Consider the following 243,570-nt stretch of genomic DNA (forward strand, 5'->3'; position numbering starts at 1 on the left):
TTAGATACAGATCTATTCAATTAATGATGAAGGTGGTTATTATTATTATTATTATTATTGTGTGAAGGTGGAACCTTCACACATATGTTATTGTGTTCGGCCATTTTCTTTATTATTATTATTGTGTGAAGGTGGAACCTTCACACATATGTTATTGTGCTCGGCCATTTTCTTTATTATTATTATTATTATTCTTATTCTGCCTGTTTTTCGACGGATTTCAGCTCATTCCCAGTTTATCCGATTCACACCGTTCCAATTTCACATTATTCCAGTTAAGCGCCCGAAGGGCGTTTCCATTTTTGGAATTCCAAGTATTCACAGTTTTCCCAGAATTCCAGGTTTTCCACCCCAAAAAGGCCCATTGACTTACATTGGGTCATTTTTTGTTTCATTATTACAGCTTTCCCTTTTCATATTTTCAATATTTAACTCATTCATCTCGTTTTAGGGATCCTTCCCATCATTCCAGTAATTAATACATTCCAATATTTTCCCATAATTCCATATTTTTCATCCTTCAAATATTCATAATTCATTTCCAATGGGAGGGCTTCCCATTCATTCCCAATGGGAGATTAAACATTTCACATTTTGAGCTTTCCTATTTCATATTCATAACATTTATCTCATACATTTCGCCTTATGGCTCATTCCCACCATTGTAACAGTTAATAATTATTAATATTTTCCCATAATTACATATTTTTCATGTATAACAATTCATATTTCATTCCCAGTGGTGGATTTAACATGTTTTACTTGAAGCTTCTCCACTTCACACTCACATTAATCAGTCAATACATTCCCCAATATCAATACTACTCATATTCACACCTTCCAGTAATTCATAACTATTTTCATATTTTTACCCATAATTCCTCATTCCCATTTTCCTCACCAAACTTTGTAACCTTCTATCTTGGCCATTCCTGCTCCGATTCCCACCGTTCCAACTTTAATGGATTCCCCCAATTCCCACCATTTCATTTGTGTATCCCCTTTCCTCTTCCCATGATTCAAAAATTACCCACAATTCCACTTTATCAGTTTTTCCCCTCTATCTTTTCCATTCTTTATCCGATTCTGACCATTCCAACTTTAATCAATTCCCCCAATGCCCGCCACTCCATTTTTACCCACAATTCAAAAATTACCCATAATTCCACTTTTTCAGTTTTTCCCTTCTATCTTTGCCATTCTTCATCCGATTCTGACCGTTCCAACTTTCATCAATTCCCCCGATGCCCGCCACTCCATTTTTACCCACAATTCAAAAATTACCCATAATTCCACTTTTTCAGTTTTTCCCTTCTATCTTTGCCATTCTTCATCCAATTGCGACCGTTCCAACTTGAATCAATTCCCCCAATTCCCGCCATTACATGGTGGTATCTATTTTCTTCTTACCTGAATTAAAAAATTACCCACAATTCCACTTTTTCAGTTTTTCCCTTCTATCTTTTCCATTCTTCATCCGATTGTGACCGTTCCAACATTAATCAATTCCCCTGATGCCCGCCACTCCATTTTTACCCACAATTCAAAAATTACCCATAATTCCACTTTTTCAGTTTTTCCCTTCTATCTTTGCCATTCTTCATCCGATTCTGACCGTTCCAACTTTCATCAATTCCCCCGATGCCCGCCACTCCATTTTTACCCACAATTCAAAAATTACCCATAATTCCACTTTTTCAGTTTTTCCCTTCTATCTTTGCCATTCTTCATCCGATTCTGACCGTTCCAACTTGAATCAATTCCCCCAATGCCCGCCACTCCATTTTTACCCACAATTCAAAAATTACCCATGATTCCACTTTTTCAGTTTTTCCCTTCTATCTTCACCATTCTTCATCCGATTTTTACCGTTCTAACTTTAATCCATTCTCCCAATGCCCGCCACTCCATTTTTACTCACAATTCAAAAATTTCCCACAATTCCACTTTTTCAGTTTTTCCCTTCTACCTTTGCCATTCTTCATCCGATTGCGACCGTTCCAAGTTTAATCGATTCATCCAATTCCCCCCATTCAATGGTAGTTTGAATTTTCTTCTTTCCAGAGTTCAAAAATTACCCACAATTCCACTTTTTCAGTTTATCACTTCTATCTTTGTCATTCTTCATCCGATTCGGACCGTTCCAACTTTAATCAATTCCCCCAATTCCCACCATTCCACATCATTCAACACCTTTGCCTTCAGAGGTTACACCTTCACACGCAATTTCTTCAGAAATTGCAAATATTCTAGTTGTGTGAAGGTGGAACCTTCACACATATGTTATTGTGCTCGGCCATTTTCTTTATTATTATTATTATTATTATTCTTATTCTGCCTGTTTTTCGACGGATTTCAGCTCATTCCCAGTTTATCCGATTCACACCGTTCCAATTTCACATTATTCCAGTAAAGCGCCCGAAGGGCGTTTCCATTTTTGGAATTCCAAGTATTCACAGTTTTCCCAGAATTCCCGGTTTTCCACCCCAAAAAGTCCCATTGACTAACATTGGGTCATATTTTGTTTCATTATTACAGCTCTCCCTTTTCATATTTTCAATATTTAACTTATTCATCTCGTTATAGGGATCCTTCCTATCATTCCAGTAATTAATACATTCCAATATTTTCCCATAATTCCATATTTTTCATCCTTCAAATATTCATAATTCATTTCCAATGGGAGGGCTTCCCATTCATTCCCAATGGGAGATTAAACATTTCACATTTTGAGCTTTCCTATTTCATATTCATAACATTTAACTCATACATTTCGCCTGTTGGCTCATTCCCACTATTGTAACAATTAATAATTTTCAATATTTTCCCATAATTACATATTATTCATGTATAACAACTCATAATTCATTCCCAGTGGCGGACTTAACATTTTTTATTTAAAGCTTCTCCACTTCACACTCACATTAATCAGTTAATACATTCCCCAATTTGAATACTACTCATATTCACACCTTCCAGTAATTCATAACTATTTTCATATTTTTACCCATAATTCCTCATTCCCATTTTCCTCATCCAAAACTTTGTAACCTTCTATCTTGGCCATTCCTGCTCCGATTCCCACCGTTCCAACTTTAATGGATTCCCCCAATTCCCACCATTTCATTTGTGTATCCCCTTTCCTCTTCCCATGATTCAAAAATTACCCACAATTCCACTTTATCAGTTTTTCCCCTCTATCTTTTCCATTCTTTATCCGATTCTGACCATTCCAACTTTAATCAATTCCCCCAATGCCCGCCACTCCATTTTTACCCACAATTCAAAAATTACCCATAATTCCACTTTTTCAGTTTTTCCCTTCTATCTTTGCCATTCTTCATCCGATTCTGACCGTTCCAACTTTCATCAATTCCCCCGATGCCCGCCACTCCATTTTTACCCACAATTCAAAAATTACCCATAATTCCACTTTTTCAGTTTTTCCCTTCTATCTTTGCCATTCTTCATCCAATTGCGACCGTTCCAACTTGAATCAATTCCCCCAATTCCCGCCATTACATGGTGGTATCTATTTTCTTCTTACCTGAATTAAAAAATTACCCACAATTCCACTTTTTCAGTTTTTCCCTTCTATCTTTTCCATTCTTCATCCGATTGTGACCGTTCCAACATTAATCAATTCCCCTGATGCCCGCCACTCCATTTTTACCCACAATTCAAAAATTACCCATAATTCCACTTTTTCAGTTTTTCCCTTCTATCTTTGCCATTCTTCATCCGATTCTGACCGTTCCAACTTTCATCAATTCCCCCGATGCCCGCCACTCCATTTTTACCCACAATTCAAAAATTACCCATAATTCCACTTTTTCAGTTTTTCCCTTCTATCTTTGCCATTCTTCATCCGATTCTGACCGTTCCAACTTTAATCAATTCCCCCAATGCCCGCCACTCCATTTTTACCCACAATTCAAAAATTACCCATAATTCCACTTTTTCAGTTTTTCCCTTCTATCTTCACCATTCTTCATCCGATTTTTACCGTTCTAACTTTAATCCATTCTCCCAATGCCCGCCACTCCATTTTTACTCACAATTCAAAAATTTCCCACAATTCCACTTTTTCAGTTTTTCCCTTCTACCTTTGCCATTCTTCATCCGATTGCGACCGTTCCAAGTTTAATCGATTCATCCAATTCCCCCCATTCAATGGTAGTTTGAATTTTCTTCTTTCCAGAGTTCAAAAATTACCCACAATTCCACTTTTTCAGTTTATCACTTCTATCTTTGTCATTCTTCATCCGATTCGGACCGTTCCAACTTTAATCAATTCCCCCAATTCCCACCATTCCACATCATTCAACACCTTTGCCTTCAGAGGTTACACCTTCACACGCAATTTCTTCAGAAATTGCAAATATTCTAGTTGTGTGAAGGTGGAACCTTCACACATATGTTATTGTGCTCGGCCATTTTCTTTATTGTGTGAAGGTGGAACCTTCACACATATGTTATTGTGTTCGGCCATTTTCTTTATTATTATTATTATTATTATTATTATTCTACTTCTGCCTGTTTTTCGACGGGTTTCAGCTCATTCCCAGTTTATCCGATTCACACCGTTCCAATTTCACATTATTCCAGTAAAGCGCCCGAAGGGCGTTTCCATTTTTGGAATTCCAAGTATTCACAGTTTTCCCAGAATTCCCGGTTTTCCACCCCAAAAAGTCCCATTGACTAACATTGGGTCATATTTTGTTTCATTATTACAGCTCTCCCTTTTCATATTTTCAATATTTAACTTATTCATCTCGTTATAGGGATCCTTCCTATCATTCCAGTAATTAATACATTCCAATATTTTCCCATAATTCCATATTTTTCATCCTTCAAATATTCATAATTCATTTCCAATGGGAGGGCTTCCCATTCATTCCCAATGGGAGATTAAACATTTCACATTTTGAGCTTTCCTATTTCATATTCATAACATTTAACTCATACATTTCGCCTGTTGGCTCATTCCCACTATTGTAACAATTAATAATTTTCAATATTTTCCCATAATTACATATTTTTCATGTATAACAACTCATAATTCATTCCCAGTGGCGGACTTAACATTTTTTATTTAAAGCTTCTCCACTTCACACTCACATTAATCAGTTAATACATTCCCCAATTTGAATACTACTCATATTCACACCTTCCAGTAATTCATAACTATTTTCATATTTTTACCCATAATTCCTCATTCCCATTTTCCTCATCCAAAACTTTGTAACCTTCTATCTTGGCCATTCCTGCTCCGATTCCCACCGTTCCAACTTTAATGGATTCCCCCAATTCCCACCATTTCATTTGTGTATCCCCTTTCCTCTTCCCATGATTCAAAAATTACCCACAATTCCACTTTATCAGTTTTTCCCCTCTATCTTTTCCATTCTTTATCCGATTCTGACCATTCCAACTTTAATCAATTCCCCCAATGCCCGCCACTCCATTTTTACCCACAATTCAAAAATTACCCATAATTCCACTTTTTCAGTTTTTCCCTTCTATCTTTGCCATTCTTCATCCGATTCTGACCGTTCCAACTTTCATCAATTCCCCCGATGCCCGCCACTCCATTTTTACCCACAATTCAAAAATTACCCATAATTCCACTTTTTCAGTTTTTCCCTTCTATCTTTGCCATTCTTCATCCAATTGCGACCGTTCCAACTTGAATCAATTCCCCCAATTCCCGCCATTACATGGTGGTATCTATTTTCTTCTTACCTGAATTAAAAAATTACCCACAATTCCACTTTTTCAGTTTTTCCCTTCTATCTTTTCCATTCTTCATCTGATTGTGACCGTTCCAACATTAATCAATTCCCCTGATGCCCGCCACTCCATTTTTACCCACAATTCAAAAATTACCCATAATTCCACTTTTTCAGTTTTTCCCTTCTATCTTTGCCATTCTTCATCCGATTCTGACCGTTCCAACTTTCATCAATTCCCCCGATGCCCGCCACTCCATTTTTACCCACAATTCAAAAATTACCCATAATTCCACTTTTTCAGTTTTTCCCTTCTATCTTTGCCATTCTTCATCCGATTCTGACCGTTCCAACTTTCATCAATTCCCCCGATGCCCGCCACTCCATTTTTACCCACAATTCAAAAATTACCCATAATTCCACTTTTTCAGTTTTTCCCTTCTATCTTTGCCATTCTTCATCCGATTCTGACCGTTCCAACTTTAATCAATTCCCCCAATGCCCGCCACTCCATTTTTACCCACAATTCAAAAATTACCCATAATTCCACTTTTTCAGTTTTTCCCTTCTATCTTCACCATTCTTCATCCGATTTTTACCGTTCTAACTTTAATCCATTCTCCCAATGCCCGCCACTCCATTTTTACTCACAATTCAAAAATTTCCCACAATTCCACTTTTTCAGTTTTTCCCTTCTACCTTTGCCATTCTTCATCCGATTGCGACCGTTCCAAGTTTAATCGATTCATCCAATTCCCCCCATTCAATGGTAGTTTGAATTTTCTTCTTTCCAGAGTTCAAAAATTACCCACAATTCCACTTTTTTAGTTTATCACTTCTATCTTTGTCATTCTTCATCCGATTCGGACCGTTCCAACTTTAATCAATTCCCCCAATTCCCACCATTCCACATCATTCAACACCTTTGCCTTCAGAGGTTACACCTTCACACGCAATTTCTTCAGAAATTGCAAATATTCTAGTTATTATTATTATTATTATTCTTATTCTGCCTGTTTTTCGACGGATTTCAGCTCATTCCCAGTTTATCCGATTCACACCGTTCCAATTTCACATTATTCCAGTAAAGCGCCCGAAGGGCGTTTCCATTTTTGGAATTCCAAGTATTCACAGTTTTCCCAGAATTCCCGGTTTTCCACCCCAAAAAGTCCCATTGACTAACATTGGGTCATATTTTGTTTCATTATTACAGCTCTCCCTTTTCATATTTTCAATATTTAACTTATTCATCTCGTTATAGGGATCCTTCCTATCATTCCAGTAATTAATACATTCCAATATTTTCCCATAATTCCATATTTTTCATCCTTCAAATATTCATAATTCATTTCCAATGGGAGGGCTTCCCATTCATTCCCAATGGGAGATTAAACATTTCACATTTTGAGCTTTCCTATTTCATATTCATAACATTTAACTCATACATTTCGCCTGTTGGCTCATTCCCACTATTGTAACAATTAATAATTTTCAATATTTTCCCATAATTACATATTTTTCATGTATAACAATTCATAATTCATTCCCAGTGGCGGACTTAACATTTTTTATTTAAAGCTTCTCCACTTCACACTCACATTAATCAGTTAATACATTCCCCAATTTGAATACTACTCATATTCACACCTTCCAGTAATTCATAACTATTTTCATATTTTTACCCATAATTCCTCATTCCCATTTTCCTCATCCAAAACTTTGTAACCTTCTATCTTGGCCATTCCTGCTCCGATTCCCACCGTTCCAACTTTAATGGATTCCGCCAATTCCCACCATTTCATTTGTGTATCCCCTTTCCTCTTCCCATGATTCAAAAATTACCCACAATTCCACTTTATCAGTTTTTCCCCTCTATCTTTTCCATTCTTTATCCGATTCTGACCATTCCAACTTTAATCAATTCCCCCAATGCCCGCCACTCCATTTTTACCCACAATTCAAAAATTACCCATAATTCCACTTTTTCAGTTTTTCCCTTCTATCTTTGCCATTCTTCATCCGATTCTGACCGTTCCAACTTGAATCAATTCCCCCAATGCCCGCCACTCCATTTTTACCCACAATTCAAAAATTACCCATAATTCCACTTTTTCAGTTTTTCCCTTCTATCTTTGCCATTCTTCATCCAATTGCGACCGTTCCAACTTGAATCAATTCCCCCAATTCCCGCCATTACATGGTGGTATCTATTTTCTTCTTACCTGAATTAAAAAATTACCCACAATTCCACTTTTTCAGTTTTTCCCTTCTATCTTTTCCATTCTTCATCCGATTGTGACCGTTCCAACATTAATCAATTCCCCTGATGCCCGCCACTCCATTTTTACCCACAATTCAAAAATTACCCATAATTCCACTTTTTCAGTTTTTCCCTTCTATCTTTGCCATTCTTCATCCGATTCTGACCGTTCCAACTTTCATCAATTCCCCCGATGCCCGCCACTCCATTTTTACCCACAATTCAAAAATTACCCATAATTCCACTTTTTCAGTTTTTCCCTTCTATCTTTGCCATTCTTCATCCGATTCTGACCGTTCCAACTTTCATCAATTCCCCCGATGCCCGCCACTCCATTTTTACCCACAATTCAAAAATTACCCATAATTCCACTTTTTCAGTTTTTCCCTTCTATCTTTGCCATTCTTCATCCAATTGCGACCGTTCCAACTTGAATCAATTCCCCCAATTCCCGCCATTACATGGTGGTATCTATTTTCTTCTTACCTGAATTAAAAAATTACCCACAATTCCACTTTTTCAGTTTTTCCCTTCTATCTTTTCCATTCTTCATCCGATTGTGACCGTTCCAACATTAATCAATTCCCCTGATGCCCGCCACTCCATTTTTACCCACAATTCAAAAATTACCCATAATTCCACTTTTTCAGTTTTTCCCTTCTATCTTTGCCATTCTTCATCCGATTCTGACCGTTCCAACTTTCATCAATTCCCCCGATGCCCGCCACTCCATTTTTACCCACAATTCAAAAATTACCCATAATTCCACTTTTTCAGTTTTTCCCTTCTATCTTTGCCATTCTTCATCCGATTCTGACCGTTCCAACTTTCATCAATTCCCCCAATGCCCGCCACTCCATTTTTACCCACAATTCAAAAATTACCCATAATTCCACTTTTTCAGTTTTTCCCTTCTATCTTCACCATTCTTCATCCGATTTTTACCGTTCTAACTTTAATCCATTCTCCCAATGCCCGCCACTCCATTTTTACTCACAATTCAAAAATTTCCCACAATTCCACTTTTTCAGTTTTTCCCTTCTACCTTTGCCATTCTTCATCCGATTGCGACCGTTCCAAGTTTAATCGATTCATCCAATTCCCCCCATTCAATGGTAGTTTGAATTTTCTTCTTTCCAGAGTTCAAAAATTACCCACAATTCCACTTTTTTAGTTTATCACTTCTATCTTTGTCATTCTTCATCCGATTCGGACCGTTCCAACTTTAATCAATTCCCCCAATTCCCACCATTCCACATCATTCAACACCTTTGCCTTCAGAGGTTACACCTTCACACGCAATTTCTTCAGAAATTGCAAATATTCTAGTTATTATTATTATTCTACTTCTGCCTGTTTTTCGACGGGTTTCAGCTCATTCCCAGTTTATCCGATTCACACCGTTCCAATTTCACATTATTCCAGTAAAGCGCCCGAAGGGCGTTTCCATTTTTGGAATTCCAAGTATTCACAGTTTTCCCAGAATTCCCGGTTTTCCACCCCAAAAAGTCCCATTGACTAACATTGGGTCATATTTTGTTTCATTATTACAGCTCTCCCTTTTCATATTTTCAATATTTAACTTATTCATCTCGTTATAGGGATCCTTCCTATCATTCCAGTAATTAATACATTCCAATATTTTCCCATAATTCCATATTTTTCATCCTTCAAATATTCATAATTCATTTCCAATGGGAGGGCTTCCCATTCATTCCCAATGGGAGATTAAACATTTCACATTTTGAGCTTTCCTATTTCATATTCATAACATTTAACTCATACATTTCGCCTGTTGGCTCATTCCCACTATTGTAACAATTAATAATTTTCAATATTTTCCCATAATTACATATTTTTCATGTATAACAACTCATAATTCATTCCCAGTGGCGGACTTAACATTTTTTATTTAAAGCTTCTCCACTTCACACTCACATTAATCAGTTAATACATTCCCCAATTTGAATACTACTCATATTCACACCTTCCAGTAATTCATAACTATTTTCATATTTTTACCCATAATTCCTCATTCCCATTTTCCTCATCCAAAACTTTGTAACCTTCTATCTTGGCCATTCCTGCTCCGATTCCCACCGTTCCAACTTTAATGGATTCCCCCAATTCCCACCATTTCATTTGTGTATCCCCTTTCCTCTTCCCATGATTCAAAAATTACCCACAATTCCACTTTATCAGTTTTTCCCCTCTATCTTTTCCATTCTTTATCCGATTCTGACCATTCCAACTTTAATCAATTCCCCCAATGCCCGCCACTCCATTTTTACCCACAATTCAAAAATTACCCATAATTCCACTTTTTCAGTTTTTCCCTTCTATCTTTGCCATTCTTCATCCGATTCTGACCGTTCCAACTTTCATCAATTCCCCCGATGCCCGCCACTCCATTTTTACCCACAATTCAAAAATTACCCATAATTCCACTTTTTCAGTTTTTCCCTTCTATCTTCACCATTCTTCATCCGATTTTTACCGTTCTAACTTTAATCCATTCTCCCAATGCCCGCCACTCCATTTTTACTCACAATTCAAAAATTTCCCACAATTCCACTTTTTCAGTTTTTCCCTTCTACCTTTGCCATTCTTCATCCGATTGCGACCGTTCCAAGTTTAATCGATTCATCCAATTCCCCCCATTCAATGGTAGTTTGAATTTTCTTCTTTCCAGAGTTCAAAAATTACCCACAATTCCACTTTTTCAGTTTATCACTTCTATCTTTGTCATTCTTCATCCGATTCGGACCGTTCTAACTTTAATCAATTCCCCCAATTCCCACCATTCCACATCATTCAACACCTTTGCCTTCAGAGGTTACACCTTCACACGCAATTTCTTCAGAAATTGCAAATATTCTAGTTATTATTAGTTTGCACAACCTGAATGCAGAAAGCAATGTTTGGGCACATTTTTTTTTAAAATACATGTGGAATATATTGCTATCTGAAACAGGGGAGGTGAGCAATTGCCAAAGAAACAAACTACAGTGGGGTTTTAATCAATGTTTTCACCCCACTATTCAATTACTGTAACCATTTGTGTGGTCTAAAAAAATATTACACCTGGATGAATAAAAACATGTCATCTGCAACCTATACAACTCCATTGATTTGAATTGTGCAGTTCACTTGTTTGATTCGAGAGAGGGGGAAGGATGACCAACAGAGCAAAAATGGTTGCACAAGTCTGCAAACCCTCTTGTAACTGGGGCTAGCCGTGACCCGAATTAACCAATCACATTCAAACTCGTAATAAATCGGACTCAATCAAGTATGCCAAAACTTCGACCTTGATATTCCTATCCATATGACAATAAAACTAGTGCATCTTGAGATGATATGCCCGTTTAACATAATAGTTTGTTGTTTGATTGCAATACATTGCAATGCAAAAGCATAATGGAATGTAAAGCATAATGGATCTGATCATTCATATTGGAAAATAACAGTGATAAGGAAACAAAACCTAGCCAGTTAATCATTATTGATCGCAGCATAGCCGTGTTAGCGGAAGGCCGTCAGAGAGATAAGATGCCAAAACAAGTGTAAATCCCTCCTGAAGCGGCCATGATGGACAGACAAGCTACCATTAACAATGTGCTGGCCTGTGTGTGTGACCGCTGATGGAAAGATACCCTGGCATTTGCTGTGTTAAGAAGTGGCCCTTAAAGATTTCACACTTCCAATTTCTTTTGAGTTATCGGCCATCTCGGACCTGTCGCTCGCTCTGACAATCTCCGATCCTTGTTCAGTGAAGCACCAGGGTTGATATTGACAAAGCAAGCCATACTGATACAGAAACGCATGAGGAGACAAATCACAGCACAGCTCGAGATGTGTACAGACCCTGTTAACAACAGCTTTTAAATGTTTATTATATATATATATATATATATATATATATATATATATATATATATATATATATATATTTACAAACCTCTCCTGCAACATAAAATTCAGGTTACGAAACAGCTCTTTGGAATAATATTGTCTCTTGAGACGAAAGATAATTCAGGATACGAAAGGCCAAAATTGTTGGCGTATAATATTGAGACACAAGACACCAGCACTGGGTCGAACAAGACTGTAATATAAAAATACATCACAACCCACGATGTCTCCTCTCTGCTGCTGGTAATTCTAATACATGTATATATATATATATATATATATATATATATATATATATATATATATATATATATATATATATATAGTTTATTTTTACAGTTTTGATGCACTTGTATAATTTATTAATATGCCTGCCATTTCCAAGCGGTTTGGTATCCCTGCGATAACCGTCCAGAGCATCATGAACAACCATATGAGGTTCAATACTGTTAAACACCTCGTGGTAAGAATCGTAAGGTGTCACTCAAACTTGCCAGGAAGGTATGCTGAGAAGTGAGCACCAACCCTCAGACCCCAACTCAGACCCTAATAGAAAAACTTGAGCAGGCAGGAACAATTGTCTCAAGGTCGAGCTTAGTGTGGGCGAGGAAGGCAACCCTGCTCAAGAAAAAACATGGTGAGGCTTGCCTGACTTTTGCCAGAGATCAACTCCAGCATGACTCGAGGTTTGGGTCAACCATCTTGTGGTCTTGTGAGGCAAGTTAGTTAGTATTTGGGCCTACGCTTAGTAAGTCTGGAGGAAAAACAAGAGATGCTTTTGAGCCAAAAAACACCATCCCTACTTTCAGGCATGGTAGTGAAAACATACTTTTATTGGCTTTTTCTCCAGCGGCACAGGGAACCTTGGCAAGGTTGAGGAAATTATAAAGGAATATGTCAGAATCCTTCACAAAAACCTTAAGGAGTCTGCTGAGAAACTCCAGCTCAGCCACAAACTGGATGGTCCAGAAGGACAATTGTTCGAAACAAACGGCCAGGGTAGTGAAGAAATGGTCAAGGTCAATCATGTGAATGTCTTAAAATGGTCAAATCAGAGTCCTGCCCTGAACCTGATCAAAAATTTGTAGTGAAACTTCAAGATGAGAAAGGTGGCTCAGAAAGCCACCAACTTGACCCAGGTTGCGGCATTTGCCAGTGAACAACAGGAGGAATGCACAATGCTTGTTGAACCATACAGGAATGGTCTGGGGGTAGTTTTAAAAAACTAAAGCTATGGTATTGATTATTAATTAAGACATTGGCTTAGGGTATGAATAATTTTGGACATAACATTTTTTTTAGGTTTTCCATCAATACAATACTTGTTAGATTTTGCTTTTCTTCAACTGTCTGTTGTTTTATTGTGCTTGTTTGTCACATAAATCATGAAGAAACCTGCATAAATGAAAAGGTTTTGTCACAAAAATGAAAAAACAAAAACAATATTTCTCGGGTATTTATAATTTTGAGGACAAGTGCACATATTTGAGTATCATATAAATCAGAGTTACTGTTACACATTTCATTTTTTGGTTGCCATTAAAACAACACAGTTTACACAAACTACGATTACCTTCATAGCCTGAATTTGACTTTTTAACGCTTTCAGTGGCATGGATGAGAATTTTCATGTAAAATGCTTAGATTGTGTGGATCAAACATATTTCATGTTTCCAACGAAGGGAAGGAGTTGAGATGTTTCAGATGCCACTAAACTAAAAGATATTAGTGTCAAAGTCACTGTTGTTCAGAAAAAAACATGTTTTCATAAAAGCTAATTTTCTCCTTTTGTCCAAAATAGCAAATGTCACTCAAACATATTACTAAAGAACAGAATAAGGTAAAATCTTACTTTCTTTTTCCAGGTAAAGAATGGAATCCAACCTTTCATGTGGTACCACCCATGTCTAGATACACATAGCACACAATATTTTCAGAACCTTGAAAGATCGTTCAAAATGCTCAAAATCGGCTGGCACTCTAGGGGTTGCCTTTTCGCACAACACTTGTCACTGAAAACTCTTTCAGTGTTTCTAATATTGATTAACTCTAATCAATATTCCGTAAAGGGAAGAAACTGCATACGCTCGCCACAAAAACAATTAAATAAATGAAATACAAACAGTGATCATATTCATGTTGGGATTTGCACAACAGCGCACGGTTCGATGCAACCTAATGGCAACAACAGAGAAGAGAATCCCCCGCATATATCACCGCTTCGTAGCCGGCATACAAAGTCAAATTGATTTGTCAAGTTCCACTCAGAGCAACGATGACAGTCAGTGTGCTGCTATGACACTGAAATGACTGCTTATCAGATCTTTGATTGGCTCACTGCTCCAGACAAGCCCGAATAGATATATCACAACACTTCCATTGCCCTCGCCATACAGCACATGGTGCACAAGGCTTTGCTTGCTTTGAATTATTAAAAGCGACAGATTACAGTGCAAAGCTGGATGACTGGAGGCACGATAGAGACTATGCTGAGCAAAACCTTACATCAAAAGTGTTTTGTACTTTTTCCTTTAAGGTGAGTTGATATACAATGCTGTGTAAAAGCCCCCAAAAGCTTTGAGGTTAATAACGCTAAATAGTAAGATAAAAGTAGCACACGCTGGAATTGACTTTAATATTCCGCGAATGTATTCATTTATAATATATTTATTACATATTATATATGTAGTATTTATTTACAATGGAGTATTTTACATACGTTACAATACAAAACCGTGACTACTAACTTATACTTTTTTTTTAACAAAAGTGTACTTTGATTGCAGATGGCAAAGGTTTTTGGTTCATTTCAAATATGCAACAATATCTCAGGTCAGTTCAGTCTTACGTATGTGACGTTAATGTGCGCGTGTGATTCAATCAATTCATTTTAAAAAAACCTCTGTGGTATGACGAAACAATACCAAATAAACAAAAATAATTGTTCAATAAACACAAATCAAGAGCATTTTTATAAACACTCTTTCATGCAAAATACAAATGTACTGTATATGGTCATTCGAATAATTGTTGGGATAATAGATCGAATAATTGACAATAAAAATATTTCATAATCAAGGCCTTATATGGAACCGTTCATAATTGACTGTTTCATGCATTTTTTTCTGGAAATAAAAAGAAGCCCCAAAGTAAAATACCACCACTACCATGCTTCACTGTAGGTAAGGTGTTCTTTTTGTATTTGTCTGAAACTATGACCTTTGGTTTTATTGATCTCTAAAACATAACCATGTTTAATCCTTTACATTGTTTTGTTTTTTTTAAATACCCGCTTGTGAACGGGCATATTTTTTCTTGTGGTCCAAACGCATCCCCTGGGTTCCACCATCTGAATAGCCTAATATGGACGTAGCGTATCATTGCTAAAACGAGTATTTGAATGATGTCTCAGCACAGTATATCAGAGCTGGTTCGAGGAGTGTGAATGGATGCATGGGTAAGAGCAAGCAGGCGGGGTGTGAGACTGTGAATGTTTTGCAGGGAGGGTGAAGGGCATAGTGTCAGGGCTTGTCTGACATGTGGACTAGTGGGCTGGCTGGCTGGCTGGTTGGCTGAATGCTTGCTTGCAGTCTCGATGACTGGCTGGGCCCATCCCAGCTTCAGCCTGGCAAGTGTCTCCATCCCTCCTCCACTCCCCCTCGCCCTCCCCGGAGTGACGGGCTGAGGCATTAAGACAGGCGTTTTAATTAACTGTGCCACTCTTCCACCTGCTGCCCTCAATATGCTCCGGCCCAGGCAAGCTGTCTCTCACAGCGCTCACGCGCATGTTCTCTTCTTTGCTCCATCTCCTATTCATTTCTCTTCACTCCTTTTTTTTTTCAAACCAATTTTTAAATCTGTCCCTTTATCACTAACCTATTTTTTTCTGTCCCATGTGCTCAGTTTGACCTCTATAAATGAAATTCATACCAGAACGATAAGAGCGACGATTCCACGAGGTCCTGTGACAGAATTTGATAATTCCTTTTTTGTCTTTTAAACTCACACAGAATGAATTTTCAACATGTACTGGAATTACCCTCTAACCAGCTCTCGCACACATACCTGTATATGGGCACACACCCGTGCTTTTCAAATCTTACCGGTAATTCGGCTCTGCCCGACACCCATCAGGCTATTCATTAGGTCCTTATGGATATTTCCCTTCCCTTCGACCGGATGGAGCTGGCCGTCTCGCAGGATTTCTGGAGCGAATGTAATGGAACCAGTACACTTAAATCAGTGTTTCCGTACACTTGAACATACGAGTACTCATAAATGTTTGTATTCAAAAGCTCATTCGTTGCTGTTACTTTGATTTATCCCACAAAATGATTGACTATGAGCTCTACCCTTAAATCGTATGAAGTTTATAGAAGGGTTGAGAACAGATGACTTAACTGCAACACTAAAAGGATTCCACAAAGAGTTGTAACACGGGATCCATGTCTTCCCCTTCAAGTCAGGTAGAAGTGAAACTAACAAATGAGCTAGCTCAAGCTCTGTGATGGGTCCTCATTCACACCGCTACAGTTAGGCGGCAGCGGCAGGGGCCCCATATATCAGCCATGCAGATGGCGAGCGTTCATCTGCTATGGAAGAAGAGGTGACTTTGAAGTCCTCTGCAGTGAGGTGAAAGAGCAGAGGTGCCCTCAGCCTCTGTGTTTATATAGCCTCTTTCGCCCCTGGGAGCGCTCTTAATGAATGATGTGAATAGATGGACGCTACAGATAAAAGCACACATCTGTATAAGGGCCAAGGCGCACTGAAAATTTATGCATACTTTATGCAATATGTCAGCATTTATGTTTAAGTCTGCATATGAAGCAAAGGTACTGCCGGTTTTAGTTTGCACAGGGGAAAAGTTAAGGTCTTAAATTGAACTAAGCTTAGCCCTGCACTGACGCAAACTAGGCAAGAATCCCGCAGCCATTTTCATCACTGGTGGACTTTGTAGTCCAACTTTTTGAGCACAGTAAAGGTTTTCTGCTGGTCTCCACAAGCTTGCACTCATCTCCACGGAAACAACCAACCATCACCTGTAAATGTCATACTGAAAGAAAAACAGGATCAAGGAAAATGCTTTCAGTTCAGTAAATTCAAAGGAAATGTAACCACATTTAAAAATATTTTTAAATTATTTTCTTATTACATATTTCCCAGAAAATAAGAATGATGCCTAGACATAAAATACCAACTATCGATTAACCAGCTGATTAATGAAAAAAAAAAAGAATAAAATACCTTACCAATGTCAATATGTGTGTGTGTGTGTATATATATATATATATATATATATATATATATATATATATATATATATAGTATATATATAAATGCATGTGTGTGCGTGTGTGTGTGTGTGTGTAACCAATAATGACGACAGCATTACTTGTATAAAATTATTGTCAATAATTGCATAAAGGTAAAAAGTATAATCAGCAAGTAGCTATCATTTCAACAATAATTTTGGGCCCAAGTTTTAAAGGACATAATCAGCCGATTTAATCGGCATGCAGATTAGGCGCGGGCTAATTAGCATGTGCTTCTCATTGTAATTTGTTGACTAAAAAACGTACTTTACGAGGGTGAAGCAGATTTTGTTTTTCATTTTATTGCATTTACAAGTGAAAAATTTAATCGTTTTATAATAGTGCAAAGTTGCACAAAGATTAAAGACTCAAATGTCAGTGCAGTAAAACTGCAGTGCATTGTGGACACGCACAATTCCAACATCGAATGCCTTATGCAGCCACAACAAGTACATTATTACCTTTGAATGGGTATTATTTTTGCTGCAGTGCATATAAGAGATCTTTTTACACTGCAAGAGTACCTAATGAAGTGCCTGGTGAGTGTATATTAAATTGAATCCACTGAAAGGAAAGGAAAAGCTTTCTTCGTTAGCATAGCAGGCAGGCTGTGAGCCTCTGTAGCTCATCTCGAACGCTCCCTCCAGCACACCTCGAGGAGCATGTTGTCCTTGTTATGTTGCTACTGCACGAGGCCTCCAGTGATAAATTATGGATGCAACTCAAAAGCTGTAAAATTTGTTGTATCTTCTATTATCTTCATGTTAAAGGCCACAAAAGCTCTTCAGTGAAGTCAGCCATTAAGAAATGACAGGTATCGCTATCAGGCTTCTTTATAGCCTATTACCTGCAATGACAGCAGCTGCTGCTGCACCACTGTACAGCCTATCACATTATTTGCAGCTAAAGTCAGCTACTGTGTCATTTCGCCTCATTTTCTTGACAGTGCTACCATAAATCCATTGGGCTGCAGGGGAAACTGTCGACTACCTCGATTATCTTCATAGCCTGAATGAATTCTGAAATGTATGTAACAGGCAATGACTGTTATGGATCAGGAGCCAGGGCCATTCTCTCACTTTTCTCCCCCTTCTTCCTTGACTCTCAAATGTGATGTGTCGATTGAGGGCTAGGGGCCTCTGACACTCACAATAAATGGAGTGAAATGGGTGAACTTTGGTGCAGAGTGAAACATTAAAGATGCAACGATTGCAAGAAAATAATAGTGGGCTTGGACCTGATATTTTGAAGTGGTTTTGCATTTTTTTTTCCCTTCAAACCATGCAAACAATACAACTTTTCTTGTACACAAATTTTGTGGAACGGATTACATGATCCATCAACTGTGCGTGGATTTCACTGCTACAGCGTATCTCACATTCATCTATCCATCTATTTTTCTCTGTTTATCCCGTTCGAGATGTAATCAATACGAGTACAACTAGCTGATTGTCAATTGTAGCATGGCTCCATTATGCCTTCCTAAAATCAAAGACCAAACCAGTGCTTCATACAACTAGTTGAAAAGAAAGGTTTTATTGCAGAAACCTGCTCGTGACATTTCGATTTTATTGCATTTATCGTCATGACATTTATTGATAGCATTACAAACTTCACTCATCATGTATTCAAACATGGCTATTGTTATTTCTTGTTAAAATGTTACTAATATCGCTTTCAACGCTCAAGAAAGATTTATTTTGTGTATTTCATGCGTGATAATTATTTTCATTATGATCACTAGCAATACTATTTTATTTATTTGTAATTTTTATTATATTGTGTTGTATTTTTGATCTGACGCACTGCACTTTGTTATAGCTCATTGTTTAATGTGTTCTATGAATGAAATTGTGTCAAGTTGTATATTAGTTTACTTTTGAGGCAGTGTATGAAAATGATTAAAGCAAAACTCGAAAAGCAAATTTGATCAACCGTAATTTTAAAGAGCAATTTATTTGAAGTAATTAATTATTTGAAGCAACAAAAAAATAGAGGGCCCACATGAGAAGCAAAAAAGCGGGGCACCTTGTGGGAGAGCCAAGTCTCAAAAAGTGGATCTCAAAAATCGAAACACCAATTCGGTGCAATTTGTTTTAGTGATTAGGTCTGCAGATTCTACGATGACGCCTTAGCCCAAGTTAAATGCTTGAGTAGATGCAGGAACAGGATAGCAGGAACTTGCGGATAGCAGCAACGACAATCGCTGTGACTTTACTCTCACTTTGAAATAAAATTATGGTTAAATACACTTAAGTTGAGGCTTGAGGTTAGTTTAAAAAAGAAAGTGCACTCCTCTGTTGTTGATTTCTATTCGCACAACAAAATACTTTCCATTTCTGTGTACTGTAATTTCACATTTATATGAAATTTTGGGCTTGAGTGGTTTTGAACCAAACTATTGTCTAGTAGTTGTGTGGTTTTACAGTTAAAACTTTTGTGGATAGGTGTGTGTGTTTTTTTTTTTATAGCCAACTTATTCTTGTACTGTAATTGCTCTATGTATTAGCTTACACTACCCTAAAAAAACTTTAACCTAGAACTAATGATTATATATATATATATATATATATATTTTTTTTTTTACATGATTAACAAATTCACAAATTCTCTAATCCTTTCATTTGTTAGTAAGAAGCACAAGATACATAAGCACTTCATTAAATCAGGGGCAGGTACTGTCAATGCTTTTTCTTTTAATCGATACATTGCACTTCATAACTACACCTATCAATGCCAGAGTGCGGTTGGCCCCACAGGTGACCTCAGCCAAGCGTTGCAAAACCTCCACAAAGCCAGGAATAATCCCATTCTCATCAGAACCACTTTCAATGTGTCCATAATTGTCGTTCCTGTGGGGAGAAGACAATATTAAAAACATAATTAATTACCTGAGGGTATCATCTTCTTACAGTTTCATCATATTTTAAATTATATGTATACAACACCATTTGTGAGCGTTCAAATATTGAGCATACCTTCATTTTCTATAGGGTAATGAAAATAGTCAAATTAATTAAAGTGTCGCAGTGATCGGGGTCCACTGAGGAATGCGGACACATGTGTGTTGCAACGCATCCTCTTTGTGACAATAACCACAATAACGAGGCCCTATCAGAGGAGAAACACCTCGCTAACTAATTAGACTCTCAGGGTGCATTCTGACAAAATAAAGAGAGAAAAGTGCTTGAAGGAAGACTCGCTCTCCAACAATTTGCATCTGCCACTTTTTACTGCATCTGTTCCAAGTGCCATTCAGAGCTCTCGTCCTCCTTTTGTTGGAAAGTGTTGAGGCCCAACTATTTAAGCTCACCTCCTACCTACCCAGAGCTTTGTTCCGGCTCCTCTGCAGGCCAGTAATGAGCCAACTGCCACAAAACGGCTTAGAAATTAATGACTCATTACGTGCGGGCCCTGGACCGCTCAGCAGCCTCTCCTCCTCCCCCGCTCTACCACATCTCCCTCTCTCACTCTCTCGCTCCCTCTCTCTCTACCCCCCCTTCAGCCCATACAGAAAGACCACAACACCTCCCTATGAATTAGAGCCTATTACAAGGCTCCCATGTTAGCAGGGCAAAGAAAGAGGGTCTTCACAGCTCAAGAGTGTGTGTAGGAGAGATTGGGGGAGTTGAATGTGGAGCCTTAAGGTGCTCTTTTCACACCCTCACCCTTATCCATTATGCCAGCGTGTAGAGCCCCCTCAGAGAAATGTGCAGGTCCAAAAAGACTCGGGGTTGGAAATAAGTCACGGGAGGGATTCTCGGTCACACCTTTTCCCTCCTCCTCCTACTTCAGTGTCAGATTATATCATGGCTAGTCCTCCAGACGGCAACATGGTCACAGCACTCCTCGTTTTCCGTGCAGTGCTGAGTGACATAAACCGCAGGTTTTCAAGAGATACTCAAATTTTTGACTGGTTTGCAGATGATTAAATATATGTGTTTTTCCACGATATCAGGCATATGTTGCATAGATTAGTTTTCAGGTATCGACAAAAATACATCGGTTGGAGAAAAAGTCCATTTTGAAATTTCTCCCCCAAAAACTCTTCCTTTAGTGCCTTATTTTTACTTAGCAGCAGTACAAAGGTTCAAATTGTAGTCAATATTTATGAAAATAAGTCATTTTCAGACTTTGTAGACAGTCCGAGTGCATATTTGCCATCAGCCACTTGCTTGCGCAACTCGGCAGCCTGCTACAAAATAACCCAACGGGAGTTCCTCCACTCTCAATCACAAATGTGTACTATAAATGGACACAATGACCAATAAAAGACAAAAACACCATGATGTGACCCTCAGCACAACATCAAACAGATTCCAGATGCGTATTTAGCTGTTTTGACATGGCTAAACTCGGTACCCCCTGACATTGCTCTTCGTTACCTAATAGCAGATCGTCCTGTCATCTGAACATCGGCGAATAACCCATCTACAGTATATTTCATTGCCAATTCCGGGATCTCTAAGAAGTCTATTTCTACTTTTAATTTGGTACTTTCATTCACGTTCATTCAAGTTATGTCATGAGGGCATTCAACACTCCTTTACATATAAGCCAGCAGAGTTGGGATTTAGTGTAAACGTTATGAAATACCTATTATAAAATCACGTACTCCATTAATGTAATGTAAACAAAGTTTCAATCAGCCCTCAATTTCATTCCAAATTAAGCCAGTTTCCCAGCCCCATAAAGCAATCAGCACATGTACAGTATGGAGCTTCAAGCACACTCTCAAGCACACGATTTAGATTGTGTTTTAAACATCATATTTAAACCTCAAATGAAGACTCTGATTTACGCTTGCGCTTAGTTTAGCCTGTTGCACTGCCATTTCTCCTATGTTCCCTCTCCGTCCTGGAGAGGGAACTGGGTAGTAATGATGAAATCTGAAGGTGTCGTTGCATGGCTTCTGCAATGACCAGCACTTGTATTTGACATGCATTGGAGCAATCCTTCGTTCATTGGCTTTTGAAGATACAGAGCATTTTAAGACAATCTTTCTGAGAATGAATGGGTGAGATCACCTGAGCTTCAGGTGGTTTAGAATGGCAAATCCTGCTGAAAAGTGTCATTTCCAGTCGGCGACATCAATTTGGTCTGTGAAACGAGGCCCCGGGAGAATCCAATAGCCTTAGAGATTCCTGAAAAGAGCAAAGGGCCCGGGGATCAACTCCTACTCACCTGGATCAGACGAGAATTTTACAAAGCCCTCCAAACACACATAGCAAAGTGAGAAAAGAGGGAAAAGAAACATGATAGACAACTTATAAAATAGTGGAAAGAAGTAATTTATTTATTTATTTTTGTTTTCTCCAGTTACTTTGCAAGAAAAAATATTTAAGGGTAATATTACTTACAGTTTTCTTTTTGTTTTAATTATTATTTCATGGAGTTAGAAGAATGTACCTAAACAATATTTATTCATGCCATAAATGCTCAGCTTTTCCCATGTAATCGGTGGTCCCCATCTGTCCAGGCATGATGAAGCTCATAAGTAAGGTTGATAGGTAGATATTAAAACACTGGCACGTACGAATGACGAATGTGAAATTATGAAAACAATCTGTGCTGGCCAAACATTTTTGCAGCAGTAAAAAAAGTGAACGTTACAGTACTAAAGAGCCTCAATTAACTTAAGTGAGAGCAAAATGGCTGATAATTGTTGCGCTAGCTCATTAGACTTGTTTTGACACTTGAAGCACTTAAATCACTATGCAGCCATATGCACAAAACTCTACACGCATGCAGATGTTATCGTTTATTCACAACATAATGAGGCATACACTATGCAGGTTGGGTGTCACTTGAGGAGAAAAAGAAAAGGAACCATTTCTAAATTACTGAAGAATTTAAGAATTTCTCAAGTTAAACAGATGAATGCAGAGCATATGATCAAAAAGCATTCCTATTAAAAAGAAAAAAAAGTGCATCAAATGTGTCATTGTTTGCAGTGTCTTTCAAAGGTCTCATGAAGCAAATAAATCACAGACTGAATTGTTATTTTTGTCAAAATGTTATCTACGAAATGCGTGTGTGTCAAAGCAAGCCATTCATTTTGTCTCATAACTTGCGAGCAATAAAATTCTGAGGACGAACATGAACGTTTAAGCCTCGATGTGGTAAAATACAACATGCTGTTAAATAATAAAGTATGTGGTAGAATAATGCCAGCAGTAATACTTCACATTGTGTTTGTCTGGGAAAGAGGCATATCTGTATTTATTTATAAGCAGGCATAGTATATGAGGGTCTTTGTTTGAAGCCATGTTTATGAATATCGACTAAGGCTCCAAGGTAAGTGGCCGTAAATCCAGAAGAGGATCTTTGTAAAGTTTCCCAAGAGGACAAACTTCATGTGGAACTGCCACCTTCCTTCATTTGACTTTTAAACATTTAGATGCGGCCTGGCCAACGGCTTCTAAATTCCGAAGAGTTTCCTTTGAGTGTCACAGTGTTAACCAATCAAAATTGATGAACTGTAACATTTTGGTAGATTTAAAAGGTGTGTTTCGTCCTTGATCTGAACTGTTTATGAGTTTGGGAAATAGAACTAAAACGAATCCCCGCTCCGCCTTCTATGTTCCAATCATTTGACAGGTGTATGGCTTAGTAAATAATGAACCTCTAGCCTATTACGTTTTTATGCAGTTATTATTTTAGAAGGAAATGGAACCATTGGCTTCAATCCGTCCTTGTGCTGTTCATATGAAGCTGCAAAATGTAAAATTAAATGATGCCATGGCCATGACCTGTTCTAATGCAGATGAATGACTTGATGTGCATATTAGATCTCAACCAATTTGTAGCATGCAGCTTCATCATAAGCCATCATGGCCAGCTGGAATAGTTTCATGGTTTGACCCTTTTGAGGATGACTTATTCACACTCTTTTTCAGCAATACCTTTGACATATCTATTTATTTGTGTTCAAGGCTGTGACCATCAGATCACAGGGGTGATTGCATTTGTAATGGTGCTACAGTTGGTTGACTGGATATGATAGATACACAGGTCGGTATACTCTGACACGGATGATCCCATAAGAGCAAAGTATCCAAGATTACAAGAACACATTTCTGGAGTTCAATCAGAGTTTCACTGCTAACCTTTTGCTTTTCACTCTGAATGTGAAAGCACAATCAAAGGTGTTCTGCCTAAGAACCAATGCAGCAAGGCCCGGTAAAATCACTAGAAATAAAACGTTGTGACGTCTCACCAATGCACTATGTGAATAACTTCAAAATAATTACACCAAACAATTCGTGGACATCAATGGAATAGCCTTCTACTTTCACCTGCTCGGTCCCTTGAAAGCGTTAGCGAGAGGCACCAAATTTGAAAGTGACAAAATCAAAAGTGTTCAGTCCAAAGATTTTTATGCTGAGGCAATACAGAAGCTTGTGCACAGATGGGAAAAGGGTGTGACAGTGCTGGGAGACTATGTTGAAAATTTGAAAAAAAAAGTAAGGTTCTATCTGTATTAGAAGTCCTTATACTAAAAAATGCACCTTATTTATTGATTGACCGTCATGATAAGCGTGTTTATTTTCCTAGTCTGGTGGACATTTATATGTTAAATCCACATCTAGCATTGAAAACATGATTTCGGACAGTCTCATACTGAGCTCTCGTCAGGTGAAGTGTAAATTCCGGCCATCATTGAAAACAATGGCATATACAGAAAGCAACCAAGCATATGTGGGAAAAAAAAAAACAAAAAAAAAAAACACAAAGTCCCGTCTTTACCTGTTCCTGCTCCTACCCCAAATTGCTTGGCCATTCTACTACTTTTTCTCCAGTGAGTCGCTTAACATCGTGTAGACTAATCCTTAACGCTTCATTGCTTATGTGTACCTCTGCTATCTGTCTTGTGCCATTCTGTTCCTGACACTGACTGACACCGAGTATCAATTCACACCCACAGCACACATAGAAAAAGTGCTAAACGAGGGCATCGGTAATGTCACAGTACACTTAAAGAGCTTCTCAGTGACACTGGAATCATTTCATGGAGGCTATGCATTTATTGGATATGTGGTGTGCGAAGTGCCTAATCAGGCTTAATACCTGATGAATTCTGTAGATAAACAGGTCTTGAGTTATAACCAAACAGATTAGATTGAGGACCACTAACTAAGAATGCATTTGAAATGGAAGATTTATGATACACAAAATGTGCTATTGTAAAATTGAATTTAAAAGAGCTTAATCCAATCATCTCTAATGGTTTTTACTAATGATGTTTGTGGATTTTAGTGGCATGGAGTGTAGTGGTTCATATAGTTGGTTTTACTGCAGCTGGTGGGGGCTGGAATATTAGCAGTACGCCAGATTCAAACTTAATACATTTCAATCCAATCGTAAAAAGGCCACCCGGTTAGCCTGAATAGAATAAACATTAGAGGTGCGACGACTGATGGATTAATCACAACTAATCAATTATCAAACTACAGTAATTGATAATTATTTCTGACAAGTGATTACTCATTTAGAATTAGGTTTAGGCTTCTTTGATTTAAAATTGCCCTCAGGATTTCAGCTTCTCAATGGTATCATCTTTCTTTTAAATCAAAATATAAGATTTGCTTTTTGCTTTGAAATACAATTGTTGAAATGTTTGCCTTTCTTCTGATGTTGATGGACCAAACCAGTCCATGATTCCACTGTATCATAAATAATGTCGGTGTCCTTTTTCCATCCTATGAATTAGAAATAAGGACTGGAAGTGTAAACATAATAGATCAATCAACAAAACAATCAACAGATTCATTGATTGTTAAAATAGTTTTAGTTGCAGCCCTAAAATAGAGTACCTTCGTTGTGGTCGTGGATGAACATAAGTGTCACTGGTAGTGTAGTGGTTTACATAGTTGACTTTTGTAGCCAGCATCGGTTGTCGGTCAATACCACAATGACAGTTTGACATGTATGACAATTACACTGTGCACCTTGACAGAATTAAAATCCTCAAAATAAAATTGGAAATGAGTTTATGTCTACCATAACCCAGTACATATATACAGCGGTCTAAAAAAAAATCCACTTGGTTGAAAGTTCAATCGCGATGCCATCGTCACGTGTCACTTTGGGTTTTTTTTTCTGACCAAAAATCAAGCGTAGCCAATATTTACAGCTATGATGTGGCTGTTGTGCTTCCATCAGGCTAGCCGTGCTATGCTTTCTTTCTTCATTTAGCTGCAAGGCAGAGTGTGATAAGACAGAACGACGACTTCCCTCATTCCAAGACACATGCCAAGTCTGACATAATCCAATCGGGTCCATTTTCATCAGCTTTTGTCTTGTGTTTTTTGCTTCTCTTTTGGACTTTGCATCGGTTCCAACGGTAGCTCAAAAACCTGAAATGACACAATTCGGTCGCACTTGTATGGCGACGAGGCTGCGATCCAAACGGCTTTTCTGTGGAAAAATCCTTGAAGACCCACACACATTTAAATCTGGCCCTGGGGGCAACAGAGTCTAAACCAGTGAGATAAAAAGACATCCAGGCCAAAAGCAAAAAAATATATTTTAAGGGAGGGCTTACCGTGGCAACAAAAAGCATGTCAAACTTGTGGAAAGGAGGCATTCTGACTGAGGAATAAACATAGACCAGCGTGCCCGTAGGAAAGCCGAGGAAAAGCTCTCCGCGTAATAAAGGGCCCAGCCTCACACATGTATACAACTAAGGGGGAGACAATGGCAGTAATAACAGGCGAAGCGTCAGGGTTCCGAAAAGACGGTTAAACGGTCATTTACACCAAAAGAAACAAAACGGAGCCTAATAGAGGCTGCGCCGTGACTGTAAGCCTTGCAGAGAGATGTAAATAGCGTTCAATTTGCAGATTCGATTGAGACTACCAAATTGCCGCAGTAATGATCAATTACAGACAGAACAGAGATGTTTCCTGAAGTCGCTCTTTGTCAAACATTCCTGAAATCATGTCAAAAATGTTTTTCCAAGTCAACTTTTCAATAGCAGTAAAACAACTGCACCCCTCAGCGGCCTTATACAAAGACCTTCCGAAATCCTTTGTGACGACTTACTAACAAGCATGGCACGTCTGCTGCCTGAACACTTCTGTGCCACATTGTGCGTTCTCCTCAGCGTTTGCTTGTATGTTATTGAACAAAGCAAAAGAAAAGGTGGGAGTCTCATAGAAAACATTGCTACAGGTCTTTTTGCCGTGTAAACACACGCCAAGAATGCTTACATATACACTTGAAGAGTAATCAGCTTGGTGCCGAAACAAAGAAAAGGCATTTTTCTTTTGATAGAGAACATAACAAGCTCTCATGAAGCCATTGATTGTTCTCAAATCGTACATCTTTGTAAGAGGCCTTGTAAAGTGGAGCTCAGTCTCATTATAGTACACTACAGCTGCATCGCTTTTGATTTTCTGTCAACATCCCTCTTAACCAGGTACTGTATTTACAAATGCACGTGGGCAGAGAGAAGGCTTGCTTATAATGTTTGTCTTCAGTATGTGGATCATTTGGGATACGACGCAAATGTGTAGAGATACTGTAGGACTGTTTTGAATAGTTTCCTACTATCTGTTTTTTGTTGATGCAACAACACTCAAAGGCAATTTAAGCGCGAACCATTCAAGGCAGTAGATCACTGTTGCAAAGCTTTTAGGATTACTGCAAGCAAAGAAAGCTAGAGTCCCCAATTTACTTCCTATGCATAGCGATGCAAATATGTCGATTTTAAGTCGTGTGTTGATTCCCTATTTAAAAAAAAAAAAGTATCTCTGCTGTATGTAGAAAATGTGATTGAAAAGCTGGCATTGAAGCTGAAGCACATTACCTCATGCTGTGATACAGTTTTGTCTATCTATAAGAGTGTAATAATCAAGCATTACAACTGCACAGCGAGCGCTGAGAATGAAAGGAGAAATTGGAACAGGCTTAATCAACCTTCCCTTCAAATTTCACTTTACCAAACACAATTGTGCCTCGAGTATACACATCACCTTGTAAACCATTTGTAAACATTCATCCTTTTGGTTTCAGTCAATGTCTTTGCTAAGGTCTATTATAAGTCAGTCATGTGCTAAACTCTGCCGCCTGGTCGTGGCCTCAATGTCTCCTCTAAGTATCCCCAATAAATTCCAGTGTAATGCGGCTAAATGAGATCGTTTACGTTCAACCGTATGTGTCATCTAACACGTTGGCCTTCATTAAGAAATTGCGCTCAAGAAAGTGGCTGGCGGGGTCATCCCTCATGAAGAAGGGAGGGTGGTAAGGGGCTCGGCTGTCATACAAGTGAATGTGGAAGGTTTAACACCGCCATTAAAATCAGTGGGCATAAGAGCATAAAAAAAGACACAAGAGGAGGGTAATGTAACAGTCTAGTACTAGTTAAGGCCATTTCCAGCAGCTATTAATCGTCTATCGTCTTCATAAATAAGAACAAAGAATGAAGCAGTACTTCTATTTGAAAATGTCTGCAATATTATGTTGTCCTCCCACCTTAAGGTTAAGCATATCTATTGTTAAAATGTAAAATTTTACTTTTATTTATCACAGATGTGCAAAGGAAGGATACACCCTCTTTAATTTCCTTTAAAAACAGCTTCATTATAATAATGTATTTTGATTAACGATGTTTACTGCAGTGCTGGTGGGGGAAATTGCCTTCCCATAAATTAAACCAATAAAAGTTGTGTGATGCATTATTTTCTAAATAAAATCTGTGAGTCTGATCACTCTCTTCTCACTATGCAAAATCTACATATGGAGGCAAAACATTAACACAGGTAATTAACCAGTTGAGGTAACTATAAGTACAATAATTTGATCATTTCTTTGAAATTATGATATATTGTATTTAATGTTCACTTGACTATTTATGGTAAATCAAACGTGTTGTGCTGTGAGAGTTGAGAACCTATCAAAAATTTAAAGGCCAATTTAATTATGACATAAATCATACGTGGATAGTCATCCAATCCCATTTAACGCGTTGCAAAATGTGATTGCAGAAGTTTCACATTGAGTAATTTACAAGATCTTTATTGTTATGATATTATATTATTTGTCAAGTGTGGATGGCGTAAGTACAACATTTTTGTTATTACAATTTAATTCATGAAGTCATTCCGCATATTTAATGCATTGCATTCAATAGGAATCAAAAGCTGAACTGTACACTCACTATTTACATGAGGAGTTTAAAGTATAATGAAAGTGATTAACATGCATTGGTAGTTTTTAAACATTTTGGGTCCTCATTTGGAACAATTCTGTACAGTAGGAAATGCCCTCTATTAAAATCATAATTAGTATGATTACAGCATGTGTGTTGCACTTGTACAGCAAGTGTGTTGTTTTTTTTGTTGTTGTTGTTGTTTTTTTTTAACATACATATAGTAGTATGCAAAAAGGTGAAACAAAACAATGGTATGCCATTTTTTTCCTATTAATTTGAGATAAACACATGCATTTTTCTAGTCCCCCGTAATATTGCTAATTTCATTTGGGCTCTGTGTGGCTCTTTTATTCCGAGCAAAAGGCTGCGTTCCCTCAAGGTAAATTGACTATCTCACGAAATAAAGAGAGGCAGGAATACGGAGAAGCTTTGTGGGGCAAGTCTAACATTCTAACATCTCTGTGTTTCATCTAAATCACTGACAACAAAATAGCCTCTAGCATGATTCTCTCACTCGCTCTTTCTCTCTTCCTCCCTCAAAGTTAACTATGACATCTGGCATGGGCTCTGAAAACCATGACAACAGACACCACGACTGCAAATCCCAGGGCAGCATACAACTGTAGTGCAACAAGAGAGGTAAAGGCAGACGGCTCGCTAATAGGGGAGAATGCAATACAGAGATCAGTGATTACAAGCATTTAAACAACTCCTGATGAATAGTGAACGATGCAGGCCTTCTCCTTTTTTGGGGGGGAGGGGGGGCTTCCAGTTAAATTTTCGGAATCGTTTCCAATACAAATTAGATCACGATGGAGTGTCAGGGAATACGTGTGCCACAGTTTGAAAATGTACAGTTAACATATAATTACAGTCATTAAACGGCGGCATGTTATTGATCAGTACAACTCATTTGAGTTTGGGCTAATGCCACACCCGACATCATCACATTACATAGGAGAAAGTCGAGCATCACAGTCGGAGGTCTAAAACGGTATACAGTCGAGAGACAGGAATGACATACCAAATTTTGTCTGGGAAACATTAGTGGACCGAATAACCGGCCCAGACTCTGCCGCCCACTTCATCCAATTGGACAGAAATTATAATCTTAATAGACGTTCATGAAGATTAATTATTTCACATGTTCCTCCTATCGGTCAAGACCCTCTCCATTCACTTTTTATCTCTAAGGCACATTTTTGTTCAGGGAGGAAAAAGATGGATTGACAATGTAAGGAAGTCATTTTTGCTTGATGTCCCTGACAGCTTAGCATGTAATTACTGTCACACCAGCACAATAGCCGCACTTGAAATAAGTGCAAGGACAATCAATTTAACTTTTCACGATGGCAACTTAAGCATAAGTACATAACTACATAACTTTTTTTTTCTTGGGTGGGGGGGCGAAGAGTGAAGGTTGGTGAACCGTGCATATCTAATAGCATGTGACTTTTGGGAGTTTTCTTCCCATTATCTGACTGACGCTTTAGAATGGACTGTACAGCAGCACTCTCTTGTGGATGCTCTGTGAAATGCAACCTACATTCGGGACTGCAGCGTTTATTATTGTTTCTGCATACGACTGCTGCATCACTTTCTCCGTCTTCCACTTTGCTTTTGCCTGAGATGCCCACTAGATTTGTTTTCATGTATTTTGTCATCCAGCTAGCACATTGTGAGCTTAATCAAATATTTAGATGTTTGATTCCGGCCTCTTTAAAGAACTGCCTCGCCATCTCTACTTATGAAGAGGGGGAGATCGATGCAATGAGTTCAAATGCGAGTGAAAATGTTCAAACAAACAGATTCATCGGAGGCTGAGTGGAGCAGAGGTGGAAGGCAGAGGAGGGGGTAAAATGGGGGTCTGATGAAAATGTATGCACAGCCATAGAGTAGCTATACATATGCATATGGGTAGAGAGGGATTACACACAGGGATGAGCAGAGACACTGAGAGGGTTTAAAAAGAGGGTGAGGGCTTGAAACACAATGAGGCATTTATGTTTACCAATGGAGGGGGTGAGAGCAGTAAGTATAAGGGGGAGAAGACAGAAGAGGGGGGCATGTATTTAGTACATCATTTGGTACATGGTGGCAAAAATGTCTCCCATACTAAAGAGAGTGACCTCTAGTCAGGGCCTCGGGGTGAGAGGCTGCATTGAGGAATGCGTAGTAGTTAGTGTGGCCTCATCTTTCCTTCTGGGAGCGACACTGCACCAAATAGGCTGGACAAACCAGGGCATTAATATCCTCGCACAAACCCCCTGACAATACCCCATTAAGTATGGACGGCTCTGTATATTACACACCTTGAACCAGAAACAATTGCAGCTTTCTTCTGCCCCCTTCAGCATTTGAGCCGCTGCCAAAAAAAAAAAAAAATGCAAAGAGCACATTCCACTATACAGTACATTTTTTCGTTTTATGGGCAAAAAAGACACGCACACACAACAATTTCACTGCTGTGTTTTTTACATAATCAGTTACATTGTGACTCCTACTGTACCTTTAGAGCAAATGACTGTTTGCCTTTTATTCTCTTGTGTTGTTCCCTCTATCGCTCCCTTCCAGCCATGTGTATCATCTATAATTACAATTCACATTGATTCAAGCCCGCTGCACTAAACCCAACCCAGAGTTGAAAAAAAAAAGAAAGGCGCTTGTAAGGTGCGAGAGGAGAACTTGACACAAAGGAGGGAGTTGGGGGGGACTAAACACAAGCTGTGGCTGTGGGGTAACAGCATCAGTACAGCATTATTATGTTTCTAAATGGGAAGCGTGTCTCATGACGCGGGTCCCTGTCCAGATATTGATTGCTCCTGTGGCTGCAACACTAACAGCCGTGGAGAAGCATTGAACTTTAAAGCAAATAGTCCTTCTCCCCCACTCAGTCTCTGCTCACAAGCGATCAATACAGGTCGGCCCAGCATGGATAACACCTCTATCTTGAATAATGGCCGTCTCTGACCAGGTAGGAGACATGGACAAGCTGTGAGGCCGCTGAAGAGAGATCAAAAATGAGGTGAAACACAAAGAACGAGGCTCAGTATACCATATGACAGTAATCACATTTTCATCTTGCGTATGTCTGCTGACTGATATCACAAAATTTCAAGTTTTTCGTGTTTGAAAGATCTAATCCATCAGGTTTCACTGTTGCAGTAATAGAAATATTAGCAGTGAGCAGAGAATTACTGCGACCTATTATGAGCAGCTCAGACAGCAGTAAAAACCACTGAAGCTTGGACAGTCCCGCCTTTGGTCTTAAAAATGTCTTTCATATACATGCAGGCATAATACTTGGAGGTGGGCTGGTCATCTGTTTGATTCCCATTAGCCCGTTATTAGCCACTGCGACCCTAATGTTATCCACTCCATTACTCTGCCGCGAGAATAGTGGAGGGGTTGATGCTTTTAGAAAAGAGGAAGGCCAAAGAGGTTCAGCATGGTTGGGCAGAGCTGGAGTGTGAACGAAGAAACGCCCATCGCCTATTCTGGATCACGCAGGGACCTCATGGGACACCCGGAGGGATACGGCTTGTATTCACATTGGGCCGGGCCGGTCCAACACACCCCAAAAACACGAGAGGATGCGCCCTCATCATGTCGAACGCAGTGATTCAGAACGGAGTGTCTCCTGTCACCGAGCTTTCGCTTAAATTGTCATTTACAGTAAACAGCACCTACAAATCAGTGGATTACATCGCAAAACAAAGATTTCTTCAAACATGTTTTAGCTTTGCAGAAACGCAAATTGTACCATTGGGATGAATAATCCTTACTAAAATGGCTCTCACACAGATTAGCAACAAAATTCACATGTGTATATACAGTATAGGCATGGACAATGAAGTGTATGAATTTCGATTTATAAATTGAGACCTAGATTACATCATGTACGTCATGTGTATTCGTTGATGAAGGCATGCTTCATTTCTGGTAAACATTTCAAACGAAACGCGCAGACACAAAACTGGTTGAAACGGCGAGTTGTCACAAAGAGATTTTTATAACAAAGGCGAGCTTGCTGTCAAGCTACACTCAATTAACTCAGTATTAACCGTAGTCCTGACGTCCCCACCCTATTCCTCCGTTGCTATGGCCCTGAGAAGAGATGAAGTCCAGAAGGTTCAGCATGGATGGGCAGAGCTCAAGTGTGAACGGACGAAACGCCCCTTTGCCCAATCTACTTGTCGCAAATCCCTCCGAGACCCCAAAACGGGCACCGGCGCTATTCATCGCACCGTTGTCATCAGACCGAGTGAGGAGTTATGAAGGAGTGATAATTTCCCTGGCCACTTCCTAGTCATGTGACATCAGGAACAAATTATCTGACAACAGTAACATCGGCACGAAAATGGCGATATTATGCGAGCCCTTCCTTTTTACGTATTCACGTCCTTCAACCGTAAATTGACTTAGAAGGAAAATGTTTACCTAACACCAACATGTGCTTGGTATGGTACATTTTTTGTTACCGCCCACTCCCTTCCTGTTTTTCCAAGTGATTCCCAATATTATTAAGTCTAATTGTGCTAATTGCTGCGAAGAGTGGCCAGAGGACATCGAGGCAGTTTTTGACAGCAATGAACTGTGCGTACGTGGTGAAGTCTGTAACAAGCGGTACTGTCCTACAGTTGAACCCAGGAACCACTCTTTCACGTCTCACCTTTCATCCCATGACCCCATTATTTCTCCTTTCACAGTAACCTCAGTAAGCAGAAGACGGTTGGCTGGCCGGGCCCTCAGATTGCTCTCTCTCTCTCTCATAATGTTATCTTAACAAATGTGGAAACAATTGAACCCACATTTGACTTTGGCAGCTAAAATGACTACCACATTGGCATCATCCTAGAACGAGCGCGCACTCGTGTATGTGTGTGCGGTGTTAGTGTGGTGAGTTGCCTCCCAAGAGATTCCACGGAGGGATTTTAGGGGTTGTGTGATCCAGCGCCTCTCATCATGGCAAATTGACCATGTGCACTTGATGGCCAGATGAGTAATCTCCTGACACGTCGGCTTTAACACACCAGTCCGCAATCACAGAAAGAAAAATAACTTTGGGGAAGAAAAGTCATAAATAACTGGGCAGAGAAGGAGACTCACTCTCTCCTTGCCCTTTGAACCCAGTTGAGAAAACAGTCAATAAGAGAGGAACCACATGATTTTCACCGGAGTTGTGAGGTTGTAATCATTAGCAGAGCTATTATATGGCCTAAAGTGCTGTGCTAACTGTGAATGTTCAATATTGGAAGAAAAACAAATCATTTGTGGCTCAAGGCAACATTCAAGGTAAAACAATACCGCTGTTATTCGGACGGGATGGGAAGTGACACAACATTAGGAACAACAATAAATTCTTGAAAAACGAAAACAAAATAAAAACAAAAGACAAAACGTAAAGATAGGGAACTGTATGGCAGCCTAAGTAAAAGAGGCAGGATGATAAAGACCACAAGTATTTTTTGAACAGATAATTTTACACGTTACTGATGTTACATTTGCCTGACTTTGGTGCAGGCAGTTTGTGTTTAGCCCACTTAGTGACAGCGTAAATGAAAGAGAACAGTTGTGCTCTGCGACTGACTGGCGACCAGTCCAGGGTGGAGCCCGGTTTTAGACCGGCCCAAGATAGGCTCATGGTTTGAATGACCCTGAGCAGGATAAATGATGTAGAAGACGGGTGCTTAGAATTTTAAATTGATTATAAAAAGATAGGATATTTTAAAATCTTGCATCCTGATAGATTTTTTTTTTTTACTTCCCTTTGTTCTTCCTTTTATTGTGTTATTTTCTGAACAAATCAGTTATATCTTTATGTAAAACAGAGCTTATTATTATTGTTGCTTTGCTTCTTTTTTAGTAGGTGCACTTAATTGAAAAATACATTCTTCTTTAGATCTTTGGCTCTAATGGCCTTATCATACAAGGTCACATAGTGTCAGCAGTAATTCGAAGATTTTTTTTTTTTTTTTAATCCATGGAATCCGTGTAACTGTAAAGTAATTTGAACTAAAAGGTAGTGTCATATGAACATAATGATAAAATCATATCCAAATGCTGAATTGTGAAAATGTCAGTGTGGAACTGCCAAAAAACTGATATCCACATTACCTTTGATTTCAGACACATTTAATTGTACAGAAGACAACATTCAATACTAGCAGTTTTTTTTTTTTTTTTTTTTTTTTTTTTACAGAGTGTTCACCCATGGTACTTTATTTTTACTGTGGTTAAGTTGCACAATTGTGCTGTTACATTTTGGGAATTTTTTTGAACAATTTTTCTTCTAGTTAGTAATACATTCAAATAACTTTATCAATGCATTCAAATTACTTTGCAGTACATTGAAATGACATAACAGGCAGTGCTTTGAGTAGGCTGCCCGGTAAGCAGTAGTACGTTGCACCAGCACATTTCAACCTCTAGTGTACAAGTGTAGGAATAGTGTAGGACTTTTTACAATGTTCCAGGTTTTCAAAAGCGTCCAAATAATTGCTTCTCTTGTTATATTTTTCTCTTGCACGTTGTGATATAGAACTCATGAGCAATTCGGATACCCCATTTTTTAAAGGTTAGATTACAAGAACCTGCAAGTTTATTTCGCCATCATTGTCAGATGCATTCAAATGCATTCGTACCATACAAAATATGTAAGGATTTATTTATGATTACTTATGACCTATTTATAATAGAAAGCCTTCACACGTTGTTATTCCTCTTTTTTTATTCCGCCTGTTTTTGATACATTTTGACTCATTCCCAGTTCATCCGATTCGCACCATTCCAATTTCATATTATTCCAATTCATTGTGCGACGACTTCCATTTTTCACGTTCCAAATATTTATAGATTTCCCACAATTCCCTGTTTTCCACACCAAACAAACCATTGCCATAACATTGGGTGATTTTACATTTCATATTTACAGCTATCACATTTCATATTGTCACTATTTAGCTCATTCATCTTGCCTTGGGAATCATTTTCATCATTCCAGTAATTCAGACATTCCAATATTTTCCCATAAATCCATATTTTTCACACTTTAATATTTCAGAATTCATTTTCAATGGGACGATTCCCATTTCAGTTAACATTTCACATTTTGAGCTTTCCTATTGCACATTCACAACATTTAACTCATTCACTTTGCTTTAGGGACCATTTCCACTGTTCCAATAATTCATAAATATTAATATTTTCCCATAATTCCATATTTTTCCCCTATAATAATTCATAATTCATTCCCATTCATTCATTGTCATATTTAACATTTCACATTTGAAGCTTCCCCATTTCACATATACATCATTCAATTCATTGCTTTCTCATTTTCATCATTACTAATATTCTCACATTCCAATAATTCATGACTATTTTGATAATATTACCCATCCTTCCTAATTCATTCCCACTGTTCTCACCAAAACTTTGTAACGTTCCTTCTTCGCCATTACTCATCAGATTTACACCGCTCCAATTTTAATCGATTCCCCCATTCCCACCATTTCATGGGTGTATCCATTTTCCTTTTCCCACAATTCAACATTTTCCCACAATTCCACTTATTTCAGTTTTTCCCATGTATCTTCTCCATTATTAACCTATTCAAATCGTTCCAACCTTGTAATACTCAGAATACTTCACTGATTCAAGTCATTCAAACATTCCACATCATTCCACCATTCAACGCCTCTCCCTGCAGCATTTTCGCTTTCTCATGCTATTTCTTCAGGAATTGCACATTTTCAGGTTAGTTAATGATAGGCTGTTTGGGTGTTATTCACAGTCTAATTTACCTGTAAACAGTCAAATGAGGGGAGTGCACAGCCAATATTTCCAAGAGAATTTGCTGTACGTTTGCACACCATCACCCAGTGAAAATTCGTTGTTCCCGTTTCAATTTGACTCTTTAGTACAGAAGGGACTAAAACCAAAACTTTAAGGAGTGTAATTGTTAAATGCATTAATCGTTGCTGCCTTGTCAGGCCCTACAGTGGCACCCAGGACAAAAAATCCCGTCACCACGTCGATGAGATATGTCCCGTAAAAGTGGAAAATTCTTCTGGCATCACTGGAGTAGGGTGTAATGTACTGGTGTGCTACAACATATGTATGGATCTGAGTCATGACCCAGCCAGGGGCCTGTCTAGGAACGTAATTGTGCGCATGAAGCAGGATGTACTCACAAGAGAGGTTGGAAGGAGCAGAGAGAAGAAGGGTAAGCGAGCAGGGAAGGGGTGGGGTGGCGGGTGAAGGGTTTAGGGGGAAAATGTGGTCATCAATTGCTGGCACCAGATTCAGGGAAAAGATTATTGGACGGTAACCCAGTGGCAGATGTCTGATGAGTATCTATTAACCTGCTTCTTACATCTCGGCGGCCATGTTACTGATGAATTCAGACCAGGAGGCCTTGTACCGCCCAATAGGAGGGGTTGCTAATCCCTCTCCACGAAAGAGCTGCCAGCGACCTCAGGACCTGATTGGCTGTATTTGTACTGCACTGGCACAGCAAGCTCAGGCAAGATGGAAGCGAGGCAATACAAGTCAGCTCCTGCTGGGTCCGGTCCATTGCTCCTCTATCATCATATCACTCCTCTTTTATCCCCTTCTCACCTTTTCCACCTATTTCATTCAGGTGTACGGTCTATCAGACCACCCAATGCTATTTACTTGTCAGTCCACTTAACCTTTCATATGTCCTTGCCTCTTTTGCTCAGTCAATACACTACATTCAGTTCTGTCGACGAAAATGCCCGGGGTCTTCGAGGATGGAGTATGTTGATAGTTTGTAAATGTAAACAATATTGATCCTAATAGCACAATTATTCCTGTAAATCATAATCAACAAAATATCTGTTCACGAAGTGGACAGCTCTTTAGGTGTCAAGCGCAAAGTGCACTTAACTAATATATTCTTTGCGTCTTTATCTCTGAAGAACTAAAAGAAATGGGCATCTTGTGTATGTATTCAAAATATACAACCTGTCGTCTGCTGCCTCCGCATCCATCTCTGCTATAGTCGAAACTAACAGCAAGTAAAGATTTTGCTTCTCTGCTTTGAGCTCGCGGTGTTGTGGGAGAATTTGGGAAAAAAAATAAAAAAACACTAACTTAAGGCTAAAAATGCAATGTAATGCATTGAGTTACTCAGATTTGTATTGAGTTCAATATTGTACTTGTGTGTAATATATTACACTACCGCGTTGCATTACAATAACTGCATTGCTTTTGCAATGCATTACTCCCAACGCTGTATATGCTTTTTTTGCTTTTATTGTCCATAAAATGGACATCCGTTTTTTTTGTTTGTTTGTTTTTTTTGTTTTAATATGTAAGGACAGACAATGTTCTGATTGGTTAAAAGGGGGAAAAAGGTGCTTTTGTTATGACATCTGAAAAGCAGAGCCACTTTTTGGAGGAAAAAAAAAAAAAGTTTCATTCATAGCTTGTGCAAAACTGAATGCCACAATTAGTCGTTAATAAATAAATATACACACACACGCATCATGGTCAGCAAGATAGGACAGGACAGGATTATTTTTTTTTTCTTTTCCTATAGTTTGGGACAGGTCAAGTCTGGATTTTTTCTGTCGGGGAGGGGACGGGACAGGGATGAAAATCGACGTGGTGGTCTCTTTCGCAGGTGGTTGAGAAAAAATTGGCATCTACCCACACATGGCCTTGAATCTGACAGGCTTCAGGGCAGATTGAAGTTGGATGGAGTGAATAAGTGAAGAGATCAGGGTCTTTGCTCCACATCTGTTCCTCCATTAAAGGCATATGGGTCGAGATTGGCCAATGACTCATGAGTATAGATGGAAGCTCCATCCTGAACCCAATCAGACTTGGTGAGGGGGTGACGTAACGGGCCTGCCTTGGCCTCTCTTGTCCTTCCAAGCACAGCTGAACAGCTAGATCATGCAAAGTAGACCCAGAGCGCCAGGTGGCTGTCAACACCTGCTAAAACGATACAATGGGCCCCATGACGAGAATTGAGGTGGTATGCAAACATTGTACAAAAACAACCTGTAGGAAGTTCCAAGGGATCACATATACCAAGGCATAAAAGGTAGTTGCAGAGAGGAAACGAGTGCTGTTGTTTTAATAAACAGAGCCCCCATCTTGGTTCCACTGCCAAACAACAGTGTTGGGGGAGATGAGTCTCATTTAATCCAAGGAGTTCATTCAATAGAAAATAGTGATGCTGATCCATAGGCAAGATTGAACATTTCAGGGGAAGTGCCAATCATCAATGAATATTCATGATTTGAGGCAATGCTACATCCTGATCCAACACCAATACAGTGTGCTTATGGTTTACAAGATCATAACGCAAATTTGGCGTATGGCGGGCAATCCAAACCTATGTTAATTAGCTATTGCGTGTAAAACTCCAGGTAAAAACATAATAATTGGACATACTTATTAAAAATTGGTCTCAAAATAATATAGTAAATGCTACTTATATATAATATACATGCATACAATTAAATAACATAAAAAAAAAACATTATAAAGGATTTATATACCTTTGAGTGACGCTTGTTATGGCCATATTCCCTAGTAAGGGTAGCCTAGGCTAGGCAAGCTTAGCTTTCTTCATATTTCTTGAATAGCTCCAGCTTCATTTGCGTATAAATCCTCTTCTTCTCTCTTTAACATCACTAGCAATGTTGGGACTCATGAAATACCCATTCAAGTTTGAATTAAGCGCTAAAATGTGTAATAAATACAATACTGAAAGCACTCTCACACGAGATCAAGTCCTTAGGCAGCCATCTTTGTGCACCCGTGCGCCGACCAATCGCAGACCAGCATATACGTGACCTCATCAAGCTGACCAATTGTAGATCAGTATCTTAGAGAGTCGAGACACTGAACAATAGCAGACCAGCACTGTAGTGACGCGTTGCAGCCAAGGCAGTTTGACGCCAACAGAAAATAAAAGCAACTACCAAAAAACACCTCGATATGGAGGCAAAACAAACACAACCGACCCCAAATGTCATGACAGTTGTTGATGTTAATCGTAAAGCGTTATAAATGCCTTAAAGAGAGGGCGAAAACACTCAAGTATTCCACATCGTAACGTGAAAAAAATATAAGCCAGGAACGCAACAACCCGAGGGTCCATTGTACTGTAGCATGTAGAATGCTGCTTAACCTTAAGGAGTAAGGGCTTAAAATGGTCTTTTTTGATCTCACTATTCCAGAAGGTTGTAGCTTAAAAATAGTCAAAGATGAGGGCATACAATACATGTTGTGTTCCGCAGTATTGTAGGTTAAAATGTTACCTAGAGTGGAACCTTAAAGGTGTTATTTCATTAGTGTCAGCTTATCATCATTTTAGATGTATTTTACGTTACATCAACAGAAGTATGCATTCATCACTTTCTTCGCAAGGCTATCAAAACCTGGTAAAAGTCACATTTTCTCAGTGGCAGAATTGCATTTTAATGTAATGGGTACATTTTGCCATTACAAGGCATTTTTATGAAATCGTGATCTTTTCGGTACACTGAAAATGAATCCAGCAAAATAAAAATAAAAAAAACCAAAAACAAACCAACACACTTGTGAGGGCAATCTTATAATTTTAGAACTACACAAAACTAGTTGTTGTGCCTCACATCGTAAGATGTCGACTGGGAGAGGTGTTTTATTATTATTATTATTACTATTATTATTATTATGAATATTTCTGAGGTTTCCTAATCATGTCCGACATTTTTTGAGGTTCCACAGAATGTCTTAGCTAGATACGTACTGAATAAAATGTGAAAAATGTGTGTGAAACTACAGTACATATGCATGCATTGATGATAGCATTATTTTTTCATCAATATTACAAATAGCCATTTTTCTTGCCTGCGGTAACGGTCAAAATGTTGGAGAGGGAATGAAAACAAAGACATCCTATCCTTTGGTAGTTAGTAACAGGTATGGCAGCTGGGTTCAGCCTCGATACCTGACTTGGTTGAGTGACTCTCAAGTTCGAGGATAAAGTATAGTGACTGTATGTTCACCCACGAGCTTGTCTCAGTGAATGTAATGAGGTCAGATTACAGGCTAGTCCTCGGACTGGCTGTAAAAGGTTTGCCCGTAATCCCGCAATCATTAAAGGAATGCTTTGTTAGAAGAGGATGGAGGAGAGGGGAAAAAGACAGAGCCAGAAAAGAAGTAGGGGGAGAATGTAAGAGGTGTGTGGGGGGAACTCAATAACACTTGATTCGATATGAAAAGCCTCTTGTTGCCACCCAGGAGAAGCCAGGCTAGGAAGGATGTGAGGGAAGCCAGCCGAGAGACTCCAACAAACAGGAACAAGACGTGCCTTGTTCCGGGTTTAAAGAGCAAACAGATTAAGATGAATTGATGCAAGCTTAGTGACTTTGGAGAATGGGGCTGGAAAAAAAAACGCCCACGGATCAATAAGGCTTAGGAGGCAAGCAAGCAAAGCCAGAATCTCCACTCACATTCAGTGGGGATAAGGCTCTATAGAGGAAAGGTTCACTTCTCTTTTTTGTGTGTGTATGTGTGTTTTACCTATACAAAAATATTATATATTTTTTAAATGTATATAGTACTTGCACATTAAGTATTTCGTCGATTGTTAACGGTATATAGTTAAATAGTTGTATCTTGAACCAGGTGAGGCAAAATGAAGTGCACTAATGAAATTTAACCAGCAAATGTGCTGTAGACTAATTAAGTTTGTCAAGTGGTTGGATAGAATAAAATCACTTGGAATCAGACATATTTGAAAGGACTTGTAAATTCTACTTCCATCTGGATCATTTTTAAAAAATAGTCTGCTTTAAATATATGCTTTAAATATATATGTGTGTATATATATATATATATATATATATATATATATATATATATATATATATATATATATATATATATATATATATATATATATTATTACTATTATTATTATTAGTATTAGTATTATTATATTTCATGCAAATAAAATATAATACTAAAAAGACCTCTGGTACTGCAAATCATCTGGGCATCAACATTTCATTTTTTTTATTATTGTTTTATTGGCAGTTGATCAAAAATTCTATGAAGCTAGTCAAAAAAAAAGAAATTGCATAGAGTACTAATAACTAAGAGCATTTATTTGTCATTGGGATTATAAATCTAAACCAAAATCAAGATTCTAAACTGCAGAAAAACCACTGGAAATATTAAATTGTTGGTCCATTCAACAGAGAGACATGTTCATGATAAACATGGCAATAGAGAAACAAACCTGTACTTGCAACTTTTTGTTTTCTTTCTATAACTTTTTAGAAGGGTGGCACAGTGGCAGACAGGTTGGCACAGCTGCTTCACAGTTTCGAGCCCAGAGTCTGCTCTGGCCTCCTTGTGTGGAGTTTGCATGTGCCCCCCGTGTCTGTGTGGGTTCTCGCTAAGCACTTTGACTTCCTAAAATACTCCATAAATTGGACTCCATGAAATGTAGTCTAGGTGTGATTAGGTGGATGAATGGTTTTCTGTCCCTGTGTGCCCTGCATTTGGCTAGCAACCAGATCAAGTGTACCACATCTACTGCCCATAGGCAGCTGAGATAGGGACGAGCAAACCGGAAACCCTAATGAGGATAAGCGGGTATAGAAAACGGATGAAAGGATGGATGAACTCTTTAGAAAGTTAGAACATGTTCACTTACTTTGTGCAAGAAACATCTGGTGTTTAACGAAAGCACATGAAAATAAGATCAACTCATATTGCTTGTAAACCACATGCATCCAGCATCCCACCGTGTGCACTGTGACAGATCCATGCTTAAGCCAGCCTGGCGCGGCCTATGCCCTGATGTTTGCGCAGATCAGAGAGAATCATTTAGGTTAACATGGTATTTATATAGCAAAGCCCTGCTATCTGAGGTTGGATCTGATACTGTTATTCTCGTCTACACCCGAAGATCTCAGGCCTTCTGACAGGAGCCGTCGCAGAAGCTATTTTCTGTCGCTAATTCCTCAAGTGGTCTTCTGGCAATAAAATTGAGCACATGGCGAGCTCATGCATTGGATTACACAAACATATGAGACATGGGTCTTACCTCTATGCAACAGCTACTTACTGTGTCAATAGTAGCACATTTGTACAGAATGTCAAAAATCAATCATTCTCTGTGTTCTGAATTATTAATTCAAAATAGTTTTTCAGTTGCTACCTTTAGACAAGGAAGAAATCTATTGCCAGTTGATTCATGCTTAAAAACAATTTAATGGTCTCCATCGGAAAGCACCAAATAGGTCATCTAACAATACTTGATAATATCATTCACTTCACACATTGAGCACAAATAATGGAGTTGCTGGGTAAGATTCGTGGCAGTCAGTCTTAGGCAAGTTACTTCAAAACTTTAATGCATTATTTATTACCTATTACTGTCGTTTAAAAGTAATTAGTTACATTACAATACCACTGCCAGTTTTGCAAAATCATCATTTCATGATTTAGCCAATTGTTATATTTTAACTTGTGTATTAAGCTATTTAATTTGACAAACTACCCAACCCTAGACGGTAAAAAAAATAAATGTAAAAGTATGTCAAACACTGTCATATGCTCTGTGTGAATAAAAAAAAAAAAAATGTCTGACTGTACTTATTTAGAACTGAATGCTGAGTTCCATAGCACTGTATACATATACAGTACGTAAACTAACCCCATGCATACGGTGAAATAGATCAGCTGACTAGGTTTAAAAGACATGACTAAAGATCAAAACACAATAGAAAATGCTTCACTACATGTTGACCTCCTAATACCATGTTTTACGAAACTCTAGAACTCGCTAACAAACACTTGCTGGGCCTTGGTAGTACGTCATTATTGCTGCTGCAATCCTGGCAGAAATTCCATTCATTTTGAATTTGAAAATAATTTGTACCTTGTCCAAAAATACACTTTGAAATTTAATATTAACTTCAGCTCAATAAAATGTAATCTTGGGGGAAGACGAACATTGGCTGAGGTTTCTCAGTGTTCTGTATTTATTGGATTGTGTATCATTTCTGTGACCGCAGGTGTGCCCTTCAACCCCAAAGTCATTAGCCTTTCCAGACATGGTCTGTAAACTGCAGCACGCCTGGTGGAGAATGTGCAGAGAAATAGAAAGAGATGGAGAGAGAGATGGACGGCGAGAAAACGACAGAGCTCGAAGAGAAAGAAGGCTCCAGGGCCAATTACGGAGCAGCGAAAACAAAGGGCTATATTTCAATGATTCCTCCAGCTGTGCTGTTTATGAGCTGTGTGCTTAGTCGCTCTGTGACCTTCACCTCCACACTTGGCCTCTCCGAGGGAAAACAAGCTAAAATGGCCCCATGTTCAATCTTTCATTTCCCCATGTTTCGCCACTATGCCTGTTGTTTTATTATCAGTTCATGAAAATGTCTGAGTTGGCTACCCCACTAGTTATACTGTTAATTTTTGTGATTTCAAATCAGGAATACTGTGACATTGTTTCATACTCCCAAGTGTTAAATGACCTCGCATGTAAATGTTGAAGAAAAAAGTGGACTGTTCTCAGGCTTAATAGCAAGGTGTATATGTAGCCCTTATAACATGGATGTCAGTCAGCACCTCCTGTTGACACATACGCGCACATGCGCACCTTTTATGGACCACATAAGCAGAGTCTGAATATCAGTCACCGTGGCCCGGTGACAGGTCTAACCTTCCCAAGCGGCAGGAGACGGCGTCTTCATGGCAGTCCTATTGACCAGAGCAATAAGCCATTCTGTATGGTGTATTAAAGTCATTCTCCACATGCTATCCTAGCAAAATGCTTTGTTCATGCAAGCTCCTGCTGACCATGAAGAGAGGTGGGAGACAAAAATGACCCTCATGTAGCCAAAAGCCAAATTAGCCATTTACATCGCTTAAAGAGCCTTCCTCCTCAGAGAGAAGAACGTTTTTGTTCCCCACTTGTGACATAAAAGGTGTAGTCATTATCACAGTCACTTGTGCAACAATTTTGGCCTCTGAAAAGGACACCTTGGTTGCAGAAACAGAGGCAGGTGCCCTCCTTGTACTGTATGTTAACAGATAGTTGCTCCATTTCTGCCTTCTCAAATTTGCAAGAACAAAAGGAAAGAAAAAAAAAAAAAAGGGAGCGAGGGGGGCTCTTTTTGGCAAATGCCGCAATGTAATATGTTTGAGCCATCTGCGAGTCCAGTGGCTGCTCTCCCTTGTTCCCCGTGTCAGAGGTTGTGTTGGAACCACCATGTACCTCATTCCGGTCTCTGCTGAAATCAGCGCCGATCCGGGACCGGGTGACAAATGATTCCAATCTAGCCTGAGTGCCCTTGACTTGACCCTGACCACTGTCGACAATAAGGGCAAGCTCAGTCACTGGAAAAGATGTTCTGTGCTAATAAAGCAGAGTGCGGAGCAGGGAAAGCGGCGAACAGAGGCACAGCTGGGGAGGCTTTGGAGGGGGAGGAGAGTTCAGGTTCTGACCTCTCAGGTGCAGGTTGATAATGAGTGTCCCTGTTTGCTCTGTGAAAATGACCACGGAAAGATGAAAGGAGCAGGGGCACAACAAAGAGTCCCATTCTGCGCTGTCCTGAAATCTGATCATTCCTGAGGATCGACTTATGAAAGCGCCCTGTATGCCGTGTCTAAAAGAACAATTAAGCCAAAATGCAAACGTAGCGGACTATAGTTGCCGACACACATACCAGGGACACCTTGTTACAGACCCCACGCATGCAAACGGAGCAAACTAGTAAAAGCAGATGTTTATTTGCACACGCGCATGCAAGCATAAAAATACAAAGAGCTGCAAAGACAATATCCCAAATCCTGCATTCTGCTTATTCCTCCCCTTGTCTTCTTAATAAACCCTATAAAATGAGTGTGCTCTTGCCAAGCACGGTGCCATAAACATGCCACTCCAGAAAGGTTCTGGGCATCCTGCTAGTTATGCTAATGAAGCCCCCACCCTCTGTTTTCCACTTTCTCTTATCCTGCTGGCACAGCCTTCAGTCTTTCGCAGTACACCACTCCATTGTCATCCCCTGCCCCTGTTCAGCTGGCATCAGACTAGATAATACACAGCAAAACGAAGATCCAAGAATCCTTGTTAAAAAAAAGAACATGGCACAGGAATGTGGTTATTATTTCTTTGAACTCAAAACCAGGCCATTGTTTTTCATGCGTGTGTCCCAATTTGTAGCAAAATGTGGAACAAAGTATAATTATCTTAAAATGTGTGTTGTTATAATCACGGCGATACAAACACCTCAGGAGTAAATAATAGAAAAGAAACACGGTAACATCATAACTTATTGAACGAGCTAACCTTCACTTGTGTCTTCTGAGGCTTTGAGCTGCGAAAGTAGTTTGAGGCATGACTTCTTGTACTGCTGATTCTGGCAGAGCGGAGAGCATGAGCAAGCTCTTTGTTACGGAGACTTAGAGGAACTTAGTGTTGAGAGCAGAAAGTGCTGGGAAAAACAGGAAGCTGTGAAGTCTGCTGAACTCTGCTGAGTGTCATTGCAGTAGCCAGGATTATACCCTCCATCCTTTGGCCGCTTAACACATAAACCAGTTGTCCACCCAAAGCTCAAACTTTGTATGAGTAAGGTGTGTGAGGATGCACCCTTGTTTGGTGTTTGTATGTGTATCATTCCAAGACTCTGCTACATGGATCCATGGAGTGTCCCAGATCCTTATGAAGAATGTGTTGGATAAGGAACAAACCATGAACGGGATCAACGGGATGAAGTAGGGCCTCGGCTTACGCAGAAAGCCTTTCCTAGGCCTCTCTGTGTTAAAAGGGTAGTGTAGAAAATAGCTCATGACGCGGGACAAAAATATCATAATAGATGAGAACATTGGTTTACGAAGATCTTCACACACAATACCCCTCTGCCCCTCATCTCTACGGCTCGGTGTCCAAGTTTTGCTAGTTACAGTATTTAGTGTAACTAAGCTTGATGTAACATCAATTGCTATTTAGTGGCTATGGCCATGTATTTGTCATCTTTATCATTTTTATGTATTCATCACCTTCATCAGAGAGGTCCTGTATTTAATCTTGACTGGTTTAATCCTTGATACAGTGACTTTCTCTGCTCCATCATTTTGTCACATAGATTTAGGTGTGGCATGCTATGTTTGAGTATGCAAGTTTCAGTTGCTCAGTGACACATTGTTAGAACATCAATCAAGCGCTCAAAGGTCATGTCAAGTTAGCTTCCTAATTAGTTTCTAAGTCTAGTTTTCAAGCCTAGTTTCCAATGCTTGCTATGGTAACGTTAGATGTTTTTGCATGTAATATATTGAGCCTTTTCTCTGGTTGCTGTTTTCCTTTGAAATGACCTTCCAATATTAGGCATATTCTCTCCTTTACAACCGTAAAACTTCAAAACTGTCACGGGGGTGCACGGCGGGTGTGAACGCCGGCGTGGTTGCGGAGGACCCAAAAGCAGGGGAGCGTCGGGACAGGGGGTTGATGAAATCCATGTTTATTAATACAACGAACGGGAACAAAAAGCGGGAAAAACAGGACGGCAAAAACTAAGGGCGCAGGCAAGCTGGAAAAACGGAAAACAAACACTACGGGCAGGCTGGCAGGAATACACGAAACTGATGGGCGAGACGAGACGGGACTACAAGACGACAATGACCTGACACGACAGAGACAATGATCCGACAAGGGCTGTAACAGACACTAGGCTTAAATACATTCACAAACTGATCAAACTAACACATGGCAGCTGGGCAGGGACAACAGGCAAAGGGAGCAGATTGGAGGACACGAGGCGCAGGTAACAGACAGGTGGACTAAATCAAAACTAACGCAGGGAGACGCGACAGGGGCAGAAACCGGAACTATAAACGTAAACAGAAACAGAACCCCTCAAAATAAACCCACAACCCAACAAACCATTACAAAAACATAGATTACTTTTTTTTTGCTTTTGATTCAATATGTGCTGTTGTTTTTGTTTTTTGTTTTTTTGGTTGGTTTTCTATTTCACTTCACTTTCATTTGTTAATGATTACTTTAATTTGTGTTAAATTACTGTTTTCACTGTTGGTTATTGGATGACTAATTTCAGCCCATGCACAGCACTTCGAAGACAGCGTTGGCTCTTTTAAAGCACTACATCAATAAAGTTGAGTTTAGCTTAATATATAAAGACCTACCGATTTTTCACTCCATGTCCCATCTGCTTTTGGGTCCAAGTTGAACTCCTTATGTGACAGGGATTTTAGTAACACCCTATGCTAGTATGCAGGGTAGAGACTTTAAGGCGCTCTAACTATTGTTTAAAAAAGGGGTTAGGTCAATAACTTTGTAGCAAGATTACACCATAAACATATACTGTTGGTTCTAATTAGGATCATGGGTAACTGGAGCCTAACCAGAAGTTGTGTTGTTCCATCGCTGAACACTGTAGAGAAACAAAATCATTTTTACATAGTCAAATGTGGGAAATTCTGGGTCTTGCTGTATATTTTTAGACAGTGAAAAGAAGCCAGAGAAAACCGATGCAAGGACAGGGAGAATATAACAGCATCACACAGAGGTTTCAAAGGACATTCAAATGTGGAGCCTTTGATCGGAAGAAAGATTTACTATGGAACATTTATGTCAAAAAATGCATTGGAAAAAAAGCATGCAATATTATTAAAAGAAGTATTTTAATCCTCAAGCAAAACGTAAGTAACTTGACGAGAGTGAAACCCTTGTGGGCAAGCACAGCCATGAGACGTGTCTTGCTGAATAATAAGAATAATAAAACAGTTCTCCAGTCACCATAAAATGATACAATACCAAAAAGAAAGTGGTGCAGTGCTACCATAAACACAATTGAACGCTCTACCACCGAGATGAAAGACATGATAAACTTTGTGTGTTTATAGACGCAGTCAGTCATACTACCATCACAAAATTCACTTTCAGGGATCAAGCCACCGGAGAAGCAGGTGAGGGTTTAATGGTTTATTCCACATTATGAAGGGAATGGGGACCACCGAGCTGCTTGGTTCCTTCCATTCTATTCCACCATTAGATGGAAATGATTTCTGATCAGTAGCGAGCAGGCCCTGAATCGAATGAGTGACCTCAAGGTGAACATAGCACTATATAGCCCCATTGCAGGCTCACTCAGCCATCCATCCACCGCAGACATCATTACTTCCATATTTTACAGGTGTCAAAAAAGATATGGCTGTAAATGTGTGTGAGCTGGAGAGACTGTGAGGCAGACGGGGGAGAGATGATGAGCAGTAAAACGAGTGAAGCGAGCACGCTGTGTTGTTTTTTTTTTTTTTTTTTTTTTCTGTACAAGTATAGCGCCCATTATCTGTAGCCCCAACATTAGCAAGAACATACTGGCCTGTTTGGTTAGTTGGTGAGGAATCAATTTGGCTACAGTGTACCTGGATATCAATTACATATTTTTCATTGAATTCTACAACCTTATTCCAAACTGGAATACAATTTATTTTTCCACAATTATTCTGTTTTTGGCGGTCGCAAATGTGATAAAAATAAAACAAGCAGGAAATGATAGCTAGCTACTATAATATGTAAAAACAGTTGTTAAAAATAAATCACATATGATTCTTTTTTTGGGAGGGGATTGGGCTGCTTTGTGTGTGTAGAAATGTAGGACAGAATTTTCTGAGAATTATCATTCAAAAACAAAATTGTATCCGTTTGATTGTAAGAAACATATCCGCTAGATTCTATATAGGACATGTCCAATGAACTTCTGATAACTGGAAACCATTTGAGAGGTATGATATGAAGTCATACTTAAGCGAGATCAGGAAGAATTATTCCACGTATAAGAGTCTAGCCACTAGTCTTGTTATTCCCTGCTGCACAATCATACTGCTGCAATTATTCCAAATGTTTGATCATCCTCACAGAGGCAATCATGGCTGAAAATCAATTTCAGGGACATCAGGAAAAATTAAAAAGCTAGAACCATGCCAACAAGGCCAAGGGCCTGTGCGAGAGAAGAGAGGATCTCCCCCCCACCTCATCATCCCCTTTCCATTGCAAAAAGGTAATCAGCCAGAAACACCAGAGAGCCTGCTGTTAGCCAAAGCCAGATCCTGATCCTATTCAGCGCTGCTAGTGATGTGGAGCCAGGTAGCATCCAATTAGTGCTTAGTGTAACTTAATGCAAAGTGCTGGCAGCTCTCCCGAATCCAAGTAGTCTTAGTCGTGCAATTTCCTTGCTTCTGCTGTCAAATTTGGGAACATTTGATTTGGATTTCACAAGGCACCATGAAGTTGAAGATGCATCTCCATCAATTGTGCACCGCTTATGGACATTTTCTGGTAAAGCAGATTGCCCAGATTACCGATGAGACGGCAGACATGTCAGCAACGTTTACGTGATGCTTTTGACAACTGTGGTTCAATGCAGCTTCTTACGTTCAGTATATTTAGCAATTTGTATTGGCACACGTTCCAAAATGGATGGGAATTCATTTTGTTGAAAAATGCTCCAGATGAAAGAAGAACAGAGCTAAATTTGAAAAAAAGATAGTAAGATCGAAATTATATGTTTATTTTGTGGATCTGTTTAAGGCCGTATATTTTCATCATTTCTGGCATGGTGGACAAAATGTATCCAGTATTTTGAATATCAGACCAAAGTTATCCACTAACATTAAATCACAATAGCCACAGTATTCCAAAAAAAAAAAAAAAAAGGAATACTGAATTCAATATGTTACTCATTACATGCTGAGCTGTTATGAGACAAATGAAGTCAAAAGAACTGTCTTTTCAAATATTTAGAAAACAGCAGAAAACATATAGATGTTTTAAAGCCCATATGCTAATTGTAAAAAAAAAAAAAAAAAAAAAAAAAAGGGTATTTGGTCCATTCAGAAACACATAAACTCAAAAGAACCCAACTTTCAATATGGCAGAGATTGCCACTGCAGACAAAGATTTGACTATCGTTTAGACTTTATTAAACACACACACACACACACACACACACACACACACTTAGCAGAGCAACAACAGCAATAGGGCTGCAACTAACGATTATTTGAATATTCAATTTGCCAATTATTTTGTTGATTGATGGAATTTTGGGGGAAAAAAGTTTTAATTTTCATTCAGTAATGAAAAATTATACAGTTTGAAAGTGCAGAGGGATACTAGCCTTTTTTTTATAATTTGGCTGTTGGTGGAGTCCATATGTCAGAATATCGACAAAAAATATTGTTTTTCAGAGTTAAAGTAGACGTCTGCAAATATCTTATCAGATTCAACACTGCTACTTTCATAGCGGAAGAAAGAAATGAGAATATTTCCTGTCGAAAAGCTGAAATGTTGAACACTTGGTGAATTATAGGTCTCCAACCTATTAATCGATTATAAAAATAGTTAAAATTAATGTCAGTAACTCACGCAATTTTGATTGGCCGTCTACATCAGGGACCATGTTTTTCGACAGTTAAATATTCACTAGCAAAAGTCGTGGTGGCTGTTGAATTTAAGTATACAATCTCATTTTCAGGATGATCAAGGTCTCAACCGAACAATTAAAGTGAAGTCTCCGTCGCGGATACAATCGTTCCCATCGAATGCATTTTTTTCCTACATCTCTCTGTCCACTCACTGCCCCCCAAGAGTGTAGACAGCTGTGAAGAAAGTCTCCACAGACTGCGGTCTCTGGCAGAGGGCAGACAATTGAGTTTTGGAAGCTGCATGGGACGAGACAAAGGATGCCTGAGGTGGCTCCCTCCCCCTGTTTCTTTCTCCATCAGGACTCCACGGGCAGCTTGCCCACTCTTCCATAACAGCATTTGCAGACATCAATGCAGCAACAGTGGAAAATCCACTCCACCATGTTTCCTCATCAGAGATGTCTTCTGGGTGACCTCTGCCTCAGGTTTAGTGACTCGCATATGAAAGATGAATACGTGCCAGCCTCTGAGGTCGAGCCAAATTCAACAAGGGCTTGTCGACCATGAAATCATCTTTGCAGAGATAGTGTGGACAAATTTGGCTTTCTTACAGGGAGTTCGTCGGTGGGAAAATTCCTGACCTTTTCTTTATGTTCAAGGCCATAAAGATCAGGTTAGATTCTATCAAAATAAATCATACAGAGGAAACATGGTCTTTCTTTTATAATGCATCTCTGCACATTCACCTGAATCTTACTGTTTTTGCCCTTTGCTGGGTTATATCTCCAATGATATATTGAGCTTAGCGCCTTGGAAAAACAACACACACTGCTTTATGCCCTCTGAGGACCAACAAAAACATTAAATACCAATTAGGATTGGGTCTGACCAAGCCGAGTCAGGACATGTTACAGGCCTCTTGATAATATAAACTAATGTGTGCGGTGAAGTCGGAAAATTTGCACAGTTGAAGTCCTTAGCTGGACCCCACAAGTTTGTATAGCTCTTGGAGAGTTAAGATATTCTTTGGCAATGTGTTTGATTTAGAAGTTATTGGTGTATGCTTTGAACCCCCCCCCCCCCCCCCCCCAAAAATTTTTTTAAAAAAAACACACAAATGTGTGTGTATTTAATGGACATCAGGTACATACATTATGTGAGACTGTGTTTATGTAAGTGGATCATCAATAGCAGAGACAAATCTCCCCACGGACAAATTCCTTCTTCAAACATATGCTCAACATCTGGATATTTTATCAAACATTGCGTTCACATGCCCTCTGTTCTCATCTCTCTGAAAAGCCTAGTTCCTGTCTACATTTGTTTTTTATTATCTCATCGCAAGAGACGTGCCTGATGGATTCTGTCACAATTTCGTGTGTATTCTGTGTATTGTCTACAGAGATGAATTGATAAATTACAAAAATAAGAAAAGTAATTCAAAACAAATTATATTTTCACGATTCACATGACAAACATTAAACTATAAAATTCAGAATCTTTAATCAACTCCTGATAACTAAAGTATGTTCAGTTTGGGTTTTTTTTAGTTTGTTTTGTTTTTCCCATTTTACGATTTTCTTTATAATCATATCCAATTAGCGTGGCACAGCGATTAGCATGTCTGCCTCACAGCTCAGAGGTCCCGAGTTCAATCATCAAAGTGTTTGCTGTCTTAGTCCTATATAATAGTTGATAATAAACATGTATTTTATTTTTTATACACTGATGTTAGGTGACAGAGCCTGTCTGCAGTTTTTTGAGGGTCTGGTTGTGGTGCCAGCAGAATATGAGTTCACTCACTTCTGGTTCTCCAACTGCTACTTAAAAAAAAACAAAACCTTAAAAATGGGAGTGTGGATTTTTCTCCTCCCATCTTATTATACAACCAAAAAAACTTGTAGACCCAATCAGGGCTTCAAATGTATTATTTTTAAGCTTCCAAACTTTACCCAGGAGAGAGAACAATTGGTTTAGCAGTCTTGATAGTGGCTGATTATGGTGTCTGGTAAAAACTCTATTCCTCTTTAAACTAAAGATGAGAATACAACTTTTGTTGTAGCTGTATTCATGAGGTATTGTACCAAGATTTCCAGTTTGAGACCCTTTCTCATATCATGTTTGGTCAGATGGGTGTCTGAAGCACTAACTCAATATTATACTCAAAATAAAACAGCAATACATGAGAAAGAATATGAGCAAATGCTCCGAGGGCAGACCTCTGAGAAATAACCATCGTTATAAGAGAATCTGGAGACGGTGTGTCATGATGGGCTGCTATTATCAGGTGGTTTTGGAGTCATAACCTTTACTGTTCCTTTGCTATGTACCAAAGCAACGCACATAGCTTGATAAATGTTATGTCTGACCTTCTAGAGTGCATTTGTTTTCTTTTTACAGTTATTTTTTCTTCCCTTGGATGAGTCCGACTGTATCTTAACGCCTTTCATTGTGTGTGTTTTAGTGTGTGCATCTATATGATAAGACAAGGTTTAAATACAATTGTAAATAATAAATCAGATGGAGCCTATTGTTTAATACAGTGGACTCCCGGTTTTTGACGTCCCTGCCTTAAGTTTTTTTTTTCACCTTACCAAGTGGACCGCAATGTTTTTTAGTCCCCTCTTTACATCTTTTTTTTCACCTTACGACATTAAAATCTCAAAAATGGCTGTCAGTGTGCATGCATGCTGCTAGCTGCATGCCAGGCATATGTCACTACATGCATCACTGTTTACGTCACTAAAATGCTGTCTGCTATTGGTCGGCGTCACGACTCCCTAAGATACAGGTCTGCTAGTGGTCGGCATCACTGAGTCAATAAGATGCTGGTCTGCTATTGGTCGGCGTCACCGTTTCAAAATGGCAGCATGTTAAAGCTTTGTTCTCGTGTGAGTTCAGTATATTGTGCATTTTAGTGCTTAATTCAAACTCGAATTGGTTAACCATGGGTCCCAAGATTGCTAGTGATATGAAAGAGAGAAGTAAGAAGATGATTAGTATGGAAAGGAAGCTGGAGATAATCAAGAAATACAAAGAAGGCTAGGCAAGGCTACCCTCACTCGGGAATATGGCCATTACAAGCTCGTCACGTCACTCAAAAGTAAATAAATATTTTTTTATTCACAATGTTATTTAATTGTATACATGTACGTTATTTATAAGTAGCACTTAATTTCATATGGCAGGGGTCCACTGTACTTACATAGTGAATATAGGATTGAAAAACACACACACGTACACACCCACCCACACCCACACACACACACACACACACACACACACACACACAATCTGAAAATCGTATAAATAAGAGCATTTGAACTTGGGCTGAGTAGTTTGTCTGCTCCAGTTTGGCAATGGTTAAAGTCGCCACAGGCCAGAGCAGAGTCAACATTGCAGCTTGGCTGGCCTACACATCCAAATCAATATCTGCAAATAATAAATTAGCTCCCCAGAGGGGTCACACTACACTTACAGCAGCAGGCTGTCCAGGAAAAGTCCACAATTGGTGTGTGAGATTCAATAAGCAAGGTGAATGACTGTGTAGGGGCACATCCTTAGCACTCTATAATAGAAAATTAATGGTGCTCAAATCAGTGCTGAGGGCACCCTGAGGGTTGCCTAATAGGCCTTGTTAGAACTGTCATCCCTCACACCGTCTTCTAAAATATCACATGCAAACAATGCCAAGACGGGAGTCAAGAACTGGAGCTTGGCTACATCCTGGTGAGAGGAATTGGAGGCAACAAGATCAAAAATATGGATAGGATGTGAGAAAAGTAATACTTTCGACTTTACTCAATGATGTAATGAAAACATTCCATAGTAGTGTTTCCTTTCTTGTTACAGAAAGGCTTATTCAAGGTTGTCTGAAAAAATTAAAGGGTGTCAAACATATGCAATCTTTGCTCATGACTGTTTTTGAATTAAATATTATGCTATACTGTACTAGTAAGGCTGTTAAAATAAATAGATTGGTGGATTTATCAACTTAACTCCTTATTTTATTAATTCAATTGTCCCAATTTTCCATACACTTGTTTTAAATTTAATTTTCTACTTTAGATTAAGGCATTACAGACCCCTACACAGAATTTGCTCAGCAAGATATAATTCATTTTATGTGAAAGGAAAAACACGTATGAAAAAAAAGAGGTTTTTAAAATAAAATGGGAGTTGGGAGATATCTATAGAATGTGTTTTGAAACGAACTCTACTTCAGGCTGTTACAAGTTGTTCAATGTCAGCAGTTATCAAATGGGAATACCTCTGAGGTACATGTAGGCACTTCTGAGGCTCAGTGAGATTTTAATGATAGGAATATTACAATTTGCATTTCATATTAAGAGCAAATTCATTGGAACATGAAATCACTTACTGCTTAATTGTGTTATAGTGACTCATTTGATTGTAATGTTACAATTTTATGGCAGAAAAACCAAAATTAAAACTTGTAATGTTACACAATCTAACTCCTGGAGTTGCTGAATAAAATATGCCTAGAGTTACAGATACTAATACGTTTCCAAAGTTTGTTAAATGAGGAACAACACTGTGATTACAGTCTTTTTTCATCGTTAAATGCTTCACATTAGGTGGGTACTTAACTGAAAAGAAAAAAAAATCATTTTGCAGTGGTATATCATTCAAGAAAAAGGTTGAGAACTACTGCTCTGCGTTATCAAAATGTTCCTTAAAAGGGGATCCCATATTTCGTTGATGTTGTTTGCTTGCTGCAGAAACAACCTTTATAGTCAATAAACACACTTTGTATCGATCCTTGCCTCTCAGCAGCAGAGTTCCCAACAATTTTACTGTGCTTAACTTAAGTGGAGACAAATGGAAGCATTTGTGTGCACACATCTTTTAATTACCTTCAATCAATTAAATGTCCAATTTACTATCAAATTAATCAATGTACAAACGTGAGTTATTTTTCTCCTCATTTTACTTCGCCCAGGTATTCATATCAGGGGTGTAACTATATGAGTGGGGAGGAGTTTATCCACTCACCTCCTGCAAAGTGATAGTGAACTCACCCACAAGTCACCACTCTGTCATCCTGCAGCGCAAGCAGTGTGTCTCTCTCTCCTCAAGCCAACTGAGATATTTTCAAAGATGACGGAAGACTCACGAACAGTCTTGGTGCCAGCTGGAAAAATTAACAAAAGTTTCCATCGAGGTAAAGTCACGTAGAGCATGTCTGTTGGTGTATCCCGGTATTCTTGCAGATCATCCAAGATGAAGACAGAACAACACTGACAAGGGAGGTAACAAAAAAGAAACGGCGTAGTCCTTCATGGCGCTGAGCTGTGTAGATCTGATGCTTTTTGCAAGTCCCTGAGAGTATGTCTGTCTGTCTGTTCATGCCAGTGCAAACAAAGAAAAAAATGAAACAGCCTATGAGAAGGAAAGAAAGCCTGGTTCCTCATCATGCGCTTGTTAGCTTGTCCAATCTATGGCAATCAGCACAGTCCCAGGGGTTGAAAGACATGAGAAGCCGGGGAAAAGGAAGCCGTGTGTGAGCAAAAGATCAATACCGCAGTGTGAAACAAGAAGTATGGGCTATTTACTCTCCATTGATCTGATGAGGCTGGAAAAAAACCTCAATCCACTATTAAATTGAGGGTATAACTCTACTGTGGAAGGCTCTCTCTCTCTTTTTTCCCCCTCTTTCTTCACCCCAAGGTCAAGACAAAGCCACAATATCCACAAACAAACAAAAATGGATCTCTTCAGCCTGGGAAAGTAATTAGTCATCATTAAAATGTCCAAAACACTAACAGCATACTTAAAGTGAACTTTTGCGTGGAAGAACAGCAGACCCATAGAAGGACAAGAGAGGACACACTGATTGATACAGTAAATATAGACTAAGCAGAGAGGCACCAGCACTATGGGTTGTTTTTGTTTTTTTTTACACGCGACAAATTGTGAGGAAAAATGTTTAATGATTTACAGTCAATAACTTCATTAAATTTTTCTACAGGAATGAATTGGCAGAGAAAATGTGCAATGAAGCTAATTAGGTTCTCCTGTCTATATGCAAAATTGTGTAAATTTAAAGGCATACAGCATTTAGCAAAAGAACCCCAATAAAACAATTTAGCAATACCTTGCATGATTTTCTAATCACTAATTGGCCCTTTCTTAATTTGAAAATGTACAATTCTTGTCACGACATTACAGAGCAATAAATTAGATGTATTGATACCTGCAGAAACCCTGTTAAAATCTCAAGTACCCACTGATGTGCCTCCACATAACGCCATTGCAGAATCATGGCTTTAAATGGATATTGGTCTCCAATCTGCAACCTTATTACTAGCCAAACAACTCTGATGGTCCTGTCTCACGAAGGTCCGCCAATGCTAACCCCTACCCCTCTACTGTGAGCCCAAACACTAGTACTGTATACTGTAGCCATGACCATGACAGAGTTCGGTGCTTGCTTAGCACCAAGCTGCTAATTCCGAGCAGACAGTTTTACGACAAAAAATATGTCGGCTATCCATTGAGACAGCGAAAGAATCTATTCTATTCTCATAACAAATAATTACACTTGACAATGATTGTCGTGGAATATGTATATTGCCCAAAATAAGGAGTGCAAACAGATTTAATTGACTGTGTAACTTCATACTTTAATGGGTGGCCAGTCCTTCCAGAGACGCTTTTGTTTGTATACTAGAAATTGAAAATTGCATCTTCGCTCAATTTCTGACTTTAATATACCCAGTTACAACACCATGTACTATATTTACACCTGAGCATTATTTCCAACGCTATTCTACGACAGAAATTAATTGTTCAGGCGTACCTATCACCTTGGGCTCCGAACACATCAGAGCTTGTAACGTCTTACGTTTTTCCACATTGTAAAATTCACTCTCCATTCAGCTCATATGATGCCTTTTTTCCACTTCTCCGAGGAGTATCCTTATTGACTGTGTGGCTGTATTACAACAAGCAGCCTCTAATGACTCCCTGAAGACCTCTCTATCCCGACTGCCCGCCCTCCTTCTCCCGCTGCCCCCGCGCCACCACCACCACCACCTCTGTGCCCGCTCTTCAGGAGCCAGTTCAGCAGCTAATTAACCCTCTCTAATAGCATAGATTACATTAGCTTTGAGCTCCTCACACCCTCCGCCGGACTGGGCCCAGCCACACAATGAAGGCAGCCTTGCTTTACAAATCTCCTCCTTCACAAGAGCACAATTATGAATTCAAACAACTTCTTATCCACGCTCACTCACCCAGGGACAGAAGATCCCCGGCCCACCCCACTGCCTGCCACCCTACTCCTCCCCTGCCACCCACCGTATAGGCCTTCACGCAGAGAGCGATGAGAGAACAGAAGAGACGAGACCACACAACAAGACTGTTGATGAGGAGAAGATGTAGACGGGATCAGCCCCCCCTCAAACACACACACACACACACACGCATGCACACACACACACACACACACACACACACACACACACACACACACCACCCTCACATTGGGTAAATCAGAGAGGTCACTAGAGATGTTTCATTTGGGTGAGCCCAGAGGGGCCCGGTGATAACCCTCAATCTTAACATTCCCATTCACAGCTTAATGAAATCTTAATTGGGACGGACAGGGTTGAAGGAAGGCTGGTTAACAGTCCTTGCACTCTGAGCATCCCACGAGAAGGATAATAAAACCCGTCTTAAGTCTCTGCAAGTTGTCTGTTCATTGATCACGTTGTCCATATGGAAGCTAAATTATGATTACTGTCATACCAAAACCTGTATAAAACTAGATAGCATATGGTATGAGATACGTGAGCTCAGTCATTAAAAATGTCTCCTCCCTTGAAATAGAAAAAACATCTAGGCAACAATCAGCTTCTGCCTTAACAATGGAGGCCTTCTTTTATGCAATAAATCCAAGCTATACCCCAAGAAGTACTCTGTGAAGATTGGAAAAGTAGAGAGGAATACATTTCTGTATATTGTTAACTCAACAAAAAATGTGAAAGAAATAATAATAAAGAATATATATATAAAATTTGGTGTAGAATTAAAGGAAGAAAAACATTTGACAAAGCTTTTAGTGATTTAATCCATGGGAACACAAAGTGGCAGAAAAATTGCCATTCAGTGAGTGAGTAATACAATAATTATATTTTATATTACATTTTAAGTTGTAATATATAATATAATATACAAGAAAGTAAAAGGACGCTCACTAGAAAAAACATGCATGCAAGAAAAAATAAACAAGCAAGAAAAAATAAGCAAGCAATAAAAAAATGATGCTAACAAGAAAAAAAAAGAGCAAACAAGAAAAATAACACGCAAGGGAAAAAAAAAAAAAAGCATGAAATAAGCAGACAATAAAAAGAAGCAAATTAACTTTCCCTACCGGAAGTGGTTGGTCTGGGTGAGGAGGAGGATATGGACTTACCTCTGATTGGATGATTTGCTCGGCTCTTGGTAATTTGTTTTCTAAAACGTAAAAGTGTTTCCTCTATTGCTTGTTTGTTTGTGATACGTAAACTTTTTTTCATCCTTTGTTAAAAGGTTTTCCGAAATGTTAATTTGTTGTGTCTTTTTTGTTCAATTTTTTTCTCAAATGTAAATGTGTTTTCACTTTAGTTTTTTTTCTGAAACGTAAAATGGTTTTGTCTTTTGTTAATTAGTTTTCTAAAATGCAAGCTTTTTTCATGAAATGCAAAAGTGTCACAGTTTGATCATTTGTTTGGCACTTCGGGGCCACCGTAAAGATTCATTAAAAACAAATGCCACCAATAAAATACGTAAACCGAGTAAGAAGGCCAGTGACAAATAAATGTGTACAAAAAGTTCAAATCTGATTTTTGGGGGGGGTTCCTCTGAGGTTTGCCAAAGCAGCACTTCAGCAAAACACTGCACTCTGCTTTCTATTTCTTTTCAATAAGACAGCTCATTTGCTACACTCCTAGTTCAAACTGCTGACAGAGTTTTTCAAGGCTGAGTGTGTGTGCGTGTGTGCGTGCAACACAACCACATAAACGAATAGTCAAAATGAAGTCAAAGAGTCGAGGACCAACGCATCCTATCATTAAGCTACTCAGAGTTCATTAGCGGTACTGTATACGGGCACTGCTATGCAAGGTCAAGGCTGCTGTGTTTTTCTAAGTCAGCAGAGGAGCAGTAAAAGCAGGATAATAAGCTGCTTCCTTCTCATCCCCACCCTGAATCAACTTATTTTCTCTTCCAACTACAGCCAGGTTGATCCATGTACCATATGTACTGTATTTACCTAAATTAAAGATGACAGAGAAAATCGCAGGAAAGACACGGAAAGTCTCCTTTTGAGGTCAAATTGTTGGCTATCAGTCTTGGATGTACAAGGCCCCATACCAGTTAACAAGCCAACATGTTTGATTAAAGTCAATAAAATGAAAGGAATGAGTTGTACATTGAAACTTGACCCAATTATACTGTGTATGTACGGCTGTTACTTACCTATGGTAGGAAATGTCCCTTGATCAAAATCGACCAGGCAAGCTAATATCCGTAGCAACGTGTTGGTATTATTCTTTTTTTTTTTAATCAAAAATACCAAAAAGACAAACATATAAAATATAAATATGCAACTTCAGAAGCTGCACAGCAAAATAACTTTAACTGAAACAAGAATAAAATAATAATAAATATAAAAAATAAATAAATAAAAGGAGCTAACACAATCTCTCTTAGATTATAGAGAAAACTGCAGCATGTGTGTTGAATCTTGCAACTGACAAGTACAATTTATTCATAAAGGTAATTAGGTAAAAAATAAAAGTGTAAATAGAACCTTAGCCACCTGTGGATCATATTATTGTGTTTCATATTGTAATATACATCAAAGTTGATTTAAGAGTTTACTTTGAGCGGTTTCAATGTGACATTTTTTACTTTTTTTTCTTATGGGGGGGTGATAAAAGAAATACAAGTGAAGTCACAATGTAGTACACTGAAGGACAAACAGCTGCTAGCCATTGATGGCAAGGAGGAAGCGTTCATCAAGATAATGATGGATCGCTTTAAAACAGAGACCTGGCAATATAGAGATGAATGCACTGCGAGGACGCTTACTCAGCACTTTGGCCTTTACCTTTTTAATGAGCCCTTGATCACACAAATAACCTCTCCTAACCTACAGTATGTTGGATTCTACCAAAGGTTATCTGCAAAGTGGATCCAACCTAAGCCTATCTATCAATCTCGATCGTGGCCTAATCAAATGACACAATTTTCTTGAGTGAAAACACTGAGGCAGACTTGGTGTCTCCTTAACATCTCATTTTGGTTGATTTTTATTCATACATTTTCTTAATGAGTACAACACTTCACCTGTCAAGGCTTTGGTGAATTTAGTGTGAACTTAAATTCCATTACCTGTTGGCATTAATTGCTAAGTGAGTCCAGGAATGCTCCCCTTGGGGGCTATACAATCCCCCCCCACCCCATCTGGCTAACTATTCTGTCTAGACTAACTTAGCGAGCAATAATCCACCAAGGGGATCAATAAACTGCACATAATTCAGTACCAATAATGAGATTTCACTTCAACACAAGCGCCTTCCCATTTCCCAAGGAAGAGGTAGGGGTGTAAAATGATAAAGTAATTATTAAAAGGGCAGACAAAATGAGTAAGCACTTCACACGGAGAAGGAGGTTAAGCGCATCCTCAATTAGACCCACTTAAAGCTATTATTGTTATTTGAGACAAAGCTAATCAAGGCGGGTATACTCAGGCATCAATTTCAGCAGGTATTCGAAGGACACGGGCTTGCCGGATCTCCAATTTCCATAAGATCACATTGTCATGGAGGCCACCTTGCAGGCAAATTTTAGTAGGCCACCTTTAATTGAAAGCTATGTGGGAATTCATCCACCAATCAGGCATAGAATTAGAATCGAGAAGCTCCTATTCACTGTCAGCAACAACAAAAGCCAGCTAATATTACACACTATCCGTAGTACAAAAGAAAAATTGCTACATGTTAACCTGTGGGTGGTATTTATTCTCTGCTCATTAATAGTGTGAACACTGTCATGTTATTTTTTTTCTTTCACTATCAAGACATATTGAGCCCCAACCCTCGCTCATTTAGACAAAAAAGTCCCCCAAAAAAAAAAAAGAGTCAAAAACCACCAATGGAAAAAGCATGCGGTTAATTGTTTTTTTTTTTTTTGCAAGCTTTCAACCGTATTTGCAAATGAAATCATTAGATGCATTTTGCAGCAGCAGAATTGCTAGCAGTGACATCCATTTGGATGAATGTGGGACACTTTTCCACTTAGGTTCACATTATATAGTGAAAAGTCATTCATCTCAACAAAACACACATGCAAGAACGACAGTTGTTGCACATCCACTGCCATTCTCTTTTATTTGTATTTTTTTTTCCAGCCAAAATGCTTCCATTTTTGACTACCCAGAATGAATAAAACAGTCTTCTAAAGTGGGGTTGTTGTTACATTTCATTTGCTGGTGACATTTGCAGTACATCCTTAGTAATTACCTCACTAAATAAGAATCATGGCTTGCAAGAAACCTGCACTACAAAGGTTGTAAGTCTCATGGCAAAAATCTGCTTCTAGATTTTATTGACTGTCTTGGGACTTTTTTTCTTGGTCATTATTTTACATTCAAAGTGTGCCCCAAAAGACAGGCTCACTTATGTCAGCCAAATTTAAGCAATTTTGATGATTATAAATGGACGGTCAACATAATGCAGTTTACCCCAACACTCTCAATGTCACTATTTCTCCATGACAACTGCATTTGGAAACCATTTGAATTGCTGAAAGTTAGTAACTATTTGTGTCTATATGAAGTAAAATATCAAGGGAAAAATATCAAGGGAAACTCTTGATTCTATTGTTAATAAAGGTGGGTAGTATAGCCAAAACTTTAAGGGTTAGGGTTTTAAACTTTAGAATAATATAACTGAGAATAGCAAAAAGAAGTCCTCCAAATAATTATACTCAATTACAAGTACTGAATAACTGGTGGGTAACTTGTGATACCTTATCTTTAACACCATGTCACAGTCAAACCGACAATTGAAATAATAATGAGAAACGTTTTCCTATTATAACACCTAAATGAAAGCAATTTGTACTAATTTAACACTTACTACTCATCTCTGCTTGTTATTGCTCAAAAAGCAGCATATGTATGAGAACGTCTTTTTCTCTCATTTGAAGTACTTTATTTCCCATTTCCACATATCTTTTTTATGATATTAGCCACGATACAGTACATTCACTTCTTTCTCTCACTAGCAAATCACTCTATTTTATTGCAAATGTTTGCATGATAAGTAACAAACTTGCCTTCTGCAATGTTGTGTCCCGATATGTGACTTCACAAAAGATCCTATGTGTCAGACTGCTCAGAAGAAAATTGCAAAGTGACACTTGGTTGAAGAGTAGTAATGAGTGGCACGGGGCTGCATTTTCAGACGGCCTCATGCGGTGCAAAAGCAGGAATCACAATTGGTCCATCTGCAACATGGCACATTACCATAATGGTTTTACATTACACGCTTATGGAGAACATTTGCGCTTACTATTCTTCACTCTTAACAAGAGCCTTGGTGAAGAGACACTGCTGATTAGACGCAGATAGTGGGCGCACGCAGCAGGAGTTGTAGACTTGTGGGAAATAAATGAATTGACAATTAGAGCGTAGTGAATGAGCAGGTGTGTGGGCCAGAGTGCAAGTAGGCCAGCGCGCCAATCGTGTGCCATTCTCTACACCTGCAACTCTGGCTGAGGTGATTGACGGCCTGGCCGGCTAAGACAGCTCGCAGACAGTAGGCAAGCAACACTTTGACCTCATCCAGCTGCTCAAGATGAATAAATTCAACTTGATAAGAATTAATCTTGTGTAAGCATTTGCAATTTTCCACTCTATCCAAAAAATATGCAAGGGAATCTGCTGGGGTTGGAGTGGAAAACAAACTTTTCACTATACCTGATGTTACAATACTTTATTTACTTGCGAGACGCATGGAGCCACTTGAAAAGGCTCTTTGAAAAAGTGTTTCTAATTCCGCAGGCTAATGTTGTACCTTGGAGTGCGGACAACTGATGAGGACCCAACTGCAGAGCTGATCAATTAGTGCCTCACTACCATGTTGCATTGGCGATGATTGGCAGTTCAGCTCATCTACATAAGAAAATATTACCATTTGTTCCAACATGACATTATTATCCAACAATGGCTTAAACCCTGTGATTGGCTGGCAACCAGTTCAGGGTATTGTCTCACACCTACTGCTCATAGACAGCTAGGATAGGCACCAGCAAGCCTGCGACCATGCTGAGGATAAGCAGCTATAGAAAATGAATGGATGGATGGATGGATGGACGGATGGATGGATGGATGGATGGATGGATGGATGGATGGATGGACGGATGGATGGATGGGCTTGAACTAAATACAAATACAAATTTGGAACTGAAAAGCATCTGTAGCCTGTTTTGTAGCAAAATAATAGTAAAAATGAAAGCATAAGGTTCCAAAGTACTGAAGCTGAGGTCACATGTGAATAAGGACAGGGAAACTTAATTTTGACAGCAGCTCACCTTCATGAATTTTGCAGACCAAATGTTTGGACACACCTTTTCATCCAGTTTCTATCTTATTGTTTCTTGCCATTATATGAATTTTAACTGTTGTACATAGTATGAATTTAAAGAGGTGTCCAATAGGGGTGTATCAGCTATGTATTAACCTGTCTTGAGCATCAGCTCAAAAAGAAAATACCAAGAGTGTGCAAAGCAGAAATCAGAGCAAAGGCTGGCTATTTGGACGCGACTAAAATCTTAAATTTGTATTCATTTAGGTAGATAATTCCACATGTGCTCACTCATAAATTTTATACTCTAAATGAGAATCTACAATGTCATTAGTCATTAAACTAAAGAAAATCCAGTGAATGAGGTGTGTCCCACTTTAAGCCTACACTATAGCTACAGCAGACTCGTTGGGTAAGAAAATAAAAAAATCTACTACAAGACTATTTCTGCTTTCGTCAGGAACATTTCTAAAGCCAAGAAAAAGATTGATACATAATCTGAAGGATTACTAAAAATAAATAATCACTAAACCCTGCACATCCCTACGTTTGTACATTGTAATCCATAACTTCAAAGTATCTTTTTATCTGTGATATATGCTCACAGAAATCTTGGAGATGATTCTCATTTACATACAAAAGCTGAAGTCATAGAAAATAGGTAGCATTCACATAAAAACAGGCAGTACCACCTACTCAGGATCACCTTGAGCATTGGTCAATCAATTAAGTGAGGCATTTGGTTGCTCATGAAAATGTCTTGAAACAACCATAACCCCAACATAAGATTGCTAGTTTAGTCCAAACTATGCAAACTCATTCAGCATTGCTAAAAAAATAAAATAAAAAATAAATAAAAAAAGAAAAAGAAAAGGTCAGTCTTGCTTGTCTATCTTCATTTTAACCATGGAGATACAACATATGCACGCTGCCCTTATTTTAAACATATATCTAATTGTCTCCTATCGCCAATCGGAGTCAGGGCATTGTTGCTTGAAGAGTAAATTGGCTAATTCAATTAGAGCGCTTTCCTATAAGACACATCATAAGTGATGGAGAATGACTGTAACCCAGGCCTGAACTCCATGGCCCCCCTCCAATCGCTTGGCTTGCCTGACAAATGGATAGCAGAGTATAATTGAAACACATTGCTGCCAGCATAGGTCAATAACATCACTCTCTCTGCTCACCAGCACCAGATTAACAGACTATTTTATCTTCCCACAGCCTGTCCCAGCTTGACAGAAGGGAAGCATCAGCTGCTTATCCATAAAAGAGGCCGCTTATCTGGAAAATAAACAAATACATTAAGTGCAACTGCCAGCTGTCTGTCCAAACAGTTAAGGGCTACTTAGTTTAAGGCAAACATGTGGCCAGTGTTTTATTTAGCACAATCATGTGGGATGGAGCATTGCTGTCACTTTGAAAAGTCCACACAGACCCAGGCCAAATGACAGACTGGCCTAACTCAGTATTTATCAAAAAAGATTGATCGCCACCAACCAGCATGAGTGTACATATTTTACAACGCCAAAGTCATTCTTTGGTGAGTATTTACCAAAAACTGCAAAGAGTGTGAATGACACAGAGTGATTTTTTTTTTTTTTTTTTTTGTAAAACAGTCATCTCAGAAGATACCCCTACAATGGAAATTGAGTCAATCATCATTGTTTGTGTATGACAAACATTGAGGATTAATTAGCTTAAGCACAAGTGTAATGTGAAGCTAAAGTAAATGAGTACATGTATTTAAGAATGAGTATACAAAATCTGCCAACTTAAACTCAATGATAAACAATAGCATAAGAGGGGTTTATTTGCAGTCAAGGGTACAAAAACAAAATTGAATTAAGTGTATTATCTTCAACTCCATACTTTTTACATAGTTAAACTGGAAATTAAGTTAATCACAGAAGTTCCTCCGTATTTTTGTTTGTAGATCAACTTAGATTGGCTTAGGAAAATCAGGTTTCCAAAGAAAATGACAAATGACTCAATTTGATTTTATTTGTGCGCCTAAAGACACTTGCTGATTTATAACTTAGTGGTCTGTCATCAAAGAACAAAATTTGCACATGGAACAAAGGAAAGAACGTTGCGAACAGAAATCACTGATGCGTAACCTTGCGCGTTTCACTGTGCGCATTGGCGTACCCTGCTTGCGTTTGACACCACCTCCAAAATGTGTCGGGGCTTGAAGCACACTTAGATGTGGTACAAGATTTACAGCTCAACAAGCAGACAAAATCGGCGCATTTGATACAAGGTCAAACATTTTCAATCAATCAAGCACACGAATGCAGCGCAACTTGTGGTTAACAAACAAGCTAACAGCAATAGCTAATCGCCCAATTGCTGGGTGGCGAGACAAAATGCAGGAACAACGCAGGCCCTGTGTAACCCGTGGAAACCACATAATGCACCACGGATTTCAAATACTGCATGTCCGCCCTGCCGCGCTGTGCCCAGTCACCACAACGAGGCCGCACGCCCCCGGCCACTTCATGAGTCTCCGCTCCGTTGCATGCCTAAACGCAATTTGACCCTCCAGGGACTCCATTGCGTGGTCCCTGGAGTGGCAGAATGTGTTTGCGCAGGGACTACCAACTCAGGTGATTACAAAGGAAAAATAAAATAAAACGTTTTCTCAACCTACAAAATCAAAACAAGCTCCTCATGTGAAATGTTTGCATGGATAACACTTGATTGCATGCTTCATTTACATAGGTTACTCATTTTAACTTTTAAGTGGATTGATAGGATCATGTAATATATGTTCGTACACATTCAAGTAACGATCAACAGGATGACAGTATTTGTTCTTTTTGTCTTGATGACGATGGCACAGAGAAGGAAAACAAACCGCTTTGGGTTCATCCAATCAATCAGCAAAGTAAAAGACAATGTTGTCCATGTGGAGAGCTTTTTCTTGATGGAGATCACATTGTTTTTCCTGTTTGGTGCTTTTAGAATTGTGGATTTGACCATGGTGCACGGTGGCAGAGCAGATCTTACGAGTTCTGTGTAAAGTTGGTGGACCATGGTGCAACGACGCAGCCGCGGCACAGTGCAGCTCAACAGATACAAACTTTTGGAACCAGTCTCATTCATTATTATGCAGCAGGATGTTGAACCCTTGGGTAGTTTTCTCCCCAGCCTTTCATAAAGCTAAGCATGCGCGTCCCACCCATGTCTTCCTATTCTGAGGATATTTGTTGGTTTACTGAAGCGGCTTGGACTGGTTGTCAGGACTGCATATCATTCTTGTGAGGGTGTGAATGAGATTGTTTGTGTTGTCACTCTTAAGTGATGTAGGATTTACCTCTGATTTCCTTACACTAATTAAATCGGGTCCCAAACAAACAGCAGAAACCATAACTGATGGACTTATTAAACTTTTTGAGGGCACAAGTTTGAATAACGTGACGTCGCTGTGTGCATACAGACAGTACGCTTAATGTGTGAATGACATTGACAATGACATAAAGGAAGACTTTTTATTGAAAGAAAGGGTGAGTGCCAAACACTATGTCCTGGTACTCATGTGAGTAACTCACGAAAAAAATTACGTGCAGCCTTGCATATAATATTGCGTGTGTGTGAAGTATATTGCAGTTATTGTTTTTCTTTTTTTTTTAACCTTAAATGGAAATTGTTGGTGCACTACTGATAGAAGTGCACTAATTCTACTCATATTTCCTAACTGTTTAGCAAAGGCAAATTGTGATATGACAATAAATAAGTAAATATATCCACTCACGATGAGAAACGAATAATGAGTGGTTGTATTAATTCACTAGAATGCAACCTTAGTAGGATATAAAAAAAAAAAAAATAAAACACGTGTGACAACATGTCCCACTGCAGATGATCACTTTATATTGTCTGAGCCTTGAGTGCAGTTACATTTGTGTGCCTTTAAAATAACATATACCTAGTTCTTGAATTTTAAAAAATCATTTTATTTTTCATTAAAGAAGGGTTTGGTGAATGCGTTTATCAAACTGATGAGATTCAGTACTTTCAACGAGGTCAAGAGCCACTGCTTTAGAAAAGTCCATTTTGAAAAGATTTGATAGTGGCAGCACCAGTTCAAACCCAAAACTGTTAGCGTATTTTCGCCATATCAGAAAAGCACCATACAATACCTTTGATATGTAAGCCGAATTGTCTTGATTATTCAAACAGCAAGAAGCATACATGTCACACAAACACAACAGCACTTGTCTGTGTGTGTGTGTTTTTGTTGATGCTGGTAGCATTCTGTCTCTGCATGTTCCCACACAGTGCATAACAAATTAGTTACGGGTGGATATTCAATTACATCCTTTGTCAGGGGTCTATGTAGTAGCAGGACAGGATGCTCTGTACAGTAATCCACGATGCAGAACAAGGTGGTGCTTCTATTGTCAGTCTGACGAATGGAAATTATTTGCAGTCATGTAAAACCAACAGATTAGGCCACACTTGGGCTGTAAGATACTGTAAGATGTCAGGCACTACTATTGCAGGGACTCTCTTCTCCCATTGCTAAGAATGGCTTTAATCCTCTCTCTTTACACAATCAAGCTGTTTGACATGACTTTTCTACAACCTACGCACTCAAGTCGTTCCCTCTTCATTCATTCAACCGATAAGGGGAAAGCTGAACGCAATGGGGCTATACAATGTACAGCACATCCATTTGGGTATAAATTCTGATGTCACGAGATGAAAACATGCTCACTTTACTCATTTGAGCTTTGCATTTTGTCAAATTTGCTTTTCAATTTGCTTTTCAGTTGCAATCTATTACAAGCAAAAAAAAAAAAAAGTTTGCTGTCATAAGACAAAGTTGAATTCATTGCTTGCTGCCTGATTCTCTGCTGGTCACGGGCCTCTGTCCTTCCTTTGTGCACTGCACTATTTCATAGCATTTTATTGTTGAATCACAGCCTTGGCACGGCTGCTTTCAGTTGATGAAATCATAAGTCTACACAGAGCAGAAGGGTGCCGTTAAAAAGAGCCAAAAGACCACTTGACGAACATCACTAAAACAATCAGGTAAAATGTCTGGTGTTTTACAAGTTATTGTTACGAGCGGTACTGACACTGGGTTTAACTAAGGTTTAGATATGTTGCCTCCACTCAAGCGCAAACATTCATGTCGAAACGAAGGCCAGCTTGAGAGCAACTTTTAAACAACAAACTCAATTCATTGCAAGTTCTTATTCCAGGGCCATTCCATCTAAATAGAAGGCTGCAGCATGCTTTCTAACCTCTAAAATGTGAAGTACCAGGACAGATGTGAGTGTTTGCATTTGTGTTTGAAAAAGAAAAGCTAATGTTCAAGTAGAAAATGAGGCCACACACACACAAAATAAAGAAGAAACTTCAACCTATCAACCTAAACGCCAACAAAAAATGATGACAATTGCTGAGAAGGTGATACTTCTCAAAGGGACAACTTGCAGCCGTGGCCCACCATTTGGGAGTGAACAAATCCACCTCTCCCTCTCCCCCTCCCCAACAAGTTCACTACTGTACAGTGTATAAAGTTTAATAATTTAAGATTTAAGTAAATATGTGTACTGCAGTAAGATTTGTCTGAAATATGTATAGCATGAAGACTTTTCACGTTTAATCCCCCAACCCCAATTTTTTTTTTTTTTATGTATTCATTTTTTAAATGTAAAAAGTGGGGGTGTTACTTTGTGGATTTTCAGCTATTGCGGGCGGGTCCTGAACATATCTACCGCGATAAACGAGGGTTCACTGTATTTGTATTTCCTAAAATCAAGCCGCATTAATGTATACATACTGAAATAATTCCGAAGAAAGCACGTGTTTTTAGAAGGTTTGCTTCAGTGAGTATATTGGTTTTAAACGTTAAATACAACCAAACTGTATTTTAGTGAAAGTTCTTCACTGGATTAAATAAACAAATAAATAACACTTGATGAGCATATCTAACAGTAGTACTAGTGGCTCACTTTGCAAATATCTGCTTAGAGTTGTTGTCTCCAACCAGTAGTCTGCCGTTTGTTACATTCGTACGTATTTATTTTCATTTTTTTCTAGTGTAGCATTCTGTACTGTGCCCCAAATGGATGTTAGCCGATCCACACATTATGCGCCCTGCCAATAATCAGCCTGTGGTGGGCCAAACATGTTCTAAATTACTGCCATTGAAGTTACACAGAACTGGAGATGTCTCTATTTTAACTCTTGTGTTCATTGTCTTTAAAACCAAAAGTCAAATGCACTGCGCATATAAATAATGACTGAAGAATGGAAACAAATACCTGTCAAATTAGTTTCACATTTACTGTGCCAGAATTTGTGTGAATTAAATTAACATGTAAACTAGGCACAATAAATCCTGCATGTTGTGATGATAAGGTTGTGCCAACGTTCACGTGTGGACCGCCTTGTGCAGTCAGTGTTCAGCCACATCTTCAAATTTCTCCACAATGTTCCCAGAAGCATCTACCAACAGATGGGTGTTCTCTGGGTAATGACTTTTCTCAAATCGCTAAAGCAAAAATCATTATTACCAATTAGATGCCCATTAATTATGTAAACATGAAGGCTGACAGTTGTTTATATAAGTTGAAATAGCTCGTCTTTTTAGAGTGTCCTTAAAAACATCTTCACAATCTTCCTACAGTATGTCAGCCATAAAATATGAGAACTGACTTATGAAATATGTATAGGGTAAAGCAGTGAGTTAGTATTTGGTGGACAAACGTAAATATGCTGTACAGTTTGCTCAAGAATGACATTCATCTGCTAATTTCAAAACACAGCTGGATTAATTTGAGATTTGTTCACATTCGCACTGCAATAAGTGAAACGCAACAAGAAATGGATATAGATAATGAAAAAAAACATTCAAAAGGCTGGTCTACCTTAGTATCTAAAATTCTGCAGAGTACAAATACATATTATCAGTGAATGTCAGAATAAATATGAATTGGCAACCTTGGGACCCAGGAAAACCTATCCACATCCTGAAGGATAAAAAAACGCTGTTCCTCCTTAAATGTATGCCAGGAGCTCTGGCAATCTTGCTTGAACCTGACCTCAATTCACAGCACCAAAACAATAGCGTAGGACCTTCAGTTTGCAAATTCAGCCTTATAGATGGTAAACGCATCCAGACGTGGAGTCAAATCATTCTCTGAGAACCTCACCTTAATTCCCTCATGCCTTAGGCACTGCTCAGCAACTATTCATTGCCTGGGCCATTAGTCTAGTTTTGACCCTTTCCTCAGCTGGCCTGATTAGAGCTAGCCCCTGTCTCCCTTCTGCTGAGCTAGCGCAGACAGTAATAGTACCAGTAAGTCGACCTGAAACTTCAAAGCAAGAACACAAGAAAAGACTACAAATGAAAAGTGAACTCTGAAAGTGATTCTAATTATTCAATCCTTCCCAACCCCACGCTATTATTTTTGTCCATGACACTCCAACAGTAGAATTATAGTGACAGCTGTGACCATTTCGCTCCAGGTTTGTTGCCTCACTTCCAAAAAATGAAAAATATAAACACATCATGGGACAGATAGCATCAATTCTGCTCAGAGTTGGCCCACTATCTCTTGTTGTTTCACTCATTGAGAAGGAGAGTGAAAAAAATAAAAACTGTATCCATCATGTCAGGATTTTCCAGTTACTGTGACAGATCAGATTCACTGCTCCAAGTGTGCCTGAATGCATGTGTGTTTACTGTACCTTCCCATTTGACTGCCTGTTGATGATACACACTGCTCTTTCTTTCAAGTAATAAATACTTAAACATATAGTGTATATTAATTCTAGCCTAAAGGGGAAGTCAAAATGCTACTATGTTTTAAAACCCCCACAGGTTGAAACATATTCTGCATAGTAATGCATTTCTGGAATATGACGTAAGCACCAAAATGAACCCTTTTTACTCCGGCTCTTGAAGTGGCCACTTTGCCACTTGTTGTGGAATGAAATCACTATTTCCACAATAATCACTTAAAACATGAATTTTAAAAGGGTTTTCATTTGCCACTGACTGGTGGCCAGGGTTTACCTGACTCGCACCTACTGTAAATTCCAGCAATACATTCACTGATGTTAAAGTCCAAATGTAGACAATATTAGTATTGATAGATCAACAGGAGGATACTTGGCGTCCTCCAGTTGGGAGGCCCAGTTTTGCGGTGCAAGTACCAGACCACCTCTTGATAGTGAGAAGTGTGGTTTGTTCCACTGACTCAGGCCTCTCGCATGTGACACAAGGTCCACTCCACATTTCTGACCATAATTCAACCAATTTGGCAGTTTGAGGTCTTGGAGGCCTGGGGATAAAAAGTTTGGAGTGGCCTAATGACAGACGGAAGGGCCAGATGAGGGCACTTCTTCCAAGAGCTCCCCAGGAAAACCTTTCCAAAGCAGATCCTGGAGACCACAATCAACCATTAGCTAAGGGGCAAGGGAAACAGACGGCGGGAAAGGAAAACGATTGAAAGACCGCAGGTCATTGGATGATTCACTTTTGAGAGAAACACTACTCATTGGTGTAACATATGCAATGTCAATCTCGTCACTCAAATCTCTGTTCAAGACACAATTTAATGTCAATTTTGGCTTCATTAATATGATCGTGTCAATTTGAGGTGGTCACTCATACTCATACTACACTGCAATTTAAGATCAAAACATAAACATCGAAACCAGTAATCAAAGGTAAAAGAATAAGGGCTACCAGTGTATGTGATGACACTGATCATGTTAATGATTTCTCACAATAATGAAGCAACAACTGCAGGAAATATGGAAATCAAGTGTAATATGTAATGTAAATGTAATATTATAGTATGGTGAGTAATTGTGTGTGTATGTATATATATATATATATATATATATATATATATATATATATATATGTGTGTGTGTGTGTGTGTGTGTGTGTGTGTGTGTGTAGTAAGTATATTGTGAGTAAAATTCCCAGAAAATCACAATATTCTATCACTTGTTATTCACAGAAAAGGACTGCAGGCTGCTCGTGTGATCTTTGGAGGCTAAACATTGCCTTCAGGTGAGCTATCTGAATCAAATTACGGAGCCTGTAAATATTTTTCACCTATCATAGAAATCTACAGTGTTACAATCTTTAAGGTTTCATTCATTTTAATTAGTGATTCCTCAAAAGTGTTTTGATCAGAGGAGTCAACACAAATATGATTTTTATAGATTTACCTATTTAGTTGTGAATTATAATGATAATATACAAAGATGTGATTTCCTATTGTGTATTTAAAAATGCATGTATTTTTGTATTTCACATCATTTATGGGCTGTCTCCAAAATTTAATGACGACAGATTATTATGCATCATTTGAAAATATTTTTAAATTAGCCTATGTTTGCATATCTGATACAAGTAAAATAAAAAATAAAAAAACAGGGGTCTTCAGCAGCAAATAAAGAAGAATGTTCAACATAATTTTACATGCTAAATTTTTTCTAAGTGCGCTCTCAAATAAGAAGAGTTTCTGTACTTTCATTGGTAAAATCCACAAGCACAATGACCACTCGAGGATTTGCAGTGCTATGGCACCTAAAGGGTATGAATTGAAAAGTGGAAGAAAATGGTGGCATGGGACCGAAAAGGGGCACAGTGGCTTGCTTGATGGGGAAAATGTCTTTTTTTTTAGTAAAATGCAGTCTGGGCATGTTTGAGACGTGTGTACTTGTGATGAAGTGAAAGGAGTATGTGAGATGCGAAGGGTGTCTTTGTGTTGCTGATGTGTCTCATTGTAAATGAGGGAGCGCCCCCCATGACCCCACGCTGGAGTGTTCTCGCTGCGCAATTAAATGGTGTTGACGCATGAAAATGAATAATCAATCTGCTTTATTATCACTGATGTGAAAATTACTTGTAGTGGTGAAAATGGAAAAGGGAAGATTGGAATATTTCTACATGCTCATGGAAGCCTTTAACAGTTATGTGCATCTAATTTACTTATTTTGCATTTCATGAATCTAAACTTGGGAAATAATAGGTATGTAACCACATTTTCCATAATCAACAGATATTCATTTGTTTGGCATCATTAAAAATATCAAAGTGGGGGCATGTGGGATTTATTTTGTATTATGTTGGTTTTGTGACATACATCAGATGTGAAGGTTAATTATCGGCTACATTTTTGTCGCAACTGTGCTTCAGTGCAATCAGCACTGTAAGAAAATAAGTGGGTCAAAATGCCAGACCCTGATTAAAATCACAGTTATTATAGTGCAGCTTCAGCTCCAATTTGGTGGGTTTCCCAACATCTGTCCTCGTCAAGAGGAACACATATGAATGAAAACAGACGCAAGGCTGCTGAAATTGTTGATGGGCCAGCATGTGCGTTCTGCATTTACACTATAATGTTCCCACAAACTAGTCTTGGGCAAGTTACTTCAATACTGTACTGCATTATTTATTTGACATATTGTCAATATATACAATATATTGACAATCACATGCAATGGCAGATAACTGAATATGTCCGTGTGGTAAAAACGCTACATTTTTTTCAGAAATTAGATTCCAAATGCACAGAAAAACAATAATAAAAAAAAAACAACCAAGAAAGATTCATTCATCTGACCTTGCTCTCTCTGCCATTAGATATTTGATCTGCTAATATGTGTTTCACCTTCACAAGCAATAGGCTTTCTTTTTATTGTGCTCGTGTTGGCTGGTTCATGAAGAAAAAGTGGGACAAGATGGGCAAAATAATATCCCTGCCATTTAAACAGATACATGGCATCAATATATTGAAAAATGGCATGAGACAAATAAACATTTAAAGTGGTTATTGACTTGTAAAATGAATGTAGACTTGCTTGTACAAGACAGATCGAAGCAATATTTATCTAGCAAGCTGGCGGTCAGAAATGATACAGCAGCTGTTGCCAGATGCTAGTGTTATAATGTGCATCCATCATGCTATCCTTCTACTGCTCCCTTCTTGCCCCTCATTGATATAGTCATCCTTCATTTCCTTAGAAAAGGCCGACTTCATTTTCACAGCAATCTGACAGTCTTAACAAAACACTACATTTTAACTGCGGCAGCATCTCTCTTGAGGGTTATTTGTGGATTTTTGGTGGGGAGTCACCTATTATGGACGACATCGGGAGGATGAATGGCTGGCTGATATTTTAGCCCAGATTACCTATGTTCCGGTTAATAATGACAATAACAACAAAAATGATACTACTAATAATAAAATAACATCCCCTTTTTTCCTTCATGCTTACACTAACAATGATATAAATTGAAGCCAGAATTTTTGACTGTTAAAAAAGCCCTTTAGTATTTGTTTACCTTTACAACATTGAAAAAATACACGCACGCCCCCAAGTTTTATGCGTGTGTGTGTGGGGTGGTTCTTCATCTCTGTCATCTGCTCTATAATAACAACAGTCTGCTAAAACCTGTAAATTTTTGCAGTTTTTTGGGGTTTTAGAAGAGCTAATATTAGCCACTTCAATCAGGTGGCCATTTAATCAGTTGTGCCTTAGGAATAAAATTGACAAAATTGAAGCTTCAAAACATCATTTTTGTTTGTTTTATGTTGGTGCTTTTATACTTACCATATTAAAATAAACTCATTTTGTTTGTGCTTTTTCTACTTCTCATATTAAAATAATTCTAAAGAATCACAGTGTCATGATGGCGATTGGCCATAGAACTAAGTTTGTATAGACTGAAATTTTTTCATCCAAATCTGAGTGTGTAAAACAATTTTTAGCATAATGTTCAGTTTCCAACTGAACAAGAAAACCCCAGTTTACCCTTAACTGTCTTGACTTCCACTTTCCATCTATATTAGAAAAATAATTTTGATGCCTTTTAATTTTCAGCTCAGCATCATTCTGACATGTGCAAGTGATGAATCGCCACAGGATGTAATACATCATTTGCAGATTTCCTACTGTTTTTGATGAAGTTGGGCTTAGTCGGACTCATTACTTTTGGGGAGCCGATTGAAAGCACGCCCAGACATGCTCTCTGTTATTGTCATTATAAACACCCCAGCGCCAGCCTCTGCGCCATTGCAAAATTATCACCTCCAAATTCACACACTTGGACATCAGCGTTCACATGCAGGCACAATATGAATACTTTAGTGTATGTCTCTTGTCTATATACGCAACTAAAAAAAGACGCATGTGAGAGCCTCAGTCCTTTACGGAGCTCTCGAGGATTGAGCCGTGGATGGACCCGGTTGCCGTGCCTTTCCTCCCAGACTGGTGTTGTGTATCTAACAATTTGAAATGTGACAGGTACACTTTTGTGTCCCAAGAATTTATTTCAGCAGCAGTGAGTAATGACATGACATTGAAGAATCTGCGTGTTCAAAACACAAACCAAATTGGAATATAGTGCAAATAAAACAATTTTCCCCAAATGTTTGAAAGTAAAACATACCTGCGGTCAAAACCATTTGCCCTTCCGGTCTGATCCTCCCTCCCCTCCCCATAACTTGACACTTATGTAGGCTATAGCGCCACCCCATGGATACAGGTTGTATTCGGCCCTTACAATGCATTTGCTGTTCTAGTACTGATTTTTGAGCAGCAAACTAAGATGATTTAAACCTTGTAGAATAGATTATGGACCAGAACCCAAACAACATTGTAAGCATCGTCTAATGCCTCTAGGTCACATTACAAAATGAGTGCTAGTGGTGTTGGAGGACTATGTACTGATTGTCTACAACAAAACAAGGACTTATAGTAAATAATGTTGCTTTTACCTGTGTGACAAAATTAAATATGTTTGGTTTGCTGTTAAAATAGCATTGTGATTGGAGCATATGTATGTACATATATATGTGCATTAAACGAGTGAGTGTAAGAGGACAGCTACTGGTTGCTTGAGGAGAAGCTTCACTCACAGTAGCACAAAACACCACCCACACCACTCCCCCTCTCCTGCTGGGCTTGCCACGAAGGAACCGCTAGGTCCAGAGAGAAAACGATGAAGAGAGGAAGATGTAGCCTGTGAAAAAAAAGATGGGGGGGAGAGTATTAAAAATAGGGAAGTGGAGAGGGTCTCTGTATTCACATATTGCTTCCTTCCACAAGCTCTTCAAAAGCAACACCTTGCCTGCCACATATCTGGGAAAGAGAGAAAAAGTTGAAGTTCCTTCATTTCTCCGCTTTTACATCCTCCAAACCAATTTTAGGGATTCCTTTTTTTCCAATTTCCTTTGCAGCACTCAACCTCAATGCTTTTAAAAAAAAAAAAATCTCAGGACAAACAAGTCCACTGTGAATTTTTTCTGTGAAATAAATTTGTTTGGTTTAAAAATGTTGCCCACAACTCGATGATAGCGAAAAATATTTTTCCAGTGCACCACCCAGATCAGGGGTGTGCGGGCCGCGTGGAGGAAAATCCAGGCCTGACCAATAAAATGATGGTATACATTTTATTTATATAACTTTAAAACAACAATTTTATATTATTATTTTTTAAATACTATCCAAAATAAAACAAGTAAAACACCACTATTAATATTAAAATATTAACATTACTATTAATCATAGAACCTTTCAACAGTTTCATTTATTTAAAAAGTCAGCTCATTTTTACACTTAACAAAATAATCTCACGATCCAAATTAGGCCCATTTGCAGGCCAGAACCGTTTGGTACCCCTGCTCCAGATGCTATATCTGTCAACTAACACAAGTTTAATGCTGTCTTCTCAAAATGATCATCGTTTCATGCTGTTGAAACTCAGTGGAAATTCCCCCAACAGCTTGTACAGCAAATGAATATGGTTGGCTTTACACAAGGAATAACGTGAGTTAACTTAGTATGAGTTTAAGACAGACTTATGCTGGCTAGCCTACTAAAATTTCATTTTCCTCCCACATTCCTCGCTGCTTTATCCTTACAGCAGGCAAATAACTTTATGATATCCATCTCGGCGCTACATTTTAAGTCAATTCAAAAAACTATTTTTAACACGTTGTTGTCACTAAACTTATCGACTTCTTGCAGTGATTTCGTCCATCCCTCCAGAGCTCATGGAAGGAATATCGGCTACATGTAAATAAATTACCTTATTCATTCGCCATGTGGGCATTGTTTATGTGGAGTGAATACAGTAGCAATGAATTACTATACATAGTATTCGGCATGTGTGTTCAAAAATGAATTTGTTTTCTCAATTGACGTTATTTTTCCCCGCAAGAGCACAACAAACATGGAGGGCTAAATTGACAAAAATGTAATAAGCCATCAAGTTTTGTTGAATAAAAGAGTAGATGGACAATTATTAATTTTAGGATGTAAAAAAAACTGTGTTCCAGGGAAGCATGGCAAAAAATGATGCGTCTGGGATGCAGGGACGCAGGCAAACAAGAGCACTGATTAATCTTTCATTTTTGCCATGATCAAGCAAGGGAATTTAAGTCAATGTTCATTCCTCTAGTTAGCACTACAGTCTATCTCAAAACCATATCAGTCATACAAGTCAGCATAAAAGTTGACAACACAAAAAGTTCACTTGCTAAATCAAAGAAAAAATGCAATGTGGTTTTATATTTCCCTCTCTTCCTCTTTCTTTTATGCAAATACAACATTCAGCAGCTTGTTGTTTTCTCCAGGGAAAAATCAATGGGAAATCAATTCCACTGGCAGCCTAAATAGCAGCTTGTCAGAATGAAGAGAAATCACTTTTTTTTTTAATTGATCTGAATTTCCAGAAAGCGACTATATGCAAGAAAGCAAAACTAATACTTGAGTACCGGTGAATTTGCTGAAGAGGCATCAGCAGGTTAAGATGCTTATTCTCTCTATATTTTTCTGTTTTAGTCACAGCTGTAACTTCCTTCCAATTTTATTTTTTTTCCTCACCTATCTTCTTTTCTCGGTAAGGTTTATCCCTGAGGTGTCCTCTGGGGATGCCTACAGGATAAGCCATTTGAAATGCATTTTCTAAAAGAGCATTCCATTCCATCTTTGAACTGCTGCTATCACTCCAAAATGGCCTAAAGAAAAAGTGTAAAAAGCAGTACAGAGTGGCGGCAAACATCAACGTGTTCTACGTTAGTGTGTAGTGTCGTCATTTGGAAAAGAAGATCAGCCCAAGGACTGTGATATAGATGTCTGAGACTGTGATTTTTTGCTGGCAGGTGGATGAAAACTAAAGAAATTGAATAGTGGCTTGTGAGAACACCGAACTGGTGGAGCGGCCCGGTAAGAGTTGGGGTTTTCGAAATGAAAATATGGTGGGCCAACAAAAAACAGCTTCTGACAACAAGTTTCTCAAATAATTGCATCTGAAGTATTTGTAACACCATCTAAAGGCACAATCTATAAACCTAAAGCTATGTTCAGTTAGTTCCTCTAAAGTGCATCACTGTGGCACATCATGGCCTGCGCCCTGCTCCATCAACCAATTACGCCAATTATAAGCAGAACCCCCTGTGGTGTTTTGATAAGAGCGTCCGCATTTTCTTCCAATGAAGTAATTTGTTCCAGCATTTGTTTACAGAGAGAGGCTGTGACTCGCAGCACAAATAATATTTGCTATCTCACTTTGCAATCAGAGCGCAGAGAATCCACCACTGGCTAATCTTAACCTGGCTTTCTCACTCACGTTTAATCTGGTCACGGCTGCTTAGCATCCACCATGAGAGTGTGTGCGCACACACACGCACCTGAAAGTGTATGTGTAAGTGTGCGAATTTGAGGCGAGCACACAGGAAAGAGACAGACAAGCCAAGTGGTTCTCATGCCCCCTCTTCCTCTCCGTCGGTGTCAGGAAGCAATCACGTGTGAAAACTTGCCTCAACTTCGCTCGCCTGTGCGTCTGCGGCGTCGGCGAGAGTTTGACAGATCCGTGCGCCACGGAGGCGTCTCTCCTCCATTTGGCATGCCATGCGCGTCTGGTGCGTTGGAGACTGCCTGTCAAACGCCTATGAGTCGATGGCGCAGTCAGGGACCCTATGGAGCACCAGATGGGCCATTAAGGTAGTATTAATGTAGATGCCATCGCTTTTCTCCTCTGACTGGGACATGCTCTCTCGAACTGCGAGCAGCTGCTGCCATTTACTAAGACAGCATCCTGCTAACTTCAGCCAACTCGCCGCTGACTACCAGTCGAGTACGACTCATCTTCATGTGCATTTATTTTCCTTGGGCCAGATATTTTGATCAAATTCAGCAGAATTGCCATTGTTGAAGAAAATCCGTTCAATGCACACTCCTATGAATGTTTAGAACACAATGAAATGTGAATTACATTGCTTCTTGAAATTTGTTCTTTTTTGTGCTTTCAAAGCACTCCTACCTTGAATTCATTTCCCAAATCGAAATGAATGAAAATGCCATCAACCCATTCCAACCTTACTGCGCCTGTGTAGAATCTATGGAGGCTTTACAGCCATACAACTCCAATCTGTCACCTTAGTCTTTACGTTCACATGCAACTGAGACATGTGCCATGGTTCTTGTGAACATGGAGGTCGAGGGGTAATTGAAAAGACAAGGTGTAAGGGGTACTATTGGGATTCAGCCTCATTCCGTGTGAGAGGTTTTACTTTATTTTGATTGTATTCACTGCCGTCATAAAGTCATTATTTTCTCTGAATGGCAGTTAATATTCTTAAAATTTTATTTGAAACATTTTAAAGCCAATATTAATGGATAAAGGCTCCACGATAACAACAGTTTGAAGCAAATTGATTGCATCGGCAAATGCCTGAATGGCTTAACTGCATTTCCTATGCGAGAAATAAAGAAAAGCAGTTTAGTATGCATAGAGTTTATTCAGAATATTTGAAAGATATTTTTCATTCCAGTCATTTTTCTGTAATGGCAAACCGCATTTTTTTTTCATTTTAGAAGCATTCCACTGTGATTTAAGTTATTGTTGGTTTTGTTTTGTTTTTAAATTTACCAACATAAAGCATTTATTCACTTGTACACAAGCAGGTGGCGCGTCCCTCTCATCTTGTCACTCCAAAAAATATCAGCTCTTTAATATGAGTATAGAAAGATAATCCATCTGTGCACCCACATTTTAGGCTCCTAATCAAGGCATGATATTCAGTAGCATGCAGTTATTTCTGTTTATGCCCTCGTGAGTGCTAATATCATGCTTTAATTGAGAGAAAATAGGCTGTTGGCAACACACTGAAAAGAAGGTTACCAAAAGCCCAACCATGAATAAGTGTTGCAATCAGTAATATTCTATTTAGTTAAGTAGCCTAAAATTGGATGTTTTGAGATCATTATTCAAATCACATTGACACAATCCTATTATGAGAATTTGTTTTCCAGAAGGAAATGTACAGAATTATTGATGTGTTTTAAGCCTCACGTTCACCAGGGACATATTAGGGAACAGTTAGGCGCATGGCTCAAACTGAAACAAGGTCACAAAAACCATATTCTCTCAATTACATTGAGGATAGAAAGCAAACAATAAAAGGCGTCCGCAGAGAGTTCTGGAGTCCCGTGGAACTACTTCGACAAAGCGGTGCTAAACAAGTCACGTGATGGGGTGCGGATGAAGACAATACAGTACTTGTCTGGGTGGTGTAAATAGGTCTCGGTAGGGCTAAGCTAGGCATCCTACATGGCTTGGACAACCTCCCTGCTTCACCTCTCCTCACTCAGTTCTTAGCAGAGCCCAGGGCCTGAGAGGAGGCGCAGAACAAGCGTCTTTTTGAAGTCCCCTGAGGCATATGAATATTGATGTTTAGGTCACCACACTCCCACACTGTCTTCTCACAACTTTTGCGTTAACAATGGAGAAGTTCTAAAAGTGCACACTGTACTTACTTTGCCAGCATCTCGCACAATTCTCCTCCTATCCCTCAGTCTCTGTTTCCCTCCGAGTTTCTCAGCAGCATTATTCCGCAGCGAGATGTGGGGGAGGAACGCCTCAAGAGGCGGATCGACTGAGGGCTGCGGTGTTGGCATCACCGGTGGTCAGCACGGAAATCAAATGCAACGCCACCGAAGCGCAGCAAACACTTATGCTCCCACAACAGCCGTTAGTGTGCGTGCGCCGTCAAACTGACACCTTCTCCCTTGGCTGCTCCTGACAAGGAATTTCCTTGTCGGAAAATTTGCCGTTCCCAGCCAAGAGTGCAGTGGCAATTTGTACAGCTATGAATAGATTTCTGAGTAGATGAGATAAACGTTGATCGTGTTGCATAGCAATTTGGGGGCCTGAGGGACACAATTGAACGGCGGCACTCTGACTGTATAGTTAATGATTAAAAACACTGTTGTTTATTGTTAATTTTAATGAGTAAAACGGGATTCTAACCAGCTTTCCATCAACCCGTCCTCCATCTCTAATCTGAAGAGCCTTACTTTATTTCTGAATACAAATCGGTTTGTCCGTAATCGAATGCCAACAGAAATGTTAGTCAATCAATAGGGCCGGCCTTCTATCTAGAAATCGGATGGTAAGATTGCGTGAATGCAAAACATATTCTCCGTGCCTGAACAACTACAGAAATAGACATAGAAGAGAAGGCACTTGAGTACTTGATAACCAATCTGTGCTTATCCAAATGAGATGATGCAGCCACAGCTTTATCCAGAAAATCCAACAGGATCCTTCATTTACTAACTTCAGATTTATTGCATTGCCAGGCAAATGCTTTCACAAGAACTGTGATGCTATCCTGCTATTGTGGAGGAATGAGCGCTGCACCAGGACAGACACGCAAGCCAGGCTTTGATGGCGGCAGAATAATGGCGTGAAAGAGCTAAGCGACGAGCGTGTGGGGGTGTTCAGCAAATAGGTTATTTGGAATGTTTTTTTTTTTTTTTAGAAGAAGAAAAGAGGCATTAGGGGGTCTATGGTGAACCAAGGTATACTTGAAATCAAGGCGATTAACGTGAAAGGGAAATATGTGAGGTTATTTTTCCACCGCTGCAAACAGTGGTAGAGAAAAGCCTGTAATCACATTATTATTTGTTCAGCAGATGAAGATCAATCAGGGTTCAAGCGTGTCATGATGTTTAGCAACAAAGGATTATTGTTAGTGCTGCAAAACTGGAGGCAGATTCAGGTGCAGCTCGTTGCCTGAATGTAGGAGCAAACATTTCAATCCCCTTTGTCACCAAACTGTATATTTCTCCCTATTGGGTTTTGGTAAACCCCACATAAACAGCACATACTATTGATTAATCCAGACCTGACAGCTGTAAATGTGATTTGTGACATTCCCATATAATATTGAGAAAGAGAAAGAGGAAGCACTATTTGAAAAGAAGACGCAAACTCTTTTGACTCCTCGGAGGCTTGTACTGGAAAAAAGGCCCTCGGAGGAACTAAAGAGTCGACAAAGCACAGAGTCTAGAGAAAACATGGTGTGGCACAAAGTAAGTGTAACTTCTTCTGCACTGTGTACACTGCACAACAAATGCTTTAAATATGAATGAAGTGTAGAAGAGCATTACAGATGCAATCGCATTCACAATTTAAACAAGCATGCACAAAAACAAGGTTTTTCTACTCCCTCTAGCGAATAGGTGCAACAAAGTGATGTTTTCCTGCAGTGGGGCTGTCGACCAACTAACAGTCGCACAATTTATTTTCCTGGCGAGCAGGCAAGAGGTGCGATGGAGGTTGGAACTTAATGAATGCTTTGACAGCTTGTGTGGCGAAGGCAGAGAAGACAGCCAGTGATTAACAGAACACTTCAGAGTACAAGGCACAGCGGTGCTCAAAGAAAACAGTGATGATCTCCACTTAATCGTGGAGAAGCCCGGAGCATCTGCCGCCAGAGCAGGGCAGCGGCACCGGCGAGCTCCCGCTCCGCTAGGCTGTCATCTCTAGAGAGCCGCGGCCATATGCTCGGCTCTGCTGCAAACTCGCAGGAAGTCAATTTCCTGACAAAACATAGGAGTAAATATGACATTCAAACAAGTTGTGCTCAGCCAGGCTGAACATGGATGGCGTGCCAAGCTTCGAGCCTCGTGTGTGTCGCACTAAGGAGCTCATTTCTGAGCTCACATTGATTGGCTTTGCACACGCGCTCAATAGGTGGTACTTTTTCAGCAAGCTGCCGTTAACACGTTAAGAGGCTGAGTTAAACGTTACAGAAACGGGAAAAAAAATGGTTCAGTCAATTGTTGAACGAGAAGAACGTGGCAAAAGAGGCTGAATTTCATTCCTGCTCAGGCATGTAACTTCCTTCTCTGTGACATTAAAATAGAGCCATCAAACCACTGAGCAGGAGCCCTGTCTAACCTGTCTGTTTTTGAAACGTCATTGCAAGCCTGACCAAAGAAGGCACAGATGTGAATAAAAAAGCTGAATAAGTTATCAGAGTAAAAATATAAAGTGCTGCCTTGAGAGACAAGTTCCAAAGGATCTGTTACCATCGTCAGAACTCAAGACACTCATGAGAAATCATTTCCCATTTGAAAACCATAGAAATAACCTATTATAGCCCCCCACCCCAAAACATGTGTGGAATGTATGTTAATGTGGAAAAAACGCACATGAATTTTGCCATCATACTCTGAAAAGCTATTTTTAACCAGCAATATCTGGAAATCTGTCTCACCTGGAACCTTAAAAGTTTCTTGTATATGTTTCAGTGTATATATATATGTTACTAATATCCTGCCACCAGACATGAAATGTTTGGGGTGTACCTCAAGTATATTCTAGTAAATTAGGTAATTGAACTTGCTAAAACTTTACCGCCGCCCCCTCAGGACAAAAAAATAGCTTATGTATGGATGGATGGAAAATCTCTCCAGTCAAAAACTAAACAGAACATTTTGGGAGTGGCTGAGCTCCCAGTTTTGCAGATTAAAGGCTTCTACTTTTATCTACTAACTATCTACCTACTAAGCATTCTACTACCAAAGCAGAAGTACAGTTAGCCAGGAAGATGACAGGTACGTGTGCAGGTAGATACAAATGCTGAAACTAATGTTGCAACAATAAAATGATTTAAAGTTTCAATGCTTTATTTTCTTCACACAGCTGAATATTAATTTGTCAAGGAGCCCTAAAAATCATCATGATTATCTGATGTGCCACATAGCTCCTCCTATCTCCTTCTCAATTGTTGAAACATCCTAGTTACTCTTCCATGGGTAGTCATCTTCGGACCCATCCAATTTGTTTGAAACGGAGATCTTCGGAGATGATTTGCTGATCATCTTACTTGGGATATTATTACAAGCTTTATTTACCCAAGTGACAACTGTTGAGAGATCAGAACGTGGAATGTTGCTCTTTGCTGTTTCTGCCCCCACCTGTCGACATTCATGCCGGCTTGTCCAAACATATGTCCAAGGGCTGAAGGAGATAAGTCCATTCGTCTTTTGCTTTACAGAATACGTCAAAGTCCACCGGAAAAATTATCCACACAGACACAAACAGGCAATTAGGCAACAGTTGACAAAAGTGCATATACTGTATAGGTGTATATATAACCATTTTAAGCCTCGTAAATGACATGATATTACTTATTCCGTATTCGAATTATTGTTATTCCAGCATAGACATGACGAAAAATTGGTCTGTTTGGAGTTCTGCGGTTAAGTCGACCCCCCTAATATGGGGGTCGAAAATGAGGAAAAGAAAAAAAATCGGTTGCACTCTGAGAAATACGCTAAGTTTGTGACTGACTGTACAAATGACTTTACACGGATCCTAGCCGAGAGTTCAGTTATTGGTCTCAAAGTCCCCAGTGTTAGTGAACAAAGTAGATCCAAGAGCCCTTTTTAAGATGAGCTGGTCAAAGACGGCCGCAGCGCCCCTGTGACCTGCCTGCTCCCCACTGCTTGAAACTGAGCTGTGCTGTTTGTTTCATGATAAAGCGTTCCTCTTTGTATTTGTTTCCTTGAGCCAGCTTCATAACCTGCAATGCCCTGGCCATATCTGCTAGTTTGCCACATGTCTGGGAAAAATAACAAACAGTCTTCTCCATTATTTCCACAAACGGGGGAACGAAAGGTCCTCGCCTGCCGTTCCCGCGAGAGCCTGTATTGATTACAACAATGCTTCAACTCGAGACAAGACCACTCTGGGGTCAGCGCTATTTCCATCAGAAAGTTTGCCAGTTTAAATTTACACGGTTTTTCCCATCCATTGCCTCCAGTGAGACAAACAGGAAAGCTCCAGACTTTTCAGATATCTGTGTGCCAGTGGTAAAACAGTAATGTTCGCCCTTTGCTCTATAAGTGGGTGTTGCAGAGCTCCAACTATAGGTTCCTCAAACTATAAGCTGCTACTGGTGAGCCTCAACCTGCTTGGAGAGGTCAAAGCATCACTGGATTCGGGGCGCGAGACGGCGATATCGTGCAACTTAACAAGAAGAGGTGACAATGTGCCTTAGCTTGTTTTGCACATTTCTCAAAGATCCTCCATGTTGTTGTCTGAACACTTGCGGAGCCACCGACTCACCAGTGCCCCAAGGCCCAAAATTTAATGAAAGGCAGATTGTCAGAGAACCAGAAAAGTTTTAATAAGGAAGCATATCGTATAGAAAACAACAAAAGTTTGTGTTGAACATGCAACTCTCCTGAGACACATATACCTATACAATGTATTGTTGCAAAGGTGCTGGAAAGCAAAACTTTGGTTAATCAGGCAGAAAAAAAGTGATATTAAATGATGAGGGCAAATATTTTTAGTCAATTTTCAGCCATAATAAGTTTAATTTGATATTATTATTCATGCACATGTAACATGTTTAAAAACATTTAATATGACATTTAACATTTAATATTCAAGATTTGGGTGACAACAAGACACGTCTTAGCTTGTGAACGTTGTAAGACTGAACCCAGAAAACATGTAAGCCGTAATTGGATATTAATCAAGCCTTAAGCGCATAATGTAATTTCTGGCCTGCAGCAGAGGGAAAAAAATGTATCTTTAAAGGTACCATATTTTCCGGACTATAAGGTGCACCTAAAAGCCTTCAATTTTCTCAAACGATGACAGTGAGTCTTATAATCGAGTGCGCTTAATATTTCGATCATATCAAATGATATTTATGACGGTACTGATATCACAACGTGTTAAATACAAGTCTCACAAGCCATGAAGCTGAGCTTCTTGCTACTATCTAAATTGAGTGAAGTGAGCTTCATGAACATTCAGAGTAGTAAAAACTAAATAAGCATAACCTGTTACTAAACAAACAATGGGCCACAAATGTGAAGGGATGTGTATCGATGCTAACGTTAGCTATTGCAATGCTAACCAAGCATGGTCAAGATCTTTATATATGCTAATTAGACCGTTGACACATAAGTGTCAGCAGGATGTGACATTAACGATGTCCAAAACACATAAAAACAGACTTACATTTATTGCTTTCGGAAGAGTCCTGAGTAAGGGAGTCATCTGAATGAGCACGGCCTTCAAGCTATGCTAACCGAGAGATCGTAGGGAAGTGTTCGGGAGTGTTGATGTCGGTAGGAGGGACACGACGAGAGTTTTTGGAGGGTGTTCCCCCCGGTCCCAAAGGACAACACCTGTTCTGTGCAAAGAAAGCTTTGGGACACCTCGCACAAGTCACAACACACAGTGACTTCCTGACAGCACCTCCAAAATAAAGCTGACAATGGATGCTGACTGAATAAACTAATATGTGTGTTGATAAATTCAACAACGCCATACCAATCACAAAGAGCAATTTTTAAATCAACAAAACAGCATATTGTATGTTTTGTTTTTGTTGCAATTTGATTAAAATATTTAAGTTTAATATCTAATGATAATTATATTTTTTTAAACTCTTGATCCGTTTTGGCATTGATATAAACTGTCTTTTAATGTAATCAAGAGGTATTTTTCCCCATTCTTTAGATAGTACTCAAATAGAACAGCTGTTTATTCATTTTGGCAGTTGTGAGAACCCTTATATTGTATTATTAATAAAGTTTATATTTCACGAATAAAGTTTGATCACTTAGCTGATTGTTTTTAATACATTCCCTTTAGTGCAGCACAATCTAGTGGATGCGAAACTCAAACTTCATCTAGTGAGTGTATAATGCAACCCCAGGCATCACCGTAGTTTCTGTTCAATGTGCATTTTAACCCGGTGAGCCTTATATATGAATTAAAAAAATAGACCATTTATTGAAGGTGCACGTTATAATCCGGTGCGCCTTATAGTGAGGAAAATCAGTGCACAGGAAAAGCAATTTTGGTATCAAATTAATTATCGAGAAAATATTCATATTTTTACTGATGAAGATGGTATGTTTAGGAGCCCTTTTAGGATGTAATAATACACTGAATTTTATGATGAAATAAGTAAGGATGGAGACCCTAAGCGGCTTCAGAAAATGCATGGATCGGATCTTTTGCAAACATTCAGGTTCCAAACGACAATAATTTTGCCACAAAGTGACTTACAATAAAATAAATGAATATGCAATTAATTTATTAAAAATGTCCTCTATTGTCAATCGAGGAGACCAAGTTAAGCACTTAACAACAGTGCTGAACATGTTGTACAGTGCCAGAACAATTGTAATGTGAGATGAGAGGGAAAGAGGAGAGATTGAGTTGAATTTGCCAAAAGGTAATCATTTAATAATTAACAGCATTGACACAGAAATTGTTCATTGCCATTCTCTGCACAGACGTGTTCAACATCTCACTGACACGTTTTCTCGGCTGTCAGGGTCACAAACAATTGGTGTTTCAAAACAATAGCTACTGTGCAGGGTTTCTTCGCAAACAATACTGGTTGTGTTGTACTGTATGTATGAGTGGGTGAACCTGTGAAGTTTGATTAATACAACCTCGACACAAAAGTCCAGAGAGTGAGGCCAACCCTCTCAGCCGCCGCCGGAAAATAATGAGCCTTCAGCATGAAGGAATACTACGCATGGGAGAAAAGAGACACTTAAGAATCCAAGATGAATATATTCAAATGAAATGAGAGGAGACCTTTCTAACTGATTAGGCTTGTCTCAGAGAGAGGGCGGAAATATGTTTCTACTTCAACGTCCATGTGTTTAACTGTCACCTCTCTGCTCTAACAGTCCAGCGTGCCACTGAACCATTTGCATAAGGTTGCTATAAATACCTCGGCCTCTACCTGTTCCGGCAGTGATACCGGTCATGTTGGAGTCGAGATGAGCCTTATTGGTCTTATGGGAACACAAAAGCCTCACGGGAAACAGCCAATAGCAATAGACTGGACTCATCAAGCCAGCAGAGTTCTCATACATTATAGAGTAGGCTTTATGATTTACCTAAGCTTGTCAAAGGAGAAAAATTATCAGGCAAATGCGGGGTAATAAATTGTAATCCATGCTGCATATGCTTGGCTCGTGACCCTTGGCATTTTAGAGGTTGTATGGAAGAGTTGGAGCACACTTGAACACGGAACATATTAGACAGAAATATACCACAGGTTTTGAAGACACCAAGTTTTAAACCTTAAAATATGCTCTTTCTTGGCTGTAATTATTTCTTCAAGTCAGCGGCACGTCTTCAAGGTTAAAAATGAATGATTTTGCATCAAATTTTGCCGTGTATATTTTGGACTTTGCGCCTCTTGTGAAAACTCGCTTAACTGAGAATCAAGCCTCCGTTGATCGTCCCAGCGACAGTTAGTTTGTGTTCAAATGTGCCAGGTTTCGTTAGACTTAATTGGTGATCCATATTGAACAATCGCCATGTTTCAGATCGATGTCAAAGGATGCCGAGGAAAAGTAGTGGCCATGTCAAGTGCCTAAACAACATAACACTAAGCCTACTTCAATATAAACACCTGTAATAAAAGAGGTTCCATTAAATTAGAAATGTGCTCCTCAACTTAATTCAATGATCCATAAAACAGCTCTGCAAAAGAAAACAATTTTGAGCCTTGATCCAACAATGTACTATAATGCAGGTATGCTATATAAATAACACATTTAAGAACTTATTTTTAAGTGCATAAAAGAAAAAGACATGACTAATGATGGAGGAGTCATCAAAGTCATCACAGATATTGACATGAAGTACAGATACTAATGGTGTTTGACACATGAAATTACAAAAAGAACAATGAAAGATAATTTTTAAAAAAAGATGTATACATTCCTTTATAACAATTTCCTTAAAATTACACAAAATGTTCTCAATTTTTTCAAATGTATTATATCTATCTTTTTCTATTCCTATATACTTCCAGAAATTACATCTTAATGGGTAGCTGTCAAACACGTAAGTCTTTTGTTCCCCAATTGTAAAATGGCCAATTGTGGGCTACCGTCTCAAGTACCTTGAAATAAAGTTGAGGAGCGGCCTGGTACAGATACCTGGTATCAGCGCTTGCTCATCTTTATTTATGATAATGAAGTGACTTTTTATTAGAGCACATACAATGATAGTATGTATATCAAGTGTGCTCAGTGACATCTACTTGATTAAACTCTTGGCAATTTTATTTTACTGATACTATGGAAAGAAATAACTCAAGTATAATTACAATAAATACAACAATAAGACACAACACAGTGCATGGTGGCAGACAGGGGCCCTCCAATTGTGATGCATTAAAAACAAGAATTAAAAAAAAAAAAAAAAAAGTATGGGAGTCCTTCCTTTAAGTTTATTCTTTGGAGAGTCCCTTCCAATTTTGAAGGAAAGATGAAGATGAACATCCAGAGGGAATTTAAAAGAGACTGTTCCAATGTGTTGTTTTCTTTTTTGTTTTGTTTTTTGTTGTTATTGTGCTTTTTTGTTTTTGAATCCTTTTGTGACACTCAAGAGAATTGTGGTGCGGGATTAAGATGAATTGCCATGCTTAGAAAGTATACGGACCAAAACAAAATATCGGATGCTAAAAATTTGCCACTCAAGTTCTTCACTCAACCCCGCTAACAATACTGGAGCTTTGACGCAGTAAAGTAAACTGTGTTCAAGAGTTACAAATAAGTCAAAATATTTTAAAAAATCGCACTAGTGTGTTTAAGAAGTGTGCAAAATCAAATTTTGAGCATTGCATATGCCCAAGTCATGAGAAGGCTATCTTTATTAAAACAACAAAAAAACAACAACAACGATGAGAACTGACTTAATACTTTGGCTTCCGCGCTTTTGTTATGTTAGCCGACGCGTCACTGGGCTCCCTCACTTTGTAACTTTGTGTTCTCTGTGATGGCGGCAGATGTTGTGCCCCCCTTTCCCAGCCACTCAATCCTCTCCTTCTGTGGCAAGGGCAGCGGCTGGCATGGGGGCACAGAGGCCACCAGCAGTGCGTCAGGCTGACATGCAAAACTGATGGGCAGGGTGGTACGACAGGTTGATTGTTCACCCTCCATGGCCAACCCCCACAAGCCCTCTGCTTGCCCCCGCTGCTCCGCACCATATACCCGAGCACCAGCTTCCCGACGGCTGGTGGCCTATCGCTTCGCACCCCCATAAAAATAGTCCATCCCATTATTCTTCTCTCTCCCTAGGGGGCACAAGGTCTCCGGCATCATTACCAGGACTAAGGAGCAGACTCTGTCACCACAACTTGGCAACCGCCCCCTCCCCTAGCTCCATCACCCTAATTATAGGTCAAGCACTCTGACTTTGTAAATGAGGAAACCTTTGTTCTTATCAGGAGAACAAAATGCAAACTAGTGACGCAGTACATGCAAGAGGAGCAAGGAATACAGGGAAATAAAGATGAAGAAAATGGGGGGAAATGGTGTAAAAATTAGATAGGGTGTGTGTGGCGGGGGGGATTTCAATTATAAAAGCAAGCTAATTTGGTATGACCAGTGACTGTCATGCATGGTGACGGAGCGCTATTATGCAGTCATTTGAGCTCTTTCAAATTAGTTATGTTAATGTCCTGCATGTGAATGTAACACTTGGATGGGACAAGATTTCAGCAATTAATTTCTACAGTCAGTGGAGAGACAAGCAAATTTATTTTCCTGCTCTCAGGGAATTGGTGGTGGAGGGAGTGTGGAGGGGAGAGAGCATTCTGGAGTGGAGAACAAGCTAAACACAAGACCTAAATAAAGCCTGAACAATGGGAGCCAATGCCTCCTCATTCATTCAATTGACAATGTTTTGCAGCTTAAACCTGTTTTATTAATTATGTTTGACATTTCCTTAATTAGTTTCATTTACACCAAATCAATCCCTGCTGCGGTACAGCATCATTTATCATTTTAAAAAATTTGCATAGCCGGTGCTGACTTTTTCTACTTAATTATACATTAAAAGTGTCAGCCACGCTTGCTGCCTGGCATTATCTGAGGCAGAAAGGTTTGTGGCTGGACAGGGGTGGCATTAATCATCAGGGCAGGCGCGGGCAAGGGGTGCTCCCAGTTGCAAGCGGGGAAGCCAAGCGGGGCTTCTCATTTTCAAAGCTTTATGCTTCTGGTGGCCAATGTGACCTCGATGACCTACGGGGAGAGGGAGACAAATCAACGACCTCAAGCCCCAAAATATCTGCTGCCAGCTCAGAGAGCAACGCGCAAAACTATGTGGACACAAAACAAGCTAGAGGTGAAGCCTAATATCCTCCTGTTATTCAACACGTCGGGTCGTTTTGTGCCTTGCTTCACAAAATGCGGTGCTGGCGGTCTAGTTGTGACGATATTTCCTTTACAGTATCAACATCTTAAACAGTAAAAGGTCTTTTGACTAACAGCTGTGACACTAACTACAAGCAGGAAGTGACGCCAAACAGTTGTTTACTGTGAAATAAGCTACATTACACGATATGAAATCTAAAATGTTGAATGCCAAATGATTAAAATGTTAATTCCTAATTACAGTATTTGGCAACTGATAAAAGAATATAGCGCAATTCCTCCTGATGGTCGAAACTAAATGTTGCAGCATGCACATGGGACCCCTCAGGTAAACGCGTCAGGTACAGTAAATGGTTACAAATGCATCAGTTAAAGTCTGTTATTTCTTTTTTTATTTTTTATTGTATCAGTCTTTTGAACTGTTACAATAACAGACATGTATCTAAATAAGAAAAACACAATGATTGTGGTTATTTTTTTTCCTTGAAATATTTAGGTGAGATTATAATGACCTTAATTCGCTCAAATAATTATTTCAGCCCTTGTACAGTGTTTTGACCATTTTCTTCCACATCCTTCCCACAGTGTTTTAGCCAAGAGATGGCGCACTCCTGGTCATGTGATAACTAAGTGGTACGCCATGTTGTCAGTGGAATAGTAGTTTTGAAGAACTACATGTAGCACAATGCTTGGCGCAGTTGTGTGATGGAGACTTCCAGGTTGAGATTAAAGTACAAGTGTTAACAAGAAAGCGTAATAAATCTCTGTATTTTTCTATTTGACAGGACCAATACATCGCCATACATCTTTCAGAATAAACATTGATTTTGACCATACACATGTATGTTGCGCCAGTGGTTCTTATTAGAAATAAAAACTCGAATTGAATCATTCACTGCATAGCCTAATGCTCGATTTGTGTGTTGCCATATAAATCGATACTTACGACAATATCTATTGCACTATAAATACAAAACAACTTTGAGTCAATTTGCTGAGCCTGGCCGCGGCTTTCGCTTCGGCAAGTTTGCGAACACGGTGCGAGCTGACAGCTCAAACACCTGGCAAGCTTGCTCCTGAGTAAATCTTCCGAGTGTTGAGGTGAACATGGCTTTACAAATCACCCATTCAGGAGGCGAGACAGAAATTGGCAGGTAGGCTGAGCCGTGGTGTCAGGAGTGAAAATTACTCTGAAATGAGGAGCATGCTAAGAATTGAAGCGAGTGAACCGCTGAGTGGTGAAACCTGCGAGAACGCATTATGTACAAATGGGAAATCAAACACTTTCTGTGGTTCGTCTCTTTAGGAATCAGCCACCGTTGAACTTGAATGGGTCGGTTTCATCAAAATTACCAGTTTATGGTCGAAAAGCAGAAAAAAAAACTTTTAGTGAAAAGAAACATGTCAGGGTTTGATGCTACTATTTTTTGCTTTTGTGATGCTTCAAACCATAAGTCTACCAATTCATAACTGAGAAAGGGATTTTGATCGTGAAAAAAGAATTGATTATGTTTATACACAACTCAGAAAGGCATATTGAGCCACACTGGTGTTTCTCTCCTCATCCCTTCATTATTGACAGTATTCACCACTTCGTATTAATCTGCAACTGAGAAGCTGTTGTTTCAAAACCGAAGCAAAACAGTGCCACCCTCTACAGGGATCTGCTAGTTGGTTTACGAACCTAAACATCACAGACAAGCTGCGTGTGATCCCATTCCATAACTATCCTCTGAAAAGCATACTTGACGAACATATAGAGCGGTGGCAGTAAAACATTTGGATTCCAAATGACCTGAACATGAAAGGATGGGTGATGGATGGATGGATGGATGGATGGATGGATGGATGGATGGACGGATGGATGGAGGCCACTTTAAACTTTAATGCTGGCACAATGGCTACCAAGTTTGAAATATTTCAAAGAAGAGGCATTGAAGTATGCTACTGACTCTTTCCTCATGAAAATATTATAATGTATACAAGCGATCACTCCAAAATGAACTTTTCTCTTCTCGCTACCTCCCCGGCTCCCCTTTCGAAACATCGGCATCATTTCCCCCGACCAAGAGGAGCCCTTTAAATGCAAAACATTTCCACTATCAAGCTTCTTTCAGCAAAAAAAAAAACAAAAACCTTCGTGGAAAACTTGATGATGAATTCATGGGCCTAAAACTCAGGGGTAGTTTTTACTCCCGTGAAAACCAGGAGGGAGAGTTGGAGAAAAATCACCTATTTGGGTAGCATACATCACCATTAGTCTTGTATCGTGTCTCCACTTTTTATAACGACAGGGATAAGTGTCCTGCTCGCAATGAGTATCCTCTGACAATGGCAGCAGACGTTACTTGGTTAAAAGCCCAAGCTCCTGCGGGTAAAGAGGGCCCAAAAATAAAGTGTATCCGTCACAAGCTAACGAGCTATAAGGATAGCCCATTGCCTTTATAAATCACTAGATCTTCGTGTTTATTTAAATTCATTGGTGCCTCATTATAACTGAGCTATGCACCTTTAGGTCTGAGTTGATTAGCAGTGCCATAGCTCAAAATGGCTTTTAATTCAGTGAAACGTAGCACTGACCTTGGTGCCGTAACCCTGACAAAAATACGTGGAGACTCCCACATTAATAATGATGCTACCTTTACTGGGCCATGGAGCCGGGCCGCTGCTACTTAAAATATGTATTATTAGTTAGCAACGAAGGCACATTTATCACAGCAAATTACCCTTCGGTGCAAAACTGCTTAATTCTGGGTCCCTGTACCCCTCTGCACTATTACCTGCTCTTTAGAAAGGCCTGAAATTAAATGTAGGGATGAAATGTCAGGGTAATGGGGAAGGGGATGTGGGTCGATGAGATGCACACTTGATCATTCCCCAGTGGCTTTTTTTCCATGTCGACTATATACCAAGCATGTCTTTCTCATAACATAAAGTCCACTTGCGCCCCACATAGCAAACTATTACAGATGTAAAAGGTAGGTCCTTTTTTAACACCTATTTCTAAAGATTTAAATCACATTGTTAAAAATGGACCATTCAGCAAGCTTGAATAAAAAAATCGTTACTGTATATATCATCTAATACTCATTCAGAAAGTGAAAGTTGATGAGCAAGGACAAGTACACCTATCTCACTTATAATTTAAAACAACAGTGTAGCTAACATGGGAAATTGATTTTACACACGCACTATTGACTTGTAGTGTCCCATAGACCAGTGGCTGTCAAATGGGAAGATGGGTATGAGATTTTAACTTAAACAAACAAACAAGCAAAAATCCTTAAAAATAATTACCGAATTATTTAGGTCTCTACCATGATCCCAAAAGAGGACGCTTTAAGCTGAATATTTTTCTGTGGATAACTATCTATTCATAATTATTTCTTTTTGAGATCAGGTCTGACACTATATGTTGATTTTTATTTTTCTGTGGACAAATACTTATGTAGAATTACTGTATTTCCTTTTGAGAACAAGTCTGACATTTTATGTTCGTTATTTTTTGTAGACAACTATTTATTAATAATTAAGTTAATTATTTATTTTGTGAACACATCTGTACCATAATCCCAAAAGAGGACGTTTTCTGTTTAATATTTTTCAGTCGACAAATGTGAATTTATATTTATTTATTTCTGAGTACGGGTCCAACAATTTATGTTGATTATTTTTTGTGGAAAAATATTTATTGATAATTAAGCTGTTTCTTTTTGATACCAGATTTCTTCTATGATTCAAAAGAGGACACTTTATGTTGATTATTTTTTTAGGACCAACAGAAATGAAGGTTCTAAAGTTAAATCAGTCAGACACTGATGGCATGTTTTAATGTTGTTTTTGTTGTTGTTTTTGTTTGTTTTTTTCTGCATTCGTTAAGAGGTACTTGGCTGAAAACATATTTCACAGGGGGTACATCACTAGAAAAAGGTTGAGAACCACTGCCTTAGACCAATGATCCAGTTCTTTGAGCAAACACCACCTCCAGCCGTTTATGGTTCTGGATTTTTCTCAATGCGGAAAAAAAAGAAAGAATCGGATGAGAAAACAGCAGATCCGCGTAGTTCCAGAAAAGTAGGGAGTTGATGTCTAAACTTCAATAGATGAAAAGGAGGCTCCCCCATGAAAGCGTCTCAGGAATCAATTTTGTTGATGTGGCGCAACATCGCAAAATCATGTAAAGACAATACGGCGTGATCTAACAGACACATAAATAAGAGTATGTTGAATGTTACCCATGTACTGTAAACCCATTGTTATGAAGCCAATGGGAATACATTGGCATGCAGAATTTGTTTTCTCCAAGGGTAACAGCAAACAATAATGATTTAGATTGCTTGGGACACCAACTCTATGCGGGCTCTACAAAGGAACATAGGCGTTGCTGGCATAAACACATTTCTGCTATCAAACACTGTCATACACTACATAAATATATGCACAACACATTAATGGTTCTTGCTCATCTGAGCAAGTGGCAAGGCTGAAGCGGCAGGGGAAAAAAATGAAAAGAAAGAAACATTACACGCATTCTATCAGTTGTCGAATCAATTAATCACGACCATCTTCTGGAGTCAGAAATAACCACTCGTCCTCCATTCTCCAGGGAGCCAGCAAAAGGCCCCGGTAACGGAGGAGAGATGGGAAAGCTTCCAGAGACCCAAAGGGGGGTAAAAAGGAGAAAATGAGAGAAAAGGCGAGAGATAAATAGTGCTTTCTCTTCGAGAGCATCTTTATTTTCTCGGGATTTCGACACAGACTATTCTACGGGCTCAGCAGAAGTGTTTTGTAGATCAGAAGGTGTTCATTTCCGCACTGCAAACACAATGGTCATTAACATGCAATGACATTATCTCCCTAATCACACTACAGAGGTTCTACTTTATAATGTACACAACTGCTGCACTGACTCAAACCCTTTTTTGACAGTATCAGCTTTTTCAACGGCCTAGTGTTGGCAAAGGCTACCGTGTCTTTTTCCTCCTCCCCGCAAAGCCTTTAATCTCTTAATCTTAAGAATAAAGCAAGTGTAAACAGCCCAGAGATCATGTGACCACTTTGCAAAAAAGGTAAAAAGACATGCTTATTGCTGTGCAAAGGCAGACACAATGATGTTCCTTCCCCAAGGGCTAAAAATAATCTAATCTGTCACGATAGACAACAAAAGCCCCTCACCTGAATAGCACCCAATATTATTGGGATTCTCAAGTTAGGAGGAGATTTGCTGGACTAGGGCAAGAAGAGATAACGTCGTGGCCCAGATTTCCACCTCATTTTGGTATTATGACTGAACCAACAGATTACTGTGACTTGCCTTCCGTGCTGATAAAAATACTTTCAATTGAACTGCAAGCAACCGATGAGTGGTGACCATGTACTGTATAATGTGGAGAGGTATTTAATGAAAAATCTGTAAAATTGGCTCACACGTATATCAACAAGACAATGGGGATGCCAGCGACGTAGTACCAGGGGCTTGTTGGTGTTGTTTGCAGTGGCGGATCCGGCTTCAGTTTCCCCTTTGCCAAGTACAAAATTCTGTATTATCTTCTAAATAACTGGAACTGAGAGTGTATATTAGTTTTTGACATTTATATAAATAGGATCCGCTGCACAATAAGTTTTTTTAGGTACATTTTTCTCCAATAAGATTGTCTCTGTCTAAAAAAAAAGGCACAATTTACACATGGCAGAGAGTACAACAGAATGAATTCCAATGTAAATGTTAGTCTTTGATTGGGACCAGATATAGTCTTTTTACATGAAAATGTACTGTAGAAATTTACTGTGCAATCCTGGGTTTGTTTTAACTTCAAACTGGTTCAAACTATCTGTTACTGGGCTAATTCGGCCCACATTCGGCCCAGAAGTGTTCCGTTCAAAAACGTCTTCGAAATTACATTTGTTGATAATTTGCCATGTAATACATCAGAAATTCCTATTTAAATTATTAAAATGACAAATGTCTTAATTATTTTGACAGTCGAATCATACAAAGAAATAGCTAATTGTAGTTGGAACCTCTTGTCTGCACTGTATGCATAATTTCTTTATTTTTCTATTTTCACCCCATGTTGGCATACAAGAGAAGCTCAAAAAGCTTTGGTTCCCGCTCTGATTCCGTCACATTAGACGGCGTGTGTTTGTGCCCCAGGGATCACAGCGACTCAGCCTGTGTTTAGGGTACTTTGTCAGATGACTCAGTGTGTGTGATTTATGAGCCCTGGAAAGGTTGCATTTCCAGCACGCGTGGACGTCCGCATGGTAAATGGAGAAATTCTGAATTTATTAACATACAATGAATGATGATTAATGTTTCGGTATAGATCATGCTCTCCTTTAGATGACTTAGTGTGAGGGTGATATGCGCAGCGATAAAATGATATGTATGCACTCAAAAGCACATCGGCTGTGTGTGCTACGTCTATGACTGGTGTGGACTCATTGAAGGAGTGCCTTTGTGATTACAGTATGAAAGGTTTTTCCTTTTTTTTGGTGTCCGAGCAACCTAAATTGACATACCGTATATATATATATATATATATATATATATATATATATATATATATATATATATATATATATATATATATATATATATATATATATATATATATATATATATATATATATATATATATATATATATATATATATACACACAGTACACAGTATATGTATTCAGCAAGACAATATGCTCATTGCTACCTGCATATATTATCCTCTACATAAAACAGGCTCCTCTATTTATGACACCTTATGTAGTCATTGAGCAAAGGAATAAATTAAATCACAAAAAGTAGTACCTCAGAATGCAATTTAGAATGATATCAGAATATATTTAGAAATCCATTCATCAAAATCCTCACCATTATTAACTTTTGAATTCTTCGACACATCTTGTGTCTCCCTCCTCAGCGTTTTCAATATATCCTCAAATATTTTATTGCCAGGATGGAGTGGCTGTGTTCCACCTTCATTTATTGCAGTGAACCATAAAGGTAAGCACTTGGTACAAAGTTTCTTAAGCACCTATAAATGCCTGTGTGTCACCATCAGGGCGAACAATGATAGGTGGGAAAATATTCAAAATCCAAGAAATCATTCTTGTCATAATGGCAATAACGTGTTCAATATGCAGCCACATGCTTCTGACAGGTTTTTGGGACAACATTTATATGGGTGAAAGTGAGCCGACCCACGTTTGCATCTTGAAATGGTAAATCAAGGCTGACTTCTACTTATACAATGACCTTATCAAATCATCTTGGGAATAAGGTGGAATATTGCTCTGTGCTTGGGGTGGTCCATTGCACTGATTGTTGTGTAGCTAAAAAGAAATAAAATGTGCACATGAATATCTTGAAGTGCTTAACAGTATTTGTACCTGGATCTTTATGTGTGTGTGTTCCTGTGTGTGCATGTGATCGCAGACGCATAGGATTCTAGGTTAAGTCGAGTGGTAGGTGGCTGCAGCTCATAGAAACTGACTGGTGATGAAGGATGAAGAGAATCAGAAACACATTGGGCTGCGAATGGGGTGTGAGCCGCAGGGTCGCCCTGGCACAAAACACAAGTGCCTCGCACATCATTACCCTCATCCCCTTAATGTGCTCCGCACTTAGAGCCGCAAGTTGAGAGCACATAGCAGCAACACAATTGACAGTTGAAAAAGATCATAAAAAGTTCATAAAGTATTATTGTGTATAGTTTTATACACATACGTACATACATACATACACCCTTACAGACAAAAGTATTTCACTAAATATTAGCTGAATGACCACAGTAGGAAAGCATACAAAAAATATTACATACAAGAACAATATTAGAAATACTGCATAAGAAGCAATCACTTTGGCAACATCTAATTAGCCAACTAGCTTTTCTCATGTACTACATAGTCACAAATACACTTATGCTGCATCTTTAATATCTTTTTTCAAAAGCATTCAACAACAATGGAAAGAGATGTCATTCATATTTTGCTGTTGTTGGCAGTCAAATATTATTTTGTCTATATTTAATTTGGTAACTAAATTATTTTTCACATACAACTCATACTTTTAAAAACACATTTTGCCACTTGTTTTTGACTGGAAATGATACACTGGGCTAAAAGCAATCACTGCACACATCGCATGACAAAACTCGGAAAACAGGTTAGCTGAGATGAGCACCAGCGATGCCATTATCAATTGACAGCTGGCGGCAAAATGTATTTTGGGAGGTATTAATTGTATTAGAGGAAACTTTTGCTGTGTTCAATTTCAAACACGATCTGGATTAACTACTAGGTCACAAGTGCACTCGAAACTTAAGAAAACAACAACAAAAAAAACAAGCGTACAATAAATCAACCTTTCCCTTTTAAAACTACCCACCGCAAAATACTAGCGAACTGGGTATACCATAGTGTATTATTCAACTCTACAACACTTTAAAACTGTTACAGATCCCTCCCCTTTCATGCAAGATGAAAGCTTTGTAGGAATGGTGGAACAGGATGAGCAGTAGTGCGAGAAGAGAACAAAAAAAGACAAAGAAGATACGATGCAGAAGAGTGGAAGAGAGGAGTAAGTCAAGCATAAAATAACTTCAATCTAACATCCTCTCTGCGGGGCGGTTGGAGGCAAATAGCAATCCCGCCGATTTGGCGTACTCAAGGGGGTTTCCCCCACCTTTCACTGACCCATAGAGAAGAGGATGATAGGAGAGCAGGGATGAGACAAACCCACTTCAATTAAGGCACAGCATCGTATCGTCAGCACAGCAGATGAGGTGTCAAAGAGTTCAGGCATGGATAGATCACATGGAAAAAACTGTCCTGGGTCAGCACAATTAGGACTTTCTTTTCACTACACCTTCTGTTTTCAAACCTTCTTCCACATTTCTTGAACTGGTCAGCAGATATTTTGGAATACTTCAGGGGTGTTCGGCAAGTTCAAAGTGTTTGAAATTCACTCAAGTCACTTCTTGCAGCACTTGCGAAAATACAAAAACATTTAAATGTCATTTTAAACGAAGTGATCCGAAAAGCATGGATGTCATATTACATGCTTCGCAAGAATTGAATCCTACATTACAGTATGTCATTCACAAAACTATGATGATTGGCAGAATCATTTTCAAACATATCTAAAGTCTCAAATAAATTATTTTCTCCATGATATCATGATGTAACTATATATGTAATGTGTTATTCCATAATATGATCATGCAAATATGAAGTCGAGCTTTCACTTTTTTAATTATATTCTGTTTAATTGCTGGCATCAGGCCAAAACCGTGCCTAACAATTTAGTGAATTTCATATTTTGAAAGAAAATATCTTATTGGTCAGCCCATACGTGTGAGTGTTATTTGTAGAAATTATTGGCCAATCTGAAGTGTTGAAAATGCCTTGCTCTATTTGATAATGAAATGTAAATATCTTGGAGGTCTCCTCAACAGTGATTATTTTGGAGGTACAAGCTTCAAAACCGACGCCAAAGATATCTTGTACTAAGTCATGAATAAAGCAGTGATGTTTTGGTTCCAAAAGATTCCCTCTGGGATTCTTGGTAAATTCTTCATTCGCATTTATGTTCAACCACATTTGTAAAAGGTTCCTGAATGAAAATGTTTAACATGCTAGGTGAATGAAAGAACCTCATCTGAGATTCCAGGTTATGGAATGCCATTCAGGCTTCCTCCAAAACATGGACAGGCAACGAGTGAAAATCATAAGAGAGGGTATTTAGCTGGCAGCTTTGGATGGGGAAGGACTCACTGGAAGACCTTATATCGCTTTTACAGATTTTACGAATCTCTCTCATTTTTTGATCAGACATTACCACAACATTAGCTTTGTCCCTAAAAAAAGGACCATCACTAAGTCAATTGCCATCTTTTCCTCGTTTTCCATCAAGCAGGAAGGCAGGAAAAACATTCCGAGGTATTGGAGGCCCTTCCTCCCCTCATTTAACCTCGCAAGTCCCCGCCCTCTCTGCGAGGCTCCGCTTTGGAGATACAAGCTGGATTTGGCTCACATCCTTGCCTCTTTCCCAACACTCCCTATAGCTGTCTGGCGAGCAAGCGCCAACTCTCCCAGCCCAGCTGCACTGATTAGCTCAGACAGATTATTAACCAGACGTGGCATACTTCTTATTTTAGCCATTTTGTCATCCCATTTCAATTACTGAGCACAATTCTCAAACAATACACAGTACGTGACAACTGGACTCACAAGAATAAAGGGGAAGCAGTAGTGTTAATAATGCAAATTTGTTAGCGGGGCTTTGTGGCTTCGTCATCAAAACGGGGATTCATAACACTGGGAACACACTGGGAAAAGAGCTCCCGTTTTTCATTCGCCATTCATTCTGTCCTGATGCCAATATTTCACCTCTTAAATCGCGGCAAGTGGGCATGCTGCACTGAAACTTGTGCGCTACCTTATCTTTACCCCACACACAAGCATCCAGCAACTGAGGCATCTTCGTCTTCCTGTGCCAGAAATATGCTTGCATCTCTCTTCCTCACACCACACTCCATACTCTCGCTCTCTCTCTCTCTCTCTCCCCTCTCTCTTTCCCCCTCCCTCCTCCCTCCCTCCATCCTCTCTCGAGCTTTGCATTTGAAATTGAACAGACACACAGCCAATTTATCATGTGCTGACACATGTCATGTCCAAGGCCTAACCACAGGGACTTACAGTAGGCATTTCATTTATCCCCTTTGTTGTCAGCAAGGACCAAGACAATAGCAGGAGTTATTAAAAAAATCGGGAGCGGTGGAGAGTGTGCAGGGTGAACCACTAAATAGCATCAAGGTTCGCATACAGTATGTGTGTCCTTTTAGACCTCTGGAAAGTTGGGAGCAACATATTTTCCCAACTGAAAATCAGATTAGTGGTAAAACCAGGGGTCACATTCACAATATGAGATTGAAATGTCCTGGGGCTCAGTCAGCTTTATATCAGTGTGCAACATCCACAAATTCAAAGACAGGAAGTTGAGGAAAAATAAATGTCTTTGAGTCAGCGATATCTAAATTAGCATATTTCCTCAAATAGTGGCCTGTGTGTCTTTTCAAGTCAAAAGTAACTGTAGTTACATGCATCATCTGTTATTTTAATAATTCAAAATAATAAGTAATAGCAAACTGCCTCTTTGAAGTTAATTATGAGGGCCCAGCTGTTTTTTTTTTTCCCTATCTTTCTCGGCTGAGCAGAGAATTGAAAGCAGAGCAAAAAACAAGACAACACGGAGGTAGGGAAGAAGACGAGAGTGAGCTACTGCTCAACAGCATGCTTAAACAGATACAGTACCTTTTTGCTCTATTGATTAATGTGCATTGTCTTGCAAGAAGGAAAAAAAAAAAACATGGTGCCAACAGGTACAAGTAAGAACCCTACATGTGTAGCCTAGTTAGTTCGGTAGGTGCTTATACTTCACGAGCACACATTTCTTAAGGAGCATAATATTTAGATCATAGGCCTTAAACTCAAGTCCTCGAGAGCTGCAATCCTGCATGTTTTTGATGCTGCTTTCTTCAACACGCCTGATTCAAATGTTTAGGGTCGTTTCCGAGCTCCTGCAGAGCTTGCAGATGAGCTAATAATTTGTGTTTAAGATAGAAGCATCAAAAACAAGCAGTGTGCGGCCCTTGAGGACTGGCGTTTTAAACCTGCAATTTAGATTATATTTATAAATAAAGGGTGTTTAATGAAAAAAAATGCAATTTTTATTTCTCCTGAATATTTTCAAAAATTCAGAGCTACAATTTCAAAGTAGTAATATTTTTTTCCACGGTTCTCATACCATCCGAATCTAATAGCAACCCATTTGCCTATTCAGTAAAACAGCATCCAGCCAGAGTTTGACAGTATGACCAATGCCTTAGATCGGAGACCAACATTTCCTCACGTAACAGACACCTCCCGATCCATCTAGTGTCATACAGATGTCTTCATAAGACACAATAAAAGAGTTAAAGACCTATTTAAAAACAATCATTCCTGTTAGTTGACCAGGTAGATGCTGTTAATGTGCATCATATAAAACCTTTATATTTACTCGCTTTATCACTGTATTATCGCTTGTTTTTAACAAGCTCTTTAAAATTACATACATCTTAATTGTCATACAGTGTGGAAGAAGCCCAAGAGCTGGTCCTTGCCTGATAATGCCGTCACTTCATGGAACGTAAATATCCTCCATATACAGACCAGTTGCAAAAGATAAAAAGAATGGGTACAAAGGCGAATGATTTGTGTGTGGGTGTGTGTGCGTAGTTAAGTTGTGAAACCCAGGGTTATTAATTGGCACCTCTCGCTTCCATAGTCTTACATTCACTCCACTTTGACATGACACTATTTGGCATGAATGTCGAACAGGCTGCCCTGAGGAAATTTAAATTCCAGCCGATGCCTCTGACTTAAACCGGCAGACGGCGTTCAAAATGGTCAAAGAAAGTTAAAAGCCAAAGCAAGCTCTTCTTTTTCATCTCACTCAAAAGGCTGCATCCACATAACTTCATCATGCAGCTTTGGCCACGGGCGCATCGCTAGAACAGCACACTATCAAACTTGAGCGCCTTGGAGACTGTTCATTACCCAGTGGCAAGTGACCTTTTACAAAGTAGCTTTAGAAGCCATTTTGGCCCTTCCAGTAATTAACAAGTGGTTATGCATAGGAGACAATTAATGGAAGGTCAAGCGTTTCGCCTGCTACCCTTTTAGGGACGCCATTAGGCCGCAAATGTTGAATGTGAAGTTCAGAGCCCATCAGCTCTTGTCTTCTTTTGACAATGGAGCTTCATACCTTGGAATAAGTCATCTCTGTGCTCTATAGGAAGAGATGGCAGCTGCATTTGCAAGAAAGGAGAGTATAACATCTGTTATGAATGGGAAAGCTGCTTGGAGAAGAAAAAAACACGAATTAAGCTAATAACCTTTCATATTTTCAATGAATGATGATTGCCCGCACTGAAGCTTACTATTTACACGCCGCACGGGTGATAACTGTGTGGTTGCCAATAAATAGAGAGGTCCTATTGGATTTTGCAGCAAACATATCCCCACTTACATATTCTGACATATGCCTCTGCATAGCTGAATTATTCTACTCTCAAAGCCATGCGTTTACCCCATTTTTACTTTCAAAAGCCCTGAGGCTGATGTTGACTGCTATTAAATTTCCCCTGAGGTCACACACCTTCAGTCATATGCTCCAATCAAATGAGCCAACAAAGCATATCAGGGTGTCGTGTTTGTAAAACACAGCATCACCTTTGTTCACCCTTCATCAACCCTCCACCCCCATGCTATTACCCCAGCACCATTCCCTATTCCCTGCTTAACCCCTCGTCTCCAGACCCGGTGTCACACATAGCACCACTCTGCCGCTCTCCACATTCCGCAGTTGCTCACCTCAGCTGACATCCAACGTTGACTTGTCACCCCAAACGTGCACGCCTGCATACAAAGGCGCTCGACTGCACGGTGGCAAACACCAAAAGTAAAAGGTGCCACATGCAAACCATGACAATTTAAGAGGAAAGGCTTTGATTTCTTCGGCTCTATGCCCCTCATTGTAAAGTTTATTCTCATGAAAATGTCATAAAAACTGGAATTGGATTTAATTAGTTGGAAAAGTGACTTTTAAATCAGCCAAAAACAACTTCACGTCTCAAATGATAAAAGCATGATAAAGATAAATGACAGAATTTCATACATTGTACTTGTGCAAGTGTGATGATAATTAAGGCCATCTAGCTATCTATATCTAATGTGCCGGAATACAAATCTGACCCTACAGGTTTTACTTAGTTTAGAATGCTATAATACACTAAATAGAAGCAAATTTTTCAATACAAATATGTCTTTAAGGTAATCAAAGTTACGCATATCACCCAAGATTGTACTGTGGTTCATTTTTTTTTCTTTTTTTTTCGAAGACTGGCCTCAACAGGAATTGTTGCTATAGAATGTAGGAAGAGAAGAGGATTTTTTTTAAGTTATGTAGTGTATTGTAAGTCAACTCACTATTAAAATGGTATGCCCATATACTTTTGACCAGCTTCCCACAATAAGCATCAAGTAAACAATGATTGTTGTGAGGATACATAGAATGGAATGGAATGGAATGGAATGGATGGATGGATGGATGGATGGATGGATGGATGGATGGATGGATGGATGGATGGATGGATGGCACTATTTGGCATGAATTTCAGATTCCATTATTTCCTGCTAACTTAAACACTGCAGACATGCTAATCACCCTCGAAGTTGCAACGTAATAAAGACTCAAAGGAGTAGCTAATTCAGTGTCATTCATGTAACCAGAAAAGTCATTTTTGAACAGCTCATTACTTTGTGTTTTATTATTATTTTTATTATTATTTTTTACGAAAACCATTAGTACAGTACATGTAGCATAATAGTAGCATGACCTATAACTTCAACAAAAAGGGTCTTTCGTACTCTACTAGGCCGATATGAGTCTGTACATACATTTAACTATTCAGATATGTTCTTTTTTAATTAATAAAATGACTGAGAGACATGTTATATCCTTGTGCATTGTCAACAGCAGCTTTAGGATTGCTTTTAAGTTTGAGTTGATGGCTAGTCCTTTTAATTAAAGTTTGAAGGTGATTCAAGGAATAGAAAATGGGCACCGTGTTCAAAATAAGAGTTATACCAATTCCCACTTCCTCTCATTCTCCACCTACCAAAACATGTGACCCACATAGTCGAGTACCTTCTGAAAGAAAGTGGAGCAACATTTAAAGTTGTGGCCTTCTGTGTATTTATATGCTGGTGCCACCACCTGCTGGGCAACTCCAATCGCACTAATAACTTGAAATGGGGTTAAAACGTCAACAAAGTTACCAAAAACCAAAAAAAACTTTTGGTCTTCAATTAAATGTGCGTACATTATTCAATCACTGGCGTTCAATTTGCTTGGCAAGAAACACTGTCCCCTGCTGGTCAGCAGATTTGACAGTCAAGCAGTGTTGCGTAAATAGGAGCTGATTTTTTTTTTTTTTTTTACTTATAATATAAATTGTCTGAAGATGGAGAAGGAGGTTGAGGGGATGCATGCACATGGCTCAATTCTCCAATGCAAGTAACTTTTACGGTATAACAAAGACCTTTAAACAAGTGCATCTCATTCTGATTTGTTTGCATTTTACCGCAATATGAGGTATTAGTGGTAAAAAAGCCCAAGGCCAAGTCATACTGCTGGCACACAATCTGATGATAACAAAAAACAGTCTCTCACTGCTTGACCTATCTAACATGCCTGTCTCCCCTCTGTCCTTTACTGCCCAGGCAAAGTTTGTTGTTAAACTTGCTTGTATTTTTCCATTACAGTGTTGTATATTTTTAGTTGCTCTATAAGTCTGAGTGTTACTCCTCTTGGAAAAGTGAAGTGAAAGTTGCTGTTAGAAGTTTATATCACATTCTCATCATAAGACCCTTTAGGCACATTACAAACACACACACACAAAGCAAAATAAATACAATATATTTTTTAACTTGTGCAATCACCATAAGATGAATAAAGGCCTACTTAGCATGGATACATTGAATTTACTGTGCCGGTATTGCTGCTTAATGTTATGTGTCATAAATAAAGGTTTTAATAGACAACACATCCATCGGCCTTCACAAAAAATGTGTTATCAAAAAGCTTGAGCACTTATGCAAAATGAAGCAATGTGTTTGTTTTACGATACAACTTTGAATTCTTTTTATATTGTGTTTTAGTTTTTGGATTAACTGTAAACATCAATTGGGAGTGTCAGCAGCGATAAGCAAGTTTAAGATGCCTGATGTACTGTTGGCTATCAACTGTAGCAGACATTTGTTTTAGGTTTTGTTTTTGTTTTTGTTTTTTTGTTTTCATTTAAGCTACTCTTCTAAGTCCTGGTGGGCACAGTAGATGACATTCTGGCTCGTCCAAAGTCTCGTGTGTTTGGGTGACTTTGCGTCACTTTGATGGTTTGCTGAGACAAAACAGTGGACACAAATAATAAGGCTGGGTGTCAGGAGGATATGACAGGCTGGTAATGTGATTTTTTGTGTCATAGTATATGGGTAGAAGTGTTACCGTCTGTGCACAACGATATCGGTGCATTTCTAACTTTTAGCAAATATCAGTCCCATGTATTAGCCATACAATTGTTTAGCAGTCAATCCTGCTACAGAAACACAAGCGCCTCTCATCGAAGAGATGGACAAAAGGTGGCCGTAAGGTTATGGCATGGAGATGATTGTCCTTCTAAAGGGAGCTGCCACATCCCAGCGAGTGGGTGTCACAGCCAGATGATAGGGACGGGGCACGAGCTCTCCATGCTCTAATAGAACAGGGGGCGGGAGCATTTGTATGCGAATGATGTACAAAACAAGTGAGCAAGTCAGCCAAATTCAGAAATTAGATGCTCAAGATCACACTAATGGTGCAGAAATGTTTAAACAAAGACAAACATCACTTTGTAATAGTTAGGCTCATTTGCCTTTGAAAATGAATTTGTGTATTTTCAGTTCTCGAGGTGCCAATAGTTCCTTGGCCCGTGTGTCCGAGGGGCTTGTCTTGCTAATGGGAGGGGTATGCTAGGGCAGAAAAGATTCTTTGATTCATTAGAGTAGCGTTTGGTTGGTCTTCTGTGTTCAGAAGTGTTTTTCACTAATTAAAAAAATATTTATACTTTTATCAGAATACCAGATTATTTAACCGAATAACCGATCAATACCTGAAGCCGATCACCTTGCTGCACTAACAGTATGAGAAGTTGTTTGCAAGATTCTCGACCAAATCATCACCAATGCAGTCTTCGTTGCCAGTCAGAATTGGTGCTGGAAAAGAGTATGAGCCCACAATTGCCCTTAGACAAACACACTCACACACACGAGTTGTACTGTATTGCCAAAGTTCTCGCCTCCTCTCATGCACTGAAATGAGGTCAACACCATAGGACCTCACTGTAGAAGATGTGTTAATCAAGCACATGTCCCACATTGTAAGAGAAAAATAATTGTTTGTAGTTTGAATTTGAAATACTGTAATGACATGTATTGACATGGGGAAGGATGTGTAGTACCTGCAGTACAAATCAGCACAGTACTTAAACACTTGTCTTTATGTTCTGCCTGACTCAGTATGTCTTAGCTTGCTTCCCAGGAATAAGAAATGTTTCTGCTTTGAATAAACTGAATGAGTGTTTTTAGTTTTGTTGGGTTTTCTCCACCAACACTCACTGAAGTAAAAAAAATACTCTACGCTGTAAGACAAAAAAAAGAAAGATTGCTGTAACGATTGCTGTATTTGTCTTTTACCGGTCTTCACATAAACCACATACAGCCATGCATACAAAAACGAAAAAAGATGGGGGAAACACTTGCACTTTTTATGAAAGCTAAAATAATTGGGTATCACTAATTTGACCAATTACTGTATATTTTTCTAGATGCATTTCAGTCTTTATATTATATTATATTATATTATATTATATTATATTATATTATATTATATCATATTATATCATATTATATTATATTATATTATATTATATTATATTATATTATATTATATTATATTATATTATATTATATTATATTATACTATACAAACCTTCTCAAATTGCTTACTGTACATTCACAATGTGGTCTGATTATTCGGCCTAGTATTCAGTCGCGGAATAAAAAAGAGGGGGAAGGAGGCAATTTCAGCGCCTTTTCTGGCTTCACACTGTAAACCAATCAGCATCCAAAGAGTGTGGTGAAGGCTATGCAAGGAGTGGCTTATGATGGCCCATGACCTGAGCCCCTGAGGGGACTTCACACAAGCAATCAGGCAGATGTCTACCAAAATGTATAATGCCATTTCTTTTCTATGCAGCAATTTTAGACAATCAAAATTATTGAAGAGCTGTGTATGTATGTGGTAAATGACAGCATTTGGGGGAGTATGACTGCATTTAAGCGTGTGGTCACATTGTTTCTAATGAGGGATATACTGATCAGGCACGTTGATCTACAATTATTCAAGGCATTAGATGCGTATGAGTATGTGCTAGTCGTGAAACACGGGACGATTTATAGCTTGTCATTGACAGCACTTTCCCAGTTTTTGGAGTATAGAAAAATCATCAAATCTTACGAGTGATTTTGGAGAAAAAAAATCAAATTATTTAGGACAATGACATTGAAAAAGAGTGTAAAATATTGATTTTAATCACTACAATGTACAAGTACAATATCATACTGTATAATCATTAATCTACATTCAACCCTGCCAGCCTGGAAAAGTCTGAAATTATTTTGATGCATTTTTGCTTGAAAGTTTAATTAAGAAATTATTCATGGGGAGCGATGGACAAAGGCTTGAATTAACTTCTTTAAACAAATTAAATCCCCCTAAATTTAATATTAACAGGAATAACATTTTTGTGAGAACAATTTGTGAGATAATAGATCACAGGTGATTGCTTTTATTCATGTTTCTTTGTGTAATGTGACCCTAACTTTTATACTAGTCGCTTCTTCTGAAAAGAAAATTATTCCCTTGCACCACTGTCAAATGCAATTTATTCAGAACATCAGCATGAGTTTGATTTTCCTAAAAGGCTTGTCAAAATTAATTAAAATATTTGCAGGGCTACTTTGTAATTCCTTTTTACTCGACAACGTGTTTTGTGCTTCCAAAAGCTCTCAGCCCGTGAGCCCTTTCTTAAGGTCTCTCCCAGGATAGACATGTTCAGTATTGTCTAATATTGTATGGGGCACTAGTGCCATCTAGCGGACGTTATGTGACACACTCTCTGGTTTAGCACACGTTTCAATTTCAGTTATGAAAAATCAAAGTTGGTGTAAATGAAAGTGAAATATATATTTTTAAATATTAAGTGTAATTAAACGACACTTTATGCTTTAAAAACTTTTTAGAACCATTGACATTTACATTTAAAAGTGATATATACTCAAGTCCAACTGAATTTGCACATTCAGACACTCATCTGATGTTATTGTCAAACTGAAAGCTATGAATTAGTTGGTTCTTGCGAAACTATTTTTACTTACAGGCTGTACTGTATTTTCGCTAATATTTTGGTTGTTTTAAATGAGTCCAATATATGAGGAAAAGCTTTATCTGTATAATGCTCTATACCCTTGTATCCTACCACTAACTGCAACCAAAATCCACCATAAAACATTTTGACAAATGTATATGCCCATGATAATATTCACACCCAACGTTAATATTTGATATAAATGCTAGTTACATTTAAATATGTTCGTTCACCTCAAGGTTTTTGGGTAAGTGAAAAAAAAAGTCAAAAAAGGTTCCCCCTGCAGTGTCATATTTTGAAATAACCCAGATGCCTTCACACATATTTTTCACATCTTAAACCATTTTGTCCAATGGTTTTGGTCCACAATTAATGGAAAGCGAATGTGTGGTCATGCAGATATGACAAATGTTTGATGACGATAATTGTCACCATTTGTGGCCTCTTTTCTGTGCCACATGAGCGCATAGACCATGCACAGAAGTTTTTTTTTTCCTTTTGCCTATAAGTGAGACTTTATCGTGAACTTAAAACCTCAGCACTCTTCTCTCTCATGTTGAAATGAAGTTATTCTCGTCTAACAGTTCTCCCTTCTCCCCTTCAATCCTCTTGATCACAAAGAAGGCGTCAAGCTTAAAATATGAAAGCAGCCCACAACAAGGCCGAGCAGCCCGCCAACAAGCATGCCATGTTTTGTATGCAAATGGCAAAAAGAGAAGTGGTTTTAAAAAGTGAAGTGACCGTGTCTGTGTGGCTAATTTCTATGGGTCATCTGTGGAGGGAATAGAACTGTCAATCATTTTCACATGTAACAGAATTTTTGTCAAATCCACATGCTTTGCTCGTTACTATGGAGACTAATCTGAGACCCCCGCTAAACGTTCTCCACTCTCATATTTTGTGTCGACACTGCACGGCACTTCCAGTGGAATGCCCCCAAAATGGTACAAGTTGGTGTTCAACCTTCAGTTCTTCAAAATTCTTTTTTACAAGTATAAATGGTCTCAAATCTTATGACCACTTTGGGCATCCTGAAATAGAATAAAGGGAATAATAGGACACCAAATATAGTCAATTTTTTTGCAGTAAAAAGGGAATGTTTGTTTTTTATTAATTTGGTAACTGCATTATTCTCCCATGTACAACTAGTACCTTTTACAACACAATTTTCCACTTGCTGTTGACGGAAAATAACATCATGCGTTCAAGAATCAAGTTACGAGCATTCATGGCTAACCTGTTTTCTGAGTATGGTTATCTGACCTGAGCAAGCTGAGACGTGATTATCCGTTACTTAAACCTAGATTACGTGATGGCATTTTCAGTCGACATCAAGATTACAAATTTTACATTAAAATTCATTTAGCAATCAAATTAATTAAAGACAAAATACTAAATTTACTCATGAAAACATCTAAATAGGGTTAGTATCCCTTTAAATTAAACAAGTATGTTTTACTGATTCAAATGCAACAGTGTGATAGCCATAGACAAAAAATGTCTAGAGAAAAGGCTATGACTACTTTAAGCACTACTTTCCATGTAATATTAATTCCATATGAATAAAATGACCATAAAATCCTATACCTGTATGTATGCCACAGGCTGACAACTTTGAGTTCCACAGTACATATAAAATGCAACTAGGTGATAATATCACTTTGCAAACACCTTCCAGTTCCCTTCCAATTGTGTTTCATTTGTGACTTTTTCCATACATTTTATGTACTGTTTTTTATGGTGACAGTACATAGTTAGTCGTTTACACAAAATGTTTCTAAAAGCATTGCCTGTCCAGTTTTAACTGAGTTTTGGGATTAAAAAAATAAAAATAAATCTGGACCAATTTATTTAACTTTACCTTTTTATTTTAAAAACACGTTGTGATTTTTTTTAATCACTGAAAAAAATTAGAGTAATAATATTAAAATATTTTTAAACGTTTACTGGTGTCTTTGAATGTTATGCACACATGTTTTATGTTATTCCAAATTTAGACAACAAACAAACAAAGTATATATTTAAAAAAAAAAAACATTTGCTTGACAGAAAAAATGCATACATCCAAAAGAAATAAGCTCATTTGTCTGTTTAAAATGCTGTGCATAGATGCCATACCTTCTCCCTGCAAATCAAATATTCATGTACTACCTTGTTGTCTCTAGTCCTGAGGGTAGAGCTGGAATTACATATGCCTCACACGCATCTTCATGAATCATATATCACTGTATACCTACACACACTCGTAGCCGCTATTATGGGGTCCTCATGAACACACACTCACGCACGCAACAAGAAAAAGGGATGTAGGAATGCATAAATACATGTGGAAACAAGTTTATTTGGAGCTCGTGGACAGGGATTAGTGTGATGTATGAAACTTGGAGCACTTCAGCTTGGAGAAGAGGCCAGTGAAGGGAAGACGAATGAGTGGGAAAAGAGGATGAAGCTGGGTGAAGTGTGTGTGCGTGCGTATGTGTGTGTGTGTGTGTGTGTCACTTTCTCGGGGCAGTGGCCTTTCAGGGGGGGCAGCATAGGCCCTGCAGCCCCCTTCAATTAAAGTGGAAAATTGATGTGTATCATTAATTATGTCAGTAAGATCATAAATCATCACAAGGCACAGTAATTAATAAATTTCATCCGGTGCGAAAAACATGACAGAGTTGAGATAAAGAAAGGGGGAAGAAGGCCGGATTTGAGGAGCGGTCCGGCAGCGATTTGAGAGGGGTAAAGGGGTTGGTGGGGTGCACTCACACGCTCTATTTACTGGACCATTGGGATGTGACGTGAATGTGACAGCGCCCCACCAACACCCCTCCCACGCCCATCTCACTTACCGACAGTCTCCTCGTTTTGGAACAACGATTAAGGCTGAACGAGACATTTCCCGGAAGAGAGGCTTAAGTTCTCTGTCCGACCAGTGTCTGAGGTTCAGGTTGTAATGTATGTGGTGAGGAATAGAACAAAAAGAGACCAAACATTGTTTTTCTAATGGGTCATTTATAATCTGAGATCAGGCTTAGAATAGGCTAGCGTACACTGACGAGCTGGAAGTATTTTATTGTCGTACGTGCTGCCTTCCATTTCAAAATAGCACATTTGCACTTTTTAATTATTTTTTTTATAGATATTGTGGGAGTTAATCAAGCCAATTAGGTGCCAATGATTTTTTTTCAATTATATATATATATATATATATATATATATATATATATATATATATATATATATATATATATATATCTTTTATATCATTCATTCCAAATGTTGTATCTCGAAAATAGTTACAAATAAAGGCAGTATGTAAATGTTGCATGGTGCATTTTTCACTTTAACATGCATTTTGTGACTTAAAGGGATAAAACATAACTTGGCCATATCAACTATTAGGCTAACAATACGTGGTTCACAATATACTTGAGGTCTGTGTGACTGAATGCAAGGCAGTAGGCAAAGGTGGGATAGACAGACATTTAATGTGAACAATTGGATATGGTAAAATAATCAATGATTTTTTTTCAGACAAAGCTCTTGTTTAACAACGTGAGGAGAAAAATGTGACATTTTTAAACTTACAAATAATGTGGAGACTCTGTTTTATAACATTGATATTCAATCTGATTTTTTTAATAAGTGACCATTTTGTAGCTATGTTTTTTTTTGTACAGGACATCATTGAATCCCTTTCTCTTTCGCTCATCTTGTACTCTCAACCCAGTCGTTCACCAAACGACCGCACATCACACTGAGTCTAGGGTCCGCTTGTGGTTTCTTCCCAAGTGAGTTTTTCCCTTGCCTGTCGCCCATTGTTTACTCGTGATGTTCAGCTGGACTGTCAATGAGAGGCGTGGTTTCGGACAACAGGTGAGACAAACACTCTATTACCATACGTATTTGATATGTGCCTTTTAAAGGGTTAATAGTGTAGAGGGTGGCAACTGACACCACCGCCACACTAAATCCACTTCATGATCTCTAAAAAGTGCAAAAGGAGAAGGCGGAAGGCAGCGCTCCTGCTGGGAGATTTCACTTCTACCGCCTTCAGCTGTGTAAGTATAAGTTGTTGACTGAATCAGATGCTGGCGTGGACCTTTGTGGATGCACAGTATTGATCGGGAAGATAGTGAGGGGATAAAAGGGGAGGGCAAGTTTCACGGCAAAAAAGTACACACCACTCCAGATGACAAAACACTGATCACCCCGGAGACCTTCACCTTCCCTACTCCAGCTGTGACCTAAAACCACAGCGATTGTAACGCACCGCCCGTACGAATGTGCACGTTTGTCATGCATGCGGGAGGTGATGGCGAAGACTTGAAGATTTGTTACACTTGAGCGAGTGAGACGCAATCCGCAAGCAAGGTGGGGATTTAGGGGAACACGCGGATCTAAGCAAGTGTTTAATATCAAGTGTGCCTGACGGAGTTTAATCAATACGAGGCCTCTTTTGCTCCCTGCCTGCTGAGGAGATCGGCCATTCACGCCTGAAAGGTTAACACTCGGGGTCAAGTGATTTCACACCCATACCAGGCTCCGCCGTGTCACCACGGCTACCACGCCTCCAGTCGCCATGACAGCAGCATCCTGATTTATGGGTTGTGAGGGGGCGATGGGATGGGGGAGGCTGAAGCAGTGTTACCTTATGATAATAGCTAGTGTGAGACATCAGGCGAGCCTCAGCCTTGTGGGCGTTTATTTTTGGGGGTTTGTGTTTTTTTTTTCCTGCATCTTACTGGACATGCTCTTTCAATTTCAGCCAAATGGCGCTTTACAAAAACAGAATGGTAATTGCTATGGTAATAATTGATTTGTATGTCCACTTTGGAACAGGCAGCATTGCTCGGCGTTAACCGCTTGAACGTAATAGAATATCAATGCCATTAGAGAAAGATTACAAATCTGTGCAAACTGGTTTATGTTGCCTATCAAGAAGTTAGATTACATTTTTACATGTGATTTTAAATGAATAATTGAAAACACAAGCTGTAAATATTCCAATTGAGGCCTCGCAGTGCTGAAGGCTTATTTAAAAAGGTGCCCGAAAAGAACGAGGCAGAAGAGGAATTAACATGAGGGCTTATCTCACGCAGGCCATTATTTAATGCCTCGCTATTCTAAACACACCACCCCCTATGAGGAGGACAATAAATAATCTTCCCAAATAAAATGTATTCCCTACAAATTCTCCAGGATGCAGCCCATCATTATCAGTAGGAGGGGAAGGACAGCAATTAATAACACAACCACCCATCTCTCTGTGGGCATCCATCTTGTTTTCATTAGGTCTATTGCTGCTTGCGCGCATTTGTGAGGGTGTGTAAGAAAAAAGGCAGGAACAGTGCAAGCATGGGTGTAATGTTTAACTATTCCACTCTGCCACAACGCCCTCTCAGTCAATCCTTTGCTAGTTGAGATGTTATTGTCTGATCCTGGCTTTAATTTTTTTTAATACCTTATTAATTCTCAATTCAGAACTACCTTTGATGTGGTTCCTCATGTTTGGAGGCAGTATTCCCTCCAAAAGAGCAATTGCATGAGGGTCTCTCGGGTTGACAATAGCAATTAGCTTCAAATACGCCGCGATATGAGAGGCTGCTGATTGACAATTGCCCCCAGAGAAGGAGCTGACTGAGGTGACAGCTGGGCCCTCAACTCTCCCTGGCTGCCCCAGGCTCTGGCCCCGTGACATCCGTGCGCCAGCCAAAGCCGTTCTTTCGTGTGTACATACAGTTGCGTGTGGAGTAACGTTCTGTGTTGGGGCCAAAGCCTTCCTCGTTCACTCAAGCTCACTCATTGTTATATCCTGTGTGTCAGCCTCTCCGTGCCTGCTTCTTGTTATTCTAACACGGCTCATTGTGATATACCCTGCTGACCTTGCCCTTTCAACCCTAAATAGGGTATCATCATACTCAGTGTATGCATTCACAGAAATTGCTTTGATCGCTGACCGGGAAAAGTAACAGGAGGAATCAGTGTTTCATTTTCATTTCAAATGGCAGATTGCAAGAAAGGCAGCAAGTCGTTCGGGCATCCGCATAATAGTTCTTATGTTGAAGGTTCGATTTCCCTCGTGTTATTTTTCTTCTCCGTTAGTCGGCTGGAAACCCTCAATTCTCCATGAGCTACAATGAGCTTGTGAACGCTCGTTTGTCTATACAGGGCCCATATCATGGAGTTAAACTTTTTGAAGCTTTTCATCATGTTACAATGTTAATTTATCACCCTCAACACCCCTTGAGGTGTTGTTTTCCTTCATTGATGCATTTCGATAAATTCCTTGCATACAATCATAGGTTGTGAGAGGCATCATGACGATAGAAGGCGATTGTACCGCCTCGAGTAAATAAACGGCCATCTTATTCAACAAAAGGTTCACGTATTTTACTATCGGTTTCATTCCGAGGTTGGAGCTGACCAAGTAAATGGCAACATTTCGTTTATTAGTTACAACGTTTTAGTGTAGAAAATGTCCAATAGGAGGAAATGTGTGTTTGGGAGAACACGGCTGGACAATCAACGTTTGCAATAAATAATTCTCCCGCAGGCGGAACTGTTGTTATGAATATTTGTTTCCCAAGGGGACTGATTCAATTGGGGGAACGGGTTTTGCTTCTGTGGGGTTTCAGTGAACAAGTCGTTCAAGCACTTCCTAGATGGAAATCCAGCCACCCCAAAAAAAAATATTTTTCATAAGAAATTGAATTTCCAGTGCACCAAACGTAAGATTCCTTCATTTACTTGCACATGTTTAATTGTGCTGTAAATACCATGGCATAGGCCCTTTAAATGTATCGGTAATAGGGAGCAAAATTTGCAGGCGAGAGACTAATCAAGCAGGCACACTGAGTGATGGATGATAACACAAGAGGAAAATGATGATACAATAAAAGAATAAAGACAGCACACATGATAGAGAAACAAAAAAGGGTGTCTAGCTTCATGATGAGAAATATGAGAACAACCAAGTGGTAAAATGTTTCATTTTCATTGTTTTCAGTGTGGCAATCGCAAAACTTATGATACAAGCAGCCATAGTCAGTCGACAGTATCTTGTCCATCCCTACCGTGCGTATGCTTGTCCACTATACGTGTCAGTTTACATTTTTCCGCATAGTCGAGTATCATATTTTGCTGGCTGCTCTGTGTCAGAGAAACAACCGCGGCAGGCCCGACACATCAGTGAGCGTTTCTTCAGTAAAAGCCCGAGGAAATGAAGCCCTGCGCGTCTATTGATCCCCCTACACTCCGCTGTGCATCAGGGAGACTTTGTTTTCACTGTCTAACAGAAACACAGCTCCATCAATACTGTACAGCTCTCCTCGGCACAAGCTCCTTTCCTCATGCAGGAGTGTCCCAGGGGGCTTGTGATAGACTCTACTAAGTATACACAAACTGTACAGAGAGAAAATACAATATGTTTGTGTGTGTTGTGATGCATTTGTCAAAGTGTGGAGGGGGCTCTGGGATGGCAACAGCAATTTAAGGAGTATAAAAGAGGAATTGGCAACAATGCTTTGCGAATGATGCATTATGTAATCTGCCCCAGGAGTACACGTCTCCTACTCCATCTCACTCGCTTTTTCTTCCCTTCTATTTCTCTATTGCCATTTTATCCATTTTTATCTGCCTCATTCTGTGAAGTGTGCGAGTGTCATTGGCAGCGCTTTAAAGACTCACTTACACATACGTCAGAGTAAGTGCCAATAAACAAATCACTGCGCTAAACAGCATCAAGATCATCATCAATCAGGCACATACCACACTGAATGGCTTCACCTCAGAGTATTTGGGAACATCCTGTAATTTGCGTGTGCGCGGAGGTAATTTCTAATAGGGCACTATTACAGTACCCATTAGGTTAAAGAACAACATGGCAACCCTGTCATGTCAAAGGTTTCCTTTACAATATTAGGTTCTAGTCTAAACATCATATTTTAATTAATATTGTGTTTGTTGAATATGAATTAAGCAGACTAATCACGTTATAAATAAATGTTATCACCATCCCACGTTATACAGAAAGAGTTTACCTCTTGAGTCTAACGGTAATATGGACAACAGAATACATGACATCATGTACATGCGTGTATGTTGTACTTGTACAGCAAAGTTTTTAAACGTTTACCTACAGCTGTGTCTGAACGCAGCTACGAGCAGAAATAATAATAATATTAGTACTGTTGTTGTAAAATGAATTAGCATTAAATTTGTGCTCGATTGTCATTTGCTCCAAACAGGGCATTAATTGTACAAGAGTGTCAGCACTTAATAATGGCAACACTCCCTTTTCTTTATTGTGTTAAGGGACAGTAGTGAGTATTTGGAGAGTCTCATTAAAACCCAATGATTTCAATTGGTTGTTTAGCTACGTACGTATTGACTGAACAATAAAGAGAATAGAGGTGTTTTGAGAATGTTGCTATCAATTGATTTGTGAACCCATTTCATTGTTAATAATTAATTTAGTAAGAACTACATGTGGATCAAATGTTACTTTTCCTCAAACCAATGATATTAAATTCAGTCTGTTCACACAACTAACAACTTACATGGCTGCAGTCTTACAGCGACAATAGAACGTCTCAGTCCACACCGTCCGTCAATTTCCTGCGATGAATGAAATGGAATCAATTTGCTGTGTGAGCACTGAGCACTCAAGTGGGAGCGCTAAAACCTTGATACAACCAAAAATGTCTCAATTGCAGATTGAGAACCGGCTGTTAATTTGGAGGCCAAAATGCATCCCGAAAGCAAAGAGGGCTTATGCTTGATCTTTACCTCAGAAGCACCTAACTAACCCACCGGTGGCTCCAGCTGTGTCCCACTTCTGCACAACAAGACTATTAAATTAGAGCACTGAGGCTATCAATTTAATAAGCGCTAAAGCAGATCATTTGAATAAGGACAGTATTAGTATTCTGGCAGTGCTCAACTAAGAGCAGCTGACCTTTTTAACCGCTGAGAAGATCCTTGAACACATCCCGCTGAATCAGAGAACGCCATAATAAGGCCGTCAATGTTTAGCAGCGTCAAAAGGAGGGATTTCTTCCTAAGTCTGACACCTTCACCCTGTCTGATAATAATTACAAGGGTCTATCAAGCCAACCGGCCACACAGCAATTAAAACCAGCACTTTCAATATGCTAAAATAGGTTCATTGTTCCATGGAAATTTACACGCAATCATCATGGGTGTTTTGACTCAACTCCAAATTGACAAAATCCCTAATGATACTTTCATTGATTATGTTCATTCTTTAGACCTGAACCTTGCTAAATTGACATATTGTACAGTATGAGCATGTTGGCCTTGGTCTATGCACATTAAAAATCCCAGAGCACGCTCACGTAGCAAGTCAAATGCTGACCTTTGGCGCCAGCAGTTTAGTCTCTGCGGACCACTGTTTGGACTTGAGTACTGTTGTACAGAAGACAAGTTGACAAGAAAACAGAAACAAAAGTAATGTTCAACAGATTATGCACGGTATATATGCGGTGGCCACTAGAGCGGCAGTGAAACTGATGCAACTACCCGTAGTTTTTTTCTTCATGAAATTAATAGACGGGAGGTCAAGTGCTCGGCAACAAATCAATTGCTGAAGTTATTTTGCTGGAAAAACAGTACAGGATTCCTGGGCAAAACAGCAAAAATAATTCCTCATATCACCTTACATGAGATCACTTCATGAAGCTCATTTTTTCAAATGTTCAAAAAACCAAGCAGGTCCGCAATCACAAGAATGCTTCAAGGTGATTGTGATGCAACAGGCAAAATGTTAATCAATATTGGGCTGTGAGCTCACCAGGCTGAAGAAGTAACATGCAAAACAAGGTCTGCGATTGGTCATACAACTGGCACCACTTGGGCTCCATCCAGCCGTACAATAAATAAACAATACGGCATCTCATTCAATTACCGCACAGCACTTAAATGGCAAGGACAAGAAAGATCCATAAATAATCGGGAAGTTAGAGGATAGATATATGCTTGCCCAGGGAAATGACCGGCGCTTTTACAGGGGCTACTTGCAATGTTGATGAATATTTGCCGGTTCGGAATCATAGCTTAATGTCAGCCCGTAATTTGTTACAATTAGTCAGGTGATTTATAGGCGTGCCACGGTTGAGTCTATGGTAACAATTAGCATGGCTTTCTCAAGGCTTTTTTTTTATTATTATTATTATTAATGGTGCGTCACAGAAGGGTAAGGCTTCCACCAAGTTGACACATTACGAGCTTCTTGGTGTGTGGCAGTGTTAGCAGAAGAAATGATAAGCAGAAAAACAAAAGCCAGATATACAGCACGAAAAGGCTTCATTTTATACGACGTGTCCTTTTCTTCCAATGATAAAGGACTGTTACTTTATTTCTTTTTTTGTGTATATTTTGTCTGGTTTAACAAATGAATAATACTTCAATCAACTCAAGTATCTAAGTATATGTTAAGTTGGAGAAACGTTGACATTTCAAAGATAGTTTTACATTTATTTTGAGTAGCAGCATTTGGCTTTTAAAACCAACAGTTAAAAAGGAGCCAAACATCTGTTCTGTCTGGCAATAACAGGGTTCAAGTGGAGCAATGTGCCCCTAAACGGCTAATAAATGGCACAAAATGGGCCTGCAATTAAATTTATACACTTGATTGCACTGCTGTCATGTCCACTACAGGCTTATCGAACACCTGGGATCTATTTCCTAATAGAACCTTGGGGAGAGTGGGAGAGAGAGAAAGCCAGGGAAAGAAATGAACAAAGGCTTTTTTTTTTTCTCCCTGATATTTTGAGCTGCCGCTTGAATTGTTTGTAGACGATCCTCGGGAGCTTGAGATTTTAGCGAGGGAAAAGAAACAAAGTCTGGCTTTAATAGGCAATGCTAAAAAGAAAATTTTATACACAAACAGACAGTGGTCTTTTGTGTTCAGTGATGTCAAAATTCTGCCTGTTTGTGGATTCACTATGTCTCACTGGGTTACGTTTAATGCCAAAGCACAATTATTAACATTGTTGCCGATCAAACAAAATGGCTGAATCCGTAAACTCTGAAGCTGATTGCAAAACCTCTACCTCAACTCAACACTCCATCTCATCATGAAAAAAGGTGTCAGCACAGCAAATTATAACCATTAATAAACCTTTACTGAAAAGGTGTTTGACAAAACTGTGACTTCCACATTAATCACTCCAAATACATAAATAGGCTTTTTTTCTTTTAAAAATGCCTACCAATGTAGACCCAGAATTTACTGACTTTGATAAACTACAAAAAATGATTTTTACTTGGGTCTGAAATAGAAATAGAAACATAGAAATAGAAATAAATGGTGATAATTAATCAGGACTGTTGATTAAATTAGTGAGATTTGTATTCATCCTTTTTTTTTCTAATAGAGACCGTGTGTCTTCAATTACCTCTTTATCTAAAATGCTAATTGCATCCTTAAAATTCATAGACAATTCTCATTTTGGATACTCTGGACTCGCCGCCAGTCATGTTGCAAGAGGCCAAAAATAATTTCGCTAACCCTTTCTTAATTATGAGAGGGTCACTCACAACGTCCAGAAGAAAGCATTAAGCCAGTGAACTGCGACTGACAAGGGCAGTATCCCCACTAGCTCAAGGCACCTTTCAAGCAAACTATATACTGTATCTTTTAAAATCATAAGCATGCTATGCATATTTTGTCATTTCTTTTTATTGACATTTCTGAGTAAATATTACAGTGTCATGTAGTGATTGGGGAATGCGCACCTTTTTCCATACTCACCTGGTCCACCAAGACGCTAATGGTATATTAGCTTACTTCCTTTTAAGTAGTGGCAGACCATTTTCTTCATCGTGTTGCAAAATATTTTCCTCCAATGTAAAGTTAATTCTAAAAATGCAGAAATTCAAAGAGATAATTTCTTTCCCTTCCTCTTTCCTATTGCCTCAAATTATCATTTTTGTGACATGACACGCCATCATCATTAGCGCTCGAGCAGTTACCTGCGAGAATGGCCATAAATCTTGTTAAAGTAAGCAAAACCGTCTCTTGCGCCGTTTTCCCAACAAGAGGCAACCTGTCTGTAAGCACACACCATCTGCACATAGTTAGCGCCTTTTGCACGCAGATGGCGGCCGAGCGCTCGCGAAGTTGCACCGTCCGCACGTCTAACCTTACAAAGCAAACTAATTAACAGTAAAAACGCAGCACTGAGTACGGGCGCGGTTTGAAAGAATTTGCGATGACTCTAATGAGGAAAGCGAGACAGACCGGTCATCAATATGGGGGTGCAAAAGGAAGGGAGGGGGACATACTAAGTTTAGTGGACTCTTTAAGAGCCTCAATGAATGCAGACCACTTAGTGCCAAGCCTCTGTCCAAAAACACAAGGCTTTAACAGCAGGATGCTGGGCAAAGGGCATGCATCTTAAAGACGAGAGAGAAGCCTTGGTGGAGTGGGCGGAACAATATGGCTAGAGGCTCCTTCATTCTCATAATTAGCCTAAATGAAAGATACAAAGCCCATCACGTTAAAAAAATGGCCTGGAAAGTAAAGCATAGTTAGATGTCTGACAACCCTACTTTTGCATTCACCTGTTGTGGTGCAATTAATTAAAGGTTAAACCTTCAAGCTTGGCAAAGTTAGAGTCTGGTGCAAAATTTTCATGAACAGTATGCATGAAAGTCAGCAAAATTTGTTTGTAACACATGACATCACATTTCACTTGCCCCTAGCGTTTCAGCATAAGGATACCAGTGCTGTCGAACATTGATGATTTTGAACTCATAGATAGCAAAATGTTTCATAATTAATCACGATTAATCACATTTTTCAATGACTAAATTGTCCAAACTATATATATATATATATATATATATATATATATATATATATATATATATATATATATATACATATATATATATATATATATATATATATATACACGCACACACACACACGTTTTTGGAAGAAAAAAAAACATGCAAAACTTAATAAGGGACAGAAATGTGTAATCCATGCTAATATACACTTTTCTTTTCACAGTGTAAACATGTATTTCTATTAATATTTAAAATATCATCAGCCACTATGTGCAACTACCTAAGTGATATTTCACTGACTTTGGAAAACAAGATAAAAAAAATTAGACCACTAATAGATTTTTTTTTCTATATTCTAACAAAACACTCACGCATGAGCATGTAAGCAAAAAGACAAATACAATTTAACAAACACCAGCATTTACTAAGATTGTAGTTTTTTTTCTCCAAAACTGAAATATTCTTGGACAATTATGTGCTATGTGTTGTTTCACATATATGTACAATATATACACAAACACATAGACTCCCATCTATTTAACAGATCATAAAAACAAGTGTTTCATTAGAGGGTGTTGAAAAAAAAAGAAGAAAAAACATTCATTACCCTCACTAAATTGTATTTAATGGGAAGAGTGATTGATAACAGGTCTATGTTTGTTGTGATCAAATTTGGCCGCGTAAACTTGCTGCAAAATTATATAGTTACTAAAGATTGAATGATGTAGATGTTTAAGAAGAACCACTCCAAAAATGAATGAACTAACTCAGAACTAAAAAATAGACTGTTTGATTTTGAGTGCAATCAGCACTTAATGTGTATATTGCTCGGTAGCTGTGTGCGCACAAGACCCCGTACTCTAAGCACACTTTCAGCGGCCCATCGTTCACGCTGAGGAAAATCAGTTGGTGGAAAGGAGGACAATTCCTTAGAAAGTTAATTAGTGAGGAAACGGGCAAATAGGAAAAAAGTAGCAAACGAGAAACGGCCTAGCTGCCAAAAAGTAATAACGATTTCATTATTTATTTCATTATTCATTTATGGATGTGTTCAGACAGAATTAATAATAGAAATCCCTGAGAGAAAACGTTTGCTTCGGAACCCTATTATGAGCCGGCCAAGTCCAGTGACATACTTAGTTAACACGCGCAAATGTACGTCCCCTAACAAATAACATATCAAGTGGATATTTCATGCTTCCCGAAGCTCTCTCTCTCAATCCTCTCTCTTTCCACCTTTTAGCTCCTAATAACAACAGTTATTCATTGGATTGACGTTGAGCAAAGTAAAGCCGTCCGTTAGGTAGACAACAATACAGAATCAATTATAGATCCCTTTGGAGAGTGAAATTTGCGCCACATTTCATCTTTTTAGTCCAAGCATTATTCTGCACAGTACAGTATTCCCTGAACTGGCCTGTGTTTGCATTTGCTCGGGGTGTTTACTGCAACACTTCCAGGCCAACTCGCTTTTGATTTTCCCTGCTGACATCAACCTAGAACTCGCTCCCAATACACGCTCGGGAGAGAATTAGGCCAGAAAAAGAAAGGGAGTAATGGCGAATCATTCAAGGCTGTCCAAAGATCTCAATTACAAAAACACATTTTATATATGCTTCCAACACAGCGCGGCAAAGGCAACCGGGATGACTGTTTTTTCTCTCGGCTTATTATTTTTCACTTATCAAATGTGCTTCCCTCACCAGCTTCCCAACCGCAACCTGCCCACCCAATTCCTGGCTTTGTCATATTCAGGAAAATTGGGAACGGATGGCGACTAGATCATTGCGAGTGGGGTAAATTGGTTTAATAAGAATAACCTTGCATCAGCTGAGCATTTTTCACATTTTCAAGGCACAATACATTTCTTTTTCTTCTCACGTGCACGCGCACGCACACACACGCACGCACGCACACGCACACACCCGCACGCACACGCACACACCCGCAAACACACACACACACCTATTTGCTGATTTAAAATGCCAGGAGCATGTGTGAATAATCACAAGGAGGGCCTCGTGGTGCTTTGGTCTCCGTACAAGAGGTTGGGAGCAAGGGCAGATCAGGGTGGCGCACGATGAAGCAGTCTTGGGATTGGGGGATGCTGTGAAAGCTAACACATTTAGGGTTTGCAAATCCTCACAAGTTTGTCTCATTAGTTGCTAATAGGCAAGACCCCCACCCCCCCTATCTTTTGTTCTGCATAACTTTTGTCTCATCGGTGGGAGGGTGAGTGTTGTGGAGAGAGTAAAAGGGAGGGGGGAACGTGGTCAGGTGGATGGCAAATTGCATTTTTCAAGTACTCTACTGAGGGTGTTAAACCCTTATTGTGGCAACAAACACATCTGCCCAACTATTAACCTGAAAATGCAATGGAGTGCAAAACTGAACTCTCAACCCGTTAGCGCCAAGATCAAGGAGAGAGTCAAATAGGAAGAGAGAGGGAGGGCGAGAGCTATTTTCCTCCTGTTGCTGCTCCTTCACCTTTCCCGACCAGGAAATCAAAGGAAAAAATAACACAGTTAAACTGAAAATTATTACCAAAGCTCCTCTCTGTAGTGGTACCAAGCAGACATAAATACTTGAGTTGTCATGCAAAAGCAACGGCCAGTGCTTTTCTTCAACTGCAGCACATTTTGACAAACAAAAAAATATATATCGGTAAATATGCTTTGGCCGAGCAGAAAAACTCAAAATGCAGACGGAAAGAAAGATAAATGTCAAAAAAGGGCCTCCGTAATATAACAAAACCAACTTCCTGACAGTAAAAGTGGCTTTTACATTTGCAGAAGGAGCCACTTGAGTGAGTCTGAATGCGACCCTCAAGGCACATGCTGGATATGATTTGATAAGTCATGTACTGCATTGTATTTGCTATCAGGGATCTATCTTTTTATGCCATTTTGACCATCTGTCCTTGAATCAATTCTCCCTCCTCAAATCATATTTTTGATTTCATCTGCTTTTATCTTTCAGAGATGTAAATGTGTAAATGGATGCCAATCTTCATCATTCAGATGACAGGTCACTCACAAGTTCCTGTTACTTTCTAAAGAGTCATCTTTTGTTCGGTTAGAAAAGCTATTGCATTTCAAGACCGTGTAATTCAGCAAAAATGTCTGCACTGATCTGTCTTAATAGCCATCTTAAAAGTGGATAGACATTGATTATAGTACATGTGCGGAAAAAAAAAAAAAAAATATATATATATATATATATATATATATATATATATATATATATATATATATATATATATATATATATATATATATATATATATATATATATATATATACGGTATATATACAGTATATATATTTGGCCTTTACAACACTTCATTGTTTTACTCAGTACGGTTTTCCCACGTGAATTTGCATTATCACAACATTCGGTTTGAGATGTATTGTTTCGGTTTTAATTGTCTCTGGGCCGAAAAACGAAAATGCATTTTTTTTACCATTTTCGATCGAAAACTTTTTAGTGGCCGAAATTCAAACGGTATGATTTTCCACAAAAAGTAAATAAATAAATCTGTGTTGACCCAACCACAATTATACCTAACCTACTTTGCAACAATAAAGAATGCAGAGCGAGACAGGCGCTCAGCAGAAAAATGAGGAGGTCATAATCAACGACTCAGCCTTCATCCAAGAGATCAAGGGCCTTGAACTAAAGCACAAGTGACTCTGACCTAGCAGAGACCCAGCAACTGAGAGCTTTAACAAGGCATTAGCCGCCTCCCCAACTATATCTCGCAACTGTGTTCCTGGCTCTAAACACAGCTGCACAGGGCTGTTTTTCAGGGTGCGGGGAAAACCTGCAGGCAACATGCGGTACTCGGGTGCAGTCGGGAGGTCAACGATTCAAAGCGCAAGGGGAGCAAAGTTTACTGAGATTAAGTTCAATGGCACTGGATCACGCATCTTCCACTGCATACCAAGGATATCAGTTTTAGCTATGCTCCATCTTTTTATGATCATATGAATTCCAGTTGCGGTCAGCAAGTCAGTAAGTCTTTTTAAGATGCTTTTGTGCATTGTGGGCTGTGTGTGTTTGACTGTGGGCATCTAGAGGAGAGAACGAACCCTCATTCGTTAAACAGTCCAGCCCTACCGGCCCACCACATGAAGCAGAAAGACAAGGTGTCAACGCCCTCGACGGTGATGGATGCCTTGAATTCAGATGGTTAACTTGGCCAATTGAACACATTAACAACAGGCACCTGTTTTCCACCACTACAAATCTATTAAAAGATAACAGCAATGGCAGGCTCGGCACTTTTTTAAATGATAGCTCTGTCTGCATATGGTCCGAGCACAGGCCTCCCCTCCTAAAAGCACTCTACTTCCTTTCTTTTCATACTCTTATTGGCAGTCTCACAGTGCCACCCAGTGGCTGACATCTAAAATATGTTTTTTATAAAGTTGGAGCCATGCAAAAATTAATCCTAAAATACATTTTAAAAAGGAAAATACATTTGTCATCAGTAACAGTTTCATGAAAACGATCATTTAGATAACATTGCCGAAAATAATTTACTTCCATTTTTTTGTCAAAACTTTACAATGCAATAAGTGAGCACTGTGACACTACTAACTGACAGTACAGTCAGTGAATGGCGTTTTTTTTATCTTACAATAAAACTTTAGAAACAATTTTGTAGTTTCAGTACAAGTTTCACTACAAAGCAATTACTCACAAATCATAATAGTCCATACAGAAGGTCTTTAAATGCATCGCAGTGAATAAAATGTAGTTTGTACAGTATAATGTAATTTAGGGCGGCACGTCTGCCTCACAGTTCTTAGGTCCCTGGCTGGACTTCCTGTGTGAAGTTTGCATGTTCTTCCTGTGCCTGTGTAGGTTTTCACAGGGTACTCCGGTTGACTCCCACAATCCCAAAAGGATGCATTGTAGGTATATTGGACATTACAAATTGCCCTTTAGTGTGAGTGTGAGTGTGGATGGTCTCTGTCTGCTGTTGGCTGGCAAACGGTTTGGGGTGTACCCCACCAACTGCTAGTAAGCCTGCGACCTTTGTGAGGATATGCGACTTGGATAATGGATAGAAGGATAGATAATATTATTTATTATTTACCGCATGAATTTGATGCTTGAGCTACTTTTCCAAGAAGTGTTTTTTTCTCGGTTAGGTGGTCTGTGATTGGAGGCAGCGTGTCCAGTATAAAGCCATTACGACCCACTCAAGACCTCTTCCATTAAAACATTAACAACAGACATGTGCTTTCAACATGACACCATTACGACATGTCTTGGGCTAAAGCTCAGGTATGTCACATCAATCATCAGTGGGTAAATATTTCGGTATGTGCAGGGCATGATGGGGGCGTTTCAAGACCCGTAAACACTTTTACAGCAAGCAATTTGTCGCATTGTGTAAATGTCTGCATTTCCCAACAAAACTGGTGTAAAATTTACAATCACTCAGGAAGTCACGATGTAGAAAAGAGGACCACTTTTTACACTCTCTCATCTCACACAGACCACTAAAACCTTCTCATAAATCTCCACCGGCCCCCCCCTAGAATTGTGCCGTTGTCAGATATCGTGTCTCTACTAAGCTGTCTAGCGTCATTGTCTTGACAGAAATATGATATGCGAAACTGCAATGTCACATCACTTAATATGATTTAACCTAAACCAGAGAGCACCATTTTAATCAATCAAACGTGTCACCTTTCTTCTGTAATGATAGTAACGGTATTAGGTGCTCTACCAAGACTCGTCTTGACAACTGATTTATATCTTCTACTTGCAAGTGTACTAAAACAGTCTCCTAGCATCCCATCTTTGGGGTTTCTATCAAATTGGCAAATAAGTAGGCCAGGGCAGCAGGATAGATGATGTCTTCTTTGTGAATTCCACAAATAAAAGCTCACAACCGACGAAAAAAGAGAAGATTTGCAAAGTGGTCATCAAGTATGGTGGATTTTGACATAGATAGCTTACACAACCAAAGAGTAAGTTAAACCTATATCTGGTTGCGCTGTAAAAAGGTGACATAATCTGTAATGATAGTAACGGTATTAGGTGCTCTACCAAGACTCGTCTTGACAACTGATTTATATCTTCTACTTGCAAGTGTACTAAAACAGTCTCCTAGCATCCCATCTTTGGGGTTTCTATCAAATTGGCAAATAAGTAGGCCAGGGCAGCAGGATAGATGATGTCTTCTTTGTGAATTCCACAAATAAAAGCTCACAACCGACGAAAAAAGAGAAGATTTGCAAAGTGGTCATCAAGTATGGTGGATTTTGACATAGATAGCTTACACAACCAAAGAGTAAGTTAAACCTATATCTGGTTGCGCTGTAAAAAGGTGACATAACCAGAAGAAAAAGAAAATACACTTACTAACCGATAAATCAACTTCAAATATGGAAAAAAAACACAAAAACGGATTATACTAAACAATACATATTTTTGCTCCTGTTTACCTGTAACCACAATGGAGTGAATGGATCCAAATGGCATCAGGTTCACTCTGTCTAGTCCGACCTCGGCGATTTCGCTCATGTGGATATGACAAACTTACGCCCTCACGTCTCCCCTGTACCTGTTCAAAAGATCCATTTTAACATGCTATTCAAGCCTATAAGTTTAATGTATCAATAAAATAACAATGCATAAATAACAATTACTGTGACATATCAAGAATTTCCACAGTATACAGTATGTTTAAGAAATAACGGATGATTGTTGTATTGATATTTAAAGTAAAGCCGTATTTTTTCTTACTAAACTATTGCAACAATAGCGGAAGCTCCTCTTTTTCATGTTGCTGATATAACAAGAAGAAAACCTTATGTGCAGGATCATTTATAATGTATGAATCATTAATTTAGCAGCAATGAACATCAGTGCCCGCTTACACTTTCCAAAAGCGGTGATTGAAAACTCTTAAGCAAAGTTTTGTGATCCTAGGCTGAAAATAATTTGCCAAAGTTCCCTTTTTTTTTTTTACTTATTCCTTTTAATTTCACATGAGAAAATAATGCAAAAAATTTTGGATAAATTGGAGCACTAACTCTTCATTTAAAACTAATACAGTATATATATATATATATATATATATATATATATATACAGTATGTATATATATATATATATATATATACAGTATGTATATATATATATATATATATATATATATATATATATATATATATATATATATATATATATATATATATATATATATATACACACACACAAAATGGAAACTGGAGATTTTATTTTGAAGCCATATCACCCAAGCCTAATACAAACACAAAATTATTTTTGCACTTCAGAAAGTCATAATATGAAAATGTTATTTTGAACATTATTTGTAGACACTGGGGTCACGGAATGATTAAGTTTGATTTTTGAGTGTCCACTGCAATCTGATCGTTGATTGATGATAAAAAGAAATGCTATGTAGTCTTTTAAATTTCAATCCAGACACAGTTGTAATAATATCCATCATTAGTGGTAGGGTTTAAAGCAGTTGGAGTGTCTGATGCAAGTCACAGAAATTCTTCCAAACATGTTTATTTAAAATCTGCCCTCTGCTCTAATTAAAACATGTCCCTGCAGACATATACAAATATATACAGGATCTGTGAGCACACACACACACACACACACACACACACAAGCACACACACATGCACACAAAACAATATAACTAACACCATTTCATCCGACTGATATTGAAATTTTACGAAAGAGCAAACCAATAGATAACCCATTACAAAACTATAAGAGATCAATAGCTAATTTCTTGGAATTGATTAGCCCTTGGACATTTAACATTCACTCTGCAGCCAAGATGTGTGTTCCACAAGCTGAGATCCCCATTGGCTCTTGCAAGTATTAAAATTATCGATTCCGACAGAGGACTAAAAATGTCAAGCTGTTCATTAATCTCAATAAAAACTACACTTGACCATAGGCCCCTTTTTTCTCCCATTACAGGGATAGAGACTGCACAATGAGTACATCCACTTACCTGTACTGGGACTGCTGAGCTTTTGTTGTGGATTGTGATTTAAATCGTTACCACAAATAGATAGATTGAAGTATGTGTGTGTGTTTTTTATATATATATATAAAATGTGTTTTACCCAACACTAAATGCATTTTAGACTTCTCATTGATTGTCCCTATACTGAACAATGATGAATCGGGTAAATGCAGTGGTGGACTATGAGGGCCAGCAAGGCCTTCTCTGCTAGCCTAAACATACTCAGAAAAACACATTTAATCATAAATGTTTTTAAATAAAATGATTGTCCTTGGTCTGTGAGAGATATTGTATCTGCTTTTTTTGTGCTTCCATATTATACAAGAGTTTTTCCATTTAACACGTTGGAGAAAAACTTTTTTCCAATTATATTTTAGTGAGCTAGTGCTCTAAGGTTCTCTGAAATCTGCCAGAGCCTTCAGAATGAAAAGAGAAGGGCCTACCTGCTCAGAGTGAATCGATACAGCCCGTTCGGTTTACAGTGCTTGGACCAATCATCTCGCGAGACTGCAACCACGATAGCTAGAAGGTAGACCCATGTGGCAACCTCTTTTATTCTTGCATATTCATTTTTTCTTGTGTACTTCTCTATTGTAAGGTGGTTTTGTTTGTTATTTGCAATTACCTTTTTTGTTTACTTAGTTTTTTGTGTGTGTGATTTACACTTCAGGGCCACCGTAGGTTTCTGTGCTTAACTTGAGCATGTATTAGCTGACTTCTAACTTTTAACTTGCTCGAACTGGAATTGCATATTTTTTAAACTGTGTTTTTTTTTTTTATAATAAATTGACGGCTTTTAATATTTTAATGTGAATGCATTTTCCTTCGTTTGTGGAATGATCTACATATGATTGACAGTATTTCATTATCTAACTTGTATATTTTTAACTTTTAGTTACAGCGATAGTGTGTGAGATTTCGACCGTTTTCATTACGGACAGCAGGAGGTGCTGCAGGTGCTGCGTTTACCATTGTCCGTAGCTATAACAAACATCCCCCCCCCCCTTCCCATGTAATATAATTTAAAGATAACCAGACCCATGATTATATTTCAAACATAGTTTTTGTAATTTACAATGATTTAGTTGATTCCTTTTTAATGAAAAACGGTCTAAGACTTACACACTGTCCCTTTTGGAAAAGTACAATGGTTCGATCCGTAATCTCGCAGTATTACGGCGTACTTGTCGTTAGGGTCTCCTCTTTGAACGCGCGATGGCAGCAGAAACCTTTGCATGTGTGGACAGCGGACATATTCACAGGGAGTGGCCTGTACAACTATCAAGCGCCATGAGTGAGGGTCGCGGAACAACCGTAACCCTCTATCGATCACTTACGTGACTTTTTCTTATTTCCTGCGATTGTCGCGCTTGTCCCCTCTTGAAATATGCCCTCTATTAAAAGCTTGACAATGGTTTACGACGCGCTTAACGAGCACGGGACGTTCTCCGAGGGGGATCCCATCCGGGGCAAAGTCACGCTTGCCGTGGAAAAGCCAATACCCGTGCAAAGCTTTTTCGTCAAAGTGAAAGGAGACGCTCACGTACGCTGGACGACGAGGAGTGGAAACCACAACCACACACACTCGGCTGGCCGCCGATACTTCAAACTCAAGCACTACTTCATCGCGGAAAACTCCAATGGTAGGCGGTGCTGCATGCCTTTATACTGGGGCAAACTGCTTTGTTTTCATAACCTTCGGTCCACTTGTACTTTCGTTTTTTATGATGTCGAAATTCAGCGATGAATATTAATAAATATGAATAATACATCTTCACTAGGTAAAGTTGTGGTAACTCGCCTACTACCCTAGCTCAGTTTTATGTTTTCGTCTTTGTATTAAGCCAGGTCACATGCAGGATTATCTTTTTTAACCATTGAAGACTTAACAGAGCATTATTACACTTGTCAAAGCTATTCGAACAAAGATTCATAATTTGTTGTGAATAAATGACTTTCAGAAATTATTACCACTAAAGTCAAACTGGATAGGCTTCTCATTGTACACTGGTTGAAATACTGGCCAAAGTGGTTCTGATTTTGGCATTCTTTACGTAAAATATATGTACAGCCCAAAATGAGTCAGATGTAAGTGTTACTGGTTACGGGAACAAAGCATGATGGGAAAGCCTCCTCCGGTTACTGTCATAAAGACAGCGTTCGTCCACTAGTACTGCATCGGAGGTGCTGCGGGTATATTTCAAAATAAAGCGCTCACAGGAAGTGCTGTGTTAGCAGCAGTTTCAACAGTCTTTAATACTGGAAACCCACCTTTTTAAGTGTTTTATTCCACTTTATGTATGCTTGCTTGTTGATCTCCTTTTGGCCATTGTTCATAATTTGTAGTTGATAAATGATTTTCAAAAGGTATGACCACTAAAATCAAACTGGATAGATAAAACATCTATGTTCATTCTAGTAAAACGAACTTGTTTTTTGTATAACTGTAAGGGTTACAGACAATAACATTCAAACTTATTTCAAAACCATTATTTCAGAGGTTTTTTTTTTCTAGTGTGCCCCACAGTGGACCTTCATGGAAGTGCGGTAAACGTTGGTGTCTTATCACTCGTGCTTGCAGAGTTGGCTCAACAAGCCACCTCTGAAAATAATTAGAAGCCAGTCGCTCTTTGTTTGTTTGCTTTGTCTTTTGGTTTTACCTTCTTGGCGCGCATGTAGGATAAGCAAGAGGTCTTTGTAAATAGTTAACCAGTGACAGAGCAAGTTGACTTCCTAAGAACAATTTAAAAAAAACAAGATGAATGTTAATGTACATATTTATTTGTTAATTTATTTAGACTAAATGTGGTACATATTAAATAATGTACCAATTATTTAATATTATGTTGATAAATATTCTACTTTTTTCCTTTTTATTGTGTTCAATGGAGAAAAATTAGAAGTGTAACATTAATATTGTGACACCGTGATATTTTTTTGCTCAAAATTATTACATCATCAGAATCTTATATTGGTCCAGGCCTATTTGTGTCCATTATGCACTTTTTGTATTTTGATTTTTACTATCCAAATAAGCAGTCATCTGAAAATCCACTAATGATTTATTGCATATATTTCTTTGCAGATACTGTTCTTAATCCAGGTGTCCATGTGTTTGACTTCAGCTTTACCATCCCATCAACGTAAGTAACATACTTTTATGGAAAAGTAATTTTAGATTCAACTAATGTTATTTACACGATGCGTCTGCTATTTTTTTTTTTTTTTTTTTTTTTTACAGAAGCATGCCTTCAAGCTTCAAGGGCACCTATGGAAAGATTGTCTACATGCTTGAAGCCAAGTTGTCTAGAAGTTGGAAAATTGACAAAACTATTGAAAAAGTGATTATTTTTCGCTCCAAGTCCATCCCACACCTCCAATCTTTAATGGTTTGTAATTTCCATCCGTCTAGTTGCATTAGCGCTTACTTTTTACCTGGTCTTTCATTGCGTTGCAACTATGGTTGTGTACGAGAACATAGAGTGATGGCAGGATTAGCACGTCGGTTTTTCTGGAACCGTTAAGATTTGCAAATTTTGGGACTATGTTTTAAGACCTAGCTTGTTGCGTGAAGAAAAGAAAGGTGCCTAGCGCAGATTTATCGACAGACACAGCACACAAGTGTATTTAAACCAATAGAAAATGTGTGCAAGTTATGTCAATGACGGCAATTACTGGAGCTGTTCCTCTCTTCCTCATATTTATGATTCAACGTAGCCCCAAGTAATAACCTTGCCTCATATTATACTGTAATAAATAAGACAGGTAATGCATCAGTTAAAACTATTTTCAGTAATAGCAACACATGGTATGACACAAATCATTTATTAAAAGTGTTGTATTTTTTTGTATGCTTATTTTTCTAGTTACAACAGGTTGCAGTAAAAGACAAAGAGTTGGGCATTTTCTCTAGTGGAAAAGTGCACATGGAGGTCACTGTAGACAGGATGGCTTATGCACCAGGTCAGTAATCCGTACATTCGTATAGACATGCGCTCATGGCTGCATTTTATTAATTAGCAGAGGTGGGCGCTATCCGCTTGTTTTACAGACAGACTGACGGGAATGCCCAATAATAAAGGCGATCAGTCCACCACGCCCTTTTTTGCATATTATAATCTGACTTGCATAATTATCTACTATGTTGCTGCGATTAAAACCGGTAACTGTAATCAGTCTTCAGTCAATGTGTCAAAAGCCAATTTACAGCGATAACAAACACTGGAGAAACAAACATAGTCAACATATTGAATAAGACCACAACCCAATGTACACTTTTTTTCCAGTAGTGGTGATAGGGTGATGGTCAAATTTTGCCTTCTAGTGGTAGCAACTAAGTGGGAAATACACACTGACTGACCGAGGATTACAATGACGAGCAGAAAAAAAAAGTCAAGTTTAGCTTTTTAGTGATGGCGGAAGGGTGGGCAAAAATACACCGACAGAACTGATGGACCGACGATGTCATTTATTTCTGACTTGAAAAAAATGACGGTCTGACGATGACGGAAAGGGGGCGGAGCTCTGACGACTGACTAATGCCGGACCGGCAAAAATCTGTAAGTCGCCCTCCTCTGTTAATTAGGTACACATTTCTACAGAAAATGTAAAGTTTAGAAATAACATTTCTTTGCACTCTATTTTGACCAAACAAAAGCATCACTTGTGTTGTGGTTACCCCAGGAGAGACTGTGGTGGTTGTGGCAAAAATCCACAACAACTCCTCGAGTGAAATGACACCCAAGGTACGCCTGTCCCAGGTTATTGTATACACTGCCAGCAGTAGTACCAAACATGAAAACAGCACCGTAGACAAAACGGCTGGTCAAATTATTGGAGCCCACTCAGAAAAGGAGGTCAGGTGGGCTGTGAAGATACCCTCTACTCAGGAGACGACCATCAAAAACTGCGAAATCATCTCTGTGGAATACTTATTGAAGGTAGTGTGTATAAACCCTTGTGATTCTTTTTCTTCCCTGTAACCATCCATTATATTTACATGACTGTTTTGTAAAAAAAATAAATAAATAAATACGTTTTATTGTGAAAGTACTGCATGCACTAACGTCACTTTTTAGAGTTGAATGATGCCTTCATGTTCCTATTCTTACTTCAATTTGATCTTTTCAAAGCGGGTTTAAAAAAATGTGATAGTTTTACACATTTGTATTATTACTAATTTAGCTGTGCTGTGCTGTGCTGTGCAAATAATCAACACTGCTACCACTGTTGATTTGAAAGTATGGGTCCCCCGTCAAATACGACGCGTTGGCAGGGACGCAGGCAAACAAGAGCAATGAAACAACAAATTGCAATCCAAACCAGGCCTTTTGCCTTGAATCCGCATGTACACATTCATAGCTAGGTTTGTTAGCTCGAACAATTAATCGACAACTAATCAATTACCATGTTAGTTAACCATTTTAAACAATCGATTAATAGTTTTGATACCTAGTTAAAAATTGCCCAAATTTCAGCCTCTCAACGGTAAATGTTGAATCTGTTTCTGAGCCACATTTTGTTCCTTTTCAGGTGTATCTTGATATCAGTTTTGCCTTTGACCCTGAGGTGACATTCCCTGTGATCATCATACCTCCAAACCTAGCATCTGCATCTCTGCCCGGTGTTTCTATGCCTGGCTGGGTCGCACACAGCGGTGACTTCCTTCCTGCAGCAGCCAGCGCGCCTCATTATCCTCCGTCCCCACACAGATACGAAGGGGCCCAGGCGTATTCAGTACCTCCGCCTTCTTACCCGGCTAATCCGACGAGTTATGTTGCTCCCACCGCACCGGTGGCATGGGCCTTTAATCCAGGAGCATCTTCATATGACTATCCATTTTTACCCTCGTCGTCATCTCGGGTTCTTCAACCTCCACCGAATCCAGCGGCATTTAATTCAGCCGCTCCAACATTTCCTCCCCCTCCGTCTGCCCCACTGGCCCATCCTCGTTCATCAGCATCACCAGGAACACATCTAGCGCCATCCGCTCCATCTTATGACCCGCCTTCTTACATGAGCACCACCAACTTCCTTTCTCAATCGGATGAACCTCCTCCAGCCTATTCACTTATTTTTCCTTCATCTGGCAATGAGGAGACCGATGAAAACAAATAACCCAGTATTCAGATCAGACTTTGTAAATCGTAAGCACTGAAATTTTTTTGAATGTACGAGGCCTGATACATGTGTTATCATATTTGAAAAAAGGAATCTGTTTTGCCTTGAAGTTGTAAACTTTTAACACCTTGTTAGTGTGTAAGGATAGACTCTCTTTATTGGCCTTATCCTGCTTTGGTGCCCTATGTACTGTGTACAGTTAAGCCTTAAGTTTAAGAGACTTTGTATTTGCAGAGTTGGAGTCTTTTATGTTAATGTGCCTTAAATGATATGCGATGACTGACAGTAATTCACCATAGCAAGAATTAATTCATGTGCCTGCTATAATTGGACAATTTGGAGGACCGAATCATGCAATGTTCTGTAGGATTTCTGACTTAAATATTCAGACAAAGGTGTTTTTGTTTTTTTTAATCATCCATCCATTTTCAATTGCCACTTACCCTCACTTGGGTCACTAGCATTCTGATTCCTATCCCAGCAGGCTTTGAGCAGTAAGCAGGGGACACTCGGAACTGGATGCCAGCAAATTTTAATCACATCATTCTGGTCTGTACAAGACAACATCTTGAATGACCGGCATCACAAACAAACACGCTCTACGTATACAACACTCAAAATGAACATGTTTATATTGTTTATGTATACAATCTGTGAATTCTGTTGATACTGTCATGTTTTAACATCACTGCACTATAAACCTGTTTTAATCAACGTTTGTTGTCTTTGATTTATCCATGTTTTTGTTTGTTTTTGTCAACTGAAATCAGATTTTTTTTTAAGGCTCAATATGCCCATGTGTAACACATTTTATATTGTGGCTGAAATGTTTATTTTTTTTCAAATGCACTAACCTTTACACACTTGCCTGTAACTTTCTATTTTATTAATTTAAAGGTGTAGCATTTGGAAAAATTGAACAACCAATAGCCTCTAATGCAAAAACTATTGGCGACCGAAAGCATCATGTTTTTTCTGTTGTTGTTTTTCGGGGGGATGGGGGTCTGAAAAAAAAAGGCAAAAGTTGAACCTTTTGCAAGCTATGTTTCTGTTACCATTTGGTGTAAACGTAACATTACCGAAAAAGAATATTCTTCCCGCCAAGTCCTGATTTGTTACTTCAGGACTGTATTGACTTGCTGTGTGCCTGATGGAACCATGAATTAAATTTAAATATGAACAGTATCTGCTTACTTAAATAAAATGTTGATTAGGATCATTAGCTTTGTCACAGGCATTTTTCATACAAGTTTTACTTTTTTTTTTTTCAATTAACTTTTTACCCATAACAATCATAGTTGGATTCCACAATGGTGGCCTGTTTAGATTTATGACTTTCCCTGTAACCCTTTTCCATGAAAATATACAGTGTTCAAAATGACTTTTAAAATCACAAATGTGTATTTGGTTTGTGTGTTGTTGGTGTCTGTGTTGTTTTGTTTTGTTTTGTTTTTTAATATGGAAAAGCTGTATTTTTTTTTTTTTGGTCAGCATCACAAAAGAGGAAAAACATCATGTGACCACACTGGCCTCCAGAACTGTCTCATTTCTCAACATAATGAGTGGGCAATCCTATTCAACTCGGAACAATGTTTTCTTCCATTAACAGATTTATGCCCTTTAAAACTATTTGAAACTCTTGGTATTTGCATGTACTCAAATTAGATCACCGACTGCGGTGGGAAACAAGTCTAGCCTAAAGTGCAAAAAACAACTATTATGTAGACGGAACAGATACCTAGAAGCATGCAATTCAATAAAGAACTGTATACTACAATGATGGAAAATGTGGCATGTGGGCCATACAAGGCCCTGCAAGAGTGATATATTCACCACCTGTGTAATTTCAAAATACAGCTTTTTAAAACTACTAATTATCATGTTAAATAATCCAGTTCTATATTGTACATTTGCTACAACCATCACAAACTTGATCGTTCATTTTTCCAAGGATTGGTGGAAAAGTAGGCAAAGGGCATTTACTGTAAATACTGATGCAAAAATAGCAACACTATTTTTAATAAATAGTGCGAAAAGTTTGTGTGTTTATATGGAAAGGGATGTGGGTGTTTATGGTGGTCCCTAGGAGTTTAAGAAAGGAATGCGATGCCACCACCTCCCCCTTTCTGCCTCCATTCATCCACTCACTACAGTAATTCATGCAAGAGCGGAGAGAGGCAGCGTGAAGTCCACTTTCTAGCTACTTGCACTTGTTCTGTCTGACTGGCCCACTGAGGTTTGCCGCCATGGGAAGAGCTCTGAAGTTTGTTTACCTCCTTCTTCTCTTCATTTTCACTGGTGAGACATATTTGATAGCTTGTTGCTCTTGTAATTGAACGTGTTTATTTGCTGAACTGTATGGACAGTTATTTTTATCAACTTTTACCAACTTTTGCTTTTTAGCAACAGTGTTTTGACAACCGCTGCTGTCTTGTTGTGTCTGCTGCAGAGCTCACTAGGTTTTTATATTAAAAAAGAAAAAACTTACTTTTCCTGTTACTTATCCAAGCAGGTGTACTGTTTGTTGAAAGGTTAACTCTTTGCACATTGAGGTTTTCCAGGACACCTTCTTAAACGTTTATGTGCATGCATTTTGTACATTAAAATATTGTAGGTATCAAGTATGTTTTTCCAGGTGGTCCTTACATACTTATATCATTTTTAGTCAAACAAAACAGCGGTGGAAAAGCAGCATAGATCAGGTTTTCAGTGTATTTTGCATCAATAATATGTACTGATGAGTGAATGCTGAGTCAAACATTGTTCTCCACTCCACGCCATCTGAAATAAGTTTCCTACTAAAGACAATCATACAATCCATCCATCCATTTTCTAGAGCTACTTAACCTTATGAATGATTGAAAATGTGTATTGTGTAAATGCTGAGTGATAGGCCACTAAGACCAAATAGGTGTGGCTGAACTATTAGCACCCTGGGTCTCAAAGTCAAGGACCGACACCTCAAACTCCAGCAGATGGTGGTGAAATAATATTTATATTTCTTTGGCCTGCACAACAGAAAATAGACAAGATTTTCAGAGAATAACAATGGTGAGTTTGGTAACGTTTACAGTCAGCCTCCAAGGGACACAATGAAAATTATTCTGATGCCCATGTTGAAAACTAAAGGTAATTTTGACTCGTGACAGCCGTAGCGAATGCACTGATATTGAAACGATGAGTACTGTATTACTTTGTATACATTGTCACATCAAATATGAGTTTTGTCACCAGAGACATTTTCATAAAAATGATTTGCCCTTCCCCACTGTACAGAGGTATCCGGTCTGAACATCCGAAATAAATTGCTGGGCACATGCCTTCAAGTCCAGGATGGTTCCCCTGGAGGGAGGGTGTCACTGGGACAATGCGACCCAAATTCAGCCTTCCAAGAGTGGCTGTGGTTGCCTGAGAGCCAGGCTCTCAGCAACCGCTACACAGGGGAGTGTCTGACTGCTCCCGTCGAGCAATTTGAGGGTGTCCATCTGCAACCTTGCCGCCTTCAAATTGAGGAGCTGGAGGGTGATCCAGGCAGCCAGCAATGGTCTTGTTCCAAGAAAGGCCACCTGACTTTGCTCAGGAAGGGGCTTCACCTCAGTGCTACACAAGAATCCACTTTGGTCTTCCTATCGCAAGAGCATAAACAGGTAAGGAGTTCATCCGTGCTAAAATTCGGCCCTTCAAGTATTGACTGTTAGAGTATGCTTTGTGGCACAAATAATTAATAGATTGCTGACCTGAGCTAGGCTGTTTTCTTGTTCTGACCTTTCTCTTCATGCCCTTGGTTGGAGGCTCTGCCTAGGTAGGATACAATAGGGGCCGTCTAGGATGCATTGAACCTGCATCTGGGCAGAAGGCTCCACATCTGTCTCAATCTAATAGTACATAGCTCAAGTGAGCTTATGCAGGTTTTTTTGGATTTACTATTAGTGTATCGAGCATTAAAATTAAAAGAAACAGTAAAATCGGGGTTCCCCAACAACTGTCCAATCATTGCCGTGACCTTGCAGTGTCATAAGTCCCTATCCTGCTGTGAGGAGACCATTTGAGAGTGTTGAACGAGGTAGCACGGCCACATTAGGTTTTTTTTTGTTCAACCTCACAAATGTTCCTAAGATGTTCACAATAAAATTTTGAACACATTCAACATGTTTCAGAGCAATTAAGTTTCAGGATGTCTTATGGTAGCTACTACAATAACTACTATAGTTGTAATGACTTAATGAAACCTGACAACACCAAAAGAGCCAATACCTTCACAGACACTTGAAAAATCTTGCCTTTCCGTTTCTTCAGCGTCGTCCTCTGTGAAATTTCAACTTTTAGGCCTGCTCAAAAACTAAGGTGAGCACAATGTCTTTTTTAAAAGATACATTTTTGTTCTCTAAATGGGGTAAATTGTTCTCATTTCTGAGGGTGAGTAACGGGATTTATGTTTCAAATTCGGTAGCTGAATCGTATGTGCAGTAAACATCAGAAGGAACCATTTTTCTGTTTATTTTTAGCAGTTTTCGTTCAAGGTCTCAAATATTCTCAAAATGTGCTTAAGCAATTCATAACCAGTCTTAACGGTTTTTCATGTCATGTTTAAAACTTGCTTGTGACATGTATATATATATATATATATATATATATATATATATATATATATATATATATATATATATATATATATATATATATATATATATATATATATATATATATATATATATATATATTCAGACTTTCATAATGTCATGAGAAGGTTTGGTGAACGTTTGCAACCTTGACTGAACCCAGACTAAAGTTATCAACTGTCTTTGCTCAACCATTTCCCTAAGACTATTCAAAGATTCATTGTTTGTGCCATTCTGCCTGGATTCACAAGCAGGGCAGTAGGTGGAGGACGCTGGACAACCAGACACTGTGTGATGCGAGGGACACAAAGCACCACGAGCACCACCACCAAAATCCCCAACCCCACCACCCTCAGGGGAAATCAATGGAACAGATCATCTTACAAAGTGCCATCTCTGATATAGACGGGCAAGCATGTAAGAATTGTCATATGTATTGTGGATTTGAAAAGTCGATTTCTAAACGCCTGTTGGGATATATTGTGTTATTGATTGATGACCTTGCATTTCTGCCCAGCACTCAATCAGAGAGGAGAATGTTTCAAATGCCGCAAGTAAATGCATACAGAGTGTGAAGCAAGGACACCAAGTGTCATTTGCCCCCCCTCAGAAAAAAAAGAAAAGAATGCAAAACAAACAAGGTGAATAAAAAGGTGTGGCCTGGTTTCATAAAGCAAGAACAACTGCTGGCAGGCAGAAAACAGCATCAGTAATCAACTCAGTGAAATCTAATCTATTTGTGTGGGTAGGATTGATTTGATATGTGTGTTGCTGCAGATGACCTCACAGACCGCTACTTCGTAGCAATATGGAGACATTTTAGTCCCTGTGTTTCTTTGTTACATAGATAATCACTTATTGTATTAACCCTACTGTAAATACAAGATACTCCATGTAATTATATTGAGACTACATCTACTTAATGACCTGCACAAACACTTGAGCATTTATAGAGTTTTTTTAAAAGTCACTTCCCACCACTTCAGTATGCGATCCCATGCTGCCTTTAATTAATTTAAGTGCTCTGTTGCTGCATACAACATATTCTTTTGGCTAGAAGTCAGCCAGAACTCCAGTGCGGAAATCCAGATTCATGTTGTGCTTTCACATAAATCATCAAGTTAGTTTACGTTCCCTCAATTGCATGCAATCATTTTATCCAAATCTCTGACCTATTTAATTTGATGTATTTCTCTTTTCCCTTCCTGACAGCTGAAGCTTCATTTCGTGAGGGAGTTACAGAAGAATTTCCAGTACAAGACGTGTCTGATGGTTCTACCCAAAGCACAAAGTCCCCTGAAGATCCTACCATGGTTTTCTTCACCATGGACTACGGTATAACCGTTTCAATGGATTCCTTCTCGTGACAGTCAATTAACCGTAACTGCATTTATTCTTCTACCACTAGATGGGGCAAAAGCAAAGAAATTCAAGAGTGACTGCATTGTGCCTTGTCTGCCTTTCTAGCTTGCGTTAGGCTTGTTTACTTTCACAGATACACCTGTAGTGAAGTAGAATGTTATCAACAAGAAGTTATTTTGCTGTAAATATTTATTTATTGCACAGAGAAGTTAGGAAAATATGAAAATCCTGGCTTCCTAGAGTGTACGCTCGAAGCTTGGAAGTAAAAATATATTTGGTTGTTCTGGAAAAAATGGAATCAAGTTGTCTTTTGTTTACATTGGATTTCTTAGACCAAGCTTTTTAAGAACCTATGAAACTTTCTGTCAGAAACGCCATGGCTGCAGCCACATTTGCTCCTAGAGGCCAAGCCGGTAGTCTAGAGTCATTGATTGGCAAGTCTGGTCCGGCTTGCATGTCCAGCTTGCATAGAATGCCGGTCTATGAACTTATAAACTTGAAATGCAAATTGTATGTGTGCCCCAATAATAAGAGGGAAAAAACAAAAATTAGCACTACTTTTGAGTGCCTAACCCTATTAATTTAGAACGTAAATTCCTCACATAAAGGTGGCTGCGTAGTAAGGGTATCGTACACTCGGTCAAAAAGTACAAGCGTAAAAAGACCCTGGCAGGACAGACACATTTACCAGGAACTATCTAATAGGGATGGGAGGAAATCTGTTATTTTATTTTGTTTCAAGTTGTTTTTAAGCCTTTTGGGCAATGAATACACAGGAGAATGGCTGCCTGTCAACTACTCTCTTATGATGAAGTATCCAAATGACAGCTAAACGTTGAAGGAAGACCAGTCAATGCTTCAAGTATTGAATTAATTTGTTACACAGCTCTTGTCTTGAATCAGTAATCATCTTTTTACACAAAAAAATTCAATTGAAAAAGTGTCTCAAATGATTAAAACATTTTAATTTTGTAAGGCACGTTTCCTAATAACTATTCAGTTGCTTTAAAAAATGGACAGTTGGTTTTCCAGCCATTTTTTAGATAGAAAAATTATTTTTTTATGTGCCACATATTTAAAAACTTTTTTTAAAGAGCCGTGTCAATTCTAAAGCTTGCACAACGTTAACACTAAACCTGTTTTTTTTTTTGTTTTTTTTAAACTACAGTATACTGTACTTTAATAAAAGATTTTGTGCTTTTGGACAATCCTCCTAAATTAAGGGAATGGGACAGGGCTCCTAATAACATGGAAACCAAGGTACAACAAAAAAAACATCTGCTTAATTCCAAAAAAATGGTTCTTGAGCAATTAATGTTGCCAATATTGGTGGTTGCTGCCCAATCTCCTGTTTATGTTTTCATTGCTTATTTTGTTTTGTTGATAAAATGCTGTTACCTGCTAACACTGGCACTTTGGTATAGGAACATATAAATAAATAACCGTTGTTTTTCATTGTGCCTTCTGTTTTACGTAAAGACTACACAGTTGGAACACGCGACTCGTTAAATCTGGTGCAGCCATATTGTCCCCAGTTATCAATGTAACTTAAATAAAATAGGAATAATGCTGGTTGTAATGATAGTACTTGGAGAGCCAAGTTATTTTTCTTTAAATTGCACTTTATGGGAAAGTTTGAGAACTCTTGCTTTAGACATACTGCAGTCCTTAAAATCTGTGGAAATGTAACCCTTTTTAGAAAAGGTAATGACAAGTTGCATAAAAAGTAATGATGTACTGCTTATGTACCTTTACAGGCATGAGCTGGAAAATAACCATGTTGGTTTTAAGCTCCTTGGCTCTCGTGCTCGGAACGGTCATTCTTATTTTCAACGTTTACTCCAATAGGTGAGTGTAAACACGAATGTAAAGATATGCACGTGTGTAAAGGCATGTAGACTTCATTTTGTTTTTTTCTGGTAAACCAGAAGGAAGAAGGTGGTATGTGTTCTAAAGTCATACACTCCAAAAGCAGAGGGGGGCATTCCGGGGTCCCCTGTGCCCAGTGAGAGAGCCCCGTTAACGGCGCATGCCATGCGCCACCCGCTCTCTTCCCCTACTCTGCAGCGAGGAGAAATCCTGATTGAGTGGAAAGATGGCACGGTTACCCCATTGTATGAAGCCTAAAGGCATCAGTGGTTCTCAACATTTTGTCAGTCATGTACCCCTGTGTATTATTTTTTCATCAAAGTAAGCCCCGACCATCACAAATCATTTGTGGATGACAAAAAAAAAAAAGTTTTAAAAAAAATTTATGTTGTTGTGTGTATCTGTGTATCTGTATAAAACGTGACAAAGGTATACCATGTTTCACAAATGAATCACTGTATCACAATGTGATACAACTGTATCGCAATGTTATGTATTGTTCCAATGAATCTGCTCCTAATTTAAGAAAAAAATATGCACTGTTCCTGACACTGCAGTTGGAAAAAAAAGCATTTTATTAGATTTGCTGATACCTGCAAAAATCATGTTAAATTCTCACATACCCCTTGAAGTGCCTCTGCGTATCCCCGGGCATACTCCTACCCCTATTTGAGAATTGTCGCTCTTCATAATACTGCCAGTTTGTGTTAGGGAACAAAGACTGGAAATCTGCTTTTTTTTTGTTGTTTTAATGTTTACGTCTGTTCAGAGGTTAACACTGTAAGACATACTGGGGAAATAGAAATTTCACTTCAAGTCCCAAAACTTTGATGCCATTTCTTGAAGAATGTTCCACCATTTTCAGAGGACACCTGTCAGTCAATGGAAACGTTTTTGAACAGGTTTGACCACATTTTTTTTTTAACATTTTAATGAAAGGTGCAACTTAACTGTTGATTTTGGTTGAGTCTAATTTGGATTTAGCAAATGAAGGTTTTTTTGTTTTTTTTTTACTTGGGAATCCAATGTCAATCATCAGAAATTTCTCTAGAAATGTCTTTGTGTGTTTGCCCCTAGTTGTGATGCATCGAATAGCTAACTTCCATTTTGGTTGGTAAATAACACTGTAGTTTAGTTTTAATATTTAGTTTTGTTTTTTTTTTTTTTTGTGTACCGCATGCACTTTTTAATGCTCTTCCATCCAAGCCTTTTTTTTTTTTTTTTTTAACAATGTTGGCACAATCCTGTTTTTGTCTGCTATGAAAATAAGGACATAAAAAAAAGTTTGTAGAGAACTAAAATTTCATGTTCACATGGAATATGAATTCAACTTTACAAGTGAGAAAAAGTCATTTTGTGTTCACCTTAAATATGTTGAGTAAATGTGTGTTTGTGCGTGTTTTTCTTAACAATAAAAGTACTGTAGATAAACGAAAATAGAACCTTATCTGTAATTGTATTAAAACCACTGACTTTGTTTGATATTTTGTGTTCATTAAAGATTGACATGTTCTGGTTTGCACATGGGTGCTTGTCCTAACACAAATAATGTCTGCGTGCGTGTGCGTGCGTGCGTGCGCACATAAGTAAGTAAAACAAAGCACAATTCAATGTAACATCAGAAAGTTGGAACAGAGAGCTTAGGTTTTCACCATACGAGTTGCCCTTGCCAGCTCCGCTTATTAGGATAGCATGAATTATCTTAAGAGCACAACATCAGCCCGTAGCATGGAAAATTCCCAGCATGTCTGGCTTTGAGTGTGTTTTTTTTGTTTCTTGATCTTTGGGAGTGGAAGACATGGCCGCTGGGAGTGTTAATTGGATTGCATTGATTTCAACAACAATCAGAAAACCTGTGTATGAAAAAGACAAAGTAGCATTGTTTATCTTTGTCATTTGTTTTGAACTATATGAAATGTGTAAGCTGTGCACTTAATTCTCGAGCCTACATTTAAAACTATTTTTTGGTGTTAGGATATAAATGGTCTCCCCTGCTGGCAGTATTTAAACTAATGAGAGGGAGCCAGATTGCATAAAGTGCACACTTAAGCACAGCACGCCAACGCAAACCACATCCGCAGGTTTGGAGCAAACAGGTTATTCTTTTTCTACTTAAAATTAGAGAATCATTGCTGCTCTTTTATCATTAATACTTAATATTGTATTCTCTTGTGACGGTAAATATAAGATGAAACATCACGATTAGCAGGCAAGCTGGCCTTCAATTTAATTTGATTTGAGTCCCTTCAGATGCATTGTCCGAATCTGAACTAGATTAGAGTTCTGCTAAATTAAGGCCTATATTGTAAAATGAGCATATCTGCATGGTATGAAGACAATTCAACCCCGCTAACCTTGGTTGTATAAGAAATTAATCATTGCCAGGGAAAGTCAGCAGGCAAACAGGGCACAGAGCTGCTGGCTGGTTGTAATAAAAAGGAAAACAAAACTAGCATTCCTAAGTATCTGAAAACTGCAATCAATTGCCACCAAAAATGTATGCACATTTTACCACTTCGGAGAGTAAGTATACAAAAAATATAATCAAAATATTTTTTATTTTGTCATCTGATAAAGGTTTTTCCTCATCTGAGCTCACCTTTGCTGTCAAATAATCCAAAATACTGTGCTAATTGTTTTTACATTGGCCACAGGTTGAAGTGAACAAGAGCAAGGATGTGCATATACATTTTGGTGACAATTTCTCACTGTTTAATATGATGACTGAAAGAGACAATCCATGCCAGGTACAATTAAAATGCTTACGCAAATCACGCAAAGCACTCCCTATTTTGGGGTACCACAGACTTGGTTGGAAGCCAAAACAAAAATGGCTTAAATCACTTGAGATTTTCCTGTGGGATAATTTTAGTACAAACATCATTTTTACATACAGACCTATTATTATATAAGTGCCACTGTTCAACTCAATGAAGTGAACCTCAGAAGGCCATGAGTAGGTGGTGGTAGGTTTAGGAGGTTCACTTCTGGGTCTTGACGGCCACCATACTTCATGTTTGATGTTTCCCTCCTCAACACCCGATTCAAATGATCAAGATTCAGAATCGTTATCAGGCTTCTTCACAACTTGCTAATGAGATGAGCATTTGAATTGTGTGTGTTTTAGTGGGGAAACATGCAGTGTAGTGGCCCTCAACGACCGGGCTTGGATGTCCCTGTAGTAGATGAACCAAAACTATCTTCAGAAACTAAAAGATAGGTTTTTACAATTTGTTAGTTACATGGCACAAGGATGAAAGAATGCCTGTTCCCCAACATGTCTGCCTTTTTTTTTTTTTTTTCCTGCTGGCACATATTGAAATCCAGCCAGGAGCAAATGTTTGGGCTGAGACTTTGGTATGTACAACTTGGCCCAGGGGGTGCAATACAGACATGCTCTATGGCAGATTTTGTGAAATGGAATACACTTGGTATGTACGATGCCATATTGAGGGAATTATTCTCTTGAAAGGATGAAAGCATTCGTGTTTGAAAGTAAGGATGCGTGGTATTTTTTTGCAGCAGACCTACATTTCCTCCTTTCTGCGATTATGTACATCTCAAAGCTCATGAATGTAGACAAAGGGCATTTTCATGCCACCCCATGAAATACACAAAAACATAAAGTTGCGTAAATTATGCAATGAACTAGAAAAGTCATTCCTAAAAATTGCTCCATGGCACTTTGTTAAGATGTCCTTTCAGCATCATATTATGACTAATTGTTCAATCTAAGGTAAGCCCTGACTTCTGTTTTCCATGATTTTTCAGTGATTTCAGTTGCAAAGGTGTGTCACTCAAACCAGAGCAGCCCTGTCACTCATCATCATCAAACTACTGTGTATACGACAAAAATGTTCTCCTGATGGCTGTGTTGTCATATCAAACCATATAGTTGTTTGTCACTTGGGCTTCTTAGGAGACGGCAGACCATTGAGAGGGTTAGGAAATGTACGGGAAAAAAATCAGTTTATATTGTTAGGATAGTAGATTTATGGATGTGGTTAGGGCAGATTAGCCGGCGTTGGAGATGACAGAGGACAGCGAGATGGAGCGGGTGAGTCACTGTGACCACTGCATAGGGTTAAACCGAAAGGAAAAAAACATCATATACACCATAATAGACTGTTTACTGTAATAAATGTGAAATAAAAAACCAATGTCATGGCAAAAAGTAAATGTGGTCATACAGTAAAAATAGAGCAGACATGTCATGACTGTATGAGATACTAGCATGTAGTGCACAATAATGCGAAAGCTAAATTAGTAGCTAAAAATAATGTTTTAGTCTGAGCATATCCTGCATGATCAATGAGGCCTGGCAACGTTACTTAGGGGCGTGGCTAATTGGGGGCCCATGACCACTCCTTGTCTGTCAGGCCACCCCCACATTTACAGAGAAATTTTTTATATCAATGATTTTTCTGTAGTTTTTAACATGCATGTAGTCCTCTTAGGCCCCTTGATGTATGCCATAAGTCATATATATATATATATATATATATATATTAACTACATATATAAAATACATTATCACCCTGATCATCCAACAGAAATCTTGGGGTATCTATGTTTACTTATATCAATGCTATACAACAAAAGTGGAATAATTTTTATGACAGGCAAAACCAGAGATCACTGCCACAAAGGTATGAATTTTTAAGCATTGGTGTATTAACTCGTTCAATTGGAGACATACCTATTGTTTTGTTGTTTAACATTCAGTCTTAGGTACTTATTCATACAGTTTTCAACAGGTTTTTTTTCAATAAGTGTTTGTCCAAAGGAGTATCCAACAATGGTTGGTACTAAATGAATTAATTTATTTGAACAAAACTACATTAACATGACACCAATAGGGCTCGGTGGAGCAGTTATTAAACTAGTTGTATTAAAAGCAGCTCTTTCCTTTCCGTCATGTAAAATGCTCATTGCTTAAATTTTCCATACTGCAGACATTATCACAAGTTTTAAGTCAGGTCCCGTGTCACGTTTGTGATTTTACCAAAACCTTCCCTGACTGGTTGTGTTTACATCTGGTGTCTGATTGTCGCAACATCACAAAACATGTCATTATTATTTTATTTTGGCAACATTGATGTACCTCTTGGTGGCCTTTTAATAATAATATACTCCTACTGTACTACAAATCATAATAATATTGTGAACGAAAATGTATGGATGAATGAAGTGAATTTGGATTTACCCAGAAAACGTGATTGGGCCTGATTTCCAACCGAGACATCCCTTTATTTAAATATATATATATATATATATATATATATATATATATATATATATATATATATATATATATATATATATATATATATATATATATATATATATATAAAATGAAATGAAGAAATGATAAGAACACAACTTTTATTGTATCAGTAGAAAACAACTATCCACCGACCTACGTACAAAACACAGAGGCTCATATTCCAGTCCAGCACCAAAACATGAGTCACAAAAGGTGCAGCTATGTAAGACACATGGTGCAATTCATGACCACGCACTTGTGAGGGAAAAGTGATTAGTGGCATCAGAAAACAACGCAGCCAGAGACTGACATACAATAGTAATCAATTGGTAGAATTGTTTTCCCACAGTGAAATATAAAATATTCTCATACATCATGTTTTAATGCTTGAATACATGTTGAACCGTTGAAAATGTACGGACTGACATGGAAAGTAACTAGGAGTCATGCCTACCTCCAGTAAGTGCTCGTTCGGACATTTAAGACATACGTAAATCTCTTCATAAAAATGTTTTTAAACTACATCGTTACAAAGTATAAAACACTGTTTCAATTTAAGGACCAGGGGACACAATGACACCATTGTGTATTGTTTCTCGATCATCTTTCTATTCCAAACATAATGCAATATGACACAAAGAAAAGTAAAATAGCTTCATTTCAAGATTCCGCCGGTCTACTGTGGCGAAAAGTGGATCACACCTGCTTTGTTTTCAACGAAAATGCGCATAGCTGCTCAGTGTACTGGCTTGGTAGCCTCTTTCGACTTGTCGTTGGTTTCGATGTTGGTGAGTCGCATGTTCTCCTCTTCCTCGGCGATCCTGCGGTCGCGTACTTCTCCCTCCTCGTGGAAACCGACCATCATTTGGTAGATGATCACGCCGATGATAGTGCCGAGGAAGGGGGCAAAAACGGGCACCAGGAACCACCCGTTTCTGGCGCTGGAAAGGACAATAGGAATTTTGTGAGCATTTTGGGAGCGTTGTCAATATGCGGTCCAAAAAGAACCGACAATGATTATAATTAAATGGAAAATGTGCGCTTACGTGAAGACTTCAACTCCCCACCCGGCCATTGCAGTGAAAAGGCGAGGGCCAAGGTCTCTGGCGGGATTGACCGCATAGCCAGAGTTGAATCCCATAGACAGGCCGATGACCAGAACCACAAAGCCTACAGTGAAGGCCTCCAAACCTTGTGGGATGGGGTTATTGTAGGGATCAACAATGGCCAGGATACAAACGATGAGTGCCGCTGTGCCAATAATCTGCAGAGGGGCAAGGAAGCAAATTGTGAGTTCGAGGAGTTAGGATGCACTTTAAGACGGCCGTTCAAAATCTTGCCTGATCAAAGAAGCCGTTGACGAGGGTGAGATGTTTTCCAGGATAGGTGGCAAATATTCCAGCAGTGGCGTTTGGGCCGGTGACGTTGAATGCGCCAGGATGGTCCCACAGAGCATCTGAATGAGTTAAACAAGTAAAGAGAACACTAAATGTTACTTCTGCCAGGTTCTTTCCTTGCATTTGGGTCATCAGAAGTCCATTTTTATATCTTGGTCAATAAAATCTATGCTGTACAGATTCATGTGAATAGAAGTCAGGATCGCTTTGCCTTTTCTAAATTTTTAATGCGCAAAAATCTTTGAAGCCTGGGGCATATTAGATGGGATATCGCGTTTTTTTATTTATTGCATGATTCATCATCTATTTTAAGATTTTGCACAAATGAACTGTGTAGGTGGTTTTAGGTACATGCATTTGTCATGGCTTGTAAGCATAGCAAAAATGTGCTCAGAAATACAGTAGCAAGGTGGCCCTATACCTTTGGAATTTCCGGAAAATCCTGAGCAGCAAAACCTCCTAACACTGTCAGCTATGCCTATTTACAGAAAGTAGGTAGGCATGGATGTGTATTTCCACGCAACACAAGACAAAAATTTGGGCAACTGCATAGGTGGATGTAAGACGTTTGCGCTCACACAAATTGTGCTTGGCCTGGTATATAACACAATTTGAATTGATTGAGTTAGTTTTGGAAACAAGTAATTTTATCTTTTAGAAAAAATAAAATTGAGGACCTGGAAACTAACCAAATGTAAATGCATAGGAACCCTGCTAGTATCGCCACAACTCTTCCAGTGATCAAGAATGGCCTAAGTTTTCATTGCTATAGTTGGGCCATTGATCTAGAAACATCTAACAAAAAGAATTTTTAAAAAAAGGCAAAAGGTTACTGTAGATTGTCAAAACAGGTATCTGTTCAAAACAGCAACATTTGTTCATGCCTATATGCTTGCAAACGGAATTTATTTGATGCAAAGTTTTGCCGTATGACCATTGACACCCGGGGGTTGAATGAAATAGTGAACAGAGGGAATATTTTGTCCGACGGAGGCATGCCCTAATCTACCGATTGATAAATTCAGATGAATTCTCACCATAGTACATGCCAAAGATGATGGCTGCACCGAAGAAACCGCCAATCGTCTGAAAGAGGAAGTACATGGGGAACTTTCTCCAGCGTTCTCTCCCGAGCAGGCAGAGGGCAAAGGTCACTGCGGGATTCAGATGTCCCCCTGTAATGAATGCACAGAGTATACATAGCTAACGAACAGCAATGCTACACGCAATGCATTTGAATGAAAAGATAACTGCATACCTGATATTTGGCCACAGACCAGGATTCCTAAGGTGGCCGCAAAGCCAAAGGCAAAGTTGACAGTCAGAAACAAACCATGAGAACCGCTACTCAACACCAACTGGGCCACAGCGCCACAGCCAAACATCTACAAAGAAAAAAGTGAACATGACACAGCACAAGTTACCCATCATCCCTTTTAACTGCAACACGTAAGAGGAAGCACATACAGTAACTCCTATTCTGGTCCCCATCTGCTGGCCGCATGTCCACTTGGAGTCCATCTTAAGATTCTGCCATTTGTTTTCAAATCTCTAAATGGTCCCACCCCGCCTTACCTCTGTGAGCTGCTCCAATCATACACTCCTGACTGCTGCCCCAGGTCTGATCACCAGCTGCTTCTGAAGCTACCCAAGTCTAAGCGGAAGCTCAGAGGGGTTTCCAAACTATGGAATGACCTCCTGGTGTACATTAGACAAGCCTCTTCACTGTCTGTTTTTTATCCTGTTGTTTTCAACACAGCATGCCCTTGTGGGGCATCATGTTTATAATCTGTTCTTTTTCTTTTCACAATTCGATGTTGTATACTTCTACTGTATTCATGGACAGCTCTTTTTTCAGCTTGTTATGTTTAGGAGCATGTTATGTTTTGTAAGTAATATAAATTTGTTTGACATTTTTCCTCATTACTATTTTTTTTTCGAAATCAAATAAATTCAGGTCAATCAACATAGGGGAATGGATTGTTAGCAATCTTTAGAGCTTCCACTGTATGTTATGGTAATTTATGGGGTGTAATGATATGATTTACTAGCCAGTCAAGGTCAAGCCAAGGTGTATTGATCAGTATCACTGGAGGAACAAAAGCCCATTCAAAAGAGCCATATCAGAATTACAGAAGCTCCATTATGTCCATATCATCATGTCACTACGATCACCCAAAAATTTCATGAATGTTAGTTTGATAGCAGGTCTTGAGAAGACGATTGTCTCCAAATTAGCAGTTTTCTGCATGGGGAAACATTAAAGTTGAGCACACGCCACAAAGTTTGCATACTGCAGGCATTTTGTTTTACTGGTTTGCAATGGATATAAAAAATGTGCAGTCTGAAAGTTTAGTTTTGCAGTAAAACTACAGGAAACCTAAAGCATTCAGACTTGTAGCACCTGGATTTTATCATCCAAACAGCCAGATGGGACTGCTCATTAAAAAACCACAGAAACAGTTATTACTTGCTTTTTTTTTTTTTTTTTTTTTGGGGGGGGGGGGGGGGGGGGGGGGGCAAAATAAGCTCAAAAACCGTGACAGGCTGCTTTGGTGAGTATGTATTGGAAGTTTGAGAATATTCCAGTGTTCCCTTCTTGTTTTTGCTAGTAAAAAATCTGACTGATTCAGCAAATTGTGCAGATGTGCCGCTACAGAACGCCTTCTGCAATCTGGGCAAGCGTATAAAAAAGAAAGGAAAAAAAATACAGACACTGTACCAAAACAAACATCTGCTACTCTTATTTTTCCTCCGGTAGCTCAGCAAGTTAAAATTAAATCCCACAACTACCCATGCTATGCTCCATCATCATCATGCCTCCGTTAGAAAGTCGTATGCAGATGTCAACAACTCAAAAGTGTTGCGTTTGTAAACGTGTCACTTTTGTAGTTCATCCATCCTCCGTAACATCACATCTGTTGATATAGCCAGTACCCGTATAACTTTAGTGGTTCTGAGGTTAAGAAAAAGCCCGCGGGGAAAAACTGGCTTTAAAAGAGTTCTTCAATAAACAGTGCGCTCACACGTTAAGTGTCCACACCCATATTTGTCCTTGATCGTCTGGTTTGCATTGTCACCAGCAGAAACTCAAGTTTCATCACCAGAGCAAGAGGATCTTTAGTGACACTCGGAAGTCAAATTATATCACGCGTACGATTGTTCTGCTTCCACACCACTAGCTTTCATTGACGTGCGTCTTACCGTAGTGTACCACACCTTTTGCACTGTACACAACTTTGATTAGGTAAATAAATGTTCAATTATTATTCATCACCATACCCATAAAGCATTTTACGAGTGTGATTTAAATCTTACATTCCTGACGTAGAACAGCCTTTATGCTTTTTTAAATCCTAATCGATGAAAGCTACCCCAAGGGCATGCTTTTCATTTGCTTGTGGTTTCTCAGTGATGGAAATAGTTCCTATAGGTGATATAATTACAGTAAAAGGAGGTCTTGCCTTGGATCCTGGGGTCAAGATTGTTGTGCATTGTATATGTAATTACACTTCAGTCAACAATGCATGCAATCCTAACATTGACACTGTTACAATTCAAAGAATGCTTGCTTTGTAGTATGCACTTGGCCTATGCATAAATTGACTTTACAGATTTACTTTGCAAATATTTCCACAGAAAATTCATTAAAAGGAACCGTGGCAACTGTGACAAGTAACTGATTATACTCTAGTATAATAGAGAGAGATGAAAAATGACTCTGGAAAGGAGGTGAAGCATATAATATAAACATTCATGACTGATGTTCACTAATCCATTGAAACCCTGGCAGAGTTGAATATTAACGATAAGACATTTTTCCTTCTTAGATTGGCTTTAGAGGTCGTTTATTTTCACCTTAATACTAATCTTACATTTGTCCTTTCTTGATTATATTAAGAGAGCATTTGCTTCCGTGACAACTTAATGGACTCTTGAAAGGAGGTGGAGCATATAGTATGGACATTTATGCTCACCTATCCATTGAAAGCATGGCAGTGTTGACCATACTGATCAAATGAATAAATAAATACATGAATATATTACTCCCCCCCCCCCCCTTTTTTTTTACACTAGCATTGAAATTCTTTTAATTCCACTTTAACGTTAATCAGACATTTGTTCTTTCTCGGTTATATTAAGAATATTAATATTGGTTCTGTGATTACTTAATTTCCCTCACAGGATATATAAAGAATGTGTCTATTTTCTATCTTCTCGTAAGCACTTACCACAAGGATGAGGGTGCCCAGACATTCTGCCAGGGCCTGGCGAAGCAGTAGGTTGCGGATCTGGAAGGTCTTGGACAGTTTTTCCAAATAGATCTTTTGTCTGCCCATGTTGTCTCTTTAGCAGGCCACCAGGAAGCGAGGAGCAGGTTTCGCCAAGCTGATGTGTAGCTGTGGAGCTGGAAGGACCAGACTGGTCTTATAAAGAGCAGAGCCTTGGACTGGGCCACTGCCAGTTCTGAGGGCAGCCCCACCCACGTCACATACGCCTACATGCGGCGTGTCACTGTGATTCACAGACAAGTTTACGGAACATGCTTTCACTTGTATTTGACTCCTTACATCTGGCAGATTGATATACAGTATTATATACTGTATGTGCGGCTTTATGTTACAGAATCACTGTTTGAGTAATTGCTTTACAAACATCACAAGGGAACCAATATTGCCGATATCTGGTAATGTCTACAAATAAACTATTTTATTAAAGTTTTTATAAACTCGGAGCATAGCCTTATTCCATCACATGCAATCAATTTATTATTGCATATATTTTTAATGGGAATTTATAACTACATATTTTTTATGCCTATAACTACCACCCCTCCAAAAAAAAAAAGAATGAATTGATACCATACCATGTCTGATATTGAGAGGTAAAATAATGACGTGGGCATTATCATCATAATGAGGGCAGATGTTTACAATAGGTAGATCATTTGCATAATGCCAGATTGACAGGTGTATCTACTATTGTGCCCAGTAGATGTTAATCACATCACCTTGAGAAATGCTGGATCAATCTATATTTTCCACATTTTGTTTCTTAAAAAAAAGCCACGTGATTTTTTTTTTTCCCCAACTTAAAAAGCAAGGATTCTTATATACCAAAATGCCTCAAAACAAAGGCAGCCAAAAGAAGTCTTTCGATACAATAAATGGTAATGACAAAATCCTTTTCATAAACACTTTGATAATTGAGGAAAAAAAAAAACATAATATAATGGATATCTGGGCGGGAGGATGGATGAACCAATAATGCAAAGGTGTCCTGTATTGCACAATGATTTTCCCTTCTCAGTGCCTGACACGTATCAGTGTTCCTCCCATGCTTGGTCTGACCTGTTCTTTTGTTTCCCGTCTGAAACTTCATCAACACAAATCATTCTTCCATGTCCTTTCTCTGGTTTCAACAAAGCTGTGAGAACATGCTAGCTTTTAAAAGCCTAGTTCATGTCTAGACCATAATGTACTTGCTGCATTGGCTGTGCCCGTCTAAAGGCCCTGCACATAATCAAGGGGGATTAAAGAGATATTTGACTGCAGCTATTGTGCACAGAAAGTACTATGGAATATGAGTACAGTCCAATGAAAAAGTTTTTTAGACCACTGGAACAAAAAGAACATTATTTTCCCCCAAAAGATCAATGGAATCAGAATTGATAGTATGTACATCCATGAGGGATTTGAACACAGTCATCAAAGTAGAATGCAGTAACATGCAACACCACTAAAAAGCCCAGCAGGCATATGAATCATCTCAGTCAAAGTTTACCTGCGTCAGGAATCCTGTTTGCGCCGGACTGATTCAGCTGATCTACAGTACCACAGAAAGGCAAAAGTACAGAAGCTTCCCTCACTGTCTGAAATATATAACAAAGACAAGAAGAATGAGATCAAGTGGCTTTCAGGAAGTTCTGCGCAGGTGTGAAAACTGGCCTTACGTCATCATCAAGCAGTATTAGGTCAGGTACATTTGAGACAGTTCCTCTTCCCAGTGAACAGAGGTAGGAAGAATAGCCAAAAGTGTACTTGAGTAACCCGAATGTTAAATAATAATGACTTGAGAAAATAAAGCAGTCCTCCATAGAATTACAGCAGACGCATACACATACACACACACACACATATATATATATATATATATATATATATATATATATATATATATATATATATATATATATACACACACACACATATATACATATATATATATATATATATATATATATATATACACACATATATATATTTATATTATATATATATATATATATATATATATATATATATATATATATATATATATATATATATATATATATATATGTATATTTATTACAAGAAATACATTTGATTTTTTTAAGGTCAAATCTATCTGCACCTGAAAACCAAAGGAGCCCAAAAAATTCTGGTTTGTTGTTTGTTTTTTCCAGGAATAATCTGGCACAACGAGTACAGGAGGAAGTTTGAGAATGAAAACAATGCTCACGACAGCAGCTATTTTGAAAAGCACAATGAGGAACAATATGCCTGCCTAGATGTTGCTTGCACTTAAAACTTTCAAATTATTGGTAAAAAAAAATATGGCGCATGCGTCAAAAACACGTGTTTGTCTCTACAAGGGATAGCAGATGTTTTCCATTGTCATAAAAGCCAAATAGGCACACAACTTGAGAAAAGGTAGACTTTCGAGCAAGACAATTTTGCGGCAACAAAGTCATTGAAGGCATTATTTGGGCACCACCATACAGCAATGCTCATCGCTTTTCTTTCCCACGACACATCTGCTTCCTGGATTTTTTAAACAGTTCGCATTAATATTACGACATTCAGCATTATTGCGCAAGACAAAAACAAGATCACGCAATGTAACTAGCGTCACACAATTTTATAGCATTGTTGATGCGTTTACTGGCGCGCACGTAAAGCGTGTCTAGTAAGTTTCCACTTTCCCCCATAATTAAGCAGGTTTAAGGGCTGATGCGGTCAAAACACAAAGTTAACAGCTGTGGATGCCTTCACAGCCCATGACATCGATGTCTGTATGACGAGAAATGCTATTGACTGTGTTGCGCAATTAACTATGTGCCTTAGCAGCCAATCGGTCTGTGGTTATTGTCAGAAATATGTCAAGCATCTTTGCTGCAATGTAATATTTCATAAACATGCAAGTGTTTTTAACTCATGTTCTAAAAGGTCAAGGCGCCTCAACTGTCAACGTGCAGCTGTCTTAACAAGGTTAAACAACCTGCTGCATCTAAATGAAGTCAATCAACACTCAATTCAGTAATTTGTTCTACAAAGGAAAAGTTAAACTACTCACCCTTTCTGACAACCACAGAACAGCGGGAACAGGAAAGCCTTTTCAGAGCAGCAATAAAATCACAGGTCCGGGTCATGATCTTTCACTTGATATCCATAGCTGTTAAACTGAACCCTCAGCATCTATAATTATGTTGCCCTTTCACCAACATGCTGAAGCTTTTCATCTGCAATCTTACACCAAAATTCTGACAGCTTTTCCACCTCGCTGGATAAAGTCATGATAAAACCTACCCAACGCTCACCTTGGTGTACTCATTTTTAATGCCGCTTGGCTTCATTAGCGTAAATTGGAAACTCTTGAGATGAGTCCATGGTACACCATGGACTTGAAGCCAAACAGCTGCAGACGTACATCTTTTGTCTCATTCCTCTTTTTTATATATATATATCAGGTGTTTTAAATGTTTTGTGTAATATTCGACACTAGTTATGCTTGTTAGGGTCGACAGGTGAACTGCGGTCAATCCCAGCACTGAGCAGGAACCAAACTCAAGAAGTTCAGCGACTCCATCATTAATGAACCACACATTTGATGTACTCTTTGAATTTTTATATTTGATACAAAGAAAATATTCAATCACATGAGAAATATCACAACCATGTTTTGGTTCAAAGATGAACAGGAAAAAAGTCAAACTGAAGTAAAACTGCTGAAGGTGGAAAACAAAAGCTACACAGGAGCTGAAATAAAGTCTATCAGGCATGGGTCAACATGATCGTAAGACTTTTTTTTTTTTTTTTTTAAATCAAAACATTTAGAAAATAAGTATGCTTATTGTTGTTTTGCTCAGCAAATGTACTGTATTGTACATGTGTTGAAAGCTAACAACCTAAACAGACCACTTTTCAGTCCTGGCCTCAACAGATTTGACCAAATCTTTTCCAATGATCTTGAAGTCTTCAACTATAGCTTCGACATTGGGAACCGTCTTTGCTTCTTCGCCAGTTACCACCACACTCCTGGCAGATATCTGGGATGTCTACGGGAAGTGGACAGAGGAAACATATTGTCAAGTATGGTCATCAATTAAGATTTTTGCAAGTCCAATAAGGGTTCTTCTGTCAACATTTGATATCACACACTAAATTACCAAACTGGAAAAATGCCAGTCCTGCTGCAACTTTTTCTAGAATCATTCACATGTAATAGGAAATTAAATCGCCAATGTGCCAAATGTAATTTACAGGCACATATTAAGAACAGTAGTAAAGTACTGTACAAAAAAATCATGTTATTGCCCCTTTTAGCATTTTATGAATACACCAAGTTAAAACTTGGAACAGGGTATGACTCATTCTGGGCTTAAGTGAAAATGTCTTCTATCACCTTCACAAGATATATTACTGTGTACTGAGAATACAGTGATCCTCTTAAGATGTGATATATTGACAAAAACCTGTACAAAACCCAATTTAATATTCCGTTCTACAACGGTTAACATGGTCATTTACAAATAGGAGCAGACTGGCTCAGCATCGATTGGTTCAGACTAATGAGTGTTTTACCTTGAAGGGTAGAGGTGCAAAGGCCTTCGGCTTCCATAAAACGGCGATAACAGATCCTCCATAGGGGTCACAGAAGAAAAGGGCCAGGTCTCCGAATGCGTCCTAGACATGACGGTGATAAGTATCATGATAAAAAGTAAGAACTACCGGCATGCACAAATTCTCCTTTTTGATTCGTTTAACCGGGAAAAGAAATGTAGTCTAAACAATGCAACGCTTATGAATAAAAAAGTTTTTTTGTTGATGTGTACAGATTACATCAGGAGCACAAGGTACCCTTTCATTTATTAGCAGGGAAAAGTGAAGGAGAATTCTAATTGTTCACATGCAAAGGGTTGTTGTTTGTATTTCAGTTTGTTATGAGAAAGCTTCTGGCGGTTACCAGAGCTCACTTTGCATGGCCCCCAATTCTGGGAACATGAACTTGACATGAAGACGACACTCACCCGCAGCTCTGCCAGATACAGTGTCACAGGGTTGTAGTCGGTGACTGGCATCTTCCACCCACGGGCGGCCTTTTGGCCAGTGAGCAAGCCCCTGGTGAAATTGAGAGCGGGAGGGTCCACTGCTTGGCAGAGCAGAGGAACCTGCTTGGGGTTCAGGTGGATCAGTACATCATAGGCATCCAGAGGAGGACGCATGACCACCTGTGCATTAAAACACAGCTTTCAAAATATGATCTCTTTAGGGAATGTTTGGTACTCCACTTCAAACTAACCCTGACATCTTGGATCTGACTGCCATCCATCAGCTGATGTTCGAGAACTCTGAGACTTTCAGCAGCCACCTCCATCACACGCTTCAGCATCTGAGCAAATGCGCAGAAGGTGGAAAGCATTTCATTCGGAAGACTCGAGTTAGGATTCTGACTAACTTCCCAGCGTGAATAAACTCTGATTGAGAATTGCCAAATTTGTTTCAACTTGTCTCGTGAAAGGAAATGCGTAAGCATTTGCCGGGGTGATTTCAAGTTGTGCTTGAGGCTAAATTGCCTACAGGGCAAAACCTCCTTGCATCAATTTATGAAACATTTGAGACACAATACCAAAGAAACATTTCTAGCTCAGTAAATGTGTAAAAAAAAAAAAAAAAAAAAAAAAATTCACCTCTTGATGTTGGATTAGCATTTTAGTTCATCTGTACATTGGTTATCCACATAGCTCAAGCTAGAGTAGCAGACGATATGACTTGTTTGAACACAGTGTGTAAAAGACTTTAAATTGCTTTCAGATATGCACGTCAATTAGGCAACAAAAAATTAATATAAGTAAGTTAACATTTGCCATTACCTGTGGTACCAGAATGTTATTAAAGAGACTGTCAACGCATTTCTTCAGAATAAGTTTTTTGCAGCCGAACTAGTCAAAACATGGCATTCTGAAAAATATTGTGTTTCAGAAAATGAATTCAGCACGAAAGAGTCATGTTGACATATACTTGTGTAATGAAAAATTGAGACTTTGTATGGGATTTGCAGGAAGGTGTGGGGTTGTTTTCAGTGCATGATGGCCACGTCACCAACTCAAACGTAATCATGGGGGGGTGGCTTGGAAAAGTAAATAAAGGCAAAGAATTTACTATGAATATTCACAATTATCTGTTTGCTTCAATCATTAAGTAAGCATCATGAAGCGTGTGTGCCTTGTATACCAAAAAGCACATCAATTGTGTTCATTTTGCCACAAGCTGTTGACTGGAAAATGACATCGCAGCTGCTCGGGGCTCAGGTAATGAAAAAAATCATGGCTCACTTGTTTTCTGAGTTTTATCATGAGATGTTTGCAAGCTGAGATAACATTATTGTAAAGAAAAATGTTGACTTCCCTTTTAAGAGTGGTTTCGCACTGGAAAGAGTGATCATAGTCTTTCAAAATAAGACCCTAATACACGTGGTCGAACTGTAATGTTGCGAAAAACGTTTTTGAGATGTCGTTGGTGTTTGTATTCCTTTGATTACTTTTATTACTACTATGTATTCTACAAAAAATGCATACAAGGGGCGAGGAACTGTATTCTAAGAAATTAAGTAAATGATACAGCTATTGGTTGAGTTAATTTTCTATTCATTCATTCAATTATTTACAATTAATTTTTTGGTGTATTTTTTGTGGTTGTAAATACTGTAAAATGTGAAATATTACAGAGAAAACCCCCCCAAACACCACTTCAGAAAGGAACGTGACCACACAAAGTTCCTGCCCTCCAGCCACCCCATAAAAGAGGAGGCTGCTTGGAGGCTCCTTGTAATGCTGTGGGGAAGAGTGAAGTAGAGCACTGAAAGTTTATCTGGGTCAGCCACCCATCATGAGAGGCTGCTGCGTGTACCTTTTCTGCACGTTGCTGTGCATCACCAAAAGTTTTTATGCCGATGCTGTGATCCATACGGAGGAATACAAAGCGAGACATTTGCGATATTTTATGACCACGGATAGCAACGAAAAGCAATTGGTGAGAACAATCTTCAAGACCTCCAAACATGACATCACAGACACTTTTAGGCTTGCTGTTCGATAACTCGACAAGTGTAATGTATGCATTTCCAGATTAACGATTTGCACGACGTTTTGGATAGACTTCAGAAAAATCAACTTTCCGCTCTGAGAAAAAAACACGGCCACCTGCCTATGGTATGTATTATGACAAGGCCAGGGAATATCTGTAAGAAACACAATGCTATGCTTAAACAGAGGCGGTATTGTTCATTTTCTGTTTCTAGTGTGATCCAGGTGACCAATGTGCACTGAGAAGAGGCTCGAGGATCGGAAAGCTGTGCGATTGCTCCCTGCCAAGAACATGCAATTCTTTCTTACATCGGTGTTTATGATCCTATTACTTATATGTAAGCTCTCCAAACATTCAAAGCTTACCATGAAGCTCATTTTAACTTATGTACTCAATTGACTGTATGATATTGTAGCTATAAATCTGTAAAAAAGTATGTGTGTAGTTTTGTGAGGTGAACATGTTCATGCTTCATTTATTAAATCATTTATATGGCTGAAGCGCATTCCAGTTGTATGTTGGTCCACTGACCTGTACAGTGGGGGCTCGCTTGGTCCACATCGACACATTTTTGTCTTTAGGCGTTGCTATAAACATGACTGGTAGGAACTCCCTGGACGCCATGAAGTCATTCTTGATCTCTGTGTAGTCGGCCCCTACACGTGAGGAGAGGCGCACAACAATCACAACGGTTTGCAACGGTGACGGGCAGGATGTTAAAGTATGTCAGATGTGTAAATAGAAAGGTCAGAAACTGTTTGTTTTGCATGGGTATGTACGAGAGCGCCTGCCTGTGAGCTGCTTGTTAAGGTTGACGATCAGCGGGTTGTTCCTCCAGTCAAAGGAAGAGAGCAGATGAAGGAAGCGGAGGAAGCCCACCTGAGGAGAGCTGAGAAAATACATTCACATGACCGACATAGCAAGAAAGAAGAAGAAAAAAAAAAAAGAAGGGCAAAAAAACACAAACACTAGGCCCATGGTTGAAACTTTTTTTGGTCAAAATTCTGCTTCAGAATAAGTTACCCTGGAGGCACGAATGGCGCAGGATTCAGGAACAGGGAAGCCACCAGGAGGTCTGCTGTGTCCTCTGTGATATCCTCACTGAAGAGTTGGGCTCCAAGCCAACGTTTGGCCAGGCGACACACTGCCCCGAAACATGGATGTTGCTGCTGGAGTCTGAAAACAAGCAGATTTATCTTCATCACTGTTTGTAGGTTTAAACTGTGCTTGAGCCTATATCACAGAAAACTTAAAACGGTGTCAATCGGTGTTTAATCGACCTTTTGATAGCTTTGATAAGCTAAGTAGGACAAACATTCAGAAGAGTGTATTTCAAGGCCATGACACCCAGCTCAATTCGACTGATGGGTGGGATCCAGAAAAACAAATTTTACCCATGCAGAGTGCTGGTTAGAAGAGGCTTGTGTACGGTGTCCATCTCCAAAATCTGAGCCTCCTCATTGTCCCTGATAATCAGCAGCCCCTCAGGACTCACTCGCTCTCTCAACACCTGGGGCTCTCGATGGTAGGCCACCCTGATGCGGAACACAAAGCCGTCCTGGGGAAAAAAAAGAAAGAAAAAAAATAGCAATGTGTTAACCCTACAAACTTCACAGAGGTGCCTTTTTATCTTAGTAATGAATAAAAAAATACCTTCCAGACATCCAAATGTGTGGCGTAAGGTGTGCATGTGTAATCATGATGCATCTTGAGTAACTCTCCCAGGCGGATGTGGAAAGCAGCTCGGATGTGACGGATGGCGAGCCGGTCGTGAGGCCACTTTCCACTGCCTTCCATGTGACAGATCACTGTGGGTTACCAAAACATTATTCAGAAATTGTGGCACTTAGACAGACCAGTAAGCACTACTTAACACCAAACACTAATCTGCGTTTAAAAAACAAAAATTGCTTTGATTACATACTAACCTGTAATGGGGTTAACATATGCTGGGCACGGTTTACCCTCCTTTGGTACGAGTCTGTTGAAACTCTTTTCTTTGTCAAAGAAGGAGGAGTCAAATTTTAGTGGCAGCGGAGGAAAAACCTGAAAGCACAGATTGTGAGTTTAAGATGAAAACCATACTAATAGCTATCAATGAAACTGTATTTCTAATTCTTTTCCTGAAAGCATTTCTAATAATAGGCGTTTACCTGTGTGTATCTGAGTGATGGATGGGCTCCTTGCACGGATGTAATCGACAGTGGAAGACCCTCCAGTTTCCAAAGTTTTCTGCTCAAGTCATCATAGGATTGAACCACGCGCAAACTTTCCTCCTCTCCGGTAGTTGGCAACTAAAGACAATGTGCAGGACAGAAAAGTTTTATTTTGCTCCTCTTGTTGATAGGGATGGAACTCTAGAAAATTCTGCACAGTTGAACCCTGCAAACTACAAATGACAAGGAATAAAATGAAAAACACAGTGATAGACTAATTTAACTGTGCATGTTTAAGGACTAATTTTCTACAGTTTAAAGGGTGCATGTAAAGTAAGTTTTAATCAGTCATCAACCAGTGTCCCAGCGTTACACTTAACATTAAACAATTGAAAAAGGCACGAAAAATGTGAAGTCAATGTTGACCGACCTTTCTTGTGGCTTGTGTAACGGGGGCCCAAATGATATGCAAAAAATATAAAACCAGTTTGCGAAAGTAATTTCTAAAAAGGTTTAACTGAATTTCTGCAGTTGTGATATCATCGATGACAATCCCCATATTAAACTTAAATATTTAAAAAGGCATACTCATAAACACAATATATCCCTTAAATTGACTGACAAGCCAGCTGGGATAGGCACTAGCAGGACTGCGACCCTTGTGGGGATAAGCGGCAATAGAAAATGGATGGATGGATGTTTCTTTTTACCTGACTTCCCATTTTGACAACATCGTCAACAATTGTCCCAACATTCCGCAGACAAGATTCAGGGATATCTGCATGGCTGTGGGGAAAAAAAGAATACATTTAGTGGGAGTGGTTCATTTTAATTTTAGACTTCATTGTAGTTGTGCCTCCACAACAATATATATGTATGTGTGTGGGGGGCGGGGTTATGGATTTCTTTTGTGACAGTCAGAACCAACATCAGCATTTTCACTGACAAGCTATTGAAAGAAAAAAAAACTGAAAGCTTTGGGCCAAAACAAATAGAAAAGTAGATCTGTGAGAATATATGAAGGCAGACATCAATAATGTTCGTTAGCAATGAGGGGTTCACTCACAAGCTCTTGTTGTAATATCACACTACATTCGCAATGTAATTCCAAACCACCTGATCAATCGGCTACAAATTACCAGCTTTAAAATCAATTTAAAGTCATGGTTTGGAAAAATACAGTACATACAGCTGTAGTAGGTATGTGATGATCTGTTGTGGTATCAGCCGTTTCTGGCACATGCTTTGTCCTTCCCACAAGACGGCCTCAGTGATGGCGCCATCCTGAAAACGACGAAGCTCAGAGCGAGCGCCCCAAAGCTGTCGGAACACCGCTGCCTAATAGAAGAAACACCACGTGTGAATCACTCTAGGCATAAACATCCCTGACACGAAAGCTAAGGAAGTTCACTCTAAGTCTAATTTAATACTACCTGTGTGTGGCAGGCAAATCACTTCAAATTATTAGAAATGTACATGACATTGGAATCATAAGAAGTATTTTTTTTAAATATGCGGATGTGACTCACTTGCTTAAAAAAGGGTAATATTACCTTTGTGCTATCTGCTGGAGGTCCTCGTTCCAAAACAGACGTTGCGAGCTCAGGCTGCAACAACACACCAAAGGAGAGAGGTGGCTGATCTTTGTACTTTGGGGGTTTGCTCTCCAGTGACCACTGCCAAAAAATAAAAAGAAATTAATCCTTGACCTATCAATCACAAATTCTGCCTGCAAAGAAGTAACGATGGCATCCGCGACTGATTTTATCATGAACTTAATTCACGGTTAAAATATTGCTCTGTGTTAAAAATGGCATATGAATTAACCAATGCCGTTTAAACAAATACATTGTGTATCTGAATAATTACACTAGACAATTACAAAATATAAATTAAATCATAGCAATTACAATTAAAAACAATTACACTAGAAAAGTAACTAGAAATCAATGCGCATAAATAGTGACTATATAGCATGTAACCCACCACAGGTTCAGGGGAAAGCGAGTGGGTGAGAAGGCTGATCCTTTGATCAAGTCCTCTCTGAAGCAGCGACAGTATAAACGGGAGAACCGTATGCACATAGTCTCCACTGCGATCCATCAGTTCACTGAGCAAGTTCAACTTCTTACAGCTAAACTGCAGCTTGACAAATTCACACAATCTGGGTAGGAAAAAAAAAAAAAAAAAGAGTATTCAGACTCAACATGGCAGATCAAACAGATATGATGAATCGGTATGGTAACTATTGATGGACAGCCATACTGGAAGATGTGATCACTGGTCCTTATTATAGGTTTGGGGGTCATGAGGAGGCTGTGGAAACCATCCACTGTGGGGTCGTCCCAAAACTGCATGGACAGCGAGGCCTCATGCTGCAGCTGAGAGATTTGTTTCAAATGGTCAATACTTAAGACCGGTTGAGTAAAGATGACTTTTAAAGTTCAAACTGCACCTGCTTGTAAGTGCAGGCTGTCATGTCAGGACACATGTTGAGGTGTCCAGATGGATCAACAAACACAACCTGGAATGCATCGTGAAAGTCTGCCAGTGATGGCTGAGGGACAGAGATAAATGGCGTAAAGGGTAAGCACACAAATGATTGATGAAAGCTTTAAATTGGTAAATGTCTTTTATGTTCAATTAACACTCACTGCTGTCGAGTCGGCACCTTTGGCCAGGCTGATTCCATTCACTGTCAGGTCTGTCGTTGCTAGGAGTAATAGGAATAGGAGTTGAACCAGGTCTAAAACCCTGACTGATTTGTTCTGATTGGTTGAAAAGTTTTTAATCAACGTACCCAGAAAGTTCAAGGCGTTTCGCAGCAACTGATAGGCAGTCATTGTGTTGCTGATTCTGTGTGTGGTCAGAAGGTATGCCAAGAGCATGGAAGCCAGAAATCCATTAAAACACCCAGCACCCTTAAATGACATGAAAAAACAGAAGAATTTGATTAAAAAGAAGATGAGTAAAGACTTATTTCAATCACGACTTGCTTTTTGTTCAAGTATATATTCAAGTTGAAACTTTAACCTCGCAATATAACACTGTGAAAGATCACTCATCTCAATCACATATATTGAGTGGAAGGAAAACACACCTGGTCAAGCTCTCGCTGATGTAGCCAGACTTTGAGCAAAGCCACCCCGTCGGAAAAAGAAGAGCACTGACTGCTCACAGCAGTCAAAAACTGGAGGTGAGCCCTGGGCAGCAGATCACCCAGAAGGGAGCTATTGTAATGTGGAGTGGGAGGCTCATTGAACTCCGCTGCGGTAGGGACAACAACTTTGCATGACTGCACAAGATGACCATAACAATAACAGCCAGTAAAAAGTCATTAGTTTCACCTGATTGTAAGTTGTCTGCCCCTGTGTACCAGCCTGTCCTGATGTTATTCATGTGAGGGTGGAAGCGCCTGGGCTTGAAAAATCCAGGAGGTGGACAAGCATGAAGGCGGACCGTCAAGACTGAAGAATCTTTACCTAAAGGAAACAACAAAATACAAGACATCCAACTAATTTGATTTATTCATAATTTTGTTTTGTAAGAATGATACAATAGTGTCTTACATTTTTATTATACATTGCCCAAATGTCAAACGGAAATGCAATATGATTTTATCCAAAATATGTCACTGTACTGAATTGTGTCAAATGCTTTGCTAAACTAATCTAAACTGTGAAATTGAGAGACAGTGTTAACCTAACCCCAACCCTTGTTTTTTTTAGGTTAAGGTTGTCATATCTGTGTATGTGTGTACCAGAATTTTTTGAATGTGAAAACTATTTCTACTTTACATATGTGAGATAAAGATTACTGCAGTACACATATTTACTAAATTCTAAATCATTCAATCTTTAACAGTGCCTGTGCTGTAATCCCTTCCAGTTTCCATCCCCCGGCCATAGTAGTGGAACACGGCGGGCTGGAGTTGCCCTTTGGACATTGATCTAGAGTGGAGCTCATAGCTGACCAAACATAATAACCGGGAAGCAAAGTTTACTCTTGAAATTCAAATTTATTACAAAAGAACACGAGGTAATATCTTCCCAACGCTTTCTTTCATCCTCACTGTACTCCTTCTGCCACATGTTCTCATTCGCGTGTGAGCTTCACTCTGAGAACGCTGCAAGCCCTGTCCTCAAACTTCAACAACTTTACAAGACTGGCCAGTCAATCAGTCAATCAGCTCATGGTCACTCCTACACCTCCAGATGTGTGTGTCTCAACCACACACATGAGTGACAACGCTGTTGTAACGTTGTAATACATTTGAATTTTGAGTGTAAACTCTGCTTCCCTGTTTTCTTGTTTGGTCAGCTAGAGGTGACATTCTAGCTCAACATTGTCTGTCATGAAGGAAACCTTCACAAGCCCGTCTATCAGCAATATTACGAGGAAAAAAAAAACTATGCGGAAAAAAAAGCGCGAAGTAGCAAGGGAACACTGTACTGCACTAATGGCCATATCGCCGGGAAAATAATAAATATTTTACATAACGCATGTATTGAGAAACATGCACACTTAAAAATTGCATGTTCCTCTATTTAAAACAGCAATCAGTTCTTATGCTGACTGATGCCCAAAATTGTATGAAGTCTATCTAAAAGTAAACGTTACAGCAAGCAATTTTAAGAGCAGAGAACGTTTCTATGCCATATATAAAATGTATAAATGGAATGACACACATAACAGGAGATATGGCAGTGTCTAAGTTTGTAGAGTGGACAGTCAGTTACAATAAGTTTTTGTGTCATAACATTGTCTATGACTAATCAATGCTAACTCAGTTGTAAAGTCATACTTACAATGAATATTAAAAATGAATCCAAGCCATAAACACCATAAAATCAAATGAAAATCAGGTTGCAGTATGCAACCTCATATGTCAGGGCGCTATAACCTGATGATAGCGTGCGTAGTGAATAGTAGGATGAATGGTGAATATGATGTAATAGTGACTATAACGCTTCATTCAAATAAGTCCATGCTTGGTGTCCTGAAAAAAATGTTGCGCGAATTTGAGGTTTACTGGTATCCTGCAATGTATAATAGTCTACCTGGAGGACTCAGCAACAGAACGGGTCGAAGCCGATTACCATGAAGGCAAGAGTAGGACATGGACCCTATGTCTGAGGAGGCTGTCAGGTAATGAGCCAAACCCGCCAGGTAGATGGCTCTTTTTCTGGGATATCTCTGGTTTAAAAAATCTTTGAGGTGAAGGATATCCTAAAACAAAGAAAATATACAGATGTGTGACTGTAATTACTGATATTTAATACAAGCAGCTGGGCTGCTCTACTCTAAAAAATGTGACTTACAGCTGGTATGGTGACAGCCAGGTCCACTACAACACGTGGTTTTGTACAGGTTCCCAACGGATAACTTCCAATCAGATCAACAGAAGCAGGAGGTGCCATGTGGAACTTGCCCTTTTGTGTTTTGGGAAACAGGAGGATGGGAATCTTCACATCACTGGATAGCCATGACAGGTCATTTACCTGGAGGAAAACAAACACCAACAAAGTCCATTTGAAATGGTAAATCAAAAGAGACTTTTTCTTAAGCAAACCTTTTCAATTTTGACCAAACACTTTATAACATTGTGCACTTCATTTTCAACTGTTCTTGCATGAAACGATAGTTTTGCCAAGATTATGCGAATATTTCCCTCAGTTAACAGCTCTAATTCAATAAAGTTTTGTTTTCAATATGCAAAAGGAGAGGTCGAGAGAGGGGAGGGAGGCTGGATGGGGAGAGAGGAACGAGAGGGTGGACAACGAATGCAAGTGGATAATATACAGTACATTTGTGTGCAGACAAAAAATTGACTTTAAAGGCTGTTGGTGGGAGTGTTCCATAAGGACCCTTTTAAAACTATTAATGGTAAGCAACTGTAGTCGTTATGGTGGATTACTCAACGGAAGACGTCAGTTTGAGGACTTAGCCGCTAATACGGGAGCTAACCAGTGTGCATGGACTTGGCTAAGTAGCTAGCGATCGGCTGGCTAATTTCCTAAGCACGGCCAGTGTGAGTGAAAACGGGGATGACCAGGACCCCGGGTAAGCCGGACAGGGTTCCAACTGGGAGGGCTTGGCCGACGTAGAATTGTGGACGAGGGATCTAGTTGAGAATGCCCCCTTCTTTACCATGGGCCACTGGAAGGAATACAATTTTGCGTGCGGGTCAAACAGTCATTTGGTTTTAAGCTACTACGTACACGAGCTTTGATCTGCCCAGCAGCGTGACACTGGGGTATGCGAGTGCCATACTGGTTATATGTAAACTTTATTGGGCCCTTAGCTTAAGAGAGTATATGTGGGCACTTTATGATGAATGTTTGAAAAGATATTTGTAAAATTGGGCTACTAGACTAAATATGTTACTTGTTATATTCTCTATTATTATGAGTTCATTGCCTATTTGGAATGTTGTGTTAAAAGTGAGAAAATGTTGACACATGATTGTCTTTATTAACCGTTGCATTGAAATTTAATACATTTTGACAAAGGTTAAATATATGCACAAATGTTACAACGGTGATTTATTTGTTTATAATAATTATCTGTATTGGTCAATAAAAGAACTCCAGGTTAGTTGCCTGTCATTATAGTCATCTATGTTAGAGAGGCGCTACACACAGATCCGCATTTTAAAAAAGAATTACGCACCTCCACCTCTGGTGAACGTGGTACAGCCTTCAGAAGTTTGGTGATAGTCTCAATGAAAGCATCTATTTGCTGTTTTCTGCGTTCACTTAGGACAACTTCTTTCAGCAGCTCCTCCATCTATTAGCAATGATAAAAGAGAAAACATGATGATTTCGAGGAGCACTTTCCCATCACATTTAAGTTGTTGCGTCAGGATTATTACCTGCATTTTGAGCAAGCTGCAGTGAAATAAACTCTCTGCCTCTTTCAGCTGGTTGAGCTCCTCCACTGTTGGGGGTCTATACAGGTCGCTTCTGGACAACTTCACCGGGTGGTACGATACCTCCTTGGCGTTGCACTTTTTCACTTTATTGGGAGGCTCCATTTCCTCCTCCTTCACGTCATTGTCCGATTTTGTTGAAAACATCTAGTGAAGCAAACACGTCGCTGTAAAACGGCAAAAAAGTACTAACAACGTGTTCTTCTATAGTTTTACGCTATTTTGAAAGACACACGGGGGCGATATATTGTGAAAACTAAAAATCGGCTTTCCTTTTCTATGGGTTGGCAGGAGAGCATGTTTGCAGCCTTAGTACATTTTCTCTGTCGAAACGTGCTTACCTTGACTGACTCAGCATTTGCCCGCTTCTTCTTCATGTTAATCCACACGGTAAAGTTGGGTTAAATCTTGAATTTATTGGTTTAATATACACAGAGAATTAAAACTCGAACCCACTCACACATGTGCAAGGGACATACAAACTTGCGTGTTAGTAAAACAAATCCGATTGGTCTACAGTGGTGGGCGTGACTGATGATTGGTCCGGCTCTGGTATGCTTCCGGGTGGCTTCTCAAGCTAGGTTGTAACGTCACATCAAAATACAGTAGTGTACAATATCGTACGAAAAGAACCTTTTTCTGTTTCATATTAGTAAGAACGTTCTGTCTATTCATATTTAAAGTCATTTAGTCGTATAGTTTAGCATATTAATTTGACGGATTTATATAAACTCAGCAGGTGCATTTATTTGCATTTGCTTCCAAATCTAAGATAGGTAAACCAGTGGTTCATTTCAGATTTTTCTGAGTGTGTCCAAATCTTTTTCCCCCCCTTTGGTGCCCCCACCCCACCCCGCCTCCCCTTTAAAATGATACGTGCATAAACTCTAAGTTCCTCAATTTCAAAAGAATAAGTGCATATTTTGGTTTTAAAAAGACTTTGATTTAAAAAAAAAAACGTATACCCCTACAACAGAAGTCACTATAGTCCATTTGGCTTGAACATAGAGGTGAATTTATTTCTTTAAAAACGGAACAAATCATTTTGTATTTATGTGTGATTTGTTCTTAAACTTAAATTTGTCATGGTGCAACAAGTGTGTAATCTGAGGTTGAATTTTTGTTGTCAACTGATCCACAGGGAAATGTGTTTTTACAGACTCACTGTTTATCGGCCTCAGTTTGGCAGACTGAGCTTGCGATTTGAATAGCAGTGGGCTCATTTGTGTTCTCAGGGGTTCCATCGCAGAAACACCTTTGGCCAAATCTATGGTGTCCATCCTCAAAGCCCTAGCCATTGTCGTTTCGTCCTTAATGGGAGACAACCTCCCGGAATGTTCTCTGTTCGTAGGACTCCACGACGTGACCATCATACCAGTCTGCTGATTACTTGGCACAGGTGATAGTCTGGATTGTCCACCAGATTTTTTGATGCTAGATTTTGTGTATTTGTCGATCTCATACTCTGGAGTGATCCAGTGTTTAGGCAAGGAGGAATGATCAAGTTTACGTATAATTTGGTACTCCTTTAGATGTTGTGATGATGAAGTTATAGGTTTGGAGCTAGAAGGGACTTGATTTTCACCCTTTATTTCCAGTTTTTCTCCTCCACATGACACAGGTGGCAAGACAGTACTTCGGGCAAGCTTTGGAGGCAAGGAACCTTTTTGTTTTTTTTTCTTGGTGGAAACATTTCGATTGGGGCATGGATCTGGTTCTTGGCAAATATTGTCACCGACATGCCTGATGGGACTTAGTTTCTCTTCAGATTGCACGGTAGGCACGCTAGTTTGTGGTGTGGGAACATTTTGTTGGTTTTCTTCAGGATGTGCCAGTTCAAAGTCATCACAAGCTTCCTGGTTGATCTGTGTATAGAAAGTGTGACAATCATAAAGGACAAGTTAAAACTGCGAAACATCTAGTTTTCAGCGCATACACATTCACGCATGTATACACACACACGCATGCACAGACCCACATGCATGCAAGCATGCACAGGCATACGCGCAAGCACACACGAAATTCACTGATACTAGTTATTTAAAATTTAAAAATATGTTAGTTGTCTTTCAACTTCTTTGGCTTTGCTGTATTACAAGAAGAAACTTCTAGAAAGGACGAAAATGGAACCTTTTGCGACGTAGGTAAAGATGGAGGTGCTCCATGTATAACAGGAAAACATCCTTCAGCCCAGACATCGGGAATGACTGGTATTGGTTCTGAATCTTCTGTTGCAGACAACTCCATTGCATCTTCCCATTTATCTCGGCACATGAGTTTCTGCTCCACAGTCTGTATGAAGTAATCCTTGGCCCAATATGCAGCAAACGATGATAGCTGGGGAGAAAAAACATCTATTTGAACTCTGATCCTCAGGCGTCCCCGAAAAAAGGCAGGTAAGGTTAAGTAAAGAGTAAATCAGGGGTCACCAAAATAGTGCCCGCGGGCAAAGGGTAGCCTCCGAATGAGTAGCCTACAGACCTGTTATGCAAATACTTCACAAGTGATAGAACATTGTGATGTTTTAGGGAATTTTACTAATGATTACTGTATGCATATGAGACATGCACATTACCTATTACTCTTGATTTACATATTTACTACAGCTGTTTCCTAATTATTGTGAGAAATCAATAATATGATCAGGGTCTTCACATAAACTGGTAGCCCTTCGAATTACTCGGTACTAAAGACGTAACTCTCGGTTTCAAAAAGGTTGGTGACCCCTGCTCTAAGTTGTGTATAATTACGGATGTAAGTAAAAGGTTGTTGTTTTTTTAACGTGTGCCCTGCAACTGGCTGGCAAGTGGCGATCAGTTCCTGCCTCTTGGCTAAAGTCAGCTGGGATAGGCACCATCTTATCAATGAGCCTAATAAGGACAAAATGGATAAATAGATGCATGCTTTACCTCTCTTTGAATATGGACATTGTAACAGCCATCCATAACATTAGACATTAGATCAGTCATTATTTCCCCAACTACATCCTCTGCCTCCTCTTGCGCCAACATTTCCAGCCATTGGCTCTGAGTCAGACATCCAGGGATAATGTCTTCCTCTTCTGGCTCATGGGCTGGTGGTGGGGAGACTCGAGCAGGCGCCTTCCCCTTGTCGGCTTGGGCTTTGGCTTTGGACATCTTGGTAGTGTTTGATTACTATGTTTAAGCTACATTAAAGAAGCAAAGCATCAGAAACACTGTTCAACATTAAGTAGAAAAAGTTCATATCGCAAAAAACTGCATGACATCACAAATACCAAACACATATAATTACCTAAAATATATATTGTACTTGTTTGTATACGTAGACTTTATAGCGGCGATGTGTGTGTAAACAATGAGAAATAAGTGTGAATAATCGTTGCCATGTACTTGGGCAGTTGTGGAGACGAACGAAATATCAGTCCTTTTGCCTATAAGCATTCCACGCTGTTGTGGAAGTCATAAGGGAAACGGTAGCACTCTCTTGTGGCAATTTTTAAAAGTGCAATGCCTGTTGCGTGACTCGTGGGTTTTGCATTCTGTGGTTTAGGATTAGTTGTCGACAGTTTTTCGATATATTAACATTTTAATGACACATATAACCGTGTATATATTCTTTTATGATGTACTGTTGTATAAGATATGTATTATCGGCATAATTAAATTGAAAGTATGTCGTACAGCCTGTGTTAGTAATTCGTAGCGGACTTGAGCCTAACTTTTTGTGTCTCGAAAAATGAACTAACCGAGTTTAAAATGTCATGTAGTTCCAATTAGAAGATCGGTAACACCTATCGTTTCCGTGTGGCAGATCATTTTATCATTTACACCGTTTTTTTACTCAAAAACATTGACAAACGTACTTACAATTCCTCGGCTCGCGTTTGTCTTGAGATTGCAGTTTTTACTCCATATAAGCGTTTTTCGACTTTTTGTATCCACTTCCGGGTGTAGACATCCGTTGCCTAGCAGCGGAGCACGTGGTTTGGACGTCACACATTTGTCTCTATGGCTGCGGTAGACGCCAAGGGAATTTTATTGCTATAAGCTCTTGCTTCAAATAAACTTAATTGTTAAAAACAGGGGGCGATAAATGTTGCATAGCTCGCAAGCGATCGCATTGAAGTTTTAAAATACAACGACCGTGTTATTTTTTTAATTATTTCACTGCTTAGCGGCGAGTGGCTTCCTAACAGTTACCAAGTTAGCATAGCTGCTAATGCTAAGTATCAGGCTCAATGCAATGACTTTTGCAAGAAACGGTCCATTCTACTTGAAAAGGGGGCTCATTTCTGTTGACATATTTTCAGACCTGTAAGTGACCCCGAATCAAACCCTTCGATGTATCATAAAGATAAGAACATCCAGATTAAGAACAGCGCGTCGGCGTTGTACAACAACCTGAGCGTGCTGCGTCTCGCCCCGCGGCGCCTCACCTACTTCACGGTGGTCCACGCCAATGTGGTCAACATGGTCAGCGAGTCGTGGGACGGCCTCAGTTACTCCCACCGTCAACTGCAGTCGAAGGAGCCCAATGTCGCGACTAGTCCGTCGCTCATCATGCAGGTCAGTCTTTTGTGCATCATTCCAGAATTGGAGGACAACCTAGGCAATCCTTGTAAGAAAACAGACTATTTATTTGAACATTTATTTTATGTTTTTCAGGAAAAATAGGAAACTAACCACATATTTTGCTTGTCCAGCTCAACAATCAACTGCATTCGAATTATTATTATTATTATTATTATTATTATTATTATTATTATTATTATTATTATTATCATCATCATCCATATATCCCAACTGACTTCGGGCAGTAGGTGTGTGACACGCTGAGCTGGTTGCCAGCCAATTGCAGGGCCCACTGAGACGAACAACCATTCACACACCCAATCACACCTAAGGACAATTTAGTGAATCCGATACACATACCATGCATGATGGTTTTTGGAGTGTGGGAGGAAGCCGGAATGTCCGGAGAGATCCCACGCCGGCTTGGGGAGAACATGCAAACTCCACACAGGAAGAACATGCTAACTCCACACAGGAAGCCCAGAGAAAAAATAATGTCCTCCAATTCCAGATGGAATGATCAATATGGACTCTTACTCTTACCCCTTTTTGTCTCAAAATGAGCATTATCTTTGTACTGCATATTAAACAACATTTCTTGCAATAGGCTGCATTTTGTGTTTTGCCCTCTCGTGATTTGCTGGTAGTGACTTCACAGAAAGGCATTCAGGTGAGACATTATTGAATAGATATAATAGACTTGAATTAAACGTTTGTCACATCGTATAACATCAACTGTGTGTTTTCCTTTCAAGATGTATGAATCAGATGGCTCCATCATGGTGTATTGGCACGCACTAGATACTCCTGAAACACTAACAGGTAACATTGCACTACAAAAACTTACTTATTATCAGACACTTTATCAGTTACATGTAATTTGATCCAATATAAGATTTCAGACACTGCAAATTGCCTTTAGGTATGTTTGTGAGTTCAAATTGTCATTTGTCCCTGTGTGCCTTGCGACTGGCTGGCAATCAGTTCAGGGTTTACCCTGCCTACTGCCCAAAGACAGCTGGGATAAGCTCCAGCATGCACGCAACCCTGGTGAAAACAAACGGTTAAGAAAATTGTTGGATCTCTCATATATGTGATACATGTACAGTATGTGTCTTTTGTTCTCAGCTCAGGCTGTCTTTGCTCGGGGGGTTGCTGCTGTGTGGGAGAATTACATTTGTGTGGGTAAGTAGAGATTGAAACATTTCTTTTGAGCTAACAATATTTTAAATTACAATACAAAGCTAATTCTCAGCCCATTGGATTTTATTTTGGCATCTTTTCATGCCACAAATACGGGCCCTGTGATTCACCAGCAGTTTGGGATATGTATGCCACTTCGCTCCCAAAGCCAACCAGGATAGCCTCAGGCGTGCCGACGATCCTCCTGTGAACAAACGTTATAGGCAATGAATAAATGGATGGATGAAATGCTATGGTCTCTTCTCACCTTGTCATTCCAGGTCTGTCCTCTTGTGGAATCCTGGTATTTGATATTCCCAATAAAGGCAGTAATATCACCTTGTCTGAGGTACTGGAGGAGCACAAGGAGCCCATCACTGACTTGGCTCCAGAATGTTCAGGCAGCCAGGTATTATTGTTATGATGGCTGAAGGTCAGCAGAACTGATACTTTAATAATGCATCTTTCTATGTACAAGTGCCTTAACAAATGTTAACAATATCTATCTATCAGTCAGTCAGTCAGTCAGTCAGTCCTTCTCTTGCATGGCTGTCTGCCTTCCCTTAGGAGTGCATCGCTGACCTGGTCAGTGCTGATGATGGCGGCACCTTGTGTGTGTGGAAGTCTGGAGAAGAGTTTCAACTCCTCAATAAGATTGGTGGATTTGAGTGAGAATTCAATGTACTTTTCTATCTAGTAGTCACTAGTTGCCTCCTCATTTGCCGTTGTGGGAAATACAGCGGACTCACTTCATCCATCGATTAAATTTTAGAACTATGTTGTGCAAACAGTTTTGTTCGCATTGGTGATTTTTTTTACACCTTTTATGGAGCATTTATAAATCAGTGGTGCGATAAAGTACGTTCACTTAAAAGGTAACATATAATTTGTTACCTTTCCTACATCGTCCTCTCCTCATCCTGTGTCCATCGTTGTTTTGCATCATTACCTGATCTGTTTCTTTCCTCTGTCTTCTCTCCCTTATCACTCACTCCTCTAATTTAATTGCCGCTTTTTGTTTCCTCCCTGCAATGATTCTCATTCTTCTTGTCAGTATGAGCTGCTCATCTGTGAAGCTGTGGAAAGGTACAGTGGTGGCAGGTTATGGAACAGGTCAGATTCGTCTCTACGAGGCCGTGACCGGAATTCTACACGCAGAGGTCAATGCTCATGCCCGATGGATCTACTCCCTGGATATTGCTCCTTTTTCTGGCCTCGTGAGTTCAGGAAAGCAGTATTCATTCGTTTGTAAAACTTGATATTTGTGATTTAAATGTGGCTTGTACCCATCAGCTCCTGTCTGCTGCTGAAGACTCTTTTGTTAGGGTGTGGCACCTGACAGTAACCCCAGAAAGCAACAGTGTAGAAGTAAGCCCTCCAAAAACCTAACACGTGTCATATTTTCTCATTTATTTCCACTTTCTCTCCATAAATGCATCCATTTCAGGTTGCCCATCTACACAATGAGTGTGTGACAGACACACAAATCTGTGGCGCCAAGTTCTGCGACGGAGATGGCTTCGCCTTTGCCGTCACAGGATATGACCTCAATGAAATTATACGCTACACGCAGACATAGGACATCACCTATATCTTGGCTGAGTATGCGGATGTCAAAGTGATGTCATACAGTATTTCCGCAATGTGATCCAGATGTAGAAGACATAGAAAGTCAGAGATTCTGGAAGGGCAATTGATGTCCAGTTGCATCATTTTTATGTTAGGCCTTTTGCGTGTTTTCAGATGTGTGTTTGCTTATTGAAGACAACTGCTATTTAATTAAAGTCTGTAGATATTTTAAATGGCTAATGTTTACCTGTGTATAAATGTTAGCTTAATAATCAAATATTAGTTAAAAATATACTGTATGTATGTATTGCAGAGAAAGTGCACCAGAGGATAGTGTGGAATTTGTTAACGGACTGAAAACAATCATCTCAAAGTTGCTGAATAAACTTCAGTATGTTGTGGGATTTTTTTCCCCCAAATTTAATTGAAAAGGCTTGGATACTTTTTGCTTTTCATAGCTTTTCACGATTCTCAAAGGAAAACACCCTGAAAAGTGATAACTAAAAACTGGACGTTAGTTGTATACGTTTTTACTTAAACCTAATAATACTGCTTTACAGTGAGCACACCCATATCGAGGGTTTCCACACTCTTTAACCGCTAATGCTTTTTGTCATCTTTTCTAAAGGTAGTGATTAATTAATTATATCTTCCACTTTACTACATTTACAGGTAAAACATCTTTTCACAGAGAGATTTTACACAAGTAAGGAGAGGGCTATTATTGATAGCTGATAATGGTCTCTTGTAGTCCTCGCTTGAAGTTTATTTTTTGCTTATATCATGCGATGCAGTATCACCATAATCCATCCACCTTAATGTGAAAAGATAAGAAGAATCAGGTCAGTGAGGAATTGTATGCTGTTTGCTGGTCTGCGGCTAAACTAAATCCCAGAGCTGTGGCCATTTTTTTTCTGGTTTGAAGTCAACACTGATCACATAACATCAAGTGACAAGACTTGTTTTAAAGCCACACATTCATGGCATGTTATGTAACTTAGGTTTGCGAGGTGCCAGCTGACGAGGGTCGATGCCGATGGCAGGGCCACATGTAAGGGGGGCATGTGCCCCGGTAGGAGCCACACAAACGTCACGAGTTCTAACGGCGTCGATACATTTTAGTAGGTCATGTTTTGTTACACCTCCCAGTCAGCTGGTGTGTGTTGGTTAGGGGGCGGGGGTAGGCAGGCTCAGCAGGAGAACTGATGGCTAAAATGAGGTCCCCAATGACACAGACGCTGATGTTACATAACTTTCCTGAACAGTACAACACACATAGGCAGATAGCTGAAAAAGATGGATTGATGGAGCAATGAGTGAATTGACCTTGTCAAACAGGCTTTAAAGTAGTGAACGGTGATGTCACCTTTCTCAGAAAGGCAGAAATAAACATCAGCATTTAGTCTTCATTGGATCAGTCAATAACACTGCGTGACACCCTGGTCCTTTTCTCAAGCCTGGGGCCACTTCTGCAATACTTGTTGACTCTTGGCTGTTCCAGCTGAGCACATAAAAAGGAGAGATTAGAACATGAAGCGCAGTGAACGTTTGTATGCACTTGGTACTTTGCTTATACTCATTCCTTCCAAATGAGGAGGACTATTAAACAAATCCCTTTATTTTTGCTGAATACGTCGTTTGGGTTCGATATCACGAGGTCATTATAAACCAAGATTACTTCCAGGTTACATCTGAAAATAGCAATCATAATAATACACAGTATGTATGTGAAGAGATTTGTCTTCCAAGCAAAAGCAGATGATTGGCACTGCATCTAAAGATCATGGTGAGTACACTTTTTTGTTTATTTATTTACGTTTTACTACCACACAATTAACAATTTTCTAACAGAATTTTTGAAAGTAATCTTTTGACCCTACACAAAACGATTTGTAGTTCCCATTATTTCTTCTGCGGAAAGTCAAAATACAGAGAAATAAGCGATGGCTCAGTAAAGATTGTCAGCTTGGAGGTAGCGCTGCATTGGCCTCATGCTATACAAAAACACTAGCAGCTGAATTAAGATGAGGACCAGAGCGAAAGTGTGGTGGATGCATGCATTCTTGTGAAGTTTAACAACTTGATTACCATGGTGAAGAGTGAGCAGTTTATCCCATGGCTGTCCACGCTCATGGCGGCAGCTGGGCCTGAATGGCTAAGCCTACTGGGATAGAGCCTCACCATGAGGGATGAAGTGCCTAAAGCCCCCGTCAGTCTGCTGCCATAGATGGACCAGCTCACTGATAAAAACAGAGGCGCAGCTGTGTGTTTCTTTTGAAAATTGGACAGGACTTTAACCTGACAAACCATGAACTAAGAAGGCTTTGTTACTTTCTTTATTTACTATGTGACTATACAAGTGATGTTACAGGCTGAGCAATATTTGACGACGCTTGTTACAGAACCTGTAATGAATGTCAATGTGCCATAGAATTTACTAATGTATTCATTGTACAGTGACATACACAAACCTACAAAAAAACATTACAAATGACTCCATAATTGGGAGGGGGTATTTGTTCAACTGTTTTTTTTCTCACTTAACCATTTACTGGGCACAGCAGCTGTTTTCGGCCAATAGTCTGAACAGGCAAAAGCGGTCTTTATTAGTACACGTTTTTTTCTACTTTTAGGTCCTAAATAGGCATGAATTTTCAGGATTTTAGAGAAATTTAGGGGCACGTTTGAATTTAAGCAATGGCTGTTATGGATGGTTTCGGCTGTTTTACCTGTTTAGATTATCGCCCAAAAGCGTCCACTGTGCCCAGTAAAGGGTTAACCCCTAAATTATATCAAAGCCACAGAGGCACAGAATTCCATTCAGTACATTGACGCTGTGCCATGAAATGTAAAACGGTACCATCGAATCGTCATTCTTTCATTGAATAACAGTGCTCAGGGTTTTTCAAGGCCTTCAGTACACCTTCAGTTTCTGCTTGTTCGTGGGTATCGCTTTTTGATAAGTGAAATGCATGCTCTGTTGAGTTGAGAGTGGACCATACAAATCATTTAAGAATTTTGCAGCTTTCTGAAGCTCATTAATTCCAATCCAAGATTTTCCAAATACTTGTAGACTTGACTGTATATTCCCCTTTGTGTGATCTAGGCGGCATGGGTAGGAAATGGGATTTAAGTGCATTAGATTAGAGCAAAATAAACATCAGAGCCAGCCATCTGGGATGGCAATGTTGCCTAGCACTGGGCACTGTTTGACGTTGGTGCGCTGACGTTAGCCAGTGTGCAGGGTGTGTTGAGGCCTTCTTGTTTATGTAGCTATATATGTGCATGTGCTGGATGGCACCACTGAAATGTTGATGGATTCGTGTTCTAGACCAGTGCTTCAAATCAAGTCAGATTCAATTTTCTCTCTCTCTTGCACACACTCTCTCTCTTGCCCTCTCTCTGAGTACGAGAGTGACAGATTCTCATAAATGAAGGCAATATGAGCATGATGTGTATTGTGGTCATGTTCTGTTTGTATTAAACACGTAATGTAAATTTTAGACTAGAATGCATAATTAAAATGCTCTCATTTGCTCAAAAAGTGTGCCAGATAATCGGTATGTATGGGTGTCGGATTTTCAGTTTGTTGTCTAATTCTCATACTCGTCTGCATCTGATCGCGAGGTAGCATCCATGTTTTTGTGGAAAATTTATCATGAGAAAAGTAGTCCGACTAGTCTCATGTTTCGGTCAGAACAAACACGAGCCGTATGTTTCTGGTAGCCAGCTTCCAGTAGCTGCCGATACAGAGCAAAAAAGGCTTTATATTGATCAGCGAGGAAGTTGGTTTATCTGGTCAGTGCATTAACTTGTTTACAGCTTTAGAACCGTCAACCAAAATAGCGTTTATCATTAGACAAGGTTATAACACAGGTCACCAGATTGTCTACCTCTGTTCAAACATTTTGTTTTTGTTTTTCTTTTCGCCCTCCAACACTAGCATGGTGAACAAAACAAGAAATACTACACCATCTTTTGTGTCTGGTCTGACTTAGCATAGTCAAGCTAAATCTAACAAATAACCATTAAGTACAATTTGTCATAAACCATTTAACATACAATGTTTCAAGGCAATGTACTTGATAACTAAGTGTGCCCTATAGACTAGTTCATTGATTTGCCTGCGTTTGGTCTCACACTTACAACGTATGTAAAGTGCAGATATGTGACCAAAAACGAATACATTTTTATTCACTTTCGACTCTAATTATACATAATGTGCATGGGAGTGGACAGTAACAATAACAGCATACGATGGCTTTTATCGCTGTAATCTGTAAATTAAGTGAGGCAGCTGCTCTGAGTGATATGAATTGGCCTCTTCATGTCGCTACAGGTAGTTTGAAGACACAAACATATCTGGGACAAATTTAATTGTATGTCTTCTTCTATTAATCTTTTTAAAGATACACTAAGGGTGTTTTGGTGGCTCAAAATAACAATCTCTTCTGCACATGTGCCGTGACAGCTATGGGACACACAGGACTGCAGAGACATCACACCGATTTTCGACACCAATATGAAATGGTCATCTTCATGGTGGTCATCTTCAGTGAAAACAATTGTGCTCATTGTGGTAAGAAATGAATTGAAAACTCCATAACTTCTATAAAGTTAACATGTTGGCAGCTGGCCTCTGTTGCACCCTTATTTTGTAACCTTGTGTCATGGCATGATTTTGTCAGTTCATGAGTAATGGTGGAATGTATTCCGCATTCAAATATAATTGTGGCATGCCTTGTTTCGATGATAAAGAGTCTACTTGACAGTGACAATGCAGTCAGCCATAGTTACAAGCTTGCAAGCTGATGTGATTCATCTCGAGGTGAAGGCCAATGCTAGTACTTGCTCCACAAAGAGCTAAGACTAGGGGATGAATAGACTTTTCATTATCTACATTTCATAGGCAAACTAAAATTTGGTGGCTTTTTAGCCAGGGAAAATCAAATATACAATGTGTAAGTTCGGTGAGACCACCTCCCAAAACCCAAAAGACAATTTTACACAAACAAAAACCCATTTCACAGCAATGAGCCTATCCCCCCAAAAATAGCCAGTCTTCCAAAATGACTGTGTTGCCACTAAAGTGCTGAATTTGTCACAAATGCAAAGCCATTTTAAAACTAACTCCACCAAAATGTCAATTTGTTGGATATATAACTCAATTGTTTCTTGTTATAAAAGCCGAGTGACACATCATCAAACACAAGGCTAAAAAATACATGCAATTCATTAATAATTCTGTGTTGACGAAACAATAGTCCACTATTGCTAGCTGGCAGCTGCACTCTTTAGACACAGGCATAACATGGTTGGTACTCCCAACAAAGTGCCACCCAAAAGTGATATTTCAGTCATTTGGAAGTGTTCATAACAGAAAAGCAAACAATTTCTTCAACTGGGTAAAAAATGTCTTTGACCGGGTGGAAGGAAAGTGGCCTCGTTCTCTGCACACTCATGCGACAATATTGAAGGCGTTGACCAAAAGTATCAGCTTTTGAAAAAAATATATCAATTTTGATTTTTCTATTTTCAAGGAGGACTGCCCACTTTGAAGCATGTCTTGCACACAAGACCTCTCAGAATACATTGTCTAAAGATGTACAAAAGTCTTTAGCAGATGCTAACATCTCTGTTGTCAAGTACACAATAAAAATGTAGAAACTGGACGTCAAAGGGGGACACATTTGAGACTAAATTGAAAACATTGATTTGCTTGAAGTTTACAAAAAAGTACCTGGATTGTCCACAATGCTTTCAGCAACCTACCACGAAACCAATTTAGTATGTTTTGGAAGTAACGCACACTGCTGTGTATGGAGAGAAGGCGGCATACAATCACCGCAATGAAAACCTCGTGCAATCTTTGAAGCATGGTGGCGGAGACATCATGGCAGGAGACTGCTTTGCTACCTCAGGGCCAGGACCCATTACTATCATTGATGGGAAAATAAACACTCAATTTTATTGAGAACTAAACACTGTCTGTTTGCCAGTTGAAGCTTCCTATCAGGCAAAGGGCCGGAGTAAATAAACAAATTTAGTTGCACTCTGGAATAATCCACTTTTCTGATCTGTCCTAAACCCCAATGAGATGCTGTTGGGGACATGACCTGAAGAGAATTATTCATACCAGACATCCCAAGAATACTGCTGACGCAGCTTTTAAAACACAATGATCTGTTGACTGTTGTACAGCCACAAAAAGCTCCTTGTTGAAGTTCCATCCATCCATTATTCCAACCCCTTATCATCACGAGGATCGCATTTGTGCTGAAGCCTATTCCAGCTGTCTTTGGGCAGTAGGTGGGCACACCCTGAACCAGTTACCAGCCAATTGCAGGGCATGCAAAGCCAAACAACCATTTGGACTCACAAACACACCTAATGGCAATTTTGGGTGTTCAACATACATATCCTGCGTGTTTTTGGAATGTGGGAGGAAACTGGATGCCCACATAGGATGCAAGTCCACGACCTCCGCATGTGAGGAGGACATACTCACCATTCTGCCACCGCACTGATTCTTGTGCAAGTTATTGCTCCCAAAGGACATTAAAATGGTTAATACATTTAAAGACATATACCGGTACTTTTTCCACTTTGCACAATGAGATTTACCATACATGTTTTGGCTTGGAGACTTGTAATGAGTTGTGCCATGTTAGTTTAAAAGATCTTCACCCTGTATTCTAGGTTATTCCAACGGATTCAACATTTTTTTCTGTATTAGCCACACGCTCTTAAATGACGAATGAAGTCCGAGGATGCAGCTGAAGAGTATTGTCTAGCTTTTGCTTTTTGTTTTATTTTGTGAACCTCCTACCTGACATGCCATATGGCTTCCAGCCTGCCCGTCAGTGCTGAGTAAATTGTATGTGATCGGACACAAAGTGGTAAATGGAGCAGAAATACAAACACTGCAATCTGCTCATTTTGTCCTGTAAAGGCTATGGGGCTTTTGTCAATTAGGCGGTGACCCGCACACCTTTCCATTAGCTTCTCTTAGACCACACACATGGAGGGAGAGTGAATCGTGGGAGAGGACATTTGGAAGACACATGTGCACTTTACCTGAAATGACTGGATTGCTACCATATGGGTTCAATAAATATCAGGAGAAAGCCACACAAAGAGGAACAGAGTTTTCTTGCGAACAACAACTAACGATGTCAGGGCAGGGGTAGCTGTGCTCATTCGTGTTTCCATGGCAACACCAATGTGCTGCCGGTTTAGCGACACCAGTCAAGTGTACTGCGCTGTGGTCGTGCTGACATGAGACACACGTGCCAATGCCTAGCTGACAGCACCGACGCTACGCCAGCGTCTATTCATAGCACCTTAGTGATGCCAAACAAGGACACAGGCGGCCAAAGAGGCCGGGTCCACAATCTGGGCTGGATCTCATGATGCCTATTGACAGAGGCTTGTGGAGAAAGATGTTACGGCTTATGTCATCTTCCTTTCCTATCACTATTCAGAGCGCCAAAAAGACACCTGCTCACACCACAGTTTTATTTGGGATGCCTGCAGCATGTGCATATGCCTGGACTCTTCAAGGATCAAGGTCCACATCACTCTTAGGAGTTACTTACTCTCACTGCTTTGTGCTAATCAAGCTCATTTACTTTCTTCATGATCTTCATTAGATTGGTGACCAACATAGGATTTGTGCTTTTGGCACAACCACATTCTCTGTCATGTGTTGACATTTTTTTTTTTTAGTATGTACGTCTTTGAGTTTTGAAAACACTTGCGTATCTGCCGAACTTTGTTTGGAAGGAGAAATACAGTCCAAGGAATGAGGCAGGAAGTTTTGGTCTTCAAGTTTGGAGAGGAAAAAAAAATCTACCGAAAATGGACGCCAAAATAAAGATGACAACTTTTCCTGCAATTTTCACTGACAATGCACATTCCGTATAAAACTGTGACCTCAAATTTGATTAAACCACTGCTTGACCTCAATATTTAAACAATTTAAAACCAGGCCCAGGTGTCTAACTATAAGTTCTTGGGCTATCTTCAGTCTTAATACACTGTTCTATTTCAAGGGGAGGTCCTGCATAATTTGTTGACGATTTAGCTAGCTGTTGCATTTTATTCATTTCAAATTGCACTTGTCCATTCCTACAACAGTAGGAATGGACAACCCGTCTTACAACCCGTCCTACAACCTGTCTTTTTTTTAAATATCTATTTTTTATGTAGTTTTACAGAGCAACTTTACACAACCCTTAAGGAGCTTTACCGCATCCTACTCTTATGTCTGTAAAGTCAACCTATCTCTTTTCATATAGCCCTTTAAAACAGCCTTTGCTTGGGGTGAAATTGATCACACAATTACTACCAGGGAAAACAGTAAGTTAGCAGTTTATAGTTTGATAGAATGATTAACCTGTTTTATTTTTTGGGTCTTCCACTGAGTTCCGTATCACTTGTTTATTAGCAGGACTATGTTCATATACCTTACCTGCTTAAAGAGATACATGTTTTGCTATTTTCATCAGTAAGAAGTTTTTATTTTCCATCCATCCATTCATGTCTCTTAGATTCATAAGGGTCACCTTTCCCAGCTGTCATGGGGGAAGCAGGCGGGGTGCACCCTGAACTGGTTGCCAGCCAATCTCAGGGCACGGAAAGACAACCAACCATTCACACACACACAAACACACAGGCCGGTGCCTTAAGTGAACCCATGACCTCAACACTATGTGGCGGATGTGCAAAGCAGTTTTCCACCGTGTACACACATATGTTGTATATAATTGACAATCGTTTTTCATATAAAATGAATACCTTTAAAACTCATTTTTCTACTTGCTTTCACCAGAAAAGACATCACAATGTACTCCTGGTTCGGGTAAAAACCAATCACAGATCAGCTTGTTAATGTCACATGACTGAAATCAATCAACCATATGGTTGCTTGTTACCAGAGTGCTGAGAAACCTATGTCGTTTTCAGGCAGCAGCAAGTGACAAAATACGCACCAAAGAGGTGCGCTCCTGTGGGAGAGGAGTCCACAGGAGAACGACTGACTAAACACAAGATACAATCAACAGGGCGAAAATAAAACTCAGAACATGAAAGTACATACAAAAAACTACAACGCTGACTTGGAATGCAGGCAGGTATCGCTGGGTAGCAATACAATGGATGGCGAGGACTAACCCAGTGTTGTTCTGCTCTGGACGTATTTAAGATGGCCTCTGATGACCGATGAGAGTCAGGTGACTCCGCACCCTCAGATGGAAAGTTCTCTGCCTCTAAAACCAAAGCACAAGAGCAGTTAGCGGGACAGTAAAAAGTTAAAATATATTGTCTTAATTTTACAGTTATTTAGTCTATCGACATTTTCCCACCTACAGTCAACTAAAATGACAACGCCTGTGCTCAAGGCTCGACCAATCACGACTCACCTGTTGGTCTTGTGATGTTCACAAGTTGTACTGTGAGCCTTTAGCATATCTAAGGTCAATTTCAGTCAACAGCAAGTGGCAATATGTGTTTTTAAAAGTGTTAGCTGAACATAATTTAGTCATCAAATTCACTTTAGACAAAATCATTTTTTTGCTGAAAATGGCTAAACAAAGGGCGGCTCGATGGACAGTGGTTAGCACGTCCGCCTCTCGGCAGAGATAGGAAAGCCAGGTCCAGGTTTTTACTTTCTGAACCTGGATTTCCCATCTCTGCCTCACAGTTAAGGGATCCAAATTCATTTCTAGCTGGCTACGGTCTGTCTGTGTGGAGTTAACGTGCTCCCACTCTCCAAAAACACGCATGGCAGGTGTATTGGACATACTAAATTGTCTTTAGGTGTGATTGGGTGCATGAATGGTTGTGCATCCATGTGTGCCCTGCAATTGGCTGGCAACCACTTCAGGGTGTCCCCCGCCTACTGCCCGAAGACAGCTGGGATAGGCACCAGCAATCCTGTGACTCTTGTGATTAAGCGGCTATAGAAAATGGATGGACGGCTAATAACTTGACTATCCATTTTGGGGTAATAATTGTCGTATTAAATTAATTAGGTTATCAAATTAACTATGGAAATAATATTACCCTTTTATTGCGAAAGGGGCTAAATAAGTAAAGTTTCACCTTATAGTATCAAATCTTCATGGAAAAGTGAATAAGGAAAACTCAATTTTGTTCTCCCTGAGAGATGGCTTTTTCCAACTTTCAACTTTCTCACAAAACTATTCAATCAAAATTCTTAGTTTTAAACACAACGAAAAAGCCTGCAGAAAGTGAATAGCTGAAGGGTGAATCCAAATGAAGCCGTCCTCTGAACGGTATTCTGGAGGTCTACGCTTGCCAGTGTACCGTGACACACTGACCCATAATGTTGTACCACAGGACCACAGACACCAAGTCACTGGCTCCTTTGTGAGCAATTGTTCAAGCTCAATTGGAACTATTGTCACGTGTTTTGTTCCAGCGATCATCAGAAAGAATAACAGAGGCTCTGGAGTAAATAGAGGCTCATTGTGGCCTCTCAGCTCCCGAACGTGTGTCATTGTGGCGGCTCAATGGCTGGTGTCAAACACCGCTTTGGCTCCTCACATGCATAAGTGAAAGTGATCCAAACTGGACCGAGATCGCTCCTTTGTGTGTACCAATACTGTGTTGTGTCTATGGTAAAGGTGCTGTGCAATCGCCAACTGTTTGTTTTTCCATCATTGTGCTGATGCAAGCCTTTTCCACGCCTGGGATCAGCAGTTTACCCACTTAGAAGAGAGAGTGATCGAGAATCAGGTTTATGTTTACAAGTGGACGCCCTCCATTATGGACCTATTGTGCCCATATTGCTAGATCAATAGTGACATGGCATAGAAAAGTGCTGTTGAAGACATTTTGAGATAAAGGTGTGCATCAGGAACTCACATGACCTTGGAACGCGGCATGTGAACTTAGATCCCCCCTTCAGGAAGTGTAACAAACTGAACCCTCAGTTAGTACTGATGCTTTGTGTCGCATTTTCCTAACTATATTTTTTAAGGTTCACATGTTTGTGCCTGACAGCATGTCATCATGCTTTATTTCCTATAACATGGAGGTTCCTAGGATTGCTGTGCCATCCATGTTTGACTTAATCAGCTTCACAACTGATATCTCTGGGTGTACTCCAGTAGCAACTCCATTTTTAGCTTCTCTGCTGGAACATTGCATTAATTATGAGAATGCACATTTGTATCAAACTTAAAAATCATACAGCAATTGTCAAAGGAGACATTCTAATAATTTAGCAAAAAGTTGCTTACTTATCCAATTAATTATCACTTGATTCGAAAAGAAAAATGTACTGTTCATGTCAAACTGCTATTATAGATTTGCTGATAACTGCCAATTCCTGTTAAAATCTTACATACTTCCTGAAATGCCTTTACGTACATCTGGGGATACTCACAGCCACATTTGAGAACCGGTGGTCAAACAACTCAAGCGTGCTTTTTTTTGCATATGGTGTCACTGCAATCTAGATTGTTGCAAAGGCAGATTTTCTGGTTCTTGCATTGGATCACGTTAGTTTGTGAAAGACTACTTAATGATGTAATACATTTACAGTATGACGTAATTCGGTGTCAGCTGCTGTACGTATATGTGCACATGCCCATGCACAAGTACTGAGTGGCACTCCCCCCACTTTATGAATGGATGGGTGTGGCTCTGAGCACACGAGAAATGAGGCTGACGTCGAGCCTCGCTGCCGCCGCTTGAAGGCTGTCCCGGAGTTGAACATCAACATAAGTGGGCGCGACCACCGCGAGGAGAGCGCATGGACAGCTGGAGAGGAGGAATACGCTCTCCCCAGCAAGGACTTTAACTCGGTGAGGAGAGGGGACTCGCTCGCGCACCATAGAAATAAGACATTAATTTGCTGCAGCTTGTGTTCGGATGCGTTCAGAGGGCGACTGGAAAAAATAGTTTATTTCTGAAACAACGCGGTTAGTTTGAAAAATAGCTAAGTAATAAAGCGGTGGCACGTGTTCACTTCCCGGCGTATTTACTTTGTGGGTGAGATACAAGATACGGGGACTTGGGGCATAAAAGCTTGCATCAGGACCACACCGATCGAGACGGAGAGCACAATGGGTTCGCCCGGGTGGGGGGATTCTTGCAAACGAAACAAAATAGCATGTGTGTATCCTTTTGCAACATGAGGGGACCATTGACCGACAGGTCCAAAACTTATCATACACAAACAGATTTTGACTAGATTAGATGTACCGACATCATCATAATCATTATGATCATTATCATTGCAAATGTGCGCGCGCGCGTGTGCGTGTGTGTTTGTGTGTGTGTGTGTGTGTGTGTGTGTGTGTGTGTGCCTGTGTGTGTGTGCGCGCGCGCGTGTGTGTGACTTGCAGAGATCGAGAGGCAGAAGAAGAGCAACCGGGAGGTGTTAAACTGCAAGTGAACGTGAAGGAGGACGAGACGCTAACTGATTTCCGGAGGTTGTTATCTATGTAAAGGTAGGAATACTTTTTCTTTCTTAAGACAACTTTTTTTTTTATTGCGTTTGCATGTGCAAGCAGCAAAACTTTGCAGAGAGCTTGTGGGGGACGGGGGGGGGGGGGTGTTGCGTAACGGTTCGCCCATAGTGTAGACGGTTTTAAAATAGTGCTCTTATCAGAGAAAAAGAAAAAGATGTTCTTTATCTCGTCAAAACATCTGTACTACTGTATGCAGCTTTCCCCTGCTCGTAAAAAAATAGCGAATTTTTGGACATAACCATACGGGAAAAAACGCATTTAATCAAAATTTGTGCCTGTGTCACTTTAAGTGACTGACTAAATATCATGTGTCTTCCCTTAAGGCGTTCATCCAAACGAAAGTTCGCAGCATACAAAGAGGCTTTTACTTAGGAACTTTAATCACCTTGTAATGATTTTAGATCTTTAATCACCCTGTAATGATTTTTTGGTGCTCAAGACGATGTGCCAACTGATAAATTATACTTTGGGTTTTTAAGGAATATTACAAACCCATGATGCAAAGGAAATGAAATATTTGGGGAAAGACATACTTTTTCATACTTTGGCTGGTGGAGTAGTGTTGTTTTTATGGCATTCAGATCCTGTGAAACTTTCAGTCCATTCCTACGATCCAGTTATTCTCAGAAATAAAGTGTAAAAAGAAGTTAATCCCTTAAAAAAACAAGAATCATGAAACAAAATCTTAAACTAAGTGTATTAAAATCATGTATTGTTACTATGTTTGTGAATTCTCTCTTCTTTACTAACACTTAGAGTATCTTTGTGTCATCTCAAAATGGGCTTTTCTGTAAGTGTCCCATCTTGAAGCTGCTCCTTATTTGGGAAATTTCAACATAACACTGACATCTTGTGCAGTGTTAATTGCACGTTTTGTGTGATTTGTGTAAAGTTAAGCAAACCACAAACTGGTTAAGTAACATTTTTATTGTAACGTAACATGAGCAGAGAACAGATGAAGAAGGAGGGGGTGGGGGCCGTATAATGATCGGATGAAATTGACATCAGTATCTTTGTTCCGTCCCACTCCTGTGTTTTTCTATCAGCTGTGGAATTTGAACCATTCTTCCTTCAGGGTGAGCTTGTCTCTCTGTCTTCCAACGTTCAGTCATGCAATAGGTTCAGGAGGCTTGTGTGTCTGTGTGCAAACGCATGTACTGTATGCATGGGGAAGCTAATCAAAGTCAAAAGCAGGGTCCTTGAATGCGGGACATTTGCACTCTACAAAAAAGAAGTAATAATAAAGACGTTACACAGCATGAGCTCCTCTTCCCAGAACTGCATGATGCTTTTCTTCTTGGGAAAGTTTTGCAGAGGGAGAACATTAAGTGGCGGGTGATGTAGAGATAGAAAGAGAAGTAAAATAAGTTGTTGCTCATGGGCGCTGGCGCATTCATCTCATGTGCTGGATAGTTTTTAAACAGGCTGTTATTGAGCAGAACTTCAGCAATGTTGAGCATTAAAAGATATGAGCAGGATGGAGGGGCGGACTATGCATAAGCAAATAGAATTTTGGTTGAAGGCAGATTGCATGGGATGAAGGAGGAGGAGAAGAGGGAGGAGGGTGTCATCTACTACATTATGCATGGTCATAAACTCTCCCAAACAAACATGGATTAAGCCTTACAGTGCTGCTCGGATCAAATTGACCACATTTTGACATTTGAAACATCTGGGGAAAAGCCCATTTCGTGAAATAAAAACACTTAAAAAAATGTGTAAACTGAGGCTTACAGGACAGATTATACCCTTGTCTATTAAATTACATTATTATGGCCATTATTGTTTGGAGTTTATAAAGATGGTAACAGTAACTCCTACACATGTGGACTGACCAATATTATTGATTTTCGTGAAAAAAACAAGAACTTCACAGTTATATGACTTAAGAGGGTGCTGCCCGACACCAACTATATGTACACCTTTCTGGGGCGGTAGTCACAGAAGCTATGGAAACAATCCCAACAGCTGTCTTGTTTATACTACATTCGACCAGGTTGCCGTAGAAACGTGCACTTGACCAAACAATTATTATGCAGATATTCTAGACAGTGGTTCAAAAGTGACGTGGAACATACTGTGTGCGCATGGAAAGTGGACAGTATATCAGGGTTAAACCTTTTACTTCTGCTTGGTCAAATGGCTTTTGAGACTCCTTTTGTGAATACTTTTGTTGCTAGTCTATACTTTACACCTCTGCAGCTCTAAAGTGTGGTTACATTTTCAGTAAGCATCAACGGGGGTAGATAAGAAAACCCAATGGGCTCAGGTCCAGAACAAGAAAAAGAAAGAAAGAAAGATAGAGTGAGCGAGAGAAAGAATGATAGAGTGAGAGAGAGAGAGAGAGAGAGAGAGAGAGGGGTGGGTGACTGTAGTGATAGAGGATATTACACAACTTTACTGTTGATAGAATGTGGTGAAAGAGGGCAAGGTTCCAGGGCCAGAGGTTTGCCACAGCTGGATTCATCCACGTTATGCACAACTTGAAACTTGTTTCATAAAACAATATGGCTGGGGAACTTATTACCAATAGTTTTTATGCGACAAAGTTAACTCATTCACTGCCGAAGATGTATATTTACGTCAAAAGAATCTAGATAATCAATCCCAGACACATATGTATTTTCTTAATTGTTTTCACATGTAATATGAGGCAAAAGAGCCTCTGAAAATGTCTGGCACCGAATGAATTATAGTCAAGCAAATATATCATACTAAAAGCCAAATGTTGTGATGAACTAGCTAACGCTTCAAAATAATCAGTACTGTGCAGTACTTCTGGTCCAAGTAATGCCTTTTTACACACCAAACCAACATCGGTAGTTGGAACTCATCATGTGCCTTCAGCTTGGTGGGGCAAAATACTGTCAGAACGTCAACGTTCGTCCCAGGGCATCAGGAAAGGGTTTTGAGGCGATTTCGCATGGTTTTATTCATAAAGATAAGCCAAATATGGCCGTACTGTCACAATTTTTAGTTTGAATACTACTTTCAACGAATAAAATCTTACTCAAAATCAATTTGAGTGAGAGGCGATTTTGCTCATATGGTGCTTTTCAACCTTTGAGGAAATCAAACCTCATTATCACTGTCTTCATTCACCGATTGTTCCACAGAATCAGGTGAAACTGGGGCGATAGCATCTTGCTTAACCCATTTGTGGTATTTTGGTTCTTTTTTGCTCTACTGATGATGCAAAAGGTGCCACACAGTGATCATATACGGATTAAGGAGATAAGAACATCGTCTCAAGTGCTGATGATCAAACCCCAACCACCATCTGAGCCACTTGGCACTAATATTGTTTGATTTTGTCTGTGCTCTAGTGAGATAAGGTAGACAATACTCAGCACTTAATAGCTGGATGGTTCCTTTTTACCTTGACTCATCTTTTTGAGGCCTGAAAGTTTGATATTTTAAAGTAGGTTATATATGCCAAAGTCTGCATGTCTCACTGTAAGAATGAACTCCTTTCAGGCTTTTATAAAGTGTTGTGATGATTTTTTTTATGGTTGAACAGGTGGGTTCTTGTCTCTGACTGAACCACACATTGACCATTTCCCTTGTTTTTATGAAACCAAACCGAAACATAGCAGCTCTTGTGTGTTTAGCATAATTTTCACTCTGTTGCTCGGGCCTTCTGCAAATTGTCATCTTATTTGCTCATTTATTCACTTGCATTCCCAACAATAACAACTACAGTGTCTCTTACTGCATTGAGACGCAGGAATCAAAAGTAACAATTTACATAAAAAAAAAACTCAGTTGCTAGGTTTAAATAGGTGCAGAAGTGCTGTGAGGGGAAGAAAAATGGTGACATCTCTCAGATGTTTGTGAAAATAGTATATATATATATATATATGAATCATAATATTTTGTCCCATGAAAATGTATTCATTACTAGCAGTCTGTTCTCTTTATTTCAAAGCATTTTTGGCTGCACGTCTTCATGTACTTTTTTTTTTTACAGTCACATTTCAGCCTATGTGTTTTCCAATGTAATTTAACTATTTATTTAACATATATGATTTCAAATTGTCCTAACAGGACAGGGACAGCAGGCTCTTGATAATGTCAGTATTTTTCCCACGTCTTTGTTTTCTCAGAAGAAACACTTTGACGCCCAATACACATCTGGAGAGATTTTTTACACATAAACTAGGACGTCTACCTGTTACAGCTTATTTAAATCCTTATAGTCTCCCCCTCTGTTTGTTTATTTAGTTAAAGAAATCGCGTCCATACGAATCTACCACAGTGCGGTTTCATTCACTTACAAGCATACCAAGTCGCCAGGCGACAGTAATCTCGCTAAATTCAGTCTATTCGGAAAGAAGTTCAGTCGTCCAGTCGTAAAGAACTGACGCCTCTAACGTCACCGGTATTTGTGTCTTTGGTGGGGAAAAATGTAGCGCATTGACGCAAATGTCCGTTGAAGCTGGTTACGCACAACCACGAAACCGGAGGCTGGGGTAAATCTCCACTTTGTCCTGACGTTTTGAAACATTCGATTTTTACGAAAAAAAAAAAAAGGCAAAACAGAGACAAGGCCTTCATTGTCAGCCCAGTTAAAAAAGATCTTTTGATTTCCATAGCTGTCAGTGAGGCCCAGTAAAATGGATTTTTGAAATCTGTGTTTGTCAATTGAACTGAATGAGTTAAATCATTTAATAATCAACTTATATATTTGGTGAGTACGATTTTATTTGTGTTTTCTTGTGCTGGGTTTAAACTTACCCAAAACATTCACAAGTTAGATAACCTTGACATGGATTCAATTTCAAAAGTTAGGTAACCTTGTTATTACTCTGTGGACCACTTTTGGTGTTCAATTTCTGAAATTGGTATACAACCGATACATACAGTATAATATAGATCTAATTTTTCACCTGAGAGCTTTTTTTAACATGTGCGTGTGTTTCTTCTTACACTGCCTTGATGTGTATCCAAAATAGGCCATATAGGAGGGAGAAAAAGCAACCATAGCCTTCAGAGGTTTCTGGTAATGGAGAGAACGTTTGCTCCTGTGTTCACCCGAAATCCTCTCGGGGGAAAATGTATTAGAAAACTTCCCCTCCTCTCTCATTTGCAGACACAATGAGTCATACAGAGAGGCATGAACTCCTGAACTTGCATGTGCAAACACTTGAATCAGGCAAGCATATTGACATGCGACACATGTCTGGCCTGATGAGAGGTGTAGGCTTGAACTCTAATCTGAAGTGAGAGAAACGCCCAAGGGCGCCATTCCTGCAAATCAGGGGCAGAACACTTTTTCAGATGGACGTACATTAACGCTCACGTCCAAGGTGTTTCCTGTTCTACAATCTGTTTTCACTGAAACATATTGTTTTCGGGTGAAGGATTGCTTCGGTGCAGATTTAGGAAGCTGATGCAAGCTGGCCGACACACTCTCTGGCTCACCAACACACATGCATGCACACCGAGGAATCTAATATAGCTGGCCCGAGTGCAGCGTGGCAAGTTCGAGTGAGATTTGTCATGATCCTAGTCAGTGTTTGTCCCTGTGGTTCTTATCCCACATGAAAATGTGAATTTGACTCACCGCATGCTACGCAGTTTGGTTCGCCACTTCCAGCCCATTTGAGTCATTTTTAGTCATTTTCATGACACATTTATGTCAGGAAGCTTTATTAAAATTAGAGTTTTTAGGGCAGTCAAACTTAAACCATTAATTTTGAGAAAAATAGAACATTTTGAAAAAATTACTCAGTTACTCCTATCTACTTTCTGTGGCCGCTGAATTCTGCTAACGCTACAACCAAACAAAGAGTGACTGGCACAAGGACAGACAAAGATGGACATTTACCTAATTTCACTTTAAAAGGTTTTCTGAGGGCTCATTGAAAAAATCACACTTTGCATTGCCAAGTTCAAACAAACACCTTTTAGTTGTACATCTTTGGCGTACTATCTCAGAGTAAAACACCCTGCTCAGGTTACCTCCACAGGGGTTCACAAACTCTGCTGGATTGTGGTGCTGATGGGAAAAGTTTAACCTATAAGTGACAGTTGTGAGAATTGTTTCTTTGCGATGATTGTAGAAAAAAAATGCTCGTAAAGATAAGTCAAATTTGTTGCTTTGTTCAACAGTTGTAGTTTACAGGAAAATATAGCCAAATTTTGCAAAACCATTCTCTGCCATTAATGATAAAACGATGTCAAATACAATTTTTAAATAAGTTCAGTTAAATAAGTTAAATTATTCAAAAATCACTTGACAGCCCTTTTTTTCAGAAAGTGAGTGGTTTGCTGAGATTCATCTTCACTGTGTTGATGGATGTCAAAATGATTGAAACAAAATAATGCGATGTGTTGCAACTCATTCATGTTATTTCGAGACATGCTTCCATGAAACTTCATTTTTATTTATTCTTTCAAGTTTATGCTGTTGCCAGATGTTGCTGATTTTGGAAACGAGGTGGGGTTCACTCTCGTCCCGTTAATCACAGGGGACCTACTGTATGGCAGATACTCTCACATTCACACATATGGCAGTCTTCAGGTAGCCTTTACATGCATGACTTGGCAATTTAGAGGAAGCAGGAGACACCTACATGAGCGCAGGGAGAACTTGTAACTTTTGAACCCGACGCGCAATTAGTAACAAATAATGTTTAAATGATCATAGAATCGTTTTTGTCCATCTCTCTGCTTCTCACATTATTAGATGGCTCACATTTTAACATTAATAATTAAGATGAGCAGCATTCCAATTTATGAACCCGGGGCTACTTAATGCTAATGCATTTTTCAACATCGGACACGTTAGGCTGAAATCAGTCTGCTGTTACGTCCCATTATTGGCTTATATTTTTTAATTGCCTCTCAAAAGCCTCTTGATGCAATAATCAATTGTGCAGCTGGGAGATAATGTACTATATATGTGAAGTACACGTCACAGATAAAAATTGTGTGCGTCATTTTGAAATAATATAGGCGTGCATGGTCCGGAGCTACCCGTGTTCACTGGTGGTTTCGTTTGGAACATGCACCATCCCAGAGAGCCTCTCCCCACTTTGCCATTGACCTTACTTGGATACTTTAAGCCTGACGTGGTGCAGCCAGGCTAGTAAATGACACGCGGTCCCGGTGACCATTGTACGCAAGTTGTTTGAACAGGCCATTGCACATGCAGCAGTGAGGCGGATATAACCGGACACCAATATAGATTTTTCCATCACTCTATTTTTGGGCACTATACATGGATATGCCTGTGTGTTTAAACGCGTTTCTGCAAGTCCTATATCTGATACACTTAATACATATCTTACATATCTCTAAATTTCGGGCCATCACAAGGAACTTCCTAATCATTGCGTAGATCTAGAAATTCCAAAGTTAAACACCCTCTCAAAATGGTATTAGAGCAAATTAAAAGTGCATTCACCACTGAGGTATTGTTGTTTCTCTTTGGGGAATACTTCCGGTTTTTTGTTTGCTCAACTGCAATACAATGCAAGGAACAAACAGCACATGTGCTTAAACAACATGCTATGAGACTATTTGAAGTACACACAAAACAGCAACTTCCTGCAAAGCCTCAGATCACGGTAATGTGATTTTTTTGTCCATCTGTGTCTCACTTGGTATGAGATTTTTGCTTTTACACTCATGCTCGTTCCCTCCCTTCTGTTTTCTCCTTGCTATTTCTGTATGTGTGAGCAATGTCTAAATAGAGGTAGACACACAGCATGTCGGAGCCTGACAAATGATAAATTTTAGCACAAGAGAATAAGGCTCTGTTTAAAAGTTCTCTTTTCAGAGCAACACAAGAGGTCCACAACCTGGTGGTGAGAAGCAAATACAGACAAAGAGAAAGATGAATAGAATACATGGTTAAGATGTAGTTTATAAAGAAGCCCCTTGCACAAAATGTATTACGGTACTGAAAGACGATGATGACATTTGCCATAATTTGTATTATTTTTTTTTTAATTTATCCCTTGATCATTTCTGGCAAATTCTGGAGCTAAGTCAGTGGATCGAAGTTGAGCCCCACTGAGATCATACAATTTGGAATTCAATAAGATGTTTTTCAAAAAACCCGCAAATGATTATTCTTTTTTAAATTGATCTTAATGTGGCAAACATGGAGTAGCTGAAGGCGGCTACAATCGCAAATCTAAGTTGCAACAATGACTTGAAATGAAAGTTTAAGTAGTATTTAATGTTTTAGACAGTTCATAGTAATTTTTAACCACAGACTACAAAATGTGATCTGTAAGAAATACGATAGTTAAAGTATAAAATGACATTGAGTTATTTAATACAGCACTCAGACTTTTCACACCATTTTGTTTTAGGTGGATTCAGACATTCCAAAGCTGTTCCCCTAAGATGGCCTTTTATCTGATTTCAAAGTGTGCCGCACAGGGTTTCCATTTTCAGGTATAAGGGATACATGCGCTAAAAGAAATTTCCCCGGATTCTTTGTCCCGTGCAATTGGAGTGTAAGGATTGTTAGTGCTCACCATGTAACCACCTTCACAAAAAACAGATAAAAGGGGCTCTAATTTGGTAGACGGGCTTGTGCACTTGGTCTAAATAACGACACATCTTCAATTTCGTGCAGGCGCAACTTTGGTTTTCTATGTTTGGTAATTTGGTAGACCAGATTGTGCATTTCTGGGTGTGCCATTCCCCAGGCGCACCCCACTTTTCCTCAATAGGTGCTCCAGTGCCACACCCAGGGCACCTCTTACAATTTTGTGACCAAAAGTGAACAAACTTTTAGACCACAGATCTTTTTCATGGCGCAGGTGGTGTAACATAATTTGGTGGATTTGATTTGGAGCCACGCAGGCAGACTAATTCAGTGTGTGCGGAGCGTTCTTTCATAAATATGAACAATAGGCATGTGTATGTGCTTAATGTTGCCCGCTGCTCTTCACGAAGGGAACTACGCTATTTTGCCCTTGGTCCTATGTCGAACCTGCACTGACCTGCCTACACTGGGCATGTGGTTCTCAGGGTGCCTTGGAAGGACTCATTCACAACAGTTGTAACTTCCTCCGAGGCCAACGGGGTCTACTGCCAGACTCTTTTCTGGTGAATTTGGGTGTCTTTTCATTCTCCACCATATCTGGAATTACCGTGCGAGTCAGGTGGAACACATTTGAAGGGATAAGGAGTAGCTGGTCAGTTTGCACGATGGAAGCCAGCTGCTTTGACACAAACCAACTCCGTCTATTTGCACCAAGCTGTGCCTGTCTACCAAATTGCCAAATCTCACTTTGGCCCTACCCCGACCACCTCGCCGATTGCCAGACCCGTTTCCGATCACGAAAATAGGGCCCAGGGAGTCAATGTACAATTTAAGGCATTTTAAAATGAACAAAACCAAGTGCCTTGAAGTGACTGACCAATATACTGTATATCTGCTATTTTGTCAGAATCCAACGTTTGGCGGTCCAAGCTGTAACCTGCAAAATACCACATGCATATGCAAACCACAATCAGGGTGCAAGATCATGTTTATGTTATTTTAGGGTGTCCAGAGTAGAAATCTAGGCTCTCTGTGCTACGTCCAGGTATGGTGTGTGTAAGGACTGAACAGCTTGTCTGAACGAGACTGAAGTCCAGAGGTGTTTGACTTGGCGTTCCTCTTTGTTTGATTAGGCTGTTTGTGGAATTCTGACTGACCTGAGCTGAGGACACTCAAATCTTGCTCCTCACTACAAGCTGTACTATTACATACTGTATGTTATGCAATACTTTGTGATTTATCAACCAGTGCGCAATTTGAGATTTATACCAAAGCTACCATAAATTAACAGCATTAATGAGTGTTGTTTCAGTACTTACTGAATCACTTAGTACTTACTAATCTGAATTATTCCAGTTTAAAACATTTTTTGAAGCTTTGTTCGTTGTGACAAAAACAGCATAAACATGAAAAAAAAAAAAAAAGTTTACTGTATTACTGTATTACTATATTTAGATCAAATATTACACTTTTGGAACGGGGTGCAATCCCATTGTTTGATAGTGTTTTTTTGTTTGTTTTTTTTTTCCTAAACACTGTCTGCTCCAAAAAAAAAAAAAATGCTTTCAAATCAGTGATGTTATGAAGTACTATATTCAGCTCCCAAATGACCTAATACAATCATCTCAAAGATTTCACTTTTTAACTTTTTTGAGGGTGAGCAACACATATTTTGTGTTTGTTCCTTGCAAGCATGAAACATTAAACAAATGAAAAAAAAAAAAAAACTTCATAGTTACAACAGAGGGTACTGATACCGGGGGTTGGAGACCACTGGTCTAGTGAAATCATTGTGAACCTTGTCCAATCACTTTGACTTTTTTCTGCAACTAATGAACATTATCACTGAATATCGCCTCAGGTTGCAGTGAAGTATTTAAACCTAATAGGTTTGCCCAATAATTCTGACAGATAAAAAAAAGAACAATTAATCAGTCAATAACTTATCAATCTTTTATTTACAGGGTTGTTTACAACTCTATATGATGAGTCCAAAGCATCATTCATTAATTTATGACAAAAATATAAGACAAAAAGACATTTATGTAAAAAGAAGAATTTGTGGCAAATTAACCAATACTATTAAAAGTGAGTAGGGAGTTATGATCTTAATTTATTTATTTAAATGTACAGAAACATACCATAAAAACCATAAAGACATTACATTTTCATGTTTATAATATCACAATGTTATGACCAAATTCCTTTGAGGTGGTGATAAAAGCTCACAAATGTTTTGGTGAAAATGTGAACACCCTCCCACAGTAATGCAAGACATCATGGGAGACCTCAGTACAATACATTTCAAAGGATTATTTAAGACTTCCATTTGTTTTATTCACTACTAGTGATCTACTTTTATGACAGTTAAAATATTACATTTTATTGCAATAAAATATGACCTTTTAATATTACCTATTATTTTACCAAACTGTGTTTCCATTATGGACATACTAAATTGTCCTTTGGTGTGATTGGATTTGTTAATAGTTGTTCGTCCCCATATGCCATGGTATTGGCTGTCTCCCACCTACTGCGTGAAACCAGCTGGGATAGACATCAGCAAGCCTGCGACCCTTGAGAGGATAAGCAGATATAGGAAATGGATGGATGGATGTTTGGATTATTCAAAGATGATAATAAATGCAAATAAATTAGACATTGTCCTCAGCTCAAGTTCAACCTAAAAATTTCCACTGCACCCACTTTTGAATAGAAAATCCAACAAGATTCTCACAAGAAGAAGCTGTAGCTGACAATAACTACTAGATGTCAGTGGGCAGTTTCATGCCCCTCAAGAATGTCAAAGACTCATTGAGTCTGTCAGCTCATTCGAAAGCTCTCTGCACAATGTCCACAACAGACTCACAACAATAAACAAGCCAGAGTAACTTGGACAGCTTCACCATCAAGCAAGCTTTTGACCTTTACACCACTATGTCACACTTCATTTCGGGTGTCAAATGCTCAAGCAATCTCCTGTCCAAGACAAAATAATTTGGAAAAATGCTTGAAAGAATGACCCAACCAAGGCCGAAGGAAACAACCTTTTGGGGAATCAGATCAGTGGTCGTCCCTTGTTCTGCCTCTGAGAAGTACCTTGGTGTCTATTCTTAAAAACATTATGTAAAAGACTGCAGTGGGGAAACAGGAAACACACAACTTGCAACTGTGTACGAAAAAGATTATCTTGGAAGTCTGACAAGCAGGCAGTTATACAGTAACTTCCACTTGACATCCCAGCCTTCCTCTATTTCTCCCGCCCAGTCCTCTATCCCATCTTCACCTCGAGAACCACTTAACATTCCGGGCATTTCCTTTCATCACGACCAATCATCGCCTGAGTTGTCCATCCTCATATGGTCGGTTCCCATGAGTGCTTAGAATTCTTGGAAATGCTAACATTTTTATGCTTCTTTCCCATATTGGATTTTTTTTTTTTATGGTGAAATGACAGATGTTTATTTAGAGTTGGGTTCAAGTTGTACTCATTTTTTCTGAGTGGATAACTGCTGTCATGTTTTGTGGTAGTTTCCTTCATTTGTTTTTGTCCTGTGTCAGCCAATCAGGTCCTTCCATTGCCTTGTGTTTTTTTTTTTTTTACTTGTTTTTTTTGTTCTGTAACTAGGTTTTAATTCATTTCCTGTTTGTTCCTTGTGTTTGTTTACACATTTAATACAAGTGTGAGCCTGTTTACTTCTACTTTTATTTTTGTAACCCAGTGTCCTTCAGTGTGCAGTTTAAGTTCATTGTTTTCCCTACCTAATTGTAGGCTGCTGCATACCAGCCCACCTCCTACTTAAAGGAAGTTTTTTCTTGTCTTCTTTACTCATGGACCTGATGAATAATGTGTTTTTGCATGCAAGAAATAAGCATTGCCTTTCCACTAAGAATCCATTTCAAACAAATAGTCCATTCAGGAGCCAATTGACACTTACCCCATGATGTTTTTTTTTTTTTGGTCAGGAATAGTACAGTGATGTGTCTTCATTAGGTTATAATGAGGGAACAACATCTGGCTAAACATGAGATTAGACAAGCTACAGATAACATAACAAGTCAACAATATTTTTTCCTCTGCTACAGGCCTTATCGAGCCTTCAGTGTTTTTCCACTTAAACTTGCACTCATCACCAATTGCCAAATGGGCCGCCCGTTACAAAACACATTCTGCTTCATGCCAGCGTGGCGGCTCTGACATCTCTCTCTCTCAGTCAGTCAGAGTGAGTTTGTGTGTGAGAAAAGATCAAGATTGCGACAGATATATTTTAGGAATGCTAGTAGAAATGTCTCCCACAACATCACATCTTTGTGTGCCCTTCAGCCATTCCATTCATACTTTGAACTTTAACCCACTTAGTTAAAGCTATTGCAATTTTGGTGGTCTGCGAAAAAAACAACAAAAAAAATCAAGCCTGTGTAAAAAAACGAAGTATATCTCAGACTGTAATCATGATCTACAACTGGGGTTCTTAAGCCTTTTTCAACTATGTGAAATATTTTTTCGTAAAGTATTTCTGGATGGAAAAGAAAAACATAGAGCATAATGTTGTGCCATCCGTGTCTGACATAATAAGCTTTAGAATGACTTTTGTAGCAGTACCTTTGGGCTTATTTTATTTGCAACTCCATAGGGGAGATAGTATATCAACACCTGTTTATCCTCTGGCCCGGTTCCTGAAAAATTGTGTCATTAATGACAAAGAAGAGGCAATGTGTTGCAAGGGAGTCACTAAAACAAAATTAAGCAATAACTTGCTCCATGTTTGAATTAATTTGCTCTTAATTTGAAAAGAAAAATGTACTGTTCCTGTCATAGCATAAAAAAAACATTCAATTTGCAGATATCTGAAGAAACCATTTTAAAATCTCACGGACCCCTAGCTACGTGTCCTATGGCATTTTTTTGTCCTGCAGTATATCTCGTTGTGTGTATCAGGATGTAATCTTTGACATTGGTATCACTAACATGGTGCTAGAGCGGTTTTGACGATCCACTGCAGCTTTGACCTACTTATGTCACTGCAAGGGTATACATGCACAGTTTTCTATTCATTGAGTGTGTGCGAAGAGTGTGTACGTTAGTGCCCTTGATAATGTGGGTTGAAGGAAAACTCTGTAGACACATGCAGTGTGAGAACCCGGTTGTTTGGACAGCTTTAGGACCATTTCAGGCCAGTTGGATATAGAATTGATGATGACATGGGTTAGAGATGAATTTAAATTACCAGCATTTTCATCATTCCTTTACCCACACTAATTCGAGCAGGTTTTGTGGCATGTCAACCAACTGCTGGTTGTTACACAGTAATTTGTGAATATCTATTTAATGTGAGATTTTACTAGGGATTTGTATACCTGCTGCGTTTGTACTTCAGTGACAATAAAGTGTAAATTAATCTACAGTATATGTTGGTCAGTGTTGCTCAAAATATTGTGAGGATGTGCCTGCAGGAATTGTATTCAATTTTGTAAAGGGGACACCTTGTTAAAGACAGCATCGCAACAGGAACAAGCTTCCCACACTGAGGATAAACGAGTGAGAAAGTTCATAATCGCAATTGCACATTCCACTGTTTTTGTAGCGCAGTGGCTGAAAAGGCCATATGTCCCATCAGACTGTGCTGCTTGACAGTTCTCTCACAAGTGTCCAAACAAAGGGGCAGACTCGCCAGATTTCTAAGCCCTCACAGTGCCAGTGCTCTTCAAACCCCACTTTATCCCATGGCATTCCACACCATCTTTCATGCTGCTTCTTTTTATGCATGCCAGCTGGGTCAAGGGGCACTGTTTTCTCAGGGTGCAAAAGACTGGTTTTCATCTTTAAATGAAAAAAAAACCAACAACAACCCCAAAACACTTTTTCATAGTATGTGCACCCTGAGGCACATTTGATTGGGTTGATGGTGATTGTAGTCATTACTTACAATGATAGAAAGAAAATGGTGTATGTTGAACCCTTTCATCAGAAAATATTTCTTTCCTCAGCCACAGCTGGAGGTCTAGAGTCCTCACCTCCCCACCCTTACTTGTTTCTTTTCTTTACTTTTTACTTCATTGCTGTCAGGACAACAATACTTTATGCAACTTGTTTGTGGATTTGGCACGTGGATTATTTCACGTTTTCTAGGGGCAGAAATATCCTACAGTGCTGGAATGGCCCAGGAACGATTACCATTTTAGTTCAGACTATCAGTCCTACACAACCATTAATTGTTGAACTGTTGAACCAATTTGAACTCTGTAGCTGCCAAAAACATCAGCACCAAAAAGCTCGAATTAATACAAGTTCAGAGATGTATTATTAATGTTACATCTTATGGAGGCAGTTGTGTCATTTATCATGTCATTTGCTCTGACGTGATTGGTCATTGATGTTGACATACTCTATGAGTGGTTCTGGTGCCAGAAAATTATGTTGTAGTTCCAAACATGTTTGATGGAGGTGAGGTCAGGGTTCTTTCATGCCTAAATCAAGCCAAACTGTCCCCACAAAAAGTAAGTCATGCATCATTAAAAATGTAAAATACAAACAGAAGGGACAAGATAGGTTTGAAAGCCCTTGCCTTGGTTAATAACCAATTAAGAAGTGTGTTTGTTGAATATTGTATGCCTCAGGCGTCAAAAAAGAAACCTTACCTAAGTCATAACCCCACTTTTGACTTTAGGCCCATTGGCAAGCAAAGGGAAATTGCTTGGCACTGTGAGACTTTCTCGATGTCGTGACCTCGAACGACTACATTGACGTCATTCAAATGGGAGGAATTAATTTACAGTGTTGTTTTCAGAGGTCAGTACCAGCACCTGCCAGTAGATGTCTGTCTTCAGTCTTTCACAAACACAAAGGAAATGTCATTGGGAGAGCAGCGAGAGACTGGACAATGTCCCAACTGAACAATTAGCTGAAACACTTTGCTCCACAAACTGCATCTCAAGTCAAGTTACTGACAGCTAACTCCAGACAAAGGTGAGCTGAAGTAATAGCCTCACTGGAAAAGCATGCCTAAGCGAGGCCACATACCATCACATATTTTAAAACATAGAAACAGATTCGCTGGCAAGACTGCAATGTTTTCTTCGGATAATCAGGCTACCTAGAGACGGGAAAATATGAGCCCATACGACTAAAACAATCGAGAGTTTCCCCCTCTTTGGCCTATCCACTGCGTTTCATTGTTTTGTTGTTGTTGGGTTTTTTTTTGTTTGTTTTTTTTGCTCGGCATATGTTCTAATGTCTATAGCAGAACAAAAGGCTGATTTAAATCACTGAGTTTTATAACTACTTTTCGTTAAAGGACCGTTTCATTTTCAGTCGACTAATATTTTATTCAGATAAGTCTAGCGTTACAATCATTTTAAAGAAATCAACTCGATGGGGAAAATACTATCTGATCACAGATTGGGATTATCCCAGCACAATAAACGAAATTACAATTGCTTATCTAGTTTTGGAAATAAATGCTGTATGCTGGTATTTAGTATGTGCTACGGTCACTGGCCACAGTACAACATTTGGGATAAAACAACAATACTGTGTTTTAAAAAAATGCATTTGATTTATTGATGGGTCTTGAATTATTATTTAAGCATAGTTCCCCCAAAATTTAAGGCCAGTGTTAATGTTCAAATTGTGCATGCAGTGTCACAGTATAAACACAATTTTGAAGAATTAAACCGCTATTTTGTGAGCACCTGCTTTATGCATGCAGTGTCACAGTATAAACACAATTTTGAATAATTAAACCGCTATTTTGTGAGCACCTGCTTTATCTAAATTGTATACGCGTGACTGATGATGTTCTGTCTTGCAAGCGTTTAGTACGTGACAGAGGATCACGTCCACGCCACAATGTCTTGCTTTTTCTGACAACGCATGAACGCCGCACGGCAGGAGTTGGGTGAGTAGTGTCGTGACGTCACGTCGCGGGGGCGTGTCCTTTGATGAAATCAGCTGGGGAAACAACAACAGAAAAGGAGGTGGCTCAGACTGGAACCGAGCGCCTGGACCAGTAATGTGTACCTTGCAACCTATAAAAGTGTTCTTTTGAGCTCCAAAGGCATTTTTCGTTACCAGTGGATGATTTATATTGAGCCGAGATTCGCGAAGCTTTGAGGAGGCGGCCACGGGGCGAAGCAGGAAAAGAGGGGGTGTTAGAGGGCAGAGGTCCTTTTTGTCTGGTCCCTCGCAGAAATACTATTCATGCTCTTTGCGTCAAGTAGATCTGAACACGACCGCCTATTTGTCCCCCCTGCGCGTGCTTGCCCGGTTTGCGAGACCGGCATCCCAGAAGAGTGGCATGTGGGTCAATTCCGGAACCGTCGGAAGGTAGGGACCCCCTTCCTCACCACAAAGAAAACACACACGCGCGCATACACACCCACACGCGCGAAAACCTGACCACATGCTCTCAGTGCATCCCACCAATCACCTCATTTGTTCCTAAAAGTTAAAGCCGTACTCTTCGTGTCATATCGCGTTCCTTTTTGTGCGCGTAATGGGGCTTTAATCTCCTTTCGTCGCTAATACAGAGATGCACCGCGTCTTATTGCGAGCAGATATGTTTACAGTGGTGGGATTATTGATGCACTGCCTGCTTTTACTGTGTGGTGTTACGTGTCTTAGTGCAGCGGATGGGCTTGGCGTGTTATGCAAGACTTATCAGCTGCATCTTTTGGCATGTGGAATGATGACATCTTCCCATCATTGCTTGAATGTGTGCATATTTTTTGGTGTTATTTACGGAGCTTTTTGCTGTGCGGACTAGGATGCGCTTACCTTGTTGTGCGCGTTCCGTTCTGCAAAAATTATGAATGAGTCAGGTGCTTATGAATGGGAAGGGGTGCTTCATTGATAAATGTGATCTCATTTTTAGGCAGGACGCGCTAATAAATGCAAAAGGGGTGTGCGTGGCAGGCCCGAATGGGATATGACGATGGTAGCCCGTTTTCTCCAGGGAAATGTTAGTTTGACAGCACGTGCGTGCGCACACGCACGGGGGTATTGGTGAGCCTGTGGCTATGGCGTCAGCAGAGGGCTTGCGTTACACAGGTGGCACAGCGAGGGCGACGGAGCATGCATGTTAAGTGAAATGAAATACATTTGTTTAAAACTAATCTATCCATTGGCCATCATATTCACATTACATACACATACATTCGACATAGTTTATAGTTTTACATCTAAAGGTGCTCAGCTGTATGGACTACCAACAGGTCACTCAATTATTTAATGCTGTGTTTTCCAACCAGTGTCCTTTTGTCAATTAGTCTTCAATGTGAGATTACAAAGTGTACGTGCAGGAAACAGTTCATGTTCCATTCGTGGGTCCCAAATGATTCATTTGCTATGCGGGTGATGCATCTTCCAAAAGATGTCAGTCTAATTCACCCACATTCTATGGCATATGCTCTTTACAAAGTTAATACTCACATTTGGTCAATAAGTGTTAAGTTATCGGAGCTTTTTAGTGTATTTAGAATCTTTAACTATATCAACTGTTGTTTTCCTCTTCATCAGACAGTAGCAAGACTTAAAAATGTTAAAATTTAAACAGTTAATTTTAAACTATAGACAAAATGAAGGTCTTTAACTATATGTTCTAGATTAATCGAAAACTAGTTGATTATCAGATAAATGATCATTATTATTGTTGATTTATTGTTTTATATTAAAGTCAACCTCTAAGCAGTAAATATTCTCCTTTATTATGTAGTCCCACATGATAGTGTCTTTGTGTTCAATTAAAAGAGTTACTTTTAAAACAATTAACCTTTTTTGCCTAATTTGAGAAAAGTTATGGACCAAACCAATATTTTATGACAAGCTGTAATATTCTGATGTTGAATAAATGGATGGACATGTCTTTTTCGTCCATATTTTGTCCATCTCATGTAGAAAACTCACTGTTCCCGCATTGCTTGCAGATTTACTATATTTGTTTAAAAAGTCCTCTTGGTTCAGCGTTTGCTGTTGCGCTTATGGAAATGAAGTCTTTGTTTGTGATTACACTATATTTTGCCTCCCACTACATACTAATGATGTATCTGGAACACAGCTACCTAATGTGTTGCGCAGGCACTATGCCCAGTGACTTTACTGTGTGACAGGCTTTAGACAGCAAAGCCCTGGCAGAACCCTGAGAGTCTGCATTACCTGAGTGACGTGGAAGTTCCCAATGCCCCCATATTATTAGGTCAAGGTGGAAGGTGAACTCAGGTAATGGAGTGCATGTTTTATTACGTGCTGATGTCTTTGAAATGAACACTCCTTGTGGTGGCAGAGAACATAAATAGTGGTTGGTCTCAGGGAAACTTTCTTTGTTGTTACATTTTTGAATGCAGCCTTAAATGGGAGGGCATATTCTAAATTTTCGTGACAAGCAGCCACAGGGTTTAAACAGGGTACACCAATTAAATATTGCTTTTTGTGGCCTATAAATTAACAAGCAAAATCCACCCATTTTCCCTCTTGGGGAAGGCCATATTAGCACTTGCTGCTTTTGGAAATGACAACAGTTACTCAAAGATAATCATACATCCGCTTGCAAATGTCACATGACCAAATTTAGAGACCTGAACCTTGACCAACTATAATAGAAAATTTGTGGATTTGGCTTCTTGATTCGTTTGACCAAATGCAATATTAAAATACTGTGTAGATGAGCACAGGTGCATAGACTACAATGTTGTAAAGATTGCTATTTTTTTATTTACTTGACTATGCTTTTATCTGGTTGTAGAATAATTGCCTAGTTGGGTGACTTACTTAAAAGCACTCCAGCACTAGGTGTTCGTGCTGGTCAGTCACAGGCCACCGTTTTCAACATTTTACGTACAGTACCGTTTTCTTGCAGATAGATGTATGCAATGTTGCAATGGTGTCAAGGAAGAAAAACTGTTTGTAAAACAAGGAAAATCACAAGTTATAAGGTCATAGAAATAATGTTCATTATTGCAAAATGGAAAATGCATACTACGGCAATACTTATTAAAAAAACATGTATGCAAAAACATGATGCAAAGACTATTATGACATACGGCTGGCTCCATTGCTTGTTTTGATGCACTACGTAGTGGCTAAATGACTGATGCGATGTGTGTGCTTAATAACACCCACAAACTAACGATAAGCGTTAGTAGTTTATGGGCTTTCGTCAAAGACAATATTAGCACTCGGAACACCCCACAAAGCACTAGGGATGTATTATGTGAGAATATAATCTATCATTACAAACAACCTATTGTGGATTTAGGCGTTCAAATTTTAACGCCTTAAGGGCAGTCAAGCACAAAACATGCCTGGTCTGCTCGTCAAAAAGAAGAAAATGAAGAAGAAGAACAGGAAGTTATTAACCTCATAGTAGTTAACAGGTAGTGCCACTCAAGTTTACACATGGAATATTGTTGGACACTATTGCAGTGCATGTGTAATGTACATATAACATTATTTATGGGGGGGGGGGGGGGGGGGGGTTATTTCATTCTTCAAAGTAATATTTGCTAGGATAATCAAATTCAAAAAGCTTGAACATTAACAGCTCTACATGGGGCAATGACCTCTGCTCTAAAAGGTACCATGCTTCAATTAATTACCAGTTGCATTATCAATTTTAATAAGTAATCACTGCTCCTAAAATAGATGGCCCCTTTTTCCCCTCAGATAAAAAACTGATGGTATATTTTTCTTCCTCCTCCTCTTACCCATCCTTCCACATCTTTTATCCATAGTCAATAAAGAAAATTCAGTCAAATTTCCATGCCTAAAAATAAATAAACGTCTTATAGATGTCTACCGAACAGTTCTGAGGTTTGAAGTTTAAATCTATTTTTTTTTGGAGTTTGCATTTCATCTTTTATGCACTTTTGTGGTTTTCTTCAGTTTCCTGTTATATTCATCAAAGACTCTAAATTATCTATTGGTGTGAAAAGTGTCTGTCTATGTGTGAACTGGCGACCAGTCGAGGGTGTTCTGTTCCTCTCACTCATTCAGCAGGGGTAGGCTCTCACTCACCCACTGACCTAAAAGGCCTACATCATGGTATTTTTTTCACTTTCCACAGTTAGATATAGGCATTTAAATTACATGTTGCACATTGGTAATTTAATTTGTAATATGAATTTTATGGTACCAATATTTCTAACCAGGAAGTGCAACATCTTGCTTACCGAAGCCTCACCTCTCACCATGTGGCTGCCTCACCCCCTTCATAACATCATTCAATGTCGGCCGGCCACGAACATACATCATCATCTTGATCACTTATCCTGACGAGGTTAGCTAGAGCCTAACCCAGCCGAGTGAATAAAGGAGTCCAACCAAATCAAAACTAAAAGACGTGGATAGGGTGGGTGTGTAATAAATCTTACATGGGTGGTACGAGTGCATTGTCATCAGGCCTCTGCATGTTTATCTGCTCAGGCAGGGTCAGAGCACAGAATAAGCAAGGAAGGCTTAGAAATGCATCACTGACAGGAAATAACACTTTGGGGTTGTTTAGGGTGAGAAATCAACATTATAACGTGGTTAAAATCTCCAAAAAGTTGAACTTGAAGATATGGGCCCTTTAATGAGAAAATGCACCATAAATGGTTTGAAAATAGTTATAAAAATACATTATTGGAGTGAGTTAGAAGATACAACACTGTGAGAACTGCAAGAGCTGCAATTGAGCAGCGCGAAATGACGAAACTTTCATTGCTGATATTAATGGTACTGCTATAATAATACAACATTTGTTGCAAAGAGTAACAAGCTGAGAGGTGGACAATGAGTAGGTGGCATAAATGGCCAGCAAAGGAATAAGGAAGGACAAGGAAAGGATGGCATACAGGAGACTTTCATATTGTTGTGATGAGAGGAAAACAAAAAGGTTGATAATGTCACTCGTTGGAACGTATGCATTTTTATGTTCTTATGCACGCGTGCGCCATCACAAATGGGCCAAGCAAGTATGTGTCGCATGTTTGGTTGCGTGTCTGCTATGTCTATGAGGTCTACCATCAGCCATCGGGGGAGCCAAGCAGAGGCTACAGACCCGATTATGTAAGCAGTCTGTGCCAACTGCGCCTCTGGCACTCAACGTCTCCCAACACCTAGATAACACAAACAAAGGCGAGTAAAAGACTTGTCACCAATTTAAGAAGAATCGGTTGCATATGTGATAACACGATTCAAACCATTTCCTCCAACAATGCTTCCCAACAGAAGTCAAGCCTGTTTTATTTTGAAGCTATGGTGAGTATTAGCATAATGTGAGTTGCTATTGGGGTCATGTCATGTCATGCCAGGCATAGAAACAGAAATTCACTCATGTGATCAGAATGAACTTGAGGCCAAAGAAAATAGACCTAAAAAGGGGTGCGTTCTGCGATGAGGTTTTGCTTCCAGTGGATCCCGAAAGGTGTTACATAACAGAGAGACAGAGACAGAAGGGGGGGGGGGGGGGGGGGGGGCAGATCGGCTGTGTGAGAGAGGAGTGGGACATTTGGATTAATGCTGCTTCTTGACTCATTCAGTTAAGTGGGACATCCAGATATAGATTTATACATCTGGAGATGGATGTGAGTGAGCATCTATCAGAGCATTACTATCATAACATATCTTAAAGTAAGGAAAAAGGAGGGGGAGTTTTAATTCTGTGGGAGAGGAGGAGTGCTAGAGTGGGCACAGCTGGGAAGAAGCCAGACAAAGCTGCAGAGGGATGAATGAAATGACTTCAGAAAGTAGAAACGCAAGAGCAAAACCATGCACAACTGTGACAGAAAAGATTGAAAGTTAACATATTTGGCTTTCACATTTACTTTTACATTCAAGATGTTCAAGATTTTTTTTTCTTAAATTCAGTGCAGATTACTAATAGTCAAAGAAGCTGATAACTAATATTTGGAGCTAGTATTACCTGTTTAGTAAAAGGGAACATTGGTGTCACAATTAAAAAACAGAAAAAAAATGACACTTTTAGATTTTCTGCATGTATGTCTATATGTATAACTGTATATACTTTATAAATAAATAAATAAACATATATATATATATATATATATATATATATATATATATATATATATATATATATATATATATATATATATATATATATATATATATACACAGTAAGATGTAATAAAATGTGTTCTATCACTACAACATTATATTTTATATCATCGTAGTCTGGTCATCGCTGATTTGCCCCTAATGCGCCAATTTACATGGTTTTTACATGCCAGTTTGTGTTTTGTGTGCAACCGAGCAAGTTTCTGCTCACAAATAAAAACGGAAAAAAGAGGAAATAGAATATCTGTATGTCAATCGTAAAGAAAACAAGGAGAAGAAAGAGATTGGGGAGGGGGGGGGGGGGGGGCACTATAGTTACTCTTACCCTGAGCCCTGAGGCTTCCTTGTCTGGCGTACAGCCCGCTGCATGTGGCATGTTGTTGCCAGTTGTTTATTCTTGTGTGCCATACTATTCAGTTAATGATGCAACATGAAAGTTATAAATCAAATATTTGCAGCACTATAAAACAAACTTAAGCATTGAATCAGTATTTCTTTTTTTTAAAGTGCATATTTACAAAGAATAACAAAAGTTATAAAACGGTTTTTGATTGTGCTAATGAGTGTAAAAGTGTGTAGTACTAAAAAACATGGAACATTTAAACTACCAGGTGTGTACATATACAAAAACCTTGCATGGAATGTAATTGGTAGTAAGATAATTTTATTAGGTAAATACAATGTATTATTGCTACTTAATGTTAAAAATTAAAACTATGCAGGTCAGTAGCTCGCTGCATATTTATTTAGTTATTTTCCAACATTATTTTGACAATTTTCACTTTGTGCAAAGCCACAGGCCCCTGTTGGGTGATACATGAACTTAACCCTGGTATGACTAAAAAAATTCACGTTTTTGTTCATTTCTCTTCTTAGACTCTGGTAGTCATCTTTGCTGCCATGTAGATGTGATGACTAGCAAAGCAGATCAAGTCTAGACTGTCGTGTGCAGTTCACAATAGGTCATTGGCTAAAAATGAAACCTGAGCTTAGCGGCTTCTCTTTCCATTCCTTTGAACTGCACTACTGCACCCTAACTGCTCAACTTCTCTATAAATAATTGTGGTAGGCCGGATAATCTTATTACATTCAGACACAGGCCAGATAGCAAGTTCTTAATATGTTGGTAATGCACAAGGAGATAATTAGGTTATGGCTGTTGACCAACACACGATGGGCTGATGTTGGACCACAAATGTATTGGTTACTGTAGATTCACTTGAATTTCTGTCTACAGCACCAGATGCTCCTTTTTGTATCGCTATCTTGCTAACCTTTAGGCACTATGCATGCACAGACAGTACATGCGTCCTCTCCTGTGGCCTTTCGTCACTCTTACTTACTCTTACTTCTCATCTCCAAGCACGAATTAGGATAAAAGCGTAATTCTTGCCATGAACATTGGGTTATTGTTGGTTTTGCTCTTTTGATCCCTGTGGCATGACCGACTGATTGTAATACCGGGTGACAGTTCTCTCCTCCTCCATAAGACTCAAATAATCCCTCTCCAGCTCAACTCTGAGGAAATCACTCTTACACATCTGATTTTCTATTGGAAGAGCTGAGAGCGAAAACAAAGTAACCTGAGGCTTTGATGTGTTTCTGTGGGTAAATTCTTCAAAATACCTACAGTTTAATTCATTTTGGCCTTTGGCCGCTTACATCATCTCCATGGATCTTTGAGCTAAAATACTGTTCACTGTGTACATGCTGGTATAGATGTCAAAGCGAGGATTGACACTAGCATGTTTTGAGTAGTTTAGGCTTTGCTGTCTTTCTCAAGGGTGTCTTTACAAGTGCTTAGAAAGCAAATTTCTCTCAGACCCCACGTAAGCTACCGAAACGTATTGTACGAGGATTGGTTAAGTTAGGGTCAATAATACATTACCTAATATCTATTCGTTTCATGGATGAATACAAGGGATCGTTGGACACATCGGACTCATTAGTTGTCCCTCCACCCACCACATCTACCAAGATTCTTTCTGAACAAAGCATGAGTCATAGTATTGAAAGCTTGTTGAAAATGATGTTTTAATCATACTTAAAGTTTTGATTATATTTAAATGAGGTTTCAATCATACTTGAACATTTGTAAACTTTTTGTTCTCTTCCAAAACATAGTCACATAGTCAACCTATATTATTTTTGGAACCATGTTATTTTACCAAACAAATTTAATGGTACATACAGAAACATAAATGTATGGTTGTGAATAAAGGTAATTAACTCTGGTTGAAGACAAAAAGTGATGAGCATCATGAAGAAACCATCACACCATTATTGTCATTGTCAGTTTGAAAATGACAAAAAGCTCAAATTAGGCATGTTAATACATCACAGACATTTGTGCCTGAAGAGTGTCTCACAGCCAGACAGCAAACAAGGAAACTGACCTAAAACTCGTGTTTAATTAACACCACTAAGACATATAACATACATTTTTAAGACATTTAATTCAGGGTATTGACTACCAGTACTTCCCTTACTCATATAGTTAGAGGTTGTCCCCAGCGCATCTGATGCTGTAGATGCCAATTTTGTCAGTAAATGAGGATGTTGGTTGATAAGCAGGTTGGAAATGTGTGACGACACCCAGCACAGGCCAGGGCTCATAGTGCGTTTAGTGAATGGATGCCGTTTTTAGCTGATCGTATCAGCTGGTGCTGAACTAAAGACAGCCACATCAATGGAATACCAAGCAGGGGCCTTGTATGAATGTTTCATAGGCTCTATTTATGAGTCCACCGAGTGGTTGTTTGAAAAGTTTCAGGGATTATTGGATCGGTAAAACTGTGTGCGGGGGATGGTTATGCAACAAAGAAGATTCTGCATGGGCTGTGTGTACAAAATTGGCATTCAAATATTTGCTTTGTGGTTTGGCAAATGAAAAATGGGATTGTTTTCACAAAAATCGTTTTGAAAGTGAGTCCTTAGAGTATCTAGTTTGTTGACAGGTCGTGAAAGACACATTTGGTGGGGAATTGAGTCTTTAAGCAAGCATTAGGGCAAAATGGCACACATCTACCGGAGATAAAGTAAGCACTGATGGTTCTTTTTGACAGTGTTTGCGAGAGAAGACTGAAACCTGTAGATTTGTGTGAAAACCCAAGAACGGCCCTTCTTTTGAAGTGGGAAGCATAGGTTTGACAACACAAGGTATTAAACAATTATATAGGTATCCGTATATATTTTCATATCCGTCAATGTTTTGGTTGCACATACACGAGTTGTGTGCTCACACTTTCTCTTATGTTTAAGCTATTTAGTCCTGTAAAATAACAGACAGATTATCATTGTGTTGAATCACAAAATTAAAAAAAAAAATGCAAACATCAGTTTTTACTTTGGAAAATTGCTCAACGGTCAATGATCAGTTTTGCTCGCGTTACAGACTAAACCAACAAGCAAATCATATAAAGAAATATTTTGGCGTTGTCGATTTGGAAACGTGTCATTGCTTTCAATAAAGAGATAAAAATTAGACTTTTTTTTTAATTTAAATCAACAAACAGGTTAATTATTAAAATGATCATTGGTAGCAGCCCTACGGTCCAATTCTGAGACACACTGTCCAGCATGCACAAGGTGACTCGAAGTAAAGTTAGATATGCAAGGTGAAAGAAGGGCAGTGCGCTCAAACGACGTCATCTCTCTTTTTCTCTGTCCTTCTCTGGGCACTGTTACCAAAATAGCCCTGCAGTCCCTCCATGTGTTCTGTAGAGGAGTTGGCAGGCTCCTTTGAATATTGGTCAGTGACGCTCAGAGCCTTGACAAATTCTCTCGAGCCTGCCTCACATCTAGAAGTCACTGTCTACATGCCAAGAGCCTCAACTGTCCCAATAATGACTCGGTCCCCCTGGGAGGCCTTATCAATGTCGATGTTTTTGAGTCCTGTATATATATTTAAGATGACCTCTTCCTCTTTTTTGCTTTCTTCCCAGGGCCCTCTCCATGGATATAGACACAGATTATGAGCGCCCCAATGTGGAAACCATTAAATGTGTGGTGGTAGGGGACAATGCAGTGGGCAAGACCAGGCTTATATGCGCCCGGGCTTGCAATGCCACCCTCACACAGTATCAGCTGCTCGCCACCCACGTGCCAACCGTTTGGGCCATCGACCAGTATCGTGTATGCCAGGAGGTGGGCACACATACACAAGACACACAGAATAAAGTGTGGAGGAAACTAAATGAATCCAAGAAAAGTTCTTTGAAAAAAATAAAATGCCGTTAAGGCGTGTTGATATGTGTGCTGTTATGCTACAGGTGTTAGAGAGATCTCGTGATGTTGTGGACGAAGTCAGTGTGTCCCTTCGGCTCTGGGACACATTCGGGGACCATCACAAGGACAGACGATTTGCCTATGGCAGGTGAGGCAACGCACACACACACACACACACACACACACACACACATGCATTCATAGCCTCTATATACAGTCCAGAGCCAAATTACTTTCTAAAAAAACACAACTACTCTGTGACCACCGAGTTTTTTTTAAATATAATAATTGTATATGTGTATATTTAGTCCTTAGACATTTAAAGTGAAGAGGAAAAGTCACACTAGTGGTATTCACATTAGTGTATGTATATATTTAAGCCTTACACTTTTAAATGACACTAGGTGACACTAGTAGGATTGACATTATCGAGACATAACACAACAGTCAATCCTCCACCAACAGGGCCAGAGAATTTACAAGGGTTTTCTGTGTGACCCAACCACCAGCGCTTTTTAGCTGAACTCTGTCCTCAGGCTGTTACATCCCTCCTCCAGCAGACATGATTGGATCATGGCTTGATCCTCTTACTCTGCATGCCTGGATCAAAGCTGCTTTATTGGCATGAAATGCAAAAGTAATTAACCAAAACCGGCAAAGAGAATGTCAAATTACAGAGAGCAATCTTGATTTGTTACATTTTGATGTTTCCCCATGTTTAGAAGCAAGATGTTTGTTGTAGGAAAGAGTACAAAACATAATTGAAATGCAATTCAACTCGTGTTAGAGCCTGTAATGCATTACTAATTGGAGAGTCACCAATAGTGTACATTTTATTGTCATTATATTTTATAATGTTACAATTGTACTAAAATAGTATATTATACTAACATACTACAAATCAGTTTTAAACGATTTTAATTAATGTACCAAAAGATAAATAATGAACAGCATTTTGTCTAATCCCGAGCGAATTCTACCCCCCCCCCCCCAAAAAAAAAAAAAATAGGACGTGAGATGCTCAATATCAAATGATTCACAGGTTGTCGTGCTTTAACTGGGAAAGACAAACAAACACAGTGTTCCAAGACTTTTTTTTTTCCCCCCTGGGTGTTTTTTTTTTTTTTTTTACAAGATTCTTGACATTCAGTCCCTTATTCACTCATTCATTCATTCATTCATTTTCCCATTTTTTTTTTCAAGTGGTAGTATCAAGGAGGGTAAAAAAAATTGCTGGCACCGAATTAGTTAATAGTGGCCATATAGATCTTACCAAATATGGTTCACAGCCCTAAAAGGCTTTGGAAAAGGCTTTTTAAAGTAAAACTATGTGGTAGTTTCCTACTAATCCCAGCGCATTAAGTCTATTTTTGCACAAAATCCTACTAAATTCACTTGAAAACATGCTTTACAAATACAGTAATAAAACCTTGCATAGTCATTCTATGGTTAGTGTAAAAGGTCTACACACCCTGGTCCAAATTAGAAAAATAATAAGACCAAGATACTGAAAATCAATTCAAACATTTGTCACCAACAATGTTGGTGACAACAACCTGTTGAACTCAAATAAAACGTAAGAGACAAGAGGTAAGACGGGGAAAGCAAAAATAAACTGCTTTGATCATGTGGTGGTATGTGTGCACACCCTCCTTATAACACCAACCTTATAAACATCATCTAGATATTCCATTTTTACTACCTCTCTTGGAAATATTTAATTTGATAAGGGTGTATAGACTCTTTTTATATCTGCTGTACACACAACAATGTGAGTTTCGCTTTTCACAACAGCAGGTCGAATGTAGCTGAGCAACTGATGTGTGTTAGCATATGTATTTGTTGCACGAAATACCTCACCTTTGTTGTTATTTCATGCTTATTGAGTGTGTGCTTTCTCAGTTAGATGTCTGTCCCTGTTTGTGTATGTTTCCACACCTTCCCTAATGTTCCGGATGCTTTGTCAGCCTGCAGTCAGCTGATAAAGACGCAGCGCCAGCTCAGCTGTTTTCTGCTTGCCCGCCTGTCTGACGTCTGCAGCGGCAGGCATCAAAATCTCCTCCCCCTCTTCCTCTACTCCCGTCTTTGTCCGTTCTCTTGTTCATCGCCGCACATCTCACCTCTCATGAACGCATGACTAAGTTCACGTCACATATCATCTTCTGCGCTTTGTTGATACCAAAACTCAAAACATAACATCAAGAATTGTCACATGCCTTGTTAGGAGTGGAAAATTCAGGTTGGCAAAAAGCACAATCTTTTGCTGAAAACAGACTAAGATACTTATCCTTAGCTGCAGCTATTTTTTTCCTCTATATCCAATCTGCACCAATTAATAAAGTAAATGTTTCTCCTGCTAAATAATGCTAAATTTCTAAGGAAGCATTGTTCTTGCAAGCTGATTTGGAAACAAGTGTTTTATGTGCTACAAAGAGCGGCAAATTTGTAGGGTATGTATTATGTACCTATGTTTGTTTGTGTGTGCATGCATGTGCCACTTCTTACGTAATCAGGAAACTGGTGACCTTTGTAGTGTGGATGAACCACATAAACACATGCAATGCTGACAAGCCAGTTTATGTCACATTATAGCTGAGGGTCAATTATTAGCCTTAACACAGGCTTTAAATTCATTTAAACCTTTCACCGTATTCCTGAAAAGTCACAACTCAAACAGTCACACATAACGTCTGTAAAATAAGAGCTTCATAGATTATTAACATGATTTTGTAAACAAACGTTTCTTATTGGATCTACAATTGCAGCGCAGTAGGACATCACTGTTGTGATCCTATTAGTTTACAAGTCCATTCCATGGTGGTAACACTTGGCTGTGTTTCCACATGTGATGTAATGGTTTGCCAGCGTATTGTATGTCAGAGGGAAAATAAGCTTAGGTGAGATTACAGTGGGGGAAAAAAAATATAGAATCAGAGCAAACACTGAGAGGGAATAATGCTTTTCATCAATCAGCGTTCATGCAACTTGTCACGAGGCATACTCGTGATTATGATTTTATTGGGCCTTACATACAGTATAGGGAATGTCCAAATTGCCTATATTTAAATGTAGAATTTCCTATACAGTCTGGTCTGTTGTTATCAAATCAAATTTTATTTGTATAGCCCTGAATCACTGAAGTCTCAAAGGGCTTCACAGGTGAAAAGAGGTCATATCGAGACTTCTTTTGCAAAAAAGAAGTCGTACAGAGACTTCTTTTCATCACAAGTACACAACAGCATCCCCTGCTCAAAGCTCCCAGAAGGGGAAGGAAAAACTCAAAAACCCCAATTTGGGTAAAACCACAAACCTTCATAAAACCTGTGGACCCTGGTTAGTACATAAATAACTTTTTTGGGAAAGACCTTCTTTACTGACATTCAGGAATAACTTCACTTCTATCCACTATCTACCTGCTCAAACAGAATACTGTATTTTTTTCAAGCAGCTTTTCTCAGCATTATGTTTTCATTACTATTAGTTTTTTGCATCACCTGTTGCTTTGACTGCCTCTGAATGTATTTTGATGCATCCTCAAAAGCCCAAAAATACCTATAAAAATAAAAATACCTGTAAAACACACAAATGTATAGTATATACAAATGTTCAAATTCAACTTTTTGGAGCGTTCGACCATGTTTGAATATTTTCTCACCAAAACCACCCCCGAAAGTGTTTTGTTGCTCCTTTCCCCTCTCTTCGACAATTCCTTCTCATTGCTGTACTGTCAGTACCAGACTCGTCCAACTGGTAGAAAATGACAGGGTCCTCACCATGTTATGTCACTAATTGAGTACTGCCCAAGAAGACTAATCACACACCCACTTTCTAACCCTAACCCTAGGACGATGTCATGACAAATGGGGCGTGGTAGCTCCACAGTGAGAGGAGGGGTTCAAAATAGCCAGGCGTCTTACGTCTGTGTTTGAAATATAGCGACCAACCAAATCTTAAGAAATTGAATGGGCCACTGTGCCAAAGGTGATTTATAATCAAATACAAACCTAGAGTTAAATGTGGAAAATTTAAAATAGCATCATACAGGCCGATTAAAAAATATGATCAATCTATTTAATCGACACAGTGATCAACAGATTAATTGATACTCAGCAAAGAAAAATCACGTCAAAATGTGTATTCTTCACTAGTACTTGTAAGGATGTGTCACTGTCAGTCTTATAATGGACCCGATCTTCCTAAATGATCGAAGTCTATCAAAGTTCACATCAACACAAACCAGCAGATGATTTTTCCTGTCTTTTCCCTGATCCCAGTTCAGTTAAGCAGATGAAGCAAAGGTTGTTTATCTTCCTTCCTGATCTCCAGGTCGGATGTGGTGGTGCTTTGCTTCTCCCTGGCTAATCCCAATTCCCTGCGCCATGTCCGCACCATGTGGTTTCCGGAGATCAAGCACTTCTGTCCACGGACTCCCATCATCCTGGTTGGCTGCCAGCTGGATCTCCGCTATGCTGACCTGGATGCAGTTAATCGTGCACGTCGACCCCTTGCCAAGTGAGAAGCCATCCGTTTCTGTCCTTAATGGACGGATTTTGATCTGTATTGAACTTTTTTAGGACTTTTTAGTGCTTTTAGGGGAGTAATCCAATCGTCATTTACGTAGCCTTAATACCATCTTTTCCAACCCACAGACCCATCAAACCAACAGATATCCTCCCTCCCGAGAGAGGTCACGAGGTGGCAAAGGAGCTTGGGATACCCTACTATGAGACGAGCATCGTAGCCCAGTTTGGAGTCAAGGACGTTTTTGACAATGCCATCAGAGCCGCCCTCATCTCCCGCCGTCATCTGCAATTCTGGAAATCTCACCTGAAAAGGGTCCAAAGGCCTCTTCTTCAGGCCCCCTTCCTGCCTCCTCGCCCACCACGCCCCATAGTGGGAATTCCAGACCCCCCTCCTACGGATGGCGAGGGCCCCGACTCCCTCTTCAGCCACCCACTCTGTGCAGATGTTGTTTTTCTGCTGCAGGGCGGCGCCATTCGTGTTTTTGCACACAAAGTTTATCTGGCTACTTCCTGTTCCAAATTCTATGACCTCTTCACCCTCGAACTCGGCGCATCCTGCACGGGGCCACAAGGGGACGAGGACACAAGCAAGGAAAACTCAGACAGCGGGGAGGAAGATGAGCTGAGCAGAAGAGGAGCCAAGGAGCAGGCTGGGCGCACTAAGAGCTTGGACATTGATAAAGACGGGGTCGATGGTGGCATGCGGGGCCTGAATCGACCCCCGCTGCTCCAGCGCGGCTCGTTACGGACTTCCCAGAGCGATAATGCACTCCCCTCTCGAGCCCAGTACTCTCTGGGACCTCCTGTGAGCTGTCGGGCACTTTCCGGATGGGGAAGAGGGTTCTTGAGTGTTTGTCTTGATAATGTTGACGACCCCATGACTGGACGACCTCGGCTAATGACTGTTGTCGTCATGGATGCGCCCATACAAGAGGAACCGTTCAAGGTGATGGAGTTTTAATTCAGTTTATGGGCACTACATGCATAGCATTGTGACTACACCATAATCAGTAGCCAATTTTGAGCGATCTAACTTTACAAAGTGTGTTTTCCCCCCAGTTTAATGACCATACAATAGCGACCCAAATGTGCTCTCCAAGCATTCCCATTAGAAAACTAAAAACATTTAATTGACATCGATTACGCACCAAGGTAGTCACGCCCTTGTGCTCAAAAACTTGAAAAATGAAGAAGGAGGAATATAAAACATTTTAGACCTGAGTATAAATCACAGGACCCTGCAAACTGTGAGAAAAAAATGGTACACAGTTTGAAAAAGATGGTCAATTTGAACTCAAGGTTTCAGTCTTGGCATCTTTTGCGATAAATTTGTTTGACCTCCTGTTCTTGTTCCAGGCCGTACTGCAGTATTTGTATACTGGCAGCTTGGATGAAGGTCGAGGAGATCTGATGCAGGTGGCCACCATCGCTGAGCTACTTGAAGTGTTCGACCTGCGGATGATGGTGGCCAATGTGCTGAACAGGGAGAGTTTTATGAACCAGGAGATTACCAAGGCCTTCCATGTCCGCAGAGCCAACCGTATCAAGGAGTGTCTTAACAAAGGCACCTTTGCTGGTAATCCCTCTGTGCTAACTAACCATTCACTTGCACAAATGACGCCGCTAATGTTTTCCATGTATGCATCTGTTAATGTTTGAGCGTAACAAATGCAAAAGTGAACTCAGCATTTTTTTCAGTCTTCAACAATGTACACTTAAGTGTACATTTGGCATCACTGTACTGTATATTTAACATTGTATTACTACCAGAAAATAATGCATTTTTTGTATTTTGTGGTGAATAAGTCATCAAATGACTTGATGACTAACTGACACTTCAGTCTGCTTGGTTGCCTTGTTTCAGTTACTGCGTGTCTTCTTGGTCATTGTTTGTGTCGTGTTGTCTGTCCCCCTAAGCTGTTGTGTTTGCATGCTATCACAGCCAATGTCATGCATCTGCTGTGTCTCAACACAGCCTGTCTCCCAGTCACTCCTTTGTGTTCATTCTCAGTCATCGTTATCATAATGATGGCAGCACTTCGCATCATGCTAGCAAGCGCTTACTGGACGAATAGTTATTTGATGAATATTTCCCAACGATAAACTCAATCTATTAAGAACTTAATTCGAGAGATCAATGAGATTACACTATTTTATTTGTCAGACGTGATACAATTAAATGACTACGCTATCACGGTTGTTTTGATTAATATCAACACATGTTTAATACACGGTTTGCACCATTTTCTATACCTTATGTCTGTTCTCCTTCCCTTACTTTCAAAAGCTGTTTTGTCCCTCTGTCAATTTACCTTTCTGTTTGTCTACATGTGTCTCTATGTCTCTGTGTGTGTGTGTCTGTCTGTCTGTCTCTGCCTTTGTCTGCCTTGTCCGTCTTTCCCCCTCTGTAGCTTGGGCTTCTGTGGCATTCCACGAGATGAATGCTCTTTTCCCACCCCGGTTTTAGATGTTGTGTTCCGGCTGGATGACGGCTTCCTCCCGGCCCACAAGCCCCTGCTCATCTCCAGCTGTGACTGGATGGCAGCCATGTTCCGTGGCTCTTTTATGGAAAGCTACATTGAGGAGGTGAGGCTCAACAATCTCAATGGCCTGATTTTTAGTCACATTTAAGCAATTTGCACTCGTTGATTATTTTAATTAGCTAGACAAAAGATGACAGTGTATAGTGTATAGTGCCGGTATTACGACAAAGCACATACTCTGCAGACATTTGTTATCAACTGTGCAGATCTTTTTCTGACAACTAAAAATATTATACTAGTGGCAGGGTGCTGGTTTATGCAATTGCAGTGACCATCAAATTGTAATACAAATTAGACATATGCTGTGCTCTGCTCCATACAACAGTTCTTAAAATCATTTTAAATTCAGCTTTACGGATATGTGCATTGGAGGCAATGTTCACCCCATGTTTGGACCAATTCTCCAGCTACATTCAGAATATTCCAGACTATAGTTGCAAAACCAAACTTTCACCTAAAAACAATTTAATCGTTACCCCAAGCTGAACTCTCATCTCTCCCATATCAAAGCAGTTCAATCTCTGCTCAAAATTCTGCTTTTCACTTGTGATGGGGTTCCCTTCCCCTCGTTGAGGGGAAACTTGGGTCACTTGACCCTCCAGAACCAGGCCTTGATTTAAATCTGCAAATTTAGACCTTCACAAAAGCAACCAAACGTGCTTTTGTTTTTTTCTTCCAAGTTGTATAAATGGGTCTTGGTCAATGTTTTTTGTTGTAGTGTAAGCCCTTGTGAAAATTATTTTTGAGGCAGAGAGTAATTCTGTTTTGGAAAGAGCCACAATGGAGTTGTTAGTGATAGTGCATATAAATCAGTAGGTGAGATGACGGCAAATAACACTCAAATTCTAGGTTGGAGTGGTGCATCCCCTTCGGGGAAAAAAAGCCTCAAACTGTGAAAGTAGCTTGTGATCAGCTCATGTTCTATTTTCAAACTCATGTCACACTTCCTTCTCTATATTTTTAACTTCACACATTCCGCTGTGTGATATCATGACTTGACACCATCTGTGCGCAACAGTGTTAACAATGGATTTGAATTCTAAACCAATTAATTGCTGATTATCTATAGATATGACGGGATGTGTGAAAATGTAGTCAGCTATAATTGTTCTTTTAAAGCAGTCATAAAAACTCAATTGTGCCGTTGTAGCAAGGAGTGGGGCTATTTTCAAAACGATCCAATCACTGTCAGATGGATAAATTGCTATCAGTGCAAGCCCATCACCATGGATAGTGCCTCTGATTAAGCCAAACTTTCATATGTTACAATAATGATGGAAACAGTTTTATCTCTTTTTTTTTTTTTATACCAATTGCATCACAATCTTGATTTTGAAGAGGTGGGTAGACTTATTTTAAGCCCCTCCCCCCCCCTTCCAATACAGTGCCTACACTTACAAGCCATGAATGGAAAAGCAACCTCATTAATATTCCATGGCCTCAGCTGGGGCTCCAACCTCTTGAGACCACCCTGGTCTCAGTGTTGTGACTTTTAGTCATAACGAGAGGTCTTGCCAAGCTGACATTCTCTTAATTGCTAGGAGAAATCCAAGTTGAAGAGGTCCTCAGTAGGTATGCTCAGTGGCTCTGGTCAGGGTTCCCGTCGCCTCTTTCATCAGTAGATCGTTTCCGGTTGTGCTGCATAGCCCGAGGGGCAGTAATTAAAAAGGGCTTAGCTTGTTTGTATGTACTATTTGCCTAAATGGGTTCTGATTGACTTGCGGCATCCACAAGTCATTGCTTCGGCTTGTAGTGACATTGGTGAAGACAGTAGAAATTCACAAGGTGAGCACTAGCATATCTCTGCAAAGTTTGCCTGACATTTTGGTCCATAATGAAAGCAGTATTGGAATTTTGCTGCTTCCAACTCTTCTGTTTATTTCTCCTCATTATGCAGGTGTCCATCCCGGCCACGAGTACCGCATGTATGCGAGGTGTCCTGGAGTTCCTGTACTGTGCCATGCTGACACCTTGTCCCGATCTGGAGGCCATTGAACTTATAGTGGTGGCCAACCGTCTTTGTTTGCCACGCCTGGTTGCCCTTACCGGTACGAATTGTTTGTAGCTACCCTCAACGGTAGGAAAAGGCAAGAGATGGCAAATAGTAATGTGCATACGTGTGTGTCTGTTTTCAGAGCAGCACGCTGTTGATGAGCTCCTGCAAATGGCTGTTAAAGGACTTGACATAGATGGCCACGTCTTGGCCTATTTGGAGCTTGCCCAGGTCAGTTTAATGGAATGTTTGAGTGCAGACCGGCGGTTTGATAAAGCTGTGTTTGTTACATTTTCTACCAATTTGTTCCTACTGTCAGTTTCACAATGCCAAGCAACTTTCATCCTGGTGTCTCCATCACATCTGCACTAACTATAACAGCATCTGCCGCAAGTTCCCCAAAGACATGAAGGCCATGTCACCAGGTAAAAGCACACATTCCGCCTTTGTTGACATTAATCTGTCCGACTAACAACTGGCAATGATGCTTCGTTTACCTTTTTGTTTTCACGGATTTTCACAGAATATTTTTTTTTCTACAAAGATTGGTTTTACACTGGCAAGTTATTCACTGCTCATCTATTTTCTGGATTTGAGCATGTGACATTTGCGGGTTGAGCTTTTAGGTGCTTATGATGTAATTTTCAGTTGACAACAAGTGGCAAAATGGCCGTAGCCTGTGATGGATAAAAATGGGTAGATATTCGTGGTACGACTTCCCCTTCAACTGAACTTCAGTTAACACTGGCCTACAGTTTTATACTGCTTAAGAAACGCTTATCACCTCCCACAATTCAAAACAATCACTTATTGAGCAAGACAGCAAGACAAATGCAAAAACAACACAACTGATTTCCATAATCGGCCAAACTTTGAACTTTATTCTACGGGTATGGGGTGCAATCAGTATCTTTTATTTTCAAATTTAGAACGAGTCACAAAGACATCCTGAAGATAGTTTTGCCCCTGTGGATGTGCAGTAAAAAGCTCTATTTATAGAGTTCAGGCACACGTAGCAGGGTTCCTCAGCCAAGACTGGGTAGGTGGGCTTCATTTGCACCCACCACCCACTGTACCCTTACACGCAGTTGAGGTCATGTTTGACCCACTTCATCACCTCACAAGAATAAAAAAAAAAAAAAAATGCCCAAGATGTCCTTCATCCACCCTAAAACGTGATGAATATAGACTCAAAATGCACAAAAACATCTTCTTTTGTACAGTTGCTGCTATATTTTCGCACACTTGGGCAGGACATTGCCCCCCCCAATTATACATTTTCGAACACCTACTTATTATGTGCATATTTTTGTCGTGGGTCGAAATTAACCCATGTGCTATGCATGCATGGAATGTGAAGAGTAGGGTGAATAACTCTGTGCACTTATGTGGCACCATGCAGACAACCAGAGGCACTTTGAGAAGCAGCGCTGGCCTCCCGTTTGGTTTCTGAAGGAGGAGGACCGCTACTTGCGCTCACAGAAGGAGCGCGAGCATGAGGAAGAGATCTTGCGCAAGCAGCACACCAAGCGAGGCTGGTGCTTCTGGAGACATCCGTCCTCTTCGCCGCATGTCTCCTAGGCGTCAATTGAAGAAGTTCCAGTTGGTCACCCCCACCCCCCCTCACTCTCTCTTGATGCAGATCTGACTTTTGAGTCTTCTGAGGGAATGTACTGTATTGTGCCTCTTTACTACCGCAGGAGAGAAGTCACCCCTACGCGATGGCGTCGTTAGAGCAAAGTGCTTCCCGGACCCACAGGGGGTTGGTTGGGGGAGTGGGGGGGGGCAGGAGCACACATCCTTGGTCTCCCGCCCATCCAAGAGAGCGTCACCCCGTCCATTGTGTGATTGGACCGGGAGCAAGGGCTGTCAGTCTCTACTGGTTTCCATCTGCCGTCTTGATCAGCTTCACTTTTGTTTTTCTTTGACTTGGGGAGTTGTGGACGAGGCTCACTTCTGCCTTCACTTCTACACAGACTGTTAGCTTGCACACACAGACCCTTTGCTCAAAATCTACCTGTCTACGACCAGCACTGGATATCCAGGAATTGACACAATGTAAGTATTTTGATATGAGACGTGCTTTTTTTTTTTTTCAATTAAATCCCTTGCACCTTTTTACACGACTCTCATTCGACACCCATCAAGAAAGTGTCTATGATTGTCTTGACTGTTGTAATGGAGCACAGTTTTCAAGTTGACAACAAACCAGTTAACAACAGTTCCAGTTTGTCTCCATCCTGCACCCTTCACCCCACCCCTCCTCCAAAATAGAAAAGAAAAAAAAAACTCACCTTGACGACTCGCCAAAATGCACTATAGACTTTCTAAGTGACCACTCAATTGCGTTGACGGGGATAAGGAGCCTTACTTGACACCTCTTTTTGGAGGATTGACGGATACAGTATGAAACAAATGCATCTGTAACGTCCATCACCGCCACTAGGCTGCATGGAAGCGCCTCAGCAAGCCTGCCTTTACACCACTGCACCACTGGGGGCAGCACTGCTCAGGGCCCCGACAACTACACAGTAACACTTTTTAAGCCTGTTTGATTTCGCTAGTTTGTATAAGGAGTATTCGGGCCACACTGAGCAAATTATACATGAGAGACCAACGGTTTGGACACACCTATTCATTTAATCTCTTAGATTAATGATGGCTACTTGTTTTTCTTTAATTTGCTGATTGGTTCTTGCCAAAATACAATTTTAACAGTTGTCCATAAGTGAGAATCTACAATGTAAATAGTCATGAAAATAGAAAATGCATTAGATGATAAGATTTGTCCCACATTTTGGCTGTACTCTATTTCCACACTAAAGTGTTATGTAGTGTTGTTATATTTACACACATTAATATAAAATCTATGGGTAATTGACATATTTCTAATTGCTTATACAGTAGTTGTCACAAATTGGCCACAAAGCACTTCCAATTTCCATATAAATGTGGGAGCATGCCGTGACTCTAGCATGAGTTCTTGATACAAAGGTTGATAGAAAGGTTTTTCAGCAATGAAGTGAATATGTAAAACAAAATCACAAAATAGGCACATGTGATTATGTGCCCTCACTGTAGTCCACTTTTTTTTTCTTTTTGACTTTCTGAAGATACTGTATACCAGTTGTTCTCAACCTTTTTTCAGTGATGTACCCCCTATGAAATATCTTTTCAGCCAAGTACCAATTAACCAGTGCAAAGCATTTTTGCGTTATTTAAAAAAAAAGAAAAAGACTTAAAACATGCCATCAGTGTCTAATTTATGAAAGTTTAGACTCTTTAAAACTTCATTTGTATTGGTCCACAAAACAATAATCAACCTAAAGTGTCCTCTTTTGGATCATAGAAAAATCTGTTATCAAAAAGAAATAATTATGAATAAACATTGTTCTACAAAAAAAAGAAAAATCAATATAACGTGTCAGACTTGTTCTCAAAAAGAAATAATTATAAAATATTTATCCACAGAAAAATATTAAACATAAAGCATCCTGTTTTGGGGTTTCAGTAGAGATCTATTCAAAAAAATAAATCATTGACTTATGTTTGCACTTTCATTTCTTTTTTTCCGATGTGACCCGAGTACTCCTTTGCTCGGTACAGTATGTACAGTATAGTGAGCAGTGTTAAGTGGAAGCAAGAGCACATGCAACATTTTATTGAGTGCATTTATGAACTGTGTTCATACTCTGAATACCAAAGCTGTGATTGATTCTCTTTCTTCCCCACTTTGCTTCATTCCTGCTTCCCTTGTATCTTGTTGTGACGCGGTGGTCTAGTGGGTTGTAGAACAAGGCATGTAATGGTGTTCGAATCCCTCCTCAGGAGGAAAAGAAAAAAAATTCACTTTGCCTTCCGTTCCTTTTGCTGGATTCCAAAATGGTGCTCAAGACAACAATGCAACACACACACACACACACACACATTCAAGTGTATTCAGTGTTTCTCTTCAATGAAAAGTGCAACAGGTTACCAAGAAGGTCATTCAGTTGAACAAATGCTTACTGTGTGTTTAAAAGAAAAAAAAAAGTCAATTATTTTAAGAATGAGTAGTATTCTTATTTACCACACAGTGCTTGGGAGTTAATTTTCATTGAATTCAGCACCATGTTTTTTGATGTACACGCGCAAGTTTGAACTAATGTTGCTTATTTGGGGGCTTTCAGTGATCACGTTAAAAACAAGACTTGCCGACGAAGAGGTATTTTTATTTTTATTGTTTTTTTTGCGCGTTAACTAGAAAATGTGATAGTTGGCCGGGTGGTTTCAGTCGTGTGGGTCATAAGTCCTTGTTTTCCACGGGAGCTGCGATGAAGTCCTGAAATAGAATCCGAATTGGATCTCACGAGAGCCAAGTGAGAACCAAGGCAATTTTTCAGTGTGAAAAAAAAAGTGAAATAAAAGGCAAACGTGGCCTGGGATTGCTGATACTTTTCTCAGTTGAGTGCTTTTGGGACTCAAGAAAGGTGACCAAGAGATTTTGCAACGGAACAGGATTTTGATGGTTACTATTTGTCTTATTAATTGTTGGTATGGCCTCATTAGCCACTTCTCTCGGTCCATGTGCCTTATATTGGACAAAATGAGTCACCATCTGGGTTGTTGGCCGTTACTATAAAATAGGTTGGGCTCAAGCCCACAGTAGAGTCTGAACTTTTTCAAAACAGATGACTTTGAATTCATCTCTGCAATCGCCACAAGGCCCCAGATTATTGCTATGTGGATTATTTGGATGGAGGAAGACTCACGCCATGGACACAAGGCCATAGAGTGCTTGTGATTTCAAAAGTGTGTCAGGCAGATAACTGTAAGATAAATACTGTTGTGTTGGTAGGGGGCAGCCATTTCATGTTGTAGAATATTGTCACTTTGCTTAGGAAAGCCTTTTTTTTTTTTTTAAGTCGTTCTTTTCTGTGCTTAGCTGACCTGTTCCTGATGATCGTAGCACACATTTTCACACTGGTCTAAATTAACCGGCTATTTAAAAGCTCAAACTTTTGTACACGGATAACTTACACTCTGTGCATTTAAAAACGTATTTGACGGTCAGAAAAATATTAATATGCAGGGACATTTATAAACATGCTTCAAAAACGAAGAGGCAATCAACAGGTTTTATATTGTAATATTATTGCAGTTTATACATAATTAACGCAGGGTGTTGTCCTGTTTCAAAGAAACATTGCAGATGTTTTATGATACTGCATACATTCTAAAGCAGGGGTCATGAGAATGTTTGATCAGGTTCACCCAAAAAAATGACAGTAGACTCCCGACTTTTACTATACTTTTTTTTAAGATATATTAATGGTTGAATGGCAAGTACAATTGGGGTTTACATGCCATTAACAGTGGTGTAATTTTGTGAAAACATGCTTGTTTCTGCATTTCCTCTTGGGGTAGAGGAGAGAATTTATTTCAATCAAGTCTTAAACGTCACTTCATTATGCTCAAATGAAATGCTTGTTGCATGTGAGTGACAATCCTAAATTGGAGACAAAAAGGTGTCAGCCAGCCATCACTACGGTGATGTGACAGGCCAAAGTAACACTGTACAGTGTACGCACAGATGTCATGTTTAGTTTTTTGTTTTCATCGCATCATTTTTACTTTCACATTGGAGTATGGGCGCAAAAACTTTGTTGGGTGTGTCTCTGTTCATGTGCCTTCAGTGAAACGTTCACACAAGTAGCCCTGTACAGGCTGACCACAACTACCATGCTCCTCTTCCAAGTCTATTAAGCCAAAATGTATTCACAAGCAAAAGTAACGTTAAGCAGCTTGGAGTATTTTTTGCAAAGTATAGCAGCAGCGATGACACAAGTTTTGTTTTTTTAATGTCTTTAACTCCTCAATTTACGCAACAGTTGAATTGTGAAAGAACCCTGCACACCAGCAGTTCTCAAATGAGGTCTCTGCACTCTTTGTTAGGTGCCTGCACTTTCGATTATGTAGCCTCTAGTGAAACCTTTTGTGATCAATACGCTGAAATCTTTATATTACAAGCTTTTTCCAATCAGAACTCATCTGATTAATGTTTTCACTTGTTCTCATTACTCCACATTCAGTGTTTCTGTATACTGCACCATTATCCAGCTGCAGTGTGAATCATCACGTAGGATTTAATGCAAACATTCACGGTGACAACTATGTATAATATGATGCTTTAAAATGTTGTTATGCAAAGTGTGAAGTCCAATATTTGAGGAGATGGATGTAATATTTGAGCTTCGGAGGATTGAGTGGACTGAATAGTATTGTTGTGCACTTTTATTTCCATGTGACTTTTATTAACCTCCACTGCTCATGCGTATTACCATAAAAACAGAAGAGCACATGTACCACCTTCACTCATGACTGTTAAGGGCTTTCAACAAGAAGAAGAAAAAAAGAAAATTAAACAATCAGAATGTTTGCTACTGTTTGCAAAGATGTTTTGAAACGGTTTGTAATATTTTTTAACCAATATGATTTGTACAAAATTTTCTTTTTTTTTTTTTTTTTTGCCATTTCAGTATTTTGATGTTTGACATTGATTTTATTAAAACTGTTCATCTTTTGAACTTGTCTCCGGAGTTATTACTTCACTACAAACATGATGTACATCTAACAGTAGCCTACATATGATATATTGTATATGTAGTATTTTTTTGTTGTTGAAAAAAAAAGTTAAAATAAGGCATATCGCAACATTTTAACATTCAACTAAGCTTGCATTTTCTGTTTCTGGGACCAAATATATTTGACATGTTTGATTCAAATGTCTCTCACAATGGTCAAAAATATTTGAGAAAAGTACAAGTTATCACTTGTACAAAACATTTGACCAAAATCCCACACAAACCGGGAACAGATACACAACAGACACGGAAGTAGAGATTGGATTTAAACAGGATGGCTTCTTTCCCCTTGATTTTGTCGTCCTAAAATGAATAAAAACTATTTAAATTGTAATGTACACTAATGGGCTGCACGTATTTCTGACAGGACTATAGCGCCTCCTTGCTCCGATGTCGCGCCATGCTTTATACCAACCACTTGGTCCAAAATTTGTGCAGCAGTGTTCTCTAGTGGAAAAAACGAGTCATTAAGACAAGGGGGCAAATTAAACCTGTGAACCTTGCATTGGGTGTTTTGTTTCAAATTAATTCGCTCATTTCTTAACTGACACTCATTGGCCGCAGTATTAGACACATTTGCACGCACACGCGCGCACACACACACACACGCACACACACACACACACACACACACACACACACACATACACACACACATATACACACACACACACACACACACACACACACACACACACCAAAGTTTCTGAATGAGACTGAGTCAAGGGAAAAAAGAGACTCTTTGAAGTGATGACACATTGACTGGAGCACATGGTGAGGTAGGACTTTGAATCAAGGCGCCATAGCGATGCCTCTGTGATGTGGTAGATGTGGTAGATAAACATCATTTTAAGATGGGTGAAGGAGAGGTAGTGGTTTCGGGATGTGGAATTATTGCTGACGTGTTCTAATGCAGTTCAGGGACAGCATCAGGCAATTCAGTAGGCCTACTAAAGTAACTTTTTCAAGAATATACATTTGAAGTTCTTTTTTTTACCTAAACTTCTAAGTACTTTGGCCATGTTTATATTTGGTTGATGAAAAGATGTACTCATTATTTATTCACTGTCCGCGGCCGCCACCTCGGCGTCTTTAATGTGCCTGCGTTTTTGAAAATTGGACTGAGTTATATGTTACAATGACGGCGTCCTCGTGCACTCACACCCCGCACACATCTGGGACTGTGACATCACCCCATCTGTCTTCCATTATCAGCGGTTGACTCAGCAGCAGATGAAAAAGTTTTAACTTTCAGGGCGAGGAACCAAAAAAGGGAAATGCTTGATTTGAACATGCATTCATGACGTACAGCATTCACAATACAAAGGACATTCCATATTTTGATATTGTTGCTCGCTATTACAGTGCTTTGAATCCATTGACTGAGGAGGCTTAGACTAGACACTCTGGTTCTTCCTAAAACGCACTACTTCCCTTTACAAGGACTTTTTGGACAACGCCAGTCTATAAAGACATGTTTGGGTCCGCTTGCTGCAAGAACATGAACAATTTTGAAACTGTGAGTCAGGCTGTTGGGAGAGCTTCTGAATTGCTGAGATAACAAAAAAACACTGACACTATGCCATTATAGCCTATCTCCAACAAAGAGAGCTCTGAAAATCACCTGCACGGAATTTTGCAAATACTGTAATCCACTTTCTTCAGCAGACCTCATTAAATACAAATAGCACGAAAAGTACAAGACGCCAAAGATTTATTGCTACGTTAGTACGTACGATTATACGTCTCTCTTCCAATTGAGGGTGATCTTCCAAAACTGTTGTTGTTCATGTAGTTGCCATGGAAATTCTCATTTGACAGGGAAAGAGATTGTATACAAAAGAGGGATTAAGTGTTATCTTGCTTCATTAATCCGGTTTCATTGATCTGTCTGCAGAATGGTGGCTTGTTAAACTATACAAATACACTCGACTGTGTTACTGGACTGTGCCTTTGGCATGCATATATCCAATGTGTAGAATGTGCGCAAACACACACCCACACATGGCCCAAGTGGGAAAAATATCTCAAGGTTGTTGTCAAGGCACATAGCTGAACAGTCACCTCATCTGGAGGCCTGCTGCGAACACACTCACATTCACACATGTTGACCCATCTCTCTCATAGACATACACACACATTCGGCACGCAACATTTCATCACATCTAAAACCAACTGTTGACATGATGATGACATACAGACCTCAAATGACTTCCACTTTCAACTGAATGTGTTTACTCTCATTTCTTAGCACTTGGGACAATGCACTGCTTTTGCTTCTCTTCCTCAATGGTCAAGTTCTTATAATGGGTCTATGAATGGTTCTTCAGAAAATGAACAAGATCATTGATCTGGTCCTCTCATTTTCGATTTTGTATATGCCTCCGCATGTCCAGTTGAGTAATAATGTCTGATTTCTTGAGCATCGTAAGTAACCTTTTTCTATTAAAACACACCATGTTGAGGTGTACTTTTGCTAAAAAATATATATATTTCTCCTATTTGTTGTCTAGAAATTGGCTGTCTCTGTGTCACACTGTTTCTCATGGCAGGCTTAAAAAACACAGGTAGTGAATTGGATGATAGGCTATCATTTCCTTGTGAATTGGATGATAATTGGATATTTTCCTTCCACTCAATGTCACTTCAGAATTCAATTGTGTTAAAAATAAGTGCTTTACAAATAAGCAAGCAAACAAAAAAAACACCCAGCTCAACAACAAAGCAAAGAAGTTGGGGGATGCACTAATAATATACTGTACTATCAAAGTCGCAAATGGGCCCCGAGCTTTGAATGTGAGACCCCTGTCAAACAGTTTCATAAAGTATACTTTAATCTTAGCCAGGAATACAGAAAATATGATGTTATAATATGAAAGTTTATGTCGTAGACTGATGCATAAAAATTGGCCCAGCTTCATTTTCATGCCAGGTCAAGCCTACGGAACCGAATTTGGGAATTCAGCACCTCCCCAGGTGTTCTGCAACGCTGAGTGTCTGTTGTTGTTTTTTTTTTTTTTTGCCTCACCAATTATCACATTCTCCTAGTGCACCTGCTAATGAAGTTACAGAAATTGGATCTTAATTTGGTGAAATTTGTTGTTTTTTTTTCCTCACCAATTATCACATTCCCCTAGTGCACCTGCTAATGAAGTTACAGAAATTGGATCTTAATTTGGTGAAATTTGGATAAAGCCCGCGCAATGACTACTGGAAATAATCATGAAGACAGACACTGAGTCCAAATAAAGCTAGAGCAATAGCTTCATCAAACCATCTTACAGATCTACTTGTTTTTGTCGATGATAGGTGCGTAAAAAAGTGACATCTATAACAATGAGACTCAGACTGTAAAAGTAGCAATTGTCAGATCCATGAGAATGCCACGAAGGGAGGCCTGCATTTATATAGGACATTATATAACCACCTCACAAGCAACCACTAGCCAAAATGAGAGCAGCGATCACTTGGTGCGGGCTGCTGAAAACAAATACAGCGTTATTATGAAGACTAATGACAACAGCAGGATGAAGAAGATGCTCCAACCAATCTTTGACCTTTTCAGCTGAAATCACATCAACCTACCACGTGGCACTCAACATGCCTTAGGAAACCTTGATTTGCACTACCCCACCAAGAAACTGCTTTGGAGTTGGGATTTGCCATTTTGAAGTTACAAAGCAACCAGTCCTAAACGAAAAGAGCGTATCTCGGCTTGAGACCGGTCTCTCAATGATCTGAGAGACTTATTGGTGAATGAACAGTGAATTAAGTGTACTCTAAGAGGCTAGGAAGGGATTTTGCGAGCTAGTGGAGCCCTCGACAAGCTGTCAAGCACAGTCTGTTAGTCTAGACTCTCAGGAAGGCAGGGGGCTGGACAAAGAGCTAGTGGCAATTAGCAAAGGACACATTTAAGAGAAAATGGCCAGAAGACTCACACACTCACAAACACACACACGCATGCAAACGTGTACGAAGCCCCACTGGACATCCCAGCGCATTCCCACATTTAAACCCGATGGCCAATAACCGCCGCACCCTTGCAGAGGAAATGCCAGAGTCTTCTAAAGTGGAGTTTAACAGTGCTGCAGTTCACATGTCCAGATATGGATGAAGAGGCATGCAGGGGCAGGAGAGCCTCTAATAACAGGAAGTTGTAAGAATAATAGCAGCATGAGGATGTCACGGAAGCCCCCCGCCTCCTGCAACCCCCTGCAAGCTTGATTCAGAACAGCACCACGCATGTGCATGTGCCGCATTATTTGTTTCACATCTTCTTGTCAGGAAACGAGTAAGAAGACATCGGTTGAAATGTTGTTTTATATATCATTACACTACTTAAAAGAATTCTTGGGTAGAGTTTGCATGCTCACACTCCGATGAAAGTGGACGAATTAATAAACATAAAAGTATGCAATCTGTTTTGTTCATCATTTGCAAACGAGCTATGTCTGGTGGCTCTTCGAAAGGGAGGACTGCGCTATTGCGGGAGTAAACTCAGCTCACTTCAATCTCGGCCAATCCTTTCTTTCCATTTAAATGTCTGTCGTGCACTGGAGTCTTGAAGATTGTAAGCGCATCTGGGCCGTAAAGAGAGCGTGTGGAGTCCGCTCCCCACTCTGGATAGTTTTATTTAAATGGAAACAAACAACTGTAATATTCTAACAGACGTTAGTTCATCTGCTGGTAAGTCACATCACATTTCCCATAATGCTCGATGGAAGGAACTGTTGCCCATGGGTGACGCCACAAGCCCAGGACCACATCCGGCACAGTGGTGCCACGTTACACACATTTAGGTCATCTTTGTGAATTTGTAATTTAGGCTTGATTTAACCTTGAAGTTGAGGATTTATTTTAGTTTCTTAATAATAGTTGTTGAGCATGAACACATTCACTCTCCTGCCACATAAGTAGGCACACCTACACAAATGAATGAGATCCAAACCATTTATATCAAAAATTCAGTTTTTACATCAATGACAAACATGAACAAAAGATGGGCTTAGAAAGAATTTTGGTGGCAACTGGTCTTGCTTTTGTGTTTAAATGGCTCATCCATCCATTTTCTAGAGCCGCTCACAAAGGTTGCAGGCTTGCTGGTGCCTATCCCAGTTGACTTCGGGCAATAGGCGAGGGACACCATTTACTGGTTGACAGCCAATTGCACGGCACACAGAGACGAGCAACTATTCACAAACCCAATCACATTTTAGGATTACCCGGAGAGAACCCATGCAGGCTCGGGGAGAGCATGCAAACTTCACGCAGGAAGGTCGAAGCGAGGCGGATTGGAATTTGAGGCCCTTTAACTGTGAGGCAAACATGCTTTTCACTGCGCCACCGAGCCGCCCCATGTTGTGCATATTACTGCAAAATAAATAAGCTGCCATTTGAATCATTGAGTGTCCTAGACTTTACAAAAATTATATTCCAGACCTCATGAGAGTACTTCATCATCCACAAGGTGCATGTACAGGCCAATTCAAGTGTTTATACAGTGTGTGAATGTGTGTGTGAGAGAGAGAGCGATTTTGTATTTGCTTTACTTTGTCTAGAGTTCAGTGTGTGTGCTCACGGGTGCATGTCTGAGCATCAATTCATGGCAGTGTTTGTATGAGATTGTGCAACCAGTTTTCCTCCATGCATGTGTCACAAGCAGACAGCCACACAACCTCCCTTTGCTCTTTGTTTCATGCCACACACAGCCTTCTTCATACTCAGTTCCCATGAAATCGCCCCTTCTTTGCGAGTAAATGGCTTCATCTGGGCATGTGTGTGCAGTGACTGCAGTGGTTGGGGGTGATGAAAAAGAAAAAAAAAACTGACAGAGAAAGAATGGCAGTTCAAAGTGATCACATTGCCACCGTCTGCCTTAAATCACATCGTTGTTTTATGTTGCAGGTTTTTAGGACAACTTGATTTAAGAAGACATCACTTGAAATCCATAAGATATATTTCATTTGATTTGTCGAATTTTAGCTTGGCTTGAAGCCTAGTAGCTACTCGTTTATTTTTCAAGTAAAATATACATTATAAACAAATTTGGGAAAAACACCATAGAAGGAAAAATAGGGTTCCTACTGCGGAGTACTCCAGATGTCTACACCTCAAACCACAAATGTCAGAAGCAGTACAGTATGTTGCCGCTGATCATGTCATGCAGACCTAAGAAAATAAAAAGCTAATTCGGAACTACATTGGAACTTAGTTTACAAACGCCCAATTTGTGATCAAAGTTGTTTCTGGTCAAAATGTTTGTACAGGCCACTTTTTATGGCGGCTGTCACTTCAGGCAGAGTGGGAGATTGGGATCAAGGCTACATTCAGTTAAAGCTGAAATTGGAATAAAAAATAAGTAGAAATTTACTCCAAAATAATGTTAAACAATACTGAAAATACACAT

The 243,570-nt window shown here is 39.3% G+C and overlaps 9 protein-coding genes and 1 long non-coding RNA gene across 19 annotated transcripts; 6 read left to right on the top strand and 4 right to left on the bottom strand.

The window, feature by feature from the left end:
• Positions 1 to 18,878: 18,878 nt before the first annotated feature.
• On the bottom strand, positions 18,879 to 135,445 carry LOC148429445 (uncharacterized). Of its 5 annotated transcripts, XR_015867826.1 has the most exons (6): positions 135,366 to 135,445; positions 132,248 to 132,366; positions 81,218 to 81,374; positions 78,314 to 78,417; positions 22,247 to 22,363; positions 18,879 to 20,071 (listed from the first exon to the last, which is right to left on the bottom strand). XR_015867826.1 is itself a non-coding variant. In XM_088433766.1 (4 exons), exons 2-4 carry the CDS (start codon positions 132,324 to 132,326, stop codon positions 78,306 to 78,308), a joined length of 348 nt encoding a protein of 115 aa, XP_088289892.1. In that variant the 5' UTR covers positions 132,327 to 132,366; positions 135,366 to 135,445; the 3' UTR covers positions 77,919 to 78,305. The 5 variants fall into 5 exon arrangements, 1 of the variants encoding a protein (XP_088289892.1); XR_015867829.1 differs by lacking the exon at positions 81,218 to 81,374; XR_015867827.1 differs by lacking the exons at positions 132,248 to 132,366; positions 135,366 to 135,445 and adding an exon at positions 88,732 to 88,958.
• LOC148429446 (uncharacterized) lies at positions 129,567 to 133,873 on the top strand. Its single transcript, XR_015867832.1, has 3 exons — positions 129,567 to 129,797; positions 130,943 to 131,078; positions 133,770 to 133,873. It is a non-coding gene; the product is annotated as an uncharacterized LOC148429446 (long non-coding RNA).
• LOC148429447 (arrestin domain-containing protein 3) lies at positions 135,062 to 140,652 on the top strand. The gene is made up of 6 exons (XM_088433753.1): positions 135,062 to 135,461; positions 136,904 to 136,961; positions 137,060 to 137,207; positions 137,685 to 137,781; positions 138,502 to 138,758; positions 139,351 to 140,652. Exons 1-6 carry the CDS (start codon positions 135,206 to 135,208, stop codon positions 139,933 to 139,935), a joined length of 1,401 nt encoding a protein of 466 aa, XP_088289879.1. The 5' UTR covers positions 135,062 to 135,205; the 3' UTR covers positions 139,936 to 140,652.
• A 1,436-nt stretch (positions 140,653 to 142,088) lies between these two features.
• LOC148429448 (uncharacterized) lies at positions 142,089 to 149,310 on the top strand. Of its 2 annotated transcripts, none has more exons than XM_088421300.1 (6): positions 142,089 to 142,236; positions 143,215 to 143,585; positions 144,809 to 144,974; positions 145,770 to 145,892; positions 147,677 to 147,767; positions 147,848 to 149,310. In XM_088421300.1, the coding sequence occupies exons 1-6, from the start codon at positions 142,185 to 142,187 to the stop codon at positions 148,044 to 148,046; spliced, it is 1,002 nt and encodes a 333-aa protein (XP_088277426.1). In that variant the 5' UTR covers positions 142,089 to 142,184; the 3' UTR covers positions 148,047 to 149,310. The 2 variants fall into 2 exon arrangements, with proteins under 2 accessions (XP_088277426.1, XP_088277435.1); XM_088421309.1 differs by having other exon boundaries at positions 144,812 to 144,974.
• A 3,849-nt stretch (positions 149,311 to 153,159) lies between these two features.
• Positions 153,160 to 160,361, bottom strand: aqp3a (aquaporin 3a). The gene is made up of 7 exons (XM_088422823.1): positions 160,236 to 160,361; positions 158,684 to 158,859; positions 155,710 to 155,836; positions 155,489 to 155,626; positions 154,395 to 154,510; positions 154,101 to 154,318; positions 153,160 to 153,995 (listed from the first exon to the last, which is right to left on the bottom strand). The coding sequence occupies exons 2-7, from the start codon at positions 158,789 to 158,791 to the stop codon at positions 153,791 to 153,793; spliced, it is 912 nt and encodes a 303-aa protein (XP_088278949.1). The 5' UTR covers positions 158,792 to 158,859; positions 160,236 to 160,361; the 3' UTR covers positions 153,160 to 153,790.
• A 1,965-nt stretch (positions 160,362 to 162,326) lies between these two features.
• Positions 162,327 to 175,365, bottom strand: nol6 (nucleolar protein 6 (RNA-associated)). Its single transcript, XM_088432325.1, has 26 exons — positions 175,228 to 175,365; positions 174,830 to 175,033; positions 174,628 to 174,744; positions 173,277 to 173,456; positions 173,016 to 173,184; positions 171,303 to 171,437; positions 171,056 to 171,222; positions 170,756 to 170,876; positions 170,610 to 170,668; positions 170,411 to 170,512; positions 170,221 to 170,336; positions 169,942 to 170,119; positions 169,509 to 169,631; positions 169,145 to 169,293; positions 168,666 to 168,741; positions 167,953 to 168,093; positions 167,728 to 167,845; positions 167,453 to 167,607; positions 167,194 to 167,357; positions 166,823 to 166,975; positions 166,591 to 166,688; positions 166,331 to 166,455; positions 164,016 to 164,105; positions 163,744 to 163,944; positions 163,298 to 163,399; positions 162,327 to 162,771 (listed from the first exon to the last, which is right to left on the bottom strand). The coding sequence occupies exons 1-26, from the start codon at positions 175,261 to 175,263 to the stop codon at positions 162,622 to 162,624; spliced, it is 3,429 nt and encodes a 1,142-aa protein (XP_088288451.1). The 5' UTR covers positions 175,264 to 175,365; the 3' UTR covers positions 162,327 to 162,621.
• On the top strand, positions 165,496 to 166,298 carry LOC148429451 (cocaine- and amphetamine-regulated transcript protein-like). Its single transcript, XM_088432327.1, has 3 exons — positions 165,496 to 165,745; positions 165,841 to 165,924; positions 166,014 to 166,298. Exons 1-3 carry the CDS (start codon positions 165,602 to 165,604, stop codon positions 166,119 to 166,121), a joined length of 336 nt encoding a protein of 111 aa, XP_088288453.1. The 5' UTR covers positions 165,496 to 165,601; the 3' UTR covers positions 166,122 to 166,298.
• A 513-nt stretch (positions 175,366 to 175,878) lies between the features above and the next one.
• c20h2orf81 (chromosome 20 C2orf81 homolog) lies at positions 175,879 to 179,453 on the bottom strand. Of its 3 annotated transcripts, none has more exons than XM_088430510.1 (4): positions 178,735 to 179,453; positions 177,796 to 178,052; positions 177,017 to 177,223; positions 175,879 to 176,751 (listed from the first exon to the last, which is right to left on the bottom strand). In XM_088430510.1, the coding sequence occupies exons 2-4, from the start codon at positions 178,021 to 178,023 to the stop codon at positions 175,927 to 175,929; spliced, it is 1,260 nt and encodes a 419-aa protein (XP_088286636.1). In that variant the 5' UTR covers positions 178,024 to 178,052; positions 178,735 to 179,453; the 3' UTR covers positions 175,879 to 175,926. The 3 variants fall into 3 exon arrangements, with proteins under 3 accessions (XP_088286636.1, XP_088286652.1, XP_088286645.1); XM_088430526.1 differs by having other exon boundaries at positions 178,731 to 179,453; XM_088430519.1 differs by having other exon boundaries at positions 178,160 to 179,453.
• Positions 178,837 to 182,594, top strand: wdr54 (WD repeat domain 54). 2 transcript variants are annotated; one of them, XM_088430538.1, is made up of 9 exons: positions 178,842 to 179,433; positions 180,047 to 180,109; positions 180,195 to 180,261; positions 180,568 to 180,624; positions 180,903 to 181,030; positions 181,189 to 181,289; positions 181,676 to 181,838; positions 181,915 to 181,989; positions 182,069 to 182,594. In XM_088430538.1, exons 1-9 carry the CDS (start codon positions 179,209 to 179,211, stop codon positions 182,198 to 182,200), a joined length of 1,011 nt encoding a protein of 336 aa, XP_088286664.1. In that variant the 5' UTR covers positions 178,842 to 179,208; the 3' UTR covers positions 182,201 to 182,594. The 2 variants fall into 2 exon arrangements, with proteins under 2 accessions (XP_088286673.1, XP_088286664.1); XM_088430547.1 differs by lacking the exon at positions 181,189 to 181,289 and having other exon boundaries at positions 178,837 to 179,433; positions 180,548 to 180,624.
• An 11,187-nt stretch (positions 182,595 to 193,781) lies between these two features.
• rhobtb4 (Rho related BTB domain containing 4) lies at positions 193,782 to 237,107 on the top strand. 2 transcript variants are annotated; one of them, XM_088418983.1, is made up of 12 exons: positions 193,782 to 194,024; positions 194,568 to 194,672; positions 221,200 to 221,401; positions 221,527 to 221,630; positions 225,809 to 225,994; positions 226,132 to 226,951; positions 227,362 to 227,581; positions 228,473 to 228,591; positions 230,446 to 230,596; positions 230,684 to 230,772; positions 230,861 to 230,966; positions 231,944 to 237,107. In XM_088418983.1, the coding sequence occupies exons 3-12, from the start codon at positions 221,210 to 221,212 to the stop codon at positions 232,120 to 232,122; spliced, it is 2,166 nt and encodes a 721-aa protein (XP_088275109.1). In that variant the 5' UTR covers positions 193,782 to 194,024; positions 194,568 to 194,672; positions 221,200 to 221,209; the 3' UTR covers positions 232,123 to 237,107. The 2 variants fall into 2 exon arrangements, with proteins under 2 accessions (XP_088275109.1, XP_088275102.1); XM_088418976.1 differs by lacking the exons at positions 193,782 to 194,024; positions 194,568 to 194,672 and adding an exon at positions 211,105 to 211,528.
• The last annotated feature ends 6,463 nt before the right edge of the window (positions 237,108 to 243,570 follow it).

Source organism: Hippichthys cyanospilos, chromosome 1, assembly GCF_059441005.1.
Source record: "Hippichthys cyanospilos isolate Australia breed blue-spotted pipefish chromosome 1, RoL_Hcya_1.0, whole genome shotgun sequence".
NCBI lineage: Eukaryota > Metazoa > Chordata > Actinopteri > Syngnathiformes > Syngnathidae > Hippichthys > Hippichthys cyanospilos.

Bases quoted from the DNA above. Each gene is read 5' to 3' on its own strand.
- LOC148429445 (XM_088433766.1), bottom strand. From the start codon at position 132,326: ATGAGCGAAATCGCCGAGGTCGGACTAGACAGAGTGAACCTGATGCCA. The intron at 81,375-132,247 runs GTAAACAGGAGC...GGTGCTCCATAG, and splicing joins TCACTCCATTGTGGTTACAG to GGTCCCTGACTGCGCCATCG. The intron at 78,418-81,217 runs GCAAGTTTTCAC...TTTTTTTCACAG, and splicing joins CACAGGCGAGCGAAGTTGAG to GCTACATCTTCCTCTCTTCA.
- LOC148429447 (XM_088433753.1), top strand. From the start codon at position 135,206: ATGCCCTCTATTAAAAGCTTGACAATGGTTTACGACGCGCTTAACGAG. The intron at 136,962-137,059 runs GTAAGTAACATA...TTTTTTTTACAG, and splicing joins AGCTTTACCATCCCATCAAC to AAGCATGCCTTCAAGCTTCA. The intron at 137,782-138,501 runs GTCAGTAATCCG...TGGTTACCCCAG, and splicing joins CAGGATGGCTTATGCACCAG to GAGAGACTGTGGTGGTTGTG.
- rhobtb4 (XM_088418976.1), top strand. From the start codon at position 211,500: ATGTGGGTCAATTCCGGAACCGTCGGAAG. The intron at 221,402-221,526 runs GTGGGCACACAT...GTTATGCTACAG, and splicing joins AGTATCGTGTATGCCAGGAG to GTGTTAGAGAGATCTCGTGA. The intron at 225,995-226,131 runs GTGAGAAGCCAT...TCCAACCCACAG, and splicing joins GCACGTCGACCCCTTGCCAA to ACCCATCAAACCAACAGATA.
- LOC148429448 (XM_088421300.1), top strand. From the start codon at position 142,185: ATGGGAAGAGCTCTGAAGTTTGTTTACCTCCTTCTTCTCTTCATTTTC. The intron at 144,975-145,769 runs GTAAGAATTGTC...CCTTCCTGACAG, and splicing joins TGATATAGACGGGCAAGCAT to CTGAAGCTTCATTTCGTGAG. The intron at 147,768-147,847 runs GTGAGTGTAAAC...CTGGTAAACCAG, and splicing joins TTCAACGTTTACTCCAATAG to AAGGAAGAAGGTGGTATGTG.
- LOC148429451 (XM_088432327.1), top strand. From the start codon at position 165,602: ATGAGAGGCTGCTGCGTGTACCTTTTCTGCACGTTGCTGTGCATCACC. The intron at 165,746-165,840 runs GTGAGAACAATC...ATGCATTTCCAG, and splicing joins ATAGCAACGAAAAGCAATTG to ATTAACGATTTGCACGACGT. The intron at 165,925-166,013 runs GTATGTATTATG...TTCTGTTTCTAG, and splicing joins AACACGGCCACCTGCCTATG to TGTGATCCAGGTGACCAATG.
- c20h2orf81 (XM_088430510.1), bottom strand. From the start codon at position 178,023: ATGTCCAAAGCCAAAGCCCAAGCCGACAAGGGGAAGGCGCCTGCTCGA. The intron at 177,224-177,795 runs GTAAAGCATGCA...TTTTCTCCCCAG, and splicing joins ATGTCCATATTCAAAGAGAG to CTATCATCGTTTGCTGCATA. The intron at 176,752-177,016 runs GTTCCATTTTCG...TTCTATACACAG, and splicing joins CTTTACCTACGTCGCAAAAG to ATCAACCAGGAAGCTTGTGA.
- wdr54 (XM_088430538.1), top strand. From the start codon at position 179,209: ATGTATCATAAAGATAAGAACATCCAGATTAAGAACAGCGCGTCGGCG. The intron at 179,434-180,046 runs GTCAGTCTTTTG...TTCTTGCAATAG, and splicing joins GTCCGTCGCTCATCATGCAG to GCTGCATTTTGTGTTTTGCC. The intron at 180,625-180,902 runs GTAAGTAGAGAT...TTGTCATTCCAG, and splicing joins GGAGAATTACATTTGTGTGG to GTCTGTCCTCTTGTGGAATC.
- nol6 (XM_088432325.1), bottom strand. From the start codon at position 175,263: ATGAAGAAGAAGCGGGCAAATGCTGAGTCAGTCAAG. The intron at 167,846-167,952 runs GTAAACGCCTAT...CTGTGCTTTCAG, and splicing joins CATCACTCAGATACACACAG to GTTTTTCCTCCGCTGCCACT. The intron at 167,358-167,452 runs GTATTTTTTTAT...TTTTTTCCCCAG, and splicing joins CACATTTGGATGTCTGGAAG to GACGGCTTTGTGTTCCGCAT.
- aqp3a (XM_088422823.1), bottom strand. From the start codon at position 158,791: ATGGGCAGACAAAAGATCTATTTGGAAAAACTGTCCAAGACCTTCCAG. The intron at 155,837-158,683 runs GTAAGTGCTTAC...TTTTCTTTGTAG, and splicing joins TGGGCACCCTCATCCTTGTG to ATGTTTGGCTGTGGCGCTGT. The intron at 153,996-154,100 runs GTAAGCGCACAT...TGTCCTTTCCAG, and splicing joins TGGGGAGTTGAAGTCTTCAC to CGCCAGAAACGGGTGGTTCC.